Source organism: Caloenas nicobarica, chromosome 5, assembly GCF_036013445.1.
Source record: "Caloenas nicobarica isolate bCalNic1 chromosome 5, bCalNic1.hap1, whole genome shotgun sequence".
Lineage (NCBI taxonomy): Eukaryota > Metazoa > Chordata > Aves > Columbiformes > Columbidae > Caloenas > Caloenas nicobarica.
The window spans coordinates 6,500,917-6,789,274 of record NC_088249.1 but is presented as its reverse complement, the minus strand read 5'-3'; the positions used below and the strand labels follow the sequence as shown (position 1 = coordinate 6,789,274).

General features: G+C 42.0%; 2 protein-coding genes across 2 annotated transcripts; one reads left to right on the top strand and one right to left on the bottom strand.

The window, feature by feature from the left end:
* Nucleotides 1-3,591: 3,591 nt before the first annotated feature.
* RHOJ (ras homolog family member J) lies at nucleotides 3,592-59,829 on the bottom strand. Its single transcript, XM_065635303.1, has 5 exons — nucleotides 59,160-59,829; nucleotides 13,638-13,696; nucleotides 7,514-7,678; nucleotides 6,111-6,206; nucleotides 3,592-4,712 (listed from the first exon to the last, which is right to left on the bottom strand). The coding sequence occupies exons 1-5, from the start codon at nucleotides 59,335-59,337 to the stop codon at nucleotides 4,566-4,568; spliced, it is 645 nt and encodes a 214-aa protein (XP_065491375.1). The 5' UTR covers nucleotides 59,338-59,829; the 3' UTR covers nucleotides 3,592-4,565.
* Nucleotides 59,830-107,708: 47,879 nt separating this feature from the next.
* Nucleotides 107,709-264,644, top strand: KCNH5 (potassium voltage-gated channel subfamily H member 5). The gene is made up of 11 exons (XM_065636117.1): nucleotides 107,709-107,781; nucleotides 120,696-120,819; nucleotides 127,597-127,703; nucleotides 132,170-132,298; nucleotides 148,015-148,130; nucleotides 152,039-152,431; nucleotides 167,803-168,232; nucleotides 212,287-212,486; nucleotides 223,945-224,197; nucleotides 235,280-235,476; nucleotides 263,697-264,644. The coding sequence occupies exons 1-11, from the start codon at nucleotides 107,709-107,711 to the stop codon at nucleotides 264,642-264,644; spliced, it is 2,970 nt and encodes a 989-aa protein (XP_065492189.1).
* The last annotated feature ends 23,714 nt before the right edge of the window (nucleotides 264,645-288,358 follow it).

Below are 288,358 nucleotides of genomic sequence, written 5' to 3'. Positions count from 1 at the left end.
TGCTTTCTCTGCTACACTAACCCTCCATGTCTGGCTGTCTCCCAGCATGTTGATGGTCAAGAAGATTAGTGTCAGGTCCAGCCCATGTGGAAGTCAAGGGATTCACATCATGCTTAATTCAAGGCAATGTAAGTCAAGAGCTTGTAGTTGACTTTTCTTCATAAACTGCATACTACTGGAGCAGTAGATTTTTACAGGGCAGAGAAAGAAGGTCGGGGAGTGTTTGGCAAATAGGACAGCCAAAGGGAGATCATCTTGAGAACTGTTCCTTATCACTCATTACTCCTGCAGTATGTAACTACATAGGACTTACACCCAGTTGAAGAAATACTCATGGATGAACTTGCTGGGGGTTGAAGCCTCATTTCTGCGTTTTCCCCATCTTTTTTTGAGCTTTGAGAGACACAGGACAAACTGTGGAAGTCTTTGTGGGACCTCCTTCAGTTCATGCTGGAAACGGTGGTATAGCACAGGATTGCCCCAGTCCCACTGGCCTGGTGTTTCAGCAGTGCTCTGAAGGACAGAGGCCTCTGTAGGTTGTTTTAATGTGATAACAACTCTCTCATGTCTTGAGATATCTCCCTAATACCTAATGTCTCTAACATCACCTTGCAGGAGTTTGCATGAAAACCCTTTGGGATCTCTGTTTGAAACTACAACTTCAGGTTAACAACTCCTGGAAGAACATTAAGGTTTCAGAAGAGGCCAAAGGAGATCGGTTTTACAGGGTTTAGCAGATTTCTTGTAAGTTGTGAGTCCTTTTGAAATGATAGTGGACTATTAGCAAAGGCAGCTCTGCCAGGAAAGGTTTTGACATCTGTTACATTAAGAGCACATTGTCAAATAGGTTCCTGGGATGGCTTATAGCCTTTACAACTCTCCTAACGGTGTTCCTTTGAAGGTTAAATCAGGGTCTGATTTCTATCTAGCTCATCTTACAGTGAGAAAACCTGTCTCCTTTCACCTGGCAATCATTTATCAATTTTCTTTTCTTGTTATTGATGGCGCTTGAAAATAACTTGAAGTTTCTATCTGGTGCCTTATGGCTCTGCTTGCACTGAGTCTGGTGTTTTGCTATTTCTGAAAATAAGCTTTGCCGCCTGTTCACACACCATCTGTTGACTTTTAGTAAAGGTATTAGGTATGACTTGCCACATAGTCAGAGTCTCCTTAATCTGCCTCCAACCCCATTCTAAAGCCCATTTGCCTGTGCTGTTCCTGCCTCCCCAAAATAATGGTGTAACAGGGCAGATCCTGGAGTGAGTGCCACGTTGCATGGATAACCTAACACAGAAATAATGTTTATGGGACCTGCACTAACCAGGGCTATTTTTAAAACATTTATTTTTGTTGGAAGAGAAATTAAAAATAAATGGAGTGCAGAGGCCATTTCTCAGTGGATTGTGACCACTCTCCCTTCCTTGCAGCTCCCAGATGTCAAATTTTCGTCACAACCAGCTTGAAAAACTTGAAATTTTACTGCCTCACAAACTTGATGTGCTTGGCTTTGTAAATGCAAATAAAACCCTTGCTAGTCTCAACGTTTTTTGTACGCCTATTAATATTTTTCTATCTGCTTTCACTGCAGGGTGCTGTGGTTTAATACATTAAGACAGTAGCATTTTAGTTTCTACATTACCAGATGGTGTTTTAGGTAATTTTCCTCAAACCAGTGCAGTTACATCAATGCTACAACTTCCTATCTGATTTTTTAATTTTATATACCTATCCTATGCCATCCCATTAGTATTAATAGACACTCCTGATACTCGGTAGCACACAAAAATATCATTTGATTATTTGTGGCTTTCTCTGATGCATGCTGGGAATCCTATATTGCACTTTCCCAGTGCACTCATTACTTTATGATACGCTCAGCTGTCAGCCTGGATTTCTATTTCCTTGGTATTTTGTGAAGCTTTAAGACTATCTGGCAGATCCAACCTGAGGGTTTGCTTTGCACTTCAGCTAAACAGACTTCACGTACACTAACCAGACACTTGTAGGCTGGACAATCAGCCGAACTATGTAGGCTACTATGTAGGCTAGCACTCTACAGCAACCTACATGAGCCAAGCCAAAGTAATCATCCTATTTTGTTTCCACTGAAGTAACTGACAGCACAGTGAAGCACTAATTTTCTCTGAAATCTGTTGAAAGTTTTTTTCTTTTTCTTTTCTTGGTTTCAGTGGACTTCTAGTCATGTCATGAGCCAAAACATTCCCTAAATTTTAATTTATTTAATCCGCTCCTAGTTTTCCTCATACTCTCCTAATATCTCTTTACACATTATAGTTCGGCTGATTGTCAGTGTCCCAGCTGTGCAACTAGTCGCTGCTCTGCCTCGGGATGGCAACACAGCCTCTGCGGCACGACAAGAGCTCCTTCACCGGCCTCCAGCGCTGTCCTCGCTCCGAGCTGTGCTTAATCAGCCAGTCCATTTGAAGCAAACGGCTGGGACATAACTAAGCCTAATATAAAATAGGCACAAAGAATGCCAGCAGTAAGGAAATCTTTCCTTTGGCTGTCTTTGATTTAGCACAAATTTGTTTTCATCCGTGCTTGTGTGCAGTGGGAAAGAGATGGAGAGTGAAGGCCTGCTGGGTAACAGCAACAAGGTGTTAGCCTCAAATTTGGTCGCTTCTGTCTGAGAGAATTGTTGATTTCTACCTGGAAACATTTTGAGGCATCGGATCTCGTTTCTGTAGGTGTGCATGGTAAACTGAATTTGCGCTAAAGGAGGAGCTTGGATCCACGAGCCTCAGTGACTGCAGGACTGGGCACTGCATCACATTTGTTCCCTTCTCTGCACCAATGGTGCAGGTCTTATTGTCCTGCTGAAACTGCTAATTGCTCTGAGTAACACAGGGTCTATAATTCACTGCTAATCACGAGAGATTTTCTGGTCGTTGTATGTACTCGGCACATGAGCAGACCCCTGGAGTGGGGTGTGGGGGGTGCAGGGCACGTGTCCCTGGGCTGGGAGGGTGCACTGCTGTTCCTTGCACTTGGGAAACGCTGCCTACAGACACTGCCTGTGCAAGGAGTTCCATCAGAGATCTTGAAATCTGTATTTGCTGGCACTACGATTTTCTGCTTGGGGTATGAAATCCATAACAAGACAGTCTCTTGGCATTGCCAGGGTACCCCATGGCAGACGCAAGTAACAAGATGCCCTTCGAGTTCACCTCTGAGTGTCCGTGTTGCTGTGATGTGCAAAAGTACGGGCTCCCAAGAGAGGCTTTAGTGAAAAGGCACATTTGTTTTCAACAGCAAAGAGAGCTGACAGGTATCTTCCCTTCCCTGAAGGTCTGGACTTCCCATCTCTATTTTGTCGGCTGCTGCCCATCATCTGCCACTCGTATGAAAGTTCACTTCCAAGGACTGCAGCCACACTGCAACTTAAACAGCACTCACAGTAATGAAGATGGAAAAATGGGAGCAAAGAAAGAAGTAATGAATGGGAGGAGGGAGACTACGATAAATCAACATGTGTACAACTCCACTTCGACCTTTTTTTACATGAGATACTCCATTAAAAAAAAATAATCTTAAGGCAAGTGGATCACTTTAAAGCACTTGAAGTTAGTATGGCCTTTGGCTTTTTTTTTTTTTTTTTTTGGTCTGCTGGGTGAGATGTAGAAATCCAGCTGATCTATAAGGTAAATTTTCAGTTGTCATGGCAATGTGACTCATTCACGTTCTCAGTTTGGAAGGGAGATTGTTCCACGCTGCTATTTCATGTCTAGGGCAATATTCTTTGGTGGCAGAATTTCTTTGTTTCAGTACATTAATGCTACAACTCTGTTCTTCCTTTCTCAGCTTATGGAAACATGGCTCAGCCTGAACATTCTCCTGTAAAAATACAGTTTTTTGCATTTTTCTGTTGTAAGAACATTCCTTAAGTCTGGAGGTAAATGTTGATCCATTTTGATAGCTTGGGTGCAGCAAGATCCTCACGCTGTGAAATTTCACCATCAAGTGAAAACAAACTAGAATCACTCCACCTTCGCTTCCATGTGGTTTGAAGAAACTAAAGTATATCCTGAACCAGCAAGTCTTATAAAAGCAAAGTAATTTAAAAGTACATCCTACCTATAGTGTATATCTTACATATTAGATTTCTACAGACCTCCATGTGCTTTCAGTCAATTCAGATTCAATTTCTAAGTACTGCGAATTCCTAATTTTGATCTATTCTTGCTTAAGGCCACAAATGGAGTTTCTCTTGTTTCTTTTACCACCTTTAGTTCTTTGTTTTTCCACACAGCACCTTCACCTTATTCCTAAGGAGAGGAGTCAAGCAGGAGCAGGCATCCTGGCTTCTGTTGGCTCAGGGCAGTCTGCAGGAGTGGGAACAGCTCTGGAGGGTTAGGAAAGCACATAGACATGAATTGGCCTAGTGTGATACAGCTTGGAGGCTTCACAGAATGGAGGGCTCCTATATTTGGGTAAGAAGGACCCTTTTCTGGTCATGTTCCCCATTTCAGTTGCATGTGACCTTCATTGCCTTTCTAACCTGCTCGGTTTCATCTAACTCGTCTCACTTTTCTTTCCAAGTGACTTCACACAAGGGTGCAGCAGCTGTGGCACTTCGCACAACGCTTCTTCTTCTTCTTGGGGTGGAAAATGGTCATGATTGCTTCATCAAAGACAGTCTTAAGGCCTTTCTGCGTGAGGGCTGAGCACTCCAGATAGCACTGTGCTCCGATCTGAAAGAGAAGAGAGAAAACGTAAGTACCCGCTACCAGGAGAGACAGAGCGATCCTGTTCCAGCATCATTCTACATGCATACGTGTCCTGCCACAGAGGCAAGACTAGATCTTCAGAAAAGGGGTCAGGTCTTTGCCTATGAAATCAAGGGACAAGCCCAGGTGACCATCCTGAGTGAGAGGGCAAGGATGAGCATCAACACCAGCATTTCACCACAGGTGGTTAATGGAAAGCAGGAATTCCCTGCATGACCATCCAGAGGGAGAGGGGGCCTGCACCTGTGTTCAAGGGCTGGACCAGAAGCTTGGTCTCCTATCTGTGCAGCTGCGGGGGCGGAGTGGTTTCAAGGAGATGCTGGGTTGTTAGCTGAGCCTCTTTGTATACTTGTCTCTTTTCCCCTCACCTGTCACCCCTGTGTCCTGCCTCCTGCAGCACCAGGGAGCTGCTACTTGGGAGAGGGTTTCCAGCTGGTTTCTGGGGACTGGGAAACATCATCTTGAGCTGGGAGTCTCCTGGGGATGCTGGCATGACACAAACACACACGGTGGCCCAGGAAAGACGCCTCAGCTTATTCAGCAACCTTGTGGGTTATTCAGCTTGTTCTGCTAATGGAGGGGTGTCAAACTCATTTTCACCGGGGGTCACATCAGCCTCACCGTTGCCTTCAGAGGGACAAATGTAATTTTAAGACTGCATAAATATAGGAGTAGTCCAATTTATACAGTCCTAAAATTACATTTGGCCCTTTGAAGGCAACAGCGAGGCTGATGTGACCCCCGGTGAAAATGAGTTTGACACCCCTGGGCTAATGGGTGCTCGTTGGCCTTTGAGGGCCAGAACCTGTAACAGCACCTGCAGCATATGAGGTGGAAATGGCTGGGGTCCAGACACTTAAATTTCAGAGCTTGCAGAGGGTTTTTATCCCCCTGCTTTCCCAGGAGACAAGTACAATAGCATGGAAGCCTTGGGAGCTCCTTCTCTGCTGCTTGAAGTGCAATGGCTGTGAGAACCAAGTTGTCTGTATTTTTGTAAGGGATAGGGACGAGTTTGGCAGGAGGTGACTGCAGTGAGGAGTTTGCCACATGCACCTCCTGGCAGAAGCCTGAACAAGAAACCCTTGATTTAGGCAAAGTAAGCAGTAAAATCTGTTTTGCTGCCCAGTTACCCACTGCTGCCCCATGTACCTTGCTGCTTTGCATGGAGCTCGACTGGGTATTGCAGCAAATCAGCAGGATCAGGAGTTGCAGTCTGTGTCTGGGTCTAGCCTCTTTGAACAGAGGCTTTAATCTCCAGCTGGGAACAACCAATGCACCCCAGAGAAGTTCACCTTGAATGAAACAAACCCACTGGAAAGCTGTGATCAGTCGATTTTGTGGGACCTCAGGAAAAGCTATTACCTCCTTTGCTAGCTTCACGCCATGCTCGTAGGTGAGTGGTTTCTCCTTCATGTAAAGCAGCCGAGCCAAAGTTTTGGGGTCATCCCGGAGATCAATCTAATAGAAAATATAGAAAACTCGTGCTCAGTAACACCTTGCTGTAATTCTTGAAACAGGTTTACAAACCCACTGTCATGGTCTTGTATGAACACCTGTCTTTCCGGCCTCAGATGATACTTCATAAATGAATTGCATGTGTTTTCCCTTCCTTTTTTGTTGTCGTTGTTTTTGGGGTGTTTTTTTTGGTGTTTTTTGGGGGGTTTTGTTTAGCATGAGTTAGTTCTCACTGGCAGGTTATGGGGCCACAGCTCAGATATGGTTGCTGTGCAGTAAAGATGCGGCTCTCAGTGGCTCTCACAAAGTGTCCTGTAAAGTGTTGGTGGAAGCCTGAGCCCCATTGGAAGGGGGGGCTGCTGCAACCCTGCACTGCATCACCCATAAAACACCCTGACAGCCCAGACAGACGCAGCTCAGTCTGAATGACTTGAAACAAAATCCTGTATTTCCATGGAAAACTTCAAAGTGAAGCATTCTGGCATTTTAAACCCATCCATTTTCAGAGTGTGTGTTCCAAAGGGTAATAGTTTTATTTTAAAATGGGTATTTTAGATTATTCCAGTGTGGAAAACAAAGCCAGTGTTTGCATGATTTGACTTCTGTATGGCAAGAAGATTTTGGTTTTGACCAGAATTTGATTTGTTTCTCTAACTTGGCTTAGGTTACTGTCCAGTGCTTGGACATTGTCCAGACTCATATTCCTACTTCTCACAGTCTCTAGCCACTCTGTGTTTTGGAAGCAACTCCATATTTAGGGCATTTTTATTTGATTGGTAGATTCATAGATTTTAAGGCCAAAATAAAGAGGTTTGATCGTTTAGTCTAACATCCACTATAACATAAGCAGGATGGTGAGTCACTAAATGTGATATTGATGTAAAGCATGAGGGAGGATATTTCCTTTCCGTTTCTCTAAGTTATTCGGTTAATTATTCTCATTCTTAAAATTCAGTTTGAAGTTTGACTTCTGCCTCTAACCACAGACTTTAATGTTTTTTTCCCCTCACTAAATGCCTGTCAGAAATCTTTTCCCCCTATAGGTATTTATTCCTTGATAACACATTAATATACATTTGAATGAAAAGATGCGATGAGTTTTGCCAGTCAGGACTAGGATGACAGGGCATCTGCAAACTGGTTTCCCTTCCCAGTCCCTGAGTTTTCCTCTAATGGCTTCATATCACGTAAGATGTCAAATAGGAAACTTTTCCACAGCATTCAGCCTCCAGCCACCCGTGGCATGGAGCAGGAGCCCCCTTGCTCTAAAGACCCCCCTGACAGCCAGTGGTGCCCCAGAGGAGCACTACCTGTGTTCCTATGAGGACGTAAGGCACGTTGGGCATGCAGACTTTCAGCTCGGGCACCCATTCCTCCTGGACGTTGTGGTATGAGGCAGGGTTCACCACGGAGAAGCAGATCAAGAACACGTCTGTGTTGGGGTATGACAGGGGTCTCAGCTGGTTGTAGTCCTCCTGCCAGGGGAAAACAGCAAATGCATTATGGGGTGGGGGATAACTGATGATGTGGCATCGTGTTGGCTCTCAGTGAATTATTGAATGCTGTCCTTCCATGCTCATGAACACTTATAACCTCCGGGGAGCTGCTGAGCAGGGAACCAAGACTCATAGGCCAGAGATACTGTTTCGTCAGCATCTTTACCCAAAAGAGCTCTGGGGCCCTCAGCACAGGACAGACATGGACCTGTTGGAGAGGGTACAGAAGAGCCACAGAAATGATCCGAGTCCGGAACAGCTCTGCTGGGGGGACAGGCTGGGAGAGTTGGGGTGTTCAGCTGGAGAAGAGGAGGCTCTGGGGAGACCGTATTGTGGCCTTTCAGTACTTAAAAGGAGCTGATAAGAAAGATGGGGACAGACTTTTTAGCAGGACCTGTTGCGAAAGGACAAGGGAAAATGGTTTTAAACTAAAGGAGGGGAGATTCAGGCTGGACATGAGGAAGAAATTTTTTACGCTGAGGTTGGTGAGACCCTGGCCCAGGTTGCCCAGAGAGGTGGTGGCTGAACCATCCCTGGAGACATCCCAGGCCAGGCTGGACGGGGCTCTGAGCAACCTGAGCTGGTGCAGATGTCCCTGCTCATGGCAGAGGTGGACTGGACGAGCTCTGAAGGTCCCTTCCAACCCAAAATATTCTATGATTATATGATTTTGTTTGTGTGTGTATTATCCATGGTGATGCTGGCCTAGAGGGCAATGCTAAACAGCGGCCATCAGTGGTGGTGTAATAAAAATTGATATTGAGGCTGCGTGTACTTGCCTCAGCCCTCCAGCAATGTGATACTATCCTGGGAAGTATTATTTTCCTGTCACTGCTAGCTAATATTTGCTGATGAAACACATGTCTAGGGGCTTTTCTGTTAATATTCTGGGGTTTCTGTTCCCCAATAGACATCATAGACATGACCATGTACAACAAATACGGGTCTCCAGGCTATTTGGTGCCATTGCAGTCACGTATGGTATGCAGCAATGTGTCAGTCGGCAGAAGACACTCGTCTTGAAAACACAAAGCAGATTAAATCCAGCCTACAGTGACTGGGTAAATCACTGGGAGTGATTTAGTGTCTCCACAGGCCCTGGACCAGAGGAGAGATGTCTTCTCTTTGTGCTAGTTGTGAAGAGGGTGAATTTTCATACAGCTCAGAGCGCAGCTGTGTCGTGTTGTGATCTGGCTTTGATAGCTGAGTTTCAAGGAAGAATTTGGGTCTGTTTTCAGGCTTGAGATGTTGAGAGTGAGCAGAGGTTTTGCAAGACGTGTGAAAGGGATAGACTGGCTCTTTGTGATAGTGAGAGCGTACGTAGCTGTGTCTGGTTGGTACTTTTCAATGAAACCTGTTAGAAAATTTCAGTGAAATGAAACAGATGCTTGTAGAGGAGATACATCTGTTCTGGATGATTTTTTGGGGGGTCCAGAGTTAAAAAAGGGGAAAGGAACACAAAGTTGGAGCGTAGGAGACAATAATACATGTTGCTGTCAAGCCTGATGGAGACCTAAGTCTTTAGTGTACAGTTTCTACATTCTGGGCAAGCCTTTAATCTCTGCAGTATGGTCTCTTTTTTTGCTTATAATGGTCTGAAACTTCAACTGGTGCAGTTCTGCCTTTATAGATACTGAAATAGTTAATAACTCAATGAAAAGAAAAAAAAATATATCCAGGCAATGTTGCTTGGACTTGAGAACATTTATTTGAGGTAGGGAAAACCCACATTAGGGGCAGAAGCAATACAGCTGCTGTCTGTCCTGCAGGAGAAACTGATGCAGGACTGTATCACTGCGTGCTCAGATTAGATGGTGTCTTAATTCAGCCTTGCATCTGTCTTGCTTTGGTTGGGTCAACAAATGAGAGGGCTTAATTAGGAGTTGAGACTGGTAAATATTCTTTTTGAAGTCTTTCGTTCACTAAGTATGAAATGATAAGATGACCCAGGCTACTTCTGAATTGACACCCATTTCTGTAAAAAACTAAAGGATTATGTAAAAACAATCTGCCCCAACCTTTGCTAAACAAAAACCTTAATTATTTACTCTGAAAGGAAGTATGAGGCCAAAATCAGCTCTGTCTCATTAAAAAGAAGTTTAAAGAAACATCCTAAACAACAAACAAAGTGTTTTGTTTAACTGAATGTTCATTTTCCCAAACCCACTTCAACAGGAAGAGTAAATGCCCAGTTAGCACCTCCAGCCCCACAGCCAGAGTCTTTGGGGTAAAGCCAGAGTATTTGTCAACTGACTTGTGTTTTTCCACTGTCATAGATAGTATTGACCTGAAGAAGGAATGACATGACAAGAGGGGATGTTTGGACATAGCAACCCAAGGGAAGAGTGGATTCACCATGTTCAAGGAATGCCAGGAAAGGAAAACTCAGAGACATTTGTGGAAACATCAGCAATACAGGCCATGAAGAAGTTGTTGGAAAGAGATTTATAGGAGGTTCTGGGAACGGAACCAGCTCCCACAGATGAGTTAATAGAGGCAAAGTGGGTGCCAACACCGTGGGAGCAAAGGAGTAAATGCATTATAGAGATGGCTGAGTTTTATGCAGATGCTGTGGGTGAGGGAGGCCTGGCCAGGTGCCTGCCTGTTTATGGGACATTATTGTAACCCAGAACATCAAAACTGGTGACTTCTCCAACATCGTGCCAGAGTCAACATGGGCTGATACTAGGTGCTTGGCAAAGGTCTTTTTTTGCGTTTTCGGTTTAATTGCTGCAAGTCAACCTCCTAAAACAGCCACGTGGTGGCAGCAAGCCCTCGAGGAATGGGGATTTAGGATTTTTGGAAAGAAATTGACTAAAAATGACCAGTTTAAATATTCCAGATGTGCCTATTTAAGGGGTCTGGAACTTACTGTACCATTAAAAATATGAACTAAAATCTGTGAGTGTGCTGTCTTGCAGTGACAGCAACTGGGCTGTGCATTTCATTTTATTTTGTTTGTTCCTTTGTGGCCCCTAGAAAATGCTTTTTCAGGAGGACCGTTCCCAATTTGTGTTAGCAGCACAGAGCATTATATAAACCCTAGGGAGGGACAGCCACGCATCACGTAGCAGAGTTCTCATCTCCTGTCAGGGTACACAGGAGCTTGCACGGATGTGTTAAAGCACAAGCACAAATGTGGAGGGTAAGATGCAATCAGCTCTCCCATGTTTCCCTGTCTTTGTAGGCTGGCAGGAACCTGCAGACCACATCAGACAAGGACTCTGTCTCTGTTCATACCTGGTCTCTAGGAGAGGGCTATAGCAACCTTGCAGGAGACCATTATGAGATATGGCACATTGGGATCCTTTCTCATTCAGAGACATTTCGTTGTTGAAGCCAAGCAAATAAATAGAGTAAAAAAGAGACTGGACATTTGCACAGTACCGGTACAGGGTACATCCAGAGGTGCTGCAGCTGGTGACTGTGGTGTTTGGGAAGGGACATCAGTCCTCATGGAGTCAGGCTGTAGATCATAATTAATTTGTTTCCCTTTCTTGTGCTTGCATTTTGCTGCCTTTTATTTAGGGAGTGCAAGGCTTCCCAGTTACACTGCCTGGCCACTGGTTTGGCATGGAAATACCAGCACCAGACCTTGCCTTGCTGGGTTACATGCCTATGACTTGCTGGGGCTGGGCAGCATTGACGGGTATTGGTCCCTCCATGCTCTCTCACCGCCAGCAGGCTTGCAGCACTCGGGCTCAGAAAGTACTGCAAAACCGGATTTTTTTTTTTTTTTTTTTTTTTTTATGTTGCTGCCACGCGGATCTCACATACATTCCCTGCCATGTCAGCCTGTTAAAGCACTCTGCATGGGAGTCCAACCCGGGGAAAAAAGACCACTGTTTTTTTTCCTCCCAGCACTGTTAGTACCAGATATGCAGAAAAGCAGATACCCCAGATCTGGGGTCTATGCCAACTCTCCCTTCAGGCTGACATAGGGTCCTGCTGCAGGAGTACATTTTCCAATTGTTATTTCATTAGCATGTGTTTTATAGCATCGTAATGTCAAGTGCTATTTTTGGCTATGACTTCACACCGATGCCTTTGGAAAGCCACACATCACAAGGAGAAGGAGGGAGGAAACAACCCAGATGATGTGTCGTTATAGCTCGAGCATGTGGGAAGCATCGTCCTTTCAGCCTCCACTGAGGTACAATCTAGTCATCAAGAAATGATTCACGCTCTGAGTTTTGACTAGATGGCCACGTCCTCTGGACCAAGGTTTGAAAGGGAAATGAGCCTGATGAGTTAGAAATGGTGCTTGAAGGCACCTGGTGCTCTGGCTAGTTGGAAGCAGGAGATGGCAAAATGATTGTAGAGGAATGGATGGAGGGGTGAAGTCTGCCAGAGAGGCTGGTTTGTGCTTCTTCTGGGCTGGGAAAACAAATAAGAGGATGTGGGTGGCAGGTGGAACTATCAGCCCTACAAAACAAGTGGAAGCATTAAGGCACTGGATAAAATCTGACTGAGAACTGAATGTAACTCCAGTCTCATTTGCAAAGGCTTGCAGTGCTGCCAGATTGTGACAGACATGCTCCGAGCTCTGTGTTTGAGAGCACAGAATAGAAAACTGAACTTGCATTAAATGAGGGACAAGGACTTGGGTCATATTTTGGGACTGAATTCTGGATGTCTGTTTGTACCTTGTAAATAGAAAGGCTGGGTGAACTGTGACACCAAGCTAGCTATGAAGTGACCGTTGCTTCCTGCAGACATGTGATAGGAATAAAATGAATAAAAAGTGAGACCCAAAGCATAAAAGCCCCAGTCCTGCTGAGCACAGGTTGTTCGGAGCTGCCAGTCTGTCCCAATGTGGTTTTTGACCTCTTTGCATGCTGCCACAAAGTATTTTCTGTAATAAGTGGCCTTCTGCAGACAGGAGAGTCTCCTTCTGCATTGTTTATGTGTTTCATAGCAGTCAGTCATGGCCAAAAAAACCACAGCCAAGAAGTCCTCCTGAAAGCAAAGCTCAGTATCCACAGCTCCTCTGTGCCAGAGAGTGAAGCAGGGTCCCAAATCCGCTTTCCCCTCCTGCTGCCTCCAGGTACCAGCTCTGACTGGGGGAACTGGTGGATGTGGGCTCCAACCTTCCCAGGCTGGCAAGGACCTGGGACATGCTCCCTCCCCTCTCAGCTGGTGATTTTTCTGCAAGGTTTCTGTGCAGATTGTGGTCCTTTCTTCAGTCTGCCAGTCAGTGGCATTTGGAGGTAGGAGAGGAAAATTTCACCATGAAAAGCTGTTGCTCCCTGAACCCTTATCTGCTCTTCTACTGGCAGAATAAGGCTGTGAGAAATACTCTCCCCTCATCTCCAGGGGCTGAAATGAGCCCACAGACCAGAGCTCTTCTGCAAACTTTTAGTGCAAGCACACTATATCAGACCGCTGACAGTGGAAACAATAAAATCATAATGTAAGTAAGTGTGGGATACAGCCTCTCCTGTAACGGACACCCTTGTCCTGGGAGAAGGATGTTGGGCTGGATGCCAGCCTGGCTGGGTTACCATTTAAAAAGTCAATAGCTGGTGATCGATAGGCTGGTGCTATTATTACATTAGTTTTCTGATCTTGGAAATGGGAGTTCTTCTCTGTATCTTCAATGCCGCTATGTGGTAAATGTAAGAAAACACTGAGTTTATATGAAACATCATATTTGCAGTAGGAGGTGCATACATGGGAGGCTGAAAAACCTAATCCGGCTTCAGGGTTTTGCTTAGACAAAATTCATTCTTAGGGATGAGCTTGCTGGACAAGAATGAAGTATCTATGCAGAAAAAAAAATAGGAAAAAGTCAACAGTTCAATGATTACAACTCACAACTGATTGTTAATATTTGTAAAGAAATCTCCACAAACAGCTCGAACAACAAACCGCAGTAGGTGATAGTAACAAACAAAGCATGAGAAAGGAAACTTAAAAATGTTTTGTGGTAATTTACCTGCCCTGCAGTGTCATAAAGTCCCAGCAAGTGTTGTTGTCCTCCCACAGTCACAGTTACTGGAAGAAAGAAACAAGAGATGTTTATGCACAAGCCAGTGGACTGATTTTTATGTATTTTAATCCTAAAATGCCAATACACTCCTGTGCTAGACACATTAGCACGTGTCTTACAATGTGCACCCTAAACCAAGCACATCTGTTCAACCCAAATTGAAGGCAACCTAAAGTCATGACAGAAGCAAATGATTTATGCCAAGCTCTTATTTCTTCACAGACAGCCAAAAGCGACGAGCTGCTTGCACCGCTGCTATCAAGGACCCAGAGACCAGAGGGCATTTGCTCCTGTCTCTGCAGCTACCAGCTGACCCCCATGAAATGCTGGGACTTGAAAGTACAGGATTCCTGCCTCCCCACCATAAGCATTGGGGTAGGTTTGTCATGGATCATTGAGAGGAGGTTTTTATTATGATTTTTTTTTTGTTCCAGGCTGTGAAATGTTGAAGCATTCAGAAGTGGTTGATGTTTGGTGGGTTTTGGTGGAGGTGCGCTGCTTCTTGGGCAACCTGTCCTGCCCTGTGTCGTGCAATCACAGGTCAAGTGGCCGCGCTTAATACGTGGGGCTCTGTGGTGGCTGCTTCAAAGGGCAGGAGGAAGAGGAGCACTAGTATTTGCAGGGTTTTTGAACCGATTCTGTTGCAAATGAAGGAAAGAATGGCTTAGTTTATTGATCACACACAGCAAGTTTACTCCTTTAGTAGAATTCACTGTGTACTTAATTTTGAGCCCATTGATGAAAATGTTTTCCCATTGCCTTTGGATGAACCCCATTATTAACTGATCACTGTAACCAGTATTATTTTCTATAAAGGATATGATCTGTGTTAAAGACAGTTAGCCAGTTAATCTGCTTAAATCATTGCTACTCAATTGGAATGAAAGGGTAGGAATCCAGTTCCACCCTTTAGTCAACAGGAAGACTTTAAACATTCATCAGGGAACTTGCTCAAAATAATGATATTCTTGCAGCCCATGGACTATTAATTTTTTTAAGCATGAGGGCAAATGACTGGGATGAACATAAAGCTGTGGCTGGGGCAGAGGCAGGGGTAAGACTGGTGCCCATCGGCTGATCACAACTTGCAGTTAATGAGGGCTGAGGAAGATGAATAGTTGCTTTTGGCAAAGAGGAGGCTTGAAAACATCACACGTTTTCTTGCTGATTCGTTTTAAAGCAATAAGACTTTTGTAGGAGAAAAGTACCTACCAGCTTATAGAAGTTAATAGCTCCTGCACTGGGGAGCAATGTCCTGTTTGAAATCTCTTAGACTTGAAGTCTCTGTCAGTGTGGCTGGACAGACCGATTATTCAGCAGCTTTACTTGCTTGCAACGTGACACGGTAATTTTGCTAGCATATAACCAGAACAAAACTGACATCCTGGAAGTACAACAGCTCAGCAAGGACCAGACTTGCTGATGAGAGCAGGATGGGCCACGCTCACCCGCTGCTGGGGCTGCCTTGTGATGTGCAGGGGAAAGTGAAGATGGGAAGGGGCCAAGAACCCTCCTCTGGCTCCTCAGTTCAGGAGGTAGCTCACACACAGTGCAGCTCCTGTGGGGCTAGCTGTTGAGTATGGACGTCCATAGGTGGAAGAGCCCAGGGAGGAGGTGCTAGAGTGGGGAGACGGGTATCAACGCAGACATAAAACAGCCCAGATGTCCCATTCCCTTCTTTCAACATGACTTGAATAAACTAATTTGAACGAAACCTCCCCAGAGCCCTGGTTTTCAAATTTTTGTGGTGTATAGAGGCTCAAAATATCCTAGTAGAGGTAAGAACTGTAGAAGTCTGCTGACAATATGCTTGCTTTTCTTAACTCCCTTCTCAGAAGCAGTGGAGCCACAGGTGTTCCTGCACAACTTACCGGAGGCAGCCAGATGTGGGGTTTTTTTCCAGTTGCAACCTTAGCCAGCCTTCAACCTGCCACTGCACAGGAGCCAGACCTGCTCTGCTGATTTTACTCTGCCTAAGGACCAGCTGTGGGAAGATGTACCCTTCAGCTGAAGGCAATTTTCCAGCCTTCCAGCAGTGCTCAGCTGGCCGAGGTGGTGTTTGGGACTGCACGTGAGCATGAGTCGCACTGTCAGTCCTTGGTTGAATTTATATGGAGTCTGCAGAGCACATCCAAAGCAGGATTCTCATATAGCAGCTGTGTGGCCAGGGGGTCAGTGGAGGTGCAAGTGATGTAATGTGCGTGATGAATACAAAGAGACATTTGCCATATGTCAGTAATGACATAGTTATCCAGCTTTACCTCTCATGCTGGCTGATCCTGAGCACCAGCAAACTGAGCTGGCCCCTCCTTGCAAAATATCAGCTCAAGTATTCAGTGTTTTAAAGACTTAAAAGTCACACTGAAACGTACTCTGTCCAGGCTGAGGCTGCTGTGAAAGTTTGCTGGCCCATCTCTTGGTGGCATCTGACTGACAGAGCTACACTGGCAAAAAGCCCTGCTGCAGGTGCAAATTGCTGTCTTGTCCCAGTAGTTATGTTTTGGAGGTAAGCTGTTTGAACAGAGGTCCGGTCCGTCTGCGGTGCACTATGCTGTGCTAGAAGGATATGCTGCAACAACTCCTAAACCCTTATCTGTGCTTTGTGGTCCATGAAGTCACGGTGAATATATTGCAACGGATATGTGGAGCCACACACATGGAATAGTTATTGATACTTTGTGCAGTTCGGTTTGGCTCTTGGTGAGCTCTGGGAAATGCAAAGCGGGGAAAAAGAGGCTGGTGGTGAATCACCATTACTCTTTTTGGAGAAATACACCCTAAGTCTACCCAACTTACACATCAGATTTTAATTCTCCTCATAGCACCCTGCCTCCTATGCATCCTGCTTGAATTTCTGCGTAGCATCAGTAATTTATTTTCCTATGTTTTTCCCCATCAACCTTTATGTTTTCTTTCTTATTGTCGATTGTTCTAATCTATCTCATCATCAGAAGATATCCTTCCTGTCCACATCACCTCTTTAAGTTCATATCCACCACCCCAGCAAAACTGTCTTGTTGGCTTAACTTCAACAGCAGACAAACTGCTGTCTTTGGATTCCTGGCTCCAGATGCAGCATGGACCAAAAGGCTCCCACTGACAATTCAAATAATCACTGGCTCTTGAAACAGTGATGTCTAGATTAATGTATTGGTGCTGAAGTTTCCACCACGCTTTCATGCTAGCAAAACAAATGTCAAAACAAATGGCTTTTGCCTGTGACAACATCATGGTATTTTTATACTAAGAGTTTATCAGTCTGCCTCTGTCAGGCAAATGGCTGTTCAGTGTGTCCACTTGGTAGGTCGAATTTATGAGCTGAGATTGCTTTGCTGGATTTGTAGGCCTTACTTTTGGCTTTATCTCGGTTTACTTTTACTTACCCTGTTACTATCTTTTCCTGTTCTCTCAGTGGCCAAGCCTATGGGAAGCCAACACAGAATTCCTTCCCAGTCACTGGGGGTTATGCAGGCTCCTTTATGGGCTTGTGAACTTGGCTTTATAAGTGGTCTTGGAGTAACAAGATAAATACAAACTCTCCTTGCCATTTACTGGCCATACTGACATACTGATTAAACACTGAAATGGCATGGCCTTTAACACTAAGTGCAGCAGGAAATGCAATAAAATGTGGCTGAATGCTTGCACAGTTCTGGTTCTCATTTGGCTCCATTCTGGGTTGCAGCAGACGATGCAATGGGGCAGATGTTTTCCTCCTTTCACTGAATGGTTTTAACTAAATGTGGAATGTGTAAAACACTGCTTTTAAAATGTTAGTTAGGTCACAAATGAGTTGGTTATTTCTTGCTACAGTTTGAGTAACTATTTTGGGACAACTCCATGGCTTTGTTGCAAGTCTGTGTGCCTGGGGTTTTGCTAATGGGCTTCAACACAGAGCTCTGAAACACGCTGTCCTGCTCGAAGGCCACTGCAGAAAGGCAAGATGCTAGATGGACTTCTTGTGTGGGCTGGGTCTGGTTTGTGGACCATCACCTGGTCCGAGCTGGGACCTCTGTTTTTAAATAAGTGATTAGTTTATGTTCATGGGGAATATACGACAATTTTTGTTGGTATTCTTGTTGCCCAGGTTGCCCCAGATCCACCCATCAATGATCAGGCTTTGCCAGATTCTTCCCCCTTGTATTTCATTTGTTCATAGCAAAGCCCTGTTGACTTTGTGGGACTGAATTTTCCCTTGGAAAAGCCCTTCAGCCTCACAACAGCAGCATGCACAGTCTGCACTGGCAGAAAGGGGATGTAAATTGTTTGCTGTCCTCCAAGAATCTCTTATCCTTGATTAATAGTGCAAAGCAACACGCAAGTCTCTGGTTTGACACCAAAGTAGGATGCGATAGCTTGGATGCTCTTAGCTGTGGTACAGGAGAGTGAATGTGCACATCACAGGGAATTTTTCCATGCCTGTGAAGAAGTGCTTGCAGAACCAAATGACTGTAAAATCACTAGCCAGAATATACATGATAGCTTAGGCAATGTCTAAAGTGATACCACATGGGAGAACTCGTGTATTTATTCTAGTGCCTTCCTGCCAACAAATTAAGGTCCAGCTGCTTTGGAGAGAGATGCCAGGAGCATGACAGCAAGCAGAGATGGTAGCACCTGCCTGGATGGAAAGGCTTTTTCATTTTTTTGGACAAGTTAATCTGTGTCAATCCTCAAACTTTCACAAGGGCCATCTTCTGCCCTTATCAGCAAACTCTGACTATTAAGTTTGTGCATTTGTCTGTTTACTATCATTGCATGTACCCAATACATGTTACTTAACACAAACTAATGGCCACCAGTATAAGAACAACTGCAATTCTCATTGCCCTGCTGGCAGTAAAAATGCCCAAGTCTGTTTCTTTCATAGCTGGGAAAGAGGGTAAAATCAGAGGATGAACAGAAGAGCACTTTTTGGTCAGCTGCAGTAGAGTTTAGGTGGAAATTTTGGGTTCTTACTGCTGTGAGGGACGGGTAGACAGCCAAATTTTTCATTTCTACAATAGATAGAAAGCTCTTTACATATGTGCCTCAGAGCTTTCCTTTCAGTTCCAAAGGTGCTTGTTCATACAGGCCTCACTCAAGAGGGAGCAACGCTGTTTTAAACTCCTGGCTTCAGCTTGCGCCCAATTTCACAACGCTGTTTCAAACCAAACTTCTTTGTTCCTGCATACGTTAATATTTGTTGGGTGGAGCTCTACATGAAACCATAACTGGTTCTGATCAGTGCTAAATACAGTTCTGGTACTCCGGATGGGGGACAGCAATGAGAAATAAACTAAGCAATATTTTTGTCTTTAAAATACATTGTGCACACACACACACACATTTATTAATATATGTAAAATACATGTATGTATTTTTCCAGTTTCTGCTTGAACAAAACTTTCAGTTGTAGAATGAAATATTTTGCCTTGACTTGCGGCAGCATAATCATGCCCAGGACATTTGGAAAGGAGAAGGATTCAAATTCACAAGGGGACATAGACCTTATTGATGAAATAATGGGTGAATGGCTCCATACTCTGTCCAAGGGATTGGAACCACAGTGTCACCTTGAGGGACTAGAGCACCTGCCAGGGAGGTGAGAACTGATCTTCTCCACAGGTCTTTTGGTATATGAAGCAGCTGATAACCCTTGTGAATATGCCCTAAATCTGCTGCAACACCGACCTATAAAATCAGAACATTTTCAGCAATGTCAGAACCATTCGTTCCCAGTTTTCTTTGTGTTCTTTGCCAGAATAATTGCCAAGTCATTCATATAGAGTGTAACAGCAATTAAGAGGGTGGGTTTTTGTGGGGTTTTTTGTGCTTTCCTTGTCACAGATTTGAGGTTTTAGTTGAACTCATCAGAAGGGGGAACCAGTCAATCATTTCCCCAAGGGGTTTTATTAGGATAATCATCTTTGCAAGGCATGACTCAAGTCCAGATCACCTCTTCAAGAGCAAACGCATTGTCTGTGGTCTTCAGAAAATGCCAGAGAGTCTTAGGGACCTTAAGTTCCTTCCTCTGACACCTTTCAGAATGATTTCTGTGAAGTTATCGATATTCTGAATGTGCTGTGTTCTCCAGCAGCTGATATCTTGCTTGCTGGGTAACATTTTTCTTCCTTCCTGAATGTAGTTTTGTGAAAGCTTTTGTAATGAACTGGGAATCCCCCTCCTCATCACAGGTGTCTGGTTCTCTCTGGCAGGACAGAAGTTCTTTTGTAGGAGCCTGTTTGAAGAAGAGCTATTTTTAAAATACCTTTTTTATAAATCGCCTTCTTTTTGTACCACATGGCTCCTAACCAAGGGTCTCTATGGCTTAAATGTGAAGATCCCTAATACATTTCAAGTAGGGGTGAAACTCAAACATGCCTCAAAGACATTTAGATCTCTAATTTGCTTTGGTTCCCATAATGGTCAAGTATCTAAGTAACTGAACTGCAAGTACGTATCCCAGGTTTTAAGAAATGGCAGCTTTGAATATTCAACAGGAAAACCAAGTAAATGTGGGCAGTCCATTTTTGCAGCACCCTCTAAGTGCTTCAGGTGCATTTACTTTGCGTCATATTTGTGTATGGTCTGCCAGGAATTAATCTCTCACGTGCTGCTTTGATTTGGGTTGTGTCAGTGTCTGGAGAAATTTATTTTAGCTACTGCGGACCTATCTTTAGGAGATGTTACACCCAGCAGAGCTCTAACCACTCTCTATAGTGTTCCTCCTTGGAAATATTACCTTTGCTTTGACTTGGTGCAATGCTACAACGTTGTGTGGCCAATACACCTAGGGCAGATAAGAGCTGGTGTTACGGGACCTGTGGCTCACCCAGGGCCTGCCAAGTGCCCTGTGACTCAAGCCTGGGCTCTTCGCTTCCACATGTGAAGGTCACCTCTGGGAAATTGAGTCACACATTGCTCATGGCATGTTCCCCCATTTCCTTCTTCATGACAAACAAGATTCGATTACAGCCAAATTGATTCGCTACCTCAGACTTATCGTGCAGCTTAACTAGATTTTTTTCTGAAAGAAAAATCAAAAATGTGTTATTTGGCCCTGTAAATGGCCTAAATACCTCACTTCAGATGCAAATTGTACTAAAAGCCTCTCTTTAATTGCTCCTGTAATAATCTACCACTATCCCATACAGGCCTCTGTTAGCCAGCACTTTTCAAAGGAAGGTCTCTGAGTAAACCTCACCATTTTCTGTCACCTCATCAACGGAGGAGATCTATGTTCTGTTGAGCAAATACTTTTGCCCATCTGATATTTACAATATCTGAAAAACATTTCCAGTCTGGTCCCCGCAGTGGGAGCACAGAGAGGCCTCCGGGGCCGGGATTCAGCTGATTTCACTCAGTGGAGCTCTTGGTCTAATGAGGTGGTGAGGAATTCGCTGCTTTGTCTTTAGGCCACAGACATGTAGTGATTTTAAAGCCAGATAGAATTCATAGCATCCTTTATTCTGCTCTAAATAGCTTATCTAATGTCTTCCTACAAGGCATATTTTCTCATTCTTGTATCATTCTTGTAGGTCTTTTCCAAATTCTTTTTCAAGCGGTTGTTAGGACTACACAGTGCGGTCTAGCGATGGTTTCATTAACCATCTAGCCAGAGGTAACATGACTTTCCTATTTCTACCTGTCATCCCTCAATGCCTCATCTAGACCTCACATTGGCTGATTATTCTTGTTATTTAATGAGTCTTGCAGTACTTTATGCTATTCTTAATGACAAAGTCAAGTCATTCCTGGGTTTTGTATTTGTAAGTTGCATGGAAAATCCAGAAACTGTAACTCAAATACTCACTGAAGGCATCTTACACTCCTGCAATGCTCTCATGGTATGGAAGTCAATGCTGAGGACTTTTGGAAGACTGAGATTGACTATACAAACCTTTTCAGCAGGACATTTTAGGTATTTCTGGAAGCATCAGAGAAGCAATTTCTAAACATGTTTCCTTCTCAAACATCCCTCCGCTGCCTATAGGGATTGCTCTTCACTGCAGACTCCTGTTTCTCACGTGTGACAAGGGGCATCCCTCCCCTCTGGCTCATCTGTGCATTTGAGGATTCCAGTGGAATTGGTGGGAAAATGCCCAACCCTGACTTGTGTTACAGTCATGCTGGGGAAGCGGACTGACACAAAATGACAGCTCCATTGTCCCCTTCTGCACTGGGAATAGATTCGTCTAGACAGTGGCATCCTATAGGAAGATTCATGACTTGTACCATGTGGTTTTTTGAGCATCTTGAGAGGAAAAAGGCTACAGCTTTTCACAGCTGGGTATTTGCTATGCAGGGACAGCAAACAGAAGAGATGTACCAGTCCACCAATCCTTTTTATTCAAGCAGCTGGTATGAAATACTGTAAATCTTTCAAAATACATTGAGAAGTCAGACTTCAGCATCAGCCAGCTTACATGACAAAGAACACAAAAGCAGTGGAGGTGGATTAGGAAGATCAAGCAGAATGAATCTGGTCCAGAAATGGATGAAAGAGAATGGAAATTCCCAAAACTTTCAGAACCAGCACAACACTAAAACATGAGCCAGCTTCTTCCCAGTCTAGGACATTACTTATTTATAGACAGCATGAATGAAGTTGATTGATTGGAATCATTGACCTCATTGTTTGTAAAATCAGCACTGGAGGATTTCCTTGCATTTCAGTGAGTTATTGCTGTGCTAATCAATCCCTGAACAAATTCAACTTCACCGATAGCAGAGTCCAAGGAACACTGGGGTCTCTGGTTGTGAGGATTCTGTTTCTCCAGTGATACAGTCATGAGGGAGCTCTTGGGACCTCAGCATTGTGCAAAGCTGTGCTAGATGGAAAAGGCTAACATGATTATAGCGCTTGGGGAATTGAAGAACAATTGACATTGTGTCTAAGGGAGGGTTTTGTTAGATTTCATTCTGTCTTAAATAGGGGGCTGGGCACTGCAGGAGACTGGGAGGTGCTTCCTGAGTATTTCAGCTCACTGTGCACCATCAGCTGTCCCCATGGAGGGCAGTTCTGCTCCTGAGTTAGAGACTAATAATAACAGCCTAGGTAAATGCACTAAATTTGCAGGCAAATAGACTCTGATGTGTATCATTTCAATGATACTCTAATTGAGGGTTTTTTTACTGAAAGTATAGTAGTAGTTAGACAGAGTAACAAATATAGCATTAAGCAAAATAAATACATAGAAGCTGATCACATTATTTAAAATATTATGATTGTTCCTTAACAAAGAAGAATACTAGAAATCTTCTTAACCCTGGTGGAGGGGAAGCACCCTTCTTGAGACCACATGGTTTTTTGTGACTTTGAAATGAATGAAAGAACAAAAGTTTGACTGTGACTGCAACGTGAACCTATCCAAAAAATGAAAGTCAGAAGGTAGTTTGTTATCTATATTTTTAGCTCTTCTTGATATTATTAAAGCTTCCATCACCACAGCACACTATCTAGGAATATGTTTATCTAGAGCTGGGCTCAACTCAATAGCAAAGTTGGTAGAGCTCTGAGATTATTGAAGAGTAACTGGTATTTAGAGTAATCTTACTAGTATTTTAACTATCTGTGCTGACCTGACCTGCAAAAGGCTAGATGCTATGGCATTTTCAGTTTATTTTAACACAAATAAAGTCAGTCAAGGCTCTTTATATCACCTGTTTGCTGAAACCCACTTCTATGAAGGATGTATTGGAATCTCCTAACAGTGATGCTGAGGTCATGGTAAGCAGATCAAGGAGTGTGAATTTTACTGCAAGGAGAAAAAAGTGAGAATAAAGGGAGCCTTTGACCATTTGCCTAGCTCCTCTCTTCTGTCCGTGTAAGGCAACAAGTCATTCCTCTAACTACAGCTGAGTGCTGGGGAAAAGACTATCTCCAAAGTTATGTCAAGCATCTGGTTATCAAGGAAACATGAGACATGGTAAATAGCATCAGAATAAATGGAAGATTAGTGGCAAAATGAGACAAATCTCACTGAAACATGTCCAGGCAACCCACAGGGTGTTTCACAAAATAACTCCAGATGGGAGAACAGCGCTCTCAGCATGGCTGAGGAGAATTAAGGCAGCTCTCTGCTACTTCTCTTTTTGTACTGCTCAGGGGTCAGAACTAGTGTGTTTGTGGTTGTTTGTTTGATTTTTAAATCCTGGAAGGGAGAAGAAAGCAGTCTGGGGAGGTAGTACTGCCTAACAGCATGGGCTCTTTGCTGTAACAGTGTCTTCCTAAAAACTGTGGGGATCTGCCTTGGTCTGGGTTAGATGGCAGTGAGAAGAGGTAATGCTGATGGAGGGGCATGAAATCTCGGCTTTGCAGTGGACAGGTTGTCCTCTCTGCAGGATGGATCTTCAATTGCTGGAGTAGCTGTTTCACAGTGATTTATACTTATATGCTATGCTCTCAACTTTACAGTGGTCCCAGGTGCTTGGTGAGAAAGACGCTTCAGCAAAAGCATTTTAATCTTCAGCAGCTGCAACTTCAGTGGACTGAATTCTTTGAGGACTTTGAGGCTGACAAATTTGAGAGGTTTTGTTTCTCGTGTTCTTGAAGAGTTACTGGCTGAGAGTGGCCAAGGAGTCTCTTGGGCAGATGGTCTGTGCTGGCCATGCTGGTTGTCAGTATTGCCCCACATTAGTCAGCATTGGGAATTGTGGTAGAATAGCCAAGGGATGAGGGGCATGGAGCTAAGATGGACCTGTCCTGGATACTGGGTCAGAGTGGGGTAGATATGTTACCCTGGCAGCGTTATTGTTGCTACAGCTTGCAGCACACTATGGCACATCCTACTGCTGCTGGATGCGCTTCAGAGGAGAAACGGATTCTCTGTTTACCAGCATGTTCAACAAAAAGTACAGATGCGAAAGCTAGAAAAGAAGAAAAATTTATCTATGATGTTCACAGAAAGGGACAGGAGTGTGTTTTCTATAACAGCCTGATATTAGGGGAAATATGATTGATGTGCAGGAATATAAACTGAAAAAGCAATCACTAACTTGGCTACAATCTGTGCAAAGAGCCTGGGTTTCCTATTGCTTACATCCAGGTGCCAGGCAAGCTGACCAAATTTGTCCTGAGCTGGCTGCTCTACCTAATGGAAGGATGTGGCTAGTGATGGCCTGAGGTGTTTTGAGTGCTGCATTTGGGCACAGACCATGGAGTACGTGTGTGTGTGTGTCCCAGGCACTGCCGTCTGCATTTGAGCAAGACACTTGCAGTCAGACCCGTTCGCTGGCTCTGAGAGCAGAGCGGTGCCTCGGGCATCATTCCAGAGTTACGGTAGCGTAGCTTAAAATAGCATCTGCTCCTCTGAGCTGTGAACCGCTGTGGCAGGGGCACATTTGGCACGTTGAATTGAACCTAGCTGTCTCCAGCCTAATGCATTGCATGACACGCTAAGTTAAGTACAGGAGTTCAGGAGTGTGAGGTTTGTCCAAACTCCAGTGCTTCTGTAGCTGACGTTATACATACCATCAATCCCGTTTTGCACAGGGGAAAGATTAAATGATTTTTTGAGGCACCTTCCAACACCAGACTCTCTGATGCTTTGTCTGCATCTTGTTTAAGTTTGACCTTAATGCTTGCTTTTCCTGTGCATGTTTCCCTATGAAGCATTGCTTGAAAAGGCTTTAAAACAATGTACAAGTTCCTGTCCCCAAGGAGGACTAGGACAGAAACTCTGCTTTGCATTTCCCCAAACCAGAATCAGACCCACCGTACTTAGCACCAGGACCAAACTTCAGCTGCTGTTTACCTTGCAGCTTTCAGAGATTAGCCAAACATTTGTGCAGCAACTCTAAGCCTATATGACTTACGAAGCAGAAATATTAAACACTCTAAACAAAAAACTTGGAAATACTTGAACTTTCTGATAAGAAACTCTGAAGTTAGGATTTTTCTTTTTTTCTTGGCTAACACGAAGGTTTTAAACACTCTTAATGCTTTATGTCCTGCTAAGAAACCTTTCACTTTCCTCTCCAGTGTGGCAGCCCCTGCAGACAATGAAGTGATTGTAATGTTGAAAAAAGCAACAGTTGCAGGCAGATGAAATGCCGGGTCTTAACCCTCTGTGTGTTTGTGTGTGTTCATGTGAAAGGGAGAGATGATGAGTGCAAACCTAAGCATAAGATATCCTTTATTCAAGCGTGATTGCACCCATGCAGCAGAGCGTGATCCAGCTGCTGTGATCTAAGAAGGGATGATCTGGTGGCCTTTTCAGCACAGGTCGGGTCTTGCAGGCGAGCTGCACGTTGGCTGCAGCCCAGCCCTGGATGTACAGAAGAGGTGCTTATGTGCCTGGTTGAGCTGAGGCCAGAGTATTTTTTCCCTTGGACAGAAAAAAAAAATAAATCCAAATTCCTGTATAGAGCTGGACAAGAATTTTCAGTTAGAAAATGTGATTTCTACAGAATCAGGAGTTTCCATGGGAAGCTGTCGCTTTCAACAGAAGAGTTCAGATGTTTCCACTGGGAGAAATGAAGTGAAATGGTGTGAAATAACTGACCCTGATCTGAACTGTCCCCTTTGTTGAAAAGACCTGAACAGTTTGTGCAAAGCTGTTGCCCTGCCGTAATGGTAATGCGTGCTGTGAGCCATGACTCCGGCACCAGGAGGAGTCACCCCCGCGGGGGATGCAGCCACACAGAGCCAGGACACGGGGGTGGCACCGTGGGCACCGTGGCAGCTGGTGGCTTGCTGGGCAATGGGCATCGCAGCCTGGACAGGGAGCAAAACACAAGCACCTGGATCTGGTCTGTCAGCTGCTTTTCACCATGGTGAAAATGAGATTTTATGTAGAGTCCAGAATCTTCAGGTTGTTGCAAGTGCCTTAAACCTAAGGTTGGCATGGGTAAGTGTGACCACCACTATGACTGAAAAGTTTTGTAGTGAAATGGTTGAGTTTTTCCATTAGATCCATTTCTTTACTTTTTTATTTGCGGAAAGTTTGCTCTTATGAAAATTTTATAATTTCTGACCTTTCATTCCCATGTACAATGAAAATTAATTCTGAAATATGTAGCTATTCCAAGGGACAGGAATTTGTAGATGGGTGTCTGCTCTAACCAAAGCTCTTTAAACTTCTAACTCCTAGGTTAGGATTAATTAATTTAACTTTTTTGTTAATCATTCCATGCTTGAATACAATTTTCGCATCAAATCTAATGTTCTAATTGGCTGAATTTCCAGGAATGTCTTGCACTCCCTATCAGCTATAACTCTTTTTAGAATATATTTGCTCTTGAAAAGATTTATTAGGCTTAATTCACCTTTTCTTCCACCTTGTGAATGTTAGAGGCGGCTCTGCTGAGCTCAGAGGAATTACTTTTGGGTGGGAGAAACATCAATCATAATGTCTTGTAGCTGGAAAAAAAAAGTGAACTAAATTTGAAACAAGCAGTATATGTTTCTATGTAAACTTCTGTTTAAATGTTTTGATCTTAAAAAGCAATGGTCACTGCAACTGCAGAAGAGCAGAAATTCATTATGAAATTATTTTTTAATAACATTTCCTTTCTTCCCTTAAGCAAGAAAGGAACTTACTCAGCAAAATACAGGATAGCAGCAGATCTCTCAATTATGAAATTAAAATATTAGCCAATATGAAGTTGGGTATCTTTGCAAGTTTTTAAGTAGCAGAAATAGTATGTATTTTCCGCCTAGCTTTATTTAAAACTATATTTACTTAATGATTGACTGAAACACGCAGCTCTGAAAAAAGGCATCTGGAGAGATTGTTTTAAACATCGTCTAGTAATTTTTTCTATTTCACACTGGTCTCCCGAGAGCCGAGTGGTTCATTCCCCCTGTTTTTCTGGAGCTTTAATCTATGTTAGAAAATGTTGATACACTTCTTCAGCTACTGGAAATGCCACTAATGGGGATCATATCTGACTTCAGAGGAAAGGGACTTTGAAGAAAAATCACAGAACATCGCAAACGAAGGAGAAAGGAATTGAGGTAGAAAATCCACAGTTACTTCCTGAGAATGATTACCAAGTATGATGTGAATTGCACCTTTGATTTGAGTTACTGGTTAGGACAGCAAACGGATTTTAAGCAGCGTATTTTGCACAACCAGTTACATGAAAAGCCTTGCTTTTAAGGAAGACGTTGTTCTCCATTTCTGTTTTTACGATGGCAACACCTCGGATTATGGCTCCATTGTATTAGGCCGGTGCAAACGGGCGGGCAGAGGCCAGACCAGCTCTGCAGGGCAAACACGCCAAGGATGAAGGTAGAGAAGGAAAATTTCCTGTTCTGCAGCAGAGGAACAAGGTGCTCAGAGGGGAGGTGGCTCTTTGGGGACGTCAGGCAGCTGGGGGCAGCCTGGGTACAAAATCCACAAGTCTCGGTCTGTGGTGGTGTCTCAGAACAGAGAAGTGTTTGGGTTTGGCCATGGTTGCAGGCAGTGTGCCCGCTGGGTGATGCTCAGAGCCCGGCCATGGTGTCCTGCTCAACCCTGGGGGACAGTCCCGGGTCCTTTGCTCTTGCAGGTGCACAGAGCAGCAGAGAACAGGGCGCGTTGCCCACATGTGGTTTTGGAAAGCAAGAGTGCCTGCGGTATTTCATTTGAGCTGATTTCCCTGACAACAAGGTTGGAGTGGGTAAACATCCCTGCTGCTGGAAATTGATTTTGAACATCAGCAGGGCAAGCACTTGTCTCAGCTGCAGCTGCCTGGCAGGGATTGTTTCTCTTTTGTGGCTGGGACATTGCTGAGTTTTCAGGTGTGCTGTAATTTTGCATTGATTTTTAATGAAACAGTGCTGATGCTTGTATAAAAAGGCACCTGAGGGTCTTGCATTGACTTCATCCAGAGCCAAACTCATCAGATAACATTTTTTCCCAATTCCTTCCCTATCAGAGTAACGTGTCTGACAGACTCCCAGAAATTCATTCAGAAAGTGCATCCATATAGAAGCCAGGCTGCAAGATTAAGCAAAACAGATATTAACTCAGTCATCTCCAAGCTCAGCTGAAGTGGACTCTTCCACACGGAAGAAAGCTGAGTAATGGACAACAACTTTTTTCTTGCACATTTTTGCTGGTATAAAAGGGTTTTGAGCATTTTTGTGTGTTTTCATAGCCACAAATTTAGAGAACATCGAGAAATGCTCAACTCTCTTGTTTGATGCCACAAAAAGGGAGTGAACAAGGTAGGGTGCAGCGTTTCAGACCCAGTCTAGCAAAAAACCAGTGGCTGTTTGAAGGGCAGAAGCAAACCAGGCTGAGCAAGTGCAAATCCATAAGGTCATTTCCCTGTAGGAGTGGATGAGCAGTGTTTGACGTGACTGTAAATATCCTTATGGTAAAATCAGGGAAAAAAAAAAAAAACCAAACACAACAACGACAAAAACCCAAAGGCAGGTAAAAGCAAATGGCGAGATTCTTGGGTAGATTTAGCCATTTTGCGCTGCACATCTCGCTTATGCCAGCAGGCATGAACAAGCTCTGGGGCCGAGCGCTGGTTTAGCAGAGCTGCAAGGGAGGGAGCTCACGGTTGCACGGGTCATACTGGTGCCAGGGCTCTCCTGTACCAAGCCTAGGCTTGATTTCAGAGCTCTTTGCTGCTACCACAGACTGGCATTATTAAGGATGTCTCTTTGGCTGCTTTCAAACCCACCCGTATAAGGAAAGCTGCCACTGAGCTGCATCGGGAGAGAAATGCAAGGGGGAAGTTGATGCTGGTTTTAAACCCTCTCGGAGGCAGCCTGCATGAGGTGGGGAAAGCAGCCTGTACCTCTGGGATGTGTAAATCTGTCTGCCCAGCTGCCTGCTAACGCTCTGATGCAATGGGGCGCTCTGCCCCGCAATTAGCGACCACTTCGCGTGCTCAGTTATGGCTTGTGGTGAAACACAGTGGAAGGAAAGAGGAAGCAAGCATGGGCCACAGAGCTTTGTCCAAAAACCTGAAGATGCTGCTAAAAGAAAAACAAATGGCATAATTTTTGTTTTAATTGCTGATATTTTTAGTGCTTTGAGAAAAGCACCTCTTCTCTTTTCCGTCTGTGTTTTTCTGTTCTTGTTTCAACCTAATGTTTGTCACAGGGAGCCTGGGTAAAAGATTTTCACTCTACAAAATGCCAAAGATAGAAAAAACTCAGTTGCTTTCACCTGGTGCGCTTTATCTGTCTTTTTGCCTTTTTCTGCTGACATCGGGGTTATCCAGAGCTCCCGCAATCACATCAGAAGCACAACAAAACCAGTGCATTAAACGGTGTCTACATTTTGGCTGCGGATTTTGCACAACCATGCAGGGAGTAGATGCAAGCAAAGGCTTACCCAATCTTGGCAACATGGGAACAGGGAGCAGAAGTATGAGGAAGGTGCTGCTCTGGGCATTTATTCCAGGATCAGCCTCAGGGCTCTCTATCAGCCAGAGCCCCTCTGTGTGTCAGGTAAATACCCCATACCTGAACTGACCCAGCGCTGCCCGGCAGTGAACACTTCACACAGCCCTTTCGAGAGACCGCTATGCAGTGCAGACCGGAGTGCAGCTTGCCAGCAGCAAGCCCTGTGCATGCACATGCAGCATTTTCTTTCATGTGACGTGCTCCTTTGCCAAGTGACATTTTCCACAGATGCTGGCTGAGATCAGCCTGCACCTGCACATGTGTGTGTAACCGAGGCTGCCATTAGCCCATTAGTTTGAACAACTGTGGTTTCAGCCCTAAGCTCTTTCCCCCCGCCCCCATATGCTTACAGTTCACGTTTCTAACAATTTGATCTCCTGTACAAATCAAATCTGTGCTGCAATAAATGCACTGCGATTGCTGCCCTCTCCTACTGTACAAATAAAACTTGCTGTTCATCACTTTCCCCTCTGGCATGCAGCCACTTTACTGTTTGTTTTCAAAGCATTTATCACCATAGCCAAAAAGTAAGCTGTAATATCTAGGAGCTATACCTACGTTATTAAATAACACTGAGAATACTCATGGAGAGCAGGGCTTTGTCTTGACACGCATACTTTTATACCAGAGTGGCAGGGCTGAATTTCATTTTGCTATGGTTCTTAGGGAGATGCTAGAGCAAATGGGCAGCTCTTTCAGTGAATATAAATATGGAGAGATCGAAATGCTTCCTGGTCTTCCTGGAGAATGACCATTTGGACACAGAAGTCTGGGAATGACATCCTGGGCCATTTCATCCTTGGAGGTAGCTTATATTGGAGCTAGAGATATCCATGTTAAGTAATTGATTAAGTAATTGTTGAAACATGTAAGGATTAGGGATCCTTTGTAAATCAGAACCAGGATTTGGATGAGGATGGAGAAGAGAAAGCACAGGTAAGATTGCAGCCTTCTAGCACTGCAGAATTTCCTCCTGCCAGGTGGTGTAACTGCACCATGTGGCATCACTATAAAAGCAGCACGAGGAGCGTGAATCACAAGCATGGGTGGAAATCCCTCTACCTGAACCCAAAGGAGAGAGCGGGTATGTGGCACGGGTTTGTGACAGAGCAGCCTGGCATAGGAGCAGGAGGGATGGAGCTGTCTCACTAGCTGAGATGCACAGTGCTATCTTTGGCAATTTAACTGCATGGTCAGTGATGAGTCTGGTCTGATGCAAACTGGCGCAACTCACCGCCGGGGTTCATATGGCAAACACTGCCACTTGGTGTATATTCTTGAATCCTTTCCCTCTTAACCATCCACACTTCTGCCTTTGCTAGCTGTTTTTAATTCTGTCTCTAGTCCACATGCAGTGAGATGTCTGCAAGGCAGTGCTGCCTGTGCCATTGCGATGGAACACCACCTCCTGCCATCCTAAATAGTTATGGAGCAGTTCAGCCTGGAGAACAGGAACCTGCTGCTACTCTGTGTGTCTGGACATGCTGGTAAGGTGTTGTAGTTCTGTTCTCTACACACTCTATTTTTAGGACAGTCTCTCTGTGGTGTCTTTTCCCTTGCCTAATGTAAAAAGGTAACATGCCTCTAATCTGGCTATTAGAAGATCATCCAGCTCCACAGGTCGATGAAGAGTCAAAAGCATGATTTAATACTTGAACTTTTCTGCTGGCCCCTGACTGTGGCTGGTGCTTGAAGGGAATCCAAAGCAGCTGCTCGTAGAGGAGCTGAGATGTGTCTGCTTGAAAGGCAGCTGAGGGCCAAAGGCCAATTGTTTCTCTGAGTCAGTGGCATTTTTTTTCTTCCAGGAATCTTGCTGCATCGTGACTTAAAGGTCATCTTTCTCTTGGCCAGGGAAAGAGGCTGAGCCTGATCCCACCACTGCTCTGGGATCCTCGTTCAAAGGGACTGATCTCATGGTGTGGGTACAGAGGAGGAGTGGGACACCCCTCCACTGGGCTTGTTCCCAGTTCAAAACATTACCAGGAAAGGCCTGATAAATCCCTTCTGAGGAGGTTTGTCCTCAAATGCTGGTGTCTCATTTCCCCCCATCGAATTCCCCATGGGGTCATCATCAGCACTGATGTTGCCCCGGTGGTTCCCGCCGCCCTGACCTGCACCCCACCCCGCTGGGGAGAGAATTCCTGTGTCTGAGTCAGTCCGGCAGTGGGACCGGAGAGACCAGATGGAAACAGAAATGGGCTTTGCTCAGTCATCGCATCCTCCCCACACTCAACAACACGGAGCAAAGCTCTGTCCTGCTCCACCACGCTTATCTACGTGCTGCACACCCACGTGGCAGCAACCCAGCCTTTGTCAAACTCCGCTGCTCCATGCTGGCTTGTGACACCGAGGCTTGTGTTTAGGGAGCGGTGGGCTAACTTCCAGCACGGGGATCTGTAGGACTCATGTTACAGTGCTGAGGAAATACCCATAAAATATCAGCTCATTAGACACACTCGTTAATGGAGGTACATCAACAATGAGTCAGATTTGCTGTTTGTCATTGCAGCTTGCAGCTGAAGTGCTCTGAATAACTCCGGGGCTCCCTCGACTGAGTTGTGTACAACAGAGAGAGGAAAACAGGGAGGTGGTTAATGTGCATATGGCTTGGTCTAATGCAATCCTCTTCAAGCAACGTCTCTTCTAAGTTCCTCTGACCAGAAAGGTTCCTGGAGCACCAAAACTAACTCAGTGAATTAATGCTGAAAAAAATCTTTCCCTGTGTCTTACACTTGCTTTTTATAACATGTTCTTTTAAAAGAATGGCCATTTCCTATGAAATTTCCTTTTAAATGAGAGTCTATAAAAGGGAGTATTGTATTTGAAAGATGAAACTGGTTACTTTTCTCTAAAGATAGATAAAGGAGGAGTTTCAGGTGGTTCTTTGGAGTACACTAAATTGGATAAAATTATAGGGGGAAAAAAGAAGCCTGGTTTTAATCAGTTCTGTTGGGAGTTGTGGCTAGCACAATTTCTCAATGCCTCAGAAGGAAGGAAGAACATATTTCGGTCCTGGATGGAAGATGTACAATGTTTTCATCCTCCCGTGACACAGGCTGTGGGCGCAATCCAAATCCAGTTCATAGGCAAACTGCTTCTATGGGCATAAACTTTAGAACTGTGCTGACAGGAGAGTTAAAAGACAGCGAAACATATCTGACAGGCACGTGTGTTCCTTGCACAAGACTGAAGAGATGATAGCATTTATCTGAGCGGATACCATGCTTATGTCTCTGGATTCACGTGGTTATGCTGCAGTCTTCACAGTTGTGTGACTGGCCATGTTGGACTCTCTGTAAAAGATCTTTTGTCCCTTTAAATGTCACTTAGGGTCAAGTTGCGGAAAGCTTAGAAGCCAGTGTTGACATTAATGCAAATAGATCTAAAAAAATTTCTGGTAAGGTTTCACTGATAAACACTTCAGCCCTAATCTTGTGGTTGGATGTGTATGGGCAGATGTGTGTGTTCCTCTCTGACTGCCGGGAGAGGACACAGATTTTTAAGTAATCTATTTGCCTTGAGTTTTTTGCTAGACAGGGTCTTACTGAGGGATTTTGAAAAGCAGCTGAACGACTAAAGAGCACAAAGCCACCTGTTCTCACTGGGAACCATACTTCACAAATGGCTTGGGCTCTTTTGATACTCTTATGCCAATTTATTATTTAAGAAGTATTCCCTAAATCTTTCTAATTTTCCATTTTTTTTCCTCCAAACATTTTCACTCTTCCATCCCACTAAATCCTACCTTGTTACCAGTCATGGGGGCCTGAATTTTGCCCTCATTTATTCACGTAAACCCCCCCATCTTCAACCAACCAGACATTAACCAGATGAAGGATTAGCCTTGCATGGAAATACACAGATATCCACAGAGTTTGCATAGGCATGTTGCATATGCAGCAAACCTTGCAGGATGCAAAATCAAATAAATTTTCTAAAAATAAAATTATTTTTAACTGAATTTTGATTTTTCACTCAGATATTTTTAATGGCTAATCAAGCATTAAAATAATAGCCGAACACTTAGTTTCAGATATTAGGACCTGTGGTGTGCCTGTGCACCCAAGTTTTTTTCTTGGCAGTAATGAGAACTGAATGAACACATTTCCTATAAAGTTTGCGACAGTGAATTTTAAAGGAGAACACACCACTCTTCTTTTTTTAAAGATGCTGCTACTAGAAAATGCCCGAGAAGTTTGTCCTGCCAAAGAGGCTGTTTGTCCTTCAGTTGGTGATACATGTAGGAGCTGTGCTCTCAAGAAACGTCTGTTCCTAAAAGATCTCTTCCCTTCCAGGCTTTCCAAGGTCATGCTTCAACAAGAGACTTGAAAATCTTAAATGTCAGCAAACAGTGGGACAATCTGTTAAGCACACTCAGAGTCTATGAATTTTCTTCTTTTTTATTTTTTTTTTTAATTCCATCCCTGTGTAAGCTTAAAAACACAGAGAAATTCCATCAACTTTGCTACCAAATTTAATGCTATCCAGCCCGCTCTTCTCCTGTTGTAGTGACTTTTGCATACATGCCCCGATCATCCAGCCTATCATTCTGGTTACGTTTTCTGTTCTTTGGTGTTTCTGAAGTCTCTCTTTGGTTGAATCCCAGTGACTCAATGGAAGAGTCCTGTTGACTGCATTAGAAGCAGTAACTGGCTTTTAAGACTCTCTTCGCAGTCTAAACTTGACACTAACTATAATTCACAACGTACGCAACTAGAGGGGTAATAACAGCCTAGTAATGAGGGTTAACTGTCACTCTGAAAGTGAAATCAGTGTGCAAAGTGGGAATGTGTATATATTCCCTCTGTACTCCATTATGCTCTGGTTCTGGAGATCCTTCTTTCGGATAGTAACAATACTTTGCCCAGAAGGTTTAAGGGCTGCTGCTTCGAATGTGAAAAAAACCCCATAAGCCTCATCAGATGTTTTAAACTAGCGCTCGAGGTCAGCCAAACCAGAAAAAATGCTCATTCAGAGTTCAGTCCCCTTAATAAATTACTGCAGCTTTACGTTCATTAGGTACCAGCCTGGTATGGGCTGATGCCCTTTTTGTGGCTATATAGAAATTACCTCTCAAATAGCACATGGCTAGTGTGATCCAACACCAAATGACAGCTGAAGTTTAGGGCACTGCTTTGAACTCTCAGATCACCAGGACGGAGTTTGCCCTTGCTCTGAAAGTGAGCTTACAGGCTGCACATCATGATGAATAACGATGATTGCTGCTAATCTTGCTGGCTTCAGCCCAGGTGCAAGAAATGTTGCTCATCTCATATATATGGCCAAAGAAAGCAGGGAAAAGGAAAAAAACAGTACTCCTCAGTAAGAAGCTTTCAGAAGTACTAAGTGCTGGAGAAAGCAAAGACTCATTTCCACTTCAGAAAGGAGGCGAATCTGTACCATATGCTGTACACAGATGTGTACCTACTACATCTGGAATATAACGGGGACTGTGTCTGCGGAGTGTAGTAAGACTGAACTTTGCACGATGTGTAAACCAGCCAATGCCTCCACTGTGTACAACATAGTTAGGAAAACGGCTTTGTTTTGCCTAGCTTTCCATATTTAATAAAAAAGACCGCATTGTCCTTTCCAGGCACAGATTGAATGCGAATTCATAAATACAGTGAATATGGCTGCCTTGTTTCCACAGTTTTTCTTCTTACAGTCCCTACTTACTAAAACGTTAAGTCCTTCATTGAAATTCCACCTCCAGTGGAACAGCCGTCTATCAGCTGTCCCAGGAAAACAGAGTGAGCGATGACAGTAAAAGCATTGTGATGAGCTTTTCTATGATCTCCCAGCATTTTTGAAAATTTTCCATTATTTTGGCTAAGAGGTAAGTGCTGCTCTGGAAACACAGTTGTACTTTTGATCCTTTATTATCAAGCAAAACAGAACATCATTTAAAACAGCTACCAAAATCAGAAACCAGTCCTTGAATAGGCCTGTTTTAATAATACTTTTCTTATAATGATTCTGTGACTCAAGCAGCAATGAGTTACCATACCCATCTGGCCATATATATTTAGATACAAATTGTTTTCCACAGAGGAGAAGATTTGCACATAGTTTTACAAGAAGGGGTGGAAGCTGTCGTAGTTTACTTGTCCTCCTCTCTCTTCCCTGTCTCTTTAGATTTAATTATTATCTTTTCTCCTTGTTCCTTTGACTAATAACCTTTAAATGAAAGCAAATGCCTTTAGTGCTACACTGAGAAAACTCTTAGCTTGCACAACGGGGTTCTCTAAAGAGAATAATGTGAGGCTGGAAGAGAACTTCAGGTATGTACGTGAGAAGGAGTAGAGTAGAAACAGGGTTCCAGGAAGCCTCCTGAGCACATTTTTACCTCCCAGTTGAAGGCAAGGCATCGGGAACAGAAAAATGGCAGATGACAGATATATCCCAGATGTGTTGACAGGTAATTCAAGGTCTAACATTTTGCACAGATATAACATCTCATGAAGATATGAATGCCTGTTGTGTTTCCTCCTGAATACGGCAAAACAGAATTTGTCGTAGGATTTGCCATGGATCTGGTTATCCTCGTATTTTGTTGATGTTCTTATGGGGTCTCATTTGCACCAATAATTAGTATTATAAAATTCCTGGTTTTTAGTAGGCTCACACATACTCACATATGCATAAAGACTTTCAGACAGACAGATAGATTTTGCAGACTTACAGCACTCTCTGCTCATTTTCACCAGCACCGTTAACAACACTTTCCCGTGCTCACTTTACTGGCCATAGTCACTGAGGTAGTTGCCATAAGCTGGCTTTGACTCCTTCTCTGACCATGAGGGTCCCTCACTGTTTGAAGAGATCCACCTACCCCAGGTTTGACTTCAGTGGAATTTCTCCCAGTTTCCACAGTTTGAGGCAGGCTGTGATATTTTATGGTTCTGAAACTGATTGGGAGGAGGAGGAAGAGAAGGAGAGAGGAAGAAAACACAAAAGCAGAGGGGGAGGAGGTAGGCAACACAGCAGACAATGTGGACTGTTTCCTAGCATCATGTAATGACTGCTTTGAATGGCTGAGAAATGACACCAGAAGTTTTGCAAAGGCAGAATATGTGTATAATTATATGGTTACAATGTAGTGATATGGATAATTATCCCCATTTAAAAAACTCTTTTAATCCTCTTTATTTTTTTATTACAGCTATTTCATGGCTCATAAATTATTATTCACTGCAGCATTTAGAAATTACTTGTTTTGTTTAGTTTCTTTTTTTTTTTTTTTTCCCATCAGTCTCTGCAGGTTGTTGCTATATATTTGTTGAGAACAACTCACTGGTAAATAATACAGCTGAAGACCAAAATAGCTCTAGGCCACATCCTGATGCACAAACTGACCACAAACACAACTGCAATCCCAGGACAGGCAAATGCTGGCCCAGGTGATTAAGGCTGTCAGGATCTGGCACGATGCACAACATTTCTTTCAATGAGTGGTGATTTCTCATCTGATCCATGTGGACATTTTGTGAAGGAAAGTCCTAAATTTCAAGCCATGTAACTTGCACGTATGTTCCTGCCACCCACCAGGGACTAGTAAGATTCCAGTTTGAACAGGCACTCTTGATTTCGCTTGCCTTGTACTGGGAGATGTCTGAGTGTGCTTGTTTATGTGAGACTGAAGAGAACAAAGGCCAATTAAGTCCCACCCTTCCAATAGGGTACATATTTTTTCAACCCTGACGCAAATTTTCTATGTCTGTGTGTTTTGGCTTTTAAGCTCAATAGCCTGCGGGCATCAAGCACGTCAGCAAAGAAATGGAAAGCTCATTATTACACTATTAAAAGGTTTAAAACCTAAAACCAGAGGCTATAACAACAGCAAACCTGATATCAATGACATGCCCTTCCACTGAGCCTTTCACTGAATTCAGGATGGAGAGAAGCTGTGAAGGGTGTTTTACTATGCCTGTGCACTCTCCAACAATCACAGTATGTTGAGGGTACAGTGGCTTTTTTTGAATATTATTGTAGATTCTTATTGAACCAGATAAACAGAATGAATACAGATAGTATTACTTTTGGAGGTAAAGGCGTGCTGTCGGGTCACGTGGACGAGCGTTCAATCCTGGCCAGGCTTGCTCTGAACAGTGTATCCGCAATGACTTTGCCACATGAATTTCGCAGGGCAGTTTATTCAGTTTTACAACTGGACCACATATTAGGGTATATGTTTTACTAAAAAAACTATATTATAAATTTTGGGCTGTTGGAGTTAATTTAGGCTATTCTGTGTGTACAGACTCCTGAAAAAAAGGGGTTCTTTTCTTCTGCCCTGAGCTTCCTATTCTCTGTTCCTCACTGGTCTTTCTAGACTGTTACCTTACTGCTCTGTATTATTTTTTCCACACAACCCACAGCCTTCATGTTTGCAACACTCTAAGCTTTTTCCTATGGATCTTACTTTCCAAACTTTCTATTATTTTCGTGACCTTCTGGGACATTCCCCATTTTGGGAGTGTTCCTCAGAAGACTGATTCTGTACAGAGTGAAATAATTCCAACCTGGTCTTACAGGACATGTGTTTCCACCCTGATACTCTGTCTTTTTAACCCCGCAGCGTTCTTCCTCATGCAGAGTCAGATGGAGGATGCTGTTTCTGGACTAGTGAGGATGCTGCTATCAAAAGCAAAATGCCCCTGTCTGCCATGCAACCGTTTCCACATAAGCAACAGTTTTAAGGTTTTATCTGTATGTATATCCTCTGAAGGAAGCCTCCTGTATCCTGCATTGTTGGTTTCCTAAGAGGAAAAAATATCTTCTTGGAGCAGATCCTTCAGGGATTCAAAGTTCCCTCGAGGAATTCGGCCCTGATCCAAAAGCGTCAGGTGCAGCTTATCCCAGCAAAGCTCAGGGCTTACAAGGGGCTGAGTCGGTCGAGGGAGGTGGAAGGATTTATGGCTTGAAGCCAAGGCAAGGCAGGCTGGAGGCTCACAGCACCATCCTATCTGCACCCATTCCTTTGGTATGTCGCGGTCACCGAGGTGTGCAGAGCGTGGTCTGGGGTTTTGGTGGTTAAACACAAACCAGAGGTATAAGAAATTGCAAAAGGGAAATGCACTTTTCAGCCACCAGGCCTGGTTATATGGGAACCTCCAATATTTTACATTATTTCTTTGAGCTCCAAACGAGTATGCTGATTCAGTCCTTTAAAAGGAAGACCCTAGAAAGCATGTCTGTCCCCCGTGGCTCACAAGGCCATGCCAATGTCACAAGTGAAAAACACGGTCAGTGCTTAGGATACTTTCGTGTCAACATTAGCAGCAGTCTACACACCTTTGATTTTGAGACACGACAGCAGATTTCAAAAATCTTAGGTCCTAGTGGGAAATGTTGCAAGTCAAGGTGCTGTTTTCCAGGGTTTGTTTCTAATGCTGCAGATGATTTTTAGAAATTGCCATGTGCCCTTCTGAAGTTTCCAGCTCGGGTCTGATGGGGCCAGTGGTGCTAAGTGGTGCCTGAGCCCATGCAGAGGGTACAACACTGGATTGCTACAAATGAAACTTGCTGGTTGCCAAACAGCAAAGGGATTTTGCACCACCTGTTAAACACTGTTTTTTTTTTTTTTTCACTTCCACCCCATCATCGAAATAAACTTATATCTAAACCTTCAGTCCATGGTAGTCTTGGTGGGCAAACCCTGTATAATTTGTGTAAAACCAAATAGGGAGGATGATCATTTCCACTCCCTGAAAGCTGACAAACAAAAAGGTTTGGATCGCTTCAGTGGGCCCTGATGAGACACAAGAACAGCATCATTTCATCTGTGCCTGAGTGCTTCAGCACAGACACAACATTGAATTGATGGCAAAAGTGTGTGGCAACAATTACTGGCATGAGAGTTGCTTTGGAAGGAAACACAAAATATTCATTTAACTCCCTCACGTACCACTGTAAGTTAATTTGGACATGCTAAATTCCCAGCACAGTTATAAATTTAAAAACAAGCACAGCCAGGGCTGTAGCTGAAGAGGACTGGGTGGCGTAAAGGTCAAAATGTGCTCCAGAATATACTGGAGTGTAGTTTAGAAAAAGATGCCTTTAAAATCTTATGCCTGCAATCTATGTCTTTCTGGAACAAAATATGGTGCTTCCAGCCTACAATATGAAGTGAGTCATAATATTGCCATTCTGCTCCTAGCACAATTGGAGCATACCTATGGTATGAAGTGGGAGAAATATTTGGCCGAGAGGAAAGCTCCAGAATTTTTTTTATGCACTGTCAAGACACGCTTAATAAATGGAGAGTATTATTTTCATATTGCGTAATTCAGACTTTCCTCATTCTAGGGTTGTTTCAGCAAAACACACCAGCATGTGTTTATCTTCAACAGGTGTTTAAGCCCAGATGTCTGTTAACGCACTTACGGGAAGGACTTTCTTAAGGCTTGGGCTTCCTGACATGCGTGGAGGCAAACATATGCTTACAACTGCACGGGGGCTGAATGAAATCTTACAAGTAGATATGGAGGGTGGGTGTTAGTGCCAGAAGGCATGTGCAATGGCCTGTGGTCTGTTGTCCTGTATTTCTGCTCCTTCCCTCAGGACAGATTTGAGTGGTCTCCAACATCCCTCGTGTGGACACGGACGTAGCCAGGCTGTGAGAAACAGCCCAAAGAGGAGTAAACAGAAAGGCTGTTTGCCCGGCTGGAAAGGCTTTGGGGCAGAGGATGAAATTCCTGTCCCAGCTGTGACAATGGGCACATTGCCTTCAGCAAACCAGATTTCAATCCATGTGTATGAACAGAGGCCGAAACAAAGAAAGAAGCAATCAGGATGTGTATGGCTGGCTGGGAAGTGTTTTAGCAAAGGAAATGGGGCTTAAACCTTGAACTCTTCCAGGTGAAAAATAAAAGAAGGAACAACTTGTGTCCACATAAGTTGGCAGGTGGGGCGACTTGCGGGTAAGCTTCGGTCCATGGCATGGATGATTTGGCCTTGATTCCTGCCTTGCAGCTGTGTGACCCTCCCAGTGCCAGCATTTCCCTCCAAATAAAATGTGAGTATTGACACAAACCTGCTTTTATATAAAACCCACGAGCTCTCATGTATTACTGCGCTTGTACTAGAGACTGTTTATGGGTTGAACTAAATTTTTACTTAATATACCCTACTCTCTGATATTAAAAATCGTTACTATTAACTGCTGTGGTGCCTGCTGCCCGCAAGGCTTTAATGATCAAGATCATCTAAAATAACAGTGGTTCGTTTTATTTTTAAGCATTCATAGTGTGCAATGAATTGTTTAGTATTAGGCAGTGTCTGCATTGTTATGCTGTGATCATATATGAAGTGTGTTTTTTGACAAAATAGCCGAGAAATCTCTCTTGCTCTTGGTAAAGTAAGCTCACAGAATCAGAGAGCTGATGAACATTTGAACCCTCCAGAGTGTGAAATAATAATGGCCAGCTGGTGCCATTTCAGTTAGGAAAGCAGTGAGCAAATGGCAAATATATGAGACTTAAATCTTGTGCATACCACACCACTGAGGACCACTAAGAAAATGGTTTGGATTGGTTTTAAGAGGATTTCAGAACAAAGCCGTTTCTCAAAATCTCTGCCCTTTCTGAATAGCAACATTCCTCTGTACACGCAGGACCTTCAGACTTTGAGTTTGGGTCCAGATTCTGGAAAATGGATGCTTTTACCACTACTGAAACACTCTGGAGAAATTAAGATGAGAAAACTGCCAGGAAATGTATGCCTATACATATCTTCAAACTCCTTTGCTTGCATTAAAATGCTAAATTGTTAGTGCTATGTTCATAATGCAGCTTGGGGTATCTGAGAAGACTCCCTGTTGTTTAACAAAGAGATTGATAAGTCAGACACTTGGCAGGATATACCTGGTCAATGATGGGTTGGCATTCAGAAAGCCAGTGCTAAAGTAACCTGGTGGATGGTTATGGAAAAAAATATATGGCTTCTTGTAATCACAGGGAAACACGGGGGACAAGCTGATTTGATCCTATGTAACATTTCATCATCACAAGCTTGCTATTCTGAGAGACCTGGGGTTGTTCAGCCTGGAGAAGGCTCTGAGGAGAACTTATTGTGACCTTTCAGTACTTAAAAGGGGTCTATAAGAAAGGGAGCAGACTTTTAGCAGGGTCTATTGCAACAGGACAAGGGGTGATAATTTTAAACCAAAAGAGGGGCAATTCGGGCTAGACATGAAGAAGAAATTTTTTGCAATGAAGGTGGTGAAACACTGTCCCAGGTTGCCCAGAGAGGTGGTGGATGCCCCATCCCTGGAGACATCCCAGGCCAGGCTGGACGGGGCTCTGAGCAACCTGAGCTGGTGCAGATGTCCCTGCTCATGGCAGGGGTGGCACTGGGGGAGCTTTGAAAGTCCTTTCCAACTCAAGCTATTCTATGATTCTACTTGCTTTGTAATTCTTCAAAAAGGTGAAGCAATAGTGACATGTCGACATCCTTTTGAACAGTCCTTCAGCTTGTGTTGGGATGTATACCTGTGCTCACTCACTTCGAAAAAGCTCTTTCCTTACTCGAGGATATGTGGGCGATGGCAAACCACAAAGTTTTTTTCTAGCAAATTTGCTTTCCTTCATAAACATTTTTCTCTTGAGTTTTCCCCACCCCTGTGCCTTCAGACATATGGATCTCTGTAGGATTACTTGTTCCTAGTTTTAGATCTTTTTTCTTTAAAGCCAGCTACATGTCTGGGAAATATACACTCTGGTGTTTCAAGAGGGCAGAGGGAGGTATTTCTAGAAATAGCAACATGACAAATAAATAGAGAGAAATTCTGGTCTTGGCTACCTTACTGTAAACTCAGCCCATAGGGTTTTTTTTTTTTTTCATAACTGAAGTTTCCCATCTGTCAATGGGAGGATATAACTCCCAGCAGACATTGAAGAGACATATGGAGCATATCCATTGCACTTCCAGTGTCAGTGATCATCACCCAGTTACCATATATTTTTGCTGAGCAAAGGGAATTTGTGGTCTTCCCTCCAAATGCGTGATTGCAAAAATCGCGACATGTCTAACATCTTCCTCTACAGCTACTACAAGTCTCTGATACCAAGACTCCTACTTAGTGCTTGGGTTTCCATAGCCAAAGGTTTAATGAGCCATTTTATAAACTAAGGGGATGGGTGCAGAGGGGTGGGATTTCTGCCATCATACAGAGAAGACCCTGGTGCCTGTAACAAGACCGTGGGCAATGGAGGAACTTTCAGCAGCTCAGGGAGATGAACAAGGGGATTTGACCATCTTGAGAATTAAAATGAGAGGAGGGGGTTTTACAAGGAACTCAAAATGCTTATTTTCAAATTGGATTTGAATGAGGTCCTCCAACCTAAGTATTCATAAGTGAGTGAGAGAGAGAGATTTTCCATCCTCTCACATCTGGCCACAGCCTGAAGTGCTCCAACGAGAGAAAAGAGTCTTCCAGCCAGCTACATTCTTTCTCCCCCAGAAACCACTCTGTTGTACAGTGCAAATGCCAAGGTCCAGGTTCCTTCTGGGCCTCGCATGTTTTCTCAACTTAGTGTTTTTATTGCCTGATCTACCCTGACTTTCTGGTTCCTGTTACTATTTTCTTGTTACTGGTGAACTCCAGCCCTTTCCAGAATTATGGTGGATTTGCCTTTCTATGAGCAGGTATATGGGAGATTTTCCAATACCGGAGTGGCCCTGCCCCATGACAAGATGGCATCTGTATTGTCCTGCTGATCAATCTCTTTTTTTCCTATATATGCTATTAAAAACGTGGAGAGGAATAAAGCTCATTTTCTAGCCCCCATAATTAACAGTGGTTGCATCTGTAAAATGGTGAGTGGCATTAGGACTGTTGTTTTTTCCTTAGCAAGAGGCATCTGTGCAAATGATTTGGAGGAAAATTTCCTGAGGTGGAAACTATAGGCACTACTCTAACTGCTTATATAAATTAATACAATAAAGAAAAAAAATTTTGAGAAAGTTTGCCCCAAACATATGGCTTCTTTGTAATCTAATAAGTCTTTCTTTGACAAAAATAAATCACACAACTATTAATATATGAACACTTCCTTACATCTCCTGCAAATATATCAGGGGAAAATTGATACTTCCTTCTTGAGAAATTACCTGTTTTGTGTCATAAACATCTTCATTCTGATTTCCTGGGAGCTTAGAAGTTTGCACAGAAATGCATTAAGGAAATTATCTGCTTCTATCACTTATTTTATTCATCTACTTGTTGGCCTTTTATTGTATGCCACGTATTCCTTCACTTCAAGGGTTTCCTGACTTAGATTTGCTTGGCCTCAGCTCTGTGAGTCTTTCAAAGCCAGATGAACCCAGCAATTCGTGTGAGTATAGCTAACCTTGAAAAGAATTGCCTGAAAATCTATTATTTCCTCAGTTTTCAGTATAAAAATGTATTTACCATGATTTCCTCATACTGAAGATCATCAGACTAAAAGCTATGTATTATGGTAATAGGCATAAATATTTACAACTAATAGAGACTACATCTAATTTTAGCTGTCCACACCCACCACACTCACTGGAAAATGAAACCTGTTGCTTACAGGTTTTGTTTCCAGCTCTTCTAAAGAAGAAAATCCATTAGGTACCATTGGTGGTGCCTTCTCATTGCCTCTGATGGCTCTGATTTTATTCTTGCCTGACGGGTCACAGCAGGAGCACATTACAAAGAGTTGGCCACATAGGAAATGTGAAATTTGGTGGTCCTCATACACCCCAAACGAACTTCCTCAGGTCAGATGTAATTCATATTAAGACAAGATTTTGAAACCTCTGTTGAGAAGCTCCTGGATAGACCTTTTTAGCTTCTTGCCAATGGAATGAATCCTTTCTATCAAATAGCAGTAGCTTAGTTTGTTAGTGTGACACATAATTGAAATGCAGTCGTACAGAGGGGGATCCTGAAAGTGACCTGGCAGTAAATGATCTCAGAAGCTGGAATATAGGGTGGATTTCAAGCTCAAACTAATTGCACGCAACCTAATTTCCCTAACCACGGTGGTGTCCTTTCTAACTTAATATGGCATGAGATCCCAGTCAGGTCCTTTACTGTAGATTTCCTCCATAACCTACAAGTATCATCACTAGAATGTGGCCACAGACACCTCCCTCAAGCCCACTGGGCATCACATCTGAAGTCCTTTTCCCAGCATCACTAACTTTGGGGACCACTAACTGGAGCAAGATTGTGTCTGACAGAGGGAAGACATACTTTGAAAACCTTTGAAAGTGCTTGAGATAACTTCCTTCTTCTGGAAATCAAACCAATATGGTCTTATTAATTAGAATTGTGGATTTATTAGACAGTAATGTGATGACAAAAATCATCAAAGGAGGAGAAAAATACCCTCTGCGGGTAGCCTGTACCACAGCTATCAAAGACACAATGAGTGACACAGTTCAAAGACTTTTCTCCTAAGCGCTTGCCTGGTCCTGCAATTAGGTTTGCCAAGGCTTGCAAGGATTGCCAACCTCTCCCCACGACTATTACAGTTCTTCATATTGAGAGAGCCCAAAACCACACCTGAGCTCAAGCCATTTGAAGCATTTTCTTTGGAAATTTTTGTCTTTGTTGCACAAACATTTCTTTTAGAGGAAGTGGGAGTAAGTCTGCCTTTGAGTAATAATGATTACAATACAATAACTGTTAAATGGATAATAACAGTAACCAACTAGAACTGGCCAGGGGGATGATAATTCAGCATTGTGACAACTTCTGAGGTTTTACAATTTGTTTTTATTTTACAATGGAATGAAAATAAAACCTTCAGATACTTTGTTTTCAATTTAGGTCTTTCTTGCTGCACTGTCAGAAATAACCCGAGGGCCCTGGACCTCAAGAATTTGTCCTTCCAGGTATTTAAAAAATGCTTCAACTTTCATGAATCAGCATTGTCTCCTGGGTGGGATAGTTCTTGAAAAATGCTCTGGCCAGAACTTCTGCTATCCCTAAAAGTTCAAAATCATGAGTCATATGCCTGAGAACATAGTTGTTACAAATCACTTGTTTTATGGTTTACGGATTGTTTCTTGACTGTCTTCTCTTAAACATACCTTTCCCCTCCATCCTCTAAGAACGTACATTTGTTTCCCACTCTCCTCCAATTCTTTTCTCCTATTTTCCTGGGCTTTTATTTTTTTTGTTTGTTTGTTTCTCATGCAGCTGCTTGGCTCTTTTGACCTTCCCTAGGTTACACGCAAGAAGCAATGCTGAGATAATGCTTTTCTGGTATGCTGTGACAGTGGTTTGCCAGGAAAGAGGTGGCTGCTGGATGGTGTCTGCAATGGATAGTGGTCACTGTGGGGTGGTCCCACCACCACCCTGCCAAGCCCTGTCTGGCTGCTTGTTGGTTTTCACTCATCTCGGATGGCATTTTCCATCAGGCAGAGCTGACATCTGTCAGGAGACAAGACCATCTGCTCTCACGCCCTAGCTGTGTGCAGTCCTTGCCAGCTCAGCAGCGCTTGAGGAAATCCGAAGAGCCACACGGTAATAATTATCGTTCAGTGCTTGTGGGGCAGCGGCTATGCATGCAATGTCTGTGGTTTGCTTTTGGACCCTGATGGCTCAGAGATGGCTCTGCAGGACCTGTATCTATTTCTGGTCAGCTCCATGCCCCATGCTGCACTCAGGCACACTTTGGAAAGACAAACCATCTTTTTCTCTAACGTTTCAGGTGAGAAGACCCTATTCTTTGAGAAAAAAAGGTGATGTGAAAAGTAAATAGCAAGAAGAGGAAATGGAGCTATTCATGGAAGGAACTGCAGAAGGAGGATACAGAACTGGAAGGACGTAATGTGATGGAAGGCACAAGGTGCTCTCTAGGCATGCTGTCTTTGTATGAACTCTCTCATGCACCTCACCATGACATTCTGTGAATGCACTCGGCCAGGGACAAGGTTTCCCTGTGTCCTCAGGAGTTTCCACCCTGTTGGGCTTAGTCTCAAAATACCATCTTCCTCGCAAAATTGTCACAAGACTTTTTTTTTTTTTAATCTCTCATGTTCATGAATTTAAATAGAGGGCAGGAGGAGAGAAACTCCATTGGGAGCACCATATGGAGACAACGCAAGTTATTCCTGTTGCACTGTTTTCTTGGCACAGATTTCCCCTGTCAAATATTACTTCAGATTGGGGACCTCATTCTGTATTCACACTCCTCCTTGCTTCTTCCTTCCTTAGAAGCATCAGGACAGACTTATGGTATTGCTATAAAGCGCTCTTTACAGGAAAATAAATAAATTGGGCACTGCACTCCAAATGATGGAAGAATGAATTATTTCACCATTTTAACAGTTTCCCAGGAGGGAGAGTAGAGGGAGAAAATACACTTAACACTCTCAAATATTAAAATAACAAGAATCACAGCAACCTCACCCTTCTGGACTTGAACCAAACTGAATGGTTTAGGTAAATCCCCAGCAGATCTCCAAATGGCAAACTCCATCAGAGAATATTTCTATGCATGGCAAGGGAAATTCTCCGTATTAATGTTATAATGAACTAGCTTAGCTAATTTGGAGTTCTTCTGTAAGGCCTGGTTTCTGGCAGATTAACTGAATATTTTTTGGAATATGAACTTCTATTTTAATGTTGAGTTTGATCTCATTTTCATGGACAGTATTCCTGGAAAATTGCTTTCTTAAAGCTGTGTTTCACATATATTTTTAATGAGAGTTGTTATTCCCTTGTGTTCCTGGAACAGGCTTAAAATATTCCGAGTAGTAACTAGAAGGCAATGAGATGAAGGGAATTGTGCTTGATTTTTGAGATTTACTGGTTAAATACACAGAACAAAGCAAAGCAGCGCTGTGAAGGTAAAGGGTCTTTCTAAGAGCTTAAATAAGAGCATGCAAATGTCCTCTTAAATTTTGTTCATGCTTTTGCTGAAAATCTTAATGGCAAGTTTTCAGAGAGCAATAATGGGATTAAACTAGATACAAGCAATTCTACAGTATCCTTTGTGCTTCATATAGCTGAAAAGGTCTCCGTGAAATTATACCTAAATGAAAATAAAAGATGCAATTACAAAACACCTCTCTAGATATTTTGTTATCTATATGTAGATAGACCATGAGCCCTCAGTGAAGTTTATGTGCCTATATGGAGCCATTTGGGAAGCAGGATCATACAACCCAACCTGTCAATAGCAGCGCTCTCATCCAAGCTTGAATAGACAACACAAAGTCCTGGGTATTACTTCCACATGCCATTTCTTGCTATATGTAGCATAAAATAGATGGTCTCAGGAGGTATTTTCAGGGCGAGTTTGTTCCAGGGCTGAGATTCCCTGGTGGAAACTCCTCATCTTCTAAATGAAAAATCAGGACACTGCATTTCTGCTGCTCATGGACAGGGTCTCAAGCAATTGGGCCCCCAAAAATTAGAAAAATATGTTGACTCAACACCTGGTTATTGGAGGAAAACATGCTGATGTAAGCTAACCCGTTCTGAAATGGAGCTGGGAAGGCTGCTCAGAAGCAGAGAGTGTCCGAGATGGGGAGGCTCTGGCTTTTGAGGACAGAACCGCTCGCAGCAGCTGGACAGCTGCCCACTCTGGAGCTGGAGCATGAGACAGTTTGTGAACTTAAAACACATTTTCCAACCTTATGGGATTTTCCCCATGGTCTGTTCTCAGCAAAGCAGCATTATTATTGTAAATAGATGCTCTTTTTGTCCCATCTCCCAGGGGATAAAAATTAATGCTATGTTTGAACATGTATGTTTTCCCACTCATTGCTGAAGCTGTTTTTTTCCTTAAAGTCTGCAGAAAGCCGAGCATTAGCAGATACTGTTAAGATCATTACTTCAAAGTTATAGCTGGATGTCTGTGCCAAAGAGCCTTTAATAAGATACGTGGCCTCTGTCCCCTCAGAATTGCAGAGGCTGGAAAGTCATTTTAGTGAGTCATCTCAGGCATCCTCCTGCACTGTGGCAGGACCTTTCTGCCCAGCCCCTCTGGACAGTCTCCTTAACTCTTTCAGATGCTGAAGTCCTGGCTCCTGTGCTCATCATTGGGACTGCTATTTCCATGATACACTTGCACACTGTCCTAAAGCAGGAGTGAGGATCCCGGTACAGCACTGTGCTGCTCTTCCTCTCCTTCTGCCAAGACATCGCCCTCCTGACTGCACTTCCCCTGCCACTGTGTCTGGGAATATTTTTACAACTGCCCTCCTCCCTCCTTTGGGACTTTTTTATTTTTTTCTCCCCAGTGCCTCTCCTGTTGGTGAACAGTTTTTCCAGCCTTCTCTTCTCCTGAGGCTGGTTGGCATGTTTCATATTTATGGATTCACTACTGTGCCAGTCCCCAAGGCAGAAAAGCAGACCTGGGCCTGCCCACCGACGGATTTGCTGGTGCACTGGACCAGCACTAAATCTGTGGAACTATGTTAGCTGAAATACCAAGCTGTCATGGTCTTTCATGCCTTGCCCTTCACTGGGATCCCAAATTCACCACTTCAGCTATGGGGACTAGCGGGGGACACCATTTCCCAGCAAGCTCCATGGGGTGCAGATTGCACTGTGTCCCCTAGGACCCTTCCAAGCTATCTTGCTTACTCTCATATGATGACTTTCCATGCCCACAGTGATATCTGTTTAAGAAGAAGGTTTTGCTCTTGGTCGTAAATCGACGAATATATATGCTACAGGACAAATACTAAGGAAAAGCCATCACCGCATAATGAAATGTGCATCCGTTTCAGCCAAAGGTGGTAGTGAGCACATGGTTGGATTGTGTCATTTGGTCCTTCCTCAGCTCACCTGGCTGTGTGCTCACTGCTGAGACATGACGGATAGTGCTTGGGATTACAGTGAGGTGTAATGATTCATTCTCAGATCTGGGAGAGCTTTCCTGTCCACTTTACATGGGAAAGTAATTGGCTGATGAATGACGCTTGAGCATTTTAGCACATGTAGAAGTCACATGTAAAGTCTAGTCTTCACATTGATCCACGGCTGCTGGTAGCATGGTCTTGGGTGAGAAACTGCTGAGTTTGAACGCAAATAATTCTTGCTTTTAATTATTAGACATCTTCTAAAATCCATTTTCTCTGATCTTATTTGGGGAAAAGAGTTGAATACCAGTTTATAAATCCAGTCTAGAATTCACGCATTCAGTGCCTCTTGGGATAAAACTTGGGGTGACAATTCATGAAGCTTTCGTTCTTCTGTAACTTATTCCCTGATTTAGCTGGAAGACCAATAGCTTGGGATACAAGAAAAATATATCTGACAGGAGACTGGCGAGTGATCACTCTTAAAAGCAGACTAGAAATATAATAATTAGGATTTTTTTTCATTTCAAAGACAAATAATAATTTGACAGATGTCATTACTGTTGAATGACTTTGTCTGAATAGAACAATTGAAGGAAATACGTTTGTTCTTCCTCATCCCTTGCCATTTCCATGATGTCATTAGGTCTGGCCATAACAAGTGGAAAGTTAGAACATAGGAAAGACACTGACTGCCGGGCAAAATATACACAGTGAAGCATGGTAGCAACAATGTGTATTACTAGTACAGACATCAAGGTATCATAGTTTATCAGGAGAACACAAAATGAGAAGGAAGGTTTAGTGCAGGTATTTTGCATTGGCTTAATCAGTAACTAAGTCATCACAACGATGGCTTAGTAAAAACACTGCCACATCCTGCAGAAGTGAAGAAGTTTGTACATGTTTAAAAATTTTAGTTGCTTAGAGTTTGCAAAGGTTTTGGTTTTCTTTTCTACATGTGGAGCATCGGCTGTTGAAAAGCATCTGCCTGTCTGTCAACATGCACCTGGTCTGGCACCACCTGTAAGTGGTTTTACCCCTGGTGTGGATGGCTGGACACATGCACTGAGTCAATTATTGATTTTAAGATAGTGGATGTGATTTCAGCTGGCTGAATATGAGCCAGCAGTGTGCCCAGGTGGCCAAAAAGGCCAACAGCATCTTGGCTTGTATCAGGAATAGTGTGGCCAGCAGGACTAGGGAAGTGATTGTGCCATGGTACTCAGTGCTGGTGAGGCCGCACTTTGTCTCCTGTGTTCAGTTTTTCATCATAAGAAGGACATTGAAATACTAGAGAGAGTGCAGAGGAGGCGACACAGCTGGTGAGGGGCCTGGAGCACAAGTGTGATGGGCAGCGGCTGAGGGAACTGGGGCTGTTTAACCTGGAGAACAGGAGGCTGAGGGGAGAGCTGATCGCTGTCTGCAACTGCCTGACAGGAGGTTGGAGCGTGGAGGGGGTTGGTCTCTTCTCCCAAGGAGCAAGTGATAGGATGAGAAGAAACGGCCTCAAGTTGCACCAGGGGAGGTTTAGATTGGATATTAGGAAAAAATTCTTCACGGAAAGGGTTGTCGGGCATTGGAACAGGCTGCCCAGGGAGTGGTGGAGTCACCATCCCTGGAGGGGTTTTAAAGGCGTTTAGACGAGGTTCTTAGGGACATGATTTAGTGCTAGAGTTAGGTTATGGTTGGACTTGATGATCCTGAGGGTCTCTTCCAACTGAAATGATTCTATGATTCTATGATTTTTAGTTCAAGCTGTAGAGATTGCCCTTCAAGGACCAGGGGCCACAGTTTCACTTTTGGTTTCCTCAGCTGATGTCACGTCCTGCAATGTTACACTGATTAGGAAGGGAGGGAAAGACTAAGGCTGACTGTCTTGGAGTACTGGAAAAGAAAAGGGTTATTTTCTCACCATTGCCACTGTTAACCTTTTTCGTGCTCCAGACAAATCCCTCCACGTCTCTTTGGAGCAGTCCATTGCTGCATAAGCAAAATTTCAAAATCTATTTGCCCATCCATATATCAGAAGAATAATTCCAAAAAGTCCCTTTCTACAGCACTGAGTACCAGAGTGCTGGATTGGGTCAAACTCACAGCCCAAGGAATCAAGTCTTCATCTCTGATGTAGCAGTGAGCAGATTTAAGATAATTTGCCATTCGTCAGACCAGATTTAGGTCTTACCCTGGCCTCTAACAGAAGGTGGTGTCAGGTCAAATTTTATTCTCTCTTGCAGAAGTCTTTTTCATTAGCTTATGGTAGCACTCAATCTCCCTGATATCTGGTCCAACCTTTCTTTTTGCAAACCTTGTTAAAATTTTGTCCTCTATAACTTCTGTACAGTGATAAGTTCCTTGGGTTAATTACATATCATGCAGAGAAATATTTAAGCCATTTGACTTTATCATATTTCCAATTCATGCCCTCAGGATTGCGCTTGACCTTAAAAAACCCCATCTTTCCACTTCTGAACCACCAATACACATTCAAACTGTCTAATTATTTGCTTAGTATTCTTTGTGTTTCCTATTGCCCTTCAAATACCACATAGATCATACAAAATAGTAGACTGAGAGGCTTAGGTGAAATTTAAGGTGGATGCTTCGCCTACTCTAACTCCTGGCACTATCGTTGATGTGCATTGCAGTTTGCTTCTTCTCTATGTCTAGTTTTTAGGCTTTAAATGCTATTCATGGTGCAGTGTTGTCCCCTGCTGTGCTCGACGCACAAGAACATCCATTGACTGCTGATACTCGATGAAGAAATCAGTTCTCCGCAAGGGGCTGCAGCAGCTTCTGGGTGATCAGCAAGATGCAGGTGAGGATGGGAGAGATTGATGCAGGGCTCTTTTGTGCCTCTTTGTAGCATAAAGATTTTGTACATGTAAAATCAAACTAGGAATGGCAACAGTACCAAGAGAAGCTGTATAACTGAGCAAGAGGCAAAGGTAAGAAGCAGCTCAGGTGCTGTAGGCTCCTCCCCAGCCACAGCTGCCTCTCAGTAGAGCCAGGGGACAGTGGGGACTTTGTCACCACAGCTCTCAGGCACTGCTGCAGAAGCAAGCCACCCTGCGTGAATAGGATCACAGAGCATGCACACACCTCTGTCTCCATCGGCTTCATGTGGACTGTGCACCCGCAGGACAATACAGGGGTGTGTGTGAGGAAGAGAGATATGAGTGATAGTCATCTCGAGTCTTCACATACCATAGAACACCTGCAGAAGAAAAAGGTCTGAACATGCTTGGGGGTGTTTATGGTGTCTGTTTCATCTGAACGTGGAATAACCACAGTGATTCAGCCAGAAAGCACCTTTTTGGTATAAAGGCTGTTTAGGCTTCCTGGATGTGAAAAAGCACGACGATCACTAGATGTCTTCTGGCTTATGTGACACGGGAACACAGAATTAAACCTTTCATAGGGAGTTTAAGAATTAAGTGGTTCTGTAAAATTTATCTTCAAAAAAGCCAGCCATGAAAATCTTTGAATTGCACCGGTAGATTTCTGTTGTCTCATACCTTGAAGGTTTTATTGAGATTCTCGGTTTATTTTGGATGACACCAGAAAAATTGGCAGAGAAGTCCTTTTAGCTCCTGAGAGGCAAAATGAACATATCTATTCTGTGGCTGCTAGTCTAAAGAGTCAGATCTTAAAGGAGTCAATGCTTTCTTGTCTTGAGGATAAAGTTCAAATCTGTACAATCAAAATTGGATGAACATTAAAAGGAAAAAAAAACCCAACAACTTGCAAACATCCATGCAAATAAACATCACAGCTCTCTTTCAGTGCTATTTATAGCTCTTTCAGTTTAATGACCCCAAACATTTCATGAAGCATTTCTCTAATGTGCTACCCAGAATGTTTATGGGAGACAACTGTCTCAAGAATGTGAGAGTGTGAAGACTCCCACGGCAGCACCCATGCAGAATTTGCAGATTTCCTTGGGCAGTCTCTTCCTGTCTAACCAAGTTTCAACAGGGGGGAAAAAGTGATGGTATGAGGTTTAAGCCATGGCATACACACGATGGCAAGTAGAGATGGTTCAAAATCAGTGTGCATTAGCAATCAGTTAAAAACAACTGGCACAGAAAGTGTGGACAGATGTGCTTTTGTGCCTGTAGTGGGAGAAATTTGGGATGTTACAGCTCCCATCTAGTTTCTAGCATGTCTTGGCTGGTGGTTCCTCCTCCAAGGGGAGAGGCTACAAGGTAAAGCTGCTCGGTGCACGGCCTGTTGATGGTGTCAAGGTGGTCCCAGTCTCCCTTGGGTGCTCCTGCCTGCCCCAGGACTGACAGCGGCCACCCATGATGGGTGACAGCCTACTTCCAACTGCTCTCTTTCATGGAAGGACATGAGGAACAGGGATATGAGTCAGTGCTGTGGTATATGGGCAGGATATAAAAGATTTGTGGCTTTGCACAGGTACAAGGTGACTGCTCTGGGTAAGAAGAGTAGTGCTGTTTCTATGCTAATAAAAATGCCAGAGCAGAAGACTCTTCCTTCCCACATGGCTTGCCTGGCCAGCAAGACTGGGATCATTGCTCTGCAAGACCAGTGAGTGCCGCAGCTCACTTCAGTGCAAAATCAGACAGATTAGATTAAACCAACACTAAAGAACAAAAAATGTGCCTCCTAACAGTGATTAACAGCTGCCTTCTTCTATATTGCTTTTAATTTACAGAGCTTTACTCATGGTTGAACTATTCTGTATGCTGTTCATTAGCTGATCACATGCCACTGCTAATTTTTTTCAAATGGATTCACTATTTATAAATGTTCACCAGTTTGTGCCGACACATGAGAGGAGGGAGGGACATAATTACGCCATCTACATCATGTCTTTAGTGCAGATGCTTTTCAGATCTCCTTTGGAGGGACTGACCTCTCTCGTTTATCAAAGATGCAACTTCGGCTCCCAAAGCTATGACATTCATCTATGAACCAGGCAGTTTAAGACTCACCATCCTCTTCTTCTTAGACTTCAACCGTATAAGTCCATTCACCTTTGTTTACACAGTGGGCCAAGTTAATTTCTTTGCATTGGTACCACTCCTCAATCATTGAGGTTTTTAGAACAGTATAGAATAGAATAGTTCCAGCTGGACGGGACATACAATGACCATCTAGTCCGAGTGCCTGACCACTTCAGGGCTGACCAAAAGTCAAAGCAACTTATTAAGGGCATTGTCCAAATGCCTCTTAAACACTGACAGGCTTGGAGCATCAACCACCTTTCTAAGAAGCCTGAATAGAAATTTTAGGGTGAATAAATTTCATGCTAAAAATTGCTGGGTTTTTAGGGTTCATGAACATCAAATGGGATGCTCAATGGCTATCTAAATAACAAATGACACACATCTGCCTTCTGCATTTCATAGAGCAAGCCAGTTAATTTTGGTACTAATAAAGCAACTTTGCTAGTAGTTTAATTGATTTTTTTTTTGTCGGTGCAACCTCAGCCCTAATTAAACATTATAAGCTCACATAGCTAGACACAATACAAGTCACCCTGGCTGAGAGACCTTTGTTCACGGAAAATAAGCATTAGATGTTCAAAAGACGGAATGGAACCAGTGCGCTTAAGCATCTACTCACTATCCAAACAGTCTCTATTGTTACAGTTTTTACCAGTAATATCCTGTTTGTCACTGAGGTAGCACTTTGGTTTGCCTGCCCTAGAAATAGCAATTTACCTTGTGGCTAAACCCTTTCAGTGCAGGACCTGGAAATACACCAAAAGTGAGGAAACCTACCTGGGTCTCCGGACTTCAGCAAACCCTTTTCAAAATGCCTTGAGAAATAAGAGATTTGTAAACGGCCACACATCCAACAAAACAAACTCTTTTCATATACAAGTAAAAAATTTCTGTGTGGCATTGTCTCTGACCCTACGTTACATCCATCACATCCCAGCCCTGGCAACAGGCCCTGAAAAACCTCGTTTTTGTGGACTGTGGGTGAATTCTGTGGCAGAATATTACTAGTGGAGAGCTAATAACTAGTTTAGACTTCCCTACAGGGCAGCTGCATACATGGGGAAACACCAACAGCCTTTTGTCCCAGGCATCGCCATATCCGAGTTGTAAATGCTGTGTGAGATACCTGCAGGAAGCTTGTTCCTTCCTAGGGTGAAATCCATGTATTGCCTTTGATTTCTTAGAGACAGGTTGGGCCCAAATTTTATAAAGTGGATTCAAGCCCTTTCATATGAAAGGCACTGAATAAGTACCGTATATTAATAATAATGTTGGAGCTCAGCCCTTTGGAGTGGTGGTTACTTCTTCTGGGCCACCCTTGTCACTCTGTTCACCTGTGCCATGAAATCCTGCCCAGGGAAGGAACTAAAAAGACAGAATGCAGCAGGGTAAGTAAATGTGGCTGGTGCTGCGGGGCCATGAACAGTTAACGCCTTGGCCACGGCTGTGGTGCATCTGGAGCTTTTCCCAACACTGGGCTGGATAGTATCATTGTCTCCCTGAGTCGCTGGAGTCGTGGCAGTGAGAAACTGCTCTGAGATCACCACTGGAATCCTTGTTTATTAACGCTTCCCCCCCTTCCTACGTTTTCCATTAGAAAGAAAGAAATTGGTAAATGCCCTGGGACTCACAACCAGGTTGTGACCTGGTGAGGCAAGAGGAAGCACTTGCTAACACACTGCTGTGGGTAATAAGGCCTGGGTGAAAAACCTTCAATGGAAAGCACAGCTTTGCAAAAATCTGCAGCAAATAATTGCTTTTGAGCATTTCCAGCACAGAAGAACTGAATCAAATGGTTTCAGCTCGTTTGGGAAAGTTGAAACAGTTGGTTTTGGCACAGCAAGGGCAGGGGCAGAAAAAACAAGTTCCCTGGGGTAAATTCAAGTGGGATTTTCCAGACCCTCAACATCCTGCAGGATCTGTCTGCGTGCGAAGCCTCCCTGAGTATCATAGTGGTACCACCACGCCTGTGGTCCTGCTGTGCCACCTCTCCTCTTGACCATGGGCTGCCATGCAGATAGATGTGGAAGGGGCTGTTGTCACAGAATGTCCTAAAGCCTGTGAGCCCAGGGGTAAGGTTGCTCAAAGTGATCTCTTTTCTGTGTCAATCCCCATGATATTTTAAATAAGTTTATGTTATACTTCATGTTGTGTAATATGTTCATGTTATATGAGCTGGTTTTTTTTCCAGCAATCTGCTTCCAGAAGTCATTCCCACTGCTCCTGTGTGCAGTTTTGTAGTGAAATTGGTTTTATAAATCATGAGATTTCTCAAAAATCTGAAATTCCATTTTTGATCAATGCTAGTTTTGACCACTGCCGCTGGACAGGGTTTGTCTCAGAACAGCATGTGGATATGAAAAGCTATTTTTTCCCTTATCTTTCTGGACTTTCTCGTTGAAAACATTCCTGGTTTACATTTATGTGCTGTGATAGTTAAGAAGACAAATAAGAATAGCTGGAGTTATTTTAGAGGTCTAAATCTTCAAACCATGAAAATGTAGCTTGATTTAAAAGTGCTTTTACCTGGTACCCTAAGGAAATAAGGATCACACAAGGATTCTTCATCTTCCTTCTCCCAGTCCTCCTCTCCCTCAGTAACTTCTGAGCCCACTGGCAATTTCTACCCCTTCCGACAGAGAGGAAACAAAATCAAAGCAAGTCCCTGCGAGTCACCGGGGCAGGGAAGAGAAACGCGGCGTGGTGTCCCGACCAAGTGCCAGCCTGGCTGGCATCAGCACCTACGTGTGCCCACATGCTCACACCAAATACTCCAGCCCACGGGTTGATGTGTTTATGCTCTGGTATCTGCTGTCATATGGCTTTTTCTGTAAACAGAGGTATTTGCAGGGCATGGGAGAGGGAGAGAAGGGTGGTGGGTGCTGGGACCCGCGTGTTGCTGGGGAGCGAGGCTGTAAGGGACAAGCAGATCTCGGCTTATCATGGGAAAGGGGTTGCTGTTGCAACATAAGACATAAATTCACGCAGCGAGGCTTCCTTAAGATTTTTGGTTCATAGAAACACATATAAGAACAAATATTGTATGCTGTAAATATCTTGTCAGGGTAAAGTTGTGGGTTTTTTTTTTGTCTAAAGCGGTCATTTAATCTGTCTGGTGGGAAGAGTGGAGAAAAGAGAGTGTTGCTTGCATTAGAAGTGACACTGCCCACTCTTGTGGAGGAAAAGGTCTTCACATTTCCATGGATCAGATTCTGCAATTACACAGCTTTCTTGTTTGGCCAGTTCATCTGCTAAACCTGACACAAAGCCAGAATGAAAACAGACATTTTCCCATTACAGAATACCAAATCTATGATAAGCCACGCCATGAAAATTCAGTTTTTAAGGAGGTGGGGAGAGAATGAAGGAAACTCCAACTGCTGCTGCAGGATAAGCAATGAGTTTTCCAGTGCTTCTAGAACCTGTTTTTCAGGGATCTCATAAACAATAACAGCCATAAGCCAAAGGAGCAGGCAGAGAAAAAACCCAGCAGAATCTGGGACAGGAAAATTTAAGGAGAAGTTTGAGCAAGAGTTTTAGCCTATCACCCCATCTGTGTTACAACTTTGGGCACAGCTGGGTAGAGTAAGTAATCGCTACAAAAAGAGGCCTGTGAATATTATACTTAATCTGTGGGTCTGTTTTGCACAAGGACAGAGTGAACATCCCTAATAATCTTCATTATATTTGTATTTTTTTCTTATACTACAAGTTCCCTCGCTATAAAGCATTCAAACCAGTCACCACTTCTGCTTTCTGTACCATCAAGTTATAGCATTGAATTCTATTTATAGACCAGCAACAAATGTCTCTTAAAGGAGAGTTATATTCTGATAGCACTGAAAGAGAATATGCTGGTTTTCTCAAAGATTACTCCTTAAATAGGATATAAATATTGTAATTTACACATCATTTGCCATGGAGCACAAGATCACTGATAACATATTTTTATGTGTGTGTGTATATATACAGTCTTCATCATAACTGCAGCCTGCAAAGTTCAGAACTTCAGAATTTCAAAAACAAATGAAGTAGTTGAATATAACCCAATGGAAGCTGAATTATATTTGTTGTCCTGAAAATCCAGTGGATTTAATTGCGTCCCTAATGCTGCTTATTCGCCAAAACCACAATAAAAATCAGAAGCAAACAAATAAGTTCTCTGAATAAATCCTGCATTGCCCCAATTGTATGAGCTGCCATCTAAGCTGCCTGGCTACCATCCAGGCCTGAATCACGTTCCCGGACAAGAAGTAACCCGTGAATCCCCTTTGAAACGTCCTCTCCTTGATCTCCCTTTACCTCCCACCTGGGTCTCCTGCAGCTCCCAATTAAATTCCTTTTAAAGCACTTTCTTACCTGCATAGTGGTCAAACACTGTGGGCACGTACTCCTCTGGGAAGGCGTCATTGGCGTAACTCATCAGCAAACAGGTTTTCCCGACGGCACCGTCCCCAACCACCACACATTTTAACATCTTCTTCGTGTTATTGCTGCTCCCGTCAGTGCAGTTGTCATCTTCTTCCTTGCAGTTCATTCTTGCTGCTGCCGCTGCTGCTCTTGCTGCTCCCAGGACTTCCAAGTGCACATGAAGGAAAAATGAAGTGCGATTGTATTGACTTTTCCTGAGTTTGGAGGTGGGGGGGGGGGGGTGGTGCAGCAAATCTCAAACTCAGGAAATCATACTAATGTTTCCAGGCTGTCACAGCCGCTTCTAACAATTGCCAGATCAGTCAAGAGGATCATCGAGGTGAATAAATTAAATATACAGAGAGGAATATAATAAAAAAGCGCGATCTGTCCTTTCTTGTTCGTTGAGTCAGGAAATCCTCATCCTGTCCTGGAGTTCTCAGTATTTATTGCGACTTAAAAAATATCAGCAGCCTGTGGCTTTGATTCGCGTCTCCCTTCCTCCAGCCTGGCTGCAGGAATCAGGGATTCCTGTTAAATCCACTCCATTTTCCATTTCATTTCTAACATGGAGGAGAGCCTGGAGGTTTTTAATGGAGTTTTTCCTTTCTTTCTCCAGCTTGCTGTGTGTCAGGAAATCATGGGTTTCCTGCTGAATTCCATATTAGGATCAGTGGGCTTGTGAAGGGCTGCAAACAATGGGAGCTCTGTGTGTATTTGTACTTTGGAGGAACTCTGCCAGGACATGGAGAAAGAAAAACACTAGAGGTCTCTCTGCAGAATGAAGTTTTTAGGCTTCTTGCTCCATCCTGCGCTGGGGCTGCCGACACCGAGACCGGCGAGGAGGATTTGGGGGAGACTGTGAAAGAGATGGGTGTTGGACCTGCATGGCCAGGGAGGCTGCGAGCTGTGTCCGTGTGTCAGGGTAGTCTGTCGTTCCCAGGCACGATCTCCTCTGATCTCGGGATCAGTATTTTCTTACATTTGGGAGGGGAAGGTGGGAGGTGGAAATGCAGACCGGAGCTGTAGTGGAGATTAATGTCAAGTTTCTCTGTGTCTATAGCTCTTCAAAGCACTTTGTTGGAAATAATAAATAAAGAATTGATTTTTTAATAATTTGGATTTTTTTTCAATTCAAGCATTTCCACTCTCTTGCATTTCCTCCCATCCACCCAAAAAATGAAAAAGAGGGATTCCCCCCTGCTTTACTGTAAATATGTAAACATAGACAGAGACAGAGAGAGAAAAAAAAAGATTAATTAAGAGTTAAAGGAATTAAAAAATGGAAAAAAAAATAAAACCACTGCATAGCAGTTAGTGGAAAAACAGCTTTGAACTGTATGATTCCTGCCTTCTCATCAGTTTTGTTCTGGTGTTTCACGTTCCTCCTAAGTCTTTCAATTTGAATATGTAACAGTTTATATGCACATGAAGGGCCAAACTCCCTGCTCCTTCCACAGGAAAGGTTTTGCGATTTCCAGCAGAAGTGAGCCAGACATTAACAAAAACCCCAGCAGCTCAGCCCAGCACATCCTGCTGGCTGCACTTCCCTTCCACGAGAAGGGGGGAAACAACCGAGGAAGCACGTTGGTGCTAAATGCATCCCCCACCTCCCTCGTGGCTGGCTGGAAAGAAATTCCCCAAAGCACACGCAGGTTCAAGGTGATGCACACCTGGGAGTGTAAAGATCAAGACAACCTTAAAAATGAACTTTTAGCCCCAAACTGTGTGAATAAAGACAAACTCAACCTTATTAATGAACTTCCTTAGCCCCAAACTGCATGTCCTTCGATGTTTGCAGTGTAGGGGCTCAGCAGACCCATTTGCAGTCTCGCCTGGACAGGCTAAGCCCCATGTGTGTCAGAGCTCTTCAGGGATCTAGATGTACATTGAATCAGCTCTCTACACCTCCCCAGGAGGTGGTAAATGGATAAAACATGTAAACAAGGTTGAACAAGGTTTTTCTGTTTACCTGGAGAGCCCCAGGGCTCCATTTGCCATCTCTTATCAGGAGTCTTGGTCATTCAGTAATTTATGCACCATCTTCATCTTCTTCATGTCCTCCTCCCTGTTGACAACAGGGATTTCAGTAGGCAGTGTTAGGTCCAGCATCACACCTGCTGTCACAGGGCATCACTGAAGGGTTTCACCAGTTTGGAGTTCAGGGAGCATCCTCTTAGCTTCAAAACTATAGCCCAAGGCTGAGGTTTATCCGAGAAAACTTGTGAGCTCTGGGTATCTAAACCACCATTCTCCAAGCATGCACTCTGCTGATCTTTTCCACCATTAGCAGCATAGCTGGGTCATCCTGGTGGGCATCAAGTGTTACAGGGTTTTGTTCTTTAAGCTTCTTTCTTGTTGCATTGGGCCAAACTCCAACCTCGTGCCTCTCTTTGGTTGTTACATAGCTGAGTAGGTGCGCTGATACCCCTTATGCCTTTGCTTAGCAACCTAGTGATCTTGTTGCCAAATATATAAGTGCATGCTATTGCAAGGTAACAAAAGAGGATGAGGAAGCAAAAAAAAAAGTCAATAATTCATGGTTCGGTTCCCCATTGCATCTATCAGACAAAAGCAACAGCTATCTCACTTCCCATTTTACACAGGCATAATCTACCTGCAAGCTTTTTCAACAAGACATACCACAGTTAAGGCAAGCCTTAATGCTAGTTAGGCCGGATTTAGGCCTACAACAAAATCCCCATGGCTCATGCCTCCATGCTCAGCAGCACTGTGTCACTTTGGCCATAAAACCGGGCAAGTCTCAGCAGGACTGTGTCCATTGCAGGTTTTTTTGCAACAGTTTAACCAATGAAATTCCCTTGCCATATCTCTTGAGGCTTTAAGATACTTTATTCTCCTTTCAGCCTACTTTTTTTTTAAAGTGTTTCAAATTTCAAGAGTCTTTCAAAATTACTTAAAGAGTTTAGCTTTTGTGATGCTCACACTACCAAGAAGCTGAACCAGAGGGTCTTTGCAAATCCTTCCAGTTCTAAGCTCTGATGTGTGGGAAGATTTGTGGGGAATCAATTTTAGTTAAGATGCATCAATACAATTACTTACATCCCTTAGCATGCACAATGGCAGTGCAGCTATGCTGTGAGAGCCTATCTAAAGGGTTGCCTGGAAGATAACAAAAGGGTAAGTTTATCTTGAAGGTGAGGAAAGCTGACATCTTTCCTGTACAACTCAAATTCGGTGCTACATTTTTTGCTTTACTTATATAGATTATATATACAGCTTTAAAGGAGTTATAGCAAAAGTTGTAAAATAAGACCTGTATCTGGACTAAAAACATGTTTTATTCAATCTCATTACTTAAAGTTGGTTTGGCATCATTCAGATCACCTGGACCAAAACATCTTAAAAGCTGGTTTAATTGCAACAAAGTATAATCACCCTTCTGCTACTCCAACTTGCAAAGTTGGCCTTGAATCTGCTGTGTGAATTAACAGCCAGCCCTGTCATCTGGCAGCCTAACGAAGTTTGAGACAATCCTGTTAGGTTTTACAAAAGATTTCTTAACCTGCAAATTGCAAGTGGCAATACTTTAGGTTAAGCTGACCTTTCTGCAGTTGCTGTGCAAGTCTCAGCTCCCCTAAGACTCCTTCTACACAATGGAGCTGCCTATGAGCCCCAGCGTGGAAATCCCAGGGTTATCGGTGATGATTAACAAAGCTCAGAAGGTCTGGTGATTTAATCTGGATCCAGGGCTTTTTTGCTTTTTCACTAATCAGGTTAGAAATGGTCAGATTTGCTCACAAGATCTCAGCCTTTCCCATCTCACAAATCCGATAAGAGCAGGCTGGTTCCAAGCCATGAAATTTGGAAAGAGGTGCCTGAAGTAAAAAAGTAAATCCAACTAGTCTGAATGGTTGTAAAACTCCTTTAAATGCAGGTGATTCTCCAGTATCTAACCCAGTTTATTTCATACTTATTTTACAAGCTTCTAGCCAAGACTGCCATGTCAAGAAGGGAGGCTAAAAGAACCACGACAGACACAGGCAGGTGCTATTAGCACTGTGAAGATGGCTCCTGAGGCACTTTCTAGTAACATCTCTCAAGCAAAGAGCTCTGCTCTAACTGAAGTTCCTCTGACCTCTTGTTAGTTAACAAATTCTCTGGCAGTAGATCTATTCCAGGGACTGCAGAGTATGTCCAACTCCCACACATCTGTGTGGAAGCATCAGCTTCATCTTCAGCAGTACAGGTCTGACAGGGTGGTCCCTAGAACTGCTTCCTTGGGGATTAGCAAGTTCAAGGCTGGTGCAAGAAATTTTGGTGAGAAGATCTGTAGGAGAAGAAGGACTTGCTAATTTGTTAATTAGTTCTGCAGTGAGCAATATGTTTTCCAATTAACTCTATATCTCTCTGCAGGCTTGCAGAGAGAAAAAAAAAGGCCGTGATGCTCTGTATCACACTCTCCCTGCTCTCTTCATAGAATCACAGAATTGTAGAATCATAGAATCAATCGTTTGGGTTGGATGGGACCTTCAAAGCTCATCCAGTTCAACCCCTGAAATGAGCAGCGACATCTTCAACCAAATCAGGTTGCTCAGAGTCGTGTCCAGCCTGGCCTGAGATGTCTCCAGGGATGGGGCATCCACCGCCTCTCTGGCAACCTGTTCCTCTTCATCTGGCCCACCCTGCCCCTCCCATGTCTCTCCCCAATGCCTCCTGTAATGCAGTGGTCTTCTTTTTTGCAACCTTATGAACTTAAAACTTGGAAGACAGAGGAATTTTCTCTATTAACCAGACTTGGCGACCTGGATTTGATAGGCCCCTCATCTTTCCTCAGGTCTTGTCCTCCTGAACCCTCTCCTTCATCATCCCTTGCCCTAAACTGAGCAGATCTGTCACTACATTTCACCCATAAGATGAAGCTCCATGGAGTGGAAGATTTTGAAGGTGACTGCACTGTTGTGAAACTTTCCTCTCCACCTCTCGCTGCCAGGAACAGCCTTGTCCAACCTCCCTCCTTCCACCTACCAGTGATGTGAGAATGAGGTTCTGGCACTGCTACTGAACTGTAAATTTACTTCAGGCAATTTTTCTCACATTTTTTCTTATCCTTTGTCTAATCTGTTTAGATTGTCAGAGATTTTTAGTGCAGGAATTGTGTCCATACTGGGATGAGCATAGCAGAACCATGTTAAGCCTTTCACTGTGCTGTTCAAAACCAAGTTTCGCTGGCTATCAGATTCAGGACCTTTCCTGGTGTATGATATGGTAAGAGAAAGATCCTTGCAGTTAAATGAATTTGGGACTTCAGGACCTCCCTACAATCACCAGATCAGTGAGCCTTCTGGACCTCTCATCGTAGACAGAGTAGCCTTGGGGTGGCTCCTCTTCGTTCTTGGGTTGTCTGTGTGGCCCTCCACATTGTGCTAAGAATTATTGAAATGAGGGCACTTTAACCTTATTCCTTCCATCCTCTCTTCCCCTTCCTTGCTGGCAGCCCCATTCATCAGTCCCCCACCCCAGTGAAGTGGTCATTGAGACCTCAAGTGAATTTGATATATTGAAAAGCAGAAGCAGCAAATGACAGAGGAAAAATAAGTTTGCCAGTCACCACAGGAGGCATGGAATTTCTCTGTGTGAAACATTTTTAGGGGTAGCTTGCTGAAAGGCAGGTGCTGACATTCTGCTTTGAGGCCTGTTGAGTGAGATCAAGCCTCTCTACAGCCATCACACACTGTCAGTCATGTTGCCACCATTACCACCACCATGGTGGCCCATGCTAGAAGCAGGAGGTTCCCTGTTTCATGCTGCTGCCATAGATACAATTAGTGTCATTTGGTTTCCCTTTGGAAAGATAACTTTATAAAACAAATGACTTTTGGGAGATGAGGTCAAGCAAAAGACGATTCATGTCCTGTCCATCAGAGTACCCTCTTGCTTGCCAGAGACAGCTGCTATATAATGAGAACTGCATATGGTGTATTTGTGTATTCGTGAATGAGGAGGGCTGCTTTCAATGAGGAGAGGTGGTGATCAGCTTGTTGCCTTACAGTCCATTCTGCGTCCCTGGCAGCCGACAGTGCTGTGTTTCTTACCCATCCATACAGCTGGAGGTGTTTGTCCAGGGTCTGTATTTTCAGCTGTTCTGTTCATGAATATTTTGTATTTGGACTTTGAGGAAGAGTTTTCCTTGGAGGTGTGGAAGTTGTCTCTGGATGGTGGACTATGTGCATCTGGCACATTGCTGCATCCCTCTGTTCGCATCAGGGTTCTCTCCTTCCAGAAAATTGCTGGCTGTTGCCTCTGCCTTCACTACTTTCTGGTTTTGTTTTTGCATAGCTGTCTCATTACTCTCCTCTCTCCTCTCTCTGCTCTGCTCTCCCTAGAATGGAGCTGATGACTCTCAAAAGCTGTTTACCCCTTCCCTTAGGACAGTGGAGAGAAGTGGACTTGGGTAAACGTTCAGCATGGGATTAGCATAGCAGGAAAAATATTACTTTAAGCAATTTCTTCCTCCCCCTCTATTGTATTTTCTATAGAGGATTTTTTTTTTCTGAATTACTTTTATTTCAGGATGAGCAGTACAGCAGGAGGTTAAACAAGGGGGAACCTCATCTATGCCTCTTCTGCATCTTGAAATGGCATTTGCCTCTGCAGATGGTGGACTGCTGGGAATGTAAAAGGGCTGCAATCAGGAAATCAAGCTGCACTGAGGGCACCAAAATTGTGGCCAGTTAGCACCATGCATGCATCCACTCAGCGAAGTCATTAAAGGGACAAACCTGTTTTGTTCAACTCTGAGTAATGCTTGGGGCAGAATCTTCGATTTCTTTAAAAGCAGAGAAACTTCCTTGAGTTAGATGTGACCAAATGTAATGTCTCCAATGGGGGCAAAAAGTTAATGTCTAAAAATGTGTCAGTTGGAATACATATGTTTTCAGCTTCCCCCTTTTCAGGCCAAATTGCCAAGCTGGCTTTCTCGTTGAAATGAACACACGGCTGATTCATAAAACATTCATGCAGAGTTTTTACTCTCTTGGAAAGAAGAGAGCGGGCTGCTTCCAAGGAGAGAATGTGCTTTTGTGCTTCATGTGATCTTTCTGCCTCCGCTCAAAAATAAGCAGAAGGCTGGTGCTGCCTCCACACTCCAAGGTGGAAAGCAAAGGGATGTCAAGATTGTGATGGGTGGGTTTTCTGCAGTGTCTCCTTGCTGAACCTCTTCTCCGCAAAGCCTTGTGGCAAAGGCACTGCAATGAGACTCGGGAGCACCCAAACATGATGCTCAGACTTGCACAAGCAGAGAAGATCATTTAAGCAATGCCCTTATCTCCTATGTGAAATAGGATTTTTTTTCTGTCTATTTATACTGCTGACCTTCAGGGCGAGGAACCAGTTCTTGCATTGTTTGAAGGATGTGGGTCCATGGCAGAGCTAAACCAACTTACTTGCTGATTATCACCAAGAAAGTGTCTGGTCTCACCTCATAGTGAGCTTCATAAAGGAGAAAATGCATAGAATTCTACACTTCTTTTTTCCTCCTTCATGTTGATTTTCTTCTGTTTGAAGTCCCCCAACTCATCATAGGGACAGCTTGGCTTTCCACCAGTGACAGAGTTACAGGAGGAGCGCTGGCAGCAGCAGCTTACTTTTGTAGCAATTGGAGATTTTCTTTGCATTGCCAAATCATCCTCTTGCTTTAAAGGTGCCTGGGTGTGGTGGTAAAATAAGTGAGGAATGTGGGCACTCTAGCTAGGCTGCTGAAATGTGTGCCCAAAATTGCACGAGACCTAAGGTTAGAGCATTAGGTCAATGCCTTAGGACGTACAAGTACCTGAACATGCAATGGAAAGGGGCGGGAGAGGTGGAATACAGTCAAAGTCTTCATTTCCAGTGTCTGCTGGCTACTTGCAGGTAATTTTTGCAGCCACAGCAAATGCAAGAGAGTTCTTGGCAGCTTACAGCTGGGGGAAAGAGGGGTCAGAGCGTGTGTGTGGATGGGTTGATAACTCAGCTCAGTGAATGGTAATATCTTTCTTCCCTACGGAACCGCATGCCAAGATTTTCTTGCGGTCAAAACCCATCAGACACATATCGAGTACCTTGGGCTGCCAGAGACGGGCAGATGAGAGCTCCAGGGAGTGGTTGCAGTGGTTCTCCAGAGCTCCCTGCAAAGGGGACAACCAGGTGCCATCACCTTCAGCAGGTCCCAGTGGTTCAGTTCCTCTCCTCCATGGTTGCTCATGGTACTGACCAGCCACAGTAGCACAGCCCTGCATCCCTCCTCAGGGACCTCTCAGGCGTTTACAAATTGCACCGAGCTCCACAGCCTGGGCTCTCTGAGCCTGTGTTGTGGAGATGTGTTTCTGTGCTCTCTACAGCATACACCCCGGTGCTTTCCAAGAGATCTGTGTGGGCTTTGTAGTGCTCAGCAGAGCTTCTGCTGCAGGTAACTCAGCTGTTAATGTATCTGTGCTAATGTATTTGGTTTGTCTGTGGCATAAGCTGCAGTCACAGCTTTGCAGACATGCCATGGTAGGCGTTCCTGGCTCTCAGGCTGATTTAGAAACCATTTCATCTGTGCCTCCTCTTTCTCGTCTCTGTCTGGCTCATTCCTCCTCTGAGAGGGCTCTGACATCTCTCAGGAGGAAGCTCTGCTTATTTAGCATTGGCCATTTGTGAAATTTAGGTAAAGTGTATCATTGGGAAACTGTGACTGTTAAATACTGCAGTGTGGTGCTGTGCTCTGCACTGTCCTGCGATCAAGTGATGCAGGTCCATGAAGATTTTAAGGGTCAGGGCTCCTTTTCTCTGCTCCCACTTCTCCCACAGTGGCACATTTATGTAAAATGAGGATGGCTGCACATTTGCCACCATCTCAGATGTGTCTGGGTTTGCTTCCAGTGTCTACTGTTAAATGGCAGGACTCCCTGTTGGTTGTTTTCCTTAGTTCAGAAGCACTTGAAATCATGTTGTCTTAAGTGTATTTTGCAATGGTGAAAAGTTGAGTCCTAAGAATCTCCAATTTTGTTTGACTTCATTGGAGTCAAAGGTCCTACAACGTGTCAGAGAGGTGGTGGAATGTCGATTCTTAGGTATTCAATGTCGATTCGAGGTATTCAAAAGTTGTCCAGACATAGTCCTGGACAACTGGCTCTAGGAGGTCCTGCTTGAGCAGGGGATTTGGACCAGATGACCTCTGGAGGTCCCTGCCAACCTCAGCTGCTCTGTGATGCTGTGGTCAGATACACCAGACAGCTTGGCCTTTTCCTCTGTCTCAATGTACAATCAAGTGCCATGCGTATGTATTTTTTATGCCTCTTCCCACAGGCACCGCTGAGGGCCAGCACTGTGTCATATTTTAAGAATTCATACAGAACCCTCCAGTCACAATAGAAATAATGACTTTTCTATCGTTAGAATCTCATTAATATAATTGTTTCTGTCAAAAAAAATGTGATGTAGACTACAGCTATGGTGAATAATGTGGGGATCAGTTCCCAGTGAACTATTAATATTATTGACTGAGCTTGACTCCAATGTTATTTCTTTGCTGTTTTCATGACATATTTGGTGACAGTCAGATTCAGGTTGCTGTTTGTTACAGCACACGTTTAGGATGCGACCAGAGGGATCCGCTCTCTTTCTTGTCTCTCTGATTTGCACCCTGCAGGCATCAGACCTGATTATTTGACTTGCGCTGGGATGAATTCTACATTTTTGGATATGCAGAGGAGCATGTAACTTCTCCTCCTTGCCTGTTGAAGTGGATTATGGGCAGAGACTTCTACGTCCTCTTTCCAGAGGGGATGAATGAGGTATGGAGATGAACAGACATCTAGAAACAATGGGTTTATTTAATATATGAAGCAAAACATTAGAGAAACTAACTTGAAAAGAGCCAGCAGCTGATAAGCATCTGTAATTTAAACTTCAGACTTTGATGGACTTTGCTCATCAGTGACAGTAGCAGAGCAGCCCCAATTTACGTGCTTTAACTAAAGCAGGCGATCTGGAGACACAATCTGCTCTCAGTAGGCATCACCCAGTAGGACTTTTTCTTGGAAAAGCTTTTCCCAAAGCCCTGGGCCTGCCGTGCTCATCTGGGTGTTGTGACCATATGTTGCACTGGCTTTTGTCAGGGGACCCAGCTGTGAAGCCTTCTTTTTGTCACAGACTGACGACTCCTTTTTCCACTTGGGTATCCAAGCAGCCTGAGAGCACACTGCTGCAGGAACCCCTCTGTAATCATACCCCCCAGAGCAATTAATCTTTAACGTCTTGGCCATAGAGCTTGTGATGACGGTAAAGCACAGCCAGGCTCCCATGTTTAATCCTGAGTCCACCAGCCTTCATCACTGTTGTTGGCTGAGCTGAGAGACCCATGTGGCAGGTGCCACAATAGCAAAGAAAACTGATGCCTTCCAAAAGCATTTCAATCCTTCCTGTCCCCTCTGCAGGTCTGTCAGCCGTGCCTCAACTGTATCCGAGGTGGGAGAGCACTGGAGTCCTGAAAGGTGTTATGTCTTTCCCTCTGTCATGGGTGAGAGCCCTCTCCTTTGATGGCAAATGAACGTGAGGAATAAGATGCTTCATTTCAGCCTGTTACCATTACACTGTTTGAAATGGTCCAGTGATTTTTAATCCTTCCTGTAGATCATCTTCAGAGATTCATCCACTTTCAAAATGGCCTTTGAGACAAATTTTTGCTATGTTAGTTACGGGATAAATAATATAAATAAAAAATCCCAGTTAAAGACATTCACTGAACCTCTGAATAATGGCGTGGTGATTACATACATTTATCCTTTTTCTTAGATGTCTTGAGCACTGTTAATTTTTTTACCTGATTGGAAGTACAGCTCGGATGGCCCCCACACATCTCAACACCTCTTTCAATTTAATCTAGATCATCTTGGGCCATATTTTGATTATTGGTGAAAAAAAATAAGAAGAAAGAAAAAGAAAAAGAAAAAGAAGGAAAAAGAGAAAAAGAAAGAAAAGGGAAGAAGAAGAAAAAGAAGAAAAAAAAAGAAAATAAGAAACTTACTTTATAGGTTTCCCCAGAGAAGGAGCTGCCAAGCTCCTCAGAAATTCTGTCCCCACGAGATGTGCCAACTTTTTTGACTGGGTTCAGTTATCAGTCCTTTTCCAAATTTGCCCTGAGGTATGGGTGATTGGAAAACAGTCCATTGGGAAATCATACAAGAGTTGGTTCATGTGACAGATCTTTCTGCGACTTGTCATGCTGTGAATAGCAGAGCAACAGCCTTTCAGCACTCAACCATGTCACTGCCTGCCTCACTTTTGATGGAACTGGGGTGAGTGCGTGCTTGAGGAAACAAGGAAAAAGTTAACTAGTGCTTTTTGTCTCAGTAAAAGGTCTGGTCTGTGTTCTCGTTCGATATTTGCATAATATCTTAATTTAATTGCCCTCATTATTGTGTCCCCTGCTCCAATTGCTCTGTGCTGGCATATAGGATTTGCATTCAGCAGCGCTTTGAAGATCACAGTGGAAACTTGCTCCGGTTACATTAAGCATTGCACAAAGGTACAGGGAGACCCAGAAGCTCCAGCCTCACAGCATTTCCAGTCTAAAGGTGCAAATGACAGCAGGGGAACCAGAACAGAAAGTGTTGTCCAGCTGACGTGTGAAGTAGTGGTGTTGCTAGAAATAGCAGCCCATGCCCTTGACTCATAAATCAGTGGTTATCTCCTGCTAATTTAAATGCCTTTGAGTCATGTGCTGCGCCTACAGCAGGTTGGTCCGAATGCAAGACCAGGGCCAGAGCAGTTGTTTATAGGATTTTCCTGCTGTGGGATCTGTCACTCTGCAGTATTTTTGGACAGCAGGGTGTAAGGTGCTAAAACTGTTCTCTGGGTGCCATTTAGCTGCTGGGCAGACAACCCGTGGGCTTAGGCTGGGACTCCTCCGAATCTCTTCGTAACAGCAGAGACGTTTGCTTGGAAAAGTCACTTGGAAAAGTATATTCCCTCTTCCTACCCAACCGTATCAAAGACTGTAAAGACACAAGCAATGAAAACCTTATGGCACAGAGGCCTTTCCTTAGTTCAGCTCTTTCACCCTCCTGTTGTTTTCTGTCCCTATTGAGATCGCACCAGTTGGCTGGGCTTGAGTTTGGATTCAAACTTGTTGCATCACGCAGCTCACGCCAGCAGTAGCCGCTCTGCCCTAAGGGGCAAAATTCAAGTCTGGGACGCTTCCTTGTGACTGAATTTCTTTGGCGGGCGAGTCCCCAGTCAACATGAACCAGCTTGGGAACCAACAGGGTGGCAAATTATGTGTTTTGAGAAGAGTGAATTCAAAATGGGCTTGAAGCCCCAGGAGGATATGACAATATAGCTATGAGATCTTCTCAGGAGCACAACCACATCCCACCTCTTCTTCTTCCTTTCAAAGCATAGAAGACACACTTACATCTTTATAAATATATAAAGGGTGGGTGTCACGAGAATGGAGCCAGGCTCTTCTCAGTGACAACCAACAGTAAGACAAGGGGTAATGGGTTCAAGCTGGAACACAAGAGGTTCCACTTAAATTTGAGAAGAAACTTCTTCTCAGTGAGGGTGACAGAGCCTGGAACAGGCTGCCCAGGGAGGCTGTGGAGTCTCCTTCTCTGCAGACATTCCAACCCGCCTGGACGCCTTCCTGTGTAACCTCATCTGGGTGTTCCTGCTCTGGCAGGAGGATTGGACTAGATGATCTTTTGAGGTCCCTTCCGATCCCCAACATTCTGTGATTCTGTGATTCTGTGATCTGAGCAGGATGGATCTGAAATTTCACATCACCATGAGGTTATCTCTTGCATTAGGCAGCTGCTCACAGCTGTTGTTTCTCACTGTGGGTACACACAGCTTTTTTTTTTTTTTTTTTAAATGATGCGGGGAAAAACTTGGACTTTCAAACCCTAACAAGCTATTTGCTTTGCCTTCTCTACCTCTTCATGCAGCTGATCTCTGCGTCTAGCCGCGAAGGCATTTTCTGGTTTAAGAGAACTGGAGAACTGTTGAGCAGAGCGCCAGCAGGTGATAGCCCGGCCTCTCCTGCTGCTCTGTAATTAGCAGCCCCAAACATGGAGCAGCATCTGACCCTTTGACATTTTTCACTAAGGCTTTTATTAATTTGACACTAGTTTTCATAGCAACCCACCAGGGAGCTGTAACAAACATTCAGCTGTACCTGACAGAAAATGGTGGGTTTATCTGCTCAAAAGGTTACACCGAGCGTCAGAGGCCAACCGTGGTTCGAATCCTGGGGAACACTCCAGCTGTTTGATGGAAAAAACATAGAGAATTAAAGTAGGAACATTACAATATAGAAGCAGGATTTGTGTCACCTTGAGCTACTGAGCTCTGTTATTGTGGTCTTTCAAAACTCCTGCTCTCTGGGGAGCAGGCAGGTAGGAGTCTTTTAACACCCCTAATGTCACTGTTCCTGAGGGGACACTGCCTTGTCACCTGTAAACTAGCTTAAAATGAAGGGAAGTTTTATTCATTAGTTGACGGAGTTTTTTTTAATCATCTGAAGTGAGCTTTTCCATTGTCTCCATGAAAAACTGTTCTCAGTGCTCTTATGACCCCTTTGCTCCTGCTATGCCCACTTCTGGTGTGAGCACACTGTTGCATAGTAATGCTTGGACGTTTCAAATTGTCTTTTTTTTTTCTTTTTTTTTGTGACAGACAGTGTGATGATAGCGACAGTAACCACAAGTTTAGGTATTGTCGTTTTTTTGGTGACTTATACTTTTGGTTTCCTGTGGTGCTTTGTCTCAGGATCTTTTACCCTAATGCAATTTGATGGCCGTGTTCACCCAGTCATACACTCTATTCGGACAGGGGGATATCCTTTCATCCTTCCCTTGACAAACTTGAAATGCTATGTTGGAAGATACTTCTGCATTCACAGGGAATCTCTCAATTTTACCTCAAATACCAGTCATGATCTGTTGCCATAATCAAGGACTCTGTCTTCCCATATCAATTCTTCAGTAACTTACAGCCTCTTTTGTCTGCTTCCCCTTCAGCAGTGAAGGGAACGTTATCCAACATGAAAGCATAATTCAGAGCTATCTAGTATCTCTATGTTGTACAGTACGAGCCTCCGTCCGATAGTGAATATTGTATAACATTAACCAATTTGTTTCACACGTGCCTTGCAAGGCTCATTTCTCCCACCCAGCTGCTGAAGGTGGATTTAAGGTATCCATCGTACTATCCCCATTTTCACCTGTTCTTGGCTCATACCTTTGTTCTTCTGCCTAGGAATTTATCCTCCAGCATAAATGAAAACTTCTGATTCTTTTAGCTTCAGGCCGTTGCTCCGTGATGTTTATCCTCTGAATCCTGAGTAAAACCTTGATGGTTTCTGAAAAGATTTGGTTTTACTCGACAGTTAGAGACACACCATGTCCGTGGTCAGTGTGTGTTTAAGCAGCACTGTAGTTGTTAACGCTGCATTCCCTCTATGCAGACTTAACAGTGGTGGCCTCAAATCTGTACACCTGTATTTTTACTGCTGTTGAACAGATAAATCTTCCATTTAAATTCTCTTGAAAACTCATTACTTTCTGTCTCAGATCCACTTAAGATCTCAGTGAAGCTTCCATAAAATGGCTTGTGGTTGAGACAAGAGTTCCTTTCTCTCTCGTGCCCTACAGGGACAGCATATATGACTACGTATGCCTGTTAACTGCAAGTGGTCTTACAGTGGTGTTCAGCTCACTAACACCTGTTGCTGATTCTAGTGAGCTGGTAAATAGGCCCATGCTACTATTCTTCCCTGCTTGCTTCCGTTTGCAGTGAGGTGTAATTTGAGCGATTGCACCTTGTGCTCATTTGAAAAGCAAAATTATTCCTAGGTATAGGCAGGTTTGGGATGAAGGAAAGGACAAAGAACATCCAGATATCATAAAGCAGCAATCTGTGTCCAAAGCATAGCTTGATGCAGTTTCACAGCTGCCAGCAGAAAGGGGTAGCCAGCCATGTAGACAACAGCTGCATTGCCAAGGAACAAAATTACAGAGCCAGATGTTCCTCTTGGAAGTACATTACACTGAACTTGGCAGATGAGTGCAGTAGCTGCCAAGAACATCTCTTATTTGGTCATAGGTAATGATCCCTCTATCAGGGAATGTGGAGGAAGAAGACCATACAGAATATCATCGTCAAAATGTTATAGTTAAAACATTAACTTCTCCTGGACCAAAAAGATTTGGGAGCTCCATGGCAACCTTCACATCTTGTTTGAGGGATGATGTTGTTTACTACCAGGCATGAAGTGAGAAACTCACAGGAACTGAAGCCAAGTGCTTTCAAGGTATTTGTTACTGAAAGGTGACTAAGAGGCTGATATAATTTTTATAGCAACCACAGTTGTTTGTGGGTGTTGTTGTAATTCTCAGCTAAGACTGCAAATGAGACGGAGAAATTCTGGTTCTGTTTCTAAAGTAAATACCAGCAGTTCGGGCTTCTGAGGACATGTTTATGCTGTAGCCACGTCTGTGATGCAGAATGGTAGGGACAGACCCAATCTAGCTTTAAACTAACCAGCTGGGTGTGAGTAGAGAGTAGCCACTGCAGTGCAGAGCACCTTCGTCAACTCACTGCTTGCGTCTCTGTTTTAACTGGAAAGTTTCGAAGCCTGACATTGCCGGTATTGCTATCTAGAGCTAACACTGCCAGGGTTCACGGTGCTCTGCAAGGGCAGCATGTAGACACATAGGCCCGGATTAATTCCAGCTAATTGGATGCAAGTCATAAAAGTGCCTGATTTGGGGGTCTGGCTGTGGTGTGGCCAAGAGGGAATGACTGATACCTCCTTACAGAGATCCACCCCCCAAAGATCCTAGACACCCCTGTAAGTACTTACGTAGTGAGCGCTTAGATGACTGAATCTTTTGAAATGGGTAACATTAGCACCTCTGAGATAACTGGAGAGATAATTCATCTCTTGTATCTCTTCAGTCATCTTTCTTAAACTTTCACAATTTGATCCTTCTCTCCTGGGACTCTCAAGTCGCAAACTCAGTTCTTTCTTTAAATGCCTTCTATTTAATAACTGAAGAAACTATCAATAACCCAAATCTCTCTGCCAAATAAATCCTCAGTAAGGAACTTGCCCCTAAAAATTACTTTGACCCAACATTTTCCATGCATAATGTTAAACTCACTCCTGCACCATCATCAAATTTAAGATCCAATATATCAGGGATTGCAACTGAGCTCAGAAAAGCTACAGATCATAAATGAAACTTGTAGATTATACTGCAGGATTTCTTTGTCTCTGGTCACATCTAGTTCATGACCTCCACCACCTGTCTGCTCATGAGGGAGGGAAAAAGTCAGGTTAAAAACTGTGGATTTGGAGTGGAGAATGCACTGTGCTGCTTGCACATTTTCCAGGGACTCTGGGACAATAAGTTTCTCTCCCCACCTAGTGGTCATTAAACGGCTTTTAATAGAGCAGTAGCCTAAACCAAGATGCTTAACAACCCTCTGCAAGCGATGCATTTTGCATTTTTTCCATGCCAGCATGGGGAGGAGGTGGTAGCTCCCTTTGTTGTAGATTATCTAACTGAGATGAAAGCAGAGGGGAGGATTTCTGGAGGATTCCTTTTGTTTCCAATACACTCTTAATCAAATATGATGAGGGTAAGAAGCTGAACTGATGGTAGGAAATGATTGTAACAAACGATCGGGCAGTGGCCACTAATTTTTCTTTCCTCTGTAATCTTCCTGCTGTGGGTTTTGTGGTGAGTGAGAGCAAGCTTGATTTGTGACAGGAACAGAAATATCTTCATTGCCTGACAGCTTGTTTGGCCTGGCTGTGGTTAATTCTTTCCGCAAACAATGTGATGTTGGGTGAGGGAAGAAGAACGTGAAATTAAAATGAATATGGATGTTAAACAAAGCTGATATCAGCTTGTCTAAAGTCGAATAAGGGAACTCTGAGAGTAAGTAGTGAAAAAAAATGGAGTTGTTTGAATTCTTCCCATTTGGTGCCTTCAGGTTTTATCAGTAACATGGGAAAAATGTATATGGAGAAAAATGTAGCGTAATATTAACACGAGACATTCCACTACCTTCCCTGAGACCACTCACACACACACAGCCTGCAGGACTGTTATATGGGGAGTGGTCCTTTTTGGGAAAGTAGGGCTTTTTTTTTGGTTTTTTGCTACTCCCCTTTTAGAGTGGGTCGTCATGAAACACAGCAAAGAGAGCAGCCCCAGTGGTACTGTGTGCTAACACTGGGTTACCCACATATGGCTCCCTGCCTCAGTGCTAGATGATGTCTTCATGTTTTCCAGTGCTTCACTGTAGTTTTATTATTCCGTAACTGTGAAATGAGAGTAATGATATTTTTCTTTCTGTGAATAAAACTTGGAAAATGAAAACTGAAAAGTATAATTAAAAGACCGCAACTGCATGAAAAGTGCTGGCTAAGGCTTATTATTTGCAGGACAGCTTGGGTGTCCTTCCCTCCAGTTAGACATGCTCAGGGGAGACCTGGTGGCTGAGTTGTTTCCTGCGTAGAGATGCAGGGCTGGGGCAGGGTTGCCAGCTCTTGTATCCCCCAAATGATGAAATTCCCAGAAGACCCTTACAGAAAATCCCTGGAGCTTAAAGCTTCGTGAAGGTTTTCGTCCCTTACATCTGAATGCAGAACCAGGTGACCCCTGGGGACACAGGGTAGAGGAGGGACTCAGAGGCTGCTTGCTCATGGTTCTACTCCACCATCTCACCCAAGACATCTGTTTCAGCCCTCACTGATGAGCCATCCCCTCCTGCACATTAATAAAGCCTTTTAAGTGAGATCCGAGCTGCGCTGAGCTCTAGCAGATTGGAACAAACTTCCCTGGACAGGAGACACATATTTCTCCTCTTAGAAAAGGGGTTCCCATTGCCATGGACTCCTCATGGGCTGCCTTGTCTATCTGACTCTGTTTTTAGTAAATGCTTAAAATAGGAAGAGAATTTGAAAGCCCTGTGGCACCACGGAAAAGGATCAAATTGTCCTGTGACTTAGGTGAGAAGGAGAAAAAATTCTGCCAGAGGGTTTCGACATGTGACACCACCTTTCTGAAAGGTATGGTGGGATGAGTTTGGGAAGAGCGAGTTAAATTTCTTCCTTATGTCAGCCCTAGTTATTATTTTCTCCATCTGACTCTACAGAGACCTTTCACGCTGTGCCTTACAGTGGTATAATAAAGCATATGGAGAGAAATGTGCGTCTTCCCTCTAGCTTTCTTATCAATATCTGTGTACAACAGTAAATAATAGGAAAACGGAGCTTGCTTGTCAATGTTTCCAGCTGCTGTTACTTTCTTTAAACATACAGTCATGTGTTTATTGCTGACTTCTCTGAAACAAATAACAGCATAAGAGAGGACTGTAGACACTTTGTCTTACCTAAATAAGATCTTAGTGACAGTCAATGCCAATGTTAGATATATATATATTTTATTAATTTTTATTTTCGGTAGTTGTTTACTTTTTAGAGGGTGCCAGAGAAGCTACTCAAAGGCAGACTAGGTCACTAATTAATCTCAGGTTAGGTTTACAGCTAACCCTAATTCACACCTTGACATATAGAAGGTATATTTATACGGGTGTGCAGCTGATGATGTGTTATTAGTGTGGTGTAGCTCTGTCAGCCTGGTAGGGGGGGCACCCCCTTCCCCATCAGCATCACATTTCCTTTCCCCTGCCCTGTCACAGCTGTTTCGGGTTTGTCTGTGGCCTCTGCTGGACCAGACATCACAGTCACATTCTACCCTCCTTGGTGGGTATGACCTTCTTAATTGAGGCCACCTGCATGTTCCTGAAGTTTTACTTTCCATTATTAACATGATTAATGGAAATATTGAGTACAATTGAGCAGGACAGACCACTTCAGGAACCCCATGGCAACGTGCTGTCAGTCTGAGGACAACTTGTTGGGACAGGTTTTTGCAGGCAGGTGCTCCTGGAAACCATGCTTTCCTGGTTCCTCATAACTGAAATCAAGACATGCAACATCTACCACCTCCCTTTCCCAGTCATCCTGCCAAAGAGGGAAATGAGTTTGGGTTTGGTACATTGTGTTCTTGACGCATCCACTCTGGATTTTTTTAATCGCTTCATTGTTCTCCTAGTGTTTATAAATGGATTGTTTAATAATTTGCGCTAGTCTCTTTCCAGACTGACAGCTTTATGGTTCCCCAGATTCTCATTTTCCACCTTTAAAAGGGAGAGGTACTCGATTTACCCTCCTGGTATGCAACACAAGTGATTTCATGCGAAGAAGCAGCAAAATGATATTGCATTATGACGACTATTCTGAGTCATCCTGAGGATTAATCAGAGACAATGGCAGCGACGGGACCTGAACGTTCAGAGTGATAACAAAGCAGACGGGAGAGGCTGTGCAGGTAGCATTGTCCCAGCTTTGCAGAGGGTGGCTGGGTCAGGAGGGGTTGCAGAGAGAAAACTGTCTGTCGGACAAGAGTTGCACACACTAGAGTATCCCTGATATCCAAACGCTTTGGTATTTGGCTCCTGGGATTTTGACATTTTAGAAGTGCAGTGTTGACTTGGTGCACGGCTGTCCATCTCGCCAAACTTTTCTTTTCCAGCACACACTGACAGCCTGAAAGAACTGAAAGGCCAACGTATGACACGTAGCATTGATCATATCCACATTAATCTCGGGTGTTCAAAAAAAGGAAAGAACCCTGTAGTTCATTAAAAAGTGAATTAACTTCCCAAACAGCTTATTTTTTAAAAAAACATTTCTTTTTCACTGCCATTGCTTTATTGACATATTTTGGTGGATTGGGTACTGAAACATGATGCTTATATAAACTTTCTCAATAAGCTATGTTAGGCAAAAACATCCCTTAAGGAAACTATTCTGTTCTTGCTGCTGATAACTATATCCTTTTTAATATTCAGAACATAAGAACACAAGGCAAAAGAACAGATAATCCAGAAGACACCTGTGTCATTAATAACTTTATAATTTTCCTTTTGCCTGTCTTTGCATTTAAGAAAGAAAATGTTTAAATCCAAATGCATCAGTGCTAGTGTAGATCTGTGTTTATAATGTCTGTTTCTCACAGCTTAGAAAATGAAAGATTAGGGAAATCCCATTATTCTCATGATAATGAATTTCAGTTTCTAACACCTTTGATGTGTAACATCAAATTAAATGTTTGTTCATTTAAGAGTGAGCAGGAGTTGTGATGGTATTGAGGTTGTTCTTGAGTTTTGCTCTTTACATTGTAGGATTGTGGCTCAGCCTTAGCCCCTTGCTATGAAATGTAGGTCCTGTGCATGGGCATATGAACCGATACACTAAAGGAAACAAAGGGATGACTGAATTCCTGAAGGTTCAGGCATGTTTAAGTGTTTGCAGGATCAACCCTTTAATTTGGCATTATCCTTTTAGAGTAAAAGCACTAGATTTTTAACTACAGTTCGCATTGCAGCGTGTTGGGCTATTGACTACACAGTGAAGAAAGCCATTGAAAAGACATTGTTATTTCTAATAATCAGTTTTATCTGTATAGAGAAAACAAGCATGGAAGAAATCTTCTATCTTACAGTAGAAACTGGATTCTCTCTATCTTACTGTAGCAAACAGAAAAGAGCTACCTGCTTTCATAATAATTCTTTGAAGAATATAACATTATTTGCTATTCTGTGTTGGGTTGCAGCATAGTTTTGCACGACAGACAGACTACTCTTTGGCATAGCCCCAGAGAGGCTGTTCGTGGCGCGTGTCTGTCATGTTCTTGCTGTTGCTTGTAAATCTGCCCTCCTGTGTCATGTGTGGAAGAATATTTGGGGCCATGTCCTCACCTGGTTTAAAAGCGGCGTAGTGACCTGAGGTTGTGCTGGAGTTGGCGGATGTGGGGTAGTTTACACGAGTTGGAGACCCATCTCTCTCCTCATCCACCTGCCTCCCAAGCACTGGGCACTCCACCACAATGACTGACTCCCATGGACTATCCCCTTGGCCACCCTTCCCGCATCCGTCTCCTCCTCAGCCTCTGGCACCTCTTGGTGCCCACTAGCACTACCTGCACCCCACCAGTCCACGCTGGGCTGCCTCTGCTTTGCATTTAATAAGGTGTAAGGAAACATCAGCCACTCCATGCAGAGCTCCTCTCCTGAGAGCTGCCACAGGAGCATTTCAGAGCTCATCAGGCCAGCTTGCCTGCGTACGTCGCTGGAGGTGGTGAAACGACAATAAAGACTGTAAACCTGTGCTGAGGGATGATCAAGGTTACCTAATCAAATCTCTCTCATTCTGTCATTGCCTTCTTTCCTTCACACCACAAGTTTTAAGTAACCTTTGCTGATGGCAAGTAGTTTTCTTTCCCCACGGCCTTTCTGCAGTGCTTTTTCACTCTACAGATAAAAGCATTTAATTTTTTTTTTTTCTCAATACTAAAGCAGCTGCATCATGTCCCCAAGTCAAATATCCTGATTATTTAAAACAGATCTCTTGTTCGTTCCTTTAGTATTTTGTCAGTAGAAATTAAGTCAGCAGAAAAACGTGATGGTCACAAAGCCCAATTTCCAAATATTTCCATTACTGAGAGCTCTCTGTCAAGTGTCTGCAGACGTAATGAACAGGAACTGCAGCCAAGTTTATAGAGTATTGGAGACAATATAAGGGAGTCTCACAGGAAAGACTGCAGCTCAGTCATGTAGGTATACTCCTTTTCTCCCTTAAAAAGTACCCCAAAGTGGAAAATTTGACTGCAGAGTCACTAGAAGTGTTGAGAAAGGAAAGTCCTTTGGAAAAACCTACTAGTATACTGGTGTGGAATAAATGATTTGAGGTCAGCTGCAAAATATACAATATGCAATGATTCTTGGAGAAGAGACCTCAGGGTAAACCCAGAAAAATTAAACCTCTGCTTTAAGTGGGAGCAAGGTTACTGGCCCTAGTACTCTTTTGTCCTGTCATTCCCTGGTAATGAAGAAGTGGTGTAGGTCCCCATGGTTAGCAAGGACTCTGATCATAGCACAATCTGTTTCAGCTTTTAATGAACCATAGCTCTGAAGACACCTTGCAACACACACACTTTCACTTTTTTTCTTTCTTTTGTCGCTGATAAAATGTCTCTGACTGAGGAAACAATGTCTTGCATCCTAAGAGTATATCTAAATAAAAGTGAGGTGTAAGTGGCCAATAACAGCAATGTTGCCACATTAGCTTGTTGTTGTTGTTTTCCTCTTGATTAACTGGCTGGTTTGCCCTATCGCATAGAGTTGTTTTTTAAATGAAGCCTGGTTAAGGGATGTTGGCCGTTAGGTAGTCAGGCTGTCTATAACCCAGGCTGGCAGGTTGCTGGCCCTGTCAAGCTGGCTCTGGAAGGTACATATGGTTATAATATACACATGACAATTGACTGAGGAAACTGAAGGGACATTTCTCTTTGGCTTTGTGGAGGCATGGAAATGCACATCCCCAAGATAACCTATGAAGGACATGAAAGCTGAAGCCTTCTCCTTTGCTGGGGATGGAAATTCATTAGAAACCTCCTGAAGGCAGGCAGCAAGCTGTTTGCTGGGACTAAGGCTTTGCTTCATTTTTGCTCCCTTGGAAAGAGTTGGTATCACTGTGAAGACCAAGAGGGAGTGCTGGATAGAAAAAAATTAAAAATAATTTCTAGGATATATTCAAATGCTAAAGGATAGTGTCTGAGCCAGAATGTATTTTAAAAGGGGAAACATGAATTGTATCTAAGAACATAAATGAGTATCGACTGAAGATTGGAGGGGAAGGACTAAACTGAACTAGAGTGTCATTTCACTGACTTCTCTTGTGTTGCTTCTGGGATGAATTTGGCTGAAATTCTATAAATGTCAAAAACAGGTCAAAAGATAATTATCTATGTTATTTGTACAGGGCCTTGCCCATGGTAGTTGCTCTTCACAGCTAAGGCTCCTCAGTGGTTTAGTAGTACAACTAATGAAGACTAATAATGCAGGTAAATTGTTTTGTGTCTGATGTAGAGGACTATTTTTAAAACTGTAATGATGTAACTGGGAAATCTGTGCTCATTTTAAAGTTCCAGATGGTTTTAGAGTCAAGTCAGATTTTCCGAAAAAAACGCCTCCAATGCAGCATCTTCAAAACATCTGTGTTTAAATTGTGTCTGCCTTGTCACTTATACTGAGCAAGGTATGTAATTTCCTACACTCTTCCAGGAAATGTGTTTTACAGTTTTATACTGTGCAGCAGGAATAGCAAAATGAGAGACCAAATTAAGTCAGGAAGAGGCAAACTTGGGTGCTGTGCAGGGATGGGGTCCAAATTCTGTTAATTACTTTACACTGAAAGGAATGACCACTTTAGCAGTGAAATCATTGCCTTGCATGCTATTTGGCAAGTCTCCTAACAACCAGTTCATACAAATGAAATGAACTTTTGACACTGCCCGTCCAGTGATGACTGTACAGTGGGATTTTTCCCTCTCAGTCCTTGTTTTCTACATGCACATCGTGTTCTTGGCTGGTGCTTGGGGTCTTGGTAAGATTCAGGCTGAACTTCCTTTCAGCTTACTGAGTTTGGATAGATAGTTCCCCCGGGAAGGGGGAGGCAGGCGAGCAGAAAAGATGAGGCTGCAGAGCAACACACCCTCATCTTCCTTCCTTCAGGCTTTTTTTCAGGGATTTGGTATCAGGAGAGGGAACACTATGTTGCCTTTCAAGAACAGGTTTTTTTCGGCGCTTCCCATATACAGATTCCTATAGTTTTTCTGTGAAAGTGCATTTAAATGCTCTGATGTCTTATCCTCTTTCTACCATTTGTAACATTTTAAAATTAATCTGCAGGCCCTGGGCAGCAAACTGAAAGCCACCAGTTGGAGTATATCCCATAACACATTGCCTGAAGCAGCCAACTTGATGTCTGCAGGCTTGGCACATCCTTCCCATCTCTGAGCACCTTGCAGTGGTACGACAAATAATCCAGCTATCATCCATGCACAATTTGTGTTTGCAGCCTCTTCTTGCATAGGAAAAGTGTGGGCAGAACAGTGTTTTGCTTAGGTTGGGTTTTTTTGAGCCTATGCATGAGAGCTCTTTATGGAAAGCTCTTCTCTGGCAGCCAACAACATGTGTATGTGATACATATCTAAGAAAGGTTTTACAACAGATTTCTTGGTGCTCTTGTTCCTGGGCCCCAAATACCCTTGCCACTGAAAGAATGGTCTGGTGGGAACTCTGCTTTGCAAAATTTCTGAATGCCTTTTTGCCTTCCTGATGTTAGTTTACAGGAAAGCTTGGCATGGCCCACTGTAGTACTGTGAAGTTGTGTTGATTAATATGAGTTACCTTTGTGTTACTTTTAGCTTAATTTCCATCCCCAGTTGAAGAATCTGAAAAACAGAACAAATTATTGCAAGGAGACTAGTAGACTGCTGTAGCGTAGCAGAACTGCAGCCAACAGGTCACAGAACTTTTAAAGGCAAAGTCGTAATGATCAGAAGGTAAAACCTCAAGTGGAATACTAAGAAAAATTTCCTGATGGTGTGCTGTACCTTGCCTTTGAACAATGCATGTAAGGAGTGTCAGAAGTCCAGTAAAAAGGGTTATTCGATCCTGGGCAAGAGCAACCTCAGTGGGCAGGCACCAGGGACCAGCTCAGCACTTGGGGATGTAACATGGCTCGTGCCCCTTTCTAGTGCATCTGACTTTGTTCGTGAACAATGACTACTGAACATCTTAATCTTTGCTTAATTCTAGTTATTGCTAAATGATTTCTTCTCTGTCGTTTCTCCAGGGAAATGTTAAATTATTCTTTTTTTTTTTTTTTTTTCCCCATCTGTCTACTGGTGTTTATCTCTTCCTGGAAGAAATCCAAGTTTTGTAATTAAGGCACTGGGAACAGTAGGAGGTTTGATCAGTAGATAAAATGTAATTATAACAGATCTGTGAGTCTCTCTGCAGTAAATATTTTAACACCTTGGGCCAAATCCTCCACTAACATAAACATGGTTATTGGAGATCACACTGTCTTACACCAACTGGGGATCAATGTAAAACTGCACAGACAGCTCTGTTGTGGTTATGTGGGGAAAAAAAAGAAAAAAAAATCTTAGGAAGATGATGAGGTGCAATACTCTGTGCCCAACGAGCAGTTTGGGTGAAGTGTGGGGTTTTTTTTCACATCCTAGAACATATGCTTGCTTACCTTTTTCCCATGGCTCTTTTCAAATATCCTGAAATAGGATTATGTCTGTATGGGTAAAATTTTCAAACTGAATCTCTTCAGTTGCAGTGGTGAGTACACTCTGTCTCATAGTTTGATTACACATATTAATTAGGCAAGCAGTGTAATCTATTCCCTAATTTGGGTGCTTAGGTGAGGGTTTGTTGTAGAAACATTTCACAGACAAAAATCACAAGAAGATTGTTTTGGAGAACAGCACCAAACTGGCTGAAAATTTCCCAAATTCCACCATTTCTGGGTTTCTTGTTTACACTCCTATGAAGTCTGGAGCAGGTTTCTAGGCCATAGCTAGTGGCAGTCACTATTTCTGGCCTCCCTGACCTCAGAAAATGCTCTAATGGGACATTGGCCACGTTCCCCAAGGTCTTCCTCAGCTGTGAGCCCTGGGAGAGCCTGAGGTCAAGTATTATCCACTGAACCTGCAAAGTACCAGATGTTGTCTTGCCGGCTCCTCACCCCTCTGGGGTGGATTGAAGGCTGTAGAGGGACATGCGGGAAGGTTGCCTTCCATAGAGATGGAGAGAGAAGGACTTTTGGGTGGAACTACATCCCTGCATATGAAGAAGTTTCCAGGGAGACTGTACAGACGAACCATAACACAGTTTGAGAAGCTGCCCCACTTGGGGCTGTACTGACAGTTCTTTCAGCTGGTCAAGACTTACCTCCTAAAAGATTTAAAGATTTTACTGCTGAACAAATAAAGGGAGCTGGTGGGGTGGGTGAGCCATACTGCTGTCCCCATGAGTGGTGCTCATTGTCCCTCCACGCTGTGCGCTAACTGCTGCTGCCAAGTAGAGGGGTCGAAACATTTCCTGAAGGAAGAGCGCTGAGCAATCAGCTTTCTGCCTTGTCACAGATGACCTACATGGGGCTCGGGATCATGCTCAGAAGTAGTGATGGGAAGTTAGATAAAAATGAGCATTTAACCCATTGGTGAACCTACTGGCTTCAGTCCTGCTTCAAGCAGTTGTTTGCAGAAATGGCCTGATGAATACTTCAGAAGGTGCTCTCTATCTGTTTGCATCTCACTCTGTGGGGGTTGTTCAGAAGCTAAAAGGTATCAAAAGCAAGACAAAAGAGAACAAAGATGAAAATCAAAAAGGAAGTGATCTGTAAGGCCACGGAAGCCCAAAGACAACTCCTGCTTGCTGAAATTATGTGGTGCAGGTCCTGCAGGAGAGGTTGTGCAGCAAAGGCAGCAGCAGTTTGTGGGCAGCAGACAGCTTATAGCACAATAAAAGAAACTAATTCCTCAATGCGTCTTGCTTCAAAAGCAGAACTAATAACCTAATGTCTTCCAAACAACGACAGCTCATCTTACACAATAGAGAGTCTAAAGAAAGCATTGAATAAGAACTCAACATAATAATAATATGAAGAAAAATAGTCTCATGGAAATGTTACATACTGGCCTGATTCTTTAACAAACAGGCGTTCTAGGGAGCTAAGGGTAAAAGTTGAGTCTATAAGTCTTCCTGTATTAAGATGATATATGATATGATATGATATGTTATGATATGATATGATATGACATGGCTTACCTCTGTTCTCCAAGGCTCAGCTGGCCCTTCTGGGTGGCCTCTTTCCTTACATGGAATTGATATGAAAACTCTTACCTCAAGTTTATGTCTGCACTGTGTGTGTGATCAAAGAGTAAACCACAATGATCTTTAAAGTCATCGGAAAGCCACATGTCTATAAAAGAAGTATTTCATTATGATTCAGAGATGCCAAAAGCATCGTTTCCCTTCAAGGTTTGCCAATTCATTTGAAAGAAGACGTAAAGGATACATCTGTGCAAAGGCTTTGAGTTATACAGCTGCAAAAAGGGGAAAGCAATTGTTTATCCCTTCAGAAGTCTTGCATTTGCAAAAGTAAACAATGCACAGATTGGAAAGGATGTATCCCATACCATACAGTGACGTCTGTTTGTATCTAACTGTGAGCACTCATAGAGGAAAAGCTGTGGTTGGCTCTGACCATAAGCTTTTGGAAGCAATAACAAGAAAACCTTGTGGCAGCACCAGCACATCTATAAAACATAGTGATGTTCCTGTAGATATATGCTACTGTGGTTACATACAGACCAAGAGAAAATATATTCCATACTGATTTCTTGGTCAGATGGTTTCTGGCAGGGGAAAACAATTAGAAGGGTGTATTTTAAGGCGTAAATTAATTTTGTTTCAGCTGAGCAGCATTTGTGGGGTAAGAAATGTAGAGCCCAGCCATGCCCGGTGCTCAGCTGTCCTTGGCCATTCCGTTGCATATCAGTGGTACGGTGGCTGTCCCAGGAGGAGTCAGCAGTTGTGGGATACCTGGGTTTTGGGGATTCATACAAAATTTGTTCATTTTGGGAAAACGTATTTTGCAAACAGTGAAGAAAGAAAGATCAAGAAACATGAGGTGACATTATATCTCTGACAACTTTAATTTCTATGGGATATTTTCTTCCTCTGAGACAGTGCTTGGTAGTGCTGATTGAAATTGGATGCCTTTTTTTTTTTTAAACTAAAAAGAGAATAAACAGAATAAACTGCGTGCAATTAGAATTTTCAGGTTGTAGTGGGTTGTTTGTTTTGGTTTAGGTTGTTTTTTTTTTTTTTTTTCCGTTAAGCTCACAATGACTCTGGCTCTTCTTGGAAATTGCCAGTAAGAGCTATAGAAAAGGGTCTTGTTATTTATACCTTGTTATTTTTATGTGCAAGAGTTAGCTCTTTGAGAAATGCTTCTTGTTTGGCACAGTTCGTTTTGCTTTTGTTTTCCTGGAAGCCAAGTGCATCAATAATGAGATTTATTATACTTTATTTTTTCTCTTAGAATCAGTCTTGATGACAGCTGCTGCCCTCAGATTCGCTGTTACAAATGAACAAAACTTTTGGTTCAGATATTTGGCTCAGTGTTCAAAAAGCAGCTAGACAAACTCATGGGAGAAGAACCTGCCTGTAGATATTAAGTGCACAGAAAACACCTCTGGCCTTGGAAGCTCCTGAACTGCAAAATGTCACATCTTTGGAGGGTAACCTGGGATTATATCTTCATATGCTTTCTATGTTCTTGTATTCCTTCCCATACATGTGTTCTTGGCCAGTGTTGGAAACAGGACAATGGGTCTTTCATCTGAAGTATTAATAGTATCTCGGGTTTTTGTTGTCATGTTTTTATTCCATGTCATAAAAACACGACAGCTTTGCAGCTTCTAACATGTTTCTCAGTGGTTGATTTTTGGAGCTACTTGGCTCCACATCACGACAGAAAATAAACCAGCTTATTGATATGGTAATCTGCATGTCAAAGGTTGCATGTGAGACACAAAAAGAACAGGGTGTATCGAAACAGAAAGGTGGTGCAGTTAGGTACAATACACCCCCCACTCTAGAAACTGTCACATTTTGAAAGTAAACATTAAAAATTAAAAACACATATCATAAAACCTTCATAAAAATCCCTTTAAAATCCTAATACTGGTTTACATATTTCATTAAATAACAACCAGAGCAGTAAATGATTTGCGGTTTGTTCTGGTCATATCAGCTTATTTGTGGCTTGACTTTCTCTTGATGAAATTCCTTGTGAGAGCTGCTCTCAAAGACAGAAAAAACAATGGGTTAGTTTCACATATCTGATTTAATCAGGTTGCCTAAATTATTATCATTTTTCACTGCTGCCAGGAAATCAGAAACATCCCTGTATCCTTCTCCTCAGTCTCAGGTGTCATTGCACAGTGTTTGGACCAGGTGAGCATGAAGAAGCTCATGGTAGCAGCGGTGGAAGGTTTAAAGAAATGGTTCAGACCACTACAGCATTTACAAGGGGTTATCGGGCTATGTAAGTCTTGGAAAACTTCATATTAAAAACACTCAGTGGACTCCCAAGAGTTTGTGACCCCCAGCTGAGGAGACAGGTCAGTGCTTCTCCAGCTCCTTGGTACAGTCACAGTCAGGATAAACATCTGCTCCACTGGTAGTGCTTCAATGGGGGCTCAAATTGGCTAAAGAAGTACCCAGCTGTTTGTTAGGAATTAAAAAACCTCTCTGCAAATGGCTAAATTATCCAGTTTAACTGTACTGAGAGGCTCTTACCGCTACTTGATGCTACTTGGATTAGCCGTGTTCACATCGGCAGAACTGGAGTGGTGTAGTTGCAAGCTGTCTTGTGTTAGCCTGCCTGGAAAATGTCCCAGCTGTCTAAATAAACCTATACATCATACTGGTTATTTATTTATTTATTTCCCTAAATTTTATAGCTAAAGTTTCAAGTTTGATAACTGAACCAGCATCTAATCGAAATGCCTTTCAAAAAAGGAAACTCCAACTTAAAAAGACATGTTGCCTTAACAAATGTCTTAAGTGAGTTTGAACCAGGTGGCTGCTTGAGGGGTCCCAGAAGGATGTAAAATAAGGTTATGCCTATTTTTTACCAGCACCCTTCAAGCAAGTTTACGATTTTTCTTTTCTACTATTTATTAAGGTCTTCTGTGTTCTTTTACAGAGACCTACCCATCAGGAAGCAATTCTCAGCTTCTGCCTCCAACAGCCCAGGCAGAATTGCATGCTGTCTTTGACACGCTGGTCCCTCAGAGCCTGAGAAAGCAGTAGGAAATATGAGATGTCCTGCAGGAATGTGGAAGAATTAATGTGTTTTGAAGCTTGGTGAATTTCTGACAAAATTTACTTATGTTCCAGATTCATGTTAATTCCTCAAAATCTGCCATTTGAGATGCTCTGAGCTAAGAAAACTGGAGGAAATTGAAAATCTGCATAGACCAGTGTAACCCTTGCACACAGTGTCTGAGTTATTTGGGGCCTCCCAGCTGAAAAGCTTTAGATATCCCTGTGAACCTTGTGAAAACGTCTCCACAATGCAAAGCAGCTGTGAAAAGCTAACAGCAGTAAGTAAGCTGTGTTAACAAGGGAATAGGGAGTAATACAGAAAGTCTGGGGGCTTGACGAGTTAATCAAAGTTGGGCAACAGTTTAAGAAACCTCAGAAGGACATAAACCAGAGTTGCTCAAATGGTTTCTACCAAGAGCTGCTGGATAGATGTAAATACCACAAGTAGGTGGGTCATTTCACCTCCAAAGGGATGTCAGGTTATACAGGAGTGCTGGGGAGAGGGTGTGAAGTTGATCTGCAGCACCCAAGGGAGACAAGAGGTGATGCTCTGCTCCCGTGTATGAAGCAGAGCTCCTGTACGCAGCACAGGGCAGGGGAGGGATTAGATCACAGGGTGAGAGGTGAGATTTATGAGGCTGAACTGGGATTTGGGAAAATTAAGAGGAGGTGTAGGGATGTTTTCGTAGAGAGGAGGTAAGAGAAATGAGATGAAGACAAGCTCCTGGAGGCACGAGGTGGGCAAGCAGAGGTAGAGGTGAAGATAAGCTGGTGGAGAGGGTGGCCTGTAGTTGCATTTGGAGATTGAGGAAGCAGAGAATATGTTTTGCAGCTGGCCCTTCAACAGCAAACAACATTAGTAGACCTTGCTCCCGTCTCAGCAGCTGGGGAAGAAGAATATGGGAGCATCACATTTGAAACCCTAACACAGCTTGTCAGCCCCAAAGAAGCATTTTGGGGGCTATGGGAGGGGAAGAGAGGGGGAATGGCAGGTGAGCATGCAAAGCGGGTGGCAGAGAACCAGATCATGAAGCTGCCGTACCAAGCTCATTTAAGAACTGAGAGCCCCCCGCCCCCAGATATGGGGTATTGCAGAGTGGTTATTTGCTGTTATCTCCAAGGTATATACAGCGTTTGAGTTTCTGGGGTTATTACCATGAACACAAGGATGAATTGGAGTTGCAGGATTAGAGAAATAAATTAAGTCAGTGGAGTAAAGGAAAACAGACAAGAAGATTTGAATAAAAAGATTTGGAGCTAATACTTTCTACATTGAGTGGCTATTCAGACTGCACAGGGTGGGATTAGTAAATCTTATTAATTAAAAGCAGAGGTGTGTTATTTGCTTTCCAATTAGTAGGTGGAACTCAGCCTTCCAAGCAAAGGTGACAGAATAATTGGAGACACACCTGCTCATGCTGCTGTTAAAGTTGCTCTAATCTCTTTTAAGGGTGTTCCTAACTGACACGGCTCCTTGCTGATCTGTATGATTATGCCAGATCAGGAGTCATCATGGTATATTTACATTTCTAAAACACATAATGCTTTGCCTGAGATATTCTGATTGCTGACAGGTAAAGATCATTTTCAGGTCTGGATTGCTATTATTCATTATATACAACATGAAAGATGGAATTTTGTTTATTTCTTTGGAAAAACATCATAACCTTGGGTAAGTTTGGTGGCTCACTCAGTTACAGTGCTGTTTTCTGAATCCGTTGTGTTTATCCTTCCGCCACTGGAAGAGGCAGATGGAGAGTGTAAGTCCAAGAACAAAAGTTTAAGAGGCAGCAGATCAGGAGTCTGGATCGTAAGAAGGAGGAAAGCAGGAGAGTGGGATGAGTAGGAAGACGAGGTGGAGGGAGAAAGAAAGGGCTGCGAGATGAAAGAAAGGCAAACATGCTCTGTGTGAGCTGGGAGGACGCAGGAGCTGTTGAAGCTTGGCAGAAGCAGCACTGGTCTTGAATGAGGGTCATGACCCAGCATGGAGCCTGAAATGCTGAGCTTGGGGAAAGAGCAGAACCTGGTGATGTTGACCACCATGTGCATTCGCTGTCTTCTGCTCGGTCCATGGGACAGGGCTTGGGCATCAACTGGAAGGCGACTGAAATTGTAGAAACGCTTAAATGTTAGGAATTGATGAAACCAGGGCAAAAAATGGTTTAGAAGAGGCAGACAGTTTTGCTTTACAGCATAGATCATTCTGATTATGTTTTCTGGTTTTGTTGGCAAAAATCTGCCAGCAGGAGACAACAAATGGCTTTTAACTTATTGTTTTCTCTAAGGAAAGCATTATTTTTTTAAAGATCTCTCCATTAGATCTGCATGTGCTTGGAGCCTGAAGAAAACAATCTGACTGGAGGGGGGACAGGGAAGGAGTAGAACAATTGAAAATCTATTTGCTGAGTCCTGCAATGGAGAATATATATTTTAATGTGAAACAGTGATGGCAGGGGAGGATTTAGACAGCTTCAAAGCGCAAGCACCCGGACAGTCAGTCCTGCAGGACTTCAAAACCTTGCACTGAGACAAAGCTTTTCGTACATCAGAGCTTGACATTCAAATCAAGCGGAGGGTGAGTCAAGCCAACCTCGAGCATTCCAAATTTCACTTGGTGTCCTCAAAGGCTGCAAAATTTCTTTATCGCTTGCTTGCATCGCATCCCATTTGCAGTACTACTTTGCAGGTGTTTTTTTGCTCATTTTCTTCTAGTTTTGTTAAGCAATTACATAGATTTGTGGCATATCACACATGTTTTTTAAAGGTTTTATTTGGTTGCAGTCTCCTTCCCTCCCTTCAGCCTTGAAGGCAGATTTACAGGAATGTTTTAGAGATATGACAGTGCATTAATTTAAAAGCTTTGCTCTTCTTATCTTTCATGGTCTTAGGGGTCACAAAGGACTATGTATGAGGATAAACATCAGGTTTCCCAGCATGAAATAAAGTCAGACTGGATTACACAAAATGCTTTAACAGATAAATCCAGATGCTCTTCTCAGTGTCTCCCCTCTCTTCTATCACTGATGAGATTTTGTGAATTTATTTTAAAATGACAGGATGGGGGGAGTACCAGAAAGAGCAAGAAGATCCCCAAACCTCTATCAAAGAACTTGAAATAACTTTTTAATTCTTTCCAAATAATGCCAATTCAAGAATGGCTCAGTAGAGACATTCTTACATCAAAACCAGCAAAGGACTGTTGTTGGCTAATTAATGATAGTGTTTATGTTTCATTAATGAGTGTCTCAAAAATCATCTAGTGCAGGATGCTTTCAACTTCAGGGCAAAGAGGAAACTACATTTGCTTTTGATGAAGGAACAATTGGATATTGCAAATTTTTTTCTGTGATGAGGCTTTGCTAGATTTGATTCAAAGAAACGCTTAAAGCTTGGTTCCCCATTGCCTGTGTTTTATACCGTAATTTCAGTCATGCCATCTTTCTCCATGCACTCTTGCAATTAAAGAACCCGTGTGTTTTATCACTTGCAGCCTGGCACAGCTAAAGCTAGGCATGAGATGGGAAACTGGGAGACTTTGGGTTTGAAACATGACTTTGGCCAAACCCAGCAGAGGATTGAGGTGACTGGAAGGTGGGTTCTCCAAAGCTTTGCTCCCAGGATGCAATGTTGAAACCTGCCCCAGCTGCCCCTTTAGTCTAGGTAGGCTGGGATCCAGGTGACTGAAGGAGCACCAACCCACCCTCCTCCTGGGCCAGCTGTGTAAATAACTAAAATTGGGCAAATGGGGCCTGATTTTGCCAGTGCTGTGGGAGCTGCATGTCCCATCGCAGTGTGGCTGGGGCCTACAGAGCTCCTGAAGGGATTTATGCCCGAGGAGGGTGTCCCCATATCACCGTGGTGATGGCTGCTGTGGTCACACAGAGAGCCACAGCGCCATGGACCTTTCACAGTCAGGAAGAGTTTTGGTGCCTCTGGTCTCAGGTGACACTTGATACTTTGCAGGGCACCGAGGTGCTGGGTGACACTTGGGAGGCCCATGGACTCATCCTGGGTGCCCAGGGGCTCAGCACCACAGGGACCTGCCATGGATGGGTGACACTTTCAGCCTGGCAGGAGCTGAACCAGGTGGCTTGAGGAAAGCTGTACCCAGCATGGGCGAGGAGCAGCTGTGCCAGCCAGCTGCAGAAGGTTACAGCGAGCAGCAAGAAATTGCTCTGCTGTCCTTTAAGCAGGACAAGCCAAAGGTGCTGGTTTTACCTGCGCGTGGTGTGGCTGAGGGAGACCAGATTTGTTTGGGTACATGATTGCTTTCCATTTTTTGAGAAAGGGTGAAGGGAGTGCACAAGTTCCTCCAGGTTTGCCCAGCCATAGGCATCTGCTGGGCTACCAGCAGTCACAAAACGCCTCCTGGTGTTCCCCTGCATTTCAATGTTCTGTCATTTCATAAATGGTTTATTTTCTCCTTCTTGCTTCTAATCCTGCCATCACTAGCATGCCTTTAACCCAAAGACAGAGACGAGGTTTTCCCCCAATGAGAGGCAGCTGCTCCAGGAGCTCAGCTAAGGGATTCAAATGGGATTTATGCCTCCTGCTTCTAGCTCTGATGTGGTTTCACAGCATAACACTGAAAGTCACTTGGGCTCTGGGCAGTTTAGCCATCTGTATGGTAAGACCAGATGTGTCTCTAGGAGGAGGATGGCATTTGCTAATACTCACCTCTGGGCTTCCTTTCTGGTGGACCCAAAGCCTATAACATCACAGGCTCAAAGAAAATGAGACGGCACAGCACTCCCCACAAATATAACTATATTAATGGCAGCATTTGCAGCAAAATGCGAGAGGACAGTAATTCCTGCTATGTATCTCCAATTCTAGTGCCATTTCTAGGTCAATAAAAGGGAATGACTTTGTGTTTTGCCCTGCTGCATAGGTCTGAGCTGTTTATTACTTCCTTACTGAGTTATGTCTTTCTGAGGGATAGGTGCTCAGCCAGGTATGGAGGACTGGTCCAGCACCTTCCTCTGGGGACGTGGCTACAAGCTAGGAGGGACAAGTAGCATTCAGCTGTGGGCAGCTGGCTGTAATCCTAGCTGAAAGGCAAAGGTACAGAGATGGGAACAAACAACCTCCTGTTGCTCGCAGAAGCGATTCTCACCTCTGAAGTTATTGGCTCTCTTACTGCTCCTGAGACCACAGGTAGCAGGAGACTCTTGGCATCTTCTGCTGTGCAGAGCCAGGCGAAGCACGTCACCCAGCCTTCAGTCAACAGAAGTGCTGTTGGTCAAAGAAGTTTTTGGTAAAAAAGCTTCTCTTCGTTTTGGATGTTTTGTTTACTTGTTCCTCGGCCTTTTTTTTTTTTTTTTCCTTAAATCAAGGGCAACTCCAAATTTAGGATAAAATAACTACAGAAAACGTACCCAGCTGATGATGCTGTTAGTTTTCAATTTAGGTGCCTTCTCAGAAACTGTCGAAATGTGTTGTGGAAGAGCTAAAAACCCCAAGTAGTTTATGTTTTAAACACCTGACCCGCAATTAGTATTTTGGCTTATTCCAACAGGTAACGCAGAGGCCCCTGGCTATTAATATGTGACTGCTGATGGCCACGTGCAGGGTTTGAGCCTGCGGGACAGGTTATTACAGAGCACTCCTGTGATCAGGGTTCCCTTTGTCGACACAAAGAAGATGCTCTAGAAGCATCACATGTACCAGGATGTGGCTCCTTGCGTGGACAGGAGGTGAGAAATGCACCCAGGTGAATCTGGAGCATAATCTTTGGTCCTGTGTAAAATCTTAAATGTTCTGTACAATGGTTTTAGCGGTAGGAGATACAGGAATCCTGGTGTGCATAGGCTGTGTTTTTAGCTATGTGTAACCAACAGGGGGCATCAGATTTATGCTTATCAAATGTGCATTTCTACTTCTAGCAGAGAAAAATCTCCAAGTTTGTTTGAATACAGCAGGATGGGAATCCTGTATCCTACAAAAGATATATGATTCTGGTTTTCCAGAAGATTTAGTAACTATAAATCTGTTCTCTTTAGGTCCAGCTTGTGTCTATTTTGAGATGAAGATAAGTGAGATTGAGGTAATTAAGAACCAGATGATTTATATATGATCTGTACCTCAAAAAGCACTTAAAAATTACAAGTGTTTCTGGTGCAAATCGGTTTGTATTGATGGTTTCCAGTTTTCTAAGCAGAAATTCAAGTAAGGCTGCAATTATATCTTTCTGATAGAAATTAGATTCAGCAGTATGCAGTCAAATCCTCTCTTCATTATGGAGAAAATCTTGCCCTGAGTTATTTGATTACTGAGTGCAAAGGACTTTAGTGAGGAGCTACAGTGCAAGCACAAATTGTGGTCTTCGAAAATGAAAATAATATTTATTACAGAGGTAATTATTATGGCTACAACCACTCATATTCCTGTATGTGGGACTATTCATAGACACATTCTAATGAAGATGTGGGGTTTTTTTAATATTTATAGCACTGATTTTTGGAAGCAAATTTTTTCCCTTCGCATGTAAAGTTGGAAACCTGTAACCTGCTCTGCGTTCCTGTCACACCCAAGCAGCTGGATAACTGCTTTAGGTGAAGTGCTTTCTATGATATATGGTTAACTTGAGCGGCATTTGCAAATATGGAAATAGGTTAAGGAAGTAAATGTTAAATTATTAGGTGATACAGTTGAGGAGAGCGGCTTTCACAAAGAAATATCAAAACAAATTGTTGGCTAAACATGTACAGATGCTCTGCTTTTCAAGGAGTTGACTTAATTATGTGCCTTATGTTAAAATGGGGTTTACATAACCTAATAACTTTAATTTCTTCCCAAGTAAAGTAACGGTTATGATTTTGAATTAAACTAAGCAAATGAACAACCTCTAGCAGTGCAGAACTTTTGCCTGCCAGTGCATCTGGGATGCTGTGAGCAACTCTTCATCCCCCCCAGCCGGAGAAGAGAAATTCTAATTGGATCAGTGGCACACAGTATCTTTCTTCCCCTGCACCTCTTCATACCCCTGCCATCAAAAAAGGCAATAGGAGCCTGGTTCAATTTTATCTAGCAAAAATGTAGGTGAAGGGGATACAACTGCAAACAGCCAGTCCTGTAGCAGGGTGCTGCAGAGGTAAGAGAATTTATAAAGCAAAGCAAAGCACAACATTTGCCTGAGAAAAACGCATATAACTTTACAAACCTGCAGGTGGTAAAGGAAGGTAGAGTTTTCAGTGGGTATCTTTAGGTGGTGCCTGAAGCAAGGAGGGTCGGACGCTTCCGAAGCTTTCATCCTAATGGTAAGTGCGTTTGATCAGTGTTTTCCCCAGGGTACCTGAGCCCGAAGTGCTCTGTTGGAAGTGGGACATGTCTAGTGGTGGCGTTTCTGAAATGCCTGGGTTGCTCTGATGGCCCCACTAATCTTCAGAGCAGGGGCTGTACCGCTCTCCACCACCCTCCGCTGCGGCAGGACTTGGCACCATTTGGGTTCCCTGCACATGAGTGTGGGTCAGAGGGGGTTATGGAGCATTTCCCAGCCTCCTTGGCTGGAGGAAATCACAAGGAGGGTACAAATGCTTGTGTGTCTGGTGTTTCTGACCTCCTCCTGTTGCCCAGTTTGTGTGTTTGCATCTTAACAGACAGCTCTGCGTTATTAAACAGGTCGCAGGAGCCACCCCAGAGCGTGGGCTCACAGACAGCTCCGTTAAGTGCCATATCCGCATGAGAAAGACAGCCCAGATTCCCTTCAGTGCACTCGAAGAAGCAGCTTAGTTTTAATTGCTTCTATCAGATCGTAGTTTTGCCTGCATGAGTAAATGAAACTCTTAAAGATGTTGAAGTTTAAATTGCTAAAAGGTAATTGCTACAATAGCTTTCTCTTGAAATCTACTCTTATTTCTGTACATAGGTGACTATCTTCTTAATGTTAACAGTGGTTTTTTTTTTCCAACTAAAGTCCACATGCTCAGAAGTGAACTTCCCATTGAAGTCTTTAACACAGGAACAGCTTGTAATTTGAAAAAGGAGAGTTGTTAGCTGGGGAGAGGGTTGGATCAGATTCATAAATAGAAAGAACACTCACATATTAATTTCTTCCCTCAACTCTTCCCCTTCCCTGCTGTCTCTTTTTTTTGGATCTGTGAACTAAACAACTTACCAGCCATGGAATAAGTTTTCTTTTTGCCATTCCAGGATACCTTTCCTGGAGTTTGCATTGCCCATGTCCTGCAGCCTGGTACTCGCATCAGTGAGTGAGCAGTGTGAGAGAGCAACTTGTCTGTAAAATTTCAAAGCCTGAGCTTGCTGTGAGTGTACACTAGTGCATTTTAAAGTTCTTTGTTGAGATTTCCAAAGTATGGATTATGGAGAGCTAACGTATGGGTCTGACTTGAGCCCAGGGGCCAAGTAACAAAATTAAATTCCACTTTGACACTTGCCAAACCTCTTCCAAGGACTGCCTTGGGTTACTCCAGCCCAAGCTCGGCAGCAGTTCCCTGTGCTTACAAGTGCATGTTGATCTCGATGTCTCATTTTGTGTCAGATTCAGAAGCAATTGTTACATCTGCGGTGTAGGTCTTTTGTCACTCTTGTGCACTTCTCTAGAGCAGTAAGAAGGTCTTGAGGAATGCTTAGAGCATGGCAGCATTTGCAGCTGCATTTTCAGCCCGAGTGGTGACAACTCTGGTCTCCTGGTTGATGGGATGTGTATCCTGGTCCAGGAGGGACCCTGTAGTTGCTCCAGCTGCAGTGAATTTGAGGGACACCGTATCTTGAGACTTCTTCTATAGTCCAAAGGTGCTGCAGGCAGTATAAGGTCTGTAGGCTTCAGACAGGCCAATCACTATAAAAACAAAAGTGTGTTTTATCTTACATTGCTTACCTGGCACGCTTGTAGTCTTAAGGGAAGCAACAAGACCACCTAGAAAAAATTTTTTTGAAAGTTGCTTTGTCAATGCCATGGCACTTCTTTCACTCTCATAGAGCAGAGTTTAGTGTCCTTCAATACTTAATGCAGTCTGAACTGCATTTTAAACAGCATCTCATCTGTTGGACTCACTTGTGTTAGTGAAGAGTTGTCTTATTCTGTGTATCTAATAGAACAGCAAATTAGGGACACCTTTTCCATGCTAAATCAATTAGTCATGTAAAATGTTACCACTTTCCAAAGAAGTGCTGGAGTAGCAGCCGTGTTACTTGTTATAAAAGGTTTATGCGTCAGCTGGTTCTGCATCTATGTTTTTTTCTGCAGAGCCAGCAGCAAACCCTAATAAAACTTAATGCAAGAAAACATTGCCAGTGAGGTGATAGGCTGAGATTAACCACACTAAAAAGAGGCAATTCCATGCTAAGTTTCTTAACTTCTCTGAAGAGTCACTATTATAAACATACCAATTTAAGGACTTCTGTCTGCTTCTGTGAAAATCAATACAAAAACCTGCACAGAATTAATCTAAAGAAGAAAAAGCAGAGAGCCAGCTGCCACTCATCCTAAGCCCAGACAGCTAAACTGGACATAGACCACATAAGCGCTGGGTTCAGTGGAAAACTTCACCAGTGCAAAAATATTTAGCTGAATTAGATGTTTACTGGGGAAACTATGTTGTTTTCCTGCAGATCTTTTACCTTAGCAGTTAGGAAAAGGGACTTATAATTATTTTTTTCCTATTACAGTTAGACTTAACTTGAAGGATAACATGTATGGAAGTGACAATGTTCAGCTGCCTTCCAGAATGGCGTGAATGATCAGTTCCTCTGTTGTGTGATGCATCCATAGGTAATTAGTGTTGCTGTACCATACACTGAAGTTAAAATTTCCATGTCAAATCAATCTCCGTGAAGAGAAAGAGTATGTGAATAAGGGTTGGTGCAGACATGCATCTGGTGTCATCCTTCTCTCCATCTGAAAAGGAGTTCGGGGCAGCTGCATGAAGCATCAGTCTGGCAATAAGAGGATCTAAGTCTGATCATGGACTCTATCCTGATTTTTTTCACTGGCCAAAATATTCTGTCTTAGGCAAAAAACCCCATTGTTCTATAGATAGCAAACTATTTTTAGCTCAAACTGAACCATGTAGGTACATGTATGTACAGGTACAGTGTCTTTGTTTCTGAAACTTTCTGGATTTCCAGTAATATAAGTTTTAACAAGTATGTTTAAACTCAAGATTTAGTCCCCAGATGACTTCTAATGAAAACTTCTAAAAAAAACCCCAAACAAAATCTAAATAAAACCCCACACACAGTGGTGTAATTTTTTTTCTCATAGACATTTTTTATAAACAAGTGTATATGAACAGGTTTAAAATTGAAAAAAACCCCCTTATTCTTAATTGTATCACTGTTATTGTAATAACACTACCCAAACCACATAAAATGCTGGACTTAGACTGCGTACATTAGAAGCAAACTCTGTGCTTAAAGCATTTTTCTGGTCTTTTTTAAAGTATATAATTTCAGGACAACTTAGTGTCATCCACTTATGTTGATCCTTCTGCCGTCAAAAAGTCTTGGGGTGTTTCTAGTATACTTGATGTACAATCATCAAGCTCTGACAGATGTTCCTGTAACAGTAAAATGTGCTGAACACAGTGGGTTTCTAGTTCTGGAGAAGGTTTTTTTTTCTGTAGTTCCTGCTTGATTTCAGAAGAGGCTCCAGAACCTGACATGGTTCTCACACAGAGAAGGGTCCAGAAGAGGTGTCAGACATGGGAATAGCTTGTAACACCTCTTGGAAGGAAAATGAAGTGATGATCTGTCTCAGACTGTCCTACCTGCCACAGCCTTTGCCATGAGCACCACTGGTGGCTGGTTGGTCTCTCCTCCCCCCTGCCAGTGCAGCTTTACACAAAGCCAACCAAAAAAAAAAATGACACAAGATCAGACCCAGAGACCCCAGCTCCTGGAGTCATCAGATTAGAGACTCTCAGCTTTCACTTCTTTAATTAAAAAAAAAAAAAAAAAAGCTTTTTTCCTTTGTGAGTCCCCCCAAAAAGCCTGGAAACATAGTCAGATCGCAGCCTACAAAGCAGTCCATGTCTTTGTGACTGCAGGAAGCCTGAACAAGAGCTCTGATGCAGAAAATGGTTCTATCCTCCGGCAGGGTGTTTGCTTACCTCCTGTCCCCCATGTGTGACCATGGCTGGAGAAGAAGAGTGTGGGGGGGTATTTACAGCAATTTGTTTCATATTACCCTCACTTCTCACTGGTGGGATTGGGACCTGTGGAGGTGTCAGGGGGTATGTTGTGATGCTTAGGGCCTCTCTTAGACTTAATCCAGGCTCTTATCCACTGCTGCCTGGAAAAATATCCCTTTCTGCTGTTAGGATACCATTTATTTCTGAGTTCCCTGCCCTGACAGTGTCAAGGATTTATTGCTGGTTCAAATAGTCCAAAGACCCCCACAAGCACTGCACCCTGGAGTCAAAGCAGCTTTTTGAGTATTGTAAATTGAGCCCAGGAAGGACCTGTGAGCCTGTGCAGTCCTTCCCTCTGTTATGGATTTCCTCAGAGCATGCCTGCAAGGATTTTTTTGAGCTACAAAGGCTTTAGGATTAGTCAAAGAGGCCAAGAGAAACAGAAGATCCTTCCATGAGGTGCTTTTAGCTGGACATTACTTTAAATGCAAACCACTTCTTCTAAAATGTAGTTGTGAATTGTTTCCTGTTCTGAATCTTTTCTGTGATGATTTAGCTATTGGCAAGAATAACCCAAAGAATATGATTTTGAAACATGGGAATACTGTGTAATCCCATTTTCACATGATTCTTATTTCAGGCATTATCTGTAGAAATATTTTCCCTTTAAAAAAAAAAAGGGGCAAGAGGAAAAGGACATCAGCCAGTTTTTCTTGGCTTTCTGTAATTAATCTAGTGATTTATCTCAGTAAGATCTGACAATAAATTATTGGTTCGTATCGCCTTATTTCTCAGGAAGAAATCCTGAAACAGGAAAGTTGCCACAGGCTCATTAAAGCCCCTGGTGATTAACCTGAGTGCTGACATTTACTGTCCTTATACTGGAATAACATTTCCTCCTCTTATTCCACATAACCTTTTGCCCTATGGAACACCAACCATTTGCACCACTGATTGCTGTGACTGCTCCCAAACCCTGCTTCTTGGGCATCTCTAAGCTGCTATCCTGTGGTACTGGTCTTACTGGGTTTTTAGGTTAACTCAGAGGACTCTTTCTCCCTTGCCTTTCCAAGTAGGAGTTTGAGGTTCCCATTTCTTCTCTCCTGAAAGTCTCAAAGACACGAAAACTTTCACTCCTATCACTGTATTTTTCTCTACTCATAAATGTGCTGCAGCATCTGTAATGGTTTCCTTGCGGCGTTGGAAATATGAACTCCGTACCCTTGAAAAGAAAGAATTTCTCTTCTTTCCTGGTAGAAAGTCCACAGGAGTCTTGGTTTGGACCTTGCAGCACCTGCCTAGTGCTGTGATAATGGACTTTGAAAGTTTTGACGCTGTTCAATTAGAGGTGTTATTTTAGGTCATTTCAGAAGCTTTAATGGCTCCCTGGGACTGCACAGCTGGACTGATGATAACTGAAGCACATACTTTGCAGCTGAAGGAATATAAAAAATAACATTAATACAATGATAATGTTTTAAAGGCTTTTTTTTCCCCAAGTGTCAGGTTCTGGCTTAAGAAAAGCCTGTGGAAAAGTAAAGTTGGTGTTTCTAAGCACTCCAAAGTGAGGCAATGCCTATATGAAGATTGGGTTGCTTCTGCCCTTATGTCTATTCATTGCAAAACAGTCTTCAGTTACATTCCCCACAATATTTCACATATGTGAAACTTTGGCCTGTTAATAACTTTGGTGTGTTTGTTAGAGAAAATTAAATGTAGGAAGCAATAAGGCAAGGTATATAAAAAGTCTCATGCTAAAAGCAAACAAGACCTGGAATTGTTAAATTGTTGAATGGCTCTTCCATAAAGCTGTGCAAGTCACTTGAACCTAGTGTCACCCAGTGCCTGTTCTTATTTTTTTCATAAGCTCATGGAAGATGCACAGGTTGCAATCTGGAGAAATGTTTTGCTCTCATAACTGAAGACAGCGGACACTGAACATCTAATCTTCTGCTGAAGTGGGACTCCTCTGCTATAGGTTCCTGGATGTCTCAAGTTGGACACTATGAATTACCAGATGATTTTGACCTTAATCTCACTGTGTCTCAGTTTCCTGTCTGATCCCTGTATGACAAGGTAAAATGCAGAAAATGTTCATTGATGCCTACAAAGCACCAGAGATTAGTGATGAGCACCATGAATAAACTAATCATTCCATACTTGAGCAGAGGTTGGCTGCTGTCCCAGGCGTACAGAACAGGTCATGTTGAATGAGAAGCATTAAGGGGAAAGATTTTGCTGTAACCCATTCTCTGAGCACCATCCTGAGTGCATCCCAAGCACATGATACACAGCAAACCTTAATTCCTCTTAATTCCTGTGTGCTCGACTCAGCTATTCAACCCTCTACAAATTCTGTTTCTTCATGTCCACTCTGCATCCCTTTGTTTTGGACTGCCAAAGGGGCTAAGGGACAGGAGATCCACAACTTCCAGGTCTAGTTATCTAGACTTACTTGTGCAACACAACCGAGAATGAAGAATTTTCCTTGGTGCCAAATCAGATACCAGCAAGTACTTTGGCTCTGAGGTTTCATCATCGATGTTTTCCATCATCGATGTTTTCCATCATTGATATTTTCCATCAATTTTTTATTTTTATACCAAAACCGACAACTTTTGTCAAGTTTTTATTGATCTTCTGTCTGTCAAACCACTTTTTCAGATTTCTAATGGAGGAGGAAGCATAAGACAAAAAAAACCAGGAAAGAAATTGTAATTTATTCCCTCCCTCCACCTGTTTTTTTTCTGTTTGGTTGTTTTGTTTTGGTTTTGGGTTTTTTTTTTCCTAAGTATTCTTTCTTGGTATTATTTGCTGTTCCTATGAGCAGAGGTATTTCCTCCTTTCTGAGGGCTGCAGTCCAAATGAAGAAACGCTGTATAAGCAGATCCTCTGGCATCCCCTCAGTAACTTTCAAACTCAGATTTCACCTACGAGGTGAAGGGATGGTATGCTCAGAGATGCTGGCTTCCTGCAGATTTCTGATGAGTCTCACGCATACTTCTTGGGTAGTCTTAAAGCCAGTAAAAGAGAATTGACTTTATAGTCCTCCCTGCTGAGGAGAAGAAAGCTGCAGTGTGAGCTCACCTGTTGTCCCACTCCAGTTTTCTGACAACAGGCACACTTTAACCACGGAGAAAGATTTAAGGACCTCACGCCTCATTAGATATCAGAACAGTCTCTTTTGCTATATTGTTTTATGCAGATTCCCTGGGCTTTAAGAAGGAAACTCTACCTGCTTTTCCCGCAGTTAGCATGCTTCAAACATCTCCCTTGAGCATCTGTTTCCAACCTGAGCTCTTGTTTCAGCAATATATCTGTAAGTCATGAGACGCAAATCTACTGGAAATCAAACATTGCTAGTTTTGGACCTCACAGATTGGTACAACTCACATTGTTTATAATCAAAGCTTGTGGTCATCTTGATTGTGATTATTAGAATGAGAAGTCTTGTGTGTGCACCTGGGTTAGTGTCACAGAGGCACCTCAAAAGTCAATTTAGGTGACAAGTTCCAAAACAGACTTTATTCTAGCCAGAAAAGTATAGCAAATAAACCAACTAGAAACAGGGCTTATACAAATTATTTAGCACTCTGACAACAATAAAACACAGATTTGGCTATCAGTTGAGGAGATTATTGGGGTGTGACTACATAATAATGAGGATCCACAGCATGCATGCATGCACTCACCAGAAACAAAACCAGAGGCCTTCCACTCAAGGGTACCCAGGAGAAATATTCACTTGCCTGGGTTAGGCAAGGACTCACTCAAGGATATATCCAGCAGAGAAAAATAACCACTCAGCCAAATGAGGAGGTGAGGCGCTCGCCATCCCGGGAAGTCTCCTTGGACAGCGTCCCAGTCTAAGGGGAGGGCTCCAGTTCACAGAGCCGCTGCTTCGAGAAGGCCACTCCAAGGGGGGCTTTGACAGGGACCCCATTTTATAGCCTGGTCGGATCTGGCTGGGGGCTTTACGACATGGTACAGAAGCTTCTCAGCTTCCTTGGGCACCTCCTTTGTTGAGGACCCTGTCAATCGACTGAGGGTCCCACTCCTGCCCGCGCCAGCTGGGTGAAGGTTTGGTCACCCTGCCCCCAGGTGTGGGGAGGACGTGACGGTCAGCACCATCCCAGGTGTGCACCTGAGGACAGGCACAGTGGGGCACAAAAGGTGCTAAAGAGCCATCAGCTGCCCTATTGAAGGCTCTGGATCTCAGGGGATGTGCAAGTACCACAGTAGGAAACCAGCTCAGAGCCTTGCCAGGGGTAGCCCATCACTCAGTTCTGCTCACAATATTTTTAGATCTATGCGGTCTCATTCAGTGCCCAAGGTGGTCCCAGGGACCCTGACTCACCTTATTACATACAAAAACTGAAAGCAGAAGCAATGTTGTAAATCAGCCTAGCAGCTCGTACATTTTAATGACTCCGGCCACTGGGGTGGATCAGTGCCTGACCTGGTTACGCTGGCCTCTGGCTCCCTCCTATTCTAGGAGCCCCCTGAGACCCAAGTGGCGACTCTTCAATTCATAAATTCATGAAAGATACATCTAAAGCTTTGTGCTGTGGATGAGAACCAGTTCTGAAATGTTTAATAGTCCCTGAAGTAAAATAACGCATTTCCATGAGTTTAGATTCAAAGGGTTAGATCTTCACCAGATGTAGGTGGACTTTATAGCCTGCTGTGTTTCCCCTTGCTGTGGGAGTCAATGTTTGCCCACTGCTCAGTGGTGCCTTTTGTAGAAATTCCAGTAAAGAGGTAAAACACCCTGAGCAGGTGTTTCAAATTTCAGAAGAAAAGAAATGGTGAAGCAGAAGAGGAAGGAGTTGTGATTACTCTTTTACCCTGCTACGGCAATGTGTTCATTCCCTTTTAGCCTTTTTATTTTCAGGAAAGGAAAGCTAGTTCCTTTGCTTAAAGAAAGAAAATTTGAAAGCTGGGAAGAAAGAAGGACTAGAAATCTTTTGATCTTCCATCAGGAAAGTTGTTACATTTAGCTTAGACTTCTTTTTATTATTATTATTAATAATAATAATAATATTTTAACAGCTAATTAATTCCCTAAAATTCAAATTGTGTTGATTAACTATTCTGGAATAAAAAAAGAAATGTACAAGCCACAGTGGATTTTCTGCCACATTTAGGAACAGCTGGTTGAGACTGGGGTATTTCTGATTTGGAAAGAAACTGCTTAGCTGCATTTTTCCTACTTACACTGACCTCCAACCTTTCTGACAGCTTCTTCTGTGATGACTTGACACTGTTTCCAAGCACAATTTGAAGATCGCCAAAAGAAGACAAGAGTGTCTTTGCAGTTCCCAGTTTGCTTTCTATATCACATTCTTCTTTTTGGGATTATCTTTAGCCACATGCAGCATTTCAGGAAAAAAAAAAAAAAGAAAAAATAAAAAAGAAAAAAAAGAGATGTCCTCCGGAGTGTTTTGCTACCTCAATGTAAAGGTAAGCATCCCACCACATGTCCTGCCCTTTCTATCCTATCAGACATTTGTGACATTTAAAGATATGTTTTTGGAGCTCATCCCTCTCCATAATCTATTGTTTAATTAGTGCCACTGGAAATATAGCAGCAAAGTTTAATAGTGGGATCTGAAGTTGAAGAGAAGAAGCAGGGTGGATGGAGTCACTCTTGGACATGGCTGTCTCACCACAATGGAGAAGTTTAGTAGAAAGGGTAAACAAGAAGAGATTTGGTTCACTAATCAAAAGATGGAGGGGATGGCAGGGAGGAGGTAGGTGGGCAAATCTAGGTTTCAAAACAAGGGTGAGAAATGAGCAGAAGTATTCAAGCTGGGTTCAAGTTGAGTGGAACAAAGGGAATTGGGGAGCAGAGATCCTGGCAACACTGTCCAGACAGACCAGTCACATAGTATTTGCCTGTACACAGATGGTTCTATAGGGCTGCTGCTCACTTGAAAGAAATGAAGGTGTTGCTGTCCACCTGGCAACTACCAGGAGCCAAATTTCCCTGTATCTGGGGCAGATGTCAGCAGGGGCATCTTTTAAACCACACCATTCTCAGGAAAGCTCTGGTGATTTCAGAGTGGTGGTGGTGGGGAAATCAATAAGTGTTTGACAAATAGGGTCTGGTTCACCTCTCAAGCTAGTTTCATAACACCATTCACAAGCTGATTCTAATGCAGCTGCTCCTGATTTGCATGTGTTTAAATGAAAGCAGAACCAGACCTTTTCCTTCCAGCAGCTGCATTAGGGCCAGCTAGCAGCAACAGCAACCCTGGTACTCGGGTTGAAACAGCTGCTCCTGTAACAGCTCCTGGTGTGGCAGAGATTTTAAACATGCCCTGAACTCCAAGCAGAGACCTCCGTGCGACTTGTTGGACTAAGACCTAGGGAAGGAGGAGGTGCTGAAAACAGGCTGGAAAAAAAAAAAAAAAGAAGATTTTTTCACGGTGGAATAATGTCCTCTGGGAGAAGCACTGCTGCTTGTGGCAACCAGGGCAGGAGTGTGCGGCACACCGGGATGTGCTCTGCAGGGCACACTCCCGCCCTAGAAAAACAGCAATTTTCCATCTCTTATTTCCTTCTATGATCCTTTCTAGTCTGCAGCAGCTTGCAAAATTGGCAGAGGCAGAAGCAATAGGTGGAGAAATTCCTTTCAGGATTTTTCTGTCCGTACCTTTAAAAGACACTGTCCGAGTGTTGAAAAGGCTGGGGAGAGAAATGCAGCTGGGTCAAGAGTAGGGAAGAGCTTACACAGAAATTGGTGTGTGGTGTCTCTCTGCACTGACTCATCTGCTGCTTTGGGGCTCCAGTAGAGCTGGATCCCTGGATAAAATGATAGAAAACAGGGTTTCAACCCCAAATCTGCCTCATGTCACCTCCCCCTCACTGGGAGAGGGAGGAATCCTCCAAAAAGACGGTTGATGGCTTCATGCAGGGCTGGCATTTTACATGTTACTTTGCACTTCACGGTTATCATTTGTGGGCAAAATGCAGCCACCTTCCACTGTGTCGGACAGCACTTCGTACTCTTCCCCTAAACCCAGCCGCTGAGAACATGGGAATGCCGTCTTAAAAGAAAACAAACAAAAAAATAAACCAAAAAGTATCGATGAAAACGCTGGGGTTCAGGGTTTTGTTTGGTTGCTTGTTTCGCTCAGGGCGACACGGCAAAACTTCGAAGGGGTTTCCCAGAGAGTCCCACTCGGCGACAGCCAGGGGACGATGTCCGGCGGGACACGGCACCGGGCGCGACCCGCGGAGCCGCCGCCGCGCATCCCCGCGGGGCCCCGCTCCCTTCCGCGGGGCTCCGCGCCGCTCCGCCCCCCCCGGCCCGGCCCGGCCCGGCTCCGCGGCGGGGCGGGCGCGCAGGCGCAGGGGGCGCGGGCGGCGGCGCTCGGCGGCGCCGTGCGCGGCGCGGTCCCAGTCCGCGCTGCAGCCGCCGCGGGGGCGCCACTACCATGAGCGGCCGCGGCCGCCCCTGCGCGACTCACGGGCACCGGGCGCATCAGCCGCCGCCGGCCCCCCCCCCGCGCCGCCGCCGCCGCCGCTGTCGCCGCTGCCGCGCACCCCCGGCCCCCGAGCCCGGCGCTGCAGGATGCCGGGGGGCAAGAGAGGGCTGGTGGCACCGCAGAACACCTTCCTGGAGAACATCGTCCGGCGCTCAAGCGGTGAGAGGTCTCGTCCGTCCGTCCATCCATCCATCCCTCCCTGCCTCCATCCCCGCGGTGGCTCCGCCGCGCCCGCTGCCCCGCTGGCGGGTCTGTGCCAAAGCGGTGCCTTCAAGGAACGGGGTCTGCTGTGCCCCGCCGGGCTCCGCTGGCGCCCGCCCTTCGCGGTGCGGTCCCCGTCCCCCCTCACTTCATACATCGTTGTCGCTGCTATGAATTTGTAGCTTTTTCCTTTTTTTAAACCGAAAATAAGTAGTCATCATTTACATTTTTAATATCCTTTCTGCTCGTTGGGTCATTTTTTTCGCCTTCTTGTTCTTCAGTTCTCTAATAATTGGGCTTGCAACCGTTTTCATTCAGGGTTTCAAAGTCTTTGCAATTCTGTGACACTTTAAAGTCTGTGGCAAAGGTATCGGGAAAGAGGATGAGGGAGTGACTGTGATTTGGACGATGGTAATCCTGTGGCTAAGCAAATATGTAAAGTACTGTCTGCAACTGCTAATCTACAGCTCCTCTGGTAGGTGAATATTTACAGGACTGGTTCAGGACTGCATGGCTATCAAATTATTCCGTGCTGCTGGAGTTAATTTTAACCTTCCATCTAGTACAAAGCACTGATCCAGAGTACTGTATACAGCCCCATTAAAGTTACTATGTGGTTGCAGACCATCTCTCTAGGTGTATCCATGTAGGTGCTGCTTTAGGCAAGTCTTGTGCTAGTTACATTCCTTTCCCATGTAGTCGTTGCACTGTCACTTAACTACTGAAACATATGAGTGTTTGCATAAACGAAGTCTGGTGAGAGACTTCCGATTTTGCATCTGCTAAAAGATTTTGCATGGACAGCCGAAGTTCAGGGCAACCCTGCCGTCCCAAAGCACTGCTGTGCCAGTGTGCATCTGGGGACGTGCGTGGGAAAGGTGGGCAGAGCAGAGCACTGAGAAAAGTTGCCACATGTATTATTAATCAAGGCACTAATGTGATGTGAAATTGTGCTGAAAAGTTTTCCTTTCCACCTTTCTATTGCACAATTCTGGATTTACCTCACATTCATTCTAATAGGGTGTGTTGGCTTGATTTTGATGAAGATAGTGAATTGGTGGTTCATTGCCCTCCACAGGAGCAGGAGTGCGCTGAGGACCTAGAATTTGTTTTAAAATGTTGTTTGTTAAAATGCCAGCCTTGTATTAAGCCGTCAACCATTTTTGGGAGGGTTTCTTCCCTCTTATGTTGCCTGTGTTAATTCTGCAGTCAGCAGCCGACTCCCTGTCAAGCTCTGTAGCTGCACGATCGTGAAGAGCTACTTTCCTGCAATGGTGTATTTATTTACCAGAATATTAAATGTAAGTTTAATTAATAGAGGTTTATATAGCACTTTCCCTCTGACAATTTCAAAGCGCTGAGTGGAATTTAATTACACTTCACAGCTCCTTGTGGAAGAGGACACACAGAGACTTTCCCAACCTGTTCTTCAAATTATGGTGTAAACGGGAGCTTGGGGCATCACAGTTGTTTTCCCAAGGTCGTGCAGCAAGTCAGTGGCAGAGCTGGGAACACAGTTTGGGATTGCTGTGGTTTTGTATGATGTTCTAATTAAATCTTGTGTCCTCCCTGGTGAAAGCTCAGTAAAGCTTTGAGATATCAAAAACTGGAAAAGCTCAGAAGACTTTCGAACATTATGCTTTAAAAGCACGTATCTCTCTCCAGTTTTTAACCTGGTCTAATTTGGGACCGTAAATCATGCTGGCCTGGTCATTTGTTCTGCTTTGTCTCGGCCACTGAGGATGCCTAAGCGTGATGCAACAGAGGCAAATCTGCCCCATTGGACAACAAAGCGAAAAGTGCATTGGGAATTTGTTTTTAACTCATGTAAGTGGTCAGTGTTGTGCCCTGAAACATGATTTCGTTCTTATTTTTGTCGTCCGGGACATAAACTTATTTGTCCTTTATAGAAATAGTAATTTTCATTGGATTTAGCACTGTTCGATTTGAACTTAATGGTATCCAATGGAGAAAATCTGGTTCAAGTATCTCCAGCCAGTGCTTGGTAGAAGACAAGAATTTGGTCTGCTGACTGTGTGCTGGGTTTTGTTTTTATACTTGGATTCACCCGTTTCCAAGAGATTTTTTCATTGACAAATTGAGGAATGGGATGAAGGAAAGACTGATGATTGTTTTTTAAAATATATCTTTAGCATCCTCAAAAAAAAAGCACTTCTATCACTTTTCCTGGTTAGAGAACACTGTCTTTTCAGATTTCTCACACTTATGCAATCCCATCACACTTCTTGACCATAAATCTTTTCTCACCAACCAGGAGAAGATTTGTAGATAGAGGTAAGGTCTTTTCTTAGGCAATAGGTATGGCCGGAAAAAAGTAGACAGGTATTTTGGCAGATAGGCTCTTTTTCAGGTGGAATGGAAGCAATGGTTTCAAAATGTACGTAGAGAGAAATTATGCAGAATTGCCAGAGATGGATCTGAATAACAAAATTTACAGCCAAAATAGCAGTCATTTTAAAATGTGGGAAGTCAGAAGTGACCTAGTGGGAACATGGTGTGCACATTTAGTGTGGTGGCCAGCCTAGTGTTTAAAGCAATCATACATTCAATTGTCAGCATTATTTATGCATTTCTATTTAGGAATGTTGTGAACTTTTCCTTTTCACCCCAGCTTTGGCTACAAATGAGGTGAAAATTGTGAGGGAAGCACCCAGGGTGAGTCGGTTATGAGAAAAACATCAAATAGCCCTGCAGAACAGAATGGGGTGGCTGTGGCTCTTCTGTTCTCCATAGGGAGGAGTGGGATTTCTGGGCTGCCATGCTGGGCATTCACCTCCCAGCCAACACATGTGGGAAGGGTGGGAATGACTGCTAAAGCGATGAGGGGGTCCCACAGTGTCCCTCTGTCTGGGGAACCCCTCTTTTGGAGGCCACTTTACACCCTGGAGCTTGTGAAGTATTTAGAGCAGTGGCATACTTTGCTTTTTTGGACAGGGGCAGGTTGCAGGTGGTTCCTAAAGCATTTGGTGGTGGAGGGCGACCTCTGAGCTGCTCTGTGGGTTCTTTGCCCACGCCACAGCTGAGCTCCACTCGAGGAGGGGCGAAGTCGGTGAGGAAAAGCAGGGTCTGTTGTTAGACCAACTGCTGCGATCGGTGAAGGGGGACAAGCCCGCAGGACACACAGGTCTGTCTCCAGGGTTATCTCCGTGCACTCTCTGCATTTTTTTTTTCCTTTTAAAGCACAGTGAAAACACATCGAGTAAAGGTCTTATCTGAGGCTCACAAAGCCTCATATGTGATGCTGATACGACCTGGCTACAGCCTTGACTGTGCCCTGGATCTTAAGAACACCAGGTGTTTTGCTGAGCTGAAAGAAAAGGTGTTTTGTGAGAGCACTGGGTTAAATCACATTAAGGTGACTGCCTTTTACTGCCATTAGTATTTTTGGACTTTTAATAAGGGTCTTCCTTAGGGCAGTGTTCTCTCCTAAGATGCTCTCAGCAGTCTGTGCCCATTATTACTAATATTATTGGTTGCTTCTTCAGCGTATTCAGAGCTCCTGCTGATACTGACCTCGCACAGCATCACGGAGTTTGGGAAAAGGTTAACGCTGGGAGTTTGTGGTACTATGCAATAAGGAGTGCTAACAGTCTGGAAGAGGGGCTTAATTTAGTGAAAGGCTATATATAGTCTTACCTATATAAGAGTCCTCATTATTGGTTATTGTTTCTGTTGCAATAACTCTTAGAAGCTTTCTCAGCAAAATGAGTCTTTCAGGTCTTTCGCAAATGTATTTTGACACTTAGGCTGAAATCTTGGCTTTGTAAGGCTTACATGGAAATTTTACCGTGAACTTTAATGAAGCTAGCATTTAATTCTTGGCCTTTTTCAGCTTTTTGCTATGTTCCTATGAAGTGTTTCGTTCAGACAGAGCTTTGCGCCCTGCTGGGGCCTTGTGACTTTGGTGGGCGAAAGGATCAGCCTCATTTACAGGTGACTGTGTTGCCAAGGCAGGTTACCCAGGAAGGGGGAGGGAAATAAGTGTCACATCTATAGTGCTAAGACACCATTTTCATTTTTATTGCACTAGTATAATAGATAAAATAAGCGTCTGTTGCCTCTCCTCCTTACCAACCCATGTAGCGTACCTGGTGTCTCGCAGGGTGACAGAACGTTGTTGGTCTCACAGGACATGACGCGTTGTGGCTTCTCTCCCCTCAATTAAAACAAGCTGCATTTTCATCTGATCTGAGTTATACACCCTGCAGAGAAAAAGTTCTATAATGCAGGTTACCTCAAGTTTATGGGATGTCTGTCATTGGGGTTCCTCTGAAAAAAATGCATCCCTCAGCAGTTCCCTAAATCTCCACATAAAGACGCAATAAACTGTGGGTGAAAGTTTCCGTCCTCCAGTTCAGTTGACTGTGGAGAAGTTGCTGAAGGGGTGACCAAGGAGCTTACGTCATTAGGGCTTTCTTGGGCATTTGAAGGCAGAGGGTTCCTTTTGCAGTTTCTATGACTGCAGGGGACCTGCTGATAAGTAGGATTTTGGAAACTGGATTTTTGGAAACTGGATTTTTGGGAAGTGGATTTTTAAACTAAGAAGCATTACTAGATGACATTTGTGAGGAGTTTTCAATTGCAAGTGCCCTGCTTTCCTTACTTTTCAAGTTGGCTTGCGGAGCGCAGAAGGGTTAAGCATATCTGACTGATGCTGAAATCATGTTTTACATGGTCTAAATTTTTTTATTTTATATGTGTTTATTTATTTTTTTTTTAAGAAAAATATTATCACAGCTCTATACCATTGTGTTAATTCAGAAGCCCAAACAATGCTGTGTCATTAGCTAAAGGAATAGGTGGATTTCCTTGAGGTTTCATCAGCTGCTTTGTAAATTGTAGGTCTTCTCTTTCTAATATTTCTGTGTGCGTTGCTGGGACTGGGTTGGGGTGACGGGAGAGTCGTTCTGTTCTGGGGGAGGCTTGAGCACTGCCGAGCAATTGCCACAAGAGGTCACTTCAAGAGTTGTTGCATTCCCAGGTTCATGTTTAAATCTGAGAGAGAAAAATGAAATTATTGATTTTTTTTTTTTTAATTTCCTGAGTAAACATCCAGGTTTTTTATTGCTGTTGGAAGAGTATACAGCCAAAGAATAATGTCAGCAAGTTAGTGAGCTGTGGAAATATATTTAATTAGCCTGTTTAGCAGGGTAATGTTTGGTGGCTAACTAGGATTTTTAAGTTATTCTTCTGGAAAGCATTCACTAAAAAATAGCGCTTTCTGATTTGATAAAATTAAGTAATAGAAGACAACTTTGGAGTTAGCACTCTAATGACCTGTTTTCAGGAAAGAACAAACAAAAAGTCTGATGCTTGTTTAGCACAGCTGGTGACCGGCTATTTTAAATGCCAAGCCCTGGGTAGCCCCGACAGCCAGAGCCCGATCCTGCACCCATGTGTGAATCCCCCCTTGGGAGCCTTGCCTGGAGCAGCCCCTCGATATGGGGCTGGGGTCCCTGCTGTTGATAGTTTTGCTTCAGCCACTTGCACAGAGAGGGGAACATGGGAGAGGCAGACGATTCTCTGCCCAAACAGATTTTTTGAGGTACAACCACGCTCTGTGAAACTGCAGCCAGGACGAGCTTCGGGCTGAGTGTTTGCAAGAGGAGCCCCCGTGTCTGAAGAACTACCGTTACCTCAATTTTCTCATCTGGGAATGTGAAGCAAGCGCTCTCGCTTGTATAAAGCTAGAAATCTGATTTTTGGTTGCTCCTTGAGGATGCCTGTGTGGCTTTCTGGAGACTTACAGTGTGCTGCAGTTTAAATTTAGTCTTGCTACATCTATGATGTGTTCTGCATAATTTTAATAGAGAACAGATTCAGCGGTGGCATTGATAAGATAACCAGGATAGGTGAGGATTAACTTAACTCTTGGGTAAATGAATGTGTAGGGAGGAACCTGTGATCAGAATTGTATGAAATGTCATTTAGCAAGCAACTCATAGGGACACTGTCTTGTCATTATTGACTCCAAACTCTTCCTGAGGTCAATGATGTTTTGCCACAATAAAGGCAGGGAACTGCGCTGTTGGTGGCCTTTCATATTCAGAATGATTAAAGTTAATTTTTAAAGTTTTCAGGAGGTAAATTCCAGGTAGACTCTAATCTTTCTTCTTGACCTCGCTTGCTAAATTGCTGAAAGCTGTTGTGTTCCCAGCTAAGTGACTTAGACGTGGATTTAATATTTCAGCTGATGCTGGATTATTTATCTTTTGTTTTATTTGAGGTACACTTATTTGGGGCAAGAAATAGATCATTTTAGCATAGTTGATATGGTGGCATCTTGCTCTGGGTTTAACACTCCTTCTATTTCCACAATATGAGTATTAAATAAAAACAACACTGGTAGAGAAAGGTGATGTAAAGAGCTAGTCCTTTGAGAGTGTTTTTTTTTTTCAGGCAAGCCGCACTTACTGTGCTCGATAAATTGGATGACACTGATGTTTTGCATGTTTTAAAGACACGGGGGAAATAGTAGCTTTGTTAGAAAACAGCGATGTTGTTTTATAGCGAGGAGTACAAGGTGCTGGTGGAGGTTTCTGCTTCAAGCCCAGTGGTTTATTTGCAGCAGATCCCAGAGCTGGAGGGATGTTGGTGCCTGTTGGGGCTGATTTCAGAGGGCAGCACCTTCCAAAAGGATTTAGGATTTTCTGTTTTATTTTGTGAGGATTCAATACGTCTTAAGCACGTGGCTGGAGTCGCTTTAAATAACACCAGTAGAAATATGTATTATCAGGGCCACGACTTGCTCAGGAGACCTAAAAGAAAATAAAAAATGAGAATATTTCTAGGACCCCCACCTCTCCAATGCACACACGAGTTTTCCAAGATGATCTAAACAAGGCTGCAGCAATATGCTGACCCTGTGTAGTTATAAGAAGAGTCAGCTGACAGCAGTTTAAGTGGTTTGGGGCTTTTATAAGACAGCATTAGCAAAAAAGGCAAATTCCAGGCGTTTCACAGAGCCTGTCAGGTCTGGACTGCACTTGCTCTGCAATGGAAAGGTGTAATTCCAAAGGACAGCTCTGTGTAAAGTTGCTTGAGCTAGGAGTTTATTCCTAGATTGAAAAACTGCTTCTTTTTATTATAATAATAATAATAATTACTACTTGTGTTCTGCTACTGATTCATTTTTTTTTTAAAAAAAAATCTTTTCAATGGTGACTTCTCTAAAAAGATTAGTTGCCTATTTTCTTGGGTAGAGATAGAATTCAAAAATGGTGATTTAAACAATTTTAGTTATAAGTGGTACCCAAGCATTCTTCAGAAAAGACGGTTAGTGACAACATTTCTCACTTGGCTAAGCATATCTCCTGGAATGATTTAGCTGTTCTTGCTCTCCCGTGATTACATAACATGAATTTTACACTGCTTTGGGCATTTTGTTAAAAACTTGCTTGCAAACTGTCTTTTTTTTTTTTTTAAAACAAAACAAAAACAAAACAAAGCTCAGCACCGTGTTGAGTATTAGCTACTACAAGATAAAGATTAAAGGCTTGCTGCCCTACAGCATAGACTGCCTTTGTACAAAAGTGCCTTTTTACAAAATACAAGCACAGCAACAGCAAATATGGTGCCTTTAACAATTGTTTTCCTCAGTTGTGTTTTCCAGCCTGAAGTTTTGCTAACTGTATGTCTCTAATACCCCAATTCCTTGTCATCGGCATTAAACCTTGTAAATAGGAGAGTTATATTAGCTAATAAAACGCCTGCTGACTTTCTAAGAGGAATTTAGCAACTCTGAGAAAGGCGAGTCTGCTGGCTGAGCCCTGCTTCCCCGCTCTCTTATGGGCAGACACTGGTGTTTAGATGTGTCTACTCAAAGAACTTATATAACCTACAGATTTGTGATTTGGGCTCTCTACAATATATCGGAAAGGGGGATGAGTGGAGAAAATGATTGGTGGAGGCAATGACATCCAGACAAGCTTAGAAATAATAAAAATCGACTTTTAAATTGACTTTTATCTCTAAGGAAATGAAAAGTGGAAAGGCATTTTCAGTGTATCGGGGAAACCCGGGCAAGGTTGAATGCATTACCAGACATTTCAGTTTAATCATCGTGCAAGATTTGAATTTAGCTGCATGTTAATGTTTTCAGAGCGTGAGAGATCACCACATGGTAATCTGGATCCCAGTTGCACAGAGTTTCATATACTGGATCAGATGATTGATCTGTCAGATTTACTGTCCTGCATTCAGCCATGGCCAGTGTCTCGCGGACCAGGGGAGAAATTCCCAGTGTCCATAGTAAAATGCTTTTGAGATTGGGTGCTGCTGTACATGGAGAGAGACTTTCCTTTCTGGCCCACAGCACAGGTATTGCACAAGTTTTAGTTACCAGTGTCTTACTACAGAATGCGAGCTGTATTTATGCATTACTTTGGCTATCCTTGGCAATCCCTGTTGTGACACTTTTCTTTCAGTGAAGTCAGGGTATACTTAAAAACTGAGTAAATTCAGGTGTTCTGGTGTAGATGTAGTGGCTGCGTTCAGTGTTGTCCAGTTATTAGTAGTTAAATTCTGTTAAGAAATACTTTTCCTTGAGAATACCTCCAATAGAATGCATTCTTTTAAAAAAATAGCTTGCAGAATATAGCTCTTATGTATTGAATCCAGACTCAGGGAGTCTGAGTCTGGGTCTGTCTTGCAGAAGGCATCTGTCCTGGGGAGGCGCTCTGTGGTGTGTGGCAGTGCAGCGCTCATACCCGTGCTTTGGAAAAGACCGATTATCTAAAAGTCCTCTGGCTCACTCCAAAAAAGATCTTTGGTGTGAACTAAGCGATGTGCAGTGTGGGCCATATGGGGAAGGGAAGGATCAGAAGTGAACCCGGGGTTTGATGATGGAGGTGCACCCAGTGCTTGGCTGCAGCAACGCCGGTGGGGCATGTCCCTGGGCTGCCACCAGGTGAATAGATGTGGTTTGGGTTCCTCCCTGTTGCATGCAATGAGTATGGATGTGTCTCAGTAAGGAGCAAGTCAGTCGGCAGCCTCCAGGCAGGTCTTTTACTATAGCTGGTCTGCTTGGATGAAGACCTGGCTTGTGCTAAGAGGTTGCTATAGCAGTTCACTACAGGGTCACTACAGCAGGGCACAGAGGGACATCAAGGTCTCCTTGGCTGAGGGTCCTTGCTTTGGAGCTGCTGGCAAAGGAGGCCAGGAAGAACACGTAGCCAATTGTGTTAGGAAGGGTACAGGCTCATTTTTGGTGTTAGGCTGCCCCATGGCGACTGGAGATGGAGAAGAAATGAGGTTTTTCCAACTCTTGTCTCTTACACCTGGTTCAAGCAGCCAGCTGGAAATGGAACAGAGTGGAATTTGCCATAATCAGACTGATGGAAATCTTAACTCAAGAGGAAACTGTGATTTAACTTTCTTACTAAGGAAACCATGTAACTGAGTTGTAGAAATATGGAAGTCAGGTATGCAGATGGACTTAGTCCAGGATGGGCTGTTAGGACCCAGCCACAGGGGAGGTAACTGCAGAAATGGACTTTCACGAATGGTTAGTGGTGATGACGTGATGTAAAGCAGCCTCTTCTCCAACTACACAAAACTCCTAGAAACCCTAAGATTATATTCTTTACTAAGGAGTCTGTGTTGCTGACCAAGGTTTGGCTCCAAAACGGGGACATGCTGAGAGAATATACAAGGAGTCATAGCAGAGAACTCAAAGCAAAAACTCCCCTGTGTCCCTTTGCACTCTGCAAGTTTAACAAATTATAGCCAAAAAAAAGAGGTTCTCTCAAATTGTGCAGCCATCCAGTACAGCCTTTGGAGGTTTACAGCAGGGTATGAAGTGGCTAATTAAAGCTAAATCTGCCTAAAGTTTTGATCTGTAGAAACTGTAGAAATAGAGAAGAATTAATGTATGTATTGGTTGGAGAAAATAACGTGACTCCTGACAAAATGTAGGGTAGGCATGGAGTCCTGTGGATGCTGAAACCTGAGTACACAATAAAACCCCGGGATCAGATGCTGACCTGTGCTTCCTTAAATTTTATCAAGCTGCTCACTGAAACACGGGTTCCTATGGCTTTGTGCCCAGTTAGATTCTTTGGTCTCTAACAAGATGCAAACATTGATTCAAGATTTTTCTCCAGTTGGAATAGGACACACACGTACATATTCACGTGCTGAGCATGGATGAATAAGCCTTATTTGCTTAGAAGACCGGGGTGAAAAAGAAGTCAGTTCAGTAAAGGAAAATTCATGGGGACAAAAGAAAACATATTCTAATATCTGGTCAAGTTCCTAGTACATCTACTAGATATCTTATCTAACCTTACAAATACTAGCATCTACCAAGATACTTCTAGTGTCCATTTTTTTCTAGTTTTATGGGGTTTTTTTTAACTATCAATATTTTGACTTTATGTTTTGTTCCATCCCAAGTTTCTGGTGGATTTCATCAGTTTAGTGAATGCCTCATCAAGTATTTTGAGACTCTCAGATGTAAACAAGTTTAAAATCCATAGAAGACAACAATTAAATGCTGTATGATGGCTGCTGGCTGCAACATGTATTAATATCTTCTGTTGTGTACTGTGTCCTGAAATAATCAAGATTATGTCTGTCAGATGGGAAGGCTTCAAAGCAGAATTAGCTGCTTTTGGACTGTGGTCCTCTGGCGAGCACCCAGATGTGCACAGCATCCACAAGTGAGTTTGATGTTGCAGTCTCTCATCACCCAGGCTGTGCCTATTGTATCTAGATATGCGAGCAAAACTTCAGCGAAAGATAATCCCATAAAGAAATCTCCTTCCAAATCTAACCGGTGGACTTGTAATGCTGGTTGTTTCCCTGTGGGATGGGAAATTAAAAATTGCTCGTGCTCCCGTTCTCTCCAGCTGCTGGGGTGCAGTAGTGGGAGGGTGGTGGCCACGAGGGGAGCCTGGCAGGTTTAGGGTGGTGTCTCCCCTTTTCCTAATTGGAGAAGATGCAAAGTGCTGAGGGAACATCAACCCAATAGGATGATCTCTAGTGAACCCTTTGGTTTCCATGGGGTGAGGATGTCTCTGTGTTAGTATCTGCACGGTGCTGAGGGGAGCCGGGCTGAGCCCCTCGTGCAGAAAGGGCTGCGGAAAGCCAGGGAGATTTTATGTAATGCTCAGGCTTTGCTCCGTGTCCCCTGCTGCTTGTAGCGAGGACATCTATCTCCCTTTGGGTAGGAAAGCAAATTTTTAAAGTTGGTATTTAGGCTTAAGAATATTTGTTATGGATTCGAATAAATTCTTTGAGCTTAAAAGTGTTAGATTCCACAAAATCTAAGCTTCTATTTCTCACATTGCTTGGCTTTTAAATATTTTTAATATGCTTTTCTATAGAAAATCCAATAATCTCCAGATTATTTTTTTTCCAAATGCATGCTTATAAATGAAAAAGAAAGACATAGTATTTTTTTTTCAGTACACTTTCCTTCTGCAACAGAATAATGTTTGCATAATGAATTATCCAGTTATAAATACCCTGAGAATGGCATGTGTAGCTCATGCAAACCCAGTGTCACTTCTATGTGAAAATGAATGTGTGCACCTGAGTATATGTCTGTAAGTAATTGGCATAGCTATTCTTTGGTTATTATGAGGAAAATTGGTAAAAATCGCCTTAATTTTTTTCCCACGAGAACTGCTGAAAGGAATGTTTTCTATAATTTCTACACAGCAGTGATTGTTAATAGTTATATTTTAATAGCGTTTTAGCATCAATGACTGGGACCAGTTAGTTCCATAGCTGCTGTCAAAATGAAATGGAAAACTAATAGTAAAATTAAGAAAATTATGAAGATCATCACAGACTAGAATTTGAGAACCTCTACTAAGTGAGAATATTAGTTCTGAAACAAATTTAGGAATGTTTAAGGCATTGATGAACATAAAATCCCACAACATTGTGTTTAAACAAAATGGGTATTTCCTTCTTTGGAAACGCCTTGCTAAAAGCAGGAATGGAATAATCTTTCTAAGCTAGTGAATAAAACTATTTTAGGACTAAGTAATAATGTGTTGGTGCCAGTCTGTGCCAATATACTGTAGGCACTGACTGAAAAACAGATGGCCGAAGTGATATTTAAACCTGAGTTCAGCCTCCTAGAAATTCTCCCTACCCATATTTTGTATTTATGGCAACGGATGCCTGTTACTAGGATGAGCCCAAGCCACCTATTTGCATTTTTAGTAGGCCGCCACTGAAATTCATTACGTGTTTTGCATTATTTCAATGTGTAAGTGCCTTTGGCACTCATCGGTTCCCTGATCATGCTGAATTTCCCTGTGGGTCACTTAATAATCTGCGCTCCCAGGCATGATGTGGCTGGTGGTGTCCCACGGGATCTGGTGGGCACATCCCACCCGTCCCCAGTGGCTCCTGGTGTTCTCTGTCCCTCATCCCAGGGATGCTGGCTGTGTCCTGCAAATCAGACCAGGACCCGCCAGGAGGAAGAGTTTTCTTGTCTTAAGCAAGAGGGTCGTCATCAGCGTTGGGCACACATACAGTTCAGCATTTAAAACTCAGTTTGCAAGTTAATTTAAGTTTGATTTCACGATACATATGAAATGAAAATCAAACATGATGCCTTGCCCAGTTGTTGTGAATAAACGAATCCTTTCTAAATTGCTGAAGTGTTGGTGCTTATATCAGTATTTTGGGTGCAAGAACCAACTTACGTTACCAGGAATTGCCCTGTTTCATTACGATTTCTTTTCTGGTGTCTATTTTGATTTCAGTTCTGTCTGAAATTTTACAATAGAAGTTACCGTCATGAATAACTCTGCATCTGCTGTATAACACATGGAGGATTTAAATGTAATTTGCCACTGACAACAGTCCTTTCTCTCTTTTTCTCTTTTCAGAATCCAGTTTTTTGTTGGGAAATGCCCAGATTGTGGACTGGCCTGTAGTTTATAGTAATGACGGTTTTTGTAAACTCTCTGGATATCATCGAGCTGACGTCATGCAGAAGAGTAGCACTTGCAGGTACGCCGACTGCCTGTTCATTGCCACTCAATGCATTTTTAAAATTATAATCTGCTGGAAAGAACAATGAGGTTATGGAAAAAAGGATTGATATAAGAAAAGCATTGTTTTGCAGAAATTAAAGTACTGAGGCAGGGTTTAAATGAATGAAACCAGCAACTTATCCAGGACATGGTAAAGCACTTTGAAATTTATCCTGGCTAATATCACTACTAATGTGCTCTGGCTAATGATCCAATAAAGAAAGTGGGGGTTTAGGTAATATATTTGAAAGGAGTTTTTTACTAGATTTTTTTAATTCTCCTGTTACCAAGCCAGATTGCAGTGGGCTATTCTATAGCCCATGTTGGTCCCTGTTCTGACACACACACACACAGCAACACAGTAAAGTGCAAACTATGTCTTTGTTCCTGAGAGAGTGATAAGGCTGATGATATATTTACTCTAAGCATTGCAGCTTTATGGCTCTTTCCTTTTGTTGGTGGTCTTTGAGGAGCAGGCAGCTGTGATTTATGCTTAGACGTGCATCTGCACCTTGTCTGCTGCATCCTTTAAAAGGAGATGCTTTAAGGAAAGACTGAAACCCTAATGCGTGTGCATGAGCAAAGTAAATGAGGGGCAGAGGCAATAAAGAATGATTGAGACACAAGTTTCTGTAGGTTTTCATTTGATGTGTTCAGGGAGTGACCAACCCCAGGCACTGGGAGGAGATGGCTGCATATCTACAGTGATGATTTTTGAGAGACAGGTGCTGACGTGTGGTTGCTACTCCCATGTGCAGGGAAGGGGAGGAAGCCTTAGGAGTCCAGGGTTGCTCTGTGCAGCTGGATGTCCTCTAATAGGCAATGGAGTAGAGACAGGCACGTGCTGCTGAAATGAAATATTCATTTGCACAGTAGCAATAGAGTCAATAGACTCAGTGAGGCTGAAGAAAACAGCCTTATCACAGCCATCCCGGATATACATATGTGCTTTCCCCTTTGCTGTCTGCTATCCTGGTTATTGAATTGTACAAGTTTCCTATGAGCCAGCACTTTTAGAGTCTGTGCACGTTAAAATAATTATAAATATAGAATGGGATTGTAGGAAAATGTTGAGGAAGTGAAGATTTAGCAATACCTCTCTCATAATGATTCCCCTGTGCCTAAAAATACTGAGGGGACCAAAAGATTGATTCCTTTCGAGTGCTTTTTGTGAATATGGGCTCTAGTTACCATTTACGAGAAGCCTGCTTTGGCCACATTTAAATGGATCTTACAGGTGAATCATACAGATGCAAATTCAAGGAGGAATTATTGTCAAAAATGGAATTGCTAGCAATGATTTTTTTTTCTTTAATCTTCATTCTATACATCTGCCTCTGGATCTCAAAGCATGGCTAGTTCTTCTTTTGTTTCTGGGTCTTAGCTGGTGAAGTTATGTATGCAGTGTGATGCTTCCTGCTTCTTAGGAGTCATCCCAGTCTTTGCAGATTAAAAGAGAGCTGGAGAGGTTTTTGGCATGGTCTGACATGCAGCATGTCACCTTCCAGAGCAATGTCTTTGGAGCTGCTCTAATGAAGAGCTATGCAGCTGTATGGAATAGAAAATAGTCTTGAAGGCCAATGGTGCTTGCTTAGGCTTACTCAGTAGAATGTCATTGGAGGTTTTTTGACATCTGGGTCTATTACTTATATTCTTTTCTGAGTCGTGCTTTCAGTCTAGATTTGATGTTATGCCCAGATTATGTTACATTATACATAAAAATTGCCTTATAGATGTTTTCTTTACTGTTCTAAGGCAAGTGCTCTGGGGTAAGAGTGCTGTGGTGCCACCCCTCTATTGCAGGTTTAGGAGTGGTCTGTTTTTACAGATTTTTAGTGCAAAAAACCCAACCAAAGAAAAATACATGGATACAAACAATGTAAATCTAGCTCATGATTTGAGGTATTGTTGTTACTCATCATTAATGTGATAAAGGACTATTTATAAATTTTGCAATATTTGATTAGTTTGCCCCTGCCTGTAAGGTGTGGTGCCTTCAAATCAACTTTTACCCATGTTTTTCTCCTGGGCAGTCCAGCAAGTATTCACTATATCCTCTTTCTGTCTGTCCCACCCCATACCCCACCCATATGAGCACTGGGGATGCTCATATGTCATCATCATATTCAGTGTCAGGTGGTCTTGGCTGATGTTCATCACAGGGAAGGGTGGATAAACTGAAGGCACTGCAGGTGCGAGTGATATTTTTTTTTTTTTTTTTTTTTTCCCAGCTCAGGCAATTAGTTGTTCCTATGACAAGCTGGTAATCAATTTGATTTTGCACTTCACCCATCTTTTTAATCAGCAACAATGTGCCCATTGGCAGGAAAATCACTTAGAAATATCTCAGTGCAAGTGCCAGTCTCCTCAGTTTCATGGCCACTGTATGAAAGGCACAGTGTACGTAGGGGTCAGGCTACATAAATATTGTGTGATGGGAATTGATGTGCATTCTTTCTGGGAGCATATGGCACCCAGCGTTGCATGTGTAGCTGGGGCGGATATATAGAATAATTGCTATAAGTGAGTGCTAAAATGCATGGAATTTTTAGGTGGAAGAACTTGTGTGCTGTTGAAGCATTGCCCTGCCAAGTGAAGATGAGCTGCCAGTCCAGGAGGCACCGGGCATCTGCAATTGCAACACGTCTAACCTTCAATTAACCGTGCAAAAACCCCTGCCTGGAGGTGTACTGATAGATGAGCCAGCATGCAGGAAAGCCACTTATTTCATGACCAGTTGCCCACAGTCACAACAATGTATATGTTCATGAATACATTGAAAGAATAAACAGTTATAAAACATTAAAACCCAATTTAATGTTGCAGATAATATCAGTGATTTCTAATATCGTTGCTTATCACTTAAGCCCCTTGTTCTCATCAAGCCTTTGGAAGAGCAGGTACCCTTTGGGTGGCTGGTTAATAAACCTATCCTGGAATTTCACACTTGGCATTTGCTCCAGGCCTTGCTTTGCTTACCCTTGCTGGCACCTGAGAGCCCGCGCTGGGCTGGGAGTTGCTGTTTGCTGGTTTTGTTTTCAAAGAGGAAACTTACTCTTAGAACCTGTTCGTGTGTTGCCTTCCAGCTGTACAAGGGGATGGAATTGGATCTCCTTGTTGACGTGGTTGTTTACAGGCAGTATTTCCACCAAAACACTTGCAGCACTCCAGTCAGCACCTCTGCTCTCCTGAGCTTTGATTTATTGCCATTATAAGTGGGATTAAAGAGTCCGCAAGTGAAATCCTGGCTCCAGTGAAGCTAATGGTAAAATTCCCACCATGTTGAAAGAAATGGGATTTTGCAGTGTGGCGGACTTGAAAAAAGTTAGATTTGATACCGGGGTGTCACCTCGGTGCCCTGATTTTTGTGTACGTGAGAAGGCCTCCTTGCACTGCCAAAACCACACAAGGAAACCTTGCTGAGCACACCAGTGGGACCCAGGGAGCTGCACCGTTTCTCCTTAGAAATGGTGCCCCGTATTTAACTTGCACAGTTTTGGAGCTATTGATGTGTATCTGTATTTGCTGTTCCTCCTGGGTAGATGTTTGTTGTAATTGACGCGTTTTCATCCAACGCTTTTGGATGACGGCTGTAAATTGGATGCAGGGTCGTATACCTTCTGTGCTTCACCTGTCCTCTGTCCTGGTTAATTCCTCACAAACCGCTGTTAAATACCACCCTGGCACACACTGCAGACCCGGAGCTGTTCTGATGCTGCTGCTCTGGATCCTGGCAAAGGACAGAAGAGCATGATACAAAGCTTCAGATGGGGCTTCTCTGTGCCAAGGGATGCTCTCAGAGGGAAGTGGGGGCCTAGGCATCTTAAATGATAAATGGTCTGTTTCAGAGATGGGGAAATTATCTAAGATTGAGCCTTTCTCTCGAGTATTTCAGTAAGTCTTGTTTCTCTTTGATAAGTCTGTTTTCTAGGTGGTAAGATTCCCAGTAGCAGGGTAGTTTTGGTATTTATCTCTCGTACAGTTTGCACTGAAGGCACTCGACAAGCACTAAATAACAAAAAACATGAGGCAGAAAAAGACAGAGTGATTGACTGAAGAAGTAGGAGTCAGTCCGTGTGTACAAAATAGGACAGACCAAATTAAATTAAACCTGTGATAAGCAAAGATCTTACGTAACTTCCACAGTGAGTGGCTTTGAGGTTTCTTCAGTGGTGTTAAAAATTGCCTTCTGAAAAATATTTTTATTATTCCACTGTCTTTTATATATGAAAATAATGTAAGATTTCAGTATTACAGGTTTACTGCAATAATAAGCTGCCTTTAATTTAAAACATAAAGTTGATTGATTATATTCAGCAGTGCTAACTGGTATCGTCCACCACTCAGAACGCCAAGTACTATTTGTCATTTTAACACTAACTAATGATGACTTCCTGTATTATAAGCTATGTGAAGTCAAGCACTTTAACAAATTCTTGTTATTTTTTTTCCTTCAGAACTATGAGAAATATGGTTTTTAATCTCAAGAAAAAAACAACAAAAACAAACAAAAAAGAGAATTCAATTTCACAAGAGGCTGTGTGAAAACTACCAGCTCTTAATTTGTCTTGCAGGCAGGAGAGCGATCTGCTTTACCTCATCAGTGCATTAGAAAAGGCATAGTTTAGGAAAAAAAAAAACCAACAAACCCTTTTTGTTGTCATCCCACATATAAATGTATAAAAGGTTATCAGCTGAAGTTGGGAAAGACAGGTCATTTGAAAATGAGGAGTAGGCTGTGTTTTGCGTTTCCTAAAGACGGACATGTATGCTAATGATAAGCGGTACCTTAATGAAGCCTTGTGCCCTGGTAGAACCATCTCCTCACATTAGTTGCCTTTGTGGTGTCTCCGTTATGTTGCCATCCCAAAGATACTAGTTATGGCATGTCATTTATCAATGGCTCTCCATGTGTTACTGGCAAAGAAGCACCCGTAGTGACATAGGGAATCATAGAACAGTTTGGGTTGGAAGGGACCTCCAAAGCTCGTCCAGTGCCCCCCCTGCCATGAGCAGGGACATCTGCACCAGCTCAGGTTGCTCAGAGCCCCGTCCAGCCTGGCCTGGGATGTCTCCAGGGATGGGGCATCCACCACCTCTCTGGCCAACCTGGGCCAGGGTTTTACCACCCTCAGAGTAAAAAATTTCTTCCTCATGTCCAGCCTGAATCTCCCCTCCTTTAGTTTAAAACCATCACCCCTTGTCCTATCACAACAGGCCCTGCTAAAAAGTCTGTCCCCATCTTTCTTATCGGCTCCTTTTAAGCACGGAAAGGCCGCAATAAGGTCTCCCTGGAGCCTTCTCTTCTCCAGGCTGAACAACCCCAACTCTCTCAGCCTGTTGTAGTTGATCTGATGCTCCACTTTTACCTCCATCACCTGTGCTGGCCAGCACCTTGTTCTGGGAGCAGCCCCATTACGCTCCTTAGTTGGCTGTGTAAATAGAAGATTCACGGTCTGGCCTTCATTGAGTATTTTAATGCTTGCCGCGTCACTTACCACTGTACTGTTTTATTGTTTCTTTCGGAACAGTAACATAAAATGTTTATTGAATCTTTGGAGGTCTGTGATCAATAAAAGAGAACCTGCGTTGTAACCACAGATGCACTGATAGCTTTTGTTTTGTCTTTCATATTCCTAGGGTTGTCCATTGTAGGTTTCAGCTGGAGCTCAAACTGTTTGTGAACAAAGAAAATGGAAAAAAAAAAAAAAGTCAGATCAATTAAAAGTATATTCATCCAAGTGTCTGAAAGCTTTTATCCCACGTTCCATTTTCCTTCAATTCTGTAATTGGGAATTTGCACAGAGTAGTCTTCGCTTATTTTTAATCCAGGAAAGAATGACAATGAAAGCCTGACTGCTTCCTTACAAAGGCTTTCAAAAGTAAGGTCAGCGGGTTGGGTTTGCTTACACCAGCTGGAAGTCTAACCTGGAAAAGAATGCAAAGATGGGATAGTCAAGTGTCAAGAAACAGCAGAGTTAAAAATCCATTTTTGTATAGTCAGTCTGGAGAGGGATTAGTCTCCAAAAGCATTTTAATGTTTTATTTTCACTGAAATATTAAAGAAATACAGTATACAATAAGGAAAATGAAGGTGAATTTCATTGTCTGGTAGTAATGCAGATGTAACTGCACTGAGAAAACTCGTACAATTGCTTTCTGTGCTGAATTTTCAGAGAATTACAGTCATCACTTCTTATTGGTTAAATTCTCCCTCCTTTTGTAATAGGTATTTAGTAAAATGATTCCAATTATCCTATTGTCCCAGATGTATCTTGACAAGATTAGATTTGTAGCCATTGATTCAGTCAACAGCCTTTACCTGTAGTAGTTTCCCTTCCTCCTCCACAAGTCTTTTCAAGAGGATTGAACAAAATTTGGGAGGTTTTAGAGGTTTTCTTCAGTTTTCTCTGTTTTGATAGCAATATTCTCATGCCCTGCAGCTGTGGCAATAATGGTTTTATAGGCTGTCAGCTCTTTTTCTAACTGTATATCCTTAAAGATATGCTCAGAAAAGCACTTAATGAAACATTACAGTAGATTTATTTGCTGTCATTTGCAGTAAAAAGGTGGTCATGGTTACTCACCATTGTAGGTTTCCTTCAGATACTCTAAATATTTAAATGAAGTATAAATGATAATTAAACTTTGGTAAATTACAGTTAATAGTATTTCCAATGCTTATGCTGTTTAAGGTGACCGTAACAAAGTTGTTGCTTGTCTAGAAAAAAGAGAATTATTTTTTCTTTTTCAGTTTTATGTATGGTGAACTGACAGACAAGAAGACCATTGAAAAAGTCAGACAGACTTTCGACAACTATGAGTCAAACTGCTTTGAAATTCTCCTCTACAAGAAAAACAGTATGTATATATTTGTGTATGGTGTTGGGAGTGATAAAACATATTTAAAGTATATAACAGACTAAAATAATTTTCCATTTTGCCATATGGGAAAATTTGGGGTAAGATTTGGAGAAGAAATGGGTATTTTGTTTGCCACAGCTGAAGAAAAGAGCTCTTTTTTCACGACGAGTGTTCAGATTGCCAAGAATAGTTGTTCCCTGCTGTCTCTAGTCTGACTTCTCCTTTCCAAAATATATTTAGTATGGAGGATTGTTTCCCTGAAGGGAAAACTGACTGGGTTAAGTGAAAAGAAATCCTGAATGAGGTTCCCCCACATCTCTCAGGAAACACCCCCATGTCTCCACAAGTGAGAACCCAGGCCGTGGCTGCCATGAGCGGATGCTCCCAGCAGTGCCTCCGCGGTGCGTAAACCAACACGTACGAGCTCTAGTGAGAGTACTGAATCTGGCGTATAACCCAGGGATTGATTTGAAAACCAGGGAATTGTGTAACTTAATGAGATGTAGGACCTAACTCCCTTCCTCTTGGTGGCATTGGGTTTACAGGAGGTTGCCAGAACCAGGGATGATTTTCTTCAGTTTGTCTCAACCGCGTGTCACCCCACTCACACTTTCTGTCCTGCCACATATGTGGATAGTACTTCTGGCTTATTAACGTTATAGCACATACCAAGCAAACCCCACACTATTGTGTGGTCTCATGCTGGGCTTGTGCAGTGTGGACATGTCTCCCAGGCTGGTGGTTGAAATTCCTGCTGCTGTAAGTGTAGATGAGCAGCCTCCTCCACTGACAGAGGGCATCTTCCCAAGGTAGAAAGTCAAAACCGTCAGATGAAATGTGCTTCAGAAAACCTGGTTCCTCTACACTGAGCAGACCAAGTCTAGTAGTCAGCTACTATGGTGGCCATGTCAAACCCAAGGCAAGAGCAATCTTGATGGAGATGTTTTCTTTGGTTTGGCTTTCCTTGCCCAGTACGGGATGCAGCTCCTGAGCTGTTGAGGAGCTTTCCCCCTGGTTCAGCTGCCTGGAGCCCAGTACCTGGGGCCACGTTCTCCCCCGGGTGGGCTTTGGTGCTGGCATGGAGCACCTTGCTGGGGTGAGGCTGGAGCTCTCCTCTGCATGTCGTGGCTGAGGGAAGGTAATGGTGAGCCTCAGGAAAGTGCCAGCTGTGCCTGACCATCCCATTTCACTGCAACTCACGTAAACCTTTCATGACATTGATACCTTTCATTGACATCCCTGATACCTCGCCTTCTTGGAACAAACTCGCATGCTTCAAGCTTTATTTGCACTTTCCCTTTTTAGGCTAAATCTTCCTGCACGTGCACTTAAACAGTAGGAAGTGTCTTTATATTTCTCCAGTTCTGCCTGCTTCAAAGCATTTTAGCCAACACTTTAACTAAAAAGAGAAGCACAAACAGGTCTGAAGTCCAGCTGTTTCTGCAGGTGCCCAGGAGAGCCCTCCAAATGACCTCTTTTCGGTTCCTCACCATATGGATGTGTCTGTTCTCTAGATTTTCTGCTTCTCTGCCTGTTTCCTGTGCGGGTCACCTGAACATGCCCTTACATTTGGGGAATTTCCTGGGACAGACTTGTGTTAGGAATCTTTGCAGGTGGTTGTGCCCAGCACCACCATGCCCTGTGTCCTTGTGGTTTCCAAGAAGGGTCCTAGAGACCCAGTGCTCTCTCCAACCTTGGCTTCTCTGATTAACTGGGCTGGCAGCTTCTGCTCTAGCACGGGCCAGTCCTGAACTAAATTCCTTTCTATTTTATGTAAGTATAGAAAGAGGAAGGCCTTTTTTTGCTGACTTTTCTGTAACAAGCCAGTTTCTTTTTGCTTTGGGTTGTTGATTGCCCGCTGGAGCTTGATGATGCTTCAGAGATTTATTGAGCTGCAGTTGCCTTAATAAAATCTTCACCTTTGCCCATATCTCCAAGCCTATACATTCCATAAGTTATGCAGGATTATAGAAGGACTTAATGGAAAAGTCCTCATATTTCTTTTTGGGCTTGAGTCATCTCATCCATAACATCTGTTACCAGCTTCCTTCATCACCCGGAGCCCAGGACTTCAACCTCTTGCTAACACTAATAGGCTCATGTTTTGGCTCCAGTTCAGCATTGGGTTTGCTCTCATTTGTCATACTCTGAGCCTTGCAGAAGAAGGTTCTTCAAGAAGCTGCCTGTTTATCCTTTATATCCTTCAGGCTGAATATTGGGTAAAGAAATTAAGAATATTCATGTATAGAATATACTTCTGCAAAATGTAGACAGTTACTCTGTGGAAGGGCTTGTGTTTATCACCTGCAGAGACCCTTCCTTTTGCCTGCGTGAGGCTTGCAGTGCTTTCAGAGCACCTTCCTGCCCACATTTTCAAACTCAGGTCCAGAGGTGCCATATATTTTTGACTATGTGGCAGAACCTTAGGTCCAGAGGTACCACGTGTTTTTGACTATGAGGCACAACCTTTTCTTTCTCACCGATTCCTGCTTTTGGCAGAGGGAGATTTTGAGATTTTCGGGTTGCTTTCCCATCCTTCTTTCCTTTGGCATGGAGATGATCTTTAAGAGCTGACATTCTCCAGTAGCATACATACAACTGCTGACTTCACACACTCCCTTGGCATTTTAACCCAGCTAGCAGGTTTCAAATTCAGACCTCAAAGTTTGCTACAACTTTCTTCTGCTTTATTGCATTCCTTCACATATAGTGCTCAGCTCTACTCACCTAGCTATTCAGCAACCATATTAAGCATGCATATATATATATTTTTAATATATATATATATACACGCATATACACATGTATATGGTAATACTCAGGAAATCTCTTTGCCTGCTTTTGCCCAGGTTGCTGCTTCTACAGCAGTAGCCGCCTTGCCTCCGTCTTTGATTTTTATCAGAGCTGTTGTACAGGTTGTTTTGCCTCTGTGTTTTCAGAGCTTTTCAAAGAGTGCCGATGAGTTACCAGGTATAAGTGCAAGTACAGTATTACTCCAGAGAGCTGCAGCACTCTGTTATAGAAGTTATGAAAAGAGTCTTTTATCTTGGGTTAGCAACCGGGAATTGAGATAATCAAGTAATCAGCATAATGGCTTTGGAATTCTCACAAAAAGCAGTCCCCCATCTCTCCCACTTCTCCAGTTTACTGCTAGTGAATTACTGGTTTAATCCCAGTTCAGCAATGCTGAATTTTGTCATGAACCCTCGTGGATTTTAACCTTCCCCACAGTAGTCCTAGTCCAAATGGGCTTTGTTACCCTCTGGGCATCTATCCTGCAGTTCCTGGCACAGCTCCCAGATACGGTGCATTAGAGGAGATTTGGGTGGGGTGGGCAGTGGTGCCCATGGGATAACAGTGGGCAAGCAGCTTGTCTCAATGTGTCAGCTCTCAGGCTGGCATTCAGGCAGCTCAGGAGGAAAGCTATTATGTCAACTGTCTGAAAGCACATCAAATCCCGAAGGTAATTAGCTGGCTGTGAAGGCATTTATAGTTCAGCATGTGTAGGTGCAAGTTTGGGAGGGAGGGGACGTGGTCGTGGGCACGGAGCTTTGCTGGATGGAAAGCGTCTCTGACGTTCACATCCCTGCAGGTGAACAGGGTGTTTCTAAGGAAATTGGTTAAAGTCTTGTAGGATTTCACCCTAAAAGCAGACCAGACCTGCATGTACACAGGGAACTGCCACATGCGTTCAGCCTAGGAGGGAACAAGACCAGTTTGAGCTCCTGAGCACCTGCAGGAGCCCCGTGTGAGCACTTACCAAAAGCCGTGCTAAAAACTCCAAAACCATAGTCTTTTTTTTTTTTTTTCTGTTTGTTTGATGAGTGGTGGGGTTTGAAAATTATTTTGTATTTATTTCACAAGCTAAATACAGATAACTGCATTGGGAGAGTGTTCTGCTGGGTTGGACAGCAAGGAGGTGGAGGGTATGACCTAAAACACAGAAAGGAAATTGAATCTCATTAGCTCATATCCTCTTAAATAATGGAGTAGCATCAAATTTGGAGCATTTGACAGTATACTCCAATAATTTTGGATTTGATAGCTCCATGTTATGTGAAGAAGGAATCAAAGATACCATCCATTCATTTTTTCTTACCTGCTGACCCTGCAGACACCAAATTTGTGAGATGTGCTGGAAAGAAACAAGAGCAAGAGCAGAAGAATCATATATTTTGTTTCAGAGTGGAAAGTTATAAAGACTCCTGTCTCTGCTTATTGGCTAATTAAATTGGTAATATTTCCCCATTTTAATGAATCTGTAAAAATAGGTATATGTTGTTTTCCTTTGGGGAGATAAAACTAAAAGATCTGGTATATGTAGAAATATCTAGATGTGATCCTAAACTACATATGTGTTATCATAAATAATGTGTTATAATAAATGATGAAAAATTCTGTGTATGGGCTGGGGAGAGTTTGTGTTGCACCACAGTCCAATGTCACCTTTTTCTTTGCTTCAGGAACCCCAGTTTGGTTCTACATGCAAATTGCACCCATAAGAAATGAGCATGAAAAAGTGGTTTTGTTCCTGTGTACTTTTAAGGATATCACTTTGTTCAAACAACCGATTGAAGACGATTCAACAAAAGGTAAATACAAAGTACAGTATTTTTCTTTGGTAAATGAGAAAGTACAGGCTTGAGCTCATTCCTGTGACATGCCGTGCCTGTGATCTTTGTCTTGAATTCAGGAATTGTTTTGTGACCTGTCAGACTTTCGATGCTACTCTTCTATACTATTGCTTAAAAATAAAAGATAAATCACTATGAGTAAAAATTCCCTAACGACATTTTCCTAGAATGACAAGCCTCCCTTTCTCTTTGTAATTTCACTAATTTTTCACTACTTGTTTGTTTGTTTGTTTTTATCTGACTTTTGCTAATAATTACATAGTTTTTGAGTCATTTTAATGCTGTGTTGTTTTGGGAGACCTGCTTCCTAAGGGACTGATATCTTCTTTTTAGCAAAAAATAATTTCAGCTCCTTTGTGCTGAGATGTTGGTATTTCTTCCTTTTCTCACTCTTGGAGATGAAATGTAAAAGAAAGAGCCCATGTGGGTCCTTTATCACTGGCCAGCAGTGATGACTGCGTGGCAGTGGACATCGTACTTGCTATTTAACAGTGGCTGGTGATGGTGTGTGTTGAGACGTGCCGTACTCTCACCACCTAACAACCCATGGACAGACCCCCAGCCTTGCACAAGAGACAACTGGTGGGCAGGAAGGTGCAGAGGATCTAACAACATCCTCTGCTTTGGTTGTAAGACACGAGTGTTTTGTGTCAGGTTCACATGTGTATTGCTTTGGATAAAATAACGCACACTTTCATAAACAAGGGCATTTGTGCTACAGCATGTGCATCCCATTTTCTCTTGGAAGTTGCCTTCTGATGATTAATTCCTTGCTATATTTTTCTCTTCACGCTCCGAGAAGGCTTTGAATTTCTCACTGAAAGCCTTGTGTGCTCTAAGCCGTCGTCTTTAGAATGAACTTGGTGTCATTTGAATGCGAACAGGATTTAAACTAATTTCTTATGATCTAGATAACACTTATTATATGTGTTTGGATAACTGAAAAGTTAAGGTAGACTTAAAATAAAAGAAAGGCCACTCTTTGGGCTAACACCAAATATGAGAAATTTTGTCTAGAGGGTATTATCTGTAAAGTTACAAGATCCTGATATAGGAATACCTTCTCAGCCATCATAAGCTTTACTGCTTCTACAGTTTAGTTAGCAATGTGCAAATATTCCTTTATTTCACTTTCAGCCCCATAACATGGAATTCTTCTGCCTGGAAATAATCTGAAACTTTTAGGATAAATGCCAGTTAATTGAAAGGACTTGAACTGCAGATGTCTGAAGGACATGGGACTTGCTCCTTGCTGTAGTGTATATAATATGTAGTGGGAGCTCATCATGGAAAAAGCCAGTCTTTGCAAGGATTCTCTTGTATGATTTCCTATTTGATTCTTTCTGAGGAGACTGAGATTTCTCTCGCATGAAATGAGCCCCTGAAACTCCCCCTTTCACTGCCCCTGCCCCGCTTTCTGCAGGACGTGGTTGACCTGAGGAGTGCGTGGCTGCAGCAGGACAGGGAAAACGTATTAAAGGTGGCTCCCAAATGCAGAAATGATGAATGTTGCCTCCTTTGGATTGTCAGCCTTGGAGATTAGTACTCTGTTACCTTCCCTGGGGAGGCAGGGATGTGCTCTGGGGGGCAGAGCTCTCCCCCTCACTGGCTTGTGGCTGAGGAGGAGCAGAATACATTTGGCATCCATTATAGGAACAATATATGTTCCTATGGGAAAGAGCAATCGCTGTGAAGTGCATAACTTGTGTACTGCTGTTCTCCAGTGAAAGGTACCATTAGTTAAAATGCCACGTATTAACTATGAACATTGCAAAATATTGTCGTCAGCAGCCGGAGAGGTTTGACTGCATGTTTAAAGAGCACTTCTGTCAAAGTTGTACTTAAAGAAACAAAACAAAACAAAACAAACCCCAAGAAACAGAACACTGCAGAAGGCAGTACAGCCACATCTCTTAAGTGCCTTTAAGGCATATGATAGCAATCTTAAGATTTTGCTCAGGGTGCTTTGATTAGAGCGTTGATTAACATTGATCAATACATTCAACGAGCTCCATAACTACAAGTAATTGACCTGATTTTTTTTTCTTCTCCTTTTGCATGTATTAGAGCTTGTTTTTTATATTCTTCATGCTAAAAAAAGATCTTATTCAAATATTTGTAACATTTTACTACAAGGATGGGAAAACAGTACTCTTGCATTACCCTTTGTGTCTCAACTGGGTGGATCTGCGGGATCCCACAGCACTGGGATCGCAGTGTTTGTCAGACGTAGAGCTATGAGAGATGCATAATTCATTGTCCTTGCAGATAACGTTATGATGTGCTTAGAAGCTTGTCAGACCACTTCGTTTTTGATGATGAGATCAGTAAACATATACATTACAATTTAGTGGAGAATTTTTAAACTTTTGTAAAAAGCATTTGAATGCTGGAACTTGTCATTGAAAGGGCTATTTTTTTTTTCTTTTTAAAAGAAGGATTCTTCTTCAGAAATTCTGCCAGGACCATGCAATACATAATGCATAAGTAACTATGGTGCAAATGAGTTACTGTCGATTACTTATGGGAGCACTAAATTTGAGATAAAAAATTCAATAGATATAAAATATTGATGCCATTATGCAATAATCTCTCCATACCAATATATTCTGCAGTGTTCAAAGGTATGTTGCTTTGTTGTGAAGCTTCAGTATATCACGCTCCTACGAGGTACAAGGATTTGGTATTTAAATCATAACAATGGGTGTATCTACACTGCAGGTTGTCTGTGTGTCCTGGCTCCGGGAAATAAATGGTTGAGTTTACCAGATTTACTTGTGGTGGCTGCAACACGCTTGGCGTCTTGTGCAGACCTTGCACAGGCAGCTGCAGTTTCAGGAGACTGGTCCTGAGGATGCAGAACTGCTCAGAAGTGTTGAGCAGCTGCTTGTATTTGTGAAAACAGGATATATGAATAAAAGAAAATAGTTGTCTTGCTACAAATCACATTTCAAGGGAGAGGCGGGATTTTTTTTGTCCAGTATAGGCTCTCAAACATGCTTGCTTCCAGGCTCAGTACAAAAAATAGAGTTGATATCACGGGGACCAGCCCCGTGCGAGCGAGGGGAGGTAGAGAGGTTGGGGCACTGCGACAGATGGTGCATCTCTCTGCTTACCTGCGTGCTCACCGTTTGCTGTGTGTTGATGCTGTCAGAAAGGAGGAGGAGGAGGAGGGGGCTTTGCTTGCAGGAGGGTGTAAAAGTAATGAAAAAATTTCCTGGGTCACCCAGGAGACTCTGAATTTGTCACAGTCCAGGAAGCTGTTAAAACTTACTGGGCTGAAAGCAAGACTGGAGAAAAGGGATATTTAAAAGTTACCTTCCTCTAATAAAATGTTGTGGCAGAGATCAAAAACCTTGTTTTTGGAGAGGGTACAGGCAGCTCAACACTAAAGATTTGGCTGACTTGTTTTGTTGTTAGCCATGCTGGTATCTAATATCACTGAGTGATGTGCAGGAGACCTATGATGTACAACGATGTAACAGTGACCAAAAAGTACTGTTGTATCCTTGTAAATGGAAAATTACTTTAAAAAGTGTCTAACCATGCAAAAGTGTAAAAAAACAAAAACAAAAAAACCCCAAACACACCAAAACCGAAACACAAAAACCCCAAACTAACCAACCAACCAAAGAAGAAGAACAACAACAACAACAATACCCAACCAGCCAAACAAAAACAACCAGCATCTCAAGTAGAAGCAGTGAAGATGATATTGGAAGGAAACATCAGCCACCACGTGTTCACTGCTGGGTGAAGGTGCCACCAACAGCTGTGTGGTGCGGAGGGCTGGGGGTACACTCCAACATTGACTTGGTTTATGGTTCATAGTGTCCCAGCTCCTGCGCCGGTGGCTGGATGAGCTGTGGATGGTGGCAGTGTGTAAGAAGTGGTATGAGAACTAGTGATGGGGCAGGAGGTGTTGCAGGAGATGACGGCTGCACGTGGTGGTCACTGGGACAATCCCTTATTTTCTGGTGAAGGAGCTATGCTATGTTTTGCCTGGTCTCTCTTTTCTTTCCTTCTCTTGTTACTCTTTAGTAATATGAACATTTATCTGATCTGGATTCAGGACCAAGCAATAGGTCCTACCTGTGGTGGTGGAGGGTCAGATCCCCAGGTGTCCTGGCCAAATGCCTTACACAGCAGGGGTGGAAGGCCATTACAAGCACATGAAAGATCGTATTATGTATTTTCTTCCAGAGAATAAAACCTAAAGAGTCTTATTTTTTATGTTTGTACCATTGTAGGGTCACAGTTGGATGCTTTTATCAGCTTGCTGTGCTTTTATTCTATCTTTACCCAATGGCCTTTTAAAAACATCTGAAGACTTTCAATCCCTCCAAAGACACACAGTGGTAATAATCTTATGTTTATTTGTCAGACAAAAATGAAGCCATTTTTCTGAGCCCTAACTATTAGAATGGCAAATGGGACCACTTAAAATGTTAACAACATTTGAAGCCAGGAGTGCCGTAGGTTATATTGAACTTAAAGTTTAAGGATAGAAAAACGGACTGGCACTTTTTGGCTAACAGTGGAGTTTCAATGGCTTTATTTCCTTTGTTATGATCAAGGAAGAAAAAACATGGCCTCTAGGTAAACTTGGAATTTTTTTCAGCTAGTATTCTCACTGGTTGTTAAGTCTCTTTTGAGAGAAATATCAGGCTTGTCACCTGCTGGAAGTGATTGGGAAGTTGAATATTGATGGGATGCTGAATTAGGTTGCAAACCTGTATAAATGAAGCCTCTGTAACTCAGGTCCATGTACTGTTAACAGATGGGATCAGGAGATGGCACAGCAGTATCCTGAAGTTAGGGGGTTTTTTGTTGTTTTACTTCGCTTGATAGAGCCAGACTTTGATAATCAAGACTGTCTGGGACAATGCTGTAATGCTTCCAGTGATATAACTCTTTATGGTTATATAACTCTATATAATGATACAACTCTATCTCGGAGTGTGACAGGGCTATAAAAAGTGTAGTGGTTGCAGAAATATGCACTTAGGCTTGCTAATCCTTGGTAAGCCTATAATTCTGATCCTTTTTTATCTTTAATAAGTGCAAGTTATTAAGCATATGTAACTAGTTGCAGATGGGAACTTTTTTCCTTGAGGGAGTATCAATCCTGGTGATAATAGAAGAAGTGGGTGGAGGGATTAGAGCATGAAAATGAGGTTTCTACCTTTAGCTAAAGCACAGTGTACCCTGTTGAACACATTACCTCGACAGTAATCCATAACAGTAATTTAATAGGTCACAATTTTGATATCCTTACCATGTTTTTATTGCGCTTTTCCGTGGCTGTAATAATAACAAGGCTCTTGATGCTATAGGGACCCACTTATTCTGGTGCTGTTTCCTATTGCTCTGATCGGCAGAGTTTCACCTGCCAGTGCCTTCAGGCACCAAGGAGATCACCTGCATCTCTCCATTCTCCCTTGGGTCTAGCATCCAGGAACACCTGGGCCTTGAGAAAGGACTTTACGAGGATGACAAGAGAAACGGTCATTTGCCAGGACGCCAGGTGGGCTTCCAGTGGCAAGAGCAGACAACTCAGAGGAATGATGCTAAGATGTAGTCTCTTGGTATTTGAAACCATCCATTTTGGACGAGCACAGCTTGCTAGTAATCAGGAAGACGTTCTGAGGTCGCTTTGCTCCTGTTCCTGCAGGACCGGCATTGCTGTTACTGTCTTCAGTGACATGCTGGTGGCAAAGGCTGACCTGTCACCAAGATAGTTGTTTCTGTGCTCCTAGGGGTGACGCTGCAAGGCCTTGTTTCTGCTCCCACATCCCCTTCTCACTTTGCTGCTTGCAGAGACCCACCATGATGAAGAAGAGAAAATTTCCATATCCAGGGCTGTTTAGTTTCCTTCACAGAAATTGAGTAATTTTCTGAATCTCATACTGCCTTATGAGGCCTTTGTGTGCTCCATCAGCAACTCACAATGCACATCAACTCTCTCTAAATTTCTAGAAGTTCAATGTGCAATGAAAAAGAAATCCCACTGAAATCAAATCTAACCCTGTGAGAGATTGAATTAAACTGGAAGTTGATCCTTAAAGCAGTAACTCTTTGTAAATGGATACCCTTTCTATGTAGGAAATGGAACACTCTTAAGTCATATATAAAATAATAAGTATAAATATAGTAGTTAGAGTTTAAGAGTCTAATTTATTTATCAAAGGGCATTACATTTCGCTAAGTTACTCTTCTGCTGAACCCATGAACTCGTATGTAACTAAACCATCCCCTCCAGACAAACATCCGGTATTGATTTAGAAGTCTGAAGAGACTGAGGATCCACCACATTCCTTCATATTTTTCTTGCTTTTTCATTATACTTTTGCCTTTAAAAAAGTGTCACATTTAAATTAACCTGGCTTCAGCTGCTTGCAGTGCCATCTTCTTATGCGTTTTTTCCACTATACTAGAAAAGTCCCATTAAGGCACTTACACAGATATCAAGTAATTGCTCCACCTTCTTTTGATAAAGTAAATGAGTTGAGCTCCTTAAGCCTCTGTCTAGCCTGAATTTGGAGGTCTGCTGATGGCAGATACACAGACATTTTAGCTGCATTTTAATCCAGCTCACTGGCAGCAGTAGGGATGAAGATGTGGTAGCATGGATTTCAGCCTCTCAGGTCGCAAACAAGTTTCTGCAGCCATTATTGCAGTCAAGTTGGTTCACAGCCAGCTCCTCAATATTGCCCATTGCTCAGCCTCTCCAAGCCTAGCTTTTACTCTTTTGTGTCCAAGGAGTAGGTAACTTTTTGCCAAAGCAAATCATATGCTGAATTGCTCATCTACTGAGACCTCTGGATCATTTTCAGGACTGTTCTTTGCTAGGGACATTTCCCCCTACCATGGTGGAGATACAATTTGCATTGCTTTTGCCTAGATATCTGATTTTGTTTTAAAACATATTTTAATGGCACATGCCCAGTTATCAAGCACATCATCCTGTGTGACTGTCCTCACTACTGTTTAACATTCCTCTAATCTTCCTGCCATCTGGGCATTTTATTAATTGTTTTTATAATGACTTTCAAACCAATGAGAAAAGCACTGGATAGAAGGAGACCTGTCCACTGGGGTCCAGAAGGCGCTTGGAATAATTTTTGACTATTTTCCACTACTCCTTGTTTGATATCTGCCAGCTAGCAAGTTCTTAATCCATTTAACCTGTAATTTACTGAACTGCATAGTCTCAATATTTTGTCAAGAGTGTCACACAGCGTCAATTCAGTGAAGATTACCCTACAAGAGGATTTGGCCAGCACGTGGTTCTCAGGTGATTCAAATGCAGCGCCAGAATGAGATGATGTTACGTGATGAGCACTGTGACTGTACTGATTTGGGAGCTGTTGGGAGGAAGGTCCTTGGCTGCATGTAGAGCAAACCAGGGACAACTGCTGAGGCTGCTGCCAAGTCAATGGTCCAGTTGCTGCCCAGTCCAGCCCCAGCAGGAGAGCGCTGGTATGGGGAGCTGCCCTGGCTCGTCCCTTGCCGGTGTACATCAAACAGATACCGTGGCTCTGGCTGACCATTGCATTTGGCTTGCAGCTTGTTCTGTCCTGGCGTTTGGCTGTCTTCCTGAACCAAATGTATATACCCTTATCAAATAATGAAATTAACATCGTAGGGCATTTTACCTAATTCTGTATCGACAGTCATTTGTTACGTTCCTTTCCTTTTTTATTAAACGTATTGAAACTCAGATCAGTTTTTCTCTCATTTTGCCTGGCGCTGAGATCAAGCTGAGCAACCTGTAATTCCTTGGGTCAGACTCTGCCCTTTCTGCTTATGGATCCAGAACGCCTTTTGGTCATACTCCGAATTCTTTAAAAACTTAATTGTTAATGTAATAAATCTAGCCAGAGAAGGATTTTTCCCGTGTGTCTTTAGCTTCCCATGTCCATTCTCATAAGCCCTAATTTCTCATTCACATACTTGTTCCCTCTTTCTTCTCATCCCCGTGTGCTTCATTGTATACTGCTTTTTCATTTCTAGAAGCTGCCTTCCTTTTGACCCTGAGCCTTTTGGTGGTGTAGCCATTTTTCAATGACCGTTGAATGGCACCATTTTGCTGTCTGAAAAACTCCTAAAAGCCAGTTGACTGACATTTATAGTACTTAGTGCTTTTTTTTCCCCCGAAATTTGCACTTGTTTGTGTATACTTATGGAAAATAAGTCTTTGGTGGCCCTGTGTGTGTGTATAAAGTTTAGTTTTAATTGCACAGTGAAATTTAAGAAGTTATGCACTGTACATTTACGGCTATGTCAGAATTAAATTTAAAAATACGTTGTATACCAAAGGTAGTGTAGTGGTGTATAAGTCTTTGTGCTTTTTGTCGGTAGATCTCAAAATGGCTTGCAAAGTAGGTCGTTAGCATTATCTTCATTTTAAGGAGAAGAAAATGAAGCTCAGAGAGGTAAAGTGATATGCTCAGGATTACCCGTTGATTCTTCAACAATTTCGACCTCCCCAGTAGTTGCAGTGGGTGGCTGGCAACTGGAAATATAACACTGAGCAAGAAGGGAGGTCGGATGTAAAAGTTATCACAAGCATACAGTACATAATCAGACAGTGGAATGCACAGAATTTCAAATCGGGAAATTTATTCTAATATTTTGAATTATGTTTGAACAGACTCTGTGGTTCGCTAAATAGTTTTACTGCATCATGGGAGTGATTGAGCTTTGTTTGACTTTTATGCTATTTATTCAGGAATCCCATTTATCCCTCTCTCTCTAACAAAGCAAAACCAGGAAATTTTTTTTAAGAGGCAATGAGCACTTTCAGCCATACTTTACCTGCAATAAAGAGCAAACAGCCAGCCATTGTAATGATTTTTCTGTCTGAATGTCTAGGAATAGTTGAGATTTGTAGATGCTAACTGTTGATGCAGAACGATGATCCATGCCACCAATTGAATTCCATACTGCCTAACTCTGAGTGGTGCCAGCTTTTTGCTTTTGCAAGTAAATCGTAGAGTATACTAATTTAAGCATTCTGTATGTTAACTGTTTCGTGCTTCACAGTAGGATGAGAACAACAACCTTTCCATGGTCTGGAGGTGTTCCTTATATTCCTGCAGGCAGGGATCAACAATGGGCATTGCTGTAATTACCCTCAGCGGTTGTTTTTTACACAGAATAGAATTCTTAACCCAAGTGTTTTCCTTGAAATCTAAGACATTGGATAGTTCCCTGTTACACTGATGTGAAAGCCGTCATATTTTCTGATCCTTTTCTGATCCAGACAAACCTTGACAAAAAGGTTAATTGCAACCTAGTAGAGCTACACTAATGTTTTATTAGGGGGAACTAGTCATGTCTAGATTTTTCAGAGCAAGTGCACTATAAAGAACATTAACGTCTCACCTTGAGATTTTTAAACTCTTCATCAACTCTGATGTATGAATTTAGCTTTAAAACAGCATAATATGGTTTATGAACTAGAGATTTTTTTTTTTCAGTGTGGTTTCTAGCTAGGTGGAAAAATTCATATTTGGACTTGTACACAAATCCAGTAAGAGAGATTACAAATTTTCAACTCCTAATTAAATTATGGGGATAATCCGAAAGGTTTTCTCATTTGCAAATACTTCGCTGTTATCTTCGAAGGAAAGGGGTAGACCTGCTGACTGCTGAGGTTTGTATAGGGAAGGTGACACTTGCACTAGGGAAGCGAAAGAGCCCAAGTTGTTTTTGCTCATTAGCCTGTGTCTGTGCGGGGGCTTCTCCCCGGCAGGGGGAACTGCCCAGGTCTGACGCAGCCCCTTGGCAGAAGTGTCCATGTGTGACGGGTACCAGGAGTTGCTCCTTGGGGTGTGTGGGAGCACAGTTTTGGGTGGATCCTAACCAATTTTCTGCCCCAAGAGGAATCAGTAGGCTTAAAAGGTTTTTTTTTCTCCACATACCCGTTAGGAGACAGTGATTTTTGTCCCATCACTTCCAGCCTCCTGGGGAGGGGAAGCCTCCTTTGCTGGGCTTTCTTTGGACAGCTTTTACCCTTCATCCTTTTTATGCTCTGCTGTGCACTGCAACAGCATCTTCAGCCTTCTTGACAGTTCTCTTTACTTAGAGAAGGCAGCAGAGGAGTGGGTGTTGCAGGTGGGTGAGTGTGTTTGTGTACTGGATCGATCTGCAGGGTGTATTAATGGGAAGGACATTGGTGACCAGAAGGCCAGGGAGAGAGGTCCCTATGGCAATGCAAGAGTGCAGTTTGCAGAAGGTCCCTGAGCACACAGGAAGCAGCGAGTGTGGTGGTGGAGTGGAGCTGTTTGGGGAGCAGCTGCTGCAGAGCTGTTCCCATCCCAGCTGTCCAGTATAAAACACAATGATCAATTCAGGATCTCAGGAAGAAAGATGTGTGGGAATAATGCTATTCTTGCTGGAGTAGTAGCTGATGAAAAGGCACATGCTATAGTGGGTGAGAGGTTTCACATAAGTTGGTTTGGACTTTCTGACAATGGAGGTATGATAGGATCAAGTTATAAGGGGGTAAATTTATATTACCTCTCTACAAGGTGTCCTCCCTGCATATGGGGTCCTTGATAAGAAAGCTGGAAAGACCATTTCCCCCTTAGACACCACATCATTTCTGTAGTGTTGTGGCTGATTAAGCATCTCAGACCCATCTGGAAAGCTTTTGCATCTCTGAGGAGGTGTTCAGGTGCTCTGTCTGCTTTGTTTGACTGTTGCCTACCTCCCTTCCATGCTCTTGCGCTCCCCCAAGCATCCTGGCATAATGTTAACAGATTCAACTCATGTTGTAGCAGCTATGGTTTGAAAGAAATACCTTTTTTTTTTTTTTTTTTTATTAATTTGGTACTCCTTTTTTTTCTGTTCAGAAAAACCTTTGGCTCAGCCGTTGCGTGAAGGATGCCACCAAGTCATCCCTGGCTCAGTTAGCCCTGCAGTCAGAGGGCTGTCAAATTGGCAGTCCTAATTAGAGCAAGAGACGTGGAGAATATTTTGCAGATGTATTTAATTGTGACTAAAACACATGGAGGAAGAACAAAGTTGCATGCTTGGAAGGACAGCATTACAGCTGTGCCAAGGCAGAGACTAGTTTAATCCATGTCTATCAGCATGCTTGCCTTCTTCATGTCCTGTTTTTGTAACTGTATGGAGTCGTTAAACCTGCATCTTGATTTCTTGAAAATGCAAAAATTTTAGTTTGAGTAATGAATAGGAACAGGGAAGCATTTTGCTAGATTACTCTTGAAGCACGAACCCTTGTTTTGCATCATGAGAATGCATGCAGATCGTGAGGTTGGTTTTTTTGTTTGTTTTGTTTCATTTTTAAAGCAGGGGTACAAATTCTTCTAGTTTTGTCCATGAGTTAGAAAGTAATTAAAGACAACCGGGGGAAACAACCATTTTCTGTGTATGTTATTCCAGAATTTTCCATTTGAGGTAGTTAACATCTTCCTCTGAAATACCCAGTTTAACTTCTTGTAAGGAGAAGCAGCTGCTGGCCTGATCTGGTGTGTGATCTTATGATGTTGTCTCTGTTCCTAAGAATTTGAGTGCAGTGGTGCAAGTTCAGGGTATTATTTTTCAAGAGGTTCTGTGGAAGAAAGACACAGTCAGTCCAGCTGAGCTGAAGAGAGCATCACAAGTGTTGCTTTTTCTCACGAGTAGGTTTTTTTCCCTCTTGCACCTGCTATTTGTGCCACTCTTTACTTCTTCCAGACTGAAAATATCTGTGAGGGCAGGCGGTCACTAATACATGGGATAAAATTATCATTCTTTTCAAGTCTCGTGTCTATAGAGGAAAAGAAAGGAGAGAATAATTTGAAGAAACATTGATAGCAGTAGGCAGCTATACAAATTTTGCATGGTCTATTTAAACATACACATTGGTTTTAAATATAATTCTCAATTTTTTCTAGTCTACAACAAGGTCAAGAAACAGCGAAATGTACCCTGTACAGATTATTTCAGACACAAGGCAGCCTGTATACATTTGCACCATCCCACTCATACCCCACCATCTTGCTGTTGCTATGTTTTTAATTTTCTTGGGTTGTAAATAGGAAACAAAAGAAGTTGGTACTTTTTCATACTATTGCAGATGAATAGATAGGAACAGGTAGAATAGTGCTGGATTTTGTGCTGAATTAGAAAAAAAGTCGTCTTAGCATATTCTGTATTTCGAATGTCCAAAGTCACGGGCTTCACAAGGCTGAAAGAAATGTGCAAATGTGAAGTCTCTAAATGAGGCTGGAAGGGTTTTTTCAAAAGGTCTGCTCTAGCACAGCAAAGCTTTGGTCGTGGTGGAGAAAGGACATGATGAAATGATTTGCCCCGTGAAAAGAAGAGGTCAGACAAGCAGAGCGGCAACCCTGGATGCTAAAATGTGTGACTCTTTCTTTCACCTGACATTGATGATCTCACTAAGGTGGAAAGAGAGTATTTGAAAAAGCATAGTTCTTCATTTTTATTTTTACAGGAAAAGGATGGCTCTTGTTTGGTATGTGTCTTACTCCTCCAGCTCCTTGTGGTATAACTTCCTCAACTTTCCGCAGCTTTCTGTATTTGTGGTTAATGCATAACAGATGTTTTTCTTGCCTCAGATGATTACAGCGATTTTCTTACCAATTTTGCTTTTAGAAGAGGAGATGCATTTTTAAAACTCATATTTTTGTGAGTAGGATCTCTGTCTGTGCAGCACCATGGAAAGGGATTTTTAGAGAGTATGTGAAGTATCATTGTCAGCCCCTGACTCTTCCCCAAATCCTCATCTGATTACTGTACGGATCAATGCCCTAAACCTCAGAAAATAAAGTAAACCTCGAACCATTAACCGTCAGCCATCACAAAGGTCACAGAATCATAGAATGGTTGAGATTGGAAGGGACCTCTGGAGGTCATCTTGTCCAACCCCACTGCTCAAGCAGGGTCCCCTATGGCCGGTTGCCCAGGACCCTGTCCGTACAGCTTTTGAACAGCAAGGAGGGAGAGTCCACAGCCTCTCTGGGCAACCTCTGCCAGTGCGTGGTCACTCTCACAGTAAAAAAGTGTTTCCTAAGGTTTAGACAGAACCTCTTGTGTTTCATTTTGTGCCCATTGCATCTGGTCCTGTCACTGGGCACCATTGGAAAGAGCCTGGCTCTGTCTTCTTTGCATCCTCCCTTCAGGTATTTATATACATTAATAAGATCTGCACCCCCAAGCCTTCTTTTCTCCAGACTGAGCAGTCCCAGCTCTCTCAGCCTTTCCTCAGAGGACGGATGCTCCAGTCCCTTAATCATCCTTGTGACCCTTTGTGGGACTCTCTCCGGTATGTCTGTGTCTCTCTTGTACTGGGTAGCCTAGAACTGGACACAGCACTCCAGGTGTAGCCTCACCGGTGCTGAGCAGAGGGGAGGGATCACCTCCCTTGACCTGCTGGCAATATGTGTAATGCAGCCAAGGATACTGTTCGCCCTCTTTGCAGCATGGGCACATTGCTGCCTCGTGATCAACCTGGTGCACTAGGACCCCTAAGTCCTTTTTTGCCAAGCTGCTTTCCAGCTGGTGGCCCCCAGCATATATTGGTGCATGGGGCTGTGCCTCCTTAGGTACAGGACTTTGCACTTCTCCTTGTTGAACTTCATGACGTTCCTATTAGAGTTGGGGGAGCTGACAAAGCTGAGATGCGACAAATGACTGTCCCAAATCCATCCCCGTCGGCCACAGGGAGTTGTCTTTCCAGGGGAAGAGGACGCTGTGTGTGTGTGCATGTGTGTGTAGGTACCTGCCCAGGGTCTGGAGGTGGGTGACCACTTCCCAGAGGAGAACTGCTCTTTTTCTCTGGTTCTTGCAGCGTGGTTGCAGCATGCCAAAAGCAATCGGCTGGATGCACCGCGGCCTCCAGCAATCACGAAAAATGTCGGGGCAGAGCCGTCAGGACGCTGTTGCGATGCTTGCTTGCACTTTGAAATCACTGGCTAAGAAAGATAAAGAGCAGTTCTGACTTCTTGTCTTCAACCTGTCTCCCTGCCACAGTTTTATAGAGAATTAAGAAAAAGAAAACCACAAGAATTTTTTCAAGAAATTAACAGTTCATACTCGGATCCCTGTAGTCTCTCTTGACCTTGTTTAATACAGAAAGTGAATGTTCCTAATTGAATATCCCTGTAAACTCAAGAAGCGTGAGGCATATCCAAAGTTCACATTTAAGGTTTAGATTTGAATAGTTAATTAAATACTTCTATTTTTTACCTTTTCCCAGTGCATTTTTTATGTGCATTTTTGAGGTCATGTATAAATAGCCAGACACAAATGGTTTCTGCTGTGCTGGTGGTGTATCATGATATTTAGGTCTGCTCTGATTGCTAAATGATGAACATTTGATTTACATTTGTGTGAATGTGATATATATGTGGTATCTTGCAAAGCCAAACCGTAAATTATTTTTTTTTCTTGAACTTTTATTGTCTTGTCTGTTCTCTTATCTTCATTTTATCTACCCCAGGGCTTCCCTCAACTTTCCAAGTCCCTGACTCCTATCAGACATCAGGCATTTAAAAATAAACCTAGCTAACATAGAAATGTTGTGTTTCCTTTCTTAGATGTGACATTTCCCCCAATTTTCACCTACTCAGCATTCAAGTTAAATAAAAGTAAAACCTTCTCCTGAACCTGTTTCCTGTCCATAACTTGTTTGATATTTTCTACATACCTGTGTAGTAAAATGTCAGGTTATACCTGGCTATGTTAAGCTTCTCCTTCAGTGCTCTTGGGGAGGCATTTCCTTCCTGCAGATATTTGGATTTTCAGTTTTCCTGCTTAAACCCCTGGCATTTTCTTTGCTACCCCTGATCTACCTCATCCGTTGACGCATCCACGCCAGCTGTCACGTTTGGGTGTTTTTCCAGCAGGAATGACCTGATGGCACGTTCCCGGGTCGGTGCTGCTGTTGGTAACAGACTCCAATCGCTTCTTTCTGGATGCTGCACAAAAAATTCCCCAGGGGTGGCCTATTGTGTGGGTCTCCAACTACCATTAAAGCAGCTGTTTATCATTAGTTTAACAGCTACACGTATTTCCTAATGCCATTTGAAATCTAGTGCTTAATCTGTGTTTAAAGTCTTTTTTTATTTTTAAGTGTGAAGCATTGCTGTTGATGCAGCCCTGAACTTTGCTTTTTTTTTTTTTGCCTTTTTTTTTTTTTTTTAAGTCTTATTTTTGTCCCTGAAGTCTAGTCGGGACAAGAAACAGTAAAGACTTAAAGATCAGACTTTTGTGGCTGCTCCAGCAGCCCTGAATCAGAAAGAGCCAAACTGTAGCTAGGGAGATTTTCACTTCAGCAGGATTTGCAGACTTGGGAAGCCTTTGCATTAACTTCAGCGTCTTAGAATTAGATTTAACAGTGGAGTAACTCCCCAGAAGGCTGAAAGCACAATGTGATCCCTCTAATACATTGCTTCCAAAAGGCAGAAGAAAGAACAAGCCAGAGCATTTTGTTTTTACTCAGATTTACTCATAGTTGCCTTGAAGCAGTGGTATTTTTCCTCTTTTGCAATGTCTTGAAGTCTGGAGCCTGAAGCTGTTCTGTGCAGCAATTTAGAGAAACTCAAAGTCTGAGGTTTAATGTCAGTGAACATGAAGGAGATATACTAATGATGCACGGGGTCTGAGTACGTCTGACACGATTTCCTTCTTTCCCGCAGGTTGGACAAAGTTTGCTCGGCTGACGCGAGCCCTGACGAACAGCCGGAGCGTCCTGCAGCAGCTGACGCCCATGAACAAGGCTGAGGTGGTGCACAAACACTCCCGGTTAGCCGAAGTAAGTGGGACAGACACCAGCCTGCTCCATCCATAAGGCAGGCAGAGATGGGGGGGTTGGGAAAAACCTAATTCCCATTACTAAATAATATTTTTAGAGGAAAATGTTTCCCAACTCGGATTTTTTTTTCTCAGCCTCTGCTCATCCTAAAGCAGCACTATGTGCCAAGCCCACATTTCTGGGTCAGATCGCTCTCAGTCATGAAAACAGTCTCCATAGGTCACTTTTACTTACACGGCCCTTTTTCTGTGGTGCAGTTCTCAGTTTGCTGGTTGTTGCTTCACTTGGGGTGCACAGTATGCTCCTCTACGTGCTGTATCACAACGATGCAGAACCAGACACGATGTCCTTGAGCCCTGTGGATGGTCGCTTACTCTCCCAGGGAAAGTAGATTATTTGAAAAACCTCTTTGGAAGTATCCCTGTCCAGGTCCCTGGGGTTGTACAGGCACACTAACTACATATCTCTTAATCTTGACTTTCTTGTGAAGTCATTCCTACGATATTTTGCTCATCATTTTTTTCTTCAGAACTGATGAAATGAACTCTTTGGCAGGTTGCAAACATCTCCTTAACAGTGCAGATGGTGCAACAAGTGAATGCCTTCAGGTTAACTGATGAAAAAGAGGTACAGCTTTCATCTTCATGTCCATTGGTAATGAAAAATATGTGGGTCAAAAATATATGGTCAAAATATATGGGCTACTGAACATGACAACCCCAGCCACCTTGTACCAGAGAGCTTGTCCTGGGTTCAATACTAAGAACTGGTAGCAGCTTTAAATGTGTGTGTGTGTTTGTTTTGTTTGTTTGTTTGTGGGTTTTTTTGTTGTTGTTTTCTTTCCCTTGCTGGTTTTAGTGGACTTCAATAAGAAAAGCTCTACTTAAATTAAAATCAGAATGGAAACCCATAGTTTTCAGGTGTTGGAAGTGTGATGTTTTCCCTTAAATTATCCCATACCAGTTGTTGGATGACTGCTGAGTTACTCTCACATCTTGCTTTTCTAATTCATGACATTTCAGTGCTCTGTAAATCCTGTTACATCCATTATTGGTTTTATCTAGAGAAGACTAGAGAAGATATGGTAAGAATACTCAAAAAGTCTATAACAGGTGCATAGAATGAGGGAGGAAATTGTTCACCAGGACCACTATTGCTAGAGAAAAAGTAATGGCATTAAGTCACAGAAAGGAAGATTTAGATCAGGCAGCAGGAGAAGCTCAGGTAAGGGAGAAGGTTGTACTGAGGAACAGGTTGCTTGGCGAGTGTGCAATCTCCTCTCCTACAAGTCATTTAGAGCTACAAAGTACTTTGTAGGCAAAGTGCTGTGAGGAATGCCGAATGAGTGGAGGCACATCATCGCTGTACAGGCCAAATTTTCCGTACTTCTGTGTCTGAGGAGGAGCATTATCATCACAGCTCATCCCTTGCAGAACATACTGCCCACCTTCATTAGGCTTAACAGTTACCAGCCATTTTTGTTAGTTGTATACAAGAATAGTTCAGAGAGTCTGTGATGCATGCAGCTGACTAACAAGATATTGTGTATTCTTTTGTGGTTTAAAATTAAAAATTCATGCAGCATGAAAGAAATAATCATTATAGTTCAGTGGTCTCCACAGCCACTTGCCACCCACTCACCATGTCAAACTCAGCATGATATTATGTTAAGAATAATAATTATGCTTTTACAGTGTCATGGGAGCTCCTAAGCACTCCACCACCAGAGACACAGGGAAGTATCAAGCATATGTTCATCGCATTTGTCTTGAGTGCTGAGTAGCTTATTATTCCAGCAATAGTGAGGCTGTTCCTGGCTCCTGCCCCAGTGAACAAGGCAGGGAACAAATAGGTCTGGAGAAACCAAAGCAGCAAGTCCCAGTCTTGATTTATCATGACAGTAAAGTGTTGACCACAGATGAGTCCAAAGTGATAACTGGAGATAACAACCAGATTATGAGTCAAAGGCAGAATGGTGTGTTAAATGCAGGGGACAATTTTGGCGTGGAAAGAAGTTTCATGGATTTGCACAAAGGCTGCTGTGAAAAAAAACCGGTAGTATCGATAATTGCTTTTATTCCAGGGAAGGACCCATAGATCCACCAGCAAGTTCAGTGTGCCACAGTGGCCAGCTGAACCTTGCCCATTAGAGACTTAGAGGAGTTGTGGTAGTGAGCCTTGTCCTGGTCACCAGGGAAGGGACACCTGGAGGTTGATATTTTTATGGTTCTCACCAGGGTTTTGGCATCCGTGAGGGTCTCTGGCAAGTGTTGTTGGGACCACGCTCCTCGGTGTGTGTTGCTGTTCAACTGGAGCTCAACACATGGCTTTGCGTTACACGGAAACTGGTGTGATAGGAGGCCCTTGGCAGCAGGAGCAGCCAGGGTCTCCTGGAGGTCTCTGCTACACTCTCACTGCTGCCTGTGTAGTGGGTCTAGAGGTTTTCTAGTCACAGGATAAATTTGTGCAACTCAGCAGACTCTAGAAAACAAATGGTTAACTAATGTAACAATAAGTGAGATTTTCATCATAGCAGTTTAACTGACTTTTCTTATAGGTTGTGATTGCTAAAACTGACCTCAGGGAGGGTGGGAATAGGTAGGCAGAAGCAGGTTTGCATCCCATCGGGTTACAGCCTGACATTGGGCCAGATTAGACACATCGGGAAGCCACATCCTCCAACAGAGAGTGAGGGAGGCTGCTGTTGTTGTCCCTTGGTGATTTCCGAAGAACAGGTTTTCAGCAGAGCCAGACTTTTACTGTCTGATCTCAGTAACAGCTTTCTCATCTTAAAAATAAGACTGAAAAGAATTAATGGGGAACCCAGATCTGTGGTACTTGAGATCATATTCTTAGTTGTGCTGTTTATTCAGAGCCATTTACTCCTTTTCATCGAGGAACCATCCTGCGTTTGATCACTTTTACACATATGGAAGTGCTGTTTGCAATCTGACTGTCCCTGCAAATATGGTGCCTCAGGTCCAATATGGGACAGGTGTAGGGCTGAAATAAGTTTTAAAGTTGCTGGAATTATTTATTTTCTCCCATACAGATCTGAAATCCCTGAATGTAAAAGGTGTTATTAGTTCCAAAATACACATGAATCTTTTCAGTTGTCAGCGCAATATATTGCCACGTTGTGCATTCCTTTGTGCTTTTGTTTCTTGTGTTGGACTGAGATAAGAAGTAATTAGATTAGCTGGGAGGAATGTCTTAAGTGAATTTGGCTTGGTTCCTTTGCAATGTTTCCAGTTCCACATTTTACAAAAGTGCACATGCTGGAGATTATAGTCATATGCAAAAAAAGAAAAGTAATTACAAGAAATAAAAAAGAACCCACTAGTGATATTGAACTTGTAAGAGCAACAACTTTTTGAGGAAAATGAGAAGTAAGCATGATATTGCCAGGGTGTTAGGGCAGAAATTGTGCACTCAATGCTTTATTTTAGAAGGAGGTCAGCCAGCAAGGCTAAAATCTGGTTTACCTTTGATGAGGTATTGTTCTGGCTCAACAGAGGTCAGGCCCAAAGGATTAGTCTTGTAACACCTCCAAATATGAACGAATACCCGTGTTCATAACTGCCGAGCATGAGCTGGTGTGGCAGTACCCACCAACCTGTTTATGGAGCCTCTCTGCCCTTGCTGTTGGCATGGTTTCCCTTCAGTCCCTCTGCAAAGACCTCCCTATTTGCAAGAATATCCGTAGATGCTATGCTGCTCCCGTTCATTGAGTGATATCTGCTTCCACACATTCCTAATAAATCAGATAATTTAGAGACTGCAGGTTGACTTGCAATGTCCAATGAACACAGTCCCATCTTCACGCTGTTCCTTACAGAAATCCGTAAGACCCCTTATTGGATTATGTTAATTGAAAACAGTAACGTTTGCTTTTCTGTCTTTTACAGGTTCTCCAGCTGGGATCTGACATTCTTCCTCAGTACAAGCAAGAAGCTCCAAAGACTCCACCACACATTATACTACACTATTGTGCTTTTAAAACCACTTGGGACTGGGTCATCTTAATTCTAACCTTCTATACAGCAATTATGGTTCCATATAATGTCTCCTTCAAGACAAAACAGAATAATATTGCCTGGCTGGTGCTGGACAGTGTCGTGGACGTTATTTTTCTGGTTGACATTGTTTTGAACTTTCATACAACCTTTGTTGGCCCTGGTGGAGAGGTTATATCTGATCCCAAACTCATAAGGATGAACTACCTGAAAACGTGGTTTGTGATTGATCTTCTGTCCTGTTTACCGTATGACATCATCAATGCCTTCGAGAACGTGGATGAGGTAAGTGATTGTAGGCCTCCTCAAAAGGATTTTTTAATTAGGAATTAATTTGAGAGTGTGCTCCCAGGTAGCTGGCAGCAATAAGAGACAACTGAAGCTCTGCGCAAATAGGCAGGGATGGCCTTAAGCTGCTCGGCTTCACCTCTGCAGCATTCCCCTGTGGGAGAAGAGGCGTCTTACAATATCAGAACCGCAAGTGGACGTGTACATTAGTGGATGTGGGTTTTAGAATCATTTGCGTGTCACCCAGGAGCGTTGTTGCACGTCCAGTTGGGATGTCCCTCTGCCGCAGCCTCCCTTTGCAGCTCAGACCCAGTGACTGCCTTTAAGCAGCTTTAATCCATTACAGGGCAGACTAATGTGGCTTGACGTAAATAATCAAAACTCTCTATCTGCTCTGGCTGAAGCTGGTAACAAATTTGCCACTGACATACAAAAGGAGAGAATGCCTCTGAATGAGCATTTTTAAAATCCTGCCCTACGATACCTTTCTAAACCATGCTGTAATTTTCAATTTTCTTTTTTTTTTTTTTAATGACATCTTTTTAAATCTCTGGTTGAGAGGGAGATTTATCACCATTTTTTTAAACAGTTCTTGAGCTACTGCTGGAATTTTAGAAACCGTTTGAGGAGAGAAAACAAAACTATCCTAAACGGACAATGAATTAAAGCTTTTTAACTGCTAAATGTATTAACATTTAGAAAATTGAGCTTGCAGCCTAAGATAATAGCAAAAACAAGCAATAACTTTGACAAATAATGCATGCACAAGTCAGTGTAGAGAAGATTCATTGTTAAAATGCAACTATAAGGGCATTAAGACTTGTTTTAATTTTTCTCTAGAGTCTTTTATCTTTAGGGCTACAAACAGATGAAAAAGCCTCTGTTCATTTTTTAACATTATAACAGTTTTTTCTTAGACCATTGTTCAGTGGTGCTTGTTGTTGTTGTTTTTTTTGGTTTTCTTTATTTGTTCCCTCCCCTCTTTTTTTTTTTTTTAAATTCTCCAGTTCTTCAGTTATATATCCTCACTATATAAAGTCTATATTCCTGTTTTTGTAATGCAGACTTTGGTGCAGATTTCGTAGAGCTTCTTTAAAATTCCATCCCTGTCTCTGTGCTGAGTACCATCTTTTGACATTGTTCCATTTTATTTATAGAAAATATGACAGAAGTGATAATACTTGCAGCTTAAATTCAAGATCATATGAGGGCTGCCCGTCTGGAAGCAGGTTGTACAGTCAGGCTGTGTAAGGAGGTGGTATTATCAAGGTTGTAAATATAATACAGATTTTTAAGATAAGCGATTTCAGACTGAGAGGAACTTGATTTTTGTAAAAATGCAGCATTATCTCCAGATTTTCATGCTGTAATATGTAAAACAAACAGAAAATTCCTGTGCCCAAGCAGTACAGATTTAAACGTTGAGCTTAAACTCTTTCTCTAACATATAGATGGGAAAGAAACCATCTGCAATGTTTGTGACAGGGAAGAGAATCATTGGCATGGTGCATTATAATTGAGGCACACCTTAGGTGGCAAAGTTTAACAAAAATGTAGTAACTATAACAGGATAGATATCTGGAGGTCCAGTGATCCTGGAGCTGCTATCATACCTTCAAACAGTTGGAATATCAACTCCTTTTTAGTAAGAGAACCAACAGTAACCTTTATTTCTCATTAAATGGTCTCTTATGGCCCTGGAGCCTCCAGCAGACATTGGAGTACGGAGTATAAATGTTTATGCACTTGATTTCAAACCCCTCCAGCTCCAGTTTTCCCTAGTGCCTAAAAAGAATTGAAGTGATTTTGAAAACAGGTATGTAAGAAGTCAATCTTTTCTCCTTGGGTCTACATTTTCCCTTTTCTCTGTCTTCCAGAGGAGATTTTTTTTTTTTGTGGTATGTCTTCATTTGTGACATTGAATTCTTTTGAGCTGGTTGGTGTGTTCTGGGTGCTTGTAGTTATAAATGCTGTTTATCTTCATTTGGCTTTTAACATTTTAACATAACTGGTACTTTTTTCCTGGGATTTATCTTTTTGGCCCACAAGCAGCAGTATGGTCGATCATTCTTTATAGGTAGAGAATAAGTAGATCAATAAGTTTAATTTGGATGAAATATTCTGGTTGATTAAAAGGAGAGTGTTTCTCATTAGAAGGTGAGTGTTTCCTCCCTAAGGCAATTAGGAGAGAGAAGAGTTCTTTTAGCTTTTGGTTCTGGTAGGTTTTAGCCCTTTATCTTGGCCCTGGATCTTTAGCATTTAAATTGGCGACTGTGGCATTTCTGAAAAAGTTAACAGAAAATCAGAGCTTAGTGGTAAAGACCTTGGGGGCAGATCCTGGTGCTGTTTGAGTTCTTGGTATGACAGTGAAGGAGGAACCCTAATCAGGGTGAATAGCCCTAAAAGCCAACTGATTGAAAGGTGACTTTCCAAATTTCCCTTGTGTGTCCCACCTCCATCCCTCCTTTTTCCACATAAAGCATCAAATGCACTTTTGTTAGTTGTTAAGGGACTAGGTGAGGGTGGGGGGACACGACTGCAGGCAGTTGTGGGCAGGTCTCTCATGCGTAAAGAAGGACAAGGCCAAGGAAATTTAGGTTTGTGTCTCTCCACTGTAGTTGTATACTACATATGTGATATAGGTGCTCGAATGTTGTAATGCAGAGTCTGCTGAGTCGTCGTATAAGACGCCTTATGCACTTGAGTGCTATTTTATAATGTCAGAATTAAGGAGATAAATAGAAAGATTTTTTAAAAAAGGAGTTTGAAAAAAGGAAATGTGATTTTTCTTACTGAGGGTTGGAGTTCTTCAAATGCAGTCAGTCTTGGACAGAGTCAAGTGTCATTTCTGTCACGGACAACATTAGGCCAAGGCTGGAGTCTTGTGAAATTCCCACCTGAGGCAAACGTGGCTGCAAATCAAAGTTATTTTGTTATTGAGCAGAGGTAGAGCCTCTGCTCAAGGATGCGATGAAAAGGATTATGACACATAAATTGTGAATTGGGGGGAATTAAGATGATTCGAGGCAGAATTGGAGGTGTAGGTTTCCACACCTGGAGTTACAGAGCCAGGCTGTCACCGTCTGCTCAGGATTTGTGACAAGGAAGGGGAGAAAAGTAAGATAATGAGAGAGAGAGAGATACCTTGCACAGCATAGAGTGATCTAAATTGATGTGATGGATGAGGAATTAAGTGGCTAAATGGTATTGATAGAGTAGGAAAACAAGGTAAAATAGGCTGGAGAAAAATGAGCTAAGAGAGAGGAAAGTGGAATCCTTAGTGGGATACATACTTCAAGAAAATTGGTAGGATGATAGTCCTAGAAATCAAAAAAAGCATGGCATCTTTTCTAATTGGGAAGTATTACTTACTCTGAAGTACTTTCTGGCTAAACCAAAGCCATACAGAAAACCTTTCATATATAGAAGTGTGAGAAAGGACACTGTAAAATACTGAGAAATCAGCCAGTTTTCAAGGTACGAACCAGAATAGAGTGTGTGCGCTCAGACTCTCTGAAACTAGGCTGATTTTTTTTTTTTTAAAGTAAGAGAGTTCTCTGAAACTTCAGATTTAGTCCAAAAGTTCATGTCTGTCTGTCTGTCTCTTCTTTTAAATAAAAAAAAAAAAAAAAAAAAAAAAAAGTTTGGAGGATATGGCGTTTGGATCAAAAAATTAAAAGATCTTGGTCACAGGAGGTTCCTATTGTTATTATGCTGTAAAGTATGTAGGAACTGGAAGAAATTGTTCTGTGTTTTTTTGCTGAGTACTTAGCTGTATTTAACAACTCTTTCTATTGCTGTCTGTACTGTCACTTATGTTTCTAAAATCATGATTCCCTACTTTTGAAGCTGGAGAATTACGTTACCTTGAGGCTTAGCTTTTATACGTGTTCTGCCTACCAGAGAAAGCTAAATATCCAACCTCTGTCAGTCTGGGCTACCAAAAGGTTGTTTATAGCATAGGTAGCCATTAATTCCATAGAACTCACAATTTTCAGTCACACCGTGCTGCAAATTGTCAGCAGATGGGTTTACAGTGTGCCTGAGGACACGGATCCCATTGCTGGTTCAGGTATGGTCAAAACATGCTACAGCTCCCTTTGGGACCAAACTCATGGATTTACATCCCAGGGAAACCCAGATGTTGTGCAGGTGTTTGGCTCTTGTCCCCACGTGGAGCTGTGCAGCTGGGAGCTGATGCAGTGCTGCTGAGGGCTGCACTTGAGTCTCTGTAAATTAATATGTAGAATAAATATTCCCAAGACTAGGTGGATGGACAAGCCTTTGGCCAAATGGAAAACACTTCCGCAAATTAAGTGTTCAATACAGCTCAAAAAGCCCCCTTTGGTATTTGGAAAAATATTGATGCCTCTTCAAAATTTTTTTAAATTATTATTTTCTGTGAATTTTTACTGAGATTCTTGAATTTCTGAGTTTGTAATGGAACAAAACCTAGAAGCTTGATCTCATCTGTGCCAGAGACACAGCCCTAAACTGATATAGTACATATTGCAAAGAACAGGGCCAGATATCAGGATGGTACAGAGATAACCAAATAGATGGTTTTCAAATGAGTTGTATGAAATATCATCCTTTCTGCATAAATTAGTTTTCATGAGCTACTGGTGGGAAATGAAAGCAGACAAATTTAAATGAGCTAAACCTCTGAATTACTTTGTCTGTTGTTTAAAAATGTAGGACTGCATGACCCGATGGCCTTTAAAATTTAGTGATCTGTGCAGGACATAGTAAGGCATGGAATCCTTGTAAGTGTAATCTACTTTTCATTACTATTATCGATCTATTTCAGTGGTGGCAGAAACTCCTTTGCATCACTGCAATGAATAGCAACTAAAATAGCAATGTCTGTAAATTGAAAGCAAATAAAACCTGATACAATTAGTTCAGCCATATTCACATCTGCAGTGCTTTGCTGCAAACACTCCCTTTTCAAAAGATATTTGAAGAAGGGTTTATGGACCTCAGTCTGAGTAGCATAAGCAAGGTGAAGATAAATCAGTGTATTTCGAGAATGTGACTTTGGCTCTGAAAGAAAGTCCATTGCTAGCTACCTTTCTTAAATCTAGGTGGCTGACATGGAGAAAATAATTCCCAGAACTAAAGCCCTGCTGCAGCCAAATGTTAGACTATGATGAAAACTCCTAGCAAAATAATGACAGGCGCACTAAGCCTGAGACCTGGCATTTTTCCCTTTGTTATGCAGTCGGAAGGCAATTAAATATGAAGAATACTGTCATCCTGCTGTAGTGTGCAGAAAACTGCAATATAATAATACAATGGCTTGGTTACCATGTCCAAATATAAATGTATCCACCTTAGCCGTATTGTATAAATGGTCAAGAATATCCACCCCATCACCCCTGTTGAACGTAGTTGCAGAATTGCGCCACGTCTCTTTAACTTTTATTCAAGCTAAGATTTTATTCAAGTTCTGCCACCGTTAAATTATCAGCTTTTTTAACGCTGTACAAGGTTTGGGATATTTCTACAGATTCCCCTGCAGAGAAACATGAGTGTCATCTTGACGCTTGACGTGAGGGTCAATTTGTGAAGGGCAGTGCCTGACCTGGAGTCGATGCAGGGGGTGGTGGGAGGGCAGGCACGGTTGTCTCATGGGATGGATGTGACCTGGTAGCCTCGTGCTACACCACTCTGATGCGGATTACGGCACACTGAACTTTAATTATATGTCTCAGTGGTCTTTTCTCTTTTTTTTTTTTAATGGGTTGTATATGTTACTGGGAAGCAGATGTTGGGTACAAGCCATTTAAATCAAATCATTAGTCAGAGCCATATTAAGTATATATGGAGTACTTTCAAGGGAAGCTTCGAGTCCTGCGTGATCCCTCTGCTCACAAAGGAGAGGAAGGCTTACAACGGAGATGAGGCAAATTAAAAATAATCCAGTCAGTTACTCGCTAAAATAATGGTGATAGGAGTAGCACAGATCCACATTACTGGGATTGCTGTACACAGCCGTCAATGGGAGGAAGAGAGCTGCAGACTTAGGGATGGGCTATTGCTCTGCACTAAATGGAGCCAAGCCTTGCTGAAACTAACTGCATGGCAAATATCAGAATTAGCAAAGTTTTATTATCACAGCTGCCTTGTAACTTGATATCAGTCTTTGTTTTGTTCAAGACTGGATTTATGTTACTTAGACCCCTCGGTGTCAGCAGTATGTGTAGTTCCAGAAATACTTGCAGAAACATTGCAGCCCAGGTTATCTGTCCAGATATTTGTTCTCTTTTTATTCCTATATGGGCATAGGAAATTTGTGGCTTGCTGCTGGCATTAAACTGTCAGCTAAGTTCAGTATCCTGCTCAGATGCTGTCGTGACCAAAGGGACATACCTTCTTATCCCTCTCATTTCATCCTCCATCCATTTTCCTTAAGTAAAAGAAAATTATCAGGTTTTTTATATCATCCTCTTCTTCCCTAGTTGGGCACCCCAATGCACTAGCAAATAGTGCAAGATACCACATCCCTCTTAACTTGAATCACAGAATGTCAGGGATTGGAAGGGACCTCAAAAGCTCATCCAGCCCAATCCCCCCGCCGGAGCAGGAACACCCAGATGAGGTTACACAGGAAGGTGTCCAGGCGGGTTGGAATGTCTGCAGAGAAGGAGACTCCACAGCCTCCCTGGGCAGCCCGTTCCAGGCTCTGGCACCCTCACTGTGAAGAAGTTTCATCTCAAATTTAAGTGAAACCTCTTGTGTTCCAGTTTGTACCCATTGCCCCTTGTCTTACCATTGGTTGTCACCGAGAGGAGCCTGGCTCCATCCTCCTGACACTCATTCTTTATATATTTATAAACATTAATGAGGTCTAGGATGAATCTAGAAGAAATATTTTGAAATCAGCCTTATTTTTATAACGTCAATTATTCACTGTTTGAAATGTATTGCATTTTAGAGATGTGCCATAAACAATTCAGTAGAAGTTTATTTATCATGTTATAGCTTATTGACATTTGTTTTAGGGGAAAAAAAATAAAATTAAAAGCTCCTCCATCCTCCTGGAAAAAAGAGATAAAGCTCAAGCAATAAATTTAGAGGTGCTTTCAGACACTGCATGAGAAAACCTACTTGCCTTCATTTTGCTGTAAGGACTCAATTTTGTGCTCACTGCTGTCATACTCCCATTGCTATCAGTGGTACAGGGTCAAGTATTAAATGGGCTCGGCTTGTATCTGGACCCAGGATCTAGATAGCTTGTGCAGACACAAAGCCCCTTAACTCCCGTGTGGACTTACTTAATAGAATGCAACCCTAAATTCAGTTCTTAAAGTGGTAATAAATCAGAAAAGGTGCTTTTTTTTTTTTTTTATTCCAGCATTTTAATCTGTAACTATGCAACTTTATGACGTTGTTTACGTAAAAAAAAAAAGCGGTTTCTGAGATATGTTGGAAGGTTTATTTTAACATTAACTCCAGTAAAGAAGCATTAAGGAGCTAACCAGGGATTTTAGACTTAAGCTCCATTTAAGTAGCTAAGCTCAAAATTTCTTTTGGGAATGATTTGCTGGTTAATTTTCAAGCAGCCTATATGTCTTCCTGGATACTCCTCCTGTGCGAAGCAGAGTAATACCTCTGGAGATGTGCCTGCAGGCTCACCTGCTTGTGTTGGCAAGACTCACTATTTCAATTGTTCCCAAAATCTGTAGCTACTTCTGGGGGGGGCAGTGTGTGTTGGGTTTTGTTTTGTTTGGTTGTGGGTTTTTTGGTGTTTTGTTTTGTTTGTGGTTTTTTGTTTGGTTTGGGTTTTTGTTTGTTTGTTTGGGGTTTTTTACATTGTCTGCTGTTATGTAACAACTGCTCTTTGAAGATTGCCCGAGGTTTACAAAAATGGTGCCTTTATCGCTGCTTCTTTACCAAATGCTAAGCTGTGCCTCAAATTTACAGAATCAGCTAAGTGATGAGTTTGGGGGATATTTTTTGTATGTGTGTAATTACTTCTGGTGAGGAAACGTTAATGAAAGTTTTGCTTGTACTTCTTTAAATAAAGTATTTGGGCTGTATTTCAAAATGTACTAAGCATGAAATTCATCTGATGAAACATAGGACCAGACCTAGTCCACAGGCGTGTTCAGGGTGTTCTCATGTTCCAAGATGCATCTCCAAAGTAGGTCTGAGAAGTCACCCTGTCCTAAAATGCTTATTTCTCACCACTGACTGTAATGATATGCTAGTGTGACCAGCTCAGATGCAGAGCCCTCCACGGTATAGTTAGGCTGAGCATCCTGCCATTCCGACTGTATCTGCCTCACTTCAACTATTCAAAGGATGAAAACAAAAGCAGAAGCAAATAATAGGAATAACGCTCACAGAAACCTTTTGAGTCACCAAGTCGTTGGCTTTGGTGGGCAGGTTCATTGTATCACCTTTCCTATAAGCTGGTCAAAATCTGCCTTAACTCATGGTGTCTGCAAATCTGTTTTAATTTGCAGTCTGTGCATTTGTTCCTGTGCCAACCTCTTGGTTAAATATTTCTTTTCCTTCCCTCATGTTTATCTCTTCAATGTGCTTAGAAAGATCAGTCATCCCCCTCCCCCTGCACAAACATGCCTATTTTCCTTTCCTTAATCTAAGCAAACTCATTTTGTCTAGAAACGTCTTTTCTGAAATTTTGTGAAAATTTTCCTGGCCTTTCCAGATGCCTGTCTCTGCATGGAGTTAAGTTTGAATACATCTCTTTAGGGCAGAGCCGTGCATGTTACTCCAGATGGAGAATTCATCTTTCCTTTGTAAGTGGGCTTTGGCTTTTCCTCTTGATGGCAGAAACGCTTAACTGATCTGTCCTGGAACTGGATTAACCTCTTCTGTGAGTGCAACCCACTGGTTGCTATGAGTCACTTTGGGATTAACCCATATACCCAAATGTTTATTTTTCTCAGTCATTTGCAGCTAAAGAATGTTGTCGTAGTAGAAATTTTTGTTAATTTGCCCAGTAAAGGAAGCCTTGAGAGTCTGTATTGTTAAGCTTTATCACATTTTCCTTCATTCCCACCCAGTTATTCTTTGCACTGACAGTGTGTTACTGGAGAAAGCCATCAGAAAAACTTGGCTCGATCCCAGCAAACCTAAGCTTAGCAAACCTATTGCTGCACTGATTGCATTTTGATTTATCTCAATGTCTCTAATTGTTCTTTCCCTCAACATTTGTTCAGGTCATGTATCTGTTTATTTCCGTCTTGATGCATTAGCTTTTCTGGAAAACATCAACATAATCTTTGAAAACTAAAGCTAAGAATTAGTTTAATCTTTAGCCCAAGCCTGGATGATATTTACTTCATTGCAGCTTGATCACTTTTGTTGTTCTTTCTTTCCTTCATGAATCTGAAGAATCTTTTGGGATTTGTTTTAATATTCTTTACAAGGAAAAGTTCAACCTGACATTTGGCAGTTCTCACTTCATCTCTGTTCTTTTTACCCTCTAAGGTGTAGCTTTCAGTGGATCAATTTTTTATTTCTTATATATTGTCAGTTCTCTATTTTCTTCCTTTGGATGATTATTTATGCAGCTATAACTGATGCTCAGCTTTACAAGTTTTTCCCCTTGTTTGAGATACAACCTGTGGATATTTTGTACCTTTTGATGTAAGGACATTCCAGGTGTCCTCTGCTGCCAGGTGTCTGACTCTCCTGTCATCTCTCACAGTCCATTTGCCTTCACTTACTATTATCTGTAGTCCAATATACTGCGATTTATAATTTACCAGCTCTTGCCCTTTTGAAATCAAGAACCCTAGTCCAGTTTACTTTATGATTGTTCATATTTTTATGAACAGATTCAATTCCTTCTTCAAGCCAATGGGGACTACTGCAAAATCCTATCAGAATTAAATGTAGTGTAGCATCACTTTCCATGGAGTAATTGGCTATTCAATGAAAAAATAAGCATGCCATTGCATCTGCAGAAAATCTCAGCCTACTCTTATTAATGACATTTATTCTCCGAGCTTGTATCGAGAAAGATAAGTCTCACGTTGTGAGGCAGTGCTCCATAATATCCATCTCTGTAATAACATAATACAGATTTGGATGCTGCCCAGATCTGGGCTATCTGGATTTCTAAGGATGGGTTTAATTTCTCCTCCCGTAAGCTATGTAAGTGATAGGCTTCAGCTTCTTTGTATTCAGCGGGAGAGGAGAGAGACAGCTCCAGGAGCTGATTCATCCCATCCCCGGCTGTCTGAGATGGATTGGGTGAATCACTCTTCTGACATGCCTCTCTCTTCACTCGCGGGGAGGAAAGCCGGACAATTCACATAGACTGGCTGGTTGGCTGTGAGGTTGCAGCGTTACGTGAGATGAATTCCCACCCGAGGAAAGTGGATGGTGCTCAGTCATGGTGTGGCTGTGGCTTCTGCAGGTGTGCATGAGCTCAGTTTACGTGAAACCATTTTGCTCTAGCATGGAGATAAAGAGCTCAGCCTAGGCTGCAGACTCCTCAGTGGATTTGATCGCATTAATGACTAGACTTGCTGAATGCAGGCTGCTGTAATTGCTTGCATCTAGCAACTCTAAGCATATTAGCTTAAATTAAGCTTAAGAGGGTCTGTATATACTGCAGTCACATCTTTGACTGCAGTGGCAACATGCCCTACTACATTTCATAGAAAGGTTCCCACCTCTGGTTCTTGGCCACTCCATAAATTCTTCAAAACCACAATGTGCTGAACATCAAGACATTGTGAAAAACTCTTCTTTTTTTTTTTTTTTTTTTTTTTTTTGGCCTCTGATCTTTTCTGTTAAATGATGCAGTACTGATCCCCATTTCCAGACTTGGGAGTTTTAGAACACATTTAAAATGCATGTTTCGTTTTCTTTTTTTTTTTTGTTGCTGTTGCGTATGTGCCCACAGTGAACAACAACTAAATAACAAATCATGGAGTGAAATCTAATAAAAAAGTGCCTAGAGTTAAAAACACATTGTTCCCTAATAGAAACAAAAAATATGCACAAATATACTATTTCAGCATACTGGGATTTAATTTTGAGGTTTAAGCAGATTTTAATATATTTACATTGTAGAAACTAATGGCTGGTTTTGTGTTCATTTTACTTTCTTAAACATTTACGCAATAATTTTCCTACTTAAAAAAAAAGAATACTTATTATATTAGCAAGTAATCAGACAACTAAATCTTTTACATCTTTTACAAAGATGCAGCTCTATTATTCTGTTGCTCCTTTAGTGCAGAACAGACTCCACTCTCTCTTCTCTGGTTTAGGAGGACATGTCTGGCACTCATATGAATTTGAATTATTTCCTGCACTTGTTAACCTTCATTTTCCTTTGGTGACAGTGTTCCCTTTATCCTCTTGCATGTTTGGCTCTCAACCCCTGTATAGCATCATGACTTTGACAGCTTCATCCTTCCTGTTGCTTGGTTTATCAGGGATTAGTCAAGCTCAAGAGAATTTAGATCCCTGTTCTTGCTCGAGGAGCAGAGCTCTGCTCCCATGCCATGTATCGCAGTTGCAGGAAAAATCTTTCTCAGCCTTGTGGTCAGAAACATTTAGACAGATGCAGACACACAGCTTAGAAACTTCTTTCATCCTGGAAGACCGAAGTTTGACAATGTGGTAACATCCAGGATCTGAAATGGCAAGATTCAGGTAATTTTAACAGGAAGGAGTGGCCTCTCTGCATTTCAAACCGAGGGCTGTCATCGCTTGTGCCTCCGCTGTCAAACTCCATTTCCTTTCTTAGTATATTAAGAGAATTTGAGAACACAGACTTTGCAAGGCGCTTATGTCAACAATCTTGGGCTTTCTTTAATCATGAATGCCTAATTTAATTCCAAAGTTGAATATCCATTCCTCAAAAATGTCTTTCTGGATAAATTTGACATTGTCTACATCCTTTGTGGTGGTTTCCGCTGTCTGCTAAATAGAAATGGTGGTAAAGAAAGGGCTGGTTCAGAGCTGCTGCTGGTGTCCTCTCCTGATCCAGTGGCCTTAGAAGTCACTGGGAAAGTCTCTTGTGATTCACACTTGTAACACTTAAGTCAACGATGTGTATCAGATAGGAATTTGGTTCCAAACTCGACTCATAAAATGCAATTCTGGAGTAGGTGGCTTTTCAGTTATAAGATTTCTACAGGTGAGCAAGCTGAATGTCCTCATCAGGTTAAGACATAATAAAATACATTTATCAAAACCTCAAGGGGCAGGATTGGATGGTTCATAACATAATGAGATATTCTCAATCAGAGAACACAGGCCAGCAGATATTACAGACAATTGGCCCAATTGGCTAATTACTACAATAGAGTGATGCATGCTCCTCCCTGAAGGCTGGATCCTCAGTGTCAAAAACGTGCATTATTTACATGATGCTTCCACCAAATGGGATTACATGCTCCATGCAAGGTTCCTCAGCACCTCTCTGTTCCTTGAGTGCTGAGGTTGCTTCAGTTAGAGCAGATGCTCATCCTTTAGTAGAAAGGTTTCCAAAACATTCGTTATAGAGCATAAATGCAGTTAAAAAAAAAAATAAAGGCAGCCAGCAATCAGTTGAGTTTAGAACACTGAATTTAATAACCCAAACAATTCAGGGCAGTTAGTCTTTCACATAATTTCCATCAAAGAGATCATTGCTGACTCTTAGGCAGAGCTTTGTGTGTTAACAATTGTGCATTTATTATCAGGCGATTTTTCAATATAAAGGTACCAGCTTGACCCAACCCAGTACCTAAACAGTGCCGTGAATGACATGTTCATTTAGTATGTGCTTAGCTGCTCTTTCCTATGTAGTGTTTTATGGAATAGACTTTTAAAGCTTCCAATATTGTCTTTATATTTTGCAAGATTAGACATGGAATGTGAGTACTCAATACATGTATCTCTGATTTTTTGGCCTTGAAGTAGAGGGTCAGACTGAACTGGCTTTAAGAGTTACAGTGGAACTTACTTAAATGAATTAATTAGAAAGAATACATTTCAATGTCAGCTAAAATGAAACATTTCCCTTTGTTTTATGCATAAGAGTTGTGATTTGTTATCTGTGCTAAGGAAAAAAAAAAATAATCACAGCACAAACTTTCTCCCAGACTTTGAAATAAGTACTGTATTTTTGTATTAGTTATACAACTGCTAAACTGTCCACATAACTTAGAGAAGATGTAATATAGGTGGAGGATGCAGTGCCAGACTGTAAACTCTCCTGATCAAGAGCTGAATCTCGGTTTGGGTTTGTGCATTAGAAAGTGCAGTGTAAACCTTGCCACTGGGATGAGCTTAAACTACTGGGTGCAAAAAGAGGACTCCCCAGTTTAGCTTCCAGGTCTCTAACTCCTTCCCTGAGCCTTAATCTGGGTAATGAACAGTGACTCTTGAAGTAAAATGGAAATAATGCATCTCTCCTTGACCAATAGGGCATGGATTCTACAAAAAAACACCCTGCTGTTTTCTCCCTCTGATTTCACAGCAAGGTGTAAACTTTCAGAATCAGGGTTAATTCACTGAAACACCCTGCAGATTAATTTTGTGAAATACGCTATTAAACTACTCTGTTGTTCTCTTTTGTTTTGTAGATATTGTTTCTGTGGGGCGTGACCCTCATTCAGTAGTCCATTGGCCCTAGTTCATTCTGTGATGAACATCTTAAGGGACTACCCAGTTTATTGAACCAGGTGGCTGTTCACGGTGCCTCACAGACATGTATCCCAAAGCAAATGAGTAGATATACATTTAGATGGAAATAAGAATGATAAACTCTTGTGGAAATGCAAAATACAGAAATCAAAATGGGAAAATTCCACTTTCCTCCATGGTATTGGTCATCATGAGAGTTTGAATGCAAATACAGAACTTCAATTTATTAAGGATTTGGGGATCTGAAATAAATTCCAACAGGATTTGAAAGGCATACAAGAACTTTGTCGAACAGATTACATCTAGAAATATCAAATGTATGTTACCCTTCAAACATCAGTTGTGAAAAGAAACAGAGGTGCAAAAGAGATTAATGTTTTTTCTGGTATGGAAAACTCCAGAAACTCCAGTCTTTTACTGTTTGATAATATAATTAGCCAGTGTTTTGACTAGTCTGATTTGATAATGATCCATAGAAAAGGGCAATTTAATCTTGGCACAGTAAGTAGGAATGTTTGCTTCATTGCTTTCTATGTCTTAATTTCTACTTTAAATTAAATGTCTTCAGCTTCTGAGTGTTTTATATTAGAAACCTTCCTTTACAAACCTTCTATTTTAAGATACTAATTAATTTAATGCACAAGTTAGATATATCGTGGGATTGCAATAGATCAGGAACATATTTTTCTTCTCTTTCTGCATCTATAAACTCTATTAAAATACATTGCAAACCATTTGTGCATTGAGGAGGGCATACACATTTCTTGTTACCTCTCAGATGTTTCTATTAACTTTTTGATGGCCTCAGTTCTTCTATTCCCTAAATATTTGTACTTCCATTTATTTGTTCTTCATTTATCTTCCCTGAAAATACACCACACAGATACTTGCTTTAGGAAAATATTTGCAAGATCTGTTGATCGGAAAGGAGATTAACCCTATATGCAAAGGCATGTGATCTTCTTGCCAGTGCCTCGTGGTCTGTCTTACCCTCAGTCAGAAAGGTGATGTGCCCACAGTTGTTAGTTCCATGTTGGGTCAGTGAGACTTCTTATAAAAACAAAATATCCAGAGTTGTATTAGCTGTGGTGAAGGGTAGTATGAGGTGGAGCCTGTTGGACTAGAAGGAGTTACCCAGCTGCTCTCTGATGGATGAGAGGAACGGTAGGCAGAATTCTCTGTAGTTACGCATTACAATTACTTTCTGATGTTTCTCCTGAGCATCTGTTAATGCCAAGGGTTGCTGAAGTAGGTGGACCTCCATTTTGGACAGGACAGCAATCATCTGCTTGGATTTAATAGCATACCATTCTCCGAGAAGCTTCAAGAAGACTCCACTTGGATGGTGTAGCTCCATCTGTGACTGCTCTTGCACATGTTTGACCTCGTTGAGGTCAAAGCAGAGTCTCCTGTTTATTTCAAACTGGCAAAGTGTCAAATTGTTCCTTTTTGTAATAACCATGCCATTTCTCACTTTGGATTCCACAGAACTCTTCTGTTCCTTGGAAAGACTGAGCTTGAACGAAGGAATTTATTCACCTAATGAGTGCCAAACTTGATTTACCCTGATGAGGACAAAAGTACTGGAGGGGGAGGAGGGCTTGATCTTGTATTCTGTCATCTAAGGCATGAAAAAATTGAATAGAAAGTTTTAAAGCAGATGCAGGAATCACTGTACAGTGTTCTGTGCTAACCAGCAGGGCATTTCAAATGAAATAATGATTTTTATTCTTTTCTAGGGGATCAGTAGCCTCTTCAGTTCCTTAAAAGTGGTGCGTCTTCTACGACTCGGTCGAGTTGCCAGGAAGTTGGACCATTACCTGGAATATGGTGCTGCCGTACTGGTACTGTTGGTGTGTGTCTTTGGACTGGTGGCCCACTGGCTGGCCTGCATATGGTACAGCATCGGGGACTACGAAGTGATAGATGAGGTCACTAATACAATCAAGACAGACAGCTGGCTCTACCAGTTGGCACTGAGCATTGGGACACCATATCGATACAACACCACTGGCTCAGGGCAGTGGGAAGGAGGACCCAGTAAAGACTCCTTGTACATATCCTCTCTCTACTTTACCATGACAAGCCTTACAACGATAGGATTTGGAAACATAGCACCAACCACTGACGGAGAGAAGATTTTTTCAGTGGCCATGATGATGGTTGGCTGTAAGTAGAATTTGATTTTATCGTGTTTAAGCAAAAGTAGTTGTATAGCTAATATGATGGTTGCAGAGCACACTTGCTGTAAGCTTTCTCGACATCAAGAAGTATCTGGAAATAATAATGAAATTAATTTGGAATTATTGAAAATGGGAGCTGAAATTGTGTTGTTGCTTTAGCTTTTAAATTGTTTGCAAGACTACGTGTATTATGTACATAAATGTGCCCATTGACAGTTCTGTATTGAGTTCAGGGCCTCTTCTTTACACCTTAAACATGTCTTTGATTATGTTTGAAAGGTCTTGGCTGGAAATTTTGTAAGAATTTACAATGTATATTAAAATCAGGTAGTCTGACTGAGTTTTGCTTATAAACTTGCAGAGGCTTGGAAACATTTGAAGTGTTTTTAGCCAATTCTTGAAACGTTTAGTGATTCCATAAAGTGATTTGTATTTTGTGGCACTTGTTTGACTTACAACAAGTCCTGATTTTATCTCCTGAATGTGGTGACCTTTGTCACCAGTGAAGCTAGAAGTGAAGGAAATCATAAGACACTATATTGCACCTTTTCTCTGCTTCCCTGTTTTGCAGCTCTGCTGAAATAGTCTAAAAACAATAGTGGTAAAGAGCATTTCTCATTTCATGTGCTGCCAAGGTTAGATCAGTGATCACCTCTCCAGGTTAACAGAAATCTTCAAGATATAGTAAAGTCTGCTGAAAATGTTGATATCATTTGAGATAATTATTTTTCTGTTAAATAAATAATAATTGGTATTTCTCTGAGGCTTTCTGTTTTCTGAGCTCCATACAAACGCTGAACAATTATGTAACAAGAGAGCAAACAAAACCTTTTGAAAATAAGATCTGCATAATCTCTCTGATAATTATCTCAGCTAACACTTTGAGCTCATCTCAGAGAAATACTGTACTGTGAAAAGCAAGTTTTCTTGCTACGTCTTTCTAGATCTTTAGAAGATTAAAGCAATTTGTTTGGGGATTTTAAAATGCTTTTTAAAAAGAGAGCCTGCAGTTTTAGGACTCTGCTTGCAGTGTGGTGCAATGAAATTTCTGCTGAACAGCATCTTTACATGATGGGTTGATGTGTTTCAAAACATTTCACAGTCCATAAAAAGCAAATCCCCAAGCTAGAGCATTAATGAACTATTGCAGTTAGGCCATAGGAAACCTATAGGTGCTGATTAGCCATTTGTTGAAACTGCTTTGTGATATTTACAGAATTCTGGGATTTGGAGAGTAAAGTGGATATAGAACATTTTAAATATTGTGATAATTACTTCACTTGTCTTTTGTGGGGACATCTGTTGCCCTGCTGAGGAGAGTCCCACAGAAAGGGGGGTTGAAAGCCATAAAAACATAATGAATAATAATAATATTAAAAATAGTAATAACATGGCCTCATTAAGTGAAAATGAAATGGAGCTTGTAACCTACTCTGTATTTGTTCTGGGTGGGTTGTACTCTTGCTTTTTAATCGCTGAAACACATGTTAAAGACGGAGAGTACACATAGCAGTGTCGAAGTTGACATTTACAACAACCTATGTATGTGCCACTGTCTGATTTTAATACTTTTCCTAGTTGTTACCTACAAAATTATTAAATGTACATGTCAAATTTATAAGTGGTACCTGTAAGCTTAGTAGTTGGAAAACTTTGAGTAAGTTCTTAGGTTTTTGGGCAAAGTCAAAAGTAGAATCTGAAATTCAAGAAGTATGGCAAAAGGACAGTTAAGTCGCTTATTGCATAAAAAATAATGCCATAAAAATAAATGTGGCTTCTCTTGTGAGTGAGGTGAAGAGTATTGTGGCATGCAGGAAGGCTACAGGCAGAAGAAACCTTCTTTTTAGATTATTTGCAAGTGTAAAAATGCTCAATTACGATCAAAGGTCTGAGTCTTTTGCAAATGTATCATGAAGATTTGAAGATTTTAAATTCGTGCACCACAGTATTATGACTGATTCTGAAATCTAAAGGAGTTGCTTGCTTGGTTGAATACTGGTTAGAAAATATGCCAGCTTCCAAGTCACGGGCTTTATATTTGCAACATTTGTGCCAAGAGATCAGACTTGCAGGTTTTTATAAAGACGCGTTGCAATGCCAGCTTCTGAAAACATGACAGTCTGAACACCAAAATGGGGCAGGAAGGCACAACAAATAGCTGATGGAGATTGCGATTTGTCAGGCAAAGTGACCGGTGAGCTTGGTAAAGAGATTTGGCCCCAAGAAAAGGTGTAACTAGGAACTGAGAAATATTCGAGTTGTTTTCAAAACAAGGTGCTTCAGTTTTTCTTTTGAAACAGCGTTTTGAGATAAACATTCAGCAAAATTCAATTACAGTTCAATCAATAAAAAACTCTGGTCCCTGAACTGACTCCGGTTGTAAGCAGAGAGAGACTGTGAAGCACCTTTGGTAGCTTTCCTGAAGAAGTTTACTAATACCATAGTTGATATTGGCAGCGTCTTTTCTAAGAGACTCTGCCAAATAAATGTCTTAAACTTAGCACTGGAATCGGAGATAGTAATTCATCACAGTCCCAGCTGCCTACTCATGCAAACTTCAGATATGAAAGAAAATCTTCACTGCGTTGGCAGCCAGAAGTGGCTTGTTCTGGAAGCCTGAAGTTTCCTATTCACACTGAGAAACTTATCGGGACCTGGGAGGAGTGTTTGGAGAGATTTGCAAATCCTTCTGGTAGGCAGGATTGCAAAATGGTGTACTTGTTAAAAATAGCCGAATTAAGATTCTGTAGCTGCTGATAAAGCATTGCTCGGTGCAGGGTGGTGGCGGGGGAAACCCAGATGAGTGGGGATGCTTTTCAGTTTGATTGGCACTTTGTCACTTGGTTGTTCACTGAGGACAGAATCAGGTGGGATGTATAGATTGAAGTACATCACCTGTCTTGCAGGAAAGAGAGATTTGAATGACTTAACCTCATCTTGTGGAGCTACTTCAGATTTCTTTTTACCTCACCGGCCCTTTCTTGGTGTCCAGTGCTGTTCAGCAACATTTTTTCGGTTGCTTCTTGACACTTAAAAAGCCAAAAATAGCAGACATAAAGCATCCTATGATGAGGGAGCAAGGTTTTTACAAGGCTTATTGTTTAAATACCTGTTCTGCATTTGCTGCCTCGAGTTGCTGAATATGCATTGAAAATCTGCTTTTTCTGCAGCTCCTTTTATGTTGATACAGGTCATTTCGTCCCCACTCTGCACAAAACAGAACAGATAGGTAGGTCCGTCGGATCTTTGAGTGGACCAGGAATCGTTTATCACTCAGGAAGGACCTTTCTTGTAAACCTCCCATTATTTTCTGTCAGCTCAGGGCATCGAGCAAGAAACTCAGTCTCTGCTGCTTCATGTTGCTCTAGCTCAGTCCACAGGCAGGTATTAGGCTTCTGTAGCGTAGCCATAGATGTAGATGTAAAACTAACTCGTTTTGTGCTTTTCACCAACAGGAATGCATTAAGAAAGGTGCCAGAAAGAGACTTTTGGTTTGTAAACCATTACAATCTCACAACTCAGCACAGCCAGGACTTGCGTGAGCCGAAAGTCTGTAAAAGGGAAAAGGCATTTTGGGCAAGGTGGCAATATAGCAAGGTGAAACAGCTTGCAGAATTCAGGAGAGACGGGCTTTTCTGAAGAAACAAGCGTGAATGTTTAAATGACAAGAGTTTGCGTGCTGCCCTGTGCCTTCTTCCCTCCTGCGCTTCCACTGTCAGAAAAGTGGCCAGCTCGCAGCTCAGGTCTGTGACAGACTTCTGCGTACTTTTGCGTAACCTGGAACAGTCAGTTTGCTCCATCCATGTGCAACAATGAAATTGCTCTGAATGACACAGAGCAATTTGCAGCGTCAGTCTAACCCCATAAATAATGGCATTTACCTGAATTTATTTGTCCAGCTGGGTAGGCCCTACCTATCACATACTCCATCCAAGCAATAGCAGAAATCCAGTATATTCTACTCGTCACTGAAATGTTCTGATGATCCTTGCTTCAAGGGAAGGTCAGAACAAGATATCGAAGGCAGGAGTGTCGATGAACATTGAATACTTCACTGTTTCTCAGGATGTGAGAGTCCCAGAAGAATCTCTTCATCATCCATCAGTCCCCAGAAGAGCCGAGAAGGGGTGCTTAGTTGTTCTTGCTTTAGGGATATACTTATCTACATAGCTGGCTTTGGCTTCTATTTAACTACCAGATTTATTGGGAGGTGGCTGTGAGGGAGATATTATTTTTTGATGTCTGGTTTTAAATTGTGGTGAAGACAAGCTTATTAATTCGAATTGGTTTTGTGTATGAGCAGAAGAATTTGTTATGTTGATTGTACAGGATACCTTCTTTGGAAAATTGGCTGTTTCTGCCAAGTATTGAAGCAATTTCTAGAGAGTTCTTTCCAAAACTCAGTTTCTAATTTAATGGCTTGAAATGCTGACTTCTTGTTTTCAACTTAAAAATAGCCAGGATGATGATTTGCAGGTTAGAAAAGAAAATAGATGTGATTGCTGTCACTTTGACCCCAAGTTGTTATTGTTCAGGGGAGAGCTGATGCAGGAGCGTGTGGGTGGGTTCCTCTTGATACCCTGCTCTGCTTTTGTTTTTACTAAATTGAGAGAATAGGACATGCTCTTTCCTGTTGAGATCGAGTGAGATGCTCTCATCTGGGCCACCTCTTGTTCTAAAACCTCCCGTATTTAGCAATGGGCAAATGATGCTGAAAAGCTGCTGGTTGCTCATGGCGCCCTCCCTTGCTGTTCCTCGGCTCGTGTTTTGGAGCGGTGACATGGACTGCCGTGGACCATCAGTCATCTCTTCATTGATCTGCCAAAACCTAATTCATTATTCAAGTGGATTCTTTCATCGTTCAAGTAACATTTGTCGGTTCCCGGCCGATATATGATAGTTAGCCACTTGAATGCTGTTTGTATGAATCATGGAGGTTTATCGAGTAAATTTGTTAAGCAGTGGCTAAGCCCACACACTAACACAACTAATTCCCACAGTGTAATTGTAGGAGAGCGCTTGTCTGGCAGACTTCCAGACAAGCAATCCCAACAGTCCATAAGATTTAATTTTTCATCCTGAGGAAAATGTATAAGATAGCACCTTCTAGCAAAAATCGCTAACAGTAACGTAGATGAAATAGTATTTTTTACAGCAACAGATAGTAATGTGAGAAGGCTTTACATCTGTAGGAATTCATAGGCTTGACTGCTTAGCTATGGTTGAAATCCAATCCTCCTCTAAGGGTGTCCTATAAGAGTCAGTCCTGTGTAAGGGCATTTTCTTTTCCTGCAGAGATGTGGAATATGGGAGAGACACTGCTCTGCATCATCCGTCCAGGAGCTGAAAAAGTGTTTGATCTCTTCAGAAGCAGAGGACTTGTGCTGATTTTTGAGCGGCTCCTTACAGTTTCTTAGAATGTGGGCCAGTGGGGGAAAACATCTCTGTTTAAACAAGAGCATGGCCTCACTAGCAACCTCTTAATTGCCTCAGCTACATACAGACGTAACCCCCAAACTGTTCTTGGCAGGTGGGGTACGGGATGATTCCACAGCAATCGTGTGAAGTGGCTGGAGAGATGAGTGGCATTCTGCACCTCCTGGAGGGATCACTTGCGGCTTATTGCCAGGTTGGACTTGGCAAAGTTTTGAATGTTTTACAGAATTTGGCCCAGTGAAGGAGGGATGAAGCAGCTTCTCACTTCTTCATGGTCTTCTTCATTGTACAGTGTGAATCTACTATGTGGCTTGATCGAGGCTACTGAGAGGAGAGCACATGGATGCTCCCAAAATAGGTGCTCTTCTGGGTGCAACTGCTTTCCTCCTGCCCCTCGGCACAAGCATGCATCCACCCAGAAAGGCTGCAAACGTGGCTGTGCCTTAATAACTACTTGTCAAAGACAGAACATTTTATTTAGGGGCAGTGGAGATTGTCTGGAGGAGATCCTTAGTTTCTAATTGGACTTCTAAGAGATATAGGACTAATGGAGGAGGAGGCGTTGATGCAGGGACTGCCCTGCAGTAAAAAACTGCTTGAGCCAGAGTGGTTTTACACATTGAGACAGAGTGCCAAGGATTTTCCCAGAAGGGCTGATTTAGGTGTATTTCTAGCTGTCTTGTTCTGGGCAGGTTGGCATTTGGCTTTGTTACCAATATCCCACTGGATGAAATGCCAGAAATAAAGCTGTGCATCACCACTACTCCTTGTCTTACAGGTGAGTGTATCTTGATATTTCAGAGCTTGAAGAAAGGTTCTCAAAAGGCAGCAGGACACCTGGAAGACTAGGGGTAAAGATGTCTGCACAACTAAGTCAGTGATACAAGTTGTAAGTGAAACTGAGGATATATTTATTAGTTTAGTATTTCAGATGAGTGTGGCAAGCAGAACCCTAAATTACTCCCTTGTGACAATGAGAAAGGTGATAAATTCTTTAACATTCAAATCAGAGGAGAGTAAAACAGTGAATTCACATTTACTCATCAGCACAAACAAAAAGACATTACACACAAAGTAAACATGAAGTTGCTCTGCAAGTGGAAATTTCCCCTTCTGAGTGGCACTGAAAAACCATTTTGACACTTTTGGACTGCTGAACAACAGTCCAAGTGCTATCAGCTCTACAAAGCAAGGATATCAAGAGTTTTCTGTGATATCTTTTAACTGTTAGGAATCTCAGTTATATCTCACAGCTGGAGCAGATGAAGTTTTTCCTGGCAGGGTATCTGTCTCAGTGCAGCAGCTGAACTGGGCGATCTTAATGTTCTCTGAACAGCTGCATGGAAAAGGCTTACAGTAATAAACAAGTTACTCTTAGGGAGCAAAAGATCGATCATCATCCACTTTTTCATGAAACTTCGGTCTAAGAGTGAGATTGGGGTGGAAACAACAAGAGTAATTGGCAGAAGCACCATGGAGGGGATATGTACCTTGTTTTGCTTTAGCTCTGACATGACAGTAGTTTTTTAGTTATTTGGGTTCTAGTTTATAGCAAAAACTTGTGTCTTTATATAAAGAGTTTTAAAACTGTAAACCAGCCTCCTTGGGAAGCTTTATGGGATTTTATTTTTGCAAGGCTATAGCTAGTGTGTGTTTATATAAGCTTTACTTCTATTATCATTGGCTTGATATGTTTCAATGAATTTATGGTGTCAAGAGACATGGGGCAGTGAGTGGGAGAGGTAAGAATGAAGAAAGAATTGTTATTTCATGCTATTGAGCTATGTTATTTAAAACAACAGAAAATTGCTATTGAATAAATGATACATAAATGTGGAAAATCAAACTTTACACAGTGCTCTGGCTCACACACAGTACAAGCAATGCCCTGAGATGGTCCCAGAGAGATTATCAGGTTGTCCTAGATTACTCATAACAACTGTATCTCTCAGGAGGCAAAAAGTTTTAATTAATCCAACTAGATCAGCAAATATACCTGACTAGCTCACAGCACAGTTTTATAGCATATTGTGCTAGAGGGATAAACAAATCTTAGACACAAGATAACCCACAAGGTATTATACACTTGGATGGAAGGGGCTGGGGAGATTGTGTTTTTCTCATCTGAAGTTTCAGAAAGCCAAGTGAGTGATCTGTGCCTGCACAGATATCCTGGGAAACCTGCAGGGCTTAATTTTGTATACTCATGAGATAAAACCTGTGTGTGGTTGGCATCCGAAAGGGAGAGTTACCCAGGTCAGTCAGGCTGGTTAATGCAGGTATATCCTGCCTGATTTCGGTGGAGCGGTGCTCCTCAGTAGGCATTGCTTTTCTGTGGGTAAAATAGGTGTTTTCTGTTAAATCTCCTTAATATTGTCCTAGCTTTACTTGCAGGTAAGACCTATGGTTTATCAGCCAGAATATACTGAAGCTTTTTAGGATGGACACAGGAGTGAGGAGACAAGTCGATTTAGGTGATGTCCCATTGTAAAAACATTGAACCATAGCAGTGAATCAGATCAATTAAGGATTTCCCTACCCAAATTTTGTTAGGTTGAATTTCACAACTGAAAAACAGCGTGACATCATTGCACATCCAGAGAGAGTCTGATCGAGTTCATTTTTTTGTGGTGTTTTTGTAAAAGTAAAATAAAAAGCCCAAATCTATGGCAGGTTTCATTATTGCTCTACTGCCTGTAGTACTGTAAAGCATTTGGTGGTACTAAGAGATATCAGGTAGTTGGATAAAAAGATGACAGATACTAGTTCTTGGTTTCTCATTACTTCATTTCTGAAGTAGTACAATGTCATGTTTCTCTTGAAAATGCTGAGAGCATTGAGGACTAAGCCTTCATGTTTCTCGTCTTCATTCATCTTTCCTGCAGCTTTTTCTGCAAGAACCTTATTAGAATCATGACAAAATTTCTGCTGGTGTAAGTGTACCCCGTGTGGGAGTCTGACTGCAGGTCCCTCCTTAAAGAGATTTACTCCTTTCTCTTCAGTTTAGAGGAAGGACAGGATAGTATCCAAAATGGCATCTCTCCCCTGGGTACCCGCTGTGCATCCCTGCCAGTGCTGAGTTAAAAAAAAAACAATCCAGATGTGCGTCAGTAGGAATATATCGGTCATGAATGATTAAAACTAGTTTTCTTCCACTGGCCAGCAGCCAGCATGGATTTGTCAAGATGAGTTCATGGCAAATTAATCTGATTTCTGTCTTTGACAAGATAACTGCCTAGTGAATAAGGGGAATTTAGTAGATACAATATATCTGAACTTTTAAAAAGGCTTCTGACATTTTTCTACCTAGTGGTCTCATAGCAAACGTGTTAAGGATGATCTCAACAGAGTCATAACAAAGTCGGTGATAACTGATTGAAAAATCTCTCTCAAAAAGTAATCAAGGGCTTCATTGTCAAGCCTGGAGGGAATTGATGGGGAGGTCTTTGCCCTGTGTGTGATTTTATTCAGCACTTTCATTAGCGGGGCTGAGTGACAGAACAGAGAGAATACATCGGGAGAGTTACGGGAAGGGTTGCAAGTGGTTTAGATGACAGCATCAGAATCCATAATGATCCCGATAAATTGGAGAGACGGCACAAAATCAGCAAAGTGAATGTCAATAAAGGCAAGTGCAATGCACCGTGTGTAAAGAGGGCAAATCAAATGCAGCAGTGCAATATAGGGAATATCTGGCTCTGCTGCTGTGAGGCTGGAGAGGATTCTGTAGGAAAAGGAAAGGGAAAGTGACAGGCAACTGCTGAACGAGTGTAACACAATAGTGGGCTAAAATCTGGACGTCTCACTCTGGAAAGTATCAAGAGCAGTGTTATATGCAAGGTGAAGAACGCATTTATTCTTCTGGGATTAGGGCTGGTGAGACATTTTTTTCTTTTTTTGGATACAAGGCTTTAAGAAAGCGGTAGACCAGCCGAGAGGAGATCAAATAAGATCTGTTGCAAGACAGGATCTCAGGGGAACATTTGGAGGAACTGACACTGGTTTAAGCTGATGGAGCTGAAGGAGAACATGAAGATTGACTTCTACCATGCAAAGAGTGTGCTTGAAAGGGAAAAAAAATGTTGGTCCTCTGTGTTTTCTGAAGGGCAATCAGGTCAGTTAGGAGGGAATGAAAGACTGATGTTCAGCTGTGGGTTGATGAGAAAAAAGAGAGATTTTGGGACAATTTTAACAACTTTTAACAACTTCTCTCTTTTTCCAGGGGAAACTAAGCAAGTAGGTAAAAGGAAGAAGTCCAGCAGATAGAAAACGATGTTTTGGTTTAAGTTGAAAGATTGATAAGCTTTTATCTTATTTTGTTTACATTTTAGTTGCGTAACAACATGAAGGATTTTCTAATAGAGCAGAATATTTAATTTCTTTTGAAGTATGTAATGAAAATCCAAGGATGTTTCAAAGCTCTATTGTGAAATGTAATCAAAATTGAAATAGAATGGAGTTGATGGAAAAGTGTCTATAAATATCTGCCATTGATTTCTACATGGTGTTGTGACAATTAGAGATGGCTTGGAGGCTGAATTCCTCTACAGCACAAAGCCCAGCCATCGTGTTGAGTTCTGTGTCGGTTTTTCCTTTGCGGTAGATGGTTGGTTTTGAGGTAAAAGCCCCTTAAATTGGATTTTTCCTGAAATTTGAACAGAGGAAGTAGTAGTTGTGTCTGCATCCCTTCAAAATCTGTGTTTGCGTGTGCACGTGCCAACAGTAATGATAGTGGCTAGCGAAAAATTGTAATTCTCACAGTGTACTGGCAAGGTTGAACATCCTGAAAGTATCATCAGTCATCACACAGGCAAATATTATCTACCTTAGAATGGGGTATTGAATCCTTAAAAATCTCTTCTCTCTTGTCTCAGGTCAGAGGTGAGGAGGGCAGAGTGAGATGTGATGGATCCTCACCTATTTTTTTAAAGGCATTTAATCAGGTCCTTCAGTCCTTCCTGAACTGGGACCTTAAACCGGCGGTGTGTTAAGCACTCAAATAGTCATTGTTGTTTAATGCAAGCTTACTTTTAAGTGTTTTTCTGGCCGCAAGCCATAATGAAAGGACCATTTCTGACGTTTAAAGTTTATGGGTGGCACTTCTAAATATAGTCGAAAGGGAATTAGGAGGGTAAGTCCTGTTTGAAGGTTGCTAGGACTTGTGCCTAAAGTTCATGTGGGCATATTGTAAAACCTCGCCATCCATTCAGCAAGGTCCCACGTGTGGAAATTTATTTTTTTACATGATGTGTTTGAATGATCACCTGTTTGGTGAACACACCAGAACAAACTGTCATTGCTTTAGATAGTGAAAGGACTGGCTTCATTTGCCCCTTTTTTTTCCTCCTTGACCACAAATGTTTTAAAGCATGAAATCTGATGAATGCTTCCACTTCATTATTTTTGAATAGGAAACTGAGGCATAAAGAAGGTTACTACTGTGCCTCATTAATGCAGACATTTCCTGCTCAAATTGAGAGTCTTCCTTACCTAAAGGAAATATAACTTTCTAGTTAATCAAACACAATCTTCCTGCATTAGCACTTGAAAGAAAGAAAAAAAGGCAAGTCAATAAGGTAAGAAGGAAGCGCAGAAAAAGCTGTTGGCATCAGTGCCATATCAGAAAATATTGGAAGTGCTGGAGGATGTAAGTTTGAAATGACTAAATGTGGGTGAATACTGGTCATGCAAGAAAGAGACTCTAACTGAATCTCATTTTCTGAGGATGAATGAAGTGAAGGAGGAGAGAGGAGGAAGAGAAAAACAAGTGTTTGAGATACCTACAGCACCTGTGGCATGGTCACAACCCTTGGAGGTCGTTGGCCAACTTTACTTTTCCCCATGCACAAGGTCATTTTGGCAGAGAGGTCTGTTTAGTGATGTGCAAGACTCTCTGTGTGTCCTTGCGTGTGAGTGACGGTGTGTTGAGCCCTGTCACGTTTCAGGTGAGCGTGGTGGCATCTCGTGGGACCGCGCAGGAGCTGATGTGTGTGCCCATGGTTGCACCCATATCAGGGTTGCTCTGCTCTCTCTTCTGGGAAGTCAAAGGGTAGCAGTGGCTGTTAGATGGGATTTTACATGGCAGAATTAGAGAAATTTATCTGAAGCATTAGTCTTCGTTACAAAATAATAAATTTTCATTGGCAGAAATTCCTTAATATTTTTCACGGGTCATAACAAATGCACAATATTTGTGTTGTGTTGATGGGCTTTGGAGCAGGATTACAATTTTAGGATGGCAGTGATTTCATAGATTGCACAGCCTGCTTTGGGCATTTTTGAATTTTTTTTTTTTCCCAAGCTTCAGAGCAGGGCCCAGCACTGCAGCTGTGTTACCTATTCTACCAGCTACCAAAGGAGCAAACTGGTAAAGCAGAAGCTTAAATCAAGTTTCTGTGTAACTTGTTAAAAACAAAACAAAACAACCCAAAGAAAACCACCACCAACAAAACCCAGACAACAAACAAACCAGGAATATCAGAGAGTATTAATGAATTAAATCCTAAAGTGCTTTGCTAAACTTAATGATAAATATTGGAGGTCTCCCAAGTAAAATATTCTCTCGCTATCTTATGAAAGAGTGAGATTTAAACTCCCTACATTACAGACCGAATAGTGAGAAAATTATTCATATGGTTTAAATATGGGTATGCTTTTTTTAAGTGGTCCTTATAAGCAAGAGAAGCCATTAAAACTGCAATATTGTAAGGGGTGATTAAAGGCTTTGGAAGGAGTTTAATGGAAACCGCATCAGTATCGAACACCCACACAAACACACAGCATAGGAGGCACATGAAGCCAAGCTGAGCAGATTTGATTTAGCCTAATTAGTCATATTGTTGTTGTTGTTGTTTTTACAGTCTATTATTGATATACAAACACACTGTTGAAGAATTAGTAATCTAAAACATCGCAGTTCATTAGAATTTTTAGTGGTGCTCTAATAGCCACACTCCATCTGGATGTTAATAAGAAATAATGGACCGTAGAGAAGTTATGCATCCTCACCTTGTAATCCACTGTCAGCCAGCTGAGAAAGCATCAAAGAGGATGTTTGCTGTGAAAAATATTACTTTGTGATTATAGATTCAAAGGGAACAGAGTCCTGTGTTCTTTATCTCTGTGGCAGATATGTATTCCTTTCTTCTGTTGCATGCTGCACAAATATTTCTAACCAAGTTTATACTGTGAATAAAGACGTGTCATTGTGTCAATATGAAACAGACATCTCTGCATTGGCATGACATTTTTAATGGTTTTTATGTTCCTACAATAAGAATGTCAGAATGAATCAGACTTTCTCATAGTTTATTGACTTTCAGGTTGTAATTGTAGCAACAAAATGTCTTCACATGTAATGACAGCATATGGAGGTTGTTAACTAATGTGTTTTCCTGTGTACATGAAAAGAAGGAGTCAGTTGTGGTCTCTTTCATTTGGCAGCTTTTAGCACAAGAACAAGAGCTTTTGGGTAGAGATGTCTAAAGGTTAAGGCTCTCGTCTAGGAATGTGAAAACTTTAGTTTCATTTCCAGATCTGACATTTGGTAGAATCATGAACTCTGACATTTGATAAATTTTGTGGTTCTTTTTTCCTCTCCAAAGCTATGCCTGATTTATTGGTTTAGACGTTAAACTGTTGGGGCAGGAACTCCACATGTTTTTGTAGAGCGCCTACGAAACCGTGTTCCAAGTGAACAGGGAGCCAACAAAAACAAATGAAAATGTTCCAGGAGTCACAAAAAACAGTTCGACTGCACTGAAGTAGTCTGAATTTCTGTAGTTGACTGTACGTATCTGGTTCAGACCTCAGGTTAAATTCAAAGAGTGCAGGAGGCATTTAATTTTTACCAATCTACAGTTTAAAAGCTGAGGTGAAAGTGGAGGTAAATAGGGGATACTAGCCATTGCTATGGCTGATCTGATAGCCTGCAGCCAGGATATTTCATGATAGTCAAAAGCTCATCTGGGTCTGAGCCACAGCATTTGTGGGAAGAAATCAGATGAACCTTTTAGTTCATCCTGATTAAAAAAATATATATATACATGTATTATTATAATATATATAATACTATATAATATGATATATGATATGATTATAATATGATATCATAATATATATGTATAATTTTGCTTCAGGGGATATAGCAAATTAAATAGGACTGGAAGCAATTCTTCCTACCCTGAGCAGTATGTTCAGTGATAAGTAGTTCCTGGATTAACATAGCCAAGATACATGGGAACAATACGGATTTGTGCTGAAATTAGTGCCCATCTCTTTCTTCTCCGAAGAATGTGATGAGCAGATGTAGGCATAAATGCAGTGGTCCAATATATCTTGATGTTTTAAACTGAAATAGTAGAATGTTTAAGGCAGAGTTAATATAATTCAGTAGGATGGCAAGACATGACAAAGCCCCAACAGGTATCTCATATAAATCTACAAAAAGTTTGGAAGTCCCATCACAGACTCTGGTAATGCGAGTTGCTTAGGATATTAGACAACATATTGAAAACACCGATACAGCTTTTGGGAGTTTATTTCCCATTCACTTTCAGAGAGATCTTGGCTTTTACATCACATTTCCTTTTTTTTCTGAAAATCTTTCCTGTTACAATCAACATGGAACATTTTAAACTAGTTTAGGATCTGCTCCCTGCTCCCTTCTTAACCCCCCAAACAACCCAGAAATATTAATTATAAAAAGGAAATGTGAGATAAAAACTACTAAACAGGCAAGATTAAGATAAATGATCGCGTCACTACTCTGACTTCCCTAACCTCCAAGCACTAGGTCTTGGAGTGCTAAGGCTTAATAGTAGATTAAAATTAGACACTTTTTTTTTTCTTTTCATAAAGAAACCAATTTAAAATTCTAACATTAAAAAATTATTTATGTTTTAAAATTTTGATGATTTGTCATTGGTTTGAGCTTTCTGCATGAGAATCTCATTTTCTTCTTCTTACAGCCTGTTTCTGTCCCAAAAGGTTTAGAGTAACCTTAAGAAAAAAGCATAGTAAATACAATTCTACTGTAGATTAACAAAAATGTTATTGTTTGAATGTTTTTATTATTGAAAGGATATTTGCAAAGTTTGTATACGTGTTGTATCGTAATGTGATCAGTAATTGCACTGAATTGGAGGCTTCTGCCTGTAAATGTTATTACTTTTATACATACTTCCAAAAATGAATGAAAAAACCCATATTTTTTCATGTAGAGCTACAACAAATGAAAACCGGACGAACTCATTTTCCCTCAAAGTTCCTCAAAACATTCACCTTGACATTGCAAAATGTGAGGCCAAAACAAATTGGTCTGATGAAAGGGAGAAACTTTAGAGTGGGACGTGAAACTGTCCTAGCTGGGGAGTGCGTGGTTCACTCTGCAAATAACGTTGTAACTCTCTTTCTTGCTCCAAAATAAATATCCTTATTCTGGTTAAAAAAAAACCAAAACAAAACACATTGAATTTACATTTGTGAGTATTACCTTACTTCCATTTCCTGCCCCAAATAAAATTTTACTATCAGCTTTAGATTTGTAATACTCTCTTTCATTGTTTTTTGTCCCTTCCCATTCAAGACACCCCAACTAAAAATGTCAAGAAAGTTAATGTCGTAGGCAGAAGATCTGTTTGGAAGAATAGCACAAAATGAGGACAAATCAATTTCTTAGGTTTTGATCCTGTTACTTCATTTTAGAAGCCACTATAAAACAGACTTACTAAATTGTGTTTAGGTAGTCTGAGTATCTGATATATCGGATTAAGGTGTTTTGACAACTATCCCACTGTTATCCTCAGGGACTCTATCCTCACGTGCTGTTTTTCTTGAAATGGTTTCCGTAAGGATGGTAATTCATTTTTTTCCTAATCTTTCCCCCAAATTGCTGATGTGGCACAGCTCTGTTGGCCTGCCGTGCAGCTAGGTAGTTATGGACAGCTATAATTGGAGGTAAAATTGCGACATAGTTTTTCTGCTTATTTCCATGCAACCAGAATGTTACACCTGTTGTTTTGGCAATGAGGGGAGACCTACAGAATCCATAGGCTCAACTAGGCAACAGGCAGTCTTGCTAATACTAATTTCAGCTCACTTCTCATGACAAGGCAGAGCATGGAGCATGGCTGATTTATGTGGCATCATCTCCTTAAAACAGGGGAAAGCTTCATCCCCCACATCCTTTTTATTTTCTTTTTTCTTTTTTAAATGAAAGCCAGGCTGCCTTGAGTCAGGGTGCACTTTTGATGCTAAGATGTGACAGTGAGTATCTATTAACTCAGAGTTATTTTTTGTGGCTGGTAGTAGCATCTATTTGTTTAGGCAGAAAGTGGAGCCTGTGTTGTGCATCACAGTAGAATATGGAATTGTAAGAAAAATATTTTTTGTTGTGAAATTTTCCATGCCATCCCATAACATAGTGGAGTTAGCATGTGAAATAATTGCTGCTAATTAAGCCTTCCTGATTTAAAACCATTTCCATAATCTAATTAGTCTAAGTACGTAGCTGAGTGTTGTATGGGATAGTTAATGAAAATATTTATATGCATGGATCCTGGTGAAATTAGAAAAGGTTGAAATTAATTATGGTCAGGAATTTTTCCTCCTCTTTTCTAACCCTGAGTATAAATATGGACTGGGGCAAGCACTGGCAGTGAGGTTTGTTCCCTGCTTTTCTTCATGCTACTAGAGGAGAGATTTTCTGCTGTCGTCTGAAACATTTATCAAAGCAACAGGCATAAGTATTTTCTTTCCTTTGGGAGGTTAGTGCTCTGTGTTCTTTATGCAGGATAAATAAGCTTTTTCACAGAATTATGTTGTCAAAATCTTTAAGTACAGAATATTGGAGACATTTAAAAATATGTTCAAAAAGCACTTTGGGCCTATTTCGTAGCAGTCATTCTGTTTGCTTCTGCTTTAATCTTGCCCATTTTTCACTGGAAAATTTCATGCACACTTTTCCCACAAAAAAAGGACAGACTCCCACCCTTTCCTGATCAGCTCATACACAGCTGTCCATTAATCAAACACTGAGTGGAGAGTGCAGCAAACTTATTTCGAAAAGCGAAGTATCTCGCTTGGCAAATCTCTAAGGATTAAGGAAATAGAAGAAGGACTAAATAGCAGTGCTAAATTCTCCGAGGAGGATTCAGCTTTGCCTCTCCCTTCCAGTGGCTCATCAGCAGAGCTCGTTTCTTTGTGCTTTGTGCGGATCCTGGAGATTTCATCTCTGCAAAGGATGAGCAAAGCCATAGGCAGACATGGTCCAAGGGAGAAACAGCAGACAAGTGTGATTTTCCTCATCCAGACCTTATGGAGGAAGAAGGGCACAGATTTTGGGGCGTCAGTAGTAACCTGGGTTCATATTCATTTCATATTCATATTCATTTTTAATTTTAGGTCGTCAAAAGTTTCTGTAAGTGAAGGAACCAGTATAATTGGATTGAAATGTTATACTTGGAGTTTTTATTCTATCAGTTCCTTTATCAGCCTGAAAAAATGAAAAGTGAGGGTGGAGTGGGCAGGAAAAGAAAGAGGAACAGAATCCTCTACTCGGAACACGCAGGGGGGGAATTGCAAGGCATCTGTGGTCAGTAGGTCCTTGTTGAATTAACCAGACGAAAATGATTTCGGACCTTCATCCAGCTGTCATTTTCTTTTCTTCTTTTTTTCTTCAGTTTAGGGCCATCTTTGCGAAAACAATGTGGAATTTTGTTCAACCTCATTGTTTTCCCAGGGATTCAGAGAACTGATTAAACCCTGTGGTGGAAGCCATCCTGCTGTTTCTAGGATGCCCTTAATGAGAAACCTCTTTTTTTAATAGCTAATAAATGGAGCAACTTAAAAAAAAAATGTTTCTGATGTATTATGGTAATAGTTATAGATGATAATTTCTACTGTCAGCACAAAACTTGACCTTCACTTTGGTCTATGACCTGAAAAAATGTCTTACTCTTGCTTCTGTAGTGTCCCAGTGGTGTTTGTAGGCTAATTCAGGGTTTGAGCACTTAACATATGGATATCATATAAGGATGGGGTTAGATAGAGGTAGGAAGTGAGTCTGTCCCTGAAGAGGCTCAAAGTACATCCGTAATTCAGCAACAAGAGTAATCGTTTTAATTAAAGTTATGTGATTTTCATTTTTGACCTTAGGCTGTAGTTTTTTAGTATGCTGTGGGATTTCTATTTTAACAGCCATCATGCAGCGTACTTTCCTAGTAAAAAGCAGTATCATGGAGGGACATAGTCTTGGATTTTCTGTCATCTTAAAAAAGCACGTTTCTCATAAACGAATGTTAATCTTAGTGCATGATTCAGAATATTTTTTAAATGGTCCCTTTGGCTAGAATTCATCTTACCTAACTTAAGATGTGTATGATACAAAAAATTACTGTCTTTCCTAACCTCCTTTAGGTTTCTTTTAGACTCATCAGAAGAAATGGGCACTTTCAAGGCATAATTCATCTGACCCATTGTAGGTGTCTATACTTTAAATGAGACGAAACTACGTTCTGAAAGTCTGAGTATAAAACTAATTTAGATGTAGATATCTGTATCCCACATTTCCTTAGAAACACAGAGCTTTGTAAGAACAATACAGCTGTACTCAGATAAAATCACCTCATGAAGCATGGGAGTTTTTACATTGCCAGTAAATATTTTGTCATGGAAATTTGTGGAACTGAAATAGCATATTTTTATGGAAAAGGAAGGAGGAGAAAGCAAAAAGGACTGTTTCTCTTTGTGTGTAGATTGAGTGGGTAGGTGTGAATTTATGTATAAACTTGCTTTGTGTGTCTGAGTGCTTTGTTTTTATAATTACTTTTATCATTCCTTCAATCGTAGGCGAATCTATCTTTTCCCATTCTGTATATTTATGTGCAGCCCATCACCACCAGTCAGTTCTATTAATTGGTGTAATTGTGCTATCCCTGGTGAAAAAATTTTGCCTAAAATTATTTAAACTATCAAAAAAGTCTGTTGAACTTGGCCACATCTGAAGTGTGCTTACTCTATATATACCAATGCAGCCTGCAGTTGCAACAGTTTGAGTTGGATCAGGTTAATTTGGTATAAATATGTGATCCAGACAGATTACACTGAGCATTGAAAAACTTTAAAATTGAAGTAGTTGGGTGTCACTGAAAACCTGCTTTATTTTATCCTCTCTTGATAAGATGCCCTGAGCTGCACGGTGCATTCTGCTGATAGCACCTTCTTAATCAATAGCTTCATTTTAACCGTATCACCCAAGTCATGCTCAGAAATTGAGAGCTGCTGCTGGGCTCTCTTAGCAGACACGTGAAGCGGTAATAAATTCCTGCCTTGGCTATATTTTCCTTTGTTATTTGGTAATCTCCTAAGAAATGGTAAATATGACTGAGAGCTGAGTGTGCGGCTTTACACAATAACCACTAACCTAATTCCTGCAGGGAAATGGGGCAGTCGGTGAGTGAGCCAATAAGTACCTTGAGAGTGAATGCAAAATTGATAATATCGTTTTGATTCAGCAGAACAACTCGTATAATGCTGCTCCCAAAACCCATTCAATTAATCAGTTCTGAGGAGTGTTACCTTACGCAGCTCCGTGTAGATGCTGCACGGTCACTTGTAACTTGTTCATGCATTGGCTAGGTGATTTATCTCCCTGCAAAAGTATTTAGCTCTCTGGTTAGCAGGATGATTTGTATTTATTTGGCACTTGATATCAGCATGCATCACTTTGTTAGAGTTTATTAACTATGATTATATATTATAATAGATCCTGTAATAGCCACAGTCAGTCTCACATGCATGCTTGGCAACAGATATGTTAGGTCATGGGAAGTGAGTGGTTTTTAAGTTGGAGACTAGTTTAAAATCATAGAAGTACAGAAACCTTTGATTACATTGTTATATAAATACATTTCAAAGTGTGAAGAGTAGAAGCATGAAACCTGCAACATGGACCTTATGAAGAAATGTAGTTTGCCTCTTTTTGAGGTAATACCTATGGTTTGTCCTCTGGGTTGCACCTTCAGAAGATGTAGATGACTTTCCTAGTATTTATATATGCTTTGCCCACTTGTAAGAAGTACAATTAAGTTTTTCTTATTTGAATGTCATTATTCACATTTCACCATATTAGCTTACTTGTTGAATTGCATTGCAGCATTAAACATAAAACACTTTATTTATACAAATATTACAGCTAGTTCCTTGCAAGTGTTTGCATATTTTCAATAGCAACAAAAATTACAAATAGTAAACATGACATTTTTGTTAACCAGAATATAATAGACTGAGTACATGAGTACTTCCTGACCACCAACTCATTTTTCAACCTGCCAAGGCCAAACGTGCTTGACAAAGAATCAAGAAAGAATGAGCAAAAACCAAAAATTGATTCTGGAGACTTAGGCTACTGCAGTTTCATGTTCTCTGAGCAATTATAATAGCTTTCTGTAGTGTGAAAATTTTTCTGATAAATAAATTCCAATCATAAAAATCAAAGATTATCATTGCGATTTACCGTGCAGGAAATTTGAGGTCTAAAATGGTCAAGAAAGGATACCTGAGATGTGTAATCAGATTGTCATGGTGCTTAGTTATTGGGGTTAAGGCAAGAATCCACCTTCGACAGCTGGGCTCTGTACTGAATTATCCACCCACCGAGGCATTGGATCCACCTTTTCTTTTTCTCCCTCTGTGTGCTGAGATGCAATATGGAAAATGACGATCAGCTGAATCCTCATGGGAATAAACAAAAATAACTTTTGGAGCGTGTTGAGACTTGCTGCTGGCTGGGGGTACCACTTATAAGAGGGACTCCTCACCACAACATACGGTGCTACTACAGCACCATCTTGGTGGCAGCTGCCCGTGTGGGACGTCTTTCCTGCATGAAGCCATTGGAACAGCATTTGGTTAAAGTAATGCACTATTTCTTTTCGAAGTGATGGTGTGTCAGATGGCTAATGCTTGAATCTCCTGAACATGTCATGGGAGTGCTTCATAGTGCAGGTTAATGATCACATGCAGACCTTGAAGAATGTAATGATTTTTTAAAAATAAGTTTGTGGTTACAGAAAGGGTAGTTGCCGAGTCCCTTTGCTATAAAGTTTGATTTTTCCCGTGATGCACAGAGAGTGCAGCATGTTGAAAAGTTTGTTCAGCAGGACGAGGCAGAGAAACAAGGTCATTAGGAAAATCATAAACTGCAAGGTAGTTTTATTGTCTCTCGAAATTTTAAATATCCAGTAAAATGTGATGATTGGAGCATGGTGCACGAACCCTGCTTTTTCACTCTAATTAAACTTGTTCTGAACGTTTGGAGCTAAAGGTCTTTGTGGAGGAGCAGAAGAGAGGAGCCAGACTGCGACTGACCTTTTCATTTTGTCCAGGGGCCAGGCAAAGGTGCACTACCTGTGTGCGCTTGAAGGACTGTTTAATCTTTTCAGTCATTCTCAAGATTTCACTAATTACACCCAGATACTGGGTGTATCATAATGTTCACTGACAAAAGCTATTTGTTTCCCAGTCAGTAAAGCGAATTTGTATTTCTATGCATGTTCTCAGCATCTTGGTAGGTTAAAGAAACCACCTGGGTAAGGAGAAATATGTTGCCTTGTGATTGCTACTGCCACTGCTCAGATTTTCTTGATTCCTGCTTTGGTTTCTTCGTAGCATTTTTATTTTAAACTGCACAAGAGAAAAGTGCTTCGGGGAAGAAGCATCTATAGCAATAGCTAGGGAACAATCTTAATCCCTCCAGTAATTCTTTGGTTCTTTGACCTCGTATTTTTAATCTCCTTGAGAAGTTTATTCCTTGACCTCATGGTTTTAATCCCTTTGCTAATTCCATTCCTGAGCTCTGGGTTGAGTGGGCTTTTGTGTAAGCACATCTTTGAATCTGGTACTTGACAGTCAGCAGTGGACCTCTGTTACTCTGCTTTCTCAGCTCGTTTCTGGTTAAAAGCTCAAACGGTGGGAAAAGAATTAGAAGATGCTTTTGTGCACATACCAAATACATTCCAAGGGAGAGCCAACTATTTCTGGGCCCAGAAGTTACTGTGGGACATTTAGGGCAGGAAATGTAAGCAAGCAGTTGCAGGTTACCTTAACGGGGGTATCATTTGCTGAGATGAACATTAAACTACTTTTAAGATGAGTCTTGTGAACTTGATTATCATATTATTGCAATTATGTCCCCTGGGAGGATTTGAGTTAGGAAGATTTGCAAACGAGTGGGATGTTCAGGTTCAGACAGTAAGAGGAATGTTTGGGTTTGAGTGTGCTCTGCCTGTATTTCAACCCAGCAAGGAATATAGATTTACTGACCAGCACATAGCAGAAGCCAAGGATGGAGAGAGGAAAGTCTTTGCATCCTGTCATTTTTCTTCTTTTGAGCTGTTCAGTTTCCCACAAGGCATCAGTTTTTAAACTGAGACTTTAATGTCTGGCATTTTAGCCCCTTTCATGAAGAGATTCTTTTTTTCTTTACTTTTCCCTTTTTGCCAGTTATGTAAAACCATCTGTTGTTTACATTTTGTCACTTTGAATGCTCACTCCCTTTCTTTATTCTTGTTCCCTCCTGTCTGTCACTCTACGGAAATAATCACGTTATTTGGAAAGTTTGTTTGAAAGTTGCTCATTTTCACCTGTGGGGAGTCCTTTTCCCGGCAGCCACAGTAAGGGACAGAGGTACTATTGTATCCTTGTGTACTTGAGGTTAAGACTTGATTTACCAAGGGCAGACCGGAGTGTAGGCAGCTGGGAATGGTTCTGACTCTCAACATCCACATTAGCAATCTTGCAGGGATTTGCTCTTGTGCAGCTATGGTTCAGAGATGTTTTTCAGGACAGCCTTGAGCTCAGGGCGTTGCAGTAACTTGTTTTCTGGGCTCTGTGGTGATCTGGTTTGTGTTCCAGCTTCTGCATAAGATGTAAAGGCTACTACTCTGAGTAAATGTGGGATTTGATGCTTAACTACTGCTTAGCAATTATTCCTGCAGATAGCAGGAAGGCATTTTTCAAATGCTGATTTATTTTTTACTCTCACTTTTCTGGAAAAAACCCATAGATTACTGCTTTAGAGCTTTTCTGTTTGCTTATCCCAGCTTTTGATCAGCTGTAGAGCTAAACAGTAAAAATGCTGACAAAACATTCTTCAGGAGTATCGGAGAAAAAAGAGGAGGAAATACATTGCCAAAATTGTTCCTGAACAACTTCTCCTTCTTTTCTGTCCCAATGACTCAGTTCCCTAGAAGGTAACTTGCCTGACCTGGGGTAAAATTAATTAGTGCAAATTGTCATTAACATTATCATTTAAATAACACCACTTAATTAAAAAGAAGATTCTGTGTGCTATGCCACCTATACTTTTTTTTCTCCCCTTTTTAAAAAGTTAAATGTCAACTCTGTATCCACTCAACAGTCTCATCAATTTAAATATTAAATACCTGGCAGTACATTGACTTTCAAAGATGATGCAATGAATAGCTGTAATGCAAAAACTTTGGAAAAGCTACCCAAACCCAGGGATGTCAGTATTCCCTACATGTTAGTACCAGTTGTCATTGTATTTCATTTGTTAAATGCAAAAGCGGTGGTGGTGTCAGAGGTAGCAGAAGCGCAAGTTTCATCTGCTGGTAAAACTGTCCACATGTTTCTGATGTTAGTGCAAGTGCCGTGAGCTCCAGGATGAAGCCCCGTGCTCATCCATGCTCAGCAAACACCGGTGGCTCAGCTGGGTCATAACCAAGGCTTGGCAAAGTTGCACCATGTTGCTCTATTTCTTTAGCAGTTTTGAAATTGCCAGCCAGAGAAGGGTCGAGGAGGAAAACAGCATTGTGTAGGTTGGAAGAGCGATTATGAAGAAACTGAGGTCAGGGCAGGCTTTGCGTGTATGCAAAAGCTGAAACAAGGAAAACAACATTTAGCAGATGATTGAGGTTCATGGGACACTTGTGCTCTTTGTATGCCCCAGCACTTAAACTGTGGCTTAAGGACAGCTGTGTGACCCAGCTCGTAAGAGGAGGACTGAGCTGTCTTTCTTTGTAGGGAAAGACATATACTTATGTCTTTCATAAGCCATCTATGAGACTTATATATATGACATTATACATAGTGCATACATAGACCTTCTCTATGCATGCACAAGCAGGCTGGGTCTCTCACCATGTTCCCTGTCCACTATGAAAAGCTGAGAGACCATTTAACCTTTTCCCTAAAATGATGTGATAGAAAATGGAAAGTCTGTGTCTCTGGAGCATAGGAATATTACAGTGAAAGGAAGAGAGAGCTCTGATATGATAACAAAACCATAAATTGTGCATAGGCTGATGTCAAAGTAGCTTAGATAATTTCTTAAATATGAAGATAAATTGAAATGAACTGTATTTGTAGTCTGATGGAAGTCATAGCTTAGACATGCTGGAGATCCTGTTTTAATTCCGGTTCTCCAGGGTGTTTCCCAGGCCAGAGTTTTCTTTGCGCTTTATTTTGTGGCAGGTGCTTTATAGGCATTTCACTCACTCAAGGTGCTATATTTAATGCATGTATTACTGTTAACACAGAAGGTATTAATATCCATAATGATGTTTCTTTCGAAAAAGCCAGCACCATTTATTCTAGCTCTTCATCTTTAATGTGATTGTCAAGTTTTTGCTATCCTGGAGAGGAAATTATGACATTCAAGCCACCCTCAGAGTAGTAATTCCATTAGAGCACTTTCCAATTCCTTAGCTATGGCCTTGGCTTCTTTAATTAGCAGAAAGTTTAATAGAGATATATTAGTAAAAGGAAACCAGCTTTGGAGTGTTATCTGAAGACTGAAAATAAATACCCACTTTTCTGTTACAAGTGTGAGTAAACATGGACAGCCGAACTGGATCCACAGGGTCTTCTCCAAGGGTTTGCTTTGAGTGGTGAATGCCAGAGGTTACAAAAATGTCCCAGTACAATAAATCTTCAAAACAATGGCTAAAGCTACAAACCTGCTTATAAATTCTAGGTGCCTTTTACCTGCTTCCTGGGTGGGTGAGTGGGGCAGGAACAATATGGAAATGGCCAAATGAGTTGGCCATTGTCTGGTAGGTTTCTTGTTGGCTGTAGTGGGTATCCAAATGTTGGAAATCCCATGAAGAGAAGCTTATAAGGCGAGGTGGCTACTAGGATAGTCTGCCCATCTAAGACTCACCACCAGAAATGTGATTGACATCAGCAGTTATTCTCTAAAAGGAGCCAAGAGGGGTTTATGATGGCAGGGTCCCTGCCCTTACCTGTGTATTTGAGGAGAAGCTGGTTATTAGAATGTTTCACTTGGACCTGGGCAACCATCCTTGGTCTGAGGGATATCAGTCCCACATTTTCTACCTTCTAGAGATCCCAGATCACCCTTCTAACTTGCCTTCTTATTGCAGCCTGCCCTGGGCTACTGCATGTTTCTCTCCCAGATGTTCCCTCCCAGATGAACTCATTAATCTCCTGTGACCAAGCCTGGCCGTTCTTGTAACTCCCAGGTTGTCCTAGTTTCAGCAGCCTCCATTGTTTGCAGGTGCCTCTGCCTGATCCCTCCCATATCCTTGCCAAGTCTGTTGGTCTCTGCAGAAAAGCAGCATTGAAGGTGACTTGGGAATATTTAGATTTAAAAGAGAAGCAGCCAGTGATTCTGAGTAGTTCCAGGGTGTGTCCTCATTGCAACACAGTGATGCAGGCATCAGAATTTGCTTAACCTTTGTTTTCTGCTTGTGCTGCTTCTTTGGATCTGCTCTGTGATGTCCAAAGACCCTAACGATGGTCCAGTTTTCACTTTGCAGGGCACTCATCCAAGAGAAATTCTCCGTTCTGAATGTTTGTGCTGAAATACTCTGGCATTGGGGTGAAGCTGTGTGTACAGACCAGTTTCATCTGCAGTACCCTGTCCTGCATTTTTTTTTTTCCAAAAATTGAAATGACTAAGAACATTTAATACAATTACATAATCACATTATGAGAAAAAGTAAATTTTTGAATGGAATGATTATTCCAAAATTGGTATTTTAAAAGATGTCTTGCTCCTTGGAGCATCAAGTTATCAAGATTGTATTTTTTTTTGTGCAAATGCTTGCTACTTTGGAGGGGTTTTTTCCAACTGTTTTTCAAAAACCATTGAGTACATTAATGTGTAATTTTAAAGCATCTGAAAATGCTACAGTCGTTTTATACTCCTTATAAAGAAGGAAGAAAATTATGAGAATGATTTGTATTTAGAAAAGCTATACTTTTTAGCATAAGTAAGTAGGCTTTAATTTCTCAAATGGCTTTCATTGTATGTTTCCCACTGTTTGTGGGAAAAGCAGCAGCTATAGTACCTTTTCTTGAGAAAAGCTGAAGACGGGCAGCTGAAAATAACCATGATCATGTGGTTATTTAGGATACAGACAGAGAGGAGAAGCTTGTGCCTGTGTTTACCATAGTGGTACAGCTGACTCATTAAAATCTTAGATCGCCCAATTTTTCATTTCTTTTCTCAGTCAAAAATAGTGCTAGGGTAACAAAGCAAAATGGGGCTTAAATTCTTTTGCCTTTCCCTATCATTCCTTCTTTACTTCTGCTGGTGCTAAAATCAATACACATCTCCCAAATATGCCTCTGAAGTTGCTTGAGGCAAAGGAATCGGTCTGCAGGTTTGCTGTCAGAACACTGTTAATTCAGCACCTCAGTCTGGATTTAGACAGTTTTTGGTTTCTCAAAATAGATGGCAACTTTTCTGTATTGATTTCAAATGGACCATGAAATGTTCATGTAATGAAGGTAAAAGGATTCTAAAACCTCTTTTACCAACAACTGGAAAGATGATTATGTGTTGCCAATGAAACCTCATTCCTTATTCCTCATCTTTTGTCCACCTTTCCTTCCTTTCCCATTTTTTCTTAGCAAGGGACTGTTGAAAAGAAGTTCTGTCAGCTTATAGGGCAGGACTACTGCAATCGTTGGAGCTTCATTCTTCTGATGCCAGGTTTATGTAACTTATGTCTCCAGAACTTCTATTGTCACTTTTCTCTAAATAGAAGACATTACACCTAATATAGATTCTTTTAATCTTTTTTTTTTGGTCATTTAAATATACTACCTATAAATTTAGAACCTGTGAAAAATTACTTTTACTTAGGAAAATAAAGTGCTGGGTAATGTTCTTTTTCTCTCCTCCCCTTTCTTTCTATGAATCACAGAATCATGAAGATAGCATTTTCTCAAGTAATGTTTTTAAAGGATTTATACTGCAAATTATTTGAAGTGCATGTTACCAGACTAATTAAAATTGTTACAGGAACTACCTTGGCTATTCCTTAGTTTGTGGCTGTGCTGTAGGCTTACAGGCAAGTTAACCATAAAAGCCTCACCGTGCTATTAAATAATGCAAAATACAGTTGGGATAGACACTTGTGTAAACTTGTGCAGAAATACAGTTGGGATATTTTCATGGAAAATGTTTCATATTTTTGAGAACAGATCCTTATTTCCCGACTAGTGATGATCTCCATCTTCCCTGACCAGCACCAGAAAAGCTCTGGCACGTCCAGAATCTCCCAAGTTCCCACAAACCTCTATCCTGAAAAAACTCTCTGTCCAAAGCAGTGACCTGACCAAGCTGCTGGTTACAAAGACCTGGTGAGCAGCTGACAGAGCCACTAGTTCACCGGTTATTTTTTAGATCCTTGCAGAGGACAAAGTCACTGCTTCTCTGTGCACAAGGTGTACCGCTCTTGTCATTATTTTAATAAAAAGGAATTTGAATGATTCAGTTTCTATTTGAAATAAAATAGGTGAAACATAGTGAGAAATAGACTTGCTCCTGAAGGACTGTGATATATATTTTTAGGAGCTGATACCAAGAAATACCACCTTTTATTTTTCTCTGAAAATAAAAGATATCACGTGGAAGATTGGTCATGGTCAATGTGTTCAACAGCCTTTCCCAGATGTCATCTCAACCTGTGCGAGGATCACGAGATCAAAAATAAAACTGTTTTCTTCCTCCAGTAATTAAGAAAAATCAAGGTATGAGCTGAACAGTTACTTTCAAACTGTTCATAATAATCTAGTACTGGATTGTGCCACAATGCTAACTTGTCTGGACATCCTTATGAATTTATATACAAATATATTCCGTGTGGCCCTTGTAAGTCTGAATGTTCTGAATACAAATACCATTGGAGTATTGCAGAAATCCCTTACTAGCAAGTAAATTGGCAGTTTATTAAAGCTGTTTAAAATTTTTGAGGGAGAATATTATTTCAGTAGAAGATGCATCTTGTCAAATCATCTTTTAAAAACTTGTTTGCGCTCTGTGTCCTCTTCCTTCTGTCGTGTCCTGATAAAGTCAATATGGGACAAACTGACCTGTCAATTTTATCATTAAGCATCCTTCGTTTCCAGTTTTTTTATTCTTTAGTATTACCTAGTGGAATATAAAATAGTGCAAAACAATTAAATTTTGATTCCTACCACCACCTGTTAATTAGGGAGGCTATAAGGGGACACACTCTGCCGTGTATGCAGCACACTGACTGCTCAGTGACATTCACTTCTTTGGTTGTGTCTAATTATGGAGCAATTAATGACTCTACATCTCCACGAGGCAGGAGGATATAGGCATGGGCTTCCTTAAATTGTCTGTGGGTTCCGTGCAGGGCTGAAAGGATCATTTCTCATCCTCTACTCAGTCCCTCTCAGTATATGTTCTTTAAAGTACTTACTGTTTGCTGACTGCTTGTAGAGGATGAACCTGGAAATGGACTGTACATTCATTTTGTATAAATGAGATGGGAGATGGGCAAGCTCTTACTAATTATAATCAGTAAACGGTAGCTTTTGAGAATTTTAATTTGTTGTTATTTTGGTTAGAGCGCTTGGAAATGTCTTTCATAAGTGAAAATAAATACATTAGGTAAATAAATCAGTCCTTGAATCTGGCATGAATCTGCCCACAATAATAATTTCTAAAAAATGAAATTTAATAATAGCCTTATGCCCCTGAAATATGAAATGGGGATAATAGCAAGGATTTCAGAGACAATTTTGTTATTATATATGGCTTGTGAGTTAATATTTCATTAGCTTCTGCCACAATTCTTATGCTAGCCTTGTGGATGAATCATCATCAACAATAAAAGCAGATTTTACTCAGCAAGTTTGTTAATTATGTAAAAATGAAAATAAATGAATGTTTTTTTACCATAAAAAGCTTGGCTAATCCCTATCTGTATCTGTTTTTCAATATTAAATACATAGTTTTGAAGAGCAGAACCAGAACTCTGGTGGTGTGTGCAAATAAAACCAACAGATATGGTTAATATTCTGTTTCACTAGCAGCTTTCACAAGGACAAATACACACTGAGGATTGTCCATGCTGTATATTTCAGACTGCCTTAGGTATGAACTGTGGTCCTCTAAAAGGTACCTTGTCCAGAGTGGTGTAATACAAGCAGTGTGGTCACTGTCTAAAACACGTGCAAAACTGACTGTAGAGATCCAGCCATTAGTTCTGTTTGGTGTATACTTACCTTGTTTTGGCTTCATTTAGCGTTTTCAAATGAATGTCCTGATTGAAAAGGTCTGGGCCATGAGGTGGGGGTGGTTGTGAGGAGTTTGGGGTTGAGGTTTGGAGTGACTTAGGGGCCAGGCAGGAGGAGTTGGGGTTGGCAAAGGTGTGTGTGGACTTCCAGCAAGGGCTGGTCTCCCGGGAGGGTTCTCAGCTTCCTCTGGAGATCCTCACTCTGTCCCTGCTCTTTTGCAGGAGTTTCCCTCAATGCACTCCCTTTTCTGTGACTGTAAAGCTCTTAGTGAGTCACGTGGCCCTTAAAACATCTGAAGTAATTAAAAACCATCCTGAAGTTCACTATCTCGAATCACCCCGCTGTAATTAGAAGATTGCCTGAAACTTTAGGGTTAGGCTCCAACTTCTCACACACCAACTTACTGTAAACCATGTCTTCTTTCCTCTGTGTTTTTGAGAGCACACCTGTTTTCGATTGATGTGAATGGCGAGGGGGGTCTTTGCGAAAGCACTCAGCTGTAACCCAGCCTGGCTTCCACCAAAATCATACCTGTGTGAGCCGCATTATGCGTCCTGCGCCACCTCACTGCTTGTTGCTTTTCACTGGGTGCGTTTGGTTTGTCACATCAAGCGTAGCCTCTTTGCCTTTGCTTCCAAGGCCCTTGGCCTTGCCAATCGATCAGAAGCCCTCCACCGCCAGGGCGATGCTACCTCTGAGCAGCCTGCCGTACCTCTACCTTTAGCAGCCACTTGTTAACTTTTCAAATAAGTACCACCTTCCATGTTGTCCCATGTTTTGAAGGACGAGGTTTGCACATGGTCGCAAAGCTACTAGAAAGACACCTGGAAACTTCCCTTCTTCGTGGTTGCCTTCAAAACATATAGTTAGGGAGGAAGTTGTCTATTAGGTTCATCGTTGCTGTTGCATTGATTCCTTGTGCTTTGCTGTCTGGAAGCTGCTGTGGTATGGGTGCAGTCCGTCCTGCTCTACTGGACATATGGTGGTGGTGGCACTTGGAAGCTGATGATAAATGCGGAAAGGTGTGCTCTCTGCCTCTGTTTTGTCCCAATTCGAGGAGAAACAAGCAGGTGGAAGGAGTGTACGAGTTGGTCCTGGCACTCTGCAGGTGATGCCATGTGTCCCATGTCTTAGACCAAAGCCAAGTTATGGAGCTCTGTGTGGTGGACAGGTTGGAGAAACCAGGCAGAGCTTTGTCCTTAAGCAGCCCTGAGTCTTTGATATCCCTAGTAACTCCAGTAGGACCATCAGGACGGAAGCTGACGAGGCTGCTAATTACAGTTACTTTAGTAAAACAAGTCCCCTGTGATGAGAACTTGCCATTTGGCAGCTGGACTGATGGCGCTTTGTGTGACAGAGGTGCGAAGGGTTATGGCAGAGCGATAAAGCAGTGCGATCTTGGCCAGTATTAGCAGAAGGAGAAAACTTCATGAAAAAAACATTTTTGGCCCTATTATTCTGATAAAACCTGGCTGGAAGGGTTAGATCATTAGTTATTTTTTATGGATGTATGCGAAGCTGGGGAGTTGGAGAAAGCAAGACGTTCTCTGTAAATTCTTCAGAAAGATCCAGGGATGGAGAAATATGGAGTCATTTCTTACAGTGTCATGGCAACCAGCTCTACCCAGGGGAGGCATCTTATCAATTAGGTTGAATAATTAAGAGTAACATTGAGTAAAATGAAGAAAAATAGCTTAGAGTCATGTCAGATGGGAGGCAACTAAGCTTCTAAACAAAATAAAAAATATGCTGTATCACTTCTGGAAGACTTCAGCAGAGGCTGAAAGGAGATGTGGAGGGGAGACGGAAATTGAGAGAATTAATGAGATAGTGAAAAAAACCTTGTGGTAGGAAAGTGACATATTTTGAAGAAAAGAATTAATATGCACAAGATTTTTTTTTTTTTTTTTTTTTTTTTACTTCTCAAGTAATATGTCCCTGCTTTCAAGATAACAGAAAAGTTCTTTCTTGCTCATTCTCTTACTATGCTTCTCAGGTTTTTTTACACCAGAAAGAAACTGGACAAAAATTCAACCCCCCACCCCCTCCTGGTTTTTTTCTGAAAGGTTTTAAGAAATAAGAAAAAATGCTATTTTGTTTTTTAAAATCTTTTCATTTTGATGGTGGAAAAAGTAGAACATAGTAAAAAGATAAAACATTGGGTTTCTACATTCACTTTAGAAGATCTACAACCATAAATTCAGATTAAGAAAACCACAAGTGTTACTTTCTCTCATCGTTTTGCTAAACTTTACCCTATTTCATTAGGAAAAAAGCGGCTAAATAATAAGGTGAGGAATAATATTTTTTTAAAACAGTAAATTTCTCAATTTTATAAAATATTTCATTCTGAATTTTCCAATGAAAAATAGAACAGGGACAATTGAAGTAAATTACAGGTATGGAACAAAATTGAATTATTTATCTTTCTTTGTAAAGTGTATGTATAAATGCCAAATATGAGGTGGCTGTGATATTATTATTGTCATTAATAATAATAATAATAGCAGTTACTATGAATAGACCTTAAAAAAATTAAAATAGTTTCCCAAAGGCCTTTTACTCTGCCTTTGGGAAATTTCCCATAGAGATTCTCAAAGGAAAAGATAAACATACCTGTTTATTACCAACCCTAAAAATCCCTATTATCAGCAGCAACTTTCCATTGACCTCAGTGAGTTATGGATCACAACCTCTGGAAAAAATTAGTTCAGATTAATATCATTAAGAACCAAAGTAGGTTAGCTTGCAAATTTGTTTCAAGTGGTGGGTTGGGTTTTTTTTAGGTTAGATAAATGTGGTTTAATGTTATGCTTACTAACATGTATTTGCAGGAATAAACACTTGCATAAAATGAGAAATATGTGAAAGATTATTTCTCCCAAACCATCAGCAGAGGAGATGAAGAGGCTCTGCTCCATAGATAATAAATCTGAATGCCTAGAAAGATTAAAGGAAATATTTGCAATTTGATCAAACAAACTGTGGGGAATAAAATTAACTCCATTGGGATTTGGTTTGCAAAACTGAATAAAAAATTTAAAGAAAACAGCTTTCCAAAGTCAACTACAATTAATAGTTCAGTATAAAATTAATGTACCATACTGCAGAGACTTGGGAACAAGCAGGCTGGAAGGCCTGAAAAGACGTGCGAATAAATGGATTGTTGAATTTCATTTTCTTTGGGTTTAAAGACTTTATCCTGCAAGGCTTACACCAGTTTCTTGCTCGCAGGAGTAGTCAGTGGTGGGAAGAACTGAGTGTAAATGATACCTGCAGGTATTAGTAGCACTAGCTGCTTTAGGTCATTAATGCAGAAGGACCAAAAAACCTGAAAATACTGTCAACCCTCCATTCCGCATACAATTCCTGTTCTATGTATGATTTCAGATGTCATTGCCCCTAACAAAGGAAATTAATGGCATTCGTGCCCAGCTATTAGTACCTCATAACAGCTGAGAAGTAACTGAGGATGCTTCAGAGGTTGGCAAAATAAGCAGGGAGGGAAGAGATCCTGAAGTAATAAATATTTCCTTCAGGTATCAGCATATGAATGAAAACACTGAAGGTGTCAAGACCACTTAAATTAACCTGTTGCATTCGTAGATGTTCTCACTGTTACTTGAATTAAGGCGAGAGCTGTTCAGCATCATTAATGGCACATGTAATGGTGTGACACTGGAACTGCCCAATTGGAGGGTTAAACATGGATTTTAGAAAATAATGCTTGCTCTTGCTGCTAAAGAGTTTATGTTCAAGAGACATCCTGTAACTGTTATAAGTGTTGTGTCACATCTTGACATTTTTATTCTGTCAAATCTCTCGTTTATTTTCACTGGACTTTTAAGGTTGGCTTAGTCACTCTTGGATAAAATCCAAGAAAGAACAGCTTTGCCTGCATTTACTCTGCTCTGGGAAATAGTCAGTCCTGCCTGGAGTAGAAAGATGATAAAATCTTCCCAATGATTGGGACCTAAGCCACAATACTAGCATAAACCTAAAAAATTTAGGAAGCAATTTAATTTTGCCCAGACTTTATTAATTCTTTACATCATAGTTGTATCTAAGTGCAGTTTTTTTGCTTCTGCTCCAGGTCTTTTTTCTGCTTAATCCTGAAAATACAGTTTCTAGTTGATATAGCAATCCCAGCACAGAAGTGATTGTGAAAAGGACAGATGAAATTCAGTGTCAGTGCATGCAAATTAATACACGTAGACAAAAAATAGCTAGCTATACCTATACAGTAATGATTTCTGAATTAGCAGTTACCACTGAGGAAAGACATCTGACTACTTTTGCAGCAAGTTCCTTGCAAATATCAGTGCGATATTCAGTATCAGTCAAAAAAAGGCAAAAAGGATTTCTAGGCAAGTAATTGCAATTAGCATCGTTGCACCACGCTGCACTGTTCTGCCACAAGGTTTTGTAAGATTAAAAAGGGTGTCGAAAAGGTGACAAGAATGGAGCAGGGAATGACTTTCTCAAAAGGAGAGATCAAATAGACGAGGGCCCTTTGTGATGGAGAAAACACAGTGGGTGAAGGCTCACAAAACCCAAAACACAGGAGGTGAATAGGAGCAGTTACTTATGTTTCTCACAAGGGGATCTGGAGGAGGTCAATGTAAAGCCTGGGCCAGCCAGACTTGATCAATAGCACAAAAAAACCCCTTTTTTTGGTGAGAAAAAGTAGGAATGGATTTGTGGAAAGGAATTAGATATTCTTGGTGGAGATGTCTTGTTGACGGCTAATAAATGCCATGGTCTGGGCGCAGTGAGGAGTTTAGAAAGTTCCTGGGCTCTGGGTTCATGGAAATCTGGAAGGAGTAGCCCAAAGGCAGGAGATGCCCCGGCGCCCTCTGGAAGGGGCTGCAGTCAGAGGAAGGGTTTTGGCTCAGGTGGGTGCTTGGTGTGATGCCGCCCGTCGCTTCTGTCGCTGTACACATCTCTGTGGGCCATACACATCACATGCACCTTCCAGACAGCATCTGGAGCTTTACAGCAAGAACACCATTGTCCCGAAGAGAGTAACTTCGTTTCAGCATCCAAGAGCAGAATAAAAGGATTTTAGTGAAACAGGACATTTAAAAATGCTATGAGACAACCTCAAAAAGGTCAAAGGAAAGTGATAAAATACACTCAATTATTCTCCTCAGATACTCTCCAGACATCAATGTAATTTCATCGACTTCAGTGAAATTAGTGTTAATGTAGGAATGGAAATGCAGCAAATCTAATCCCAGCATCTCCTTCCTGGAATAGTGAGCAAGAAAACAGAGAGGTAATGAGACAGAAACAAGTGCTGATCAGAAGGAGTTGGACAGGGAGGAGGAGAGTTCCAGGAGCTACTGCCAGGAAATAAAGATGCTTTTCCAGTCTCACATAGTCGTGGAGAGTTCAGCAATACACATGCAGAGGCTGAAATGAAATGCCAGATTTGTTTTTGTTTTATTTTGCCAATATATGCAATCTTCTGTTGTTCTGTGGAGTGTTCTCAAACCCCTTATACCAGGACAGCATCAGTGACTAGTAATATTTCCAGCAATGTTGTTATGCTTGGTATTATGGGGAAGGGAGCGGTGGAGAGATGTGGGACTGATGGAAAGAGGTGTAATCAAGTAAATGTGCTTGATACAGTATTTCGACAGCTCTTCTTTCATCTGGAAAAATACCTGTTTGTAACCTTTGGAGTACTGATGTCCAGTTCAACGTATATATTACTGTCTGGCTTTGTACTCCTCTGATAGAAAATGCAAAAATATATTTAGGGTGTTGCCATGTCATTGCTCTTCAGCAGAACAGCTTGTGGCACTTGCACAGGGGACTGTGGAGACTATTTTCCTAGGACCATAGATGTTCTCTCACGTGCTGTAAAATTACCCAAATATACTAGGATTTAAATTGACGTTCTGTAGAAGGTGAAACACTCTTGGTAAGTGCATTCACACTAGTATCTTCCCCAAAGGCTCTTTTCCACTGGTGAGAAGTGGCTTTGGAGTGGCAGTAAGTGACACCAAAGCCATGGACCTGTGATGGAAGCATCGTCCCACTGCTGAGTCAGGACTGGGGTCGGGAGGGGGATATATTCTGAATATATAAAGAGTTAGTTGATAACGCTGAATGCTAAATTTAAGAAGCCACTTCTTTTCCTCCCCGCCTCCCAGAAGGATGCAGTATAGAGTAACACACGTTATTTCATAGAGTATAAAACTGGGAAACTTGCTCGTTTTTGCAGTTTGGTTTCACTTGGCTATTGACTGTTTTACAAGACAACCGCCGAGGAGGCTGTGAAGAAGCTGACAGGCTCAGTGACAGCTCCGCATCTGCCACAGCTAAATCAATACTGCGGTGAAGGACAGGTTCCCAAAGTGGATAACCAAAGCTGAGTAAAGTTAATTCACCTTGAAAGCCTGAAATATACCAGCGTGAAATTTTTTAGACAAAACCAGCATTATTCCAGCAAAACATGAGAGGTGCTGAGGTCCAGCCATGAGCAGCTGTCTGCCCGAGCGTTGCCTTTAGTGGGAGTGGGGAGAGGGCTTCATGCCAGTCACGGGCACAGATGCTTTGATAAAAAGAAAACCTGGTGCTAATAAATCAGGGAAAAAGGGATTCATGTTGGCTCTGATTGCTAGCAGTTTGCTAGGAACTCACAGTTTGCGTTTAGTGGAAGATGTTCCACTATAATATAAATCTGGGTTGGTGAGAAGAGAGTGAACGTTCCATTTTTTCTTAGGCTGTTAAGACTTTTTTTTTTTTTTTTGTCAAAACAGAATTTTCTTCTGTTGTTCAGGTTTCAAAGGTTTAAAATCGAAAGGCTGGAGGAAAAATGTTTTGCTATGAATTATTTTAGCTTTATAAAACCTGGAGGTGAATTCTTTCACCTTTCTGTGGAACTCTATTTTTTTCCTTTGGTTTTAGTGCAAGCACTTCAGGGAATGCAAATTTTATTTGAGATAGACTTGTCAGTATCACACAGAAAATTTTGGATACAAAATTTTGCTTGGCTCTGTCCAGAGATGCTAAATTTGCAGGACTGAGAATTAGAGAGGTTGCTTAGATGATGTGGATGAGTAAGAAACATTATAGTTCAGTTCAATGTAGCCAGTTTTGTGGTCGTTTTACAAAGCAGAATTATTCTGAAAATAATAGGATGTAAACATCATCTCCAAATTTTAGGCTTTTAATATTGATAGGTAAGTACTTTATTTTGTTCCTTTTGTTCCTAAAAATATCCTAAAATTGCGTACAAAAATCTATCCTCTCACAGAGTTCAGGCTGATGAATTAAAATACAGAAAGAAAGAGCTACTGAACAGAAGCAGCATTGCTTTACCTGCGCTCGGCATCATTAGTATTTTCAGGCAGATATTGTATAAGCAATGTCATGCACTGTTATGCAAACTTGTGTGTTTCCCACATCTCTTAAGGCTACACGGTGCCTGTGTTTTATAGCTGGAGTCATATGTCTAATTGTCTCAAATCCATTCCTATTAATTGTACTGAGATAAAACTGAACGTTAATTAAACAAATACGCAAAGTTAGATTTGAAATAAGTAGAAAGAATTAGCGAATTAGAATACTGAGAGGAAAATTAGCAGCTGCAGAAAGTCTGAGCCCATTCATATTGTATGTTCACCTTTTCATTACATACAGGTGTGTGTAAATCTGTGTATAATGTATAAATCTGTGTATTTGTGCACAAATAAAACATACCAACACGCTGATTTTTGTAGTACAAACGTTAACGTTGGCATATGCAGAAAAAAAGAACCTAGGAGCAGAGAGCTAGACACTTCTAGCTCAGTCCGGTACTTTGAAAGTGTGTTTACAAATTTCCTATTATATTTTAACAAGACAGGCAATTTAGGTGGCGTTCCTCAGTGTGCAAGTGATATTCTGGCATCTTGCCTCCAGCAACATTGCTGTCCTGGGTTCATCTTAATGTGACGAGAACTTGGTGTCCCACTAAAACATTCCCTTAAAAATACTAAATTAAAAAAAAACCAACCTCAACAACAGAAAAAACCTTGCAACTCAAATCCAGCGAGAAGCTGCCAGGTTGTTTCACATGGTAATACTGACAGCTGCCAACTTTACTTGTAGGACTTTTTTCCCTTTGATCCCTTTGAGCCAGTGTTGGTTCCTGTGCTTCCATTCAGTAGTGCTGGAGACCCTTTGTGACTTGTGCTTGTTACTGGTGACAGTTTTGACACTGTGAGGCACACAAAGGAAGGCACACGGGATGGTTTTGATACACAGGTGTCAACGCTGCCCAGTAAGAACAGTAAAGACAGCACTCTGGGAAAGCAGCTTCTTTATTTCTTTGATGGAGAAAGGAAAGAGAAAGATTTATGTGATGGGTAGATGATTGTTTGACAGACACAATTTTGATTTTTTCAAAATACTGGAGAGATTTACATGGAAATGAGGCAATGTTAAAGCTAATATTGAAAATGGAGAAAATTATAAATAAGGGATGGAGCAAAGCGCTAGAGGCGTGGAGGTGCTGGCATACATGGTGAACATAGTTCTCATTAATTTTGGTCATCTTCTGCCTCTCTACTTTCCTTCCGCACCCACTGTAATTCCTTTAGGGAAGTGATTGCATTGTAATTAACATTTAGCATTGCACAGGGCTTTATGCAGCGTGTGAAATGCTATATATGCCATTTGGTAAGGAGGTGATGGATTTCTGGAGAAACAAAAATGATGAGGCATTAGTTTAAGAAGCAGTTTAGCTTGTTCCACTAATCAATTATTCTCTGTGTTTATGTCATGCTCTTCTTATAAATGGCAATTTAAATATGCCTTACCCAGTTGTCACCACTAAAACCTATGACCCCTTAGACTCAATTCCCACTGCATATGAAATACGTAGAAAGAACCCTAACTCTCAGCCTCTTAATCCAGAGCTCTTAGGGAAAACACTTCCAGAATTAAGGCCCCTTCAATACAAGATATGGATTTTTTTTTCTTTGCTACTCAGTTACCACAGGGTAACTATTTGCCCTGCTGCCTGTTGTGGGGTAATTGCAGCCATTTTTCAGGCTGTGCCTTCCTTTCCCAGTGCTTAACACTCTTGATGAATATGATGATGGAGAAGCAGGCCTTAGCAGACCCAAGATATGTAAAGCTTTCCGGATGAAAGAAAATGCAGGAAATTGCATCCAAATGCCAAGAGGAGACAACTGAAACTGTACAGGGCTGTAATTCTGATGGCTAGCACCGTTTCTCAGGTGAATGAACAAAGTAATCTAATAACATGGGGTGGCTGTGCTAAGGGATGTTGAGCAGGGAAGATGTGTGTGAACTGTGATTTCAAGCATCTGCATCGTCAGACCCAGGCAGCCCCTGGCCCCTCATCCTCAAGGGAGGCAATATGTGATTTTTTTGGTCTATGCTGCGGAGTAACCTTCGCAAACTTAAGCTCATGTCCATCGCTTCCTCAGGGCTGGAAGCCAAACACACTGATAGCTATGGACAGTGATAGCCTTAATTTAAGACTGTCTCAGTAAAGCACAGTACTGTGTTTTGCGATACCAATTTAGCTAGTCTTGGATTGCAACTATGTGTAAAAATACAGCTAGTCAGCCCATCACATTTTCATGGTGGAGAGGCATTGGAGCTTTAAAGTAAATATTTTCCATTAGCTAAGTGTTCTCATGGAAAAAAAGCTTCCAGTTTCACCCTTTAAAAATTAGTGACTGTACAAGTGCAGTTGAAAGCCCTTATTTTTATAAGGATTTTTGCATAAAGTGTGCAAAATGCCTAATTGCTTCCAAAGCAGCTGTTCCACTCTGCTGTGCAAACATTGTCCCTTGTAAATGGAAGAACAGCGAGTCTGAATTCCTACAGTTTACTACTGATGATCCTTTTAATTACATAATTATTTAGTTTGTGTCAAACAAATATCTCATCAATGTGAACAGGGATTTTACAGATTTATCATTATTATCATTATCCTCTTAATTTAGAGTTTGCGTTACTACGGTATTAAGAAGGTGTTGGGTGAATGTCAGCAGGACCCATGGAGAGGCTGTGCATCTTATGTGTCTGCAGCACAGGATAGAGGAATGTATGGAGGGCCACCACCTCCCTATCTTGGCAATATGGGACATATATCTGGATGCATTGTACGTAGAATGTATAGGCCATGGGGATGATGGATTCATGCTGGCCATGATGTGCATTCACACAACTGCATTCAGCTTCCCCCTGAATTCTGCAGTTGGATGATGTTGGTGAGAAGTTCAGAGGTGAAGTTCACTGATGAATCCAGACTTTTGCCCATTAGCTTCTCCTCTGAAAAGTGGGGTTACACTTTCCATTGTTGGGGCTTATGGGGGGATAAATATTAATATGTTGGATTATGTAGCACAGGATAATACAGTGATATGGCTGCGCAGGTACTTGGAGGAATTTTTTTTTTTTTTTTTAATTTGGGAACCTTTGGAACTAAAATATGAAAGCCAATATGCTCTAGTATTGATATCACCTCCCTGTTAATGGGGAGTAATTGTATTTAGGACACTGACTGAACACTGGTGTCAGCATTGCTGGAATGGGGAGGTGCGTTTTAACAGCACAATATTTATTGTGGCCAAGAATTCGAAATTAAAGATTGGCCTTTTGAAGACCTGTAAAAGCGCGGGGCTGTGTTGGTGCTGTCAGGAGCACGGCTGGCCAGGAGGAGAGTCGCTGCAGGGTGGAGGTGGGAGGCTGAGGGGCAGGACTCAAAAAAGTGCTGTAAAATGATGATAAGGGAGGGGGCTTAGAGGGATTATTTTCTTCCAAGTAGTACACTTTGTTGAATAATGTTGGTGGATTTGAAGTAAGCTGTTCTGTGGAATTTAGGAGATGGACACTGCCTGTGCTGCCAGGTGTCACACCAAATAGCATCTACAAACGTTTTGCAATATAAACTGTTGTATTAAGGTGAGGTGGAAAGGAATAACAGCAAACTGTGCTGCTTTTAAAATAAGAAATCAGATGTTTGGGTATTGGGTTTAAATCTAATTATATCTTGTGCTTATATATTGGGGTTTGTATTGAATCTCTTGTGAATTATACAGCTTTAATAATACTAATCTAATAATCCTACAGGAATACCGAATTTCAAAATTTTATTGAAGAAGTTGCAGCTAGCCTCAGCATGCAAAAATTAATATCTATATTCTTCCAGGATCAAGGCTTCATCTTCTTTACAATTACAGTTTACAGGTATATTGTATATACTTAGACTAAGAATACTCTAGCATAGAACAGACCATAGGGAAAAATAAGTCTCTCAATCAAGCTTCTCTTCCTAAAGGCAGATGTTTTTCCGTGGACATATATAGCATATGGTCAGAATAATAAAAGACATGAAATGCTTTGGGATAATTTAGGTAACTGTGAGTCTTTTTTTTAGAGAGTTCCTTGGTTTTGAACAGGCATATAGGTTTACGTAACACTACTGCTAAATCATTTAAACATGTTTTATGCATGTACAAATATAGTAACACACACTTTGAATGTAAAAATATATAGCACTTAGACCCTTGTATATAATTTAGGGGATATTTTTCAGCACCGAAGAGTGAAAATGGAAATTAACAGTTGAACCACCAACCTCACCTTTAAGACTGAGAAAAAATATTCCTGCATCATTATATCAAATTGATCTCTATGAAATCAAGTGAAGGCTGTTCCAGATTTACACACATAGGACAATTGAGTTAATGATCATTGCATGATTGTAGGAACATAACAGGAAACATCTGCAGAAATGCGAGTCATTAAAGAGAAGGTGAATGAATGCAGTTTGACCTACCCAGCCGTTTAAAGAAACTGAGTAAAGTAATTTCACCTTCAACCTCTCTAGCATCATCTCTCCTGTTTCTTGTAAATGGATAGACTAAATTAAAACTATTGAAGTGTATGTATACCTTTACGTGTTTCTTTAGAGACTATTTATATCCTCTTACTTTCAAGAGAGGCACAGTCTCTTAGATCATTCAAAGCCTTTTGCAAATGGTCTTCATTGCCAGTTCCCCCTGCCAAAAATAATTAAAATACAGGAAAAATGAAATACCCTTGGTAGCACTCCCCTGCCTTTGTTTTTTATAGGTGAGGGGTGAGGTCCACACTTGGCACTTGGATATTTGCTTCTTAAATAAGGGTGCTCTGAGAAATCTTTGTTTGCTGATTACAGGTACTAAGGGTCATTGATGGACAGCCTTAAACCTGTAAAGGCTGAGAAAGGCATCTGTGCATAGGGGGTCCCCACGCTGACACATCTCTGCCAGCTAAAGGAGCTGGTCCCGCTCACCTCCCTGTCTCTGTCAGGTTTCAGCTGATGCAATTAGCCCAGCCCAAAGCTGAGTGGGGAAGAGCAAAGGCAGGTAACTTGTGTTTTTAAGGCAGACTAAACCCTTCTCAGTACACCACCAAGCAGTGGATCCTTTCTTTCCCTGTAGAAGTGTCACAACAGGTGTAACAAATGCAATAAGTATTTTATTTATATACTTACTATTTCCTTATCAGCACAAAGTTGGTTTTTTTGCATACCAAGACCTGCAAAAAAATAAATATTAGCTTATTTTAAATGACCCTCTTTTCTAGGTATCATATAGAGAACGGGGATGGGGAGCTGATTTACAGAGAGGTGGATTTTTTCCATACCAAATTATGAAAAATATGCTCTTCCCCCAAAAAAACCAGCAGACCGCTACCAGTGTTGGCGTAGGGAAGCACCACGAGTGAGGAGAGTCTTTGAGACACAGCTTCAAAGGTGTGAAGATCAAAGTAGGTTCCCTTTAAGTGTTTGCCAATGGCCCCCCATGCAGTAATGTGTAAGAAAAGTGGAATATTTAGACTAACTAAACCATGTTTCTATACTATTTCCAACAGCAGGCAAAGGAAGGCTTTGACTTCCAACAGAGAGATAATGCTGGTTTTGTCTGTGCAGACTATACCGTGTGTAGGCTTGTGATTTCTGGCTTGGTGAGGTACTGCTAGATAATGCTTCCAGCAATTTTGCAGGTTTGATCCAATGATTTATTCTATCCTTAATGTCTTGAACAAACGTAGTCTTTAAGCACAACTTTCTAGGACCCTATATTGGGAGACACAGAACTAGAATTTCACTTCTGGCTGTATATTTTCTACAGACTGTCTCTATGAAAGAGTCTTTTTTTTTTTTTTAAAATTTTTCAGAGAAGGTCATATGTGCCAGTGGCTTCAGACAAGATGTTTTCACCACGGCATTCTTAGCTGCTTCCAGCCTGGAAGGTGGCAGAGTTGAATCTCTTTTTTCCCAGCTTCACAGGGCACCATGTCACGTTTCCGATCAGCCTGTGTCTTCTGTGTAGGTTTGCATGGCCAGTTGAGTTATATGCGTGGTAATTGCATATGCAGCCTAGCCGCAGTTACAAGCTTGCATAAATTTTACTCATGCAGAAAGGCAGGGTTGTGGGTACAATTATGACTTTTCATTTGTAGTCACAGTCATTTTCAGATGCATCTAACATCAGAGGGCAAGACGAGATATTGTGCACTCACATATCTGATGAGCTGAGTTAATGATAAATCAGCAACTGTTCTTCAGAAGGATGAGGGATGTTGCACTGAGAAGTGGCACTTCGTCAAGTTTGTCCTGCTACAAAAGTCCAAAAGAGTGGAGAAAGCTGAAAAAAAAAATGAAAGAAAAATTCAGTCGGCATTCATGCATCTAGGCATTTTTATAATCCACATACTCATATTCTGAGTGTTGATATATATGCGGTTGGGTACAAAAGCAGAGAGAACCTTTCAGTAGCTAGCAGGTATGATACAACACTCAGTAAAGAAAGGAAAAAATCCTACCCTTGCAAAGAGCTTTATTTTTGGACATCACATAGAGTATTCATCTGCTGTGTTTTCTAAAACTGAAACCTTGTGTTCATCTTTGCTACAAATCGTGTGTTCTCGTTTGATATCATCTTGTGCATTGAGATGAAAAATCCCAAGACTTTCATAAAACAACGAACATTGTGTTTCTGATGAACTTCAGCATCTAATTTTTACATAGACATAGTAAAAAGCACTGTGAGAAATGGAAATACAATTTTTCCATTAGACAGGTTTTAGGAAAATGCCGTGTTTCTTTAAAAATGCCACTTCTCAAACAGGGGTGATAAACAACAGTAAATGAGCTTGAAACAAAGTGAGTTTTCTGGAATGATATAGAAATGTGTTGTGTAGAGGGAAGACATTATGCACCGAGAGATGGAAGGCATTTTTTCCTTTCACAGTGGGTTCTTTCTTGCCATTTGTAGGATACAATTGTTTTTCACAAAAGCAATATGGAAATGCATAGCTGCATTCTGCTACAAAATATCTCCGAGCAAAGATTATTTAAAATGACAGGCACATCTCTGTGTATTTGATAATGTCAAGAGCAGAAGTGCTGCACATTGGTGTTTTGAGGTATTGGAATAATTCTCTTTTCTGCAACATCTGTAATGCCTAATGGAAGAATGTCATTTGCCTCAATAAGGCACCTTAAACTTGCTTGACTTTAAAAGCATCTTTCAATCCACTGCTATTCAACACAGCACTAGCAAAGGGTACATTTAAGGTTTTGCTTAAATACTTCACTGAATTTAGGCTTCAGAAATTAACTGTTTTCCATCAAACAGTGTTCACTGCATCACACTTGTAATAGTCAGTTGGCAGGCATGATTCTTGGGATTGTGCCTTCAACATTTACTTTCAGGCTGCAGCTATATTTGAAAATTAGTTGGGACTAGTATAGGATATAGAGTTAAAATGCACCGGCTGGTTTTAAGTAACTCCATGTATGGACATTATTTGTATGACTGATAACACTGAGTGGGTGTGTGAAATGTATGGGTAAATTCAATAAATAACTCTGTACACATGTGCAAGTGTGTGCATAAATATAAATTTTCGGTTTACACATCTGCATTTGCAGTAATTTGTAAAGATACATAAATTTATTTGAAGTTATCCTTGAATTATGAATACCATTTACTGGTGCATATATATTTATTTTTAATTACTTTTGTTTTATTTCAGCTCTTCTTTATGCAACTATTTTTGGAAATGTCACCACCATTTTCCAGCAAATGTATGCCAACACCAACCGATACCATGAGATGCTGAACAATGTGAGAGATTTCCTAAAATTATATCAAGTCCCAAAAGGCCTTAGTGAAAGAGTCATGGATTATATTGTTTCAACCTGGTCCATGTCTAAAGGAATTGACACAGAGAAGGTATGAATACCTGAGGTAACGATTTAGATAGCAAGAGTTTTTGGTCCATTGTCTACTTTCTTAGAAACAGGACTGTATGACAGCATATAACTTACTAACAAATTCTTAACTGCATGTTACTCCGTTATTATGTTTGTGTTTGGATCAAAAACTGGATGCTTTAAAAATGGACTGTTTTGCCACTTTGGAAATACGCCTTTATTTTTCATTATGGTAAATATTTTCTGCTTTCTAGTCTTACTTTGCATAAATACGAAATAATTTTAATGTACTAAACTGTTGCAGTCAACAGGAAATTGGTCTTCAAGCTGGTCCGAGAATGTAATTTGGTGTCTAACCTACATCAGTATTATTCTGAAAAGTATTGGCATCTGTGAGTTGCAATGAAATGACTTTGATTGGCTTGGACCCTTCACTGATGCCCAGGACATTGACATACCCATCAGCATAATTAGTATAGGATTTAATGGCAGTAGAGATTGATCTCTTCGAGCTAAAATCTCAGCTAGAACTTAAGGCTTTTGGTAGGGAGATACAGAAAATGGGGCAGTACTGGCAGCCATGCAAGGTGGAAGTCCTACAGGGCTTTAGCCCTCAGAAAGGACTGGTCATTTAGGTTTCTTCAAAAGCTGATTAAAGAAGATCGTCTTCGGAGTGTGATTCATCATGTGCCAGGACAAGGTGAACGGTCCTCAGAGCCCCTCTTTCTCCATGATCTGTGCAGTGAGTCTCTCTAGCCTTGGATATTTGAGACAGTTGAGGTCAGGTGGAAGGATTTCCACCTGCAATACCTTGAATGGAGGCAAGATATAACAGTTTTAGGTCTGGAGTTTTGGTCAGTGCAGATCAGTGATGCTCCTGTGGCTTCTGTGGACCTGATACACATCAGCTGAAATTAGGCATTCAAGCTCCAGTTTCCATGAAGATTTCTCTCCTAAGAACTTAAAAGGCCCGAGGGAGGGTAAGGGAGTGTCATGACAGATTAATATCTTAAAATGTCTAATGCTTGCACAGCTTTGAAGTTCTTGCTTCAGTTGAATCTGTTGCGTAATATGGCAGGAGGATGCAGCTTGTTTGGATACACCAAGTTGAAGTTGCTCCACTGAAAAATTTAGTTTTACATCATGCTGATTCAACAGCAGTTATCTTATTAATCATCTGCTGTGAAATTCTGTTTACCATCACAAATATAACTATGTTAAGTAACAAGGATTTTGATTTCTTTGATTCCTGTGCTTCACTGTGTCACGATCTTAAATGTGTTAACTTCTTATACACTAATACCCTAACTTACCAATGCTGATTCGTACGGTGTTAAAAGTGAGCTTTTGTATTGTAAACTACTGTAAATGCATTCAGTCCTATTGTGTAAACTCAAAACCCTGTGAAAATTCAACTTTAATTTTCATTTATCTCCTTGCAGTTAAGCCAGAGTCCTATATTATTCCACTACAGTTTCATTAGATTTTAATGATGCTTTGCAGTTAATTAGGAGAACCAATGCTTCAATTACTGAAATTTCTTTCCATAGTTTCCGCATGTCCAGTTTCATAGATTATAAAAATGCAGTTAGAGCCAAATTTTCGACTTGTGGTAAGCAGTGTTCTCTGGTCTGTAAGACAGTAGCGGCTGCTTAGCTAGATAATTAATATGGCTGTAAAATCTGTGACTTAGGTTTTTAACAATTTTCCCTTGGTAAAGACTTGCCAAAACTTAAGCCTGGATTCGAAACCTATTTAAAACAGTAGAAGGATTTCTGGAATCTCGGCATCTGGACATCGGTAGTTGCATCTAATTGAACTTCCCAGAAAAGCCCATGTTACAGAAGAACAGAAACAAGATAAACGTTAAGAACTTGAGCACCCACTTGAATATTTTGGTGTTTTGTGTCCTTTACAGCCTGAAAGTCTTCAAAAGCAACAGCACCAGTGGCCTGTAGTGCCTGCACTGAGCATCCTGGGGTCTGTATAAGTGTGAAGATCTGGCATTTTGCTTACAGCTGCAGAACCTTAGCCAAAATCAGAATTTGTTTTAGCAAAAGGGTGGAAAGCTGTGTCATAGCCAGGCAGCTTTCCTAACTTTATCTCCACTCAGGAAGGTGTTACGACGTGCTTTACCAAAACAACTGAGAAAATATTGTAAATCCCAGCTGGGAAATGGTAGGAACAATGGTACAGTCCCAGTGATTAGTCATGTAGAGTGGATTGTTTTTCTTGCATTAGTTCCTTCATTACCCCTCCAAGCCCTGTCATAAGACCCTCTGCATTTAAAGTCAATTCATCTGCACTAACTCTAGAGAAGCAAGTGGATGGGAGGGCACTAGGGCACTGTAGAGACCTCCAAGGTACACGGAGTCAAGTCAGTTTTATTACCGTAGGCACAGCGGGGCTAGTGGGACAACATTGCACCTGCAGCTGAGCTGCTAAATCCAAACAGTGCTCCAGCATAGGCTGGAACAGGAGATTAGTGCCCCAGGTCTTGAATTGCTTCTCTGCACTGCTTTGTCTGACAGCCTGGACATGACCTTAGAGATTTCTTCCCATCTAGTTTTCAAAGCTCCAATAATGAGATTCTGACCAGTCTGTTGTCTGGGTATGTTTGCATCACAGTATTTCCCATTCTTTTTAATTTTTATGGACTTTTCAATAAGCTTATTATCTTGCAAAACACGTGTGCTTGTGACACATGATAATTACTGAGGAATTTCTCATCTTTTCAGTTTCCATCAGGCAGCTCAGACAGTTTGCATCATCCAAGGATGTTTGTCAACCTAACATACAGCATTACATCCTAAACTGTTCCAAATATATCTGCATTGTCACACTGGCATGTGTTTTGCGACATCGTTTGCCACAAATTTATAATACATTTCATTCAGTCACTCAGCATGTTGAAATGGCTTTGTTTTGAAATCTAAATTCAAAGAACGAGGAGGTTAGTGTTCTAACAAAGAATGAAAACTCTTACATGAGAGTTACAGTAGCTTCCTATGGTGATGAACAATCCTAGTAAATTGATGGAGTAAAAATAAACACTTGCATGTGTTTCTCTGATAACTACATATTATAAGTTAATATGTGTTAAAATATAAGTTAATAGCTTGATTGGAATTACTGCAACTTAACGCGTAGATTTGTTGCATCAGCTCTCAAATATTTGTCCTTAAATGACACATTCAGTGTGTAGTCCCAAAAAAGATCTTGACTAAAACTGGTTAGAATGAGTCCTTAGATGGGAGCTGAAGACAAAGTTAGCATAGAGGAAGTTTAATGAAGGTATAGTCCCTGCTGCTTGTGGGAGCAAGCTATCCCAAACAGAACTTTGTTTTAAAGCCCCAGTCTATTGTCCTTGTATGTGAAAGAGGACTTGTTCCCCCAGACTGAAGAGATGATGCCTTAAGCGCACAATTTTGGCTTTCCTGTTCTCTCTGGGAATAGCTCATCTTCAAATCCTGTCTTCAAACCACAGCACTTCAGCCTGTCTCTGAGTGTTCACAAATAAGGAATTAACAATGACACTAAAAGCATTTGCGTATTTATTATTACTACTTAAGGGGAAGTAAGTGGCCTCTGATCTATAATCTTAAATCACTTAAACATGAGAGCCCTCCTGTGACAACTGGGATGCTGTATGTAATACATGCATATGGACTCTTATCTTCTTGTGTAACGGTGGCTCAGATAAGATGGATTTTTTAATTATTTTTAATGCTACAGGTTTCAGGTTTATTCATCTAATAGTGAGCAGAGCTAAAATGGTGAGAAAACTAAGAAGCCTTTATATACTAAACGGTATCTCTCATCCAGCAGAACCTGTTTTTTTGAGAGACATAAAAAAGAGGCAGTATCTTTTCTGTATATGACCATTTTTAAGCAGCTGAAAAGAATCTTTTCAGTAATAATTTAATATATGAAATGCACATCAAATTCAAATCTCTTAGTATTTATTGAAATCTCTAGGCAGCAAATGAAAAATTTATACATATTAGCTCTTCTATAAGAAATAGGTCATTATACATAAAAGCAGAACAACCATTAACTAACATGCAGATGTCTCAAGGTCTCATCTAATGATAACGTTCTGAAATACCAGTAAAACCCAAAGATTTTTCTATTCCTGACCTCTGTGCTGTTGTATGGCTTAGGATTTGCTCAGCAAGCAATTAAATAAAAGTCTATCATGTTTTAACAGTAATTTCCTTCAGAAAAGCCATAGGTTGAAAGAGAAAAAAGGCATCTATTTTGTTTCAAGCTAAGCATCAGTGGCAATTCGAATAACGAGAGCCAATTCCACACTGCGATGACTGAAATGGAAATAATGGGAAAATAACACAGTATTAAAACTATTCAGTGCTGACCCACTAAGCTTTCATACAGGAGAGATGGGTTTATGGTAAATAGATAGAGGTTGTAACTTTAATAAACATCAATCTAAAGAAGGACAGTGAAGTTTAGTCATGTTTGCTGTTAATAAGACGTTCAAGTAGGAATTAATGATACGCTGAGATGAAGAGGGGAATCAGACTGCCATTCCTGCAGTGTCCCATCACACAGAAGTATCTGTAAGTGCTGGCTGGATGTCCTCGTGGATGACCGGGGTAGAAGGCTTCCAAGCTTCATGGCCAAAGAGAACTTCTACAAAATTAGGTGTGACAGCTACATACATTTCCCTGCTGAAGAGGGAAGGTAAAAATCATTTGGACAAGTATTTTTTTTTCGTTGTAGAGGCGGGGTTGTTGGTCGTTCCTTGCAGATCGGGACGAGGTGAACAAGAAGTCTTCCCTCGGCTCAGAGAGCTGAGCTAGGACCAGGTACAGTTGCAGTCCACGGTTCTCTGGAGAGCGGTCAGGGTCTCACTGTCCTTCACACGGGTCCAAGAGTGGGGCCTGTCACCAGTGGGGCTTTCTGTTTCACCTTTATGGATGGTATGGATTATTTACCTCTTGCACGCACTGTGCAGAGCCAGGAAGATTATCCACAGTTACCTCTGCCTGCTGGATGTGTTCATCTTGGGATTGATACATATTAGACTATGAAATGCCAGAGCTATGGAGCAGCTCATGAGTTTATTTTCTGGGGGAAGGAGTACCCAAGTGGATGGGCCGGGCATTTTCCTGACCACTGTGACCAAGGGGATGGAGCTGACAGAGGGGCTGTCATTTCCAGAGACCACATCTAGGGGAAGGTCTTCTCCAGATCTGTTTTCTTAATGCTTTCACCCTTGAATGTCTTTACATAATGCTGCATGTTAGAAAATAAAGCCACCTCTTTAAGAAGTACAAAATAAAATAATCCATTGATCGACTCCATTCTTGCCAGAAATTGTCACTCCAAAAGATGTTGTAACTTGAGAGATTATTTCATATATGCCATATTCTTTTGGATGTTTATTTTTCTTTCTTTTATTTAAAAAGTTGATTTAAATTATCTAATTCCCTGTTGTCTGCTGTCCTTTGCCCCATTAGAAGGTCATGTGATGATTTTGCAGGGGTAGATATTATAGCAAAACTGAAAACAATAAAACCGTTAACTGTTCTGAGACTTCTACAGCTCTTAGGCAACCTGGGATCTGCTACTTTGGGTCGTTGGTGAATTTGACCAGTGTGCCACAGCGTGTTAAACAAACCAGCAGGCCCTGTGCTGGTGAACCACTTGATTCTTTAAAACACACGATGTTGCCTCTCCCCCTGTTTTTCAGACCTTTAGCCAGATTCTGTCTGTGTTGACAGTGCTGAATTTAATCTAATCAAGAGACGGTTTCTAGGGATTTTGATCTTGATGCTCAGTTAAAAAGTGGTCAATTTTGTTACTATACCACTAAATCTGACCATTTTGATCACTGGTTCGGATCATGTGTTGTTAACAAGAAAACAAGCCGAACTCCACTAATTAGACTTGATTTTCAGATCTTGGTTTCTGAACATTTAAATTCAAGTGACCTTGGATTATAGTGCAATTAAAATGCAGCACACCATTGCTGCTGAAATTCGATTCTTAGTGCCAAGATACTCAGTGATGTATTAAAGATTAGCCTAATGCATGCAGGGTTAATAACTGCTCAGTTCTGTACATCACCTTAGAGTTATTGACAAAATTACCTGATTATTACAGGAAAATGCTATGTGATTTGCTAATCAGCTGTTTTCTTACCTTTGTACCTTTGGCCTCCATCCAGTGCCAAATGTAACACTTTCAGCCAGGTCTGCAAAAGACTTCAACAGTCAAATGAGCCAATCCTTCTAAAACTCTGAATAGCTTGGTCAGTTGCTTAGAGGGTATTGTGTTTTTTAGGAAAGAACTGACCTTTATTATGACAGATGAGTATGTCTGAAAAGGCATAGTAGCCTTTCTCTGCAAAATAAAAGAGCTATTGGTGGCCTGTAACTGGTTAAAAGTTAGAATTTAGTTTATTTATTATCAAAGCTGACAGTCTTCAGTATTTCCAATATGTGTTATGGTTATTCGTTTAGGAAACGATCCTTGTTATTCAACCGCTAAGACTGTCTAAGCTCTTCGCTTGCATATCAGTCGATATATTCCTTAGCTACAGCTCCAAGAAAGTGAGAATCCTGTATGCTGAAAGAGAATTGCAAATAGATAACATTCATGATTCACTGGCCTCTGCCCTTTTTGCTAACAAGTCTTAACAGATTCTGTAATATTTGCTAAGCCATCTTGTAGTGTATTGCAGCTGGGGAAGATTTTTTAAAAAAATGCTTAAACCCACCCTAAAAGATATTGTTTGGACACACTCTTAATCTGTACAGTTTTTGTTTCGATTCATTTGCTTTTCTTTGAGTTCTTTATGATCTCTGCTCCCCGTAGAGTTCTTTGAAATGTTCAAGGGGCTTATCTTAAACTGCCTGAGCATGCTGAGGAAACAGATGGGAGAGGAAAAAAATCAGATGGAATCTCCTTGGGAGGTTTCATTCCCCCTTTACAGATCTCGAGCTGAAAAGATAGTGAGACGTTTTGTGCCAGTTCCCTGTGAATCTTCCAGAGCTGGTTACTGCCTTTCCCAATCTCTAGCAGCAACCAGAAGCTTTTCACTCACCGCCAGCGTTTTACGTTTGCCACGGGGTGCTCTAGACATGGCAGCAGTGTTGAATCTCTGCACTGGGTGTCGTTGTGTTGGGGTTTCTACCAGCTGAGTGCCAGGTGGTGATGGCAGAGCTCAGCAGTTGCCCTATTACTGACTTTGAGGAGGTTTAATTTTCTGCGCGAAGAAGGGGAGTGATGAATGTTATTCTTTGCTCTATTTTCTCCTCTCTCAGCTTTGTAGTGGTTTGGGTCTTCGTGGATATATGTGTGCTGTTCATGTGTGGTGTGGAGCTTTGCCCCTTTTCTGGTAGAATCACAGCTTATACAGCCAGCAAAGATTTTCCTCTGGGTAGAATTTGACTTTCTCCTTTGATTTTGCACTGAAAAGCAGCAGGCTCTTTTCTTTCATGCTGCTTGAACGCATACGGGAGAGCTGACTGCGAAGTCTGTGGCTACGGATTTATTACAAAGCAACTTCTGTAGGAGCACAAGCATCTGGTCCCTGCAGACTTTCTGCTCCAAGTCGTGTGCTCCAAACCCATCAATTAGTAAAGCATTGCAGTCAGCAACCTTAATATCCTGCCTTGCTTAGAAAGTACAGGTTTCACTGAGAAAGGTCTTGAAATCTCTAGGGAAATTTCCTCTTCAGAAATTTGGCTTGCTGGTTTTTGATACACTGCTAAAAGAACACACAGGCTGGAACAAGTGTCCCAGCTGAACTTCGGTTCTGCCGACATGACGTGTTGGAGGCATTTCTCTAACAGTGAAACAGTAAATTAAGTGTTACAGGATATCCTCTCCCTTAACCTGAAATTCTCTTTTATACCCATGTGTGTGTGTTTGTACACCATGCAGACTTACGTACAACCATGTTGCTACTAGTTTGTATCTTTTTAGTTGCATGTTGCCTGAAAAATGTTGAGATCTCAGTAGGAGCATTTCACAATAAGGATGCCTAAGTCTTGTATTGTCAATAAGGGACAGAAGAAAATTTATCTCAATTTGAAGTGCTCATTTTCTCATTTTCTGCTCTTGGAATCTTTGGACTATTTTATCATTAGCTTCCAAATGCTTCTATGTGATCCTACATCACATTATGTGTATTCTTTGGAAGCAACAAAAATATTACATACTGTAATCCGTGTCACCAACAACCCCTTTCTACAGTTCAACTAATAGAGAAGCTGGTGGCATCTGTGAGACTCCTGAATTCATGACATTGTTATTTGTAAACACACAAAGAAGTGCTGCAAAGTCAGGTTGGAGCTTGTGAAGTCCTGTGCTTGGAGCATACAGTAAACATGAAGCTGAATATTGAGATCGTGTATCTTTCTTTCCTCTTTTTTTCCCCTACATACAGCTGCATTTGTCTTTATCATTCAAAGCTCCTTTGCCAAATCCTTTAATGTTAAGTGTTTCTTTTGGTTGTCATCTGTTTCATTCTCTGTTCTCAGACAAGAAAGCTGAAATAAATGATATTTGTTCCTGGCTAACTCTTGGATCATTACTCATTTACTGCTATACTAGCTGATAAGTGGTATCTCCATACATCTCCTTACAGTAATATGTCATTAGGAGAATCACTTTATCATGACAAGAGAAAATTCCTGAATTATGCTTTCTAAGACTGGCTTTTTCTGTGCAATGGAATTTTTTCTGTCTTTTCATATTACGGTGTGTAATGATAGATAAGTTTGTTGTGTCCGTAAAAAGACTAATGCTTTGAGTGTTCACTTTTAATACTCTGTATTTAGCTCTGTATTTGTGAGGAAACAATATGCTGCTTTGCACCCAAATGGCTTTTATTCTTGAGGGACACAATTAATTTACACTCCATAAAACAAAGGGTCCCACAACATCTCTGAATCTTACCGTAATAACGTCTGCGATATTTTAACCAAATTTTCCTGAAGTTTGGAAGCTTAAAAAGTAAAATTTGGAAATCGGTCATGTATGAATGCACACATTTTTCTAAAGAGCAGTGTTGGAGAATTTGTAACTCGTGGCCTTGTTAAGTCAAAAGCATTTATATTACTGAAAGTATTAAAGGGACATAAAAAACTTCTAACCATGATTTAGGCCCAAGAGTAGAAAAAGATGTTAAAAATCATCAATCATGATACCAAAAAAAGCAGAATTTTTCATTAAATTACTATTGAGAAGAAGAAAGACGGCATGTTTCTATTTTATTACAATAATGACAAACTTTCTATTTGATCCAGAAGTAGGGCTATGGTGAAACAACCACTCTGAAAAGTAATTTTTTTTTTTTTTTTAACTGGAAATACTAAGGTGTGTTCATATTTCTAATGGTAAATAGAATGACTCAGGTAAGTATAAGTTTGTAAAATTGACATTTGCCCCTGATAAAATTGTGGAAATATGATACAGGACATGGTCAACAGTGACTCAGACAAGACATTATTACTAATGCAAATTATGGTTTATGGAGAATATGTCTTGTCAAATGTGTTTATTATTAATTTTATCATAAAACATACTTATGCAGAGTGTTTTAATGCGTTCTGCACAACATTTTGTTAGAGAAAAATAGCATTAGCCAAATTAATTTATTCTGGGCTAAATCAAATAAAAACTAATTATCTGGTAGGTCTGGGAATGTGGTTGTAAGTGAGAAATGGGGAAATTTCCAAAGAGATACTGTGCTTCATAGTGTTAAGCACAAGAAGTATCACCTCTCTTGTTTATTCAAGATGAGATCAAGAGGTGACCTGGTCATGGTCTACAAACATCTATATGTGGAAGAGATTTCTGATGATTGCAGGTCTTTTATCTGAGCAACATGATGAGACCTGCTGGCTGTTGGCTGAAATTTTTTTTAAAATCAGTTCAGAAACAGCACGTTTTAAAAGAGAGAGTAGCTGTCTACTGGAACAACTACCCTACATCATTTGAAAACATTAAATTAAGGCCTTCTAGGCTATAATTTTACCAGTTATTCTGGGATTGATATGAAAATTATGAGTGCAAGAGGTTAGTGCAGTTGGTTGCAGTAGTCCCTTCTAGCCTCAGACTGTCATAGTACAGAGGACAGGAGAATAACTTCTACTTCACCTTTTTGCATTCATTATATCTTTGACCACAAAGGCACTTCGATCTATTGAAATAAGGAAGGGACCAAATGTTATTATTAAACTACAAGTTGTTTACCATTTTCCCGTTACGTCCCATACTTCTTTTGCATTAAACAGAAATGAAAATCGTGGCTTTACTTCAATATTCACATGACCATTTGCCTCAAAGCTTAGTCAGGGTTACCAGAATCTCCCTCTGTTTGCTAATATTCAATAGTAGTCAACAGATTGACCCAATGTCCCTGTCTCTCACACTGCCTGCAGAGCAAGCTGCCAAATTAATTCCCCACAATGAGAAATTAATCAGTACTATTGATCTGCAGTATTCTTTACATGAGCCTTGCAGAGTGCTCTTAGTCTCATGCTCTTTTCTATTATTTATCCTAGAAAATCTTTAAAAGGTTTTATATGTTTTTCAGTGCAATTAGCTACCATGCGTTTTAGGGTTATGTTAGTGTGTTTAGGAAGATGTGCAAATATTAAACACATATTTTACAAACCTAACAAGACCCACAGGTTTTCACTTTCTTCCGGTGTATTCACGTTACTATTTCAATAGGGAAAGCTATATAAGGTAAGAAATTAATTGAAGGTCTTATTTAATTGATCTGCTATGAAGACATCTTCATGTTTGCAGGACAGTTTTTCATTCACCTTTACCTTTCGTAAGGTTTCATAATACTTTCTTTTTGCTCTAATCTCAAGCTCTTTGCCTTTTCTAGTCTGGAAGCCCTTCCGGGGCAGGTTACTTATTATATGTCTCTTTGGCACTGAAAGTAAACCTTAGGTGTGTTTGAATACATGTCGGTAAGTGGTCATCTGCATCAAGACTTTTGAATATTAGGTTTTCTGGATGTGAGCAAAATGTGGTGTTTTCTATTGTGAATGGTCCATCTTTGCATGTCTTCAAGCTCCTTCAGCTCTGAGCGTCTGTTCTGTGGTCCTGCAAGGATTGAGCATAGCAGCGGGTGGATAATCTGGGCACCAGGTCTGGAGGGATACCCATAAACAGGACATAGTAGTGCCACCTGCAATTCTGGAAAAGAAGTGTGAAAACTGTTAGGAAGGAGAACAGTGTAACAGTGTGGTCCCTTCTTCCAAATCACCCTTTCATCTGCAGTGAAAGCAGTAGATGGGTAGAAAAAGACTACCCCAATGCAAGATAAAACTCCCATCCAGAAGCTTTATGAAATAACCAAATGGATGTAGCTTAAGATCCACCCAAACAGGTCTGAAGATCCATCCATTCAGTTATTTCATAACATGAGCGCTGGCCTGGTGTCATATTCTCAGCTGACTATTTTTCACCTTTCTTTTATTCAGGTCCTCTCAATTTGCCCAAAGGACATGAGAGCAGATATTTGCGTGCACCTAAACCGGAAAGTTTTTAACGAGCACCCTGCCTTCCGTCTGGCTAGTGACGGCTGCCTGCGAGCCCTGGCTGTGGAGTTTCAGACGATCCATTGCGCCCCAGGGGACCTCATCTATCATGCTGGGGAAAGCGTTGATGCTCTCTGCTTCGTGGTCTCGGGATCCCTAGAAGTCATCCAGGACGACGAGGTGGTGGCTATTTTAGGTACTGTGAGCTCTGTTGAAATGTTTGTGGTTTGGATGTATTTGCCTTCTGCTTAGTTTCAAATATTAACTAGTCTTGCCCAACGTCAGCTGGGACTACAGGAGGCTAGCAGTTGTCATAAGGTCGAGATGTCGTGGCTCCGGAGATACTGTTCTAGAAGAAAATCCTTCATCTTTTATGCCATTGGGAATGCTCTTTCTGCCCAATATGGCTCACTGGTCACAGTGACAGTATGTCTGAGCAGAAGGGAATGGCATCTGTGTGCTTGACATCTTTTAAATAGCCTGGTAGATGAAATGCACGTTGTGTTATATATCAATCTCTCAGGAGGCTTTCCACGTTAACCTGCACACTGGGATTTCCATTCGTCTCTATTCTAGCCGAGAATAACACCTGCAAACAGTCTCTTCAAGGAAGCAAGATTATCACTTGTATTGAACTGGCTTTACAGAAAATAAATAGTCTGATGCGACTATGCAGAGGCAGGAATGCACCATTTATCCAGCCACAGATGTGAAAAGTCTGAGTAATGGGGGAGCTTCAGGTTTAATCATCCTGTAACTCCACTCTGGTGTCTGGTTTGCCAGCAGTGGGTGGGAAAGAGCCTAATGCAGACTCCTTATGAGCTTGTATGGGATTGGGAAAGGTGTAGCAGATGATGGAACTGAGTGGTCAGCACTGGTGTTAAGGCAGGAATCATCCTCAGAGGCAGAACAATGTAGAGGAAGAACTGGTAGCTCTGCATGAAAACCCTTTGGAGTCTGTCTTGCCTGTTTAAAATAGATCCATTTCTTGCGGAACTCATCTCCTGTTCAATATTAGCTATTTGCCTTCTCTTAAATGGGAGCTGTGGCTCCCTGAGGGCAAATCCAGTGGGTGGCTTCATTTTAGGGGACCTCTCGCACCCCACTGAAGCTCTCCACTGCCTCTTCCCTGTAAGGGTGGCTCCGGAGGGCTCCATGGGTCCGTCTTGTGTCTCTTGTGGATGATGGTTTGTGGGAAGAGGGCAGACATGGGGGTTCAATACTGGTCATGAATTAAGGCTTTAGCTCCTTCCCAGCTGGCAGCAGGGGGAAGGATAGGAGAAATGAAGACAAGCATGTAGCCAAAGGAGGCTTCTGTTGTGTTGCCATACAAGCCCATGTACACATGTTTTCCAGTGGGGTGAGACTGGGCACTGTACAGGTGTGTGGATGGGACCGCGTGGGAACGGCTCCTGGGAGACACAACTCAGATCCTCCCAAGTGGAGAGTATGAACTCAGGAAAATACACAGCCATACTCTTCAAATACTTGCTGCGTCCTTCTATATTCTGGTATATACTAAAGTTTTTTAAAAGACAGATTTAATATAAGGATGAATCTGTTGCTATATTCAGATATGAAGTCATTATGGTGAAAGCTCCTAAATCTACAATTTCCATAGTAAAATATTCCGTGTACTTCAGCTCACTGGACCATTTCATTTTTGTTATTAATCTCAGGGATGATATCTTACATTGGCTTACAGCTATTTAAAAAATAAAAGCTTGAAGAGAAGGTAGCAGCATTTAAACAAGTAAACGGTTTTCTGAGTATTACAATGAAAACAAACAATGAATATGTAATTTACTGAGCTAGAACCCATCAGTAATTGGATTACATGCAAAACTTTATTGCCTTTGATAATGAATGTTGTGTGTTTGGAAAGACAGTAAGAACTTTTTGTTTCTACCTTATAGATGTGGTAAATCCAGTATCTGTGTTATTCTCCATTTGGCTAGAAAGAGCTTTAACTATATCTAGTTAAAGTGAATTACCTTTAATTACCAAAAGTGCCTTTAATTCTGCCATGACTGCTGATGGGCAATCCCATAACTCAGAGCTACATTCATTGTGTACTACAGGGTTTAGCAGAATGTGTGAATTTAACTTAAAGCAAGATAAACTGCTTCCTCTAGTCATAGAGCACACTGAAAAGCTTTTTTGTGCTCTGGCAGATTATTTAACAGAATAGTGAACTGAGTAATTATGAGATGTTGTATCCTAAAAATTCACTGGTGAAAGAAATTATCTCCCAGATGTAGTTGCAAAGACATTTATAGTGGCAGCTGTGGCAACTGAAATAGTGTCTGTAGATCAGATGGTGAAGAACATAATTTTTATCGATCTGCTCTGTCTTGAGAAGTTTGATCACAAGGAAAGTGAATCTACCTAAGGGGGAGACCAGGTTTAAAAGCCTATGCCTAACCTCTGTAGCCTGCTTTGAATACTCCAAGCATCTGCTGTCACACTGGGTTTCTTAGCGAAAGTCGATTTATGGGGTTGTACTACCAATCTTCTCCATTCCCAGCAGTAACCTAGGGTGGAAATTGGATTAGTGTCCTTTGGAAACTTGTCCTCATTAATTCCCTCTATGGAAGCAGGACATGCTCTCTGCCAGCCTCTGCTCCTTGCCTAAGTTTGTTTAGTACCTTGCAGTTACTGTTGTAGTAGTGTATGGTTATTTAATATGGCAGTGTTATTTGCCTTGCTTAAAGACAGAGAGAAGGTGTGTTGTCCTTTTTTTTTTTTTTTTAACATGCTCACCCAGAGATGGAAGTTTCGGTGTATTCTTAAAAGTGGAATATCCTAGAAAAGTGCATCAGGTAGGAACACCAAAACAGGTTAAGAACACGCGTCCTCTATCTCTTACATACGTGCTTCTGTCCAAAGGGCAGGGCTCTATCCTCCCTCACAAATCATTCTGTGATATTGCTCCTTTTTCCCCTTCTCCGTCTTCCCTTATCACATTCCCTTCCCTTGCACCCCTGGTGACTTGGCACGTCCAGCCTCCTTGCCTGCCGAAGGAGGAGACTTGGCGTCCCATCCAGGTGTTTTCTGCAGGCTCCACTGTGGAGACAGTCATCTTTTTGTTCAGCAGCAGTTCTCCCAGCTCAACGGCCCCAGTTTTTCATTTCTTGCACTTGAAGGCAGGTGAATCCCAGTGATTGGCAGGACAACTTGCAGCACTGTGATGTTTTGTTCTCCCTTAGTTTGGTTTTGTTCTCATTTGTGCCTAATTAAATGCCCAGCTGCTGCAGTAATCAGCATTACAGAAATCAGTACAGTAAGAGAATGAATCCAGTTGCAGATCCGCAGTTTATACAACTCATTAATGAAGATACCCAGGTGCCCCATTACGTTCTCTTCATTAGTTATCTCAATTTCTCGAGGACGGTTTCTCACCTTTTGCAGGTACTGACTAGTGCTGTAGCAGAGAGCACACCCCATGCAGAGCTGGTGTAATGGGGTGCTGCTTCTCTGGAGAAAACAAGATCCAGTCATTTTAACATGACGCATCTGCAGTTGCCAAGATAATGGAGAAGGGCAGACAGTCTCATCTCTAATTATCAAAACTTTCCTAGCACACGAGGTGACCCTGAGAAGGCACATGAGAAATTTTCCAGTCTCAAGCAGGAGTAAACAATTTAACTGCCACCACTCTGCATGGGGAGGTGTTATCAGCGGAGGACTCTCAGGAAGGACCAAAGGTTTGAAGTCCCCCAGGCTAATGAAATGAGGCATCTGCTGGCAGAGGGCACCTAACAACTCACCTTGCTGCAATTAACCTGAATTTGCTCCTGGTGAGGAGTTTCTTTTGAGTGGCGACACCAACTAAGTGTCTCTGGAAGCTGTTTTCCAGCTCCTGCTATTTGCACAATTGACTGTGTAAGTTGTACAGTAACTTAAATCAGGCAGATTGATTAACAAGGTTTAAAGAAGTCATTTCGCCAGCAGAGAAATAATGACCCACCATGTTCAAATGTTGATTGTAGGAATTGATCAAAAATATTGCTCAAACTGCATAGTGATAAAAATATATTGAGCAGTGAAATCCTGGTGGGTGCTGCTGCTGAATGAATTGAATTTTGATAGTCAAGCCAGGATGAATATAGATTAGTAGCTCATGTTTCAGCGACACTTAGGGTCCTGATCCCATATGTATTCAATTGAATTGTTATTTGCCTTTATGTGTTACATGTTAATTCTCAGCATGTTCTGCCTATGGTCCCAGTGCAACAGGTGTTTATTGGATTTATTGTTTTTAGGCAAGACAAAGTTTCACTTATTAAAGGTCTGCTTCATGAATTATTTCCAAATTTTTGGTGTGGGAAGGGAATACTATGCAGTATCAGGTTAATTAAGGAAACCAAGAGCGCAAGTGGCATTCTTCTTGAATTTGGTATGATAGCTGAAAATGGAGATGAGTCTTTTTCTGCTCTTAATTTTGCATCTGTTTGGAGGTCAAGAGGATAATTTTCCTACCAAATCACACAGGGGAAAGTTCTTTAGAGGCTGAGCAAGTATCAGCTCCTATTTAGGTGAGCAGAAGACCCAGGCACTCCATAGCTTTCATCCATGGGCATTAGTAATTTGATGTTTGGGATCCATGGGTCAACACTTTGAATTTCCTTTGTGTGATACAGGCGGGCATGTGCTTTGTGCAGGACAAGACTGTGTGTGATGCACTATATGACATAAAAACTGTCACTCCAACTCCATTTCATAGCATTAGTAGCTAATTCTGTGATTTTAAGTAGCTTAGTTGCAGCTTGAGTTACTTCTTAAGTGGAATGAAGGTGACAGAATTTGCCCAGATGTCAAATCAGCTCTTGATATTTTATACTGAACTTTTTTTTGTTTTTCATGTGAAGTAAACCAAGGCAGACTAATTGTAAGAGTTGCACCTGGTAGCAGTTTGCTAAACAGTTTGTGTCCTATTTCAGCTATAGGAAAAGTCTCTTTTGTTCCAATGAGTTAAAAGCTCTAAATTAACTAAGAGGAAAATGATTCATAAAGGAAAGGTAGGGGTTTTTTTCAGCTAGTAGGACTGCAATAATTAAGGTGATGCAGGCTGGTTTTTAAGTGCTGAATCTCCAAAGTATGTTGCAAAATACTTGAAGGATTACTGATCCGAGAACAAATGCAATGTGCAGCTCTGCACTCTGCAATTCTTCTTAAGTACCTGCCTTGGAATAAGTCATATCTTGCAGGTCTGGGCTGGCATATGTAGTACCATGTAAGGTTTAGTCTTACTGACGCTTGTTCAAAACTGTTATTACCTCTTATTGATAGAGTTGAAGGGAATGTTCAATTTTTCACATTATTTTGTAAATTTAAAATATTTTTGCGTCTATCTGTGTGATAGTTAACTACAATAAGAAGCATCTGTCTTAATTTAGTGCCAGCTGGTGCGTTATAGATGCGATCGCAGCTTCGAATGTCAGAAAGATTCCTTTCACTGAACTGAAATGTTTTTGAATTAGACCTGTATGCTTCTCTACCAAACCCAGGAACTAAAATGTCAGGGCAAGGCAGTGCAAGAAAAGGAAACTTATTTAAAAAACATGTGATATATTTCTTTCATATCAGCCTAACAGTTTGAGACAATCTAATTTGCCTTATGGGTTTTGAAGGTGGTGGGAATGGTCATGCTTTCAAGTTTATTTCCTCAGTCAGGAAGCACAGAAACTTATTTCTGTATAAAATCAAAATGGAGATATCCTGTCTCCAGGAGCTAGGGCTTCTAGAAAAATAAGTACTAGGAAACTTGCACTAAAAGTGAGGGAGGTGGGGAGGATAAACCCTTCACTAACAGGAGAATATCCATATAGATCTTTTGCTCTTGCAGCAGTCCTGAATGCTGGAAGAAAAGTGGATTTCTTTTGTGGTTTTAGGTACAGATGAGGAAGGTTGCACTGTGTTAAATAATGCAAAGTACCTTTGCCAGAATGGACTTGGATCTTAGTCACAGTCTCTTGTTATCATTTCTTTGCTGGCTATTTTGACAGTCTTTGAAATGCTAGAAATGCTGTTTTGCCAGATTGTTCTTCCCTTTCACATGTTAATGTGCTGTTCTGTAGAGCTGGATTTCTAACTGGTCAGTGCTCAGCTCTGATCTGATTTTCAAGGGAGTTCTGGCCCTTCTGGATGCCCTGGGAAAGGCTGAGGTTTTAGCTAAAACATTGACAGAGGCAAGAAGCCCTTGCTCAGAGTCTTGTAGACATCTCTACACATCATAGGCTGTGTATATGGGAAGCAATGATGTCCCAGCTGGCAGGAGACAGCTGATGGATTTGCACCACTGCGTCATTCTCATCTTCTCCAGATCCCCTCTTCAGACATAAACAGTTCTATCAGCTAAGTCCAGAAATCCAGCCAGCCCGGTAGCCTGTCTCCAAAAATGTCCAGTAGCAGATGTGCAGGAAAAAGTACGAAGATAAAGTAAGCAAACAGTGATACCTCCCCAGAATATTCCCCAACTCACCATTAAATAGTGTTTCGAGGTAAATCTTTTGTGTTTAGTAGCCTCAGATGAATTTTATTCCATTAAAACATCCCATAATTTTGTAAACTTATACAACTACCGCCGATGTCCCATGGCAAGGAGCTGCAGAGCTTACCTACTCGCTGAACCATCACAGAACCATGTGTTGCTCTGGGTAACGGGAGCCGATTCCCTCCTTGCTCACTGGATTTCTGCATCAGTTTGAGATACTCTGAATCCAGAGTTTTCACTGCAGATGTATAGACACAGGCAGATGTATTTGTATGACTATACATACCAGTATATGTAATTATGGCTGCAAGGATTTGATATTTGGTTGCAGACCTCCACCTCTGTGCATGCTACCATCATTTCATGGCTTTTGGTACCTGAGCTGATAAGATTAACATTTTCTCTGCATGATTCAGTTTTACTGATTCTGCAACAAAATCAACCTTTGCTTTTTGTAAGGAACAGAAGAATCGAGTGCTTCATGATGGAAAGCCTACATTATTACATCTGCCTTTTGCTGCTGTGACTGATGGGATTTTGGACATGCTTTAAAATGAGGGGAAGAGTAGCTAGCCTGTTAGCTAAGACTGCACAACACAGGAAAACCCCTTATCACCTTAAATCTTGGTCCCTTTTATGTGTTTTTCCTCAGTGCTGTTTTTCACCAAGAACAAATTATTTCACTGCCTGCCCAAGCTTTCTCCTAAAAGCCCCATCAAGTTTCATGTCTACTCAGATATTTTTTAGCTCAGTTTCTGTCCCCATCTGGAGAAGGATAAATTTTGCCTTTACATAGATATATATGGGTTCTGAGATGCTGTTTAACAAGAGTCTTTCCTCTCTGAGTCCAAGGACTTTTTCATTCCCTTTGCAAACTCCTGGGGAGTGTCATAAGGCCTGAAGATTTTTTCCTGCCTGAAAGGTCCAGGTGTAAACTGTTGTCTCTCAAATTGGCAAATCAGTCCATGATGCAAGGCTGTGAAGACTATCTGCCCCCTCACTTCTGTATGGGAGACTTACAGTAATATATAAGATAGAGTAGTGTATAGAAATATCATTATGTATTACATAGTTACATATCATATGATTGTCTCTAAATATATATACAAACATGCATGAATATATATGGGTGCTTTACGTACAGTCATATGTACATAATATACCAGCAAAGATTTGTCCATGTTTAGGATGAAAAAAAAAAAAGTGATGCCTGTCACCAACATCCTGCACATGGCCTCTTGGTTTCTGTGGTTCTTTCAGTCCCCACATCCTTACACCTAGGTTCCCGCCAGCTTTAATCCAGCAGGATCCAAATCCTCATACTCCCTTTTCCCTTTCTTCGTACCAAGTGCAAAATGTATGCAAGCAAATCCCACTCTAATTGTACAGAGGTTTTTTTTTTCACCAGTGCTTCAGGCACTGTGAGAACAGGGGCAGGAGGACTTCCAAGAGCTTCACCTCCATTCAGGAGAGGTATTAGAGTCACAGAATCATGGAATCATTTTGGTTGGAAGAGACCCTCAAGATCATTCTGTCCAACTGTTAACCTAACTCTGGCACTAAACCATGTCCCTAAGAACCTCATCTCTGTGTCTCTTAAACCCCTCCAGGGATGGTGACTCCACCACTTCCCTGGGCAGCCTGTTCCGGTGCCTGATGACTCTGTGAAGAAATTTTTCCTCATATCCAATCTGAACCTTCTCTGGAGCAACTTGAGGCCATTTCCTCTCGTCCTATCACTTGCCACTTGGGAAAAGAGACCAACCCCCTCCATGCTCCAACCTCCTTTCAGGCAGTTGCAGACAGCGATCAGGTCTCCCCTCAGTTCTCCAGGTTAAACAGCCCCAGTTCCCTCAGCGCTCCTCATCAGACTTGTGCTTCAGACCCTTCACCAACTTTGTTGCCCTCCTCTGAGTGCTCATGGTTCAGGCCAGTGCAGATTTAGGAGATAAAAGGCTGAGGCATCAAAAAATATCTAGGGGGAGGCTTTGAAAAGTCCACGTCAGCCTCAAGTGCCCCTGTGGGCCCAGCCCAGCTGCAGACTCTTCCTGGAGAAGTGCACATGTCATGCACGTGTACAACATATATGTGCCTCTGAGGAGCTGGTTTTTTCTGTTAAAACTCTGAACGGCTTTTTTTCATTTAGTTGCACTGTGTAAAATTAAACTTGAATAAATAATTACCACTCTCAGTGAACTACAGTTAATGGGAACGCAGTGTAGTACATTAATCTCTGTATTTATGAGGAAAGACAGGTTGTTTTGGAGAATCTGGTTGGTTTTGTTTTCATTCAGTACTTATCGCATTTGTAACAGGCAAATGAGAACCATAAGTGTGTGGGGGAAACGTCAAATTCAAGAACCGTTAAATGCTTCCAACATTTTACACTTTCTGAAGAGAATAAACCACAATGTAAGAGGAGCTTATAGCTTCAACATTCAAATCCAGTGACTGGTGGCTCATGGAGGAGTGAATAGATTCGGTTCATCATGTCCCAGCCTTTCTGAGGAACCCAGTGCAGCTCACTGCCTCACTGAACTGAAGCCCATGAGAAGTTCTTTTGAAGTCTGTGAATGGTGATGTCATTTATCCACGGTTTGGGTCCACATTCTGTAACACAACATCATGCAGAGATTTGGAGTGAGCATCCACTACTTTCAACCTCTTGGCTTGAATTAACTATGTATTACCTTAGATTCCCGCATTTCTGTGGGAAAATCGTAATAGTCCATGTTATGGAATTCTGTCTCTTTAACTGCTCTCTGCAGCTGATGGAAGCAGGACTCAATTCTGTCTTGTGTCCACCTCAGAGAGCAAATCCATTAAGCAATTTTGTGCATTTCAGAAAAGGTCTGTCTTCTATAAATTATGTAACTGTGCTTAGTATGTCTGTAAACCAGGTTTTGAACTGTAAGTATAGGCAAGGGCAATTAACTGCAAAGGGTAATTTCTAAACAGTACATTAGAGAAATGATATGTTACTAGGAAATGCCCGGCGATAAGGAAATAGTTTAAAGCAACCTGTTTTATAAATTATACCATCTATATTATGTATTGTAGTTAATTTTGATTACATAAAAATATGTAGAATTATTTAAAAGCAGTTCAATGAGAATGCAGTTATAACCTTTCTAAAATATGATTTTGCTATACGGGCTTTTGTTAGAAAATAAAAAGAAGGAAATGAAGGTAAGCACTTTCACGTTTTATTTTACTCTACAAGAGAAATATTAGATATGTTTTACTAGATACAATACCTAAAGCAGAGATAGAAATAGAGAAATAAAACCTCTGACCCCCAAAAGTAATAAGATTGGATAAATTATTACTCTGGTCTATGTTCTCAAAATAGAGTTGACTGAAATGTTGCGAGATCTTAAAGGTGGAAGTATTAAAATATATTTCCTTTTCTATCCCCAAATCATTAACCTTCACCAAGGGGCTGCTTGAGGTACCTGAAATCAATAGCAATACCACCACTGGCTGATGGATTTTAGTTTCCTTTTAATAACTGCTAAAAGAAGGAGCTTGGATATCATTGGTATTTGAAACAAAAAATGCCCTTTGCACCATGGTTTCTGGTTCAGGATTTTAGGCGTCAGCCACAAACCCCACGCCACAGCCCTTGCCCAGCCCGTGGCTGGTGAGCAGCTGGAAAGCCAGAGGCAGCTTTTGGATGCTTGAGGGTGCTTTCTGCTTCTGCCTCTTCTCAGAGCAACCATTGGGTCCAAGCCTTAAAGTGTCTCTCCAGTCTACATCCATACTGGTGTTTTGGTTGGGTCAGGAGTGTTGTTTTTGAGTCTAATGTCCTGATCCTCGCCGCTTGGTCCTGTTTTGTTGTCTCGCACAGCTGTCCGGGGGTGTGGATTCCTCGCAGAGGAAAAGAAACTGGGAGATGCAGAGGAGCACATCTCATGCACTTCCACGCCCTGGAAATCTTCTGACCATGGGACTGGACTACAGCTAGTCCTAAGTCCTCAAAATGTGCTGGGTGAATGTCAGGTCCTCAGCATCATCTGTTCTGCTATACTGCCTACCAATGCAGAAATAGACATTGTGTGTAATTTTCACATCTGGTTGAAGTTATTTATATTTGCAGGTGTTTAAGGTGTCAAATACTGTCTTACTCAGCGAATATTTAAAGACAGACTTAAGTGTAAGCCTCTAATTAAGTGGATGTGTTTAGGTTTAGAACTAGACTTCTCGATCTGTTCAAGATTTAGAGCCAGTTATTTAAAGGTTAAAAGTCTCAGGGAGGATTTTGGTGGGTTTTCAGAAGGAGTGTTGCCACTCACACTGAAGTAAAATGTTTAAATGTCCTTTAAAATGTTGTCCTTGGGCCTTGGAAGCTGGCTCTTACAGCACGCTGCAAAGCTATGGTGATGTAGGAACCTAGATGTCATGGGCTTTTGGTAAGAGCAGGACTCCTAAGCCACTTAGGAAATATTCAATCACCTGAACATTAGTTAAGTGCTTATTATATTCAGGAGCCTTTGAAAAACCTATTACCTGCATCTTCAGCTACAAGGAGACCTTTACCATCTGGCTTTTATGCTTTGTGACACTTCACAGTCTATAAATACCTTAAAAACTTGTGGCTACAACTAAGGATACTCAGGTACCTCAGATACTTTTAAAACTTCTGCCCTCACTAGCTTTCACAGTTGGGAGCTTAGGTGAGAATATTTGGAAGCATAAGACAGTTTGGGAATAAATCATTTGTGTGCTGAAGAACACTGCATAAGTTTTGCCTTTTAACAATTTTTTCCTGCTGTTTTTCAGGTAAAGGTGATGTGTTTGGTGATATCTTCTGGAAGGAAACCAGTCTGGCCCATGCATGTGCCAATGTACGGGCTCTGACATACTGCGATTTACATATTATTAAACGAGAAGCCTTGCTTAAAGTGTTGGACTTTTATACTGCTTTTGCAAACTCATTCTCAAGGAATCTCACGCTCACCTGCAATTTGAGAAAACGGGTAAGGCGACTGCTCTTCTTTTCCTCTTTCTCTTACAACGAGATTGCACACTCTTGCAGACTGTTTGCAGTGTTTACAACCCCCAGCTTACTCTTGATGTTTTCAGGTCATTGCAGATTAACTGGCCTTTCAATAAATGTCGTCACTGTTCGTTAATGATGGCTCAATAAAAGTTTCCCGTAGATTTGCAGCTCTGAGAAGCAGTCCTAGCAGGGTGACATATTAATTTCTTTTCCTTTTCTTCACAGTTGCTAGGTTTTGGCTTTTTTTTTTTTTTTTTCTCATTGCATAATGTATAAAGTTATATTTTACAGTCTGATGGAATCTAGATTCTATATTTCTGAGGTAAGGTTTCGTCTCTCACCTGCTAAGATAGAGGACGGAGGACAGTCTGATGGATCTGCATGGCATAAACCAACTAGGAGAAATTTATTGATATTAAATAAATAAAATGTACTCAGCAAAAGTATTATATTAATACCTAATTCTCACTTGCATAGCTTAGAATTTTAATATGGCAAGGTTAATAAAGCTTGGTAGCAATTTCACATTCACAGCTCACTTCTAAAACCCTCTGCTCATTTTATAATCAATCAGAAATGCTCACTGTCCATTAGTCCTTTCAAAGAACACTCCATCTAAAAATTAATTAGCTATAAGGACGTATCTTGAAAACAGGTTAAGGGATTCTTTAATTTACATTGCGGCTGCAAAATTTAATCTTGATGATGGTTTTCTAAGATTGATGAGCGTTATATAAATTTCATTTGCATAAAGAAATCTCATAACAATGATTTATAGATTATTGAGCATTAAACTGTGATCCTCTAGCTGCTGAAACGTATTTTTTTTGCAGCTGTACCTACAACATCTCACCCGATAATGTACCGAGACTACCTCAGTATTTCTCAAGACAATTTCAGCCTCTACAGTAACAGGAGTTCAGGACAACTAGAATTTTACTTTTCTGAGTCTAGTTTCGGTCTAGCCACTGGAGCATCTTACAAATGCTTCTTTCAAAGGAAGTTTAATTTTTAGTGCATTCCTCGTGCTCATTTCTATACCAAGTATGGCACAAAATACCCATGGCAAAAAGCAGATGCAATAGGATTACAGTTCCCCTCTGTCTGTGCTGGAGACTGAAAGAGCTGAATTATAATCAGGTTTGGTTCCAGCTTGTCAGCTTACCCCTGGCTTTAAGCTTGTTAACTCTGCTTCTGACCCAAAGAAGGTCTTTGGGGTTTGAAAACTGGTTTGGGGTTTCTAGCTATCGCCTCTCTGTTGATAAGATGTCCTCCAAGCCTTGACTTCAGCATCCCCCCCTTGCCATCTCGCCTACCTGTGACATGCCACCAGCTACAGTCCTGTGATCGCAGTTCTGCTCAGGCGTTACTGACAGTGATTTCATGGGACAAAATAATGCCATATACATTCTGCCAAAATGTATTCTTTCCTTCTTAAAACTGTGAACCTGTCACTTCAGCTACCTTCCTGGGACTCCCCTTCCCCCATTAGCCGTGACAAGGTTGTGTACAGCAAAAACATGTACAGATCTTTTCCTGACAGGTCGATGTGCTGGAGTTCAACTCTCTAGTCCAGGGATGCATATGGGGAACAGCCTCTTGGCTGGGTCTTCATGGATTTTCTTCTCTCTCACACACCCTTATTAAGGAAAATTGGTTCCCCTGCAGGGCCTTGGCATAGGGAGTCACCCCGGGGGAAACACTCGTGGAGCTCAGTTGTCCAATACAGATACCTGCTGGGTGTTATGTACATGGACTTTGCTGTGGGGGCAGTGAATCAAAGCAAGAAGGAGCAGCACTTCTAAAGAAACGTTAGGTTTTGCAGAAGGAAAGGAAATGTTTGTTGGGGACATATGTGGGCATTATGTGAGAGTGGATGGGGAGTCAAAGAAAGGTTGTTTCAATGTGGTACCTGCAGGGTAGAGTTATTTTCTCTAAAAGTTGGATGATGATTTCCAAGCTAGTCACTGGTCACCTTTATAGACCATGAGGAATGGTTCCTCCAGAAGACAATCTTGTGGCCCCTCTTCAGGGCCCCATCTGGGGTGGGAAAACCATCCCCTTTCTGTTGGCTTTTGAGAGAGTCTGTCATCACTAACTTTTGAGTACCTAGAGTACATCAGATGAACTCCACCTGTGATGTCTCATTCAGTTTTACTCAAAAAGTATTTTCGGAGGAGTTTTTCTTCTAGTATTGCAGTAAGATGTGCTGAGCCAGAGCCTGGTTTGCAGAAATTCTGTGTATTGTTCCCAGGCACAAAATACATCATGCTACTTTCAGCACCAGCGACACAATTTAAGTCCTGTTACATAAAGTATTTCAGGGGATTGTTTCAAACCTCCTGTCTGCTGAAAGTATACATGATTCCCTGTTGGGCACAGAAGTGTTTGATGGTAAGTTCATCTCTTAAAAAAAAGCAGTGGCATCCAGGACAGTTTCATCAGGTGAACAGAATGCAGTTTTTCAGGTAGTGAGATCGGGCTGACAGAGCTGCACTGTACTGCAGCAGTTTGTGCTGGAGTCATGAAATCTAAATGGAAATAAAATAATTGTCTCCTTTAATTGATTTCAATAAAAATACACTTAGCACTTTTTCTACATAGTCATCACTTGTAAGGTTTGACATTTAATTATAACAGAAATACACTCCTTGCAGTTCTGTGCTCAAGAAAATCACTATTCTCGCTGTCAAAAATATATAGGCAGAATTGTTCTTTCATCAGGTTTGCTCTTCGAAATACTCCTGCATGTATTTGGGTCCACACACATTCACACGTGTTTGTGCTGCATTGTCCCTCAACAAGCACTTAGATGTAGCCATAGACTGCAAAACAATTTAGACGTTCAAAAGGCTAATAAATTAATAATAGTACTGAGCATGAAAGGTTAGTTCCACATGACAGGGAAGAGAAAGTCACGCTGAAGTTGTTTTCTCACTCCCAAATAACATTTAGAGGCCTGGTATGTTGAGTGACCTACTTAAGGCATCTACTCAGCGTGCTATTATCAACTCTGGATTTTTGTTTTTTTGGTGTTTTTTTTTGTGTTAGGTAGCTCAGCCTTCATGGTGCATTTGTGAGCCCATAAAGTAAGCATGCCTGCTAGCTTTTCGACCTGCAGTCATCTTTCCTGCCCTGGGTGGCGAGGTGACTTTTAATCTGTAATTGCAAAGTATTGCAGCATACTGTGTTTCGTGCTCTGAAATCTTTATGCCACATCTAACATCACTAATGTACACTCCAAGGCAGAACCAGGACTTAGAGCTTTTTTTCCAAACTGGGAAAAATAATTAATCTATAAAGATATCCTTTAAAATCACAATGAGATTACATAGCTGCCTGTGAAGACTGAAAGTTATAAAGCATTATTTAGGATGATTCTTCAAAGAGTTAATTACTGCCTTCTGATGTTGGAAGAGAATATTAATAATGTGTAATTCATTAAGTGCCTTTCAAGATTTCACACAGCTGGAGGAGGGCCTCTCTGCAAGCCTGAGCCATGGAGATGAGCCTGAGGATGGGAGTCAAGACAGACCTTTCGGAGGCGCAAACCAGTATAACTAAATGTACATTTTATTGTTGGTCAAAATTCAGGAAGCCAGGCCTACATCAAGCTACCAAATGTGTTCCCACAGAAAACAAGAGTTCAGCTGAAATCTTTTTAAAGGTTTTTTTTTTTTTTCCCTTTTCTCATCATTGCTTCCATTTGCACCAGCTAATGCACCACTTCCCCCTAACTGCTAGACCAGCGCAGGCTGCGCAAGTGCAGGAAAAAAATCAAACTGAAATTTGGGCCTTCCTGAAATCATGGCTAAAATTGTCCAGTAACGCAAAGATTTCCCTCCCCCAGCTTTTAAGGTGCAGGGTCCCATACTGCTGTTTTCTACCATGCGCAAAATTAGTTGTGTTAAAGAACTGAGTCAGGAGCAGCCAGGGAAGAGAACAATTGTCTGTATAGGAGCTCTGGTGCATTTGCCTTTGGAAGGTGTGCTGGAAAGTGAGCCAAGGAGACGTGAGGAGAGAAGAGTGACTTTAAGGCACTAAAATGCCATCCATAGAGGCTTGATTCTTTTCCCTGTGATGCTCTTAAAGCCAGAGACAACACTGTGAGTGACTGGTGTTATCTAGTTCTCCCAGCACACTGTGTATCTCTGAGGCTTTTTAGCAGGTGAGGCCACCAGACTGTCTTAAACGCATGTCCTGGTTTTCTGTTTCAGATTAGAATAATTTATTTTTAAATTTTACTTCTGTTTTTGATTGAGGTTTTAGTGAACTGCATGTTGTTTCTTGACTGAATCACTCATCATTTCTGTGTCACATAGTTTTTAGAAAAGCTTTATTTTAATTTGAATTCTGCGTTTGTGTCTCCTAAAAGTGAAGGTTGCACCGAGGTTCATTCAGGATCCCTCTTCTTTTTTGTTTTTGAGGCTCTCCAGATGGTGTCCTATATTAGCAAGTGTCCTGATGCAGAAGCAATGTCAGAGACAGAAATCATTGCTCTGCATATTGGCCCTTGCTCCTGAAGGTTGCACATGTTCTGGTGAACCTGAGGACTTTCACAGGTTTTGAGCTCTGAAAGCCATTCACAATTACAGCATCTTAATTCAGAGCTGTTTGCACTTTGCCAGCTGGTGCTCACACTCAGGCCTGATCAGTTGTGGGGAGTGACTTGCTCACATAGGAAGGGATGAGAGTATCATCCTTGGGTAACTCTGGCAAACAGAAAGCTGCAGGGTAACTGTGGAGCTGGACATGCTGAACACCTCCTCTGCCCAGTGGTCCATCTGCGTTGGCAGGTCCATCATCTATTTTCACCTTTTTCAGTCTATTATTGGGAGCTTTTGCCATGTGGGACAGCAATGATGGCAAAACCTATCTGGGAAAAAAACAAGTTTTTCCATCACTATTAATGAAGATAAGCAGGGGAGAAGAACATGCTGCATAGGGAACTGCTTTGACTAATAATGTAGATCAGCTGGTGGGGGCTTCAGTGGGGTCCTGGATTCCCATTCTGTGATAAGGAATGTGCCCACCCCCAGGCTGGTACTCGGTCCTCATCCATCTCTCACTCCTGGTACTTTTCTTTTGCGTGTACAGCTTATTCCTCTGCTGGTTTGAGGCAGTGGCCAGGGTCTCAGGGAGTGCAGAATCAAGCCTCTGGAAGGGCAGATCCAACAGATCAATTTTTATTATGGTTTGTATGGCCAGCAGGCTTTTGGCATGACTTAGAGTTTGTAACTCGATGGCTTGCTCAAGCCTATTGAAAATCACTTTGATCTACTTCTTGATGGCAACGTGGATGGCAGGTTTCCTTTCCCTGTCTGTATCTTTTCAGGGACTCAATCGTATGTCCTGCTGCTTGCTGCCCCTAGCCGAGGCAAGGGGACGCAGAGGGGTTCCCCTGCCAGGCATGGTGACACCTCTTATTTCTTGGGGCCAAAACACAGAGTGATGTTAGTCACATTATGTTTGGGTATTTACAGCTCTTGATTCATTACTGCGGTAACAGGCAACTCTCTTGCAACCATGGCAAAGGATTCTCAGCTCATCTCTTACTTTTCTTCCTCTCTCCTCACCTGTAACTCCTTTAAGCAATAAGGTCAGCTCAATTTGGACATAAAGGGGGAACTTCATGCTCCCTCTCACAGACTAGCCTTGTCTTTAATTTCGCCAAATTTCCTTTCTCCATCTCCATGTGAGAAAGGAAAGATTGTTTTACCCTGTCTCAGGATACTCCTGCCCTTTCCTGTCCCTCTCTGATCTTTAGTTATCTGGGCTTTTTTCTCTTCTTTTATATGAATATATTGTCCCAGAAAATGAAGTCCTATAGCTATAGTTTAGCTGTAGCGACAGTTTAACATGATTATAGAGCAAATAAATTATACTCTCTAAAATCAATATGTTTTTGTTTTCTTCACATCTTAGCAGACTCAGCAGCTTCCGTTATGCTTGAAGAATCTTCCACTTAAGACAATTTTTTAAAAAATCTTTGTTGTTTGGCTTCATTTCATTCACAGCTATCTCCAGATATGTTAATATTCCATTCCAGTATTTCCTGAAGGACTGTTTCATGGATTTAGACCTGATACCACCACTGATGGTGTCTAGACTTATCTATTGACCGTGCATGCGACAGAAGAGCCCACTTCAAACACTCAAACAACGTGGCCTCGTCCCACCTGCCAATTGACTGTGGTCCCTGGCTGGTCTGTGCCCAGGAATTTCTTGAGAAACTGCTAATGGCTCTGGGCCAAACCCGTCTGAGGGATTTATCTGTATGGAGAATGGAACCATTCCTTGCGTATTTGTAGCTGTGTGATTGCAGACAGCCCAGCACAGTCCATGCTACACTTTCAGCCATCAAGAGACGCACACGATTCCTTCTGCACGAGGGTTACGGATCTGAGGCTAGAGCTTTTCTGCAGGTCTTCCATCTCCTGCTCCCTCAAGCGATTCCTTGTGTGTTTCCTCCCCTTCAGGGGCATGGGGATTTGAATTTGAGATAGTCAAAGCAAGGAAGTGAGTTCTCGGAGGACCATTCATGACTTTGCTAGGTAGAAGAGCAGCATAAAAATTCAGAGAGAAAGCTGCAGCAGCGTTACCTTCACCCCTCTGTGCCTCTCTGCCAGACGGCATGGGATAGCCGTCTGAGCAGAGAGATCGCTGTAAAAGCTATTGATGGGTTTGCTTTCTCACTCTTTTTTTTTTTTTTCCTGGTAGCTGTGAACCTGACGCTTTTCTGTGTGCCTCACTCCCTCCGCTCTCCTTTTCCCCACTCCATCATCTCCCTTATGGTGGTCTCTTCTGGGCACCCTTCAGGTCATACGGACCATGGGAAATTGGGAGTACGGGAGCAGTCACACCTCTGGGCCCCTCCCTGGAGGCACAGAGGGAGGACAGTGGTTTTCTCTCCTCCAACAAGCACAATATTCTCCCTTGGCTGCAACCATGTTTGTGGACAGGTGCAGAAGTGGGAGGTAAACCTGGAATCTCTCCTCTCCTTACCACCTCTAGGACGTGAGTATCTTAGTAAGTGTTTAAGTACTTACCTGAAAAACAGGACACTCTGTACTCCCCAGGGTCTTTGGGAGATCTAGGGTAGCATGGGCTTGTGGCACAGTCTGGATTAATATATTTTGCTTTTAGACTGCAGGCAGATGCAGAGATTAGCCAGCGCACCGTCATCTTTAATAGTCTTTCAGAGCCACATTAATCCCACAGGGCACCAGCAGGCCCCTATTCTATTCTGAATATAATCTCTAAATTAAATACCTTCCTCAGAGGTCCTGACCCTGCTTCTGTAGGAGCGAGAGGCAAAGCACCACCAACTTTGTTAAAAGTAGGACTCAGCCCCATTCCGATAATCCTTTGGCATTACAGAGGTAGACATATTTTTTTCCCGTACATGTAGCTTCTCTTTTTAAATCTAAATCAAAAGGACATTTGATCTTGTTTGTCGGGCTATTATTTTAGTGTAGGTTTTTGTTGAGAAATGCAAGGCAATTTAGCATGCTTTTCGTTCAAGGATCTTTGAACAGTATGGTATGGCTGAAAAAAAAAATCGTGTGCTGATGTGCTGCTTTCTGCATGCAGGGACACAGCAGCTGTTATGAAAGGCACTCTGCTGATTTATCCCAGCGAAAGGTATCAGTGTCTCTTCTTCAGGCAGGCAATGCAAACTGGGTGATTTATTAGTGTGTGGAAAGATCATTAAACATGAAAAGTCAGGGATGGGCAGCATCCGTAGGAAAACAAAAGTGTAAACTGGCCATGTTAAAGTGAAGATCCAGATTGATGACAATTTGCTATTGTGCTTTTTGTGAATTAATACCATTTTCTTGTTTAGAAAGCTCTCATAATTAAGAGACTCTCTTTAGTTGACTCAGAAAGCCTTCTGCAGGCTGTCTGCTAATATCGATTCAGAGCAGTGTTGCTTGCACCGGACTTGAATGATGATAAAAAAATAAATCAAAGGTTTACTATTTTTAATCTCATAAATATTAAAAGATAAATATTTTGTGTTCACCTCCCCTCATTGATTAAAACTGATGCTTTTAATCTCTTCCAGCTGCTCAGGAGGGGGAGGCAATGTGCGTGGTGCAATGGGAAGCAAAATTGCCCTTTAATTTTGGATTGCCAGTTAAGAAGGTTTTTATCATCAGCCCCTCCTGTGTTTTTATGTTGTGATGAGCATCGGCACTGGCAACTCAGCCAGCAGCAGATCACCATCCCTGTCCTTGAGCTTCCCCTGTGGGCTGTGGCTTTGCCAGGCTTAGCTCTACGGCAGCTCTCCTTTGGGCAGGCATCCTAACGAAGCCCATCTCCCCCCGCTAGTTTTATGTGACTCCTCTGGTGCCTAATATGTCATGGGAGCATTACAAATGCATCTGTGTTACTGCTGAGAGTAGCCAATTTATTCTGTGATGCCTTCAGCATCCCTGGGAGCTGCCAGTTCCCTGCTTTTGGACTCACCTCTATTATATAGAACTGTGCTTAATGCTGAGGCCACCGGTGTCTAAGCAGGTAGGATTTGCACAGAAAGTGGGGAAAGAAGTCTGTTGTGTTATCTCACCCCTCTCCAAACAATTAGCCCAGGGCAGTGGATGTCTTTTTGCATGGGCTGCTGAGCCTAATTATCAGGTAGATCTACAACTTTTCCAACATGATAACCAAAAAAAAAAAAGAGGGAAATGTTACAAAACGGAGATGATTAATTCCAAGTGCTTTGGTTGCTTCTGTCCTTGCTTCCTGGAGCTGAACAGCGGACATTTTAGCAACACAACACAGTATGATTTGCATGTATTGAAATGAGTTTCTACACCAGACTTCTCACTCCTCAAACCTTACTTCTACAAGACTGGGAATGCCAGTTGCGATGCACCCAAAACTGTGTCTGGGGAAAGAGAACTTCTGCCTGCTCATTGGTATCGTACAAATGGATTCCCAGAGGCTTCACAAGGAACAGACAGAGCTTTAGCATTGATCCAAGTGGGAGTTTTCTGGCTCTGCCCAAAATGGGATCTGTTTCATCCAATCTAGAGATGATCGGTAACAAATTCACAGCTGTTTTGCACTGGAGAGTGCACTGATTTTATTCTTGCCTCCCCCTCTTCAAACAGGGTTTTGCCTTGGGTTGCACATAAGGGCTTCTCAGCAGTTACATACTATAAGCCTGTAAAATGCTAAATAAAACTCCCTGCATAAGTTCTTTCTTTTCTGTGCAATTATAAATCCATCCATTTATTGTTTTGCAGGACACACTTCACCCAAATGTGCTGCTTCAGCATGTGATAATCATTGCAGTCATGCAAATCCTAGATTTACCTTGCTTTGAATGCTATTTTTGCCTTCTACAGCAAAGAAATAGTGCGTGTAAGAAAGTATTAAATTGTACACAAAGTGCAAGAGAAACTTTGTGGGGAAGCTTGCATGAATCCCACTAGTTTTAGTTAAAAATAAAACCCAGCCTGTCACTTCCAACTTAGTGATGGCTGATTGACTGTGCCGTTTTTAATTGTCAGTCAGTTGCTGTGATTAGCAAGCTGCTGCAGTTTAGGTCCTATGCAAAAGAAGACTGGAGGAGCAATTCTGAGAGTAGCTGATTTCCAGATATGCCAGAGGTGGGCATAGCTGTCGGGAGGGACAGAGGGATTCCAGGAAGCACCTGAAATAATGTGAGTCTCCTGTTATTACACTTTTGAGCAACTTGCTGAAAGGCAAAAATCTTCTGTGTTTTTAGGAAGGAATATATATTATTAATGCATGTTTTTTCCTCATATTTTTACTTCTCCATTTTCACAGCCCTTAGTCTTAATCTGTTTCCCTTCCTAAACATAACAAAAACATAATATAGTTTTCAGATGTAGATTATTGTTAAAAAAGGAGCATAGTGTAAGCAGTTACAAAAGTCTCTGGTTCTCTGAACTCCATTAATTAAACTGTCAGTGATCTTTTGAACCTTGGGACCTCCCCTCAAACTTTTTGATGAATTGCAGGTTATTTTATTAGTACGCCAGAAATCTGCCTTCAGCTATGAAAAGGATCTTGTATGGTGCTTCCTATCTAAATATTTCCATCAGTCCCTGTACTTCCAGACTTATATCTCCGTGCCTCGTAGAGTACATATCCCTTTTGGAAACAGTTCGTTGTCATCTGTTTTTTATTACGGACAGCACTCCCGTTACCACAGGAACAGGCTTTGGCTTTTTCTGAGAGCCCAAAACACTTTGCACTCCCTTAAAGATGTGAAAATGGAGACCTAAGCAACCAGCAGATGACAGCAGCAAAGAACAGCCATTTCTAAGCAGGGTATTTCTACCAATTAGCTGAAATGTAGCATTTTTATTAAGATTAGCTTTGCTTTTCCACTGGTGCGCATCGCTCACCCCTCAGTGCACACACATCCAGTTTTCCTTCTCCATATCCCTGACTTTGTCAGGGCATCTCAGCACTTAATTTCTGTGTCTGTTTTCACTGATTCTGCCTTCCTTGACTGCCTGCCATTGTAATGAATTTCCATCTCCATCATGTGTCTAAGGCAAATCCATTTTTAAATGGAACAGTTGTTGGTAGTTCAGAGCAGCTCAATTTTGAATGACATCCATCCTTCTCTGAGGCTGTATTAGCCCTCCTGCCAAAGCAGAAACTTAAATAGATGAGCCGAATCATGCATGTTTTTCATGTGTTATTAATTGTCTTTGTTTCCATTTGTTAAAGGACTCAGCCAATACCCTCAAGATGTTCTCCAAAAGTACGTGAATACTAATTTACAAGCACAACGCAGCCATGCATTAATATACCAAACAGATGCCTGATGGATCTGCGTGAACCATCAGCATTTGTCAGAAAGTTTGAACCAAGGCATTATTTGCCCTGTGGTCCATCAGGATCATGTCCCATGAAGAGCTTCTCCCAGACCAGTTGTGCTCAAACTCAGCCCAATGTGTCAGATAGCTGTAGTAGGGTAGGTAAGGACTCTGGTTGGACAGAGATTGACCTTGCAAAATCCCCAACAGCCTTCTTCAACCTTACTAGCCTTCTTGTGGGCAGACGCTCTTTCTCCATGGATCAGCCCTGCCCCATTGGTGGAACATCTGGCACAGCTGCACATCTGTAGGCATCCCCTAGCATCTAAGATGGGTGCTTGACCTCAGCAAGGAGAGTCAACCTCCTAGAAGTGCCTGGACAAGACTTTTGTGGGAGAAGGTGACTGAAGAACTGGTGTCTCATGTGGGAGGTTTAGACTTAGCTGGATTTTTCAGACACCAGAAAAAAAAATAAATCAAACCAGAGAAAAACAGAGAAGATGCATTAGCCGAAGTCTCAGGGGTCAAAAGGACTACTGGGAAGTGAACGCAGCATCTGAGGTGGAAAGGTAACAGAGCCACAGGTAGAGATCTGTACTTCTGTCTGGTGTCTCTCTGCATCGTTGCAGCAGCGTTTATCGTGTACCAGCTGGTGTTTTGTTAATTGTGTGTGCACAGGGAATGGTAGAAAAGATACAAACAGTGTGTAAACGGGGTGCGGCATAGTTACAAATGGGGAAATACAGAATCATCAATGTTATCGATTGCAAAAACCTGTTATTTGTTCAGGTGCAGGGTTTTCTTACTAGCCTCAGACGGGGGAGAGGACAAATCAACTGGACTAACTCCAGTTTTACATGACGAGGTCATTTCTGATCACTTTTAAAGCCAGATTTGCCAAAGTATACAATACTGAGGATTACAAACTAATTTGTTTGGGTCTGGAGCAATGAGATAAGCTAAGGCTGCAAAAACAGCAGGCTCAGCCTCTAAGGAGCATCCTGTGTCAGTGCCTTAATACATGGATAGGAACATAAAACAGTGCTGATGAGCTTTACAGAGATCCACATCTAGAAAAAAGGTGATGGCTGCGATATAGGTGTTAGGGAAAATCAAATGAAAAAAACTGAAGGACCTTTTCCCCGAGAATAGACTAAATGCCAGGACACAATAGAATGATACCCACAACTAGGATATAGCCAGATCACTAAAATCCTCCCCAGCAGAGCCTTATCTTATTGTCATGAAAGCCCAGGGATTGATTTGATGCAGTCACTATGTAAATGGGAAGGAAATGGCTCTTCACCACACCATCTGTTCATCCTATCCCCATAGCCCTACTAGTTAACTCTTCTGTGCTGTCTCTTCTTCTTGCTGATACCCTTCAGAAATAAATACAAAGCTCTGCAGAGTCACCAGTTCCTCAGTCACATCTTCTGAGGTTAGAGAAAACATCTGGTGGTCCCCTTGGGGACAGACAGAGCACTTGGTCCTCCCTGGGTGTTTGTCACATAGGTAACCTGCTGGGTTTGCCCACAGGAGGCTCTGATGCAACTGTCATTAGCTGCTTCATTTCTGCAGAAGTAACCTTCAGGGAACAGTGCACTTCTCTTTGTGGGGAAGTTTCACATGGCTGATGCAGTATTTCTGTGCTCTCGTAGGAAGTTTACTAGTTGGTGGATAATTCTCCTCCAGGCTCTTCTGTCTGTGGGTGATTTTCCTTGACTTTCTGCCCCAGAGAGGAAGAACTCTTCCCTGGTGCAGGTTCATGTATGAGGAAATACTAGCAACATCATTGAAATGGGGTCTTTGCGCTCTACAAAATTTTCAGTTGATTATGCCATAAATAGAAGGCCCCATGCACTGCTGCCAATTACGGATGTCTCTGAAAAACTGTAATACCTTCAATCTCTTGAGCTAAAGCACCCTCAGTGGCAGCTCTACTGACCACTTTTGGCTAAAGGGAGATGCTTAGGTGAAATTAGCATGTCCTTTTCATAGTATATTTCTTCTTGACTGGGTAATCTTCAATGTTTGCATGCTTATGTCTTGGGTCTTCTCCTCAAGGGATTGCCCCCACTGAAGCACTGGCTGCAATTGTATTAAAGGCAGTTACAGGATGTTTCAACATCCAGGTCTCCTTACTCACACGCTGCCAACTGAGAGCTCTTGGCTGGGAAAATTTTAGCTCCTGCGATGTTTCACTTGAAGAATCCCAGGGATACTTGTTAAGATGATTTCACAAGCTTTCTATAGTTAAATGAAGTAGGCATTAGGAGTTTAAATAACCTTTTGGTCTTTTTTTACCTGTTAAATTTGGAATTCTCAATGGTTCAACTGAGTTATTTCACGTCTATTATGCAGTGGGCTGACCCTTTCTTTCAGTCAGTGAGTGATCTGCCAGAGCTGTTCATCTTTCCTGAGTCTTGATTTCAGTTTAAGGGAACTGCCAGGTCACACTGCCAGTGGGTTTTGTTCTGGCAGAGATGTGAGTTGCTGAATTGCCCTTGTTCGTTCTCCCTTGCAGCATCCCTGTAGCTTTGTTTGCAGGGTATCCCATGGGAAAGGTAGCACAGGGATACACCCGGCAGTCATCTGAGCTTGTATTTCATCCAAAAGATCCGTAGAAAGGCAGTGAGCACTGGCAGCACTTACCTGGATGTGATCCAGGCAGGTTCGGTCTTCTCTGGTATGGCAATAGGCTGTATTTGTGGGTCAAGAAGGAAAAGAAGTCACTGCGAGGTAACTTTAGCGTGTCTGGTTGGCTGAAAGCAAAACCATAGTGCAGTGCGAGCTTTGGGCTTGAAAGCAGCAGACCCAGATTAGAGCAGATATGAACTGAGCCTAATTAATCCTGCCTTTTTGCAGGGGGATGCTATGATGCTACAACGGGGATCTTTGTGCCCTTCTCTGTGGTGCAGCGTAGACATACCCTCACCTTCAGCCCCAGGAGCATTTAAAAGATCAAGTCCTTGCCTGGGGTCTAGAAGCAAAGGGGAAACAAGCAAATGACTGTCCAGCCACCAGCCTAAATCTTTTCTACTCAGGAACACTACCGTGTTTTCAAAGTAGCTTGAACCTGGATTCAGTGCTTCTCCCCACCAGACTGGTCTCCACTATGAGACCTGGTTCAGGTGAGGAATGTCTGTCAGTGAGAGAGCAGGACGATTTACCTCTGTTTTGTGATATGGAAAGATACAACAAGGTTTGATGCCTTGGCTCTTCAAGGTACAGAGACGGCCCATTGTCCCTTTCGTTTTGGTCTCTTGTTCATATGTTCTACCCTTTAAAATTATTTCTTCATTTCTGACTCATCACTTCCAAACAAAACTGATGGTGTTCTACATCACATGGACTGGAAGTGCTTTGTTTTAATTGAAGCTCCTGTTATAAAAGCTTTTCAATAAATTAACAAAACCTTGCAAATGATGAAGTGAACAGAGTAGCTGGTAGCACATTCTGTATAAAACCAAAGTTTCTGAAAGCCAGGGAGGATGTCCTCAATGTCAAAAGCAAGGCTCATAGCAAGAGTTGTTATCTTTTGTTAGACAAGTTGATATAGCTGGAAAAAAATCAACAAGCTTTCAGTTGCAAAGCACTTTTTCAGGTCTGAAGACTTCAGATTAAATTTCAGACACTTTATAGTCTGGTACAGTAATATTTAAGGAAAAAAACCATAATGATTCCAATTAATTTAAATTCCCACTTAGAGAGGAGAGAATAGTTCATTTTGGGAACAATTTGCAGGTTTTTTTTGCTGATGTATTACTTTGTAAATGGAGAGTCTCTCTTAGGCATTTATTGAGACCATTTGGTTTTCAGACAGAAACCCATAAGAGGCAAAAACATAGAGAAAAACCCATGAATTCTGCAAATCCTCTAGGCCCATGTTCTGTGTGGTTTTGTGCTAGGGATATGCAGGAATACTGGGTCTGTCACAAGTAGGACTGACCAGAAGCCAAATATTAAGGGGTTTTTTTGATTTCTCATTGGAATAAAAGCAAGACCTGAAAATTTTCTCTAAATAAACAGAGATAGTTCTGCTCACCTCCCCACCCTCTTTCCAACACAAACCTAAACAGCAGTAAAATTGTCTTGAACACAATTCAATTTCAGCAATTAACTGCAATTACAGTTGAGCCCTTCCAACTATTTGAAATCCAGGTCTATATTTCCCAGACTGGACAGTAACAAGAAGAAAGTCTATGATTATGTTAATGATTTATTTAACTTTAATATATCTCTTAATATATTTAGTCTTTTTGCAGTATGGCTTTTCCTATTATGAGGTTTCTGGGCTGGAAACCTATGTTCCACCTCTTGTTCATCCGCTGAGCAGCTCAATGACCCTGGGCAAGTGATATGTGACCTTTCTGTGCCCTGGTTTTGGCATCTGTCAAAACAGGCAGCAGCGTGAATGCTGCTTTCTCCAATACAGGGAAAGAAGAGTGGTAGATTAGTACTGCATAGTATTATTGATGATTGATTTTCTGTTCCAAGTTAAATCAGGCTGAAGAGCGGGTTGAAGAGTCATTTGGCACTTTTCTCCATCCCAGAGAGCACCATTTCTGCAGTCTGCCCAAGCTCAAACCACCCCACTGTCATCTGGAGGCTTTGAACTATCTTTCCCCATTTATGCTGAGAAGCATATAACTTGTAGGAGATACTGCACTGGGCAAAGCAAAGGCTGCTTTCTTCGAGGAGTTTTTTTTTTTTTTTTTAATAATCTGTGGTAAAATGCACAGACCATAACTCATCTGCACCACAGCAAAGCCTGAATCAATGGACAGCGCTGCTTACTGACATTTCATTAGGCCAGTGCCATGGCAGATATTGATGCAGTGGCCCATAGAAGTTTGCAAGGACCAGTTGGAAACCGTCCTGTTGAAGGGGCACTGTCTCACAGTGAGCTCTGGGCTGGGAGGCAATGGGAAGCTCCCTTCAGCTCCTGAGTCCTAGAGTTCCCAATGGTGATGTGCTGGCAGGACTGGTGGTGGCAACCTTGTCTTAGTGCACCAACTGGTGGTATGTGTCACCAGCTATATATGTCAATGTGGAGTTCTAAAAGTCATGGGATGGATTTGTTGAGGTGAGTGGAGGCTGGCTGTGCTGGTATTCTCCACATCCAGTGAAAGATCTTGGGTCTACTGAGCTTGGATTTTTAGCATTCTGCAGGACTCCTCTTTCCCAGGGGTTGGAAATCCAGAATGGGCCCCATAAGTACCTCAGCCTCCCTTCATGCAGGAGCTCTGCTATACAGAGCAAAAAACATCTGCAAGTTAGAAAGTCCAGCAAGAGTCTTAGAAATCTGTTCCTCTCTGCCTTAGTACCAGGCAGAGATGTAGGAGAAATATCTCCCCTGTCCTTTGCTCCCTCTAATAACTGCTTCAGTAAGGAAGAGAAGGGGAAAGGGAAGTGGAAGGGGAAAGGGAAAGGGAAGGAGAGATGAGTATGAGATACTCTCCATCAGGAGCACATCTGCAAGAAGGAGAGATTGGTAGAAGGAGGCAGAGAGCAGGGGGAATCATTTAGTTTGCTCACCCACCAAATGACCAGCCCAGGCTAGACTTGTTTACATGGGAGAGTTGTTATGGAGTAAAGGAAGGCGTGAGTTTAAATCCCAGAGTGGATAAACTCAATCAGTGAGAAGGAACAAGGTTTCCCATGAGACACTATTCAGTAATAGTTACACTGCAACAGTTATCCCAAAATCGCTCTCTGCTCAATTTCCCCATGTTTAACCGTCTCTCTGTTGTATACAAAATCCAAATTAGGCCCTGATTCAACAAAGTATTTCAGCTCCTTTGTCCAATTTAGTTGTTGTATTGAGTTCAGCGTAGGATTTAGGGTCCTGAAAAGGAATTAGGAGGCTAAAGCTAGGCTTCATTTTCCCCAGTTGTGACAGGAGCCCCATAGTAGAAACTGTGTCTCTTTGGATCGTGGTCACAGCTCAGTCTTCCAAGGCCACACAGATCAATACTCCTCTCTGCAATGGACTGACCCTAAACTAGGCCAACTGGTGATAGACCCTTTGTGAAAATACCATAAATTAAGAAATAAAGTAGCCTTGCTGGTTTATTCTTTAAAATAATCTTGTCTATATGTGGAAGGTGCATTTTGCTGTCTTTGATAGTACTGGAGAAATAGGTCTGACTGTTCTGCAACTTGCAGAGGCATCTGCTGTTTGGTTAAAGCAAAGAAAACAGAAAATAGTGAGGGCAAAGCAGCAAAAGGAGTCATCAGCTTCAATTCTAGAGTCTTGTTTACAAATCATGGCAAAACTCCCCACTTCTAAAGGTGCACAGGGCCCTTCTTCAGCAGCCCTTTCCAAGCAGAAACACAGAGCCCAGCAGGCATCAGATACAACAGCTAACCCTGCAGCAGCAGAAAATCCATATGTTGTTTTCTCCAGGAATACAAAGAGAAGGAGGCCTCTGTAAGCGCTGAATATATGGACAGGAGTTGCTCAGGTCAGGGCAACTGAAAGAACAGAAGAGCTCCTGATTCAGGAGTCTGAGTTTCTCTCAAAAAGTGTTCTTGTGGTTGATTGTAAATGTGTGCAATTGTGCAAACAGAGTAGGAGGCTTTGGCATCTCATCTCAATCTGACTCCTTAGCTCAGCACATGCTTAGTTAAACATATGATCACACCCCTTTGAAGAACCAGTGCCCATCACTCAAGCTGAGCAATTTGGCTGATTCTTCCTTGCAAAGTAGGTGTCAATGCTACCCTCAGTCAAGGTCTGACTGATGCTTCAGGGCATCAGCAAAGGCTTTCATGTAGCATTGTACATCTGTTGTGCACTGCCCTAGGTGTCTCAGTGCAGCGGTGCCTTGGGCTCTTAATCTTGAGTTGAAATCCTAAGAACACCTATGTGTATTTTTTGATGGCTTTTTTTTAATGTGGCCTGTCTCTGCTATCAGCCTTGGATCCTAGTCTCTCAGTTGTAAATAGTTAGCAATGATAGAAGGTTTTCCAATTAATTGCAGAAATGAGGGCAGTGTTATTATTCTCTCTTATACTGGGAGAGATGGAGACGTGAAGAGACAGTGTGATTTGCACAAGACCTTCCACTTGGCCAAAGGTCAGGCCAGCAGAATAATCCATTCTCCTGAATCCCAGCCTGGTGCTGTATGATTTGAGCCCTGATGCTCTCAGGATGTGATAAATGTGACTTGGATTTATGTGACAAATGTGACTTGGATCCCTGCCTGCTTCTGTTCTCTTTCTTCTTCAATCCAGACGTGTTTTAAAGTAGAACAGGGTGACTTCAGATCCATAGCAAGTATGAAGTAGATGGGGCAAACTCTCAACAACTCTCTTCTTAATATGCATGTGTGTTCACAAATGCAGATCAGCCTAATTGGCTGCCAGCATGCACAGATGTCTCTCTGCAAGAGTAGTCGGGTGCCGTGTGAATTGATTGCAAACACAAAATGGAACCAGATTAAAATTTGACTTACAGTAACCAATTTCTAAACACAGAGCAGACAGTAATGAGGTGATGGAAGTTCTGGGCTCTGGAAAATCAGTTATTGGCTGTTGTTAGGTTCTTCTGAAGGGTCCCTCCCTACATGCCCCGCTTTTTCTTTAGATGAGCAACTTGAAGGACACAGTTCTTAATGAAGTCACGATGAAAGGATTAACCCCTTTCTTGCACATATAATAAAATGCCATTACATTTCCCTTAAAAGAGATTTTTCTCCTTTCCTTGAAGTGAAATCACTTTGTTAGTTGGATTGGAAATCTTCACATCTCTTACAAGTCAATTCTATAATCACTTAGGAGGAAACTACCTGAATACAGTTTCTCCAAAGCAAAATTAAAATGTGCTTGGTAGCAGGCTTTTGCATGCCACTGTGTCTGTGAAGTCAGGATCAATGGAAATTTGCAGAAAGGCTATTATTTACTGTTTCTTTCAAGCAGCCAGCAGACTAACCTACAAAAATCTTCTTTTCCTCCAAAATCCAGCAAAGAAAGACTCTTTAGTTAAATGCTCCTATCCCAGAGATTAACTAATTGCTCAGCAGTCGGTCATTTTCACTGCACAGCCAAGGACAGCGATTCCTTTTGCACACACAGATGAAGCGATGGTTTAACACAAAACAGTTCCTAGGACAGGAGGATTAAGGAGAATTTACTGGAGAGCAATTAAAACAGTTGTTAGAGCAATTTGGTTTTGAGGCTCAATTTCACATCAAAGTAATGCTATCTGAGGAGTGTACAGAGCAGAATAACAATAAAGCCATCATTTCAGGCCATCTATTCTGCATCGTCAGAGTGCAAATTAATAAGGTGAACTAAGAGGATGTGGAGATTTGGAGGAGTAAATTAGGTGAAGCAGCCTAAATGCAGTTTGCATTTGGAAAGAGGTGCTCTGGCTTCAGTCTCTGTTGGCTCTCGCTTTTTGTGGCTTCAGCTCCCCTCTATTTCTGCCAGGTTTCTTGTCACTGTCATATTCGGCAGAGTTTCTGACCGTGCTTCTCCGTTCCAGAGACTCCTGCCAGCACAGAGGACTGCAGTCAGAGGCTCCTCTCGTGCATGAGCCATACCACGGAGCTGTTAATAGAAGCTGGGTCAGAGCCAGTGCTCCTTGCTGGTCCTTTGCTGGTGTTCGCTGGTCTTGCTGGCTTGGTCTTCCCATCGTAGCTGTCTGCTCCAACCTCCTTGCCATGCCTTGACCTAGAAGGAGGCACCACTCCAAGCTCTCCCTTGGGGTCAAGAGCTGGAATTGCATCTTGTGAGCGATGCTGCCATTGCCCTCTCTGTTTTGGAAGGGCAATAAACCTGCAATGAAACAGGTTTTCAAGGCAAGGAACCAGTCCAGACACAGTAAGACCAGACACAGGGGTATGGCAGCAGCTTCTAACATCCATCCCAAAGGAAGATTTACATTAACATCAACTGTTCAGGTTTCTCTGGCTCGCACCAAGGGTCACAGGCTGGACCATTAGCTGAAGGTGGCTTATGGGTCTTCTATCAGACAGAACTGCAGCTCTGCTGGTCCACGCCCCAGGACTCCTAATTGCAAACACAAGGGATTGTGTGAGGTGATTTCCTATTCATTTGTTTCTGTCCATTCTTTCAATAGTTTAACTTTTTAAATGTAAGAACATTTTTATTCATGTAAATTAAAAGGAAGATTTGTTAGCATCATAAAAGTTCAATTTTTTAAAAAATAATATCTGAAAAAATAAGATGTAAAAACATTTTAACATACGAATATTAACAGTGAATTATGTTCTCCGTGACCTGCCTAGATTTAAAAAATACTTCAGTTTTGGACCAAGCCTGTTTTCCAAAGGCTATATGTGAGAAATTTGGCTTCACTGGCGTAGTTTTCAGAATATCAAAAAAGAGAGTATCCCGATATGCCCTGTTTTGACAACTGAAGGCTCCTGGAGAAGGCTAGTCCTCAAGAACTGAGGGATCAAGCACCCTAGACTCAACTGAGCATATCAAAGCAATGGCCTGGGAAGGGTTTGCTGGTGATGACAGTCCTGAGCAGTGCACGGTGCCAATGGTGGGAGAGATCTGAACAGGATCTGTCCTGCAATATCTGAAGTGGGATGAGATTTGCAATGCCAAATAATAGAATCATAGAATAGTTTGGGTTGGAAGGAACCATCAAAGCTCACCCAGTCCAACCCCTGCCATGAGCAGGGACATCTTCACCCAGCTCAGATTGCTCAGAGCCCCGTCCAGCCTGGCCTGGGATGTCTCCAGGGATGGGGCATCCACCACCTCTCCGGCCAACCTGGGCCAGTGTCTCATCACCTTCATTGTAGAACATTTCTTCCTCACGTCTAGCCTGAATCTCCCCTCTTTTAGTTTAAAACCATCATCCCTTGTCCTGTCACAACAGGCCCTGCTAAAAAGTCTGTCCCCATGTTTCTTATTGGCCCCTTTTAAGCACTGAAAGGCCACAATAAGGTCTCCCCGGAGCCTTCTCTTATCTAGGGTGAACTCCCCAACTCTCTCTGCCTGTCCTCCCAGCAGAGCTGTTCCAGCCTCGGGTCATTTCTGTGGCTCCTCTGGCCCCTCTCCAACAGGTCCATGTCTGTCCTGTGCTGAGAACTCCAGAGCTGGATGCAGAACTCCAGGTGGGGTCTCACCAGAGCAGAGGGGCAAAAGGGTGTTTGTATGGGAGCAGCCACAGCCATCCCAGGTGGGCCCCAATTTCCTAGGAGCTGCAGGGAGGCGGGCTCGGTTCCCAGCAAAACTTGGAGCATTTTCCAGGGAAGCATGGTAGGAACAGGAGGGCTTTGCCTTCCCTATTGGTGCTTCATCTGATTGCTCTGTGCAGGCAAAATGTCTGGTTTTTTCACAAGCTTACACTTGGACCCACCAGTCTGGCATGGTCTTCTGTGCAGTTGTCACTCGTCCTCCCTCTGCAGCTTTTAAAATAATGGTGTTTATCTGGAAGGACTGGCTGGTCTCTGGGTCTGGGTGGAGAATGCGTCCTAGCAGGGAACTGGTAATACCCCAGGATGCTGGAGGGAATAAAAATAGCATCAGCTGAAGGGTATAATACACACACATATACAGAAAAAAGCTTTATAGGAAGGCTTTTTACACGATCTGCACCAAACCCTGACATTTGCACTGCTAGAGGAAGGGATTTGGGTACTTCTTACCCGTCATCACGTGGAGGATGTCTGCATCCAAGTGACATGCACAAAGCTGCCTATATAGACACAGGAGACAAACAGGCATTGCAGGGTACAGCCTGTCTGACCTGTTTTAACACTGAGCTGCAGGTGAAATGACTCACAGCCTCCAAGTATCTTTTTCTCTCCTTCCACCATGCAGGGCTCCTAGAGAATGAGTTCAGATGCAGACACCGGCTTTGTAGGTGAACCCTGTTCTGAGTGTCTGGGCTCTGGAAATTGGGTGTATTTTGTAGTTTGTTCTTAGAAGCAGGAAAATAGCATACTCATTTGAGCACAGCATGGGTTGGGGTATCCTGTGCTGGGTCTGAAACAAATTTGCCTCCTTCATTAGCATATGAAAAATGGCAGGTTACTTTTCTACAATGCACTCTGAGATCTGAAAATTAATAGCATTTTTTGCAAACATCTTTACAAAACTTTGTTTTATGTTGTTCAGCCTAGGCATAAATTAAGCTTTCCTTATTGTTTTCAGTTGTATTTGTTGGAGTGTTTTTAGCATCGCTTATGAAGAAAATGAGGTATATGTTGTTGCAGTATTTGTCTGTTATTGGTTATATCATCAAAAATTTTAAAATCCATTTGCCAATTTCATTTGAATCATTTCAGGCCAAGGAGGCAATGGAAGAGAGCTCTCCTATTTCCAGAAGAGAACCTATATAAAAGCCTGTCAAGACCAACACACCTTGCTAAGACACAGACCCTTTTTATAGGAATTAGACATTCCAGTAGGATATGCACCAGATCAAATCCCTGTGGTGGGATCTGAAAGCTGGTGAAGGAGCAGCTCTGCGAGTCTCACCTTCAGTGTGGTCCAAGGGACGGTGCATTTCCCTAACACGCTGCCTCCATTGCTGCAGCTGGCTTGGAAAGTTCCTACTCAACTCAGTCCACTCATCCCACTGGCCCCATCCGCAGCATTTTCCAGTACAACTGGGAGTCTGCTCTGTCAGATAGGTCACTGGCACGGTCCAGGTTAAGACCAGATCTATTTATTTCTTCAAATTTATTAACCTGGATCATTTAACTGATCTAATTTTCAGGGCTGCTAGGGAGTGGAACAGTGAGTAGTTGTCTTCAGGGCCCCAATATTGAATTAAGGTGCCTTCTAGGATGTTCTTGTATTAAATGGGAACAAAAATACAGAGATAAGGATAAATACATTAGATTGCGAGTAACCAGATGCGAGGAAGATGGGCTTCTACAAGACATTAATACAGACAAGAAAGTTCCCTCTGGAACTAGTTTTTGAGAGGTGTCCAACACCCACATCAGCCTAGCCTATGCATTAATGATTGTGACCTGTCAGTTACTTATTGCAGCCCAAATCCAGCCACATGTCAGGCTCCTCCTTCTCTTCTACATGGCTGTATGTAGCTGTGGGGGCTGAAATGTTGTGTTTGCTTTCTGTTCCAGTTTTTGGCACTGCATAAACACCTGGTTAGCTGAGTCAAGTCATTTCTCCTAGGACAGGGTCTTCCCTTGCTGCAGGACTCCAGCATCCCTCACCCATCAGCCACATTTGTTGGATGCCTCAGATTGGGCACCCAGAATTCATTAGTCACTGTGAAAATCTTTACCTTGATGGCCTTGTGTGGCTTTTCCCCTCTCTCACTCAGTGCACATCCGCTGTATTCATCACCATGACAACTGTGTTCCCTTTTGCTGTACCGTTGTACTTTTCTGTGAATTTCTGTGGTGAGGGACAGGCACATATTAAACTGCAATAGCAACAGCATGGGATGTTCTAGGAATTGGACAGGATGATCTCTGGTCAAATATTTGCCACTTTTATGAATTTACTGTAATTCTTCAAGACTTCTACCAGTTCTTTAATCCATCCATGTACCTTCTTTGGAGTCTCTTATTAAGGGGTCTTTGCAAAGGGAGCAAGGTCACAGAGGGATGATTTTCACAGTACCTGTACAAAAAAGACAGCAGACAAGGAATACATTTCAAATTATCTGAAAAAAACAGAGCTTTGCTGATTAATTCGGCGGTACGTGAAAGAACTTGCGTGAGTCTCAGCCTTGAACTGCCTCCCCAGCCTCTCATTGCTGCTGCCCGTGTCTGCACTTAGCTTTGGGTTCAATTATACAAGTTGGCACCTTCACAGCAGCTGCTCCAGCTGTAATATTCCAGGTACTAGTTCGGTTCAGGTTCTTCTCTGGAAGTGGCAATGGGATGAGTTTGCATCGTGGCCTGTTACCTCTCGATGCAGTGCTATGCTAGTTTGACTGAAAATGAGTTTATTTTCTTCATGCGGTTAAAAACCTTCCTTTTTCATAGCTGGCATGGTCATTATTTGGACTTAGTTTGAGTACATGGAGATAACACCCTGAGACAGATTGAGTACATGGAGATAACACCCTGAGACAGAGTTAATGTTTTTAATCACTCTGATCTGAGAGCCGAGGACATTCTGAGTTTTCTGCCCACAGGTGTGAGGCATCTGGAAGGGGGGCATGGATGGGGCAGAGCTTGACTGACATCCAGACTGATCAATAAGAGTATTCTGTCCCATTAGTGTCATGCTTCAGATATAAGGAGAGCCAGGATATTCTGGGCTCTCTCTCTCACTTCTTTGCTTTCTTCGCTCTTTTTGTCAGAGCCGGGGAAGTTCTGTTCGAGACGTCTAGTTCGGCCTTTTGCCACCTTGCCATTTTGCAGAGGCCTCTGGGCCTTTGTGCCTTTTTCCTTTTTTATCTCTCTGGCATCAGCTGTTGGGACCACGTGCTGTTTCCTGGGAGTGGCTGCTCGGTGTGAACCGAGTTTGTGAGGAATTGCATTGAGTGTCTTTTATTTTATATTCTATTTCTATTTTATATATATATTTACTAGTAGCATAATAGTATTTTGTTATTTTATTAAACTGTGTTTGTCTCAATCCAAGTTTTTCCCTTCCCTTTCAATTCTCTTCCCTATTTGGAGGGTATGAAGGGGGGTGAGTGAGCGGCTATCATGGTTAAACCACGACACATGGAGAGGGAAATGATGTTGGGGTTAAGATTAAATGGAGAATCTCAGGTTGCTGTTGTCTCCTCTGTGCCTGCCTTGTAAGATAACCCCAATACTTCAGTTCCCAGGGCTGGCCATCCATTAACTTCTACTTAACCTTTTCCAGCTCAATAATTAACGTCACCTCCATTCCCCCTCCTTCCCAAAATAAATACATTAAAAGCAAGAAAACCAGAAACCTGGTCTCATGAGACAGGATTTGTGTCACATGGGGCAGTCTTTCACAATCCCATCCATAAAGGAGATGAAGTCATACACTGAATCTCCATCACATTAATGAGTTTAGCGCTTGCCATTAGCTGGAGCTATGGCTCTTCTTGAGATGTGCTATACACACAGTTAATTCAGTTTCTTCTGATTAACTCCTTTGGGGTTTGTGTCTATTCCTGGGACATATGTTTGGACAGGCCTATGTGTAACCTCTCTGAAAAAGGTCAGGTACAACTGAAATAGCTCATCCAATTTAAGATTTCAAAATAAGCCTCTCTCAATTTGCTGAGGAATGTCATTGTATGAAGTGTTTTTCTGTTCTTATTTATAGGGAAAAACATCCAGTAATAGTTATTAGACAATAATAGAATTAAGTCTCCATGTAAACACATTTAATCGTGATCTGTCTTAGGTTAAACTACAGTGGAAGTGGATTAAATCAAACCACCTGAAAACATTCCTAATATAGACAAATTTGGTAATGCAGAACATTACTGCTAGAATTCACATCTCATTTTTTTTCCCCAGTTCTTTGTCTGTGTAAGTGGATCTTTCTTTTACTTACGCATATTCTAAGGATATCTAATGGTCCTAAGACTTCATCCCTGCTATGCTAGGCTTAGTGTGCTTCCTTAGTTGAGTGTGGATGTCCTGAAGACGGGACAGTCTCCATGGGGTGACACAGGCATGAAATAGTTTCCTCATGGTAACAGAGGGTGGTTGAGGACCAAGATCACAGTCCTAGTCCCTGGACATTTTCTGCACTAATTCAGAGTGCAGCAGGCTTGCTTCTTTGAAGGAGCTACCTGTAATCGTTCTGGGGTGTAGCACTTTCTGTCCCAAGAGGAGAAAGCAGAGAGGATGCATTGAAGAGCTCTGCCAGGCTCATGCCTGTGTCCTAGATGTGGCCAAAGGAGCATCTCCTCCTGGGGAGGTGACAGCAGGGCTTTGAGAGAGTGTCTTCTCCAGTGCATGGGCATAAAGTGGGAGAAAGCCCAGGACTGGGAGTGGCTACAGAGTCCTTGGTCTCACTTGGCCGGAGTAGATTTGCACTGCGAGTCTGATGGTGTTTGTCACCTCAGCCTCACATCCCCACAGCAGGGACAAGTTCAGGTTCCCCGAGTGTTGGCTGCGTGCTGAAGCACAGCAGTGCTTGGGCTCAGCTGGGTTCGGCTCCTCCAAGTGATGTCTGGCCAAGTGGTTCTGGGGCAAAAAAAATCCCAGATGATTTCTTGGCTTTCAGAAGGGCCCACTTCAGGAGTGTGAGGTACAGACGGTGTCAAATTAGCAAAGTCTTGGCTTTTCTTCTGCAGAAGGCAACAGCAGGCACAGGTAATTACATTCTGTGTGGGGAGATAACCTCTGGCTGGAGAAGTTTTGAACTGAGAAAAGGGAGAAATGAAAAAACGAGAGTAGGCTGGTGAAGAAGAGGGAGATGAGGGTAGTTTTCAATGAAGCTCAGATGTTTGGAGAGGAAGTAAAAAGCTGGTGCTGGGGTCTTTGTTGTTATCACTCTGCTCTTTATAAACAGCTGGTGGGACGGTGGTTGTCAAAGTTACCTTGTGCCTCTCCCGACCACACATTTGGTGCTGTACAGGACACGGGAGCACTGCCAGCCCCTGCCAGGGAAACGTTAGATAGAGGATGTTTTCCCCAGCCCAGATGTTTTCAAGGACACAGCCACTCTGGCCTGGCACAGCACGGGGCAGAACAGCACAGCCAGAGAGACCACTGGAGGAACCATCCACCTTCTCTGAGACACATCTTGGGGACGGCTGGTTGCTTTCAGCATTGCGTCATCTGCCAGGAGCTGCCACGCTGCCCTCCAGGGAAAGAAAGGCACAAACAAAACAAAACAACACACCTCCCAAGTCTTCATTTAGCAAGCGTGGCGTCAATTAAATGTAATTACTTAATTTTGAATCAAGGGCAACTTCTCTTGCATTTATTTGCTGTCCCCAGTGGCTTGTCTGAGAGAGAGAGTTGCTCCATGAGAGTAGGTGCTAATGACAGGCAGCTTCCAAACGAGTGTATGTGTTGCTGCATCTAGGTCAGAGGAGCCAGATGAAAGTATCTTCCATGCTTCTCTCTTTTTTTTTTTCTTTTTTAAACTGGGCTTCTAATAAACACATTAACTTTCCAGATTATTATAAGCAGCTGCATCTTTCAGCAGCACACAAGGATATATTTACTGCATTTGAAAGCTCTCTAATGAAGCTTTGAAGTCCAGCTCAACCCCAGATTCATGCAGGGAAGGAGCTGTAGCCATTGTGGCATTCCTCTGCTGACTTCTGAAGATGTAAGACTTGAAAGCAACTATTTCATTGCAAATACAGACGGGGTGAGAAGCCTTTTTATAAAAAGTAAATAGATACTGAAATATGGATACTCAAACAGATGCTTCAAAACCTACATCTGACTGTCACAGCATTTTGTTTGTGTTTGTAGGGGCTTGCTTTTACTTTTCTTACCAACACTATCCCTACACAGTCCATGTTTGCATTTAATCATGTGCTGCTTTTCACTTTAGTATCATTGTTCGGAGAATCTCAGGTTCCCTATCCTTCCTCAGTCCCACATTCACGAAAACGGGATGAACCTAAAAAACAAAAACAAAAATATATTTCATATGAGTAACATGCATAAAATCAAAAGAAAGATTTTTACTGTGTGGATCCTTCCATAGCATGAGGTTCAAATTCCTTTTTCTACAGAGACCTGAGAGAAACTGCAGTGTAAAATAACTGCAGCATGAAATGGCATGACATCGCAAAAGGGGGAATATTGCTGGGTTTTATAATTACACACCGCTGTTATGGTCCTTCTCCATGGTGCTCCCAGTACATGCACACATATTAGAGATATAAACTCTCCAGGAAATGCTTGTGTTGCTGCTTGAAGCCACACAGCTCAGCACATGGGGAACCTAATTGCACCCTCCAGCCACTGTTAAAGAACTAGCAATAAGCAGAGCTAAAAAGTATTGGGCAGATTTGGATTTTCCAGTCTCTGGAAGGGTGTATATGTTGAGTTAAACTTAAAGCCATGTAGTCTCCACTGAATTTCTGTTTCCTTTTGATCTGTACTAGTGGTGGAGCAGGTGTGAGTGGGACTAATAGGCAGGTAAGTATCACGGTATTTGAGTTCTTGCTCACATTCTTTCTTCTCTTTATTCAGTTTTTTTCCTTCTCTTGGTGTTGGGATATTTTTAGTTCTTCAAGGCTCTTTTTCATAAAAAATAAAGATGAAACCCACTTTTAATTTATACTTTTAAGAAAGTGTGTCCGTGGATATATATGTATTCCAGCTACACAGTGGCATATACCGGAGGTTACCATGTTTTAATCAGCTCCATATAAATTCACTACAATAAATTTAGATAGAAAAGAAGGAGAAATGGTTGTTCTCTGAAGAGGGCTGTGCGCTTCCCCCATCTCCCAGTAACATGTGATGTCCTTTGGGTACTGACTCTGTTGTGGTTATATCCCGTATAGATCATCTTCCGGAAGATCAGCGATGTCAAGAAGGAAGAAGAGGAGCGCTTGCGCCAGAAGAACGAGGTGACGCTGAGCATACCTGTGGACCATCCCGTGCGGAAACTCTTCCAGAAATTCAAACAGCAAAAGGAGATGCGTAATCAAGGCTCAACGCACATCGACCCAGAAAGGAACCAGCTTCAGGTGGAAAGCCGGAGCGTGCAGAACGGGGCCTCCATCACAGGCACCAGCGTGGTCACCGTGTCTCAGATCACCCCCATCCAGACATCCCTGGCTTACATGAAAACCAGTGAGGCTGTGAAGCAGAACAACAGGGATGCAATGGAGCTCAAGCCAAATGGAAATGGAGACCAAAAATGTCTGAAAGTAAACAGTCCCATTCGAATGAAAAATGGGAATGGGAAGGGGTGGCTACGACTGAAGAACACGATGGGGACCCACGAGGAGAAGAAGGAGGACTGGAACAACGTCACAAAGGCTGAGTCCATGGGGTTGCTGTCCGATGACCCTAAGTGCAATGACTCGGAGAATGGCGTAAATAAAAACCCACTGAGGAAAACAGACTCTTGTGACAGTGGAATAACAAAAAGTGACCTTCGCTTGGATAAAGCTGGTGAGACTCGCAGCCCCCTGGAGCACAGCCCCACTCAGGCTGATGTGCGGCATCCTTTCTACCCTATTCCTGAGCAGGCCTTACAAACCACGCTGCAGGAAGTCAAGCACGAACTCAAAGAAGATATCCAGCTGCTAAGCAGTAGGATGACTGCCCTTGAGAAGCAGGTGGCAGAAATTTTAAAAATATTGTCCGAAAAGAACGTACCCCAGATCTCTTCCCCCAAGTCTCATTTATCACCCCAGCAGCCCCCCCAGATACCCTGTCAGGATATTTTTAGTGTTTCAAGGCCTGCATCACCTGAATCAGAAAAAGATGAAATCCACTTTTAGCATATACCTATGTGTATATATGTATACAGTATATATGCAGAGGTGTATATATACCTTTATACATATATATGTGTGTGTGTATACGGTAAATATATATACATATATATTTTCACTTGCATCCAATATGACTTGAACACACCAAGGATTTTGATATGTAAATATTGCATGTCCAGCTGGATTCTGGCCTGCCAAAGAAAACAATTATTAACATAGATATTGCTTGTATAATATGCAGTTGACTGCATGCACACTTTATTTATAATCTCTATTATGTAATAAAAGAATGACTTTTGTTTAACAAAGGCAATGTACTATTTAAAGAATCAGGGTCTAACCTGCCAATATTGCCATGACAGTTTTGATCTCAGGCTGGGTAAATTGAGCTTTTATTTCCTCACTGTCTTTTCTGCCAAGTTAAACAGTAGATTAACATGACATGGAGGACACATTCAGACTGCAATTAGTACTGTTTCCTGGTGTCATTCCATTACAATATTCTGTGTATTTGGTGATGAATTCCCCTACTCCTCCTAAAAGGAGGGCTCAACTCAGTGGCCAAGGAAGGGCACCGTGTCTGGTGCTGGGGTGGATCACTGGCATTTATTCGTGTGGGTGTCCTGCATGCACAGCCTTTTATTTCAAGTATCCTCCTGCTCTTTTAACATCGTAAATAAGAAATAATAATGATGATTTATGTAACAAAATGAAACTAACAGAAACTCTCTCAGCTGCACTCCCTGTCTGTTTGGGGGTAACTTCTTTCTTGAAAGCCTCCTTTTACTGATGTCATTTTTACTGAGTTGTTAGAGTAACATTATGTAGATTCTCTTTGCAGCACTCAGCGATGGTGTCCGGTTCTGTCAGTATCTTCATTAGGATGTCCTGTTTTTGCAGAGTTGAGGTTGCTCTCCCCCCGTCATTCCTGACAGAAAGACTTTGTACGAGGTCTGAGCAAGGGAGAGAACAATTGTAGTTCAGCTCCTCAGGAGCCATGTGAGCAGGTTTGAAAGCATGAAGTCAAAAGGCTGCAGTTGATTCCCCTCCTCTTTCTTCTGAGGACGTTCATCCATATGCACCTGCATTTGAGAAAGACAGAAAATAACCAGTCAAGATGAAATTCCCTTAAGTCCAAGGCACTTGGGTGGGAGAGTGGTGGGTGTGTTGGGGAGATGAAGTCCTCCCTAGGGTGCTGCCCACTGCTCTTGCCTTGGACTCGTGGAAGGTTTCAGTGCATGGAGGGGACACATTTCAAGAGCAGGCTTGCAGTGCCCACACAACGAGTCATCGCATGTACTAAGGCCCTTAGGTCTCTGTCAGGTGCTCTGACCCTCTTCGCTGGCTCCCTTCAGCATCTCCCTGTCTTGAACCATGTTCAGACCCCATCTCCAGCACCTGGGCTGGGGCATGGCCCTCCCCACGGTGCTGCTGGCTCCGCAGGGCTGCGGCAAGGCCGGCTCTTGCACTGGATCCTCTTTATTCTCCTGTTTGGAGCTGAGATTTTGGACTCTGCCTCGGTCTGCACCTGAGCGTGGTGGCTTTATTACCTCTCCATTTGCACTGGTTTTGAAACCAGAAACACTTGATGCACAGCAGAAATGGCCATCGCAGCCTCAGAGCTGTTAACTGGTACAACTTGAGGCCAGCCCAGCAGAGTGCAGTGGCTCCTCGCGTCAAGATCCCGTGTTTTCAAAAGTGCCTGGAGTAAAACCTGTGTGTACCACAAGGCATCACTATCAATCAGGTAAATAAAAGACGTGTATAATTAGTGAGCATCCTTACCAGATGCAAATACCGGTTCCATTAATTAACATTAGGAAACTAAAGTAAACTAAATCACTTCCTGAAAAACTAAAAAAAAAAAAAAAACCCCAAACCATCATTTGCAGTAACGGCAATTGGGAACATTCATCTTAGGGTGAACATACTGTGAAATCCAAACCTATAAACCCAAAAAAGTTCATAAGAAAGCCAAAGAAGTCATTGCTTCTGTTGTGTCAGTTCATAGAGGCTTTTTTGGGTAGTCTTCCTCATTTACTGTTCCTTTCTGGCCTGTTTCTGCCCCTTCTGTAGTTCCTTTCTTTAGGAAATCATAGACAAAAAAAAAAGGAAGAATAAAAAGCCACTGAAAGGGAAGATTCTTCCCAAAGCCTGGTGGTTAGGCTGCCTGCTTAATATAGTTTTTCACAGCTGCACTTGCCACTATCAAAAGTCGCAGCTGTATTTTGCAGCTGCTGTTCTGACACAGGTGCAAATCTGTAACTCTGCAGCCACATTTTGGTCTGCAAGGGCAAACTGTGCTTGCAAAACAGCAGGACCCTCAGGGTCTTACTCTTTACCTTGAGACTCTGAAGGAATTGAGTGGTGTAGGGTTAGGGAGTTACAGGGTGCTGCTGGAGTATGTGCAGATCTTCTGGGTACAACTTAAGAGCCAAGCTATGAAGATTTGACCATTCCTGCCTGACTTGGATTGCTGGTTAAGACAGACACAGCAACTGCCCAGAGCTGCCCAGTGAGTAGCTGAGTCACACAGGCTGTCTGAGGACCAGATTTTGTTAAAAAGTTCCTTGAATGCATGAATATGCCATGACAAGATGCTGCAAAAGACCCAGCAGGGTAGTGGAGGTGACTTTGTTAGAAAACTTTAACCTTAATGGTATTCCTCTCTTTATGAGGGACTTTTTCCTCTGTGACTGATATTCATTCTAGATAGAACTGCATGGCATGCAAAGGGGTCTCTCTTTAGGTTTATCTTGCAAGTCAGATGTAATTTTGTGCCACTGTACAATGAGAGAACATGTAACGGGATTAATCTTACCTTGAAAATTATTTGACACCAGAATGTCTATTACAGTTCAAGTGCAACTCGACTGGTTAAAATGCATAGTGGCTAAAAGCTATAAATAGTGTAAAATACCAAGTTCATGAAACAAATACGGTGTTTTGAGGTCCACTTCTCCTAGTGCTGCTTTGACTCTGATATTCCAAAATTGTCCATTGCAAGTTCAGTGGAACCAGCTTGCACCCTGTATGAGGCAGTAGCGCGATGGGTTTCTTGAAAATGCGATAAATGCAGCCTTCAGATGGGCTGTCCCAGGCCCTGTGTGCTGGGGCTGCAGCCAGAGGCCAAATTTTCTGGTTTGACTCTGGTGGTTATTGCTCTGAAAATTACATGTTGTTTCATGGAGTTGTTACCAAGGCACCGGTGCAGCCTTCCTGTTCCCCTCGCGGTTGTGCATGATGTGATCGAGGGTGCTGCCGACCTAGGCGTTCGTTTTCTGTTAAAGAAGCATGAGTCCTAGTCTTGTAGGTCAGGCTTGACTGAAGGCAACCACCTATAGTCATTAAGGACACAAACTCTCCGACCCAAGCCAGTGCTCAAGCAGCTACGTGCTGTGTGGAGGGAGCTCTTGGCTGCATCCTTTTCTTCCCTTTCCCTTTCCTTTTCCCTTTTCCTTTCCATTTCCCTTTTCCTTTCCCTTTCCCTTCCCTTTCCCTTTTCCCCTTCCCTTTCCCTTTCCCTTTTTGCTCTTCCCTTTCCTTTTCCCATTCCCTTCCCTTTCTGAATACCTGTATAGGTGTTCCTGCCATGTGCTTGGAACAGCATTCTTAGCACTTACCTTGTGCTTTGTGCGTTCAAAGCGTTTTATCTGCACACAAGTGGATTTTATCTTTCCAGACTTTGGAATAGAAATAAGATGTGTACAGAAAAGTAAATACTTTCCAAAGCAAATGAACTAGAATACCTTTAGTAGCATTTTTTTTGGTGTAATATTACATATATAAGATAGAACAGCACTTCAGGATAACTGAAAAAAAATTAGTTGTTGTAGTGAAGATTCAGTTCTTCTGAATTTGTATTTGTAAGTCTTTTTTCCATCTTTCCGTCTTTGCCAGGGGACAGGGGGTAGAGCAGAGCTGACTCTGGAAGTGACAAATTTAAGCTTTGCCCATTTTTCTTCTCCCTGTTCTGGAGAAGCAGCACAATTATAAGGACACAATGCTGCTGGCATTGATGTTTGGGCTCATTGCTAGATTCAAATTCAGTCTTCATTTACCACCACGTGGAAAGCAACTCTGTTCCACATGTGTGAACTGAAGGTTGAATCTGATGATCGTATTGAACCTTAAATAGTAACTTTGGATCCCAGGACAATTTTAGAGAACTGGCAGCTGCAGAAATAACGTACTATTTGCAAGCTGTGAGCAGTTGCTCTGGAAGTAACTGAGACCGTTATACAGACAAAATCATTTGCATGGGTCAGAAAACAGATGTTGTGTTCATGAAATAGCTTGAAGGCTTTTGGGGGAGAAAGACATCCTGGACTGGAAGGGAAAATAAAAAGCAAAAGGTTTAATGTGGAATTTGGAGGTGAGGAGGTAGAGAGATATATTATAATGAATCGACACTTTTTTACTTGGCTTTTAAAGATTTAGAAAATCCAAACCTATTTTTTGACTGTCAGAACTGGACAGATTGTTTGGTAAAATAAATATTTTTTCTCCTAAGTGAGTTGGCATCAAAGTTATGCCTGTTTTTAAAAAAAGAGTCTTCAAATACTGTTTTCCTACAGAAGAGGGTTTTAACAGGTTTTGTTACTGTTGTTTTTAATAGGCTGTATCTAAAGGCTTTCTTTTTCTTTTTTGTTTGTTTGTTTGTTTTTGTACAAGAAGCTCGTGTTAACACATATGTTCAGGTCTATGGGATCTATATTGCTTTATAATCTTGCTGCTAATGTACTTGTCAGAGAGCATTTGAGAAGTGAGACTCTCCTGTCCTGAGCTGTGGTCAGAGCTGTGAGTGCTGAACAGCAGTAGTTTGGATTTTTCATGGCACTTCTGGATCTGCACTGATTTCCTTCTGGAAAGTTAAGGAAGGAAATAAGAAAAGTTGACACTAGCCTTTTTTCTGGATGGCCTCAGGCCTTCACCTATGTCTTTACCACCAGAGCAACTCTTTCCCATGGAACCTACAGGGAGAAAAAGTTTGATCCATCTGGATTTCCACATCTGGGAATATTTTGTATCACTTTCTCCTTATTTTTTTGGTACAAATGAATAACATGATCTCTACATTTTTTGTTGGTTTTAATGTGCTATAGCACATTTCAAAATCAAATACATTCTTAAAGCGTTGAATGGCACTAAAATAGAAAAGAAGTCCATATTATTTCTGACACAAAAGCAGAAACTTTTCTTACTGACATAAAGAATATTGTGCAAAGAACAGCTTTGTGATACCTAACAAATGACAAACAAAATCATCCTTACTGAGGGTGCGTTCAGTCATACAGAAAATTGACCTTGTATTGCACAGTGGGACAAGAAGGCATATATTGATTTTGAATACTCAAATGATAGAAGCATTCAAAAAGTGCTTGACCAGGCCAGGATAAACAAATTCTATTAATTAATTTTGTTATGTTAATCAGCTTCCTGATGCAAGGCTTCTGGGGCAATATTCTCACAAACCTTTTTATCCATTGTAAAGCAGATAAGTGCATTTCTTCATTATTTCCTGCTTGGAGATGTAAGCTTGATTGGCCCACAGTCTGAGACAATTGGTGTGCACCAATTCGGTATCTGACTCTCCGCCACAAATACATCAGTTAGCCTTAATTAAAAGCCCTAGAAAAAGGATTTTCTATTAGGTTGGGCTCAGCCAGCCCCCCTCAGTGACATGACTATGTTATGTGGTTCAGAGCAGATTCAGATTGAGCAATGGCAGAGCAGATTTCTGCCTGCCTGCAAAAGGATGTATAGACACACTGTGTGTATATATACCTATCCGTTTGGAATGAGGACTCAGTTCTGGCCCATTGAAGACAGGTGTTTCAGACAGGTGGGATAAATTGTGTTCTGGTGGTGCCAGTCTCTCATCCTTTACTGTAGAGTTTAGATTGAACACTTGATTTGTAGACTGTTAGAGGGTAAATGAAGTGAATCCAACCCTAACTCAAGCTCCCAGCCTGATCTTGTTTGTATAACAAGGTGCCTCTGAAAGGGACCACTTACCATCTTTCCAGCACCTTCATACAAGTGTGACTGTCTGTACAGCAAACATAAAAATGTCTCAGCCTGCAGCCAGAAACAAAATGTTTAGCTCCAATACTGCTAATGACAGGTCCGTTAAGACACTTAGATGCTCGTTTCTTGGCCTGCGGTGATCAGGTTTTTGATATTTTACCCCAATGCCATGGCAGGATAGTCCAGGAACCCCCATTTTCACAGGTATATAACAGTTGTGCTACTCTTCATCATGATCCACAACACCAAAGTACAGTGGAGAGTCACCAGTCAATTTTTGCGCAGTGAAATACTGACCCCTATTTGGGATCTTTGGATGCTCTGGGGCACTGAGGATGTTAGGAGTTTTATTGCTGAGCTGTGTCGTGCAGTGGAAAGAGGTCAAGGCTTGGAAATGCCCAACAAAGGGAAAAATTGTAGTGAAGAGCTTCCAAGGTAGACAGAGAGTGACCGAGCGTGAGGTGCTTGCCCAGGCACAGCAGAGCCCTGGCTCTGTGCCGTGCGATGGGAGGAGAGAGGGGAGAGGGAGAACAAAGGATGTAATGAATGGTGTCCAAAAATGGTGACAATATTCCACTGAAGTCAATACTTATTAGTCTCTGCATAGCAGCTGTTTGTGCCTTTGTAATTTATTTATTTAGAAGCTGGCAGACCCTCTTCCCTTCAGGTGGCATTTAAGGATTAGGCTGGCAGCCCTTTCTGGGGTGACAACTGTGGGACAGGGAAGGGCCATTAGAGGATGGTCAAATATAGATGCCCTTAGGGGAAAATGTGGACTTTAGATGAGCCAAAGCTCTTATAGCTTGTGAAAGACCTCTCGGAAGGGGGCATACAGTATGCAAACTGTGTAGCATCAGTGTATAGACTCTGTATTTGAAGCTGACCCTGATTTGAGCGGGAGGGGGTGGACCAAATGATTTCCAAAAGGTCCTTTCCGAGCTATATTGTTTTGTCATTCGGTGGTTCTATAGGTTTTAATAGCACAAATCTTACTTAAGTTCCATTATTATCTGGTTTTCAATTTAAATACCACACTGAGGAATGTGGTGCCAATTTTCAAGATAACAAATATTTATAATAGCTGATACTCATCAAGCAGACACCAGAGAAATTTGGCATGTTCTAAAACTATGGCATATAAAGAAATTAAGGTAATATCCACACTTGATGCCAAACACTGAGGAAGATGTCTCAGTGACCACACAGTTTCTGGAAGCAGCAAGCTAATATGAATGCATCAGCAACACCTACTCCCTCTTCCAACCTCTTCCTCAGCCCAGTGGAACGTGATTATGGTGTCTGAAGATGCCATCCAAAAATTAATAGCATCTGAGACGGTTTTCGGTGTTGCACTGGCAGATACGCGCATCCAAGGGTAGAGGAATCATGTGAAGGGCAGTGACAAGTTGGTTTCCCGTTAGCAGGTGGATCTGGAGGTGACTCTCAGCTCCCTGGATTCAGCCGGCTCCTCTCACCGTCAGTGTGTGGACACCATTGCTGAAATGGCCTGGGCTTGTCTAAAGGGCCTTGGCACATCCATGAGGCTCTTGCACATCCCTAGAATCAGCCCCAGCCCCATTCCCAGGCTCATTCTCTGTTTTTCTAGGGTGATATTACAGGCACATTCCAAGATTTACTCCTGGTCCTATTAGGTTTAACTGAAAAGCTAGTTTTCCAAACTCTCTAACCTTCTCCATATCCCTGAGGCCTCACAGGGTTATTCAAAAAATCCTTTCCAATCTGTGGCTTAGTGGCAAGTCTCCAAATAAATCAGGAATAAGAGGGCAAGCCTTCTGCCACTCTCAGTGCATTATTTTATTAAACAAACCTTAATTTTTATTTTATTTACAGACCTTTGGAAAATCTTGAACAGTACAGTGTCCCATAGAATAGCAGGGAGTGGAGTGTTTGTGGTTTTTAATGAGCCATGTTGAGAAGGGGAACTCAAGTGTGACACCAACTTCACACTCACTCCAGTGTCTGCTGTGTGTGGCCATTTCTTCTGGTTTCCTCCTCTGGTTACACCATAGGTGAACTTCACCAGCAGCAGTTTGAACTGATGCCATGTAGTGCAGGTGAAAGCCCTCTTCATTTCCTTGGACGGACCCTGGGACTCTGCCCAACATTTCTGTTGGGTAGGCTGAGGGAGCTGGGGCTCTTTAGCTTGGAGAAGACTGAGGGGAGACCTCATTAATGTTTATAAATATATAAAGAGTGAGTGTCAGGAGGATGGAGCCAGGCTCTTCTCGGTGACAACCAATGATAGGACAAGGGGTAATGGGTTCAAACTGGAACACAAGAGGTTCCACTTAAATTTGAGAAGAAACTTCTTCATGGTGAGGGTGCCAGAGCCTGGACCAGGCTGCCCAGGGAGGTTGTGGAGTCTCCTTCTCTGCAGACATTCCAACCCGCCTGGACACCTTCCTGTGTAACCTCATCTGGGTGTTCCTGCTCTGGCGGGGGGATTGGACTGGATGAGCTTTCAAGGTCCCTTCCAATCCCTGACATTCTGTGATTCTGTGATTCTATGTGTGCTGTGCCAGGACATGCAGGCGCTTTCCTGCCCTGGGCTTAGTTTCAGAAGAATTCCCTGAGTTGTTGTGCCTCTTTTCTATGTCATCACTTTGTTTTCCCAGAAAAAGAAAACACCTTTTGTGCTGTTGTCCACCTCCTCCAGCTGGTGGGGCAGGAGAGGACACTCACGGCTCATTGCGAGGAGTGCTGCGGTACACTGCGCTTTCTGGCTGATTGATTGGGAATCCAGTTGCATTCAGGGCTGCTGCCAGGACCATTAGTCAGAGGTCACAGTTCGGTTTGTAAATTGGGTGTCTTACCCAAGTTCTCATGGAAAAATTTGCATTTTTTTTCTAAAGGAAAACAAAACTCGTGCTCTGCTCCTAATTAATCCTCTGTTGTCCCTGCAGGATTAATTACTGCCTTCTTCACTTATATCATCAAATGTTTGGCAACAGCTTTTTTTTTTTTTTTTAGGTATAATTAGGAGTCCTGGCATTACAAACAAGCTCAGTCAGGTGGTAGTTAAAAATTACAGAGCTGAAATGTCACCTAAACTAGTAGTATAAACTTAGTTTTTGAATACCAATAACCCTGTTGCGCTCACTGCATGTTCAGAGCTCATCGCTTTGGGGTCATCAGTACATCAGTGTGAATATCCTTCTCTTGAAATCAATAACGGAAGAGTTTTTGTTCTTCAGCGTCCTCCCACAATGTGGCTCTTAGAAAAAGACTGTGGATGCAAGGATGCGATGGCACCCCCCAACTCTTCCCTCTGCCCGTTGATGCTTTGTAGATTCGCAGCCACTTATTTGGGTTTTTTTTACTTAAAGGAAGGGCCGAGTGCCACCAACTATATAATTCTATCAAGTGGTAAATTCAATTTATCGAGTGGGAGAGGCAGTAGCTAGCAATAAGGCAGTATTTGGGTTTTAAAAATCTGCCTTCTGGGAATTGGGCAAGCTACCAGAAAGACAATAAAGGGTTTATCTGGCAATGCATGCCAAAGGAATGCTAAACATGCAAGTGAGAGAATTTATTGATACCAGTGAAAAAGCTCATTAGCGTTAAAGTGCAAAGCAACTCTGTAAATGTACCTTTCAGCTGACCCAATAAAATCCCTGTACTCAGACAAGGGGAACTAAGGTTTGTATCTGTGGAGTGCAGAACTGGCTAATCAGCTTTGCCAGAAAATTGCACGCAAAACGTGTTTCCCGAAGGGTAATAGTTAGCACTGTTTTACTATCATGGACAAATTTCAAAACTAAACTCAAGGTATTTCCCCTGCCACTAGATGCGCAGTGATTCAAAGATGCTCCTAAAGCCGGCGTGGTAGTATTTCTCGTAGGACACGTGTGTTCCCTTCCTTACTTGTCACTGATAACTGATTATTTGCCCTTTAAGAGATCTGTAGCCCTGTAAGGGACATGAAACACCACAACAAACCTGCAGCTTGCGGGGATGCAGTGGAGATAAAAGTTCACCATATTTTTTAAGGAAAACATCCCAGTAGTAAAAATACACTTGCTAACTCTCTAAAGCTCCAATGCCTTATCAGCACAGTTTATGTAACAAAAGCCCATTAGTACTGCAAACTGTTGTCACATGAATTAAGACATGATATGCTTCATAAATTTTACATACCTATTTACTGCTGTTATGCATATAAGAAACCAACAGCACCTGGCTGGGGCTTTTACACACAGGTGTAACTGCCTATATTGTGTTAATTTCTGTGTGTTTTGAAAACTACGTAATATGAAGCAGGATATTTTCCACAATGAAAAGCAGCATTTCCCTTCCTTCCTTCCTTCCTTCCTTCCTTCCTTCCTTCCTTCCTTCCTTCCTTCCTTCCTTCCTTCCTTCCTTCCTTCCTTCCTTCCTTCCCTTTCTCTCTTTCTCTCTTTCTCTCTTTCTCTCTTTCTCTCTCTTTCTCTCTCTCTTTCTCTCTCTCTTTCTCTCTCTTTTTCTCTCTCTTTTTCTCTCTCTTTCTCTCTCTTTCTCTCTCTCTTTCTCTCTCTTTCTCTCTCTCTTTCTCTCTTTTTCTTCCTCTCTCTCTTTCTCCCTTTCTTGCCTTCTTTCTTCTTGACTTCTTTTTTCTTGCCTAGATTATTAAGCCAGCAACTTGTAGAAATTGGAAGATTGATTAGGTAATGTTGCATCAGCAGATTTAATGAGATAATGATCTGGTTTGCTATTTGTGTTCAGAAGAAATAATATGCTAATAGGAATTGTAGTTAGGGCTGATTTGTTAATGTCCTGCTTAAATACCAGCCAGTGACCCAGTGGTTCAGTAAAGTGGTCTCAGCAGGTCTTCTAAATTGTGTTCTTCATTTTGAAGGTAAATATTTTTGGACTTCAAGCATCCTGTGTAAATGTTGTTATTAAGGTCAGTGGAAATCTTTCCATTCATTTCTCTAACTCAGTTCTCACAGAGAGACCCAGACACTGAGTTCCAGCATGGGCTGAGCTTTCTCAGAACTGAGAACTGCAGGTACCAGAATTTTAATTTCAGGCCCTTGTCTGATGCAAATGGGTCCATGATTTCATGCCCTTCAAAATGCTGCATTCTAAATGCAGGCAGAAATGTAGAGGGTGTGTTTGAAGATTGGAACAGCAAGGTAAATTGCCATAAAAGTCAGCTGAACCCATCAGGGAAAGGGCACTTTTTAATTAATACATATTTGAATCCAAAGGACTTATTCTCTGTGTCAGTAATTTCCATCCAAAGTAACTGCTCAAAATTCATGACTACCTAGAATATCCTTGTACAAGCCAGATATGTACATAAGCTGTGCACACTCTCTGGGGAGAAGCACAGTTAAAGTTATTATTGCTACCACAGAGAGATTACGACAAAGACAGGAGGTTGTGCACCAGGTACTGTGAGACTCTGCATTCTGCCCAGCCATCCCTGTATCGAAGCATTGCTGATTCAGACATGGTCTGACGTGCTCAACTTTTGAGTTCTCTTTGTGTTGCTTCATGTCCAGCCACATGTGGAGTGGAGCAGAGCATCCTGAAGGGAAGGAGCAGCTTGTGTAGGAATTCATGAAGTGTAACCCCCACCCCAGACCAGGCTTTGAAGGGTAAAGTCCTGGCTCCATGATGGCCACAGGAGTTTTGTCACAGGTTCTAGGATTCTGCCTCCCCCATCCCTTTGAAATGTTTATGAGTTCCCACTCATGTCTAGGCAACTAGTCATCCTAGGCTCTTAAAGGAAGAGAAATCTGGGGAATATAGGAGGAAAGGGGGATGAGGGGTGGGCATGATCTTGCATATGTCTCTGTACAACCCCAGATCCCCAATAGTGTCTGGTGAAGTACCCTCGTAACAGCATGCTCACAATATTCTCAAAATTAGTGGCAGGTGGAGATTTTTCTAAACAAATCATTGTCATTACAGAGGATCTCATTACAGTCAAAACATTGTGCTATTTTTCTAGCCTTTTTTTCCTAGGCTTCGCCCCTCACCCCAAATGATAACTGAAAACTAAACTGAGCTAGGAGCCGCTATACAAACCTGCACAGAGAGAGGCTGAATCTAAAAGCCACCCCAGCCCACCCTGTGAGGTACCCACATGGTCTGTGCTGAGCACCCATCCTAGGCATAACCTTCTCGTTCTTGTTCTCTGCTGAAATGCAGCTGCATGGCAAATATGCATTTTTTTTTTGCTTTCCCTGGGAGCGGGTAGCCTTGTATCACCAGCCCAGTACTCACTGACCCGCGCTTGTGCCACGACGTCTTGCTCTGCACCCCTGAGCACCTAACAGGGACAGTCCTGCAATGCTAATCCCTGGTTTGTGGGATCCGTTCCACTAACATTAGCAAGACTTTCTTCACAAGCAAAGCATAATGGGCTTTAAAGCCACCTTTTTACCCTGAGGTCCTTAGTTTTGATTTCAAATTTCAAGGTGTCCCATTAGCTGAAAAAGCACCAGCTGGTATAATCATGTTTGTGCAATCCTCATGGAGAGTTTGGGCAAAACGACTGGGTTTAAAAGCTCGTATTGGAAAAACTGATTTACAGAGTAACTGCAGCTTTTGAATGTATGTGATTAACAGACACTGGACTGTGGAAAGGAAAAATATTTTGGGAAAACTCTTTTTTGCAAGGGAGAAATTGGGGGAAAGGGTTATTGTTTGGATAATGTTTCTTTTGTTACTACTTGCTGCTCTTTGTACACTAGCCAATGCAAATGGCATTCATGTTACTGATGATATTTTTGAAAATCCCAGCTATCTTTTTTGCTGTTGTTAATATACTGAGGATTTGGGAGGATTTTAAATGCCTCTGTCTTTCAGGATTATTTCTACAAAAGCAATTGAGAGCTGTATTTTGACAGCAGGAAGCTTATAAAAACCTAGAGAAAAAAAAATAAAATAAAGCATTTGAAACCGAACAGTTATAAAAGGAATGCACCTCTGCTACCATATCCAAAATCTGCAAAGTGATCATGATTTACATCAAGGACCCAACTATCTTTCTATGGAAAATCACGCATCGGTTCATACAGAGTGGATGCTCCCTTGACCACTCGTGTGACCAAGGAGGAATGTGTGGGAATGCTTTGGTTACATGTGACGACGCTGTCACTTTTGGACATCATTGCCATGTGTGGTTGATTGAAATTGGTTAATCTGTAGCAAGCTTCTTGTTGCACTTTTCTGTTTGCTAAAATTCAACAACAAGGAAAATGTGGGTCACTTTAAAGCATTGGCAGACAACTGTTTCTAACCCAAAGGATTATGGGTTTTAGCACAATGAACTGTACTTCTTCAGGGAGGATCAACGTTGATTTTTCTTTTTTCCACACGTCTTTATTTACATGTGGCTATATTTTCATTGATACAGAATAAAAAGTGCATTTTATTGACCTTGTGTGTTTTGTCACTTCTCTTGAGCTCAGGCACTGTAAAAGTAATAGCTCTTATTTTCCTGGCCAAAGCAGAACACAGTTTGTTGAGATTACTGAGCAAAACATAATCTTATTTTTAAGTGGCTTGGGGATGGGGGAGACACATAAACCTATTGTTAGAGTAGAGCTTGTATATAGACCAATAGGAGCAATGCTTGGCCTTCCTCCTCACCAGCCTGAAGAAAACAGGAAATAAATCAAGCTGATCTGGGCACAGGTATCTCATGCATGAAATTCTGTAGCTTCTGATTCCCTCTCTGAAGCGAATCAGGATGAAGAGGGAATGCTTTATCTAAGTGGATAGTAAGTATTTGTTTATAACCTCTCATTCATAAAATGTTCCATTTACTTGGTGCAAATGTGTAACTTTGCTTCAAAAAAATTCTGTATGTTAATTACATTCCAAATGAAAAATGAAGATTGGGAGGGTGGGGTAGAGCAGACGTGTTTAAATTGGAAATTTAAATAATTTCTAAGACATTTCCTCCCTCTGCTTCATACATCATTAGCTTTGTCACAAGTGCCATTCCCCAAAGAAAGAATCACCTGTGCCAAGGTGCCAGTGACTTTTCTGACATAAATACACACAACAGGACTGACATGTTCTTGAAACCATGGTTGCTGCAACAATCCTTCAGCTCAGAAACCAAAGCGCATTGAAACTGGTGGAGGTTTTTTTTCTATTCCCTTGCAAGATGCTTTGACCCAGATCCTACAGGCTTTGTCCTGGCCAGGGATGGTATCAGAGTGTGGAGGGGTAATTACAGCTGTGACAGAAAGAGTGGAAGTAACTCAGTTTGAGGGTAAAGCATCCCAATCTAGCTGTCCACAGCTAGGTGTTGCTGTCTGTAGGGACAGGCTTTCTGGGGAGAACATGCTTTCTATTTACAGTGAAAAGTATCCATTGCTGACCTTTTTTTTGACTTGCTGAGCACTTTCAGCATCCTCAGCTGCGGTGAGGAGACAGCACAGGAGGGAGGACAGCTTAAAGCCTTCATGGCAGGCACTGGTAGAACAGGCCATAATTTCCATTGCTGAAAGCCCAGTGGCAGAGACCACTCCTGCTGCTTGTCTTTTGTAATTGGGGCTGGGTTTTGCCAGATAGGAAGCTACCAGGGTCAGCACAGCAGCTTTTTCCAAGTGGGTGTTTGGGACCACGTCAAGGCTGTGCATCCTAGCCCTGGGAACCACGCGGGAAAAGGAGCTGCCAGGCACGGTGGAGGGAAATGAAGGGATGAAGCAAGACTGGGTTTATTTGCAGGAGCTAATTTGTTACTGGCTGGCAGTACTGATTTGTGCAGTTGTGTAGCTGTGCCCAGGCAAGGTGGCAACTTCCATCATTGTCCATGGGGCTGGTCCTCATCAGCATGCCAAACTCCTTCCACCCCCTGAGACCGGGTTTGGCTTGTACCCCTGCAAGTGGCAATGGTGCTGGCTGAGATGCTGGATCAGTTACTGACATTGCTGAAGCCCTACGGCAGACAAAGCACCCATTTTGCTTTGCACATTGCTTTACCTGTACATATTACCTCTGCCCAAACAAGCCCTGAAAGCCAGGCAAAGAAGTTAATAAATATGCACATCTCATTCCTGTTACAAGAGCACCATCCAACACACTGGCCTGAAGATTTATTCTCCAGGGCTGATGCTCCCATTGATTTAGGATCCAGCAATAAATCTGTATAAGCTAACACAGGCCAGGAGCAAAGGGCAGAGATAGACTTGGTTCAGACTGACTCCTTCCTCACATCAGTGCACCCTTTACAGGCAACTTCTTACAAAAGTTTTTTTTTCCTTATTGTCCACAGTGGTGTTATTTGGTGGAGAATGAGGCTAAAACAATCATCTTACACCTCTGATTAGGCAAAGTAATGAAGACAGAGGGAGCAGGTTTTTTAGTGCTGGGAATTCTTTGGTGATTAACTTTGCTGCATAGAAATAAAGCAGCTGCTCACTTCAGAGCACAAATTGAGCCAGACATTGAGAGCTACCTGAACTTCTTTAGTGCACAGCTCAGAAAATGGGTAAAGAGAGATATGCCACTTATGTCAGCTGTTTTTGGAGCCACCTTGACCACCTCCCACTCCTGGCCAATGATTTCCATCTAGCCAGGTCTGCCTGAGTGTAGTTTCTTGCTCACCTGATTGCACCTAAGAAAGTTCATAAATCATTGCTTTCAGACATGAGCAGGCTGGTCCTGCAAGCCTGGGGGTGCAGTGTTTGAAGCTTTTGGGCAGCATGGTACAGATATTTGCAGTGTCATGCTGAGCCTACATGGAGGAATACGTCTCTGCAAACACCTTTGTAGCAGCGTTGCTTGGTGCTTTTGACTGCCAGTACCAGTAGCTGCTCAGCAGTTGCTGCCACGACTTTTTGGAGAAGATCTTCTGCCCTTGATTAGATAGAAAGTCTGAAAAAGACATGTCTCAATTGCTTAGCTCAGATGTGGGAAGTAGAGGTTTGCCTTGCAAGTCATTTGTCAAGGCCTTCTTTTCATAAGCACTTCTTTTCAAAGCCTGCCAAACAAACAAATACAAATATAAAATGTATTTATAGAATTAAATATAAATAAATGGTGCTGCATAAATAAATGGTAGAGACACTAGCAAAGGACTCACCTCAGTCACTCTGCCATCAAAAATAGACATGCAGAGCATCAAGCTCTGCTGACATTCACCGAGAGAGATAATATTTGACCAATTACTTTCCTATTCTACTCCTTATGAGATAAGTTCATCTCATGTAAAATTTAGGCAACTAATTGAGGATACCAAACTGAAACCTGATCCTGCTAAGATCCCTGATGATGGGCAAGACACAAGGCACTTCCAGCCCACTGAAACCCTTTTGATGAGTTTATCTGTTCCCATTATCCGGTGGAGGTGGGGCAGTTGGGGTGCTAAGGTGACAAGACCCCTATGTCATTAGTGTCCTGGGCAGATGGTTATAAATTGACTTTGTACTGTACAAACACAGGCATGGAAACATTGGCTCCTGTATTTTTGCAAATATATATACTGGAGGTATAGCAACATGTACAGTACATCAAGATCACTCTTGCTGGAAAGCCTGTTTGCAAAAGACTTGAAGAAATTTGTTTTTAGAGGAGCTGCCAAACATTTTCTGTGAACATGTTGTGAGGAGCTGGCTAAATTATTATTAAAATGCAGATTCTGAAGTGAAAAATTAGCTTTACTGGTAGTGTCTATTATTCTTCTGCACATGGAGAACATGTGGTTCAGGAAGAGTGAAAGAATCACCTATCAAGAAAGGACATGGATTTTTTATCGCTAAAAAGGAAGCCACAAACAGAACTACACTATGAAGAAAGGTGTGCTTCTGCTCAGTCTTTATATAAACACGTTTGCAGAGGAAAACCTTGGGCTGGTCTTCCCCTGCAAATGATGAGTCTCTCCGCTTGGAAGTGCCTTATAACTAAAGCAGTGAGAAAGCACAAATCCATGTGACAGCTCCCGTCTCCATGAGCTTCCTGGCCCAAATCTGCCAGGCTCTGCACCCTTTGCTGCCTGTTGTCGCTTCACTTTGCCCCATGCCTGCAAGTCACCTGCTCCTGCCCAGCTCTTGCAGACTTTCCTGCCTCCCAAGAGCTCTTGCCATCATCACTCCCACAGCAGATAAGCAAGAGAGACAGAGAGCTGAACACTCCTTTACTCCCTATTCAGGGCACAATTTTAAAGCTAGCCTGTGATTCTGTATGGGAGAGACAGATATTTAATGAGATCCCAAACCTGAGTTTTCTCTACAAATCTGGTTGCTCCCCATCTGAATTTCAGACTTGCCAAAACAAGGATGGGAGTACCTGAAATCAGAAGAGGCAGGTTGCTGCTTCTGGAATGCCCATCTCTGGTTCCCAGGATGGAAAAGCAATCTGAGAGCTGGAATGGGACATCACTTGGAACAGTCCTACCATTTGTGCAGCAGGTGATGGGAACCCACCGCCAACCTCACACCAAAATGACTTGTGTAGTCCAATCAGAATAAAAGTGGGCCATGTTAGCCAAGTGCTGTGCTAGCCCGCTAACTTTCAAAGACATCCAAATGTCGTGGGTATTTTCAGGAATTCCCAGGTTATACAGGCCATACAAAAGATTTGTCTCTCATTAGACCAGCACAACTTAAAGCGTCCTTTTCAAATAGGCTCTCACTGAGAGGGTTAGAAGGCAGAAAGTCTAGGGCAGGCTAAATATCATAGCGAAGGGTCTGAATCTCTGTATCTTTATCTTGTCCTATTGGCATGAAGAAGAGCACAGCTACATCAGCTGGAAACTGTCCACTGAGGCATTGGGGTGACCTTCCTGAAAAACAGCAAAGTGTGGCATCCCTGAGGTGCCTTCTGGCTCCACAAGTGCTGCTGCAAGGACTAGTGCTACTCAACACCTCCTTTAACAAACAGGAGGAAGGTCTTCTGAGTATGCTCGTGCTGCTCACAAGTGGGAATAATGAGGAACGACGGCGGGCCAGGAGCACAGAGGCAGGTGTAGACCCGTGGCTGGCTCAGCGCTGCTGCCGTGGGATGGTGCCAGCTGTGAAGAGCCCTCAGGGGCAGGGACCGGCAGCGCACCACGAGGCACTTGTAAAGCATCACCAGAGCTGGGAGCATGCACTGTGGGGAACTGCCACTGATTGGCAGGAAGATGGACCGACCAATTTAATAAGCCTCTTCCACCTCTCTCCTCCGTAATTCTGTGACATTTTCTCCAGGAAAGTAACATACTTCCAAATTAATCTGATTGCAGTGAAGCGGGCTGTTGTCAGCCCCTGGAGAGTGCAGGGCTTTGCTGGCAGAGGCAGAGCATTGTGATGGTCCGTCTCAGCTGAGAGAAGGTGAGAGCACTGCCCCACATCATGGGGCAGAGGGTGACCCTCTGAGAGGGTGCTGAGTCCATTCACTAACTCCCCATTATCAGGGGAATAAGGAAAGGCTGAGTAAGGAGGTAGACTGGATCAGTTTATTGTCTGCTAGGGATATACAGCACAGGCAAAAAAAGAAGGGAGGTAAGAATTAGATGGACGGACAGACTTGATGGATTAATCAGTCTTGCCATCTATTTATACACAGGCATTAGGATGACATTATGAATCAGTGACATAGACACTACTCAAAGAATAGCACATTGCTATGTGAGATCCCGGAGTTCAGAACAGACACTATTCAACACGGGAGGAGAATTTGGATGTATTTAGCTGGTTTATATATATATGTGTTGTAACATTCATAGACCTCCCAGCCTCGTCTGGCAGTACCCTGCAGCAAAAGCAGAAGGTACCAGTGGGACCACATATGGGGAGCTGGATGGATGCAGCCCTGCTGCCTGTCCAGCTTTATCATATTTATTCCAGCCATCAGGGCTGAGCAGAGCCTGGATGAGGTCGAGGTGGTGCGGACATGGGAAAGTCTGTTTCTCACTCAACAGGCATCAAGGGAAAAGGCAAATTGGTGATCATGCAACACATGAACAATCATAGAATCATAGAATCATTTTGGGTGGAAGAGACCCTCAAGATCATTGAGTCCAACGGTTAACCTGTCAGTGGCACTAAACCATGTCCCTAAGAACCTCATCAGGAGTTGCATCCAGGGATTCACAAATGGTGGCAAGATTTTGTATTTGTTGAGATGGGAAGAAGGGAGGCAAAAGGATTGGAGAAGCATAATTCTGTCCCTGATGCTCCCACTCTTCTTCAGTTTGTTAGTCTTCCATTCAGATGCTATGATTTACTGGCTTCTGTTGTGAATGTAGTAAGCATTCATTAGAAATAATTTTCCACTGAAACAGAACAGTGAAAAATGACATCCCTGCTTTTCTGGGTGGGGGAAGGTCAAAGGGTCTGGAATTATCCACAGCTTTTCAGAAGTCTCTCAGCTTGTCATGATTTTCTAAACTTTCTCAGAAGGGTTCTGCTTCATGCTTGGGACACCACACTTCCTCCTCCAGCAGCAGTTCTTGTATAGGAAAAGCCCGGGATCAATTGGTCTAAGCAGACCCTTTGAATCTAACTTGTGGTTTACAATCTGATAACATAAAGCATATTATTTATCTAAAATGCCCTCATCCTCCTTATCTACTATTTACTTTATGAAGCAGAGCCAGGAGCTGCAGAGATTTCCTCCAGCCAACAGAACGCCCACTCTTTGTCTTTCTCCTTCCTTCTAAAGATTAAAAAACGCTACCTTAGTCTTTCACAGCATATTTTTAATTGTGTATGTAATCAGCTTTTCTTTGTGAAAAATGAAAAGTGCCAAACCATCGCTTCTGAGACATGTGCAGACTTCTGCATCCTCATAAGAGATAAGGCCCAGCTCAACACAGACCCATTTCTAATAAACTTACAGCTTCAGAAGGCAGGGAAACTTCACCCTGGGCACACATGGCAGTGTAACAGCTTTGCAAAAGAGTCAGTTTTCTTTAGTAGGATAACAGGTTTTTTCCCTTTCCCTTTTTCCTATCCTTTTTTGCTGTTGTTGTTTTTTGGTTTTGGTCTTTTTTCCTCCCTTTTCCTTTTTTTTTTTTTCTTTTTTTTTTTGAGCTCCATCAAGAACTGCAATCTTTTGTTCTGGCCTGATTGACCTGAAGTTTTGAGGTTGGATTTTTATTCTAGGCAGATGACTTTCCAACTGTAGCAAGGAAAGGAAAAAAAAAAAAAGAAAAAAAAAGAACACAGAGGGAATCCAAGACATCAATTGTGACAGTAAAAGTAAGCTAGTAGTCTAACACGCTCCATATTTCCAGATAAGCTTGCTTGAAACAAAGACAACTAAAGAAAACAAACAAACAAAAACCCCCAACCTGTTAGAACTTGACAGAACTAACCCCTCACCATATGATATTTGCTAGTGAACTACAGACAGTGAAAAATGTGTGAGAATCCTTTATGTGGCTTTTTGGGGAGGGTGATGAATTATTATCAAGTAACGTAATAAGCAAGATTGAAAATGGGTTGTGGTGGGTGGTTGCTTTTTTTTTTCTTTCCCCCTGCTAAATCATGCCATAAATGTTTCGCTCAGCAGATGCAGACGCACATCATTTCTTTTGGGATTTTATAACCATGACAACCAGTTTTAAAGGAACGTTTTCAGTTTCCATACTTTAAATTAGAAGTGTATCCAAAAAGAGGGTGGTAAAGTGAGCAGAATTAAGCTACTATTTCCACATTTTCCTAAGAACAATGGAGTGTTACATTTTTGCCTTTATTATTAGATACAAATAAGATACAGTGCAAAATAAAGCTTCTATACCAACTTTTACTTTAAAAATCATTTTAAAAGCAAAGTTTATTCCCTTGCTAAAAAACTTTCATTTTAAAGAAAGTGAAATTCAATCTTCCTCATTTTAATTCATGTTAGATTTAATGATACTGTGATTTATAAGAGTAAAGCATGTTGACATTAAATGCATATGACTTCTTTGAAGTTACATCCTTTTAGTAGAGATGAATTTTGATGAGTTTTACCAAAAGGGTTGAAAGAGTTTAGGTAAGCTAAAAATAACTCAGGAGCAAGTTTAATCTGGGTTGGACATGGTTCCTTTTATCTTACATTGAAATCTCATTAGCAGCGAGGTGCAGAGAACCTTTCAGTGCTTTCAAATACTTTAAAAATTGATGCTAAGCTCTAGACGGGTGTCACGAAGAGAGGACAGTACCCCAGCCCAACATTAAACATCTAGATAGGTCAGATGAACAGTGTTTTATGAGCACCTCTTCCTCTCACGGCTTAAATTAGGAACCTAGAACCTCACTGAGAGGCACTGCCTTTGCATGGATAAATGCCACCTGTTCTTTGATGCCCGGATCTGGCAAAACATTTCCCTGTAACCAGCAGATAATTATGAATTGCCTGTCCCTGGGCCCACAGAGACTGCAGCAGTGCTCCTCGCCTCTGGTTACAGCAGCCTGGCTACCGTGTTTACACTTTCTTTTGATTCAGTTCCACGTTTTGACTACAAGAATTTTTATCAGCCAGGTTATTAATTTTAACCTTTGGTGGCCCCACCTGCTTTGTCTTAACTGTGTGTGCAGAGTGTTCAATAATGCACTGGTACTTCGTGTGTATCTCGTTCCCTTTACAAGTTTCACGTGATTAATCCCTCATTTGTAATTTCCAGCTCAAACTTCTGACCCATCGTGAAGCAGTTTGTATAAAAAATAGTTGCTTTTGTTTGCCATGTTGCCAAAACACCTTGTCAACCTGGCTGGGTGAGGCAGCCCCCCTCCCAGTGCAGGGGAAAACCCACCTACAAAGTCTTAAGCAATCATCGGGTTCATTTACATATGAAAATGTGCTTTTCAAACAGGTAGCACATGACATTCAGTCAATCCTTGCTGCACAAAATCAGTATTATTTTGGCATTTCTAAGAGACGTGAGGTGATCTGTGCTCAGATGTAACAAACAGCAAATTCTTCACTCTTGTTGCTGAGATCCACCTGGGGACCCACCAGAGGAAGATGAGCTTGTTGGGTTGTTTATTAGAAAGCCACTGAGGACTCAAGAGATGTGTAATTTCTCCTTAGGGATGACTAAGGTGACCTAGTCATTTCTCCCCTGCAGTGGAGGACTCTAACCCTCTCCTGAGAACACAATTTCAGCCTAAAATGCAGGCCAGGGTTTCTGATCTGAGGTTCACCATTGCTGGAGGGGATTCTTCTACATGCACACCACTGCTGGCACTGCTAACTGAGCATTCACTCAAGCTGCCTCTCACGCTGGACACGGCTCATGGGTGGCACGTAACCTTTTGCAGAAATACCTCAATAGCCCCTGTGCAGTGTTCCCCTGTGAACAGTCAGACCTGTGCCTCCCTCCCTCCCTCTGGCTTGCAGTTGTGTGTTCAGTCGTGTCAAGACAAACCAAGCTGCTGGTACAAGGCTACAATAATTAGTTCATGTTTCCATTATCTAATCCCGTCTTTTAAAGTTGAGCAATAAAATCTCATATAAATGAAGCAAAATGTCAGCTTAAAACAAGTGTGGCACACAATTGCAACCAAGAACTGACCATCTGGAGAGCAGCAAACCAGGAATAGATGGAGAGTGACCTCAAAATTCTTCAAAAGAAGGTAACTCAGCATTGCTAATATAAAATTACCAGGAGTTCGGCTCCTTAGTTAGTGGGATTTTTTTTAATCTGGAAATACATTTCTCACATCAGATCTTTGTTTGCTGGTCCCACGGTTTTGAAAACAGCAGTGGACTTATCTTGTTTGAATATCCATTTGAGGGGTTTGTGTTAGGGTAAAGTGAAACCCCTGAAGGTGTCTCTGATCATGAGATGAGAAATGATTGCTTTCATTCTGATACCTGAGATCAGAGGAAAGGAATGGCTTTTGGGGCAATAAACTTTTCCACCCTCTGGATTTGCTGTTGCAGAATTAAGATAACTGAAGATTTTGAACTTCATTTTCATACCTTAGAGCAAGTATGTGACATACGGGTGTACAGAGGGGAGGTAGGGTTTAATCTAGCACAAAGACCTGCTTAGGCTGAGGGTTACAGAAACTAATAATTTTTTATCATTATTACTATTATTATGTAAAATTTCTTGACACCTGACAGCTGTCAAAGCGTTAGACCCTACAGTCATATGAAGATAGCAGAGCACTCTTGGTTTTTTAGTGTAAATGCATAGGTCACCAACCCTTGAGAATAACATGCAAATTTGTACATGAAGATGTGACATCAAACCACTACATGCACTGCCTTTACATCTGCATGAACTCTGGGGGGAAACAGGCTCTTGGTTTCTGACTGCACAGTGCTAACAGTGCTGACCACTGATGAATGACACTAAACTTGGTGCTCTAAACACCTTTTATATCTCTGCTTTTTAAACATTAATTTAATCTGACTTTGATATGTATGTGCACGGAGAGTGACTGCACAATTTCATTTCATAGCAATATAGGTTCTTTCTCAGAGCCCAACCGAATTTTCAGTTCACTGCTGAGACCTCGTTGCTCCCCAGCACCTTTGCTCCCTCTCACTTGCTGCTGCTCTGGGTACAGCATCAGACGAGCAACACGCTTCACTTCGCAAAAGCCAGGAGAAGAAATCACTCCTTTTGTAAGCTGAACTAAATGCAGCAAAGGTAGAAAGACTCATTTCCTTTCCCTTTTAATAGCAGGACAGCGATGCAACGTCTCTAATTAGCACTCACAGCTGGCACAGCTGAATTGCTGGGAAATGTTCGGTGGCCTGCAGGTATTTTGCCGTCCTCCCCTTTCATCAATGGTTGCTTT

Coding starts and splice junctions, on each gene's coding strand:
- RHOJ (XM_065635303.1), bottom strand. CDS start 59,337: ATGAACTGCAAGGAAGAAGATGACAACTGCACTGACGGGAGCAGCAAT. Junction 13,697..59,159: donor AGTGTTTGACCACTATGCAG/GTAAGAAAGTGC, acceptor TCTTTCTTCCAG/TAACTGTGACTGTGGGAGGA. Junction 4,713..6,110: donor GCGTGAAGCTAGCAAAGGAG/GTAATAGCTTTT, acceptor CTTCTCTTTCAG/ATCGGAGCACAGTGCTATCT.
- KCNH5 (XM_065636117.1), top strand. CDS start 107,709: ATGCCGGGGGGCAAGAGAGGGCTGGTGGCACCGCAGAACACCTTCCTG. Junction 120,820..127,596: donor CAGAAGAGTAGCACTTGCAG/GTACGCCGACTG, acceptor TTTCTTTTTCAG/TTTTATGTATGGTGAACTGA. Junction 235,477..263,696: donor CCTGCAATTTGAGAAAACGG/GTAAGGCGACTG, acceptor TATCCCGTATAG/ATCATCTTCCGGAAGATCAG.